The 288,358-nt window shown below is 32.2% G+C and overlaps 4 protein-coding genes and 7 long non-coding RNA genes across 13 annotated transcripts; 4 read left to right on the top strand and 7 right to left on the bottom strand.

The window, feature by feature from the left end:
* The first annotated feature begins 875 nt into the window (after positions 1-875).
* LOC126886889 (uncharacterized) lies at positions 876-3,563 on the top strand. Its single transcript, XR_007698814.1, has 3 exons — positions 876-1,263; positions 1,989-2,146; positions 3,383-3,563. It is a non-coding gene; the product is annotated as an uncharacterized LOC126886889 (long non-coding RNA).
* A 26,376-nt stretch (positions 3,564-29,939) lies between these two features.
* On the bottom strand, positions 29,940-94,570 carry LOC114344062 (zinc finger protein 160-like). The gene is made up of 6 exons (XM_050654025.1): positions 94,046-94,570; positions 52,880-53,118; positions 52,626-52,812; positions 52,236-52,565; positions 51,915-52,175; positions 29,940-32,062 (listed from the first exon to the last, which is right to left on the bottom strand). The coding sequence occupies exons 1-6, from the start codon at positions 94,275-94,277 to the stop codon at positions 31,038-31,040; spliced, it is 2,274 nt and encodes a 757-aa protein (XP_050509982.1). The 5' UTR covers positions 94,278-94,570; the 3' UTR covers positions 29,940-31,037.
* A 1,809-nt stretch (positions 94,571-96,379) lies between these two features.
* Positions 96,380-100,296, top strand: LOC126886892 (uncharacterized). Its single transcript, XR_007698817.1, has 2 exons — positions 96,380-96,735; positions 99,254-100,296. It is a non-coding gene; the product is annotated as an uncharacterized LOC126886892 (long non-coding RNA).
* On the bottom strand, positions 100,283-102,203 carry LOC126886890 (uncharacterized). Its single transcript, XR_007698815.1, has 2 exons — positions 101,565-102,203; positions 100,283-100,562 (listed from the first exon to the last, which is right to left on the bottom strand). It is a non-coding gene; the product is annotated as an uncharacterized LOC126886890 (long non-coding RNA).
* A 14,993-nt stretch (positions 102,204-117,196) lies between these two features.
* LOC126886888 (uncharacterized) lies at positions 117,197-142,469 on the top strand. 2 transcript variants are annotated; one of them, XR_007698813.1, is made up of 3 exons: positions 117,197-118,391; positions 141,189-141,346; positions 142,289-142,469. It is a non-coding gene; the product is annotated as an uncharacterized LOC126886888 (long non-coding RNA). The 2 variants fall into 2 exon arrangements; XR_007698812.1 differs by lacking the exon at positions 117,197-118,391 and adding an exon at positions 138,964-140,177.
* Positions 128,961-130,881, bottom strand: LOC126886891 (uncharacterized). Its single transcript, XR_007698816.1, has 2 exons — positions 130,243-130,881; positions 128,961-129,240 (listed from the first exon to the last, which is right to left on the bottom strand). It is a non-coding gene; the product is annotated as an uncharacterized LOC126886891 (long non-coding RNA).
* Positions 142,470-152,159: 9,690 nt separating the features above from the next.
* On the bottom strand, positions 152,160-156,738 carry LOC126886893 (uncharacterized). The gene is made up of 2 exons (XM_050654029.1): positions 156,179-156,738; positions 152,160-154,203 (listed from the first exon to the last, which is right to left on the bottom strand). The coding sequence occupies exons 1-2, from the start codon at positions 156,371-156,373 to the stop codon at positions 152,425-152,427; spliced, it is 1,974 nt and encodes a 657-aa protein (XP_050509986.1). The 5' UTR covers positions 156,374-156,738; the 3' UTR covers positions 152,160-152,424.
* An 8,632-nt stretch (positions 156,739-165,370) lies between these two features.
* On the bottom strand, positions 165,371-170,472 carry LOC126886894 (uncharacterized). The gene is made up of 2 exons (XR_007698818.1): positions 169,913-170,472; positions 165,371-165,696 (listed from the first exon to the last, which is right to left on the bottom strand). It is a non-coding gene; the product is annotated as an uncharacterized LOC126886894 (long non-coding RNA).
* Positions 170,473-173,066: 2,594 nt separating this feature from the next.
* Positions 173,067-175,298, bottom strand: LOC126886895 (uncharacterized). 2 transcript variants are annotated; one of them, XR_007698819.1, is made up of 3 exons: positions 174,798-175,298; positions 174,269-174,584; positions 173,067-173,522 (listed from the first exon to the last, which is right to left on the bottom strand). It is a non-coding gene; the product is annotated as an uncharacterized LOC126886895 (long non-coding RNA). The 2 variants fall into 2 exon arrangements; XR_007698820.1 differs by having other exon boundaries at positions 174,794-175,298.
* Positions 175,299-185,118: 9,820 nt separating this feature from the next.
* LOC126886896 (CCR4-NOT transcription complex subunit 11) lies at positions 185,119-210,941 on the bottom strand. Its single transcript, XM_050654030.1, has 2 exons — positions 210,370-210,941; positions 185,119-186,081 (listed from the first exon to the last, which is right to left on the bottom strand). The coding sequence occupies exons 1-2, from the start codon at positions 210,820-210,822 to the stop codon at positions 185,173-185,175; spliced, it is 1,362 nt and encodes a 453-aa protein (XP_050509987.1). The 5' UTR covers positions 210,823-210,941; the 3' UTR covers positions 185,119-185,172.
* Positions 210,942-232,311: 21,370 nt separating this feature from the next.
* Positions 232,312-261,912, top strand: LOC126886897 (uncharacterized). Its single transcript, XM_050654031.1, has 4 exons — positions 232,312-232,791; positions 233,829-234,898; positions 248,507-248,743; positions 261,685-261,912. The coding sequence occupies exons 1-4, from the start codon at positions 232,723-232,725 to the stop codon at positions 261,893-261,895; spliced, it is 1,587 nt and encodes a 528-aa protein (XP_050509988.1). The 5' UTR covers positions 232,312-232,722; the 3' UTR covers positions 261,896-261,912.
* The last annotated feature ends 26,446 nt before the right edge of the window (positions 261,913-288,358 follow it).

Consider the following 288,358-nt stretch of genomic DNA (forward strand, 5'->3'; position numbering starts at 1 on the left):
TATACCTATGTAATTTATTTAATTCAAAATACATTTTACTATTGTCAGAAAACAGAAAATAAATGTTTATAGTTGACAAATAAGCATTGTTAAACGCTTTTATTTAGTTCAATAGTTTGCGTCAAATCTTTAGACGTTAATTTGAGTGCCTTTTCTCCAATGCAAATGAATGAAAATTTGCAGACATATGCATTCGCGGGAACAATACACGAATAATCAATAAAAAAATTTATTTTTCATATTTATTAATTGTTTAAATAAAAAAAAACGATTTTAATGGAAAATGCTTAAATTCTTTTGTTTTTTACAATGTAAAAATTTGAAACTTTTACGGATTGTAGCTAATGATATGAACTATACATAATTTCACTTTTTACGTTAATTGTGTACGTTATGCTTCATAAATAAACAATAAAGTTTCAAATTTTTTGCCGATTCCGACTACTTTTCATGTTAGTACATCATATCCCTAACAACACACAACATTCCAGGAATGTACTACCAAAGTTCTATCAATATTTGAATGTCCTGGACATTTAGGGAACATTCGGTGAACATCTGTTTAAATTATTCCTGGAATGTTACCATAAGACATTCTGTGAACATACTACCAATGTTCCTATATTTTAAGTTGCGAAATAATACATACGTGTAACAGATACAACATTACTTATAACATACCAGACAAACTAAGTGACACTTTAGGCCTACAGTGCAATAATATGTCAAATTTAAAGAGTTTCCCAAGTTCAATTAATACAATATTATAAACATACAAATGTAATAAAAATTATTGTTCGCGAATATTCAATTTGGAATGCGATTTTGTTAATAAAAAAAATACTTATAACTTATGCAAAACCCAAGAGAGGCATTTATATTTATTTCTTTTGCGTTCATTTTCAAATTCGCCGTGCATATATTTTTGTGCATGGCGCTTGAGAGGGCATCACGTGACTAAAAACGACCAACCAACGACCTCGCTTCGGCCATCTTGGCATCTTCATCTTGGCCACCTTGACCTTGCTTTGCCGTGGGTGGATCGTTGTTTCTATTATTTGTGCTTTTTAAGAATATTTTTTTAATTCGGATACTTTTATAATAGCTTTAATAGTATTATTAACATAGTGAATAAAATGGTGTCCTGTTTTTAACGCAGTTGGAGTAGCAGAAACAAATGTAGATAAAGAAATCTGCAGGAATAACGTTTCAATTATGACAGAAGCTCCAAACAAATGACTGAATGAAAAGCCCTATTAAAAGGTTAGTATGCAAATATGTAAACGAAGGCATGCCCTGTATTTCAGAAAATAAATTAATACTATTAATACCCTAATAATACTATTCATAAAAAATCTTTTAAGTAACCTAGATATAACAAAGTGAATAAAAGGCATAAATCAGAAGAATTATTATTTTATTTTATAAGTTAATAATTGGTCATATCCATTTATTATTTTAATAATAATTGTGAATAAGCCACAAACTTCGCTTATTCCTAACTAAAATAGTAAATAGAGATAATAACAATAGGATTTGTAAAACTAAAGTAATTCTTTTTGCGTTTTTGCTAATGTATGCCTTTATAAATAGGATGGTAGACCACACACTATAATATGCAGTACCAACTAATGAATACACAGAATATTATAGTCGATTTGCTAAACTCAGTCTCAGTACTACCGAGTCTCAGACACAACTGGCTAGTGATTTTAGTAAATAATTTTGCCAATTTGGTAAAATTGGCAAAAAAAAAATAATAACTAAATAGTTAATAATTACTGTAATTTTGGCAAAATTGGTCAAAAACAAAAAAAATTACCTACTAAAATCACTAGCCAGTTGTGCCAGAGTTTGGGGAACCGACTATACTAATAAACAATTTCTAAGCTGTTTTATAATATTTTGTGAGTCCATTAATCATATTTTTTATTTAAAACTAAAATTTGTTAATAATGCTTAGTAATGCATATATTTTGTATTTTTAGCTTTCCAGAAGATCCTGCGAAGAAGACATGAAGTATAGATCAGATTTGTTAATAGAGGAGTATGTTCAAAACACTTTTTAGAAAAAGATATTGACAGAACTTCACTTTCATCTGTTCGTTTAAGAGACTGTGCTGTTCCAATAGATTATGTCACACAGGTATATGCATTTTTTTTCTTGGTTTTAACATCTTTAAACGCGAAATACGCAATAGCTTATCGAATTGATGCCATGTTATTTTTCTTTATTAAGGTCTTTGTTTATTATTGTGTATGTGTATTAACAACAGAAACATTTTTGGTTATTCTTTTATTTTATTTTATATTTTGTCATCAAGTGTTCAGTCAATGTATGTAGTTTTCTTATGTACACCTTTATGGGTTTATACCTGGTGGATGTATATTTCAATAAATAAATAACCTAATTAATAATACAGTCTGTACAATATAGATACTGTTGTAATTCATTATCTACATCGGAGATCTAAGTTGACATTGTTGCCCAACTGCAAAAAATTTTTGAATTCATTTTAAGTCAAATATATCACATAATTATTGCGAAGTAGATTATACAACAAAACAGATTAATATTCAATGTAAATAAATAAAAACATCAGAAATAGAAAACAAGAATTAAGGTATAATCTTATGTTACAGTTATTAAGGTACCAAGGGTATTATAAGGATAATAACGCTTGAGGTCAATGGTGTTTTTAACAAGGGCCTGAGAGATATACGTTGACCGAAAGCGTTATTATTATAATACCTGTGGTGCCTTCAACGTTTAATGTCTGACTAAATTATTCTTTATATGCGAAAAATTTGAATGGATTTTGAATTGATTAGTTTTTAAATAAGTACATTTACCAGTAACAGTAGTAACATAATTGTGGTAACCATAGTTTTACTTAGGTTGATATTTGTCAACTTGACAGTATTTAAGTCGTTATTTAAATTTAATGCCCAAGGGCGTTATATCATACTTAACAGACTTCGAAATGTCATTATTTGTCAAATAATGTACCAGTAGGACATTAAAGTAAATAATAAAAACAATAAATATAATGAATACTAAATACTTATTTGTTTGTGAAAAATCTATTTCTTTGTGGCTTTTTTGTAATTAACTATTCTAATGAGGAAATAAGCCACAATTTACTTGAAAAAATAATTTTATTAAGGTTTCTACTTCCACGTCGGATGTCGTTGTCAAAATACAAAATGTTCATTATTATTATTTTATTTATTAAATATTATTTATTATTTATTTAAATATTATTTAATATTTATTTTTTTATTATTATTATTTATGCGTATTATTACCTGTAAATAATATTTCTTCTGATTGTTAATTGTAAAGGATAGAAAAATTACCTTTTATTTTATTTTCTTTTAGAATCAGCTGAGAGAAGTGGTCTACAAAAAACCAGAAAGGAAACGGAATATGTGGCTACGAAAAGCAAAAGAAAGGTTTACAAAGCAAATGTGACACATTTTTTTATAATATTTAGGAATGTCAGTAAATTACATTAAAAAATGTATGTAAAGATTTTTTGCAATAAAAATGTTTATATTTATCAAGCATGTATTATTTGGTATGGCCACATATCGTCAGTGATGTGACAATACCTCCTATCTGTTTTTTTCAAGAGATTTGTAAGATAGACTAAAAACCTGTTTCGGCCACCTCCTGTTTTCATATATTTTTTGACTTGTTTTGCAGTAAATTCAACTATCTATTTACTACAAAAAAGTCAGAATACGTACGAAAACAGAAAGTGACCTTAAAAAATGTTTTTCGTCTCCTGCAAACCTCATGAAAAAACATATAGGAGGTATTGTCACATTACTGACGATATATTTCAGTGAATGTCTAAAAAATATTCTGTGAATGTTCAAAGAACGTTCGTAGACATTCATGGAATGTTCTAACAAGACATTCAGTCTAAAAATATACTGTGAATGTCCAAAGAACATTCATGGAATGTTCCAACAAGACATTCAGTCTAAAAAATAGACTGTGAATGTCCAAAGAACATTCGTAGACATTCATGGAATGTTCCAACAGAACATTCTAAGAATATTTAAAATGCTGACACAGCACTTTCCTGGGACTTTCCAGGGACATTCGCGTGCATTTGGGGACATTCCAGGAATGTTTTCAATGTCCTGTGTGTACATTCTAGGAACATTCATGGAATGTTTTGTGTTATTAGGGATGTTTTATACATATTTTAAGAAACATGACGATATATTTTATTGTTTTAAAAAGTGTAAGACTAAAAAGTAAAAAATAAAAAAATTTGAAAAAAAATTTTTAAGAAACGCTTTTCTGTAGTTACGAGTTACTAAAATTAAAAATATTATAAAAAAAATCAAATCAAAATCAAAAAAATAAAAAAAATAGAAAAAATCTAACACATTCGATAAAGAAAAGCGTGGGGCGGAAACAGTTTATTCGATGAAGACGCGCCACGCTTTTCTTTAACGAATGTGTTACATTTTTTCAATTTTTTGAAGTGAAAACTTCTTTAGGGACATGCGATTTTTGGATAGGGGATAAAGCATTGAATTCGCGACCGTCATTGCGTCCGTCATCGCGACCGTCATTGCAAGCGTCATCGCTTATGCCATATATTATTTGTATGTATATATAAATTGTATAGAAGTATTTAAATTTAAAATAAATGTAAAACCTATTTTAGGATGGGGAAAAAGATTTATTTCGCGACCGTCATCTCTTCGACGAAATAAATTTTGTACGTATCTATATTATGTGTATCTATACATAAATTGTATAGAAGTATTTAAATTTAAAATAAATGTAAAACCTATTTTTCGATACGGAAAAAGGATTTATTTCGCGACCGTCATTCTTTAGAGACGTTATTCATGTGATGTATGTAAATAGGTAGTATTCGGAACGCACTCAAGTTGGTAATATTGTAAGAGTGACGTGACAGTGACAAGTACAGTGAAGCGGAAATAAAACCATTCTGAATCTAGACACGATAGATACAAGTTGTTTCATTATAACCTCTCCTCCAAAGTTAACCTAGGAACCCTACCACGTGTAAGCGCTTGTTCACAATGGACGTAACCATAAGATGAACGTAAACCGTTATAATTTCGTAAATCGTAATTTGTACATAATTTTATGCAGCGTTCACAATAGACTTAAATTTTACGTAAAGACAGGCTGTCTTTACGTAAAATTTAAGTCTATTGTGAACGCTGCATAAAATTATGTACAAATTACGGTTTACGAAATTATAACGGTTTACGTTCATCTTATGGTTACGTCCATTGTGAACAAGTAATTACATTATAACATTACATGGTGCCGAACTAAATTGAATACGTTAAAAAAAAAGAAGATATAAGTGCAATGGAATTCAAGGCAGCTATAAACTCGATGCAAATGTCAGGTAACGTGTATGAAAATTGGAAATTCTTCATACAAAGATTCAAAAACTACTTACAAGCTACAGAATTAACAAAGAAACCTGAAATAACCCAGTGTGCACAGCTATTACAGTTAATAGGGGACGAAGGGTTCAAAATATATAACACGTTTAAGTTCTCAACAGAAGAAAAAGACAAGTTAGAACTGTTAATAAAAAAATTTGAAGCACATTTCAAGCCAAAAAGCAACGTGTCAAATGCAAGGTATTGCCTGTTCACCAGAAAACAAGAAGAAGGTGAGTCAGTAGACAAATTTATAACAGATATTATAAACAAGGCAAAAAATTGTGAGCTAGAGAATTTGGAGGACAGTCTGATTAAGACTTGCATAACTTGTGGGGTAGCAGATGAAACGATGAGACAGAGACTATTAGAAGAAGATGAGATGAGCTTGGAAAAAGCAATTAATCTGTGTAAAAGTATGGAAAGTTCGAAAATCCAGTCTGAAAAAATGAAGTCAGAGGAGGTGCACTACATAAAGAAAAGAAACTTCAATAAGAAATATGAAAATAGAGAACAGTGGGAAGACAGAAGAGTGAATCCAACTCATTCGAAGTCCCAAGACGGCCAGTTCAATGGTAAATCTGGAAGCAGTTCAGGGTGCAGTAGGTGCGGAATGAAGCACAGAGGCCAACCATGCAAAGCATATAAAGCTAAGTGTAATTTATGTAATAAAATAGGGCATTATGCAAAAAAATGTTTTCAAAAACAAATTAAGTATGTAGATGTAGATGATTCAGAATCAGATGATTTGTTTATAGGCTTGGTAAATACTAAAAATAGCAGTTTTGATGATGATTTCATGATAAATTTTGAAGTTAACAAGCGTAAATTAAGCTGTAGATTAGATACAGGGGCAATGGCAAACGTAATATCAATAAATAAGTTAAATTCTCTAGAAGTTAATGTTGAACTACAGAAAACAAACTGCAGGTTAACGACATTTTCGGATGAAACACTTAGGGTCATTGGAAAATGTAGTTTAGAATGCAAGTATAAAGATAACATGTACAACATAATGTTTTATGTGGTAGAAATTAATTCACCAACGGTATTAGGTCTTCCTACATGTAAAGCTTTAAATATATTAAAAAGAATCAATACTATAGAAAAAAGTGAAAATAATTTGAATTCTAGAGAAGTTACATTTAAAAATGATTACTCTGATGTGAAAAAAATATTTAAAGAAGTTTTTTCAGGTATAGGCTGCTTGGATGAGCCATACAAAATCATGCTAAATGAAACTGCACAACCAGTTATACATCCTCCAAGAAAGATTCCACTACAATTAAAGGAGAAACTAAAACTTGAATTAGCTGAAATGGAGAAAAATGGAATAATTGAGAAGGTTGATGAACCTACAGATTGGGTCAACTCGATAGTCTTGGTAAGAAAACCAAAAAGTAATTCCATAAGAGTTTGTATAGATCCTAGAGACTTGAATAAAGCTATCAAAAGAGAGCACTTTCAACTCCCTACGATTGATGAAATAGCTGCAAATTTAAAACGTAACGTTTATTTCAGCAAGCTTGATGCCTCAAAAGCATTTTGGAGCATAAAGCTTGATGATGAAAGTAGTAAATTATGTACTTTTAACACTTGCTATGGTAGATATAAATTTTTAAGACTGCCTTATGGCATTAGTTCAGCAAGTGAGGTGTTTCACAAAAGATTCAGTAAAATATTTAATATGGAGGGTGTAGAAACATATATTGATGATTTAATTGTTTATGGCTCATCAAAACAACAACATGATAAATGTTTATATCAAGTTTTAGAAAGAGCTAGGATAAATAATGTCAAATTTAATTATGAAAAATGTAGTTTTGGTGTAAAAAATGTAAAATTTTTAGGATTTAATTACAATAAAGATGGTCAAAGTGTTGATAGTGATAAAATTAAAGCCATTCAAGATATGAAAAAGCCAGAAAATAAAAAAGACATACAGAGATTATTAGGAATGATAACGTATTTGTCTAAACACATAAAAAATTTGTCAGACTTAACCGCACCTCTTAGGGAATTAATTAAAGAAAATGTAGAATGGCATTGGTCACATAAACATGATGAATGTTTTAGTAAAATTAAGGAAATAATTTCAAAAAGCCCAGTATTAAGACATTTTGATATAAATGAAAAGTGTTTAATATCGGTTGACTGTTCAAAAGACTCAATAGGAGCTGTACTCTTACAAAAAGGTCAACCAGTAGCTTACATATCAAAGGCTTTAACTTTAACATAACAAAATTATGCACAAATTGAAAAAGAACTTCTTGGAGTTCTGGTGGCATGTGAGAAATTTCATAATTATATATATATGCTTCCAAGTTTGATATAGAAACTGATCACAAACCATTGATATCCATAGTGAAGAAACCCTTAATGAATGCGCCACCACGACTTCAAAGAATGTTATTTAAATTGCAGAGGTATGATTATAATCTGATGTATAAAAAAGGTAAAGAATTATATATAGCTGATACGCTATCGAGATGTTGTTCGGAATTGCCTGTAATAAAGAATGATTTAGATATTGAACTAGAATCACAAATTTGTTTAGTAAGATTAAACATTAATGTTTCAAACAATCAACTGCAAAAAATCAAAGAAGAGACTAGCAAAGACAAAACTTTAATTGATCTAAAGACTTTCATAAAAAAAGGTTGGCCAAAAGAATTAAATAATGTACATAAAGATTTAAAAGCATTTTTTAAGATTAAAGATGAAATAACCTTCTTTGATAGTTTGTTGATGAGGAATAGTCAAATTATAATTCCTCATGTAATGAGAAAAGAAATGTTAAAAAGAATTCACTATGGCCATCAAGGAATAAATAAATGTAAAATGTTAGGTAGACAATCATTATATTGGCCTTCCATGACAGTTGACATTGAGAATGAAGTTAAAGGTTGTCCAATTTGCCCACAATTTGAAAATGCAAAGAGAGAACCTTTGACTCCACACAATATCCCAGAACTCCCCTGGGAGGAAGTTGGCTCTGATATATTTTACATAGGTCAAAAAAGTTATTTAATGGTGATAGATTATTACAGTAAATATCCAGAAATTTGTCTGTTGAACGATACAACCAGTTCAACTATAATTACACATTTAAAATCGATATTTGCTCGTCATGGAATACCAAAAATATTTTACTCTGATGGTGGACCACAATACACAGCCAATGAATTTGTTAAATTTTGTCAAGAATGGGAATTTAAAAGCATAAAGTCAAGCCCAGAAAATCATAGATCTAATGGTCTAAGTGAAAGATATATTCAAATCTACAAAAAAGCGCTAAGAAAATCTCTTAGAGATGGTAAAGATACATATTTAACATTGCTACAACTTAGAAATACACCAATTGATTCAAATTTACCATCACCATCTCAACTTTTAATGTCACGAGTACTTAGAACTCAGATTCCCACCACTGACAAAATTCTAAAACCAAAATTATGTAATGCTAAAATAGTAATCAGCGATTTTCAGAAAAGACAAAACAGTCAAAAAGCTTATTATGATAGAGGGACAATAAATTTAAAACCGCTTAAAAATAATGAAAAAGTTTATATTAAAGAAAAAAACAAATTGAGAGAAGGTCTTATCACACATAAATTAAGAGATAAAACCTACTCGATTAAATTAAGAGATTCTGGGTCAGAAATTGCAAGAAATAGACAATTTTTAGTTCGCATTCCTGCAACTTCTGACGATGAACATTCAGATAACGAATCTGAAACTAGTGAGTCACAAAATTTTGAAAGTGTCTCTGATAACCATTCTGATCATCACTCTCCAATAAACTTACCTCCACAAACCTCTTCAGGTCGAATTGTTAAAAAACCTGATAGACTAGATTTATAAGTAATTTTATTATAAAATAAAAGGGGGTAAAGGATGAATGAAACAATTGTGGAAATTTATGTGTTTATTTAAAGATTTGTTAAAGAAAGTTATGTTTATTTTGTCATTATAAAAAGAGGGGGATGTGATGTATGTAAATAAGTAGTATTCGGAACGCACTCAAGTTAGTAATATTGTAAGAGTGACGTGACAGTGACAAGTACAGTGAAGCGGAAATAAAACCATTCTGAATCTAGACACGATAGATACAAGTTGTTTCATTATAACCTCTCCTCCAAAGTTAACCTAGGAACCCTACCACGTGTTACATTATAACATTACAGTGCACTTTTTGGATGGGAAAAAGTATTAAATTGGCGACCGTCCTCGCTTCGAAGAAATACATTTTTGAAGTGGAAACTTCTTGAGGGTCGTTGTGCACTTTTTGGATGGGGAAAATTATTAAATTAGTGACCGTCATCGTTTCGACGAAATAGATTTTTGAAGTGAAAATTTCTTTAGGTACGTTGTGCACTTTTTAGATAGGGAAAAAGTATTGAATTAGCGAACGTCATCGCGACCGTCATCGCTTCGGCAAAATAAATTTTTAAAGTGAAAACTTCTTTTGGGGACGTTGTGCACTTCTCAGATGGGGAAGAAGTATTGAATTAGCGACCGTCATCGCTTCGGCGAAATACATTTTTGAAGTGAAAACTTCTTTATGGACGTTGTGCACTTTTTGGATGGGAAAAAGTAATAAATTAGCGACCGTCATCGCTTCGGCGAAATAAACATTTGAAATAAAAACTTCTTTAGGGACGTTGTGCTCTTTTTGGATGGGAAAAAGTATTAAATTATCGACCGTCATCGCTTCGATGAAATAAATTCGTGAAGTGAAAACTTGTTGAGGGACGTTGTGCACTTTTTGGATGGGGGAAAAGTATTGAATTATGGACCGTCATCGCTGCGACGAAATAAATATTTGAAGTGAAACTTCTTTAGAGACGTTGTGCACTTTTTCGATGGAAAAAAGCATTAAACTAGCGACCGTCATCGCTTTGATGAAATCAATTTTTGAAGTGGAAACTTCTTGAGGGACGTTGTGCACTTTTTAGATGGGGAAAAATATAAATTAGCGACCTTTATCGCTTCGACGAAATAGATTTTTGAAGTGAAAACTTCTTTAGGGACGTTGTGCACTTTTTGGATTGGGAAAAATTATTAAATTAGCGGACGTCATTGCTTCGACGAAATACATTTTTCAAGTGAAAACTTCTTTAGGAACGTTGTGCACCTTTTGGATAGGGGAAAAGTATTAAATTAGGGACCGTCATCGCTTCGACGAAATAAATATTTGAAGTAAAACTTATTTAGGGACGTTGTGTACTTTTTCGATGTAAAAAAGTATTAAATTAGCAACCGTCATCGCTTCGAGATGAAATCAATTTTTGAAGTGGAAACTTCTTGAGGGACGTTGTGCACTTTTTGGATGGGAAAATATTATATTAGCGAACCTTCATCGCTTTGACGAAATAAATTTTTGAAGTGAAAACTTCTTGAGGGACGTTGTGCACTTTTTGGATAAGAAAACATTATTAAATTAGCGACCGTCATCGCTTCGACGAAATAAATTTTTTAAGTGAAAACTTTTATAGGGACCCTGTGCACTTTTTGTATGGGGGAAAAGTATTGAATTAGGGCAGTAGTCGCTTCGACGAAATAAATATTTGAAGTGAAACTTATTTAGGGACGTTGTGCAATTTTTCGATATAAAAAAGTATTAAATTAGCGACCATCATCGCTTCGACGAAATAAATATTTGAAGTGAAAACTTCTTGAGGGACGTTGTGCACTTTTTGGATGGGGAAAAAGTAGTAAATTATCAACCATTATCGCTTCGATGAAATAAATTTTTGAATTGAAAATTTCTTTAGGGACGTTGTGCACTTCTTGGATGGGAAAAAAGTATTGAATTTGCGACCGTCATCACTTCGCTGAAATAAATTTTGTACATAGGTATATAAATTATGTGTATGTATATTATACATAAATAGCATAGGGCATACGCATCGCGTATATCGTATATGACAGCGGTTTTCAATCTTTTTGAGTCATGTACCACCAAATACTTTTTATTAATTTTGCTACCACCTAACGGAAATACCTATCTAGTTATTTATTAAGCGCAACAGGCCTTGTAGGCCTAGGGCTAAAATGTATTTTATTTAAATACACTTCAGTCTTTTTATACACTCCTTCACCACCTCTCTCCATCTCCTTCTGTCCAATGCTAGTTCTTTCCATCTCTCAATGTTACTTTTCTTCAAGTCTTCATATACACTGTCCTTCCATCTTTTCCTTGACCTGCCTTTCTTCCTCTTTTGTATTCGTCTTCGTGAGAGTACCATTTTTGGCATTCGTTTACTTCCCATTCTCTCTATGTGCCCCAAGTATTGTATTCTCTGTGCTTTGATCGTCGTTGTAATCGTTGGCTCTTGATATAGTTCTTCCAATTCTTTATTAGTTCTTCTTCTCCACTGACCTTCTATTTTCACACCTCCATGTATTGCTCTTTGCATTTTTCTCTCCCATCTTTCTAAAAGGTCTGTTTCTGACTTTTTGATCACCCATGTTTCCCTTGCGTATGTTACTGTAGGTCTGATAACAGTCTTATAAATTCTTATTTTTGTTTTTCTTGATACGTATTTGGATTTCAATAATATGCGTAATGCTCCATATTTTTTATTTCCTTTAGCTATTCTTGCCTTTATCTCCCCTTCTTCATGACCATTTTCATCTATTTTGGCTCCCAGGTAAATAATTTCTTTGGCTCTTTTGAACGAGTATGTTTTTTCTCCATCTATTTGTACTATGATGTTATTCTCTTTTTCTTTTTGGATCTCTCCCATTATCATATACTTTGTCTTTTCTTCATTTATTTTAAGTCCGAATTTTTTGGCTTCTGTTATTATGTTTTTCGCCAACGGCCATTGGTGGCCGTTTTTAAATATCGTTTCTTGCATGTTTATTCTGCTTTTCCTGATTATTCCTTCCAATGTTAGATTGAATGCCATTGTTGATAGTGGGTCTCCTTGTCGTAAGCCTTCCTTGGTTTCAAACTTTTTGGATGTATACCCTTTCCAAGCTATTTCGTTTGTTGTGTTTTCCATCGTCATCTTTATCATCCTGACCATTTTACTTGGTATCCCCAATTCTTTCATCAGTTCGTACATCTGCTGTCTATTTACTGTGTCGTAAGCCTGCTTAAAGTCTATGAACAAAGCATATAGTACTGTTTTTTGTTCGTAACAGGTAGTCGGTATTTTTTTTAAGGCAAATATTTGGTCAGTCGTTGATCTGTTGTTTCTCAAACCTGCCTGGTATTCCCCCAGTATTTTTTCCGAATAATGACAGCCTTTTTCTTAAACTTTGTGCCAAGATTTTGTAAACTATTTCTAATAGTGCGATGCCTCTGTAGTTTTCGCATAGCATTCTATCACTTTTTTTATGTATAGGGCATATTCTTGCTATGGTCCACTCATCTGGCATTTTTTCTACTTCCCATATTCTTTTTATCAGGTCATATATCTCTTTCTGTAGTCTTTTCCCTCCTGATTTTATCATTTCGGCCGATATTTCTGTTATTCCTGGGCTTTTGTTATTTTTCAAGCTCTTTATTTCGTTCTTTATTTCTTGTTCTGTGGGTATTTCTATTGCTATCTGATCATCTTCAATTTCATGGTTTGTTTCCTTTTGTACTTCGCTCTTATTTAGCAGTTCTGTGAAATAGTTTTGCCAGTTTTCCATTATTTTTTCCGGCTCATTTAGCAACATCCCTTTATCATCTCTCATATAGGGGTTGTTTTTTTATATCCTCTTTCCATTTTTTTTGCTTCCTGGTAGAATCTTATTTCTTTTTTTTTTGAAATTTTTCTTCTATTTCTTTCAGTTTGTTCTCGTTGTATTTTCTCTTTTTGCTTCTACATTTTCTTTTCATGATTTTTCTCAATTCTCTGTATTCTTCTCTAGTGCTTTCTTCATCATTTGTGAGATTTTTGAGTCTTACTTTTCTTATTGCTTCTGCTACTTCTTGACATTCTTCATCATACCAATCTTTTGTTTTGTGTTTTCTTTTGGTTTTCGCTAGGATTGCTTTACTTGTGTTCAAGATTGCTTCTTTGATATTTTGCCATTGTTTGTCTGGGCTTGACGTTTCTTGTTCCCTGATTAGTCTGTTGGTTATTCCCTGTTCATACTTCTTCTGTGTGTTGTTATCTTTTAGTAGTCCTATGTTGAATTGTTTTCCAATTTTTTCTGTTGTTTTATTGTTTCGCTTTATGTTATGCTCGATTTTTTATTCTGCTCTCACCAAGTAGTTGTCAGAGTTACAGTCCGCTCCTCTCATGCTCTTTATATTTATTACATTGTTTGCATGCTTCTTTTCTATTAAAATATGGTCTACCTGATTTACTGTCTTCTTATCGGGGGAAATCCACGTTCCTTTATATATATATATATATATATATATATATATATATATATATATATATATATATATATAAATAAATAAGCAAAATCATTGGCTAATACTCGTAAAGTGAATGTGAATTTAGTTGGAAATATATAAAATGATGAAGGGTCATCATTCCATACATTTCTGTGCAACTATATACACCGGTGTTTCGGCCTATTTGGGCTTCGTCAGTATAGTGTAGCAAGTTAAAAAAGTTGTTTGTTAACTTGTAAAAGGATTACTACAGGAGCAAGGTTACCAATTTTGGTCAGGTTGTTAGAAGACCCGCAGTCGCAAGGCTACAACTAACATTGCCAAGGAGGTAAAAATTGTAATAAATATAAATAATAAATAAAATCTTCTAACAACCTGACCAAAATTGGTAACCTTGCTCCTGTAGTAATCCTTTTATAAGTTAACAAACAACTTTTTTAACTTGCTACACTATACTGACGAAGCCCAAATAGGCCTAAACACCGGTGTATATAGTTGCACAGAAATGTATGGAATGATGACCCTTCATCATTTTATATATTTCCAACTAAATTCACATTCACTTTACGAGTATTAGCCAATGATTTTGCTTATTTATTTTTATATTTGTACTCGATTATCCAACATCATTTTATATATATATATATATATATATATATATATATATATATATAGATTATGCACAATAAGATATGGCCAAAGAATAATAGGCTTTGCAACAGAAAGGCAAATGGTGATAAGAAGCACACAATTACGCCGAAAAGATATATATATATATATATATATATATATATATATATATATATATATATATATATATATATATATATATATATATATATATATATATATAAAGCAGTTAGGTAATATTGACTGACAGTATGTAAAATCTTGTTAATTTTTTGAGTAAAAATCATTCATTCAATTTTAATGAAACAACGATCCTAAAACATGAAAATAACTTAATTAAAAGGGAATTTCTCGAAATGGTATGCATCAACAAATATCAATGTGTCAATAAAAAAACTGACATAGATAAACTAAGCACCATCTATAATTACATTCTATCTTACGAAAACTAATATTTTAATTTAAAAATACTAAATTACCTGACTAAATTCAAAATTAAATTTTCAAATTTGGCGCCACTTTATTGCTAAAACTAATATTTTACAAATTACTTATATCCATAAATTCTACAATAAGTACGCAGATAAGAAATAATAAAAAACTAGTTATTAGCAACTTAAAATAAAATATAATAAACAGATACAAATGTCTTTCTGACATACTAAATTTCAAATTAAATTGTCAAATTATTTTTCTCTTTTTAAATTAACTAAAATTAAGGCATTGTAGAAGATTAGGAATTAGATTAAGAATTTTATATATTTTTTGTTATGTATGCCAAAAATTTAATGGATTAACCTCACGTTGTAAGTTTTTTATGCTTTTTATGTACAATATTTTTTATCATCTTAATTTCATTGTATTTACTAAAACTTTTTTAGCATATCTTGAAGAAGCAAATAAATTTTGCGAAAGCTTGATAATAACTAAGAGTTTTACTTATCCTGCCCCCTGAAATTTATGACTGCAACCTCAAAATTAACAAGATTTTATATATATATATATATATATATATATATATATATATATATATAAGAAATACTGGATATTAGTGACTGTCGATATAAACAAACAACTAGTTTATTAGGGTTGCAGTCAGAAGGTTGGCCAGGATGTTAAAGAAACACTCTTTTGACTTTTTGTCTAGCTTTCGGAATGGTTTTATTCCTTTTTCAAGACTCTGTAATATAGATAAAAAGAAATATGTAAATTTTTATAAAATATCACAATTCGTCAGTTCAACTTACTAGTCGTTGAGATTATTTAAAAGCTTTATGACCCCCAACAATACTAACACAAACATAGAATACAGAAAATAATGGACAAAATACATTCTAAAATTTGGTAAGGATGGTAAATTTTTCTATTTATTCTATGACATCTTTTGATGGTGTGTTTTAACTCTGATACATAGAGAACAGAAAGAAAAAACAGTCAGATTAAAATGTAATTAGGTGTTTTTAATATTGTACATATTTATTTTCAAAAAACCAATAGGCCCATACTGGGTAATTTTTATTTTTAAATCTGTCTTAATGGTATGCAACCTGTTATGCACACAGATATGTTATACACACATGAATGTTAAATAAACTCATTTTCGGTTCTCCTTTTCCTTCTCAATTTTCTGGTAAACAAAATTTTCATAATAATGAGGTCCGACAATTGACATTGACAGACAGCGACAACACATCAGTAATACCACCTAAAATAACTTTTGGTTCCTTGCCCTACATTCCAGTTCTGACACCTAAGCTAATTAACATTTTCAGAAATGTTAATGGCTTAAAAATTTCAACTAGGAACGTGAAAACGGTATCTAAGTTATACTCAAAAACAAAGGATCCCTTCACAAGACAAGAGTCTTCGAATGTTGTTTATTCCATACCGTGTTCCAATTGTAACAACGTATACATCGGGGAAACATCTCGCAATTTCCACAGTAGGGTGATCTCACATCGTAGTGATATAAAAACCAATAAAATAAATGCATGTGCACTTACAGAACATGCATTAACTTTGAAACATGAGTTTAATTTCGAAGATTCATGTATTTTGGCCAAAGAATCAAACCATTCAAAACGTGTTTTCTTGGAAATGTGTTTGATAAAATCCAGTAAGTCTTGCATAAATAAAAAGTCTGACATAGATAAACTGAGCAATATTTATTGTTACTTACTGGAAAAACATCAAAAATAAAATAAATATTTCTTATACATATGCACTACACAATACATCTGTGTGCATAACAGGTTGCATACCATTAAGACAGATTTAAAAATAAAAATTACCCAGTATGGGCCTATTGGTTTTTTGAAAATAAATATGTACAATATTAAAAACACCTAATTACATTTTAATCTGACTGTTTTTTCTTTCTGTTCTCTATGTATCAGAGTTAAAACACACCATCAAAAGATGTCATAGAATAAATAGAAAAATTTACCATCCTTACCAAATTTTAGAATGTATTTTGTCCATTATTTTCTGTATTCTATGTTTGTGTTAGTATTGTTGGGGGTCATAAAGCTTTTAAATAATCTCAACGACTAGTAAGTTGAACTGACGAATTGTGATATTTTATAAAAATTTACATATTTCTTTTTATCTATATTACAGAGTCTTGAAAAAGGAATAAAACCATTCCGAAAGCTAGACAAAAAGTCAAAAGAGTGTTTCTTTAACATCCTGGCCAACCTTCTGACTGCAACCCTAATAAACTAGTTGTTTGTATATATATATATATATATATATATATATATATATATATATATATATATATATATATATTATTCTTTGGCCATATCTTATTGCGCATAATCTATCTGATATTGGTTGGAATGCCATTACTCTTTCCTTCCATTTTCGCTGTATTATAAAACCTGTTCCTAACCTTCTGGTTTCTCCCCCGCTTTTAAAAAATACCACGTCTTCTATTTCTACTATTTCTGTCTCCAATTGTTTTGTCTCTTGTAGAGCTATTATTTCTACATTATATCTTTTAATTTCTCTAATTAATTCTTTGAGTTTTCCTGTTTCGTATGTGCCTCTTACATTCCATGTACCCAAGTTGACTTTAGTTTTCTTTTTGTTATCTTTACTTATTGCCTTGTCCATTGCCTGCGTCGTTTCCGTCTTATTTATCTCTGTTGCAAACTGTATCTTGTCATTTTTCGGCTTTTCTTTTTTATTTCTGTCTTGATTTGTTTTATTTCCATAGTTCGTAATCCTCTTCTTTGCATTTTTCGTAGTCATTTGTTTCCTTTCATTGCTATTGCTTAGTTTTTGCTTTGGTCTCTACCACCAACGTTTGGTTCATTCCATCCCAGCGCCATATTTCATGATCGGCATATATTTTCTTATACCCTACTTTCACTTTTCTCCCTTCCTTCACCTATCTAGTTAGGTGATCTAATTCACTATCATAGTGGTGCTGATTTTGGCTGTTTTTGCGTTTTGTGTAGCAGCTCAAATAATGAGATGTACCACCAGTGGTACATGTACCACAGATTGAGAACCGCTGGTATATGATATATGTATAGCACTTCTTTTAGGATGGGGTAAAAGCATTGAGCTCGTAATTTATATACTATAAGAAGTTTTCACTTCTGTCGGCACTCCCACGAGTGCCTTTAATTGTTTTTTTTTTATTTTTTTTTTTATTTTTAGTTGATTTTTTTTATAATATTTTTAATTTTAGTCACTCGTAACTAAATAAAAGCGTTTCTTAAATTTTTTTTTCATATTTTTTTATTTTTTGATTACATTTAAGGTACTAGTACACCAAAACACTAGTAAGACCAAAAATAATCATTTTTTTTCAAGAATTTTTTTCTCAGAACCTTTAATAAAAATGAAGATAAAACTTTTTACATATTAATGTCTAACTCTTAGAGAGTACAAAAAATATATCTTTTTTCATTTATGCACGTACACTAATATTGTAGAGAGCGCAAAAGTCGAGGCCTCGAAAAATGATGGCGGACAGTTAATCTCAGGATTGGGATATCTGAAACAAAAAAATCGTACTGCATTTGAAAGAGGAAGGTGGCTTACGTGACAATTTACCACAATTTGACCAAAAAATAAAAAATAAATATTTTTTAACCATGAAAAGCTAAAGAAAAACGGGCGATTTTTTCACAAAAATTTTTCAAATTTCCGTAAAATCTTTTTTTTTTTGCAGAATTTTTCACTAATGGTGGTAAATTGTCACGAAAGATACCTTCCTTTTTCAAATGCCATACAATTTTTTTGTTTCAGATATCCCAATCCTGATATTAACTGTCCGCCATCGGAACTATCTTTTTCGAGGCCTCGACTTTGGTGCCCTCTACAATATTAGTGTACATGCATAAATGAAAAAGATATATTTTTTGTATTTTCTAAGAGTTAGATATTAATATGTAAAAAGTTTTATATTCATTTTTAATAAAGGTTCCGAGAAAAAAATCTTGAAAAAATGCTTATTTTTGGTCTTCTAAAGTGTACTAGTACCTTAATGTTCAAACCAGCTCCAGCCAACCACCTGCCTCTCGGAAGTTTGAACATATAATTTAAGCAAAAAGCAATGCTTATCTTACTTAGTCCTAAGCCTTTCTACCTTTAGGTGTAAGGCTGGTGGAGTTGAGTTTGGCGTTGTAGTCTCTATGCTTTCCGATCTTGCGTTAGGTTTCTTGCACTTTCCAATGTCAATCCCTCCTTCTCGACTTCTTTTTTGATTTCTGTTATGTGATTCTATTCACATAAATCTTGGTCTTCCTCTTTTGTTTTTCCCCTGCACTCTCGTTTCGAACACTCGTTTTATTAGCCTCTCGTTCGACATTCTACACACGTGCCCAAACCATCTAAGTTATCGCTCCATTATTTTTTCATTGATTGGTTCTAGTTTTAGGTTTTGTCTAATTGTTTCGTTTCGTATGTTGTCTGTCCTCTTTCTGTTTGCTATTTTCCTCAGAACCTCATTTCCATAGCATTGACTCGGGATTTTTGTCTCCCCGCCAATGTCCATGTCTCGCTGCTATACATGATTGTTGGTCTAACTACTGATTTAACGATTGCCGTTTTTACTTTCTCCGGTATCTCTTTTTTCCCCAAAAATGTTATTTTCATAGTATTAAATAAGCTTCCTTTTCGTCCGATTCTCTCGTTTATTTCCATGTCTTGTTTACCATTTGATTCGATTATTACTCCTAGGTATTTAAAACATTCCACTTGCTCTAGTTGTTTCCCGTCTAATTCTATTGCGTGTGTCTTCCTCGTATTTGAAATTATCATTGTTTTTGTTTTCTCTGTATTAATTTTCATATTTATGTTTGATAGTTCTTCTTCTAGGATTTCAAGATTGTTCTGTAAGTCTTCTCTGGTGTCTGCTATCAATACCATATGTCGTTTGCAAATAGTAGCTCCGATAGTTGATCCGTTTCATTTGCCAGTATCCTAACGTTAGTTTTCTAATTCTTCTCTTGGCTTTCTTTATCGCTTCATTCAGTGCCACTGAGAATAGCAGTGGACTCAGCACGCATCCCTGTTTAACGCCTTGACTTTTAGTAAATTCTCTGGATTCCTCGTTATTGGTTCTTACTGTATTTGTATTATTTTTGTATATATCCTTTATTACTTCTATTATGTGTCTGTCGAGTCCCCTTTCTTTTAGTTTCTTCCATACGTCCTTTCTTCGGATTCTGTCATACGCCTTTTCCAGGTCAATGAAGCACATATGTATCTCTCTATTCTTCTTGATTACCTTCTCACTTACTTGTCTTAATGTGAATATTAGGTCTTGCGTGCTTCTGTCCTTCCTGAATCCACACTGTGTGTCTTCCATAGTTGTTTCTATTTGGGTTTTTTTTCTTGTCTCTATTATTCTTGTGAATACCTTCCCAGGGATACTTGATATGGTGATACCTCGGTAATTATTCCAGTTTCTCTTGTCTCTCTTTTTGTGTATTGGTAATATAATGTCTTTCTTCCAGTCCTTTGGTAATTCTGCTCTATTTATGGTATCATTCATTAGTTCTTTTATCCTATCCATTCCCTCTGTCCCCATAAATTTTATCATTTCCGGGGTGATATGATCCTTGCCTGGTGCTTTGCCCAATTTTACTCTTTCTATATTGCTTTCTCTAATTCCTCTCTTGTTATGGATTCCACTTGTCGTTCTTCATTCCTTTCTTTTATCTCCCCTATGTTGTCCGTGTCTGCTCGAGTTAGCTCTTTGAAATGTTCTCTCCATCTTCCATTATTTGTTTTTCTTCTGTTAATACGTTTCCATTCTTGTCTTTTATATTCGGCGTCGTGTGCTCTTTCTTTTGTCTGAATTGTTTTAATGCGCCGTAGAAGAGTTTTTGGTTTTCCCTATAATTTTTTGTCCAAAAGCTCCCATGGCCTTTCCTTTCATGCTTTCACAGCTATTTTAACCTATGTCCTTTTTTCTTTATAGGCCTCGTAATCTTCCGGGTGTTTTCTGCTTAAGTATCTCTTCCATTTGTCTTTTTTGTTCTTTATTTTCTCTCGTATTTCTTCCGTCCACCATTCCGTTCTCCTCATGTTAGTATTTGCTATTTTTTGCTTTCCCGTAAGTTTCCTCAGCTGCTTTGATTATGCTGGTTTTTAGATATTCCCATTTTTCTTCTATATTTGTATTTTTTGCCCTACCTTTCAGATTTAGATACCTAATTTTTCTTGGAATTTCTTCTTATATCTTTCCTCTTTTAATTTGTAACTTTTTATTTTTTCGTTTATTACCTTTCTTCTCTTTTCTTCTTTTCCTCTGTTGTTCTCATTCTCATTATTACTAGATGGTGGTCACTGCCAATCTCTGAGCCTCTTTTCACTTTCGTATCCTGTACTCTTTTCCAATCTTGTATCTTGTTGCTGCTTACCAAAAAGTAATATATGATTGATTTTTCGTTTCTGCTGTCTTGTACTCTCGTGTATTTGTGTACTTTAAATTTTGTAGGTATTTGTTATAACTAGTTTGTTCTCCATACATATTTCTATTATTCTTTCACCATTTCTGTTTAGTATCTCTTCTCCTTCTTTTCCCATGCATTCTTTTATTCCGCTGTTATTGTTTCCGACTCTACCGTTTAGATCTCCCATTACAATTATGTTTTCTTCCTCATTATCAATTTGCATTTGGAGCTCCTCGAAAAATTTATCTTTCTCTTCCTTTCTTGTATCTTCGCATTTACTCCGTAGGCTGTTATTATTGTCCATATTTCTTCGTCCATCAGTTTCATTTTCACCGATAATATTCTCTGGTTAACATATGTTTCTTCTATAACGTGTTGTAGTCTATTCGGTGCAAATATTTTATCCCGACTCCTTCTTTTGCTCTCTCTTATATATCCGCTCCTACCCAAAGTAACCAATATCCTTTGTGTATTTTCTTAAGACCTTTTCCTTTTATCTTCGTTTCCGTTATTCCTAGTATTTCTATTTTTTGTTTTATCATTTATTCTAGCAGTTCTTCCTCTTTTCCATTGATGCTTCTCACATTCCATGTTCCCATTTTTATCTCTCCTTTTTTCTGAAATCTAGCTTTCCCCTTCTTCTTATTTTCATCCTTGTTTACCTTTGCATAATCTTTTCCCTATCGCTTTTCCCATTCATTGCCTTGGTCGTCATTGTTGGGGGTCCGGTCTCATTATTTTCTATTACTTTTTTGGAGTCCTTTCCCCGATATTTCTGTGAATTTGTATAATTTTCTCAATATTATGGTCCCATTTTCACTCCTTCCCATTAATCTCCAGTTTCATATATCCTATCTTCATATTATTACCTTTGTCTTTTTCTTCATTTGCCATTTTCATAATTCTTGCTTGTATTTCCCTTTCCTTTCTTGTTAAATCTGATTCTATATACACCTTTTGTCATTGTGGATTCTTCAGTTTTCCTTTGTTTTTTAATACACTTAGCTTATCCGTTAGGTTTTCCATTTCTGCTACAAAAATTTGATCTCCGATCTTCACCGCTCCTCTCAGTTTGATCTGTAATTTCAGATTTATTCCTACAACGCTTCCTATAAAGTGTTCTACTGACTCCTTTACTGGTTTCCCGTCGTTAGTACCCAGTGTTAAGCCTTTTAATACTATATTATTTCTCCGTCTATCTTTTTCCAATTGTTATATTCTTTTGTTTGCCATTTTTAAACCTTCTTCCAATTTTTCGTTTTTTTCTTTTAGCTCCTTAATATATTCCATCGTTTCCTTTTGGTCTTTCCGTATGGTTCTTATTTCTGCCATCATTTCATCATTTTTCCACATAACTTCCCGCATCATTTTTATCATCTCTTCATTTGTGTCGTTGCTTTTATTCGGTGTTCGTCATGTTACTCTTTTCAAAATACAATTCATCTTCTTTATATTTTTTATTCTTAGATTCTTCGTCGCTACTATCTTCGTTCCTTCTATTGGTTTCCTTTCGGATTGTTCCGCCACTATGGCCATTTTAAATTAAATGTTAGATGTTATCCTCAGCACTAATATAAATATTATTATATACACTTTAAAGTTTATTTTTATTTCGCACAAATACAGTTTTTAACTTTAACGATTTCGATTCCGAAATTACCTTATCGCCAACACACCGGCCGTACAACCTCTCGCCTCGCCTGCCAATCTCGAGCTACCAGCAATGCTTATTTGTCAAATAAACATTTTTCTTGTTTTCTGACAGCAATAAAATGTATTTTGAATTAAATAAATTACATACATTCTTCTTTTTTGTCAATTAGTTTAAATTAAAAAACAATTTTTTGGACACTGTGTATAAACAATTATGTTAATATTTATATTACTGAATACAGAATTGAATATCCTTTCAAATGAGCTATCACAAGACCCCTAGTCATATTTAAAAAAAATCATCGATTACGTCATCACGTTCATATGGATGACGTCACTCATATGAAGTACATGCCAAAATATCGTAATTTAAAAATAAAAATCGACCTATTTCGGAATTTTTCCTTAAAGTCGTCGGTTTACGAACTATCGAATTTATTCCAGGCATTTACACAAAGAATATCTTAAACTCGTTGCGGAATTCAAATAATCTTAATAAAAGTTTTCCTCTTGAAAGCCATCTTACTTCCGTGTCTAGCAAAAGTGATTGATGCTGACTTCCTACCTCTTCAGACTTTTTTAAAAAAGCCTCGACTGTTGTGGACGTGATTTAACGTAATTACGACGGCAGTTGTACGGATTTTCACACCTGTACAGTGTGAACTTTCACATGTTTTCTTAAAGTACCTTTATGGCTAAACAGCTTAAAACAAACTTCACACTTGTGAGGTTTTTCTCCAGTATGAACACGTATGTGCTCATTTAAATGTTCTTTTCGAGCGAACTGTTTAAAACAAATTTCACACTTGTAAGGTTTTTTCCCAGTGTGCAATCTAAAGTGTGTTTTCAAATCACATGTTGTAATAAAATGTTTAAAACAAATTTCACACTTGTCAGGTTTTCCCCCAGTAGGTATGCACTCTCAAAGCCTACGGCTCCACTAGCGACAAATTGACGCTAGCAGTAGCAGTAAAATTACGGCGGCAGCATAGCTGTAAAATCATGGCTCCATGAGAGCGACAATTGGACGGTGTTATGCAGAAAGATACCAACCCTCAATAGTGGCAAACTGAGATAATCAAGTTTAAAGTTTTTATTGATTTAAAAAATCTGCAGGATATGTTGCTACTACTTTGTAACTTTTTTTTGACTGTGGATAAATATTTTGGTATTTTCTACATGTTTAAATATTTTAATTGTAAATTAAAAAGAGAAATGACAAATTTTTGTGGATTGGTAGGTTTCTGCATTTTGCAAAGTGGAAAATTAATACCAACAATATTAAATAAAAACAACAGTAAAGTTAGAAAAATTGTTTTTATTTACAGGAAAGTTATAAGGATATGAATATTTAACGTATTAATTTAATAAATTTTAATATTAATCTACTTCATCCACTTCAAAATCTAGATCTTCAACATTGACATTTTAACCCTCAACATCTTCAGTTACATTGGCACCCTGCAAATTTTGATAAAAAGTCGATGCATCAACAGGAATAAGGTGCATCATTTCCTTTAAATTTTGTAATTTCGAAATGGGTCAGACTTTTCTATTTTGATTGACCTAATCTTCAAAAAATTATTTTTTTCTTTATCTTCGGTCACTTTGCGATTAGTAATTTTTTCTCAATGTTTATTACGCCTAAAAAATCTTCGACGTGCATTTGGGTTACTACCAATGGTCTCTGCTTTCTACAAGAACGCATTACCTCGATATAGTCATTTGGGGTCCTATATAATCTTCGCTGTCGTTTAAGAGCCGACTCAATATCACTGAAATCAGTGTCGTTGGGCAAAAAACTATGACCAGAACAGAGATATTTTACGGTAATGCTTTCTAGGTTTGTGCGTGTCCCTTGCAAAATTGATTTAAGCATAAGTATTAACTTAATATTTCGATTTTGCCCACCGCAAGAATCACACCAAAGCGTAAGATGTTTGACTTCTGGAGTTAATTTAGTTGTAACATGTTTTATAAGGCAAGAGCCTATTTCTTGGGCGCCCCTTCCAGCTGAACCTTCTACCCAAACGTAGCAGTATCCTCTATTTTCTTTAGCACTGTGCATTCCTGCATTATACACCCACAACTGACGCTTATAAAATACGATGCCTGTAGGTATTCTTGGAAGCGGTAAGGTTTTTTCCAAGTCAAAACTTAAACACTCTTGATCTGTTTGTTCAGTCGCTATCTTGAAATCATCTCTTCTCATTTTCTGTGCCTCCTCTGCAACTTGCAAATGCTTCGTATGTTCCTGTTTGAACTCTCCTTTTTTTCTTCGTCCTTTTCATTATCTATTTTCATTTTAAAAAATATCACAAACATTGCAGGTGTCTTTTTTTAATGGCTTTATTTTCAAATTAAATTTCGTGTAGAATATGTTCTTGTATGACATTAAGCTTACGGGATTGGTTTCTTCCTGCTTGTATATTTTAAGTAAACAATTTGATTACCTAATTTATTTAGTCTAGTTTGTTTAGTTACAATCCGTCAGTAAGCTTTTGTACCAAAATTTGGAGGATAAAAATTAAATATTATAATAATACAAGATACTTGCCTGAATTTTCCTGTATTGCAAGAGCAGCCTTTAAAATCCTAACACTTCGATTACTGTACATTATGCTAAATAAAAAGTGTACTTTCAACCACTTTTTCACTGTATTCAAAGTTCTTTTTAACTATCTAGACTCTAGACAATCTAGACCACTACTAAAACCCATTAAACACGCCGGTAATCCGGGAAACCACACGCAAAACAATACATAAAATTATTAGGTTGGGTTATTATAACTGTAGAGTTGTAGAGCCCAATATTTGCAGAAAGCTACCAACCCACTTGGATGCAAGTGGCGCTTTATTAAAATTCTACTAAGTGGGTTGGAAGGTTTCTGTAAATTAAAAGTATACTACCAAGTTGGTTTCTGCAAATTAGAATATCAGATAAATTTAATATGTGGCTTAGCATTTTTATAGTTTTATAGGTTATAATATTAATGTAGAGGTGGTAGGTTTTTACAGAATGCAGAACTCGTATTTTGTTGTCCAAATATGCATCCAACCCAATATCTGATATATTGAGGGTTGGTAGCTTTCTGCATAACGCCGTCCAATTTACAGTGTGCATAGCGGCGCGGCGTCTTGTTCTTGTAGTGGCTCCATGATCTTCAGTTTCAGTATGACGTGGCTACGATCTACGATCAGTGGCATCTTCTTGTGCATTTTCATACCGATAATATAGTACTTATGGATAATCTATCATTTCAACAAAAAGTTGCTTTAATATTGGTATTGCGTCGTTGACGTAGGCTTAAAAAGCAACGAAACAAGTGGATTCATCCTGTTCTATTACATAGAAAGACAGAGAGAAAATTTGTTCTTTTACAAACTAAAAGGATATCCTGATAAGTTTTTTTAGTATTACAGGATGTCATTTTCTTCTTTCAATTTTTTACTACGTGAAATAGAAGATGTCATAAGAAGACATGACAGATCAATGCGTGATAGCAATCACCTTAAGGTAAGGTATTAAATTACATATTTTATACGCTGTGAGCTCGCAAGTAGAGGGAACATTTAAAAGTTCGTGAGCGCCAGTAGTGACAAGTCCTTTCCTGGAAAAAAATTTGACATAAATGTCAAAGTGATTAATTTAAAATTGAAATTAAAAACATTAATTAGAAAAAATATAAGTTGGTCAAAGCTGTCGTACCTATATATCTTTACCTTAAATATACTTAGATACGTTTTAAATACTGAATTTAAGTTTTTTTAATATTCCGTAATATGTAATTATAAATTAATATATTAATCTTAACGCCATCTATACGATAATTGTGAAAGTATCCGAAGTAAGAAATTAATATTTCATCAATAGAACGTCAAAATGATTAGCAAAATCTTAAATAAATCGATTACAATTTGATTACTTTTTTGCGTTGTAAATATTACGCGATAAAAATTAAATAATAAATTAAAAAAATTCCGGTGGAAGTTTCATTATTAGTCCGCTAGTTAGCGACACCCGCGAAGCTCACAGCGTATAGCCCTATTCATGTATCTACCTAAAAATAAAAGGATCTTAACAAAATTTTTTATTAAAAAACATAAAACTTAATTATTATATTTAATAAACTGAATTATTTTATTCGCGAAAACAATTATATGAAGCTAAAATGTGTAGAATTAAATTATGGTATAAAAGGCATCGTCATCAGAGGCTTGACTACTTGAGCCGGGTAAAACCATAGACCAGGGGTTCCCAATTCTTTTTGGTCTCGGAACCCTAATTGACGATATTTTTTTGGCGGAACCCTTTGATAAATAAAGAAATTACCTTGTATAGTCTGTTCGCTAAACTCAGACGCAACTGGCTACATACTTTAGTCGATAATTTTTTTGTTTTTTGCTAATTTTGCAAAAATTTGCGAAATTACTAACTATTTAGTGATTATTAACGATTTAGTAATTATTTTTTGCCAATTTTACTAAAATTGGCAAAATTACCGACTAAAATATCTAGAAAGTTGCGTCTGAGTTTAGCGAACAGACTATAGTTTCAACATGTTTCGTGTGAGAGTTTAAAAGAGGAACAAATTATGAATGAAAAATAATATTGTAAGGTATACAAAATATTTATTATACAAAGATAAATACAATTACATATTTTCTTATTTATAATAGTATTAAAATTAGGCTTAATGTCTGACAATTGAACACGAAGATTCGGAGATGCATCCAGCCTATTTCTGAACTTGTATCGGTAAGTCGTCACAACAGGAAGTAGAACCATGAGAACTTTGTCAACGATTGCGGGGTATAAATCTTTAAGTGCAATTCAGATTAGAATCTTCTAATTCGAATTTTTGTTTTAGAAGGGATGAATACTTAATCTCGATCAAATTCTCATACTCTGGCCTAGTTAGCATCGGTGGCTTGGTATGTTTTGCGAATGTATTCTGAACCCAGTCGATGTCCTGTTCCGGGAAATAACCTTTCAAGGATTTTTCGAGGTTAATTAAATGTTAAATTATCTTTTTTTCCACATCTGAGGTTACTCCCAACTCATTCTCGTCCAGGAAGTTATTTAAAAGAGTAAACATTGGTAATTTTTATGTTCCACACATTCTATCCGTATACTCTGAGCTACTTAGCAGCAAAATACAAGAAAAAGTTATTTACCAGCAATTTTATTGCTAGAATGGAATCTTATGATTGTATATATTAATAATATAGGTATGCAAAGTCCGCAGATAGTGTGCTACTTTTTTTATAAACAAAATGGCGCCCGAAAATCGTGTTTTTTTCAATATTTGCTCTATAACTCCAAAGGTTTTAACTTTACACCAAAAACACCCAAATAAAAATTCACCTTAATTAAATTCTACATAAAGATGTGTTATTCCCGATTTACTTCGACGAAAATTTTTCCCGGAAAATGCGGGTTTTTCCAACAAAATCTTTAATTTTCAACTAAAATTTTTGATAAGTAATTGTATAACAATAATTAAATAACTTGGTAATATAAAAGGTTTTTTCGTATATATCATAATTCCAGAAGCCGATGGAAATTGTATGAACAGTTTAGTAACAATCGAATTGTTAATTAAAGTTACGGTCGCTATAATAACCACAATAATTATGACACATAAGAATAAGTATGATTTTTGTATAAAAAGAAACTGTACATATCCAATGTACTTTACAGAATTGAAATTTTACTATTTAAGCGGCCTCAGGAATATTTTAAAATTATAAACAATTTTTTGGCTTATAAACAAATATAATATCTCGGGAAATATTAAATTAAATGAAATTATGAAAACGGTATTGGAATAAAAGCGGCAGGACGCTTCTTTTAAAAGAAAAAACGTTTAATTGTGATGAGTGGTTCCTGAGATACAACCAGTCAAAGTTGACCGGCATTTACGGCAAAGATATAAACAATAGAATCATCATTTTCAAACCATCACCTTTTTATTTTTGTCCTCTTTCTCAACACCAATTTCCATATCTTTAAATAAATGCTCATAACATATATTATTATTATAATAAAAACTATCGATATTACGAGTGAAAATTGCCAAAAATAGCAAAATTCCAATTAAAACTTAGGTTGGAGAACATGTAATCTCAAAGTTCAAAATCGGTATACGTTAAAAAAATGCATTTTCTCGGCTTCCCATGGAGCAATTTTCTTCATTCTTTTTTGTTCCCAAGTAACTCGAGTAGAGCCATCTAACTAACATATTATTAAATGTCAAAGTTGCTTTTGTTTTGTTATAATAGATTAATTTATTTATAAGAAAAGAAAACCACATATTTTTTCCAGTTGTAAACTTTTTTTAGATAAACTTACTACAAGTGTACCTTTTAAGGTTAAAAACACAAATATTCTCATTTGAAACCTGTATAATTATTTAAACAATCTTTATTTAAACAAATTAAAAATTTTTGTTATAATAAATAAATTAATTTATTATAACAAAACAAAAGCAACTTTGACAGTTAATAATACGTTAGTTAGATGGCTCTACTCGAGTTACTTGGGAACAAAAAAAAGGAATGAAGAAAATTGCTCCATGGGAAGCCGAGAAAATGTTTTTTTTAACGTATACCGATTTTGAACTTTGAGATTTCATTTTCTCCAACCTAATTTTTGATTGGAATTTTGCTATTTTTGGCAATTTTCACTCGAAATATCGATAGTTTTTATTATAATAATATATGTTATGAGTATTTTACAGATATGAAAACTGGTGTGGAGAAAGAAGACCGAAATAAAAAGGTGATGGTTCAAAAATTATGATCCTATTGTTTATATCTTTGCTGTAAATGCCGGTCAACTTTGACCAGTTGTATCTCAGGAACCACTCATCACAATTAAACGTTTTTTCTTTTAAAAGAAGCATCCTACCGCTTCTTTTCCAATACCGTTTTCATGATTTAATTTAAATTAATATTTCCCGAGATATTCTATTTGTTTATAAGCCAAAAAATAGTTTATTATTTTAAAATATTCCTGAGGCCGCTTAAATAGTTCAATTTCAATTCTGTAAAGTACATTAGATAGGTACAGTGACTTTTTATACAAAAATCATAGTTATTCTTATGTATCATAATTATTGTGGTTACTATAGCGACCGTAAATTTTTAATTAACAATTCAATTGTTGCTAAACTGTTCATTCAATTTCCATCGGCTTCCGGAATTATTATCTATACGAAAAGAGCTTTTATATTACCAAGTTATTTAATTATTGATAAAGAATTACTTATCTAAAATTTTAGTTGAAAAATAAAGATTTTGTTGGAAAAACCTGCAATTTCCGGGGATAATTTTCGTCGAAGTAAATCGGGAAAAACACGTCTTTATGCAGAATTTAATTACGGTGAATTTTTATTTGGGTGTTTTTGGTGTAAAGTTAAAATCTGTGGAGTTATAGAGCAAAAATTGAAAAAAAACACGATTTTCGGGCGCCATTTTGTTTATAAAAAAAGTAGCACACTATCTGCGGACTTTGCATACCTATAATATTGATATACTTTGCATACCGGATAATAAAATTGCTGGTAAATAACTTCTCCCAAAAATGACCTATTCTCCGATAATCTGCCCAGACTAGTAAGCAAATTTTGTTTTTAAGAGGCGATATTTTGTCTTTACCGATTCGATTTAGACCATTTTTTGTATTGATTACAGTAAATGTGGTTACCGTTCTTCTTTGTAGAGACTAGCAGATTACGTTAAGTTTATCGAATATATCAGCCAAGTAAGACAATATCATCCAACCTTGCTCATCATACAATAAACAAGCGTACTAACAGATACATAAATGCATTGTTCAGCAAAGAATATCTTAAGCTCGTTGAGGAATTCAAATAATCTTAATAAAAGTTTTCCTCTTGAAAGCCATCTTACTTCCGTGTCTAGCAAAAGTGATTGATGCTGACTTCCTACCTCTTCAGACTTTTTTAAAAAGCCTCGACTGTTGTGGACGTGATTTAACGTAATTACGTCTGCAGTTGTCCGGATTTTCACACCTGTACAGTGTGGATTTTCATATGTCTTCTGAAAGTACCTTTATGCCTAAACAGCTTAAAACAAATTTCACACTTGTGAGGTTTTTCTCCAGTATGAACACGTATGTGCTCATTTAAATATTCTTTTCGAGCGAACTGTTTAAAACAAATTTCACACTTGTAAGGCATTTCACCAGTGTGCATTCTCAAATGAATTTTCAAAGAATATGATTGAGTAAACTTCTTAAAACAAATTTCACACTTATAAGGCTTTTCCCCAGTGTGTACTCTCAAATGTGTTTTCAAATCAGTTTTTGTAGTAAACTGCTTAAGACAAATTTCACAGTCATAAGGCTTTTCCCCAGTGTGCACTCTTAAATGTGTATTCAATTCACTTTTTGTAGTAAAATGCTTAAAACAGTTTTCACACTTGTGAGGTTTTTCCCCAGTGTGTATTCTCGAATGATGTTTCAAAACGTCTGCTCGAGTAAACTGCTTAAAACAGATTTCACACTTGAAAGGCTTTTCTCCAGTGTGTATTCTTGAATGTATTTTCAAAGTAACCGCTTGACTAAACCGCTTAAAACAAATTTCACACTTGTAAGGTTTTTCCCCAGTGTGCACAGTCAAATGTGTTGTCAACTGACCTGTTGTAGTAAAATGCTTAAAACAAATTTCACACTTGTGAGGTTTTTCCCCAGTGTGCACCCTCAAATGTGATTTCAAATAACTTGCTCGACTAAATTGCTTAAAGCAAATTTCACACTTGTGAGGTTTATCTCCAGGGTGCAATCTCATATGTTCTTTCAAAGTCATTACTCTAGTATACTGCTTAAAACAAATTTCACAATTGAAAGGTTTTTCCCCAGTATGAATTTTCATGTGTACATTTAAATGATTTTTTCCAACATACTGCTTAGCACAAATTTCACATTTTAATGTTTCTTCTTTAGCAACCTGATACGTAGGTTGTTCTTTTTTACATGAATGCGTGTCTATTATTTTCATAATTTCCAAAGGGTTTTTCTCTTGGGGGAATTCTAAAAAAAAAAAACAATATATATAAAAAAGTTATTTTATACTTTGTTTCACTTTAAGAATAGAACGTTACGCTTATGGAGATCAGTGTTGCCAAACCTCTTGGGTACGGGTGGCTAAACGACTGCTGATATACGATTCATTCTAATGAGTACGGCGTGGCATCGGCGCGCTTCTATCGTTCATAATAAATACATGAGGCTATCATCTCCGCAATGTTCGATTCTTAACGTGAAACGCTCTATACAAGAAAAAATTTAAAAAATAAAAGAAGCTCTCGTAGTCCCTTCACTCACGGTAAAATATTGCAAAATCTCTGGATTTACCTTTGCCCGGAGGTGAGAATGGTATGCTTCTCCGGGGTGAAAAAATATACGTTCAAAATAAATCCGGAAATGGATAGGTTAGTAGGTTTTCCGCAAATATCTCAAAAAGTATAAAAAAGTGAAAAAAAATGATGTATGTATGAGGTCTCTAGAGCCAGTAGAAGCAGAATAATTGTAGCTAATGAAAATAGATGCATATTCGTCAAATTCCAAATTAAATATTTCAACGTGAAATAACAAAAAAATTTAGCACTTTTTAGGGAAAATTCATTATAACTTTTTTAAAGTGTTCTGTAAGTTTCATCGGTTCAGAGTGCTTATTTTGATAGGGCTGTAGTTGAAAGGGCTTAAACGAATAAAAAATATCCAGAAAGCAAAATTTACATTTTTATACCATTTTAGATTTTTGGTATACCATACTAATAATTTTTAAGTTATTTTGAAAAAAGCTTTTTTTTCAAAATTAAAGATATTTAAATTTTAATCCTTTATGTATTAGAATCTATAAAGTTTTGAACCAAAAGTATTACACTTTCATTAGCATGCCATCAGCTTGTTTAACCACCATAAAGCTAATTCCTTTAAAATCCTGTATAAAAGGTATATTTAAAATCCCTCAAAAGGACCACATCAAAATCACATAACTAGTTTTCGACTGGTTTACCAGTCATCATCAGTGCTTACGTGCAATGTACATGCTAACCACCAAGATATTATTTAACAAAAATATGTGGGTCAAAGCCCAGTAAAAGTAGTCCGTCAAGGAAACATTGGTTTAAAATGCTACATTAAGTGTGGATGTTTAAAATATTTAGCTAATCTGCCCCAGGTAACATCTGACTTCAGCAAATAATTTTGCAACAAATTTTCCGGCAGCATCTCTTCCTAGTATTCCTTTACCGATTTTCAGTGGAACTATAGACACGTGGATAGGCTTTTTTGATTTATTTAATTCATTAGTTCATGAAGATAATAACATTCCTCCCGTGAGAAAACTAGTTTATTTGAAAAGTTGTTTAACAGGAGAAGCTGCGGACATAATATCTTCTTATGATGTCGAGTGGAATTTGTTAAAAGAGCGCTAGGACGATCGAAAATTCATTCGTGATAGTTATATCAAATCGCTAATTGACACGCCGTGCACGTCAAAAGAATTTTCGACTCGTGCATTCTTGTATCATATTCAAAAATATTTAAGAGCGTTAAAAATCTTGGTCTAAAGAGGAAGACCCCGCCTTAGTTGGAGAGAAGGCATAAATCGAGAAATGAGAGAAAGAGAATTGGATGAAGACCTTTGGATGGACCGAAGTGAATGGCGACTAGGTATCGGAAGACGTAGGAGAACGTTTTAAAACCGATATATATATATATATATATATATATATATATATATATATATATATATATATATATATATATATATATATGTCTTCATATCAAGGCGAGATCCGTTTGTATCATAAGCTATACAAGATGAGATCCGTTTTGCAAGGCGAGATCCGATTTTGGATCTCACCTTGTATTCACGTGTATATAGTGACATCTCGATGTAACAATGGTTAGGCTACAAGGAAATCGATTTTTATCTGGACCTCATTTTGCACCCCTTTTGGTGAATTTTATATTGCAGTGGTTCCACTAAATCCGCTGTAGAGGGCAGCGCGCGCGATCCGTTGTGTATATGGTAAATATATATTTTGCAGACAACCCGAGATCCGGTAAATTTGGAAACATCGCAAATGAATTTCACGGTCAGCTCTCTCACTCGGCTTATGTCTAGCTTGAATAAGAATGTTTACATTATTTAAGGGCTCTGTCCAGAAAGGCGATTGTCAAATATCTCGAGAACTAGACGGCATATCGAAAAAACTTTGGAATGCTTTTTGAATGGTTTTTCAAAATCTATATACTTATGCAATAGCAGGGTTCTTATTCTGCCTGCGAAAGCGGTGGGTGTAGTAACTTTGAATTTTCAACTGAAACACTTTATTTTTAATTAAATAGTTGAAATTTAGAATTAAAAATACACAACTTTTGTTTGAATCGATAATAGCTTCTTTAATCCAGTCGGAAGAGCTTCAAAATCGTCGTTTTTATGACATTTTTAGGGTTTAGGGATACCTCAGGTAGTTAGCTTAAAACGTAAGAAATAAATTTGAATAGTTAATGTTTATTGATAAACAAAGCTCCAATTCTATTTTACTTCAACTCATTTTAAGGCTATTTCAATAAACTAATCGGTTCTTTTTTCAGTTTTTTGGTAAAACATTGTAACATAGACGAAAATTCTTAAAATCGGCTATTTTTCATTTAAATTGTCAATAAATAATTAAATTGAGAAAAAATTGGTCAGATTTACATAAATTTTGTTATTCCGTCCATATAGAAACTAAAACAATTGTTACGTAGTTACACTGAGTGTCATAAAAACCGTGTATTTTTACTCATTTCTTTGAGCTATTTCACGTAATATCGAGATATAAGTTGTATTTTTTACATAAGTTATATTAACGTTAAACTGACTTAATTTATAGTTAGTCCTGTCGCCAGGGGGGGTACAACGGCCTCGTTAATTCAGATGGACTTACCCAAATTTTTTTTATGTATTTTGACCCGTAGAACACGAATTTTTTGGGTAACAGTTGATCCGGATGTCGATAAGATTGTTATAGACCAAGAACTTGAGGAATCAAATAACAGCGATTTTTGGCAAAACAAAACAATATTTTGTATTTTTTGGGTCATTTTAAGCAAAAAATATTTCTACAAGTTTTTTAGTAGGATGCACAGTTTTCGAGATAAACGCGGTTGAACTTTCAAAAAATCGAAAAACTGCAATTTTTAAACCCGAATAACTTTTGATTAAAAAATAAAATAGCAATTCTGCTTAGCGCCTTTGAAAGTTCAAGTCAAATTATGTCGGTTTTGATTATTTGCATTGCTAAAAATTTATTGTGTTATTGCTAAACAAAGCTACAAACAACTAGTGCGTGAGTGATGTTTCTATGATTTCTCATTTAAAATCGAACGAGTAGGTAGAATAGGTACTAGTGCAATCAAGACTATTTCTACGTTACATGCGTTAAAACGCATGTAAAAGCACGGGAAACCCTACGTGTTTATAGCTTTGTTAAACAATAAAAAAATAAATTTTTACCAATGCAAATAATCAAAACCGATATAATTTGACTTAAACTTTCAAATGCGGTAAGCAGACTTGCTATTTTATTTTTTAATCAAAAGTTATTCGGGTTCAAAAATTGCAATTTTTCGATTTTTTTAAAGTTCAACCGCGTTTATCTCGAAAACTGTGCATCCTACGAAAAAACTTGTAGAAATATTTTTTACTTAAAATGGCCCAAAAAATACAAAATATTGTTTTGTTTTGCCAAAAATCGCTGTTATTTGATTCCTCAAGTTCTTGGTCTATAACAATCTTATCGACATCCGGATCAACTGTTACCCAAAAAATTCGTGTTCTACGCGTCAAAATACATAAAAAAAACTTGAGTAAGTCCATCTGAATTAACGAGGCCGTTGTACCCCCCCTGGCGACAGGACTAAGTTTTATAAGCAACAATTAAGTATAGCGAAATTTATAAAACCTTGTTTAAATTGTTTTACATGCTCTATAATGCGGTTATCTTAAATTTTGTTTTGAATGTTTTTCTTCTTACTGGTAGACAAAAAATGGCAAAATGTGCATTTTTGACATCAAATTGTTGATAACCAACATAGTTACTACTCAAAATATTAAAAAAACTAACCGTCGGTATAACAGGTTGCCTGGAAACCAGATGCAGAACAGTACCATAAATGTTTTAGACTTTTTAGCACTTTCTTTAAGTGAAATTTAAAATCATTTACCACCCATGTACACTCATTACGGAATCTGTTACAAGAATTTCAGCGATTTCAGCCATTTTTTCAAAATTTATTTGGATTTTCTCTAGTAATCCTTCCAAAAGACAATACATAAATGGTGAATACCTTTTACACCAACTTCAAGGAGGGTAATTTATACAGGTACATACCTGGAATTATTATATGGACAGTTCACTCTTGTTAGAGTATAGTTCGCTCAAATATGAGCTCTTTTAATCCATTTCACGCGGTAAATTAGTCCGCTTTTCCTTTAGGTCTTAGTTCATAGGTTGTGATGTTTTTTTGCCCTCTCTACTATCTTCTTCCACTCTCTCCGGTCCTGAATCTTTTCTCTCCAGTTTGCAATTTCCATCTTTGATATATCGTCTAGCAGTTGATCTTCCCATCTAATTTTTGGTCTTCCTCTTGGTCTATTTTTTACTGGTTTCCAGTTCATTATCTTCCTGATCAGTTCTTCTACCCCTCTTCTTTGTGTGTGCCCAAACCATCTGAGGCTTTGTGCTTTAATGAATTTTACTATATCTTCTCCTTTATTTATATTTATTATTTCATGGTTCATCAGCTTTCAATATTCCCCTGTTTCTGTCTTTACTGGGCCATGTATCCTTATAATTTTTCTCTTAATTATTTTTAACTTTTCTTCGCCTGCTGCCTGCCGACCTGTCTACAGGACTCAGATAAGTTTTAGCTTTTAAGGACATATACACACCAATAAGTACTCTCATTGTCAAAAAAAAACTAAATTTAAATTTAGCTAGTTCTTTAAAGGAGATCACTCACTGGAGTGATACTCTACATGTCAATCTCACATTTGTCAAAGCAAACGCTTATTGCCTTCCGGCAGATTGCAGAATCCATTAGGGGTTATATAAAAAAAACTTTTCTTCGTCTTTTTTCGTAAGGCACATTACTTCTGCTCCATAGGCTATCACTGATCTGATTGCTGCTGTGTATATTTTTGATTTTGCTTTTTTTGCTCAGGTTTTTGTCCTTGAGTAGTTGGTGATATTTCCAATATACTCTATTACCTGCTTTAATTCTGTCGTTTATCTCTATACTCCTTCCGTTTTTGCCGTCCACCATCACCCCCAGGTATTTGAAGCAATCTACTCTCTGGAATGTATTTTCACCTATCTTTATTTCTGCTATTCTGTTTACATTGTCTCGTGTGCTTATAAGATATTTTGTTTTATTCTGATTGATTATTAGTCCTCTCGTCTTTGCTTCTCTTACCAGGGTTAAAAGTGCCTCTTCTAGTCTTTTTTTATCTCGTGCTACCAGTCCCAGTTCATCTGCATATCCTATGATCTGTGTTGAGCTTTGAATAATTATCTTTTTCAGCCCTGTGTCCCTAATTACTCCTTCTAGAGCGATATTAAATAGTGTCGTTTGTCGTTGACAGACTGTCTCCTTGTCTTACTTCAAGTTCTATTTTGATGTCATTTGTATCGCCCTCATTTGTTTTAACTTTTGCTGTTGAGTCTTTTATTGTCATTCTAGTTGGTCTTATTAATTTTGCCGGTATCTCCATTTTTTTCATTTCTTTTAATAATTGTTGTCTGTATATGCTGTTGAATGCCTGTTGGAAGTCGATGAATAGTATGTGTAATTCTATGTCATGTTCATAGCTTTTTTCAATTGTTTGTGTCAGTACGTGTATTGCATTTATTGTTGATCTTCCTTTGATCTATTGTTCTAAAACCCTGTTGATATGGTCCTATAATTTTTTCTGTGTATTGATTTAGTCGGTTTCTTATAATTGTGGTCAATATCTTATACGTTGTATTTAGTAGCATAATTGGTCTGTAGTTGCAGCACTTAGTTGGATCTCCTTTCTTAAAGATTGGTGCGATGTGTCCGTTTTTCCATTCTATGGGCATGCTTTCGTCCTTCCAAATTGTAACCATTAACTTGTGCATTCGCTTCGTGAGCCCCTCTCCGCCGTTGATGATCAGTTCGTTGTTGATTTCATCTGTCCCTGGCGTTTTGTTTACTTTTAGTTGTTTTAATACCTCCATGAATTGCTAATAAGTAGGTGCGACTTCCTCTTCATCTCTGTTATCTCTTATATCCTCATCCTCTGAATATGCCTTATTGTCGTTTTTGTATAGTTCCGTGAAATGTTTTTCCCAATCTTTTTTGTTTATTTTTGTGACAGATTTTTTGGTACTGTGTTGTTGTTTTATCTATTCGAACAATTTCTTGTTGTCTTTATTATTCGTTTCTAATTCTTGCATTTGTTCAGAGATCCATGTGTTCTTCTTTCTTCTATAGAGTTTCAATGCTTCTTGTTTTTCTTTTCTATATTGGTCCAGTTGTTCCTGTTCGGCACTTTGTAGCCATTTGTTTCTTGCGAGGTGCTTCAGTTGACTTTTTTGGTGACATTCCTCATCAAACCATTCTTTCGATTCTTTGTTTTTTTGGAATCCTATTATTTGTTCTGCTGTCTCTATTATGCTGTTCTTTATGTTTTTCCATTCTCCTTCTATTTCTATGTGCTCGTACTGACCCAATTTCTGTTCCAGTTGTTCTGTATATTGTTGCTTTGTTTCTTGCGTTTTCAGATTGGCTATATTCCATTTCCTACTTTTTCCTTCCTTATGATTATTTGCTTTGATTATTTTCATCTTAAGTTTTGCTATCAACAATATGTGGTCAGTGCCTCCATTTGCCCCTCTATATGACTTTCCGTCTTGTACTATTTGTGTCCACTTTTTCGAAATTAGAGTATGATTTATTTGGTTTCCATCCATTCTTCCTGGTATCATCCATATTATTTTGTTTTCTTTTTTATGTTTATGCCCAGTACTAACTATATATGTATTTGTTGCTGCTGCTAGGTTGCAGATTTCTCCTCCATTATCATTCGTAGTTTCATGAATGGTTTCTTTGCCAGCTACATTACGATTATAGTCCTCCTTTCCGATCTTTGCATTGAAATCACCCAATATTATTAATATGTCATTCCTCGGAATATTTTCACAGGTTTCTTCCAGGATGTCTTAGAATTCTGTTTTATCTTCTTGGTTTGCTTCTTCGGTGGGTGCATAGCAATTGACTATCGAGATGTGGGCTTGTTTATTTTCTTATGTAAGATATCCTTTCATTAACTGCTTTGAATTGTATCAGTTTTTCCCTCATTTTTTTGTTCACCATAAATGCCGTACCATTCGTTCCCTGTTTGTTTTCTCCCGAATAATACATGCTAAAGTTTTTCTTCTCAATTTTTCCTTCTTTCTTCCATCGTATTTCCTGTACGGCTAGGATTTCTAGTTGGTATTTTTTCATTTCAAGAGCTATTTCTTGCATCTTACCTGCTGCCAGCATGGTTCTAATATTCCAAGAGCCCATTCTAATGGGTTTTGTTCTTTTCTTCTTATTGAGATTCTTTCTTTATTTTGTGTGCGTTATTTTGTTTTCGTTAACCGTTTGCATTTCCGAGTCTTTTTTTGCCATGTCAATATCATATTTCAGCCGCTTTTCTTCGTTTATTAGTTTTTTGAATTTTCTATCAGCTGTTCTCTCTCTTCGTCCCATATCTAGATTTTGCCATTCACTATTAATTTCTTGTAGCCGATTTTCGTTTGCTTACCTTTGCTTCTTTCGTCCTTTGCGATTTTAGTTATTTCCTTTTGTATTTCTTTTTCTTTCGATGTCCAATCGTTGTTTATATAGATACGATGTTTATGCTGTTTTAGTTTACGTTTCTTGTTTAGGATTTCCATTTTATCCGTGAGGGCTTCTGTTTCTATTGCGCATACTGTTTCTTCTATTTTTTTTGCACTTCTTAGTTTTATTTGTATTGCAACTCTTGGGCTCTGAAATTTTCCATTTCTTCTTTTAATTTCTTATAATCATTTGTTTCTATTTTCAACCCAGTCACGATCAAGCTTTTCTTTTTGCTAAATTTCTCCAGTTGCTCCATTCATTCATGTAGCTGTTTTACTTCTTTTTTTAGTTTTTGTTTCTCTGCTTTTACACCCATTAACTCTTTATTGGTTTGTTGTTATTCTTTCCTTATTTGTTTTATTTCCTGAAGCATTTTATCGTTTTTATTCATTAGCTCTTTCATTATTGTAATCATAACATTTTCCATGTCTTCCTTGTTTTCGTTGCCTGCTTTGCTTGGTGACCGTTTTTTAATTTTACTTCTATTAAAACAATCATCCAAGTTTTCTCTTTTGCGTTTCGTTTCATCATCGGTTTCACTTCCTCTGGCATTTTTTCCATTTTCTAGGAGTGCAGCGCTAAATACCTGGAATACCGATATTAGATTATCAACAATACTTAAAAAATGAAAGTTACCAATTCACCGGTAGTTAATGCGTTATTTAAAAATTACCTGCGCACCAGAGTTGCCAGTTGGTCTGTAATTAGGATGGGGATTAAAATAGATACGAATTCACCGGGACCCGGAAATATGCACACCCTGATATTCTAGTTACGTAAGCTCGTCCGATTGGCGCATGACGTTAACAACAGAGTAAAGCATAGTCCCGTCTATGCGTTCGTAATACGAACGCGAATGAAATTTGAGAATAGTGCAAATGAATGAATTATGACTAAAAGAAACTAAGTGATTTTTATAGTTTAGAGGAAAATTATTAAACTATTTACTTTTATTTAAATTGATTTTCAGTTATTTGTAAAGTTCCCAGTTTCTTGATTATATTGGTATCCGGAAAATAAAAATATTCATATAATCGATATCTACTAAAATTATTATATTTCGTTAGTTGGCAAAAATTGATTACTGGCCTACACATTAGTAAATATAATTTTTACCAAGGGGAAGAAAAGCCCCAAAATAAAACCATAAATTTAATGGATTGATAAAAAAACAAAATTTTTTACTTTTTAAATAATGTATTTCATCAGATTTAAGTAAGAGGCTTGGAAAAGACAAAAATAAGTTTTACAGTTTTCATGCCATGCACTTTATTTAAATTTTGTGCATGTGAAATAGACGTACATACAGCAACTATGTAGCAGTTTTCATAATTTTTCTTTTACGCAATGTCAGGTTGTTAAGAGACTTGTTTAATTCTTTAATTCGGAAGTATATCCGAGACCTAAAAAATAACTTGTTCGCTTTGTTAGAACAGTCTACAGTTACACTTTTGGACATAAGGTTTTCTAAATAATTTTTAGTTACCAAAATGGAATCACCATTCATGTGGAAGGAAAAATTGTCTCCAGTTACTTAATATATGACAAGAGAGTGTCTGATGGTTTACATAAACCACACTTACTCAAATGATCAACCCACGTGTACGTTGAAACATCTTCGGATTGAATACTGGAGTCCTTCAATTTATGGCAGATATAACCAGCCAAATTCTCCAAACCATCATACTCGAGGTCACTAATGTTTTTTCATTATAACTCTCATTAAAAACTTGAAAATCCACAACTGTTTCGTTGTTAGAATCCAGCCTTTGGATCAATTGTCCAGAAATTGGTAAATCTGGGATGTCGTCTGTTTAAACGTTCGAAAATTCGTTCCGTTGTCTCTCCTACCCGTATATAACTTTTATAAAATAAAATAAAGCTTTTTGTTAACACTTTAAAAAAATTTTAATGGGTTTTCCCCGAAAAGAGCTTCATTTTTTGGTGCTATGTATCACGTTAAAATATTTGATTTGGAATTTGAAGGATAAGATCGTCTTTTTTATGAGCTACAAATTTACTTTTACTGGTTCTATAGACTAAGAATATACCATTTTTTCGTTTTTTTTATATGCTACATTTTTTCCAAGAATATTTTTTCGATATAATACTTACTTTTTGAGTATTTGCGAAAAACCGCCGAAAAACGTGTTTTTTTTTTGTTGAAAAGTAAATATTTTTAGTCGCAAGTGACTCTAGTACCTACTACTAAATTAACCTAGTACTTAGTTAAAAAAACTCTATAGAACAAAAGTTGCTTAAACTTAGTCAGATCTGTTTCCGGACTTATTTTAAACGTACATTTTTTCACCCTCCAAGTAAAAGCAATCAACGGCACAAATTCAACTTTGAAGTGGGGGATGGGTAGAATCTAAATCCAAATTTTCATGCAATTAGGAGTTGACCCTGAAAATTATGTGTGTTTCTTTTTATCTTTTAAATCATTTTATTTAAATCATTTTTTAACTATCAAATAATTATTACATATTGCGTTATTTTATTTTTTAAACTTTAATAATATTTATAAAAAATTTTACTTTCTTGTAATGTATTTTTAAAACAAGCAATCATTTAAATAATTATTTTGTAACAATTTGTATTATTTAAGAATATAATAATTACATTTTGGTTTCGTAGTAAGTGTTTTTTAAGAATATTAATGTATAGTTTTAAAATATTGTATTGCAAATAATTATCATTATTAAATGGTTATTATTTGCCAAGTATTCTTTTTCTTTTTTCACACCCTTATGTATGTAATAAAACTAAGGGACTTTCTGAAAGGTCAATCGTAGACTTTAAAGACACAAAAGAAGCGATACTTAAAAGTTACGCCCATTATATATCTTTATATCGTGGGAAATATACAATACAACACGAGCTCCAACCGCTCGACGAATACTCTTTAGAGCTGGCATCAGTGTGTGATCTCGCGTTGAACGGTAAATATCTAAAATTTCGTATATAAGTCCTCCCCTTTACTTTTCAGCGACGGATCTCGTTTCGCTGTAAATTTATCAGAAAAATTTAAGTACAAAAATCTTTTCCCCTCTAAGTGTGCCATGATTAATATGTTAATTATAAAGATACTTATGAACAATATACTCCAATAATTAATTTCCTATTGGTGGATCTCGGGTTGTCCTCGATTTAGTCGGATCTCGCCTTGATATGAAGACGTATATATATATATATATATATATATATATATATATATATATATATATATATATATATATATATAGTGGTTTGAAGTTTCAGCAATTCGGTCATGTGAAATAAAATTCTATTTGTTATTTCTCAATATTTCGTCACACTTTTGTGACTTCTTCAGGAGAAAACTGTAAATTTATTAAGATTAGAAATTAACAAAAGCTAAATATTTAGTTACTTACAACTATAAGAGTATTAATTTAGATTTTTTTGAACATATCGTAAGGGACATTGACTTAATTTTGATTTTGACATTTATTATTTCGGAGTTATGGTAACTGTAATAAATTTTATTTTCATAGAATATTGTCTGATATTTAAAATTCTTTTTTTAATAATGAATAGGTCAAAGTAAACCAAAGAAAATATTAACGGAATTTTAAGGTGGAAAAGTATGATTAATAGTAGAAAAATTTTAGAAAGGGACTAGAGTATATTAAATTGATCTATAAAATGTAAGTGATGGTACATAGTGAGTTAGTATAAGGCTGATATTTTTAGAAATTAAATAAAAATTAAGATGGATTAATTATTAGATGAATAATTGAGTAATTTGTTTGAATTTTTACACTTTTTGAAAATATTTTAAAGGTTATTTATTATTTAGAATGTTACAAAAAAATTATTAATTTTAAATAATTAAAAAATGTTATTATAAAAAACGACTCTTCCTTGAGATGGTACATATTATCAAAACTCCAGAATCTATTAATTATAAGACTGATACTAACCATTTGAGTAATATCTACTGTAACATTCTAAATAATAAATAACCTTTAAAATATTTTCAAAAAGTGTAAAAATTCAAACAAATTACTCAATTATTCATCTAATAATTAATCCATCTTAATTTTTATTTAATTTCTAAAAATATCAGCCTTATACTAACTCACTATGTACCATCACTTACATTTTATAGATCAATTTAATATACTCTAGTCCCTTTCTAAAATTTTTCTACTATTAATCATACTTTTCCACCTTAAAATTCCGTTAATATTTTCTTTGGTTTACTTTGACCTATTCATTATTAAAAAAAGAATTTTAAATATCAGACAATATTCTATGAAAATAAAATTTATTACAGTTACCATAACTCCGAAATAATAAATGTCAAAATCAAAATTAAGTCAATGTCCCTTACGATATGTTCAAAAAAATCTAAATTAATACTCTTATAGTTGTAAGTAACTAAATATTTAGCTTTTGTTAATTTCTAATCTTAATAAATTTACAGTTTTCTCCTGAAGAAGTCACAAAAGTGTGACGAAATATTGAGAAATAACAAATAGAATTTTATTTCACATGACCGAATTGCTGAAACTTCAAACCACTATAACACAGTACGGTCGAAAATATTTGTACAAATATATATATATATATATATATATATATATATATATATATATATATATATATATATATATATATATATATATATATATATATATATATATATATATTATTATTATTATTTAAAGAATTTCTTGGGCTTAGGTTCATATAAAAAATAGGGATATCTATGATGTTATGACATTTTTATTTCGACGTTTCGGCAGGAATCCATGCCTTTTTCAAGAAATACATGACTAAAAAAACATTTTATCAAGGATATAATACAAACAATGTAAAAAAGTTGACTTACCATGCATGCAAAGTTGGTTGTGAAACAACTAGGTACACAAATAGACGTCACAAATTTAAAACAATGTTAAAACAGGAATATACCCACTATGTCATTACTTAAGATATAGTGTCAAAATCAGTGTGATATTGGTTGATGTTTGATTTATCACTTAATCAGTAGGTTGCTATCATGTCATGGGCGTGCTAAAATTTTCTTTTATTTATTTTAGATTAGATTAAAATAAATCTTGTTTAACTGATTAACGTCTTTTTTATCATTTATGGCGTTGTTGTTTTTTTTTAATCTCTATAGACTCCAGGAGCTCCCTCTTTTTCCTGTTTTGTTCAGTTTTTAGGATTTTAGTTTTTTAAAAATCAGATTTGTCTTTTCTCGTTTTCATGTTTTGTGAGGGCTGTTGAGTTTTTTTTATCATATTTGTGAGAACGTATTCTTGAGTTCAGTAGCTGACTGGTTTGTCCAATATATACCCCATCGCAATTTGAGCAGGGGATCTCATATACAACATGCGATTTTTTTAATTGAGGAGTTTTCGCTTTTAGTTGTGTATAATTCCTTTTTAAGAGATTGTACCCTTTATGTGCAACTGTAATATTATGTTTGGATAGGAGATTTGCAAGTTGTTCCGATAACCCTTTTATATAAGGAAGAGACATGTAATTCTTCTTCACTTTGATATTTTTGTTGTTGTTCCTGTTGTTATAGAATGTATGTAATCGCGATTTAAAGGTGGTTTCGATGAGTTGATGTGGGTATGAATTGAGTGCCAGTGCTGTTTTTGCTTTTTCTATGGCCTGAGGTCTATTGATAGGATCGGACAATTTCATAGCTCTGTCGGCGAGACCGATAACTACTGATTTTTTTTGAGATAAAGGATGGTGGGAGTTAAAATTTAGATATCTCGACGACCATGTTTTTTTGGTATACCATGAAATAGTTATGGTGCTATTGTTTCTATGTAGAGTCAGATCAAGAAAATTGATTTGACAATTTTTTTCGATTTCTAATGTGAAATTTAGTTTCTGGTGAAAGTTATTTAATTTCCTTTAGCAAAATATCCAGTTTATCCTCTGGAGCTGCAGTCAAACAGTCGTCTATATATCGATAGAAAAACGGTATATCGAAATCTATTTTATTTAGAACAATTTCTTCCAGGTGTTCTAAAACTAGTTGAGCGATAGCACTTGATATGCTAGCACCCATAGCGCATCCATCTGTTTGTTGGAATATTTTGTTTTTATATATAAAATATGTTGACTTTAGTGTTGTTTCAACTGCTAATATAAATTCTTCTAGAACTTGTTGCAATCTGTCAGTGAACCTTTTTTATATATGGGAATAAACGTGAGTATATCTACCTCAGTCATCCCAGATTTCATTGCAGATTCTAAGCATTACATCAGTTCTACCTCTCCCATTTCTTTGAGTGTTTCAGCTGTTATTACATCTTCCTCTTCTGATTTACTGGCTTCTATATTTGCTTCTTTATTGCCGCCTCAATTTCAAATTTCAGTATTTGTGGTTCTTTTTCATAACTTCTTTTCTCTGTACAATTATCTGGATCTTTGGTAGAGAATAGTATTTTACATTATTGTTACCATACCGCTGATACCTTCTCGATTTGTTATGCTATTTCCACTATTATCTTTAAGAGGATGGGTACGTATTTTCGGCTGCAATGCTATTCAAATGGGGATTCATTTTTTTCGAATCCTGAGAAAACTATTAAGTATTTTTAAAAAATTTAAACGCAGAATGAAAGATTACGTTATTAGTGAGGGCCGAAAGTCCCTGAGAACTTCTATAATGTTTATTTTAATAAGTTACAGAAGTGAAAAACTAAGAGAAAATTTAGTGTGATTTTTAATTTCAAATATCTCATTCAAAATAAACTTTTTATTTATTCTAAGGAACTTTCGGCCCTCGGTAATAATTTAGTCTTTCATTCTGCGTTTAAATTTTTTAAAAGTATTTATTAGTTTTTTCAGTATTCGAAAAAAAAAACGGACATCATGTCCGTGGTAATAGTTTCCAAATCTATCTTTGTCTTACAACGCACTCAGTCGAATAGAATATTGTCAGTCAGGCCGTGACAATCAGTGACAGTTTTAAATATATGACGTGGCATCGGGAATATTTTGAGTTGTTGATTAAATATTATTGATATATAGTGTATTTGATATATAATTGATTTAAGACGTGAACTTAATAAAAAGTTTATTTATTGTGTATTATTTGTGGAAGATCAAAGCAAAGAATACATCAGGATAATATATTCTGTGATCCAAGTATTTTGTTGTTAAAGATGTTCAAAATTGTAAGCGTTCCATAGTAACAATATATTATTAAAAAATCACTTTAACACTTTTCCTCTTTTCTCGATTGAGTATTACTTTTTGTTGTACATATAAATTATTATTATCACTGAACAGATAGTTAGTGAAAAAATTATCAGTAGTAATTGCACAAGAGGTCTAAAATTCTATATTAATTTTAGAGATCGAGTGCAATTTGTTGCGATTATTTCATGAATAAAACTGTTCAAAACCAAAATTTTATTGTAATTTATTTATGTATAAATATTATTTATTAAAAGGAATACAATAACACCCTACCTTTCCTCGATGTTTTGGTCTCAAAGAAGGATACTGGATATGAGACTCAAGTCTATAGAAAACCAACACACACCAACAGATATCTCAATTACAAATCAAATCATAACATCAACGTTAAAAAGGGAATCATTAAATCCTTATATGATAGAGCTAAAATTACTTGTTCTAACGAAAATTCATTTTTAGAAGAAAAACAATTGTTAACATCTGTTTTATTAAAAAATGATTATCCCATATCGTTTATAAATAAGGAATTCTCAAGATTGGATCGAATGGAACAGAACAACATCGGGATCCTACAACATTCACAAGAAATAATACGAGGAAAATATCAATACCATATGTAAAAGAACTATCCGAGAAACTTAAAACAATAGGAAATAAATTCAACATATCAACAACATTCAAAACAACAAACACATTGAGATCTATTCTATCTAAAACTAAACCTAACAGTGAACAAGAAAGAACAAAGAATTGTATTTATAAAATACCTTGTGAATGCGAACAGTTTTATATAGGTGAACCGTCAAGACCATTAGACGTTAGAGTAAATGAACATCAGTCTTATATAAAAAATAGAGAATTTGATAGATCTCAAATATGTCAACACGCATGGGATAATGAACATAGAGTTCAGTTGAGAGATTCAAGTATAGTCCTAAAAGAAGCAGATAGTAAAAAGAGAAAAATCAAAGAAGCGGCTCTAATTATGCTAAATGAAACCAATTGTGTCGCAAATTCCTCGGTAGAATGCAGTAGGATGTGGTTACCCATATTAAAGGAGTAAGTCAATAGAAAGAAAATACCACAATTAGTAAATCAGTAACGTTAGTACATATTTAGTATTTTAGTATTATTTAAAATTTAAAATATCAAGTCAGAATTTGGTATTGGTTTTAAGAGTAAACTAAACGTAAACCCAAATACTTACGATGTCGGGATAGTATCACGAGGTTTTTTCCTGGTTTTCCCTCGTGATTTACTATGGAATCTCTAACGCGAGAATTTCATTGCAACCGTTGCATTTGGTTGTCTTTTTAAAGACAGATCACATGCTATGATTTTTTGTGGCGGATATTGTTGAGTTGGGATTGATTTCATGTAATCGAATGAACTATCTTTTAGTAAAGTCGTCCCAGGAACGCAACTCATCAATATTGGCAATATCATTTTAAAGTCGTCTACTTTAAAATGTATAATACGTGTCTGAATTGCCGATATAAATGAGTCAGACTAAATAAATTATTAGAAGAATTTTTTACTAAGCAACAACATTTTTGTTTATTTAGTATTATTTTGTATTTTGACAACGACACCCGACTTGGGCGTCGAAACGTTAATAAAATCATTTTTAGGTAAAATTGTGGCTTATTTCCCATTTGAATATACTTATTTATTTATGTAAGTACAAATTAGTACAATTAAACACACAGTTGTTATAAATCTTTTACGGTTGAAAGTCATCACTTTTATAATTTTTAAAACATTAATTGTCATTAATGTCACTGAATGTATTTTTTCATAGCAACGAAGGGCATCTGACGTAATATACTTGACGACGGGAAATTATCAAAAATTATCAATTTAATTTAGATTTCTGTAGCTTTCTATTGGTCAGAATCTCCTATGAATGAAATAATCACATTTATTAACTGAATTAATAATTTGCAATTATACAATAAATAACGGTTATCCCAAGAACATTCAAAAGCCATCTCTTTAAGTTAATGATGACATTTTCAAGTAGAATGACATTGTATAGTATTTTTACTACAAAAGCAAGATTACGTAGGTCAAAACTTTTGAGGTATGAGCACTGTCAAAACATTAGAATGTGAATTTTTGCCAAGGCCACGTTTACATCATTACTTGTCAGAGATATTTTTCTTCGTTTTTGTGTACTATAAAAATAATATCTATAATTATTTATTCTAATTAATGATGTCAATTGGTTTTCATTACTTGCCGAAATATATTAATTAACAACAATATTATCATAGTGTAGGTATCATCATTAAAATAGATTATTTCACAGCTCACAGCATAATTGACCCCAACCAGCAACACTGAACGTGACTAAACTGTCATTTGCGTTTGAATGTATGAGTAGCGTACGAATGTCTAAAATATTTAACTAAAATTATTATTTTTTGGAATATTGAACTTAAATAATTCTTTTAGAAAATTTATATTATGGATAATAATAAATGTTTTTGGTTATTTAATTAATATATGTAATTCTAAAATTCTCAATGTAATCGCGATTACGTTTTTCTTATTAAAATACCATGTGGACGCTTATACAAGATCGGGCAGTTCCGTGTTGGTGTCGTATTTTAGCTGTGCTACACAAATTTCAATTCTAGAGTTGATGTTGTGGAATATAATTATTTTCGTTAACATTAACAAATATTTTGGCATATGATTAATATATTTCGGCAATAGATGAAATCCGATTGACATCATTAATTAGAATAAAGAATTATAGATATTATTTTTATAGTAAACAAAAACAAAGAAACATATCTGACAAGTAATGACATTAACGTGGCCATGATGAAAAGTCACATTCTAATGTTTTGACAGTGCTTTTACGTCAGAAATTTTGACCTACGTAATCTTGCTTTTGTAGTAAAAATACTATAGTAATGTTTACATATCCATACCAGTGTGAATTTTACTACACGTAATTTGCCGTGTAAAGACAGAAAAAGTAGGGATAGCCGTAAAATATTTGCGAATTATGTACCAATGGCCTTAATGACCTGTGTTTGCTGTTTGAATTCTCTCGCTAAATATTTGACTTTTGAGAAAAGTTCTCTAGATTCTTGGTGGTCAGCATGTTCCACCGTGTCTAACGGTCGAGGAATTGTTTCATATAGCTGCCGACCGAGAAACATTTCATCAGCTTGTTACTACGACGATAGTCAACGCTTGAAAACAAGCACGGCACACAAAGATGTTCCACCAGTTGTGCACACAATATGTTTTTAATATAATTATTTTTATCCATTCTGCATAAGTGTTTTATAGTTGTATTTTTGGTGCCTATCTCTATTACTTTGTGTGCTGAATTTGATGTGGCTTTTCTAAGTTTTCTGTGAGAGTCTCTTCAGTCATCAAATATTTCTTTCTACCTATTTTTTCTTTGGGGTATGTGCTGTTGATAGCTTCAGTGATCCACTTCTTTGTGTATTCTAACGTTTTGCCAGGGTCTCCTGTAGTCACTGGTAGGTCAATTTTTGTCTTTTATTTGTAATTGTTTTACTGTGTAACTTAATGCGAAATTCTCCTTGTAACATTTTGTGGTCGGAACCAAAAATTTGCTGCTGGATTTGTTTTCACATTGATTACTGAGCTTCTCCGTCTTTTAATGACAAGAATATAATCTATTTGGTTTGTGTATCGTCATCTAGGCGAAGAACATGTTGATAATATTCGCGGATGATATTTAAACATTGTGTTTAAATCTAAAACTGTTTAAAAAACTAAAATCGTTATCGATGTCACACTGAAGGAGATGTTCACTTCTGTCATTTTGCTAGCCTAAACCATGCTCACCTGCCGTTCCTTTCAAATGGTCCTTTATGTTAGTTTTGCCTATTTTTGCATTTCTCCTATTATCATTTTTGGTTTTTTTCTTACGAATGTTACATAATATGATTTCATGTATCAGGTGGTATGCATCTTCTACAATATCTTCTGCCGCTTCGGATGTTGGCATATACAGTGATGAGCGCGCTAATAACCTGCAAAATAACGAAAAGATGGAAAACATTAAGTTGTGAGATAAAAAGAGATGAAACTAGTAAAGGTTGGAAATTTAGCGATAGAAACCTATAAATTTACATTATATTGATCGTTTCCTACCTTTAGACGTATCAGAGGAGTATGTCAACTAAAACTGTCACTGTCATAGTGGTAGTTGCCAAACTCGTCCGATACGTCTAAAGGTGGGAAACAATTAATATTATATAAATTCATAGGTTTCTATCACTAAATTTCCCACCTCTACTAGTTTCATCTCTTTTTATCTCACAACTTCATATGGTTTCCGTCTTTTACGCTATTTTGGCGGTTATTAGCGCACTCATCACAGTATACCTGTATAATGTGCATTTTGACTGGTTTAGCGTTTGAGGTTATTTTGATTATTCGATCATTTATTTCACATACAATTTTTAATATTGCTGCATTTTGTCACATATCACAAAAAATGTTAAGCTCCATGTCATATTTATCATAAAACATCACATTACATGACATATTTTGACGTAAGATGTCACGTTCTACGCAAAATGCCAAGTTCAGTCACATTTCATACAAAATGTTTCACTCTATATACCACGTTTTAACATAAAATGTTATTTTTCCTGTAAAATTTATCATGTTTCATATAAAATGTCACATTACCCGACAGAGTTCGACGTAAAATATCACTTTGACAGCGTATTTCGGACTTGGAGACGAAAAAATAATGTAAATAAAGAATACTTACCCGAAGTAGTCTTCTGTTGTTGCCCCAGTTGTGCCTGTTGCTGCTGCTGTTGTAGCATCGCCTGGTGTTTTTGTTGTTGCGCCACAGCGACTGCTGCAATATCCCGTTTTTGTCCTACGGGGTTCGCAGCGATCCCATCGTTTCCAGTGGTCCTAGGGTCAGGTATGGCTTTCACTGTATCTGGTAGCTTCCTGAAACATCTCTGACACTTGTTGAAATCCTCCGACAAGAACCCACAACACGCACATACCGCCAGCATACCTGAAATACGATAGAAATTATCCCAGACGTTTTGATAACTGTTCAAAAATATTTACTTACCTTTAACACGCTTAGGGGTTTCCTTCACTGGCGGTGGTACTGGAGACTTTGGTGGTTCTGGTGGATTTTTCTGTGTGGCTGAGGATGCATCATGCGTTTGACGCCAATGTTGTGCCTGTTGCTGCTGTTGTAGCATCGCCTGGTGTTTTTGTTGTTGCGCCACAGCGACTGCTGCAATACCCCGTTTTCGTCCTGCGGGGTTCGCAGCGATCCCAGTGGTCTTAGGGTCGGGTATGGCTTTCACTGTATCTGGTAGCTTCCTGAAACATCTCTGACACTTGTTGAAATCCTCCGACAAGAACCCACAACACTCACATACCGCCAGCATACCTGAAATACGATAGCAATTATCCCAGACGTTTTGATAACTGTTCAAAAATATTTACTTACCTTTAACATGCTTAGGGGTTTCCTTCATTGGCGGTGGTACTGGAGACTTTGGTGGTTCTGGTAGATTTTTCTGTGTGGTTGAGGATGCATCATGCGTTTGAGGCTGTTGTACTTGATATTGATCTTCCTGTGTGTGTACGGGTGTAGCCTCCTGTGGCGACGATGATGTACCGATGATACAGTCCAGCTGTAATTAACAAGTCAATACATAAATATATCGAAGTAGAAAACGAATCGTATTGTTAAAATATTACCCCAAATCGAGTCTTAGCCATATTTCCAACAGTCACAATATAATCAAGGCCTTCAGAGTTCGTTTTCATGACTTGTATGTTGGTGTCTAGGCTGAAAGGAACGTTAACGTTTTCCAAAATTTCTTGAATGGTGCACGCTTCTTTTAGTGGCGTAAACGTTATGAGTCTTTGTTTTCCGTTTTCTAGTAGCACAAGCATTCTAATAGAATCTCCGAATTCTTCGCTAAGTGGTGTTTCTTCTGGAAACGAAATAAAAAATATATCAAGACATATACAAAAGATGGTATTCGAATATACAAAGTAAAAAATCATCAGTAAAAAATATCTCGCAGTGTCTTCCTCTTTGACATTAATATTCTAAGATTTGACTAGGCCATTTTATCAGGTTTATCTAATAGACATCGATTTAGTGGGCTTAGATATTAGAGACTTAAGAATCATCTAATAGCCTAATAGAAGTCGAATATATTCTGACCATACCTTCACACATGCGACGGAAGAACGGGACAGGCATTTAAAGGGTTTACAAACAATAATGGACAAAGGATAATGGACCTGGACAAAGAAGTGAGAAAGCAAGTACAAAAAGCAAATAGACTGGCAGCATGCCTTAATAACACTAAGTGGCGAAACCGACATATTAACACTGAGATGAAGTCAAGAATTTATAAAGCCAGTGTAAGACCATTAATGACATAATATGCATCAGAAACAAGACCCGATACAGCCACAACACAAAGACTACTGCAAACGGCAGAGTAAGAGTACTGAGAAGAATTACAGGAAATAGAAAACTGAGAGATCAAAAGGGGAGTGAAGACAGAAGACAATGTAATGTACAGTGTATAAACAAATGGACACTAAATAGAAAAAAAGAATGGAACAACCACATAACCAGAATGGGGAAGACACGTGTTGTCAAAATGGCAAGAGATAATCACCAATTGGTAGAAGTGTCGGCCGACCGCGCAAAAGATGGAGTGACAACCTTTCATAGAGGTATGAATCCGCCAATGAACAAGCATAATTGCGTATAAAGAGGAAGAAGAAGAAGAAGAAGAAGAAGAAGACAAACAATAATGTCACGCATATTACATATAAGTAGAGTTTTTTTTATTGCAAGGTTTTCATCACTCTGTTTACCGAAAACCCACCCATACCAACCGCTATTTGCATATCAACACTCATCACCCCCCTTCACAAATTCATTGTCATTAATACCCTTGTTTTTAGATCAATGCTCCTTTGTCATGATGCAAGTAGATCCGCACTCTTCCTTAGGACAAGGCTTTATCCAAACGCTCATCATATGAAAGCTTTTCTTCCCTACATCAAAGATGTCACTGACAATATCGATAACATCCTTAAATCAAGAGGAATAAAGACAATATTTACTCCCCAATAAAAACTTGCACCTCTTGTCCAATCATTCAAAGACAACATTCCAAATGAACAACACGAAATTACTTAAAACATGAAATTCCTTCTGCAGACTGCGCCCGATCTTACTCAGGCCAAACCAATCTTAGAATTCAAAATCAGATTTATGAACATAGTTTTTTTCTGAACATTTGTAAAATCTAATTGTGTATATCTAATACAGTAGACTCCCTCTATAACGAGAACTGAAATGGCGAACTAATTACCTCGTTGTAAGCGGATCTCGTTATATCAAACAACAATAATATTGAAATGAGTTGATGCCTCTTACGTAGTTTATTAAGTGTCCATGGTCGACCTGAACAATGAGATGTAAATCTTAAATTTCCTACAATATTCAATATCGGTTGATATAAAGGAATAAGTTTATTACAGGCGGTGAAGTTTATTACAGCACTGGCCTCGATAATAACACAGATGTTGGGTATTTCTATATACAGGCAGTTGGGGTAGTTATTTATAGCCATTACTGTGCTAAAAAACAGGTAAAGAAACATATTCTTCGCTTTCATTTTTCCTCGTCATAACCAAATATGCCTCGTTATAGAGGTGTTATAGTTCAATAGGAATTTCATGGGGCATCTAGTGTACCTCGTTATAAGCGAAACCTCGTAATATCTGTGTTTGTTATAGAGAGACTCCACTGTATTCTATAGCATAGTCAACTAAGCACAATAATATGTTTCTATAAGTTATCATAGGCTTGTCGAAAATCTACAAAGATTTGGTAGATATTTATGCCGTGCTCCCAGGCTTTAGCTAATATTTGTTTAACGTTGAACAGCTGGTCAATAGTAGACTGTCCTGGTCTGCATCCGGCCTGGTGTTCTCCTATGATTTGTTCTGTGAAGTGGCTTAATCTTCGGTTTATGATCCACGTAAACACCTTATAACTCACAGAGTAAGGATATGTCTCTACAATTATAGCTCAGTTTGTCTCCCTGTGTTCCATACGTCTCTTATGAGTTTACGGAATCTACAGTCGGAAAAATGAAAGAATACCCATGAACGATCACATCAATCACTTATTTTGTATTTGCTATATTTTTCTACAACAAACGTTTGTTCTACAGTCTTATGAGTTTATGGAATTGTATCTATCAATGTGTGTCCTCCAATCCTGAGAATTTCAGCTGGTATGTTGTCAATCCCTGTGGATTTATTATTTTTCAGTGCTTTAATGGTATCAAATATCTCTTGTCTTGTGGATGGGTTTGTCAGTTCATTATTTTGGTTCTGATCTGCTTTCTCGATATCAGGCACTGCATGGGCTGTGTTTGTTTGTGCTTGCTCTGTAAGCAGACCCTCGAAATAGTTTTTCCAACCTACTTTTATTGCTGCATCGTCACTGATAATTTGTCCTTCGCTATTTCTAAAAAGATTAGTGCGTGGTTTATATACCTCTCTGAGTGGTTTCAGGAATTTATAAGCTCCTCTAGTGTCACCCTGATTGAAATCTTCCTCCATTCTTAGTATTTGGTCGTTTTCGTATCTCCTCTTCTTTCTTCTGCATATTTTGTCCGACTTTCTTCGTTGTTCTTCAAATTTTTCACGTCAATCTCGTGTTCTTTGCGTGTACTGCACGTATAGTTCATTTCTTTTGTCTATTGCTTGTTTACATACTTCATCAAACCAAAGCTCTTTTCTTTGATTTTTTTTAGTTCCTATCACTCTTTTAGCCGTTTCCCATGTTATTCTTTTAATCTTATTCCATTCTTCTTGTATTGTTTCCTCTCTCTGTTTTAGGAGTTCTCTATTTAGTTCTCCTCGAAATCGTTTTTTTATTTCTGGAGTTTTCAGGTTTACTAGGTTTAATTTTTCTGTTTTTATGTGTTTGTCCTTCTCCTGTCTATTTATACGGCATCTAAATTTTATTTGTAGAAGAAAGTGATCTGAGCCGCATATCGCTCCCCTCCTGGATCTGGTATCTATTACGTTTGTTGCCGCTCTTCTGTCTATTAAAATGTGGTCTATCTGGTTGGTTGCTTGACCATTCGGTGATAGCCACGTGGCTTTGTGTATGTCTCGTTTAGGAAAAAAGGTTAAGCTTATGATCATTCCCTTTCTAGCAACGAAGTCTATTAGTAGGCTTCCATTGTCATTAGTTCTCTCGTGGAGGCTATACCTACCTATTGTTCCCATGTATTCGGTTTCTTTTCCAATCTTAACATTCATGTCCCTGATTATTATATTTGCCATTTTTTGATGACTGATTGTATGCGGTGTCTAGTTGTTGGTAAAACATTTCTTTTTCTTGTAGTTCCTTCTCTTCTGTAGGGCAGTGAATGTTGATAATTTATATTGAAGAACTTTGATTTAATTCGTAATTTACAAATGGTAGACAAGACATGGAAATTAACGAGAGAATGGGACGAACAGGAAGCTTATATAACACCATGAAAACAACATTTTTGAAAAAAAAGAGATACCGGAGAAAGTAAAAACGGCAGTCGTTAGATCAGTAGTTAGACCAACAATGTTGTATAACAGCGATAAATGGACATTGACGGGGAGACAAAAATCCAGAGTCAATGCTATGGAAATGAGGTTCCTGAGGAAAATAGCAAACAGAAAGAGAACAGACAAAATAGGAAACGAAACAATCAGACAAAACGTAAAACTAGAACCAATCAATGCAAAAATAGTAGGAGGACAACTTAGATGGTTTGGGCACGTGTGTAGAATGTCGAACGAGAGACTAACACAACAAGTGTTCGAAACGAGAGTGTAGGGGAAAAACAAAAGAGGGAGACCAAGAGTTATGTGGGTAGATGAAATTTAGGAAAGAAGTCGAGAGGAAAGTCTTGACATTGGAAAGTATCGGAAAGCATGGAGACTACAATGCCAAACTCAACTCCACCAGCCTTACACCTAAAGGTAGAAAGGTTTGGGACTAAGTAAAGTAATTTTGATTTCATCTTAATTTATGACGTGTCTACATTCATAATATGGCAACGTATTCACGCCAAATCGAGAAATACATATTATTTTCGATAAACTACAATGTAAATACATAAAATGGTTTAGTAACGCACTCTTTAGAAGCGCCCTCAAAAATATTCAGACTTTGAATAAAAAGAAACACCCCAATGACTGAGTATTTGTGGTTAAAGTATCCTAGTTAATAACAACTGTGTTTATTTTGATAATCGAAATATAGGTCTTTCTTCATCTTAAATGCGACACACTGTATATCGCACACCGACTTCATTAGTTCCATAACCCTGAAATCGCTAACTTTTCAGGAGAGCAAAAACAAAATGTTATGTGAACTCTTTGGTTTTTTCTCGGAAACTTCCAAGTTAACCAAATTAGGCAAATGTGTTGACCATGGTGTAGCTATCTAATGCCAGTATTTATTTTTAGTTATTGACATTGCTTTACCCTGAAATTCACCCTTAAAATGTCATAAGGCGCCATTGCTGAGACACCCATGTTCAAAATTCGAGGCTTAGGGCATATCAACCTGCAATATCACAAGTTTTACTTTTTGAAGTTACACTTCTCTAGGCGCGATTGGGAAAAATGTTGAGAGTGAATTTTTATAAAACCACACGAGCATGCGCACACAGACAGTATGAGTTAGTTGCTAAATCTTTCAAGTTATGTATGTATGAGGGCAAATAAGTTGTGAGAAGAATATGTTAGTGTTCTTCCTCGGGGATAAGGCTCCGTTCTCATGACAAACGCTTAACGCGCGTTTTGATAAAGCGCGATTACAACTACATACATTTTACTTGAGACCGTTCACATTCTAACGCGCGCTTTAAGTCATTAATTATAACTACATACATTTTACTTGAGATCAATTGCGCAAATGAAATAGAACTGGGTAGAACACGTGGCATGGCAAAACAACGACAGGTGGACGAGAACCATTGTACATTGGAGACCACGCGAACACAGTTCTAGTAGATGAAGACCACAAAAACGATGGCTAGACGATATGAAAGCCAAAGTGGGAAGAAACTGGCACCAAACAGCACAAAACAGAGAAAGAGTGGAGAGCTCATGGGGAGGCCTTTGTCCAGGAGTGGATGCAAACAGGCTGAAGAAGTTCACATGCTAACGCGAGTTAGCATGTGAATGGTCTCAAGCAAAATGTATGTAGTTGTAATCGAGTATTATCAAAACGCACATTAAGTGCTTGTTATGTGAACAGGCTCTAAGAAAATAAGTATTATTAAAATATTTTTATACGTCACTTGGTCTATTTGTCACTATGTCCGGGAAATCTTGTAATCCGTATAAACAAAGCGATTATAGGTCAGTGGTAGAGCATTCGACTGCAGATCGAGAGATCCCCGGTTCAAACCTGAGTGTTTCATATTCTTTTTTTTTTATTTTTCGTATTGTTGTAGTAAACATTTTTGGAAAGTAGTAGGTACATAATATTAAAATTAGTTTACCTTTAAATAAAATACAAATAAACTGTTTAAAGTATATTTATGTCGTTGAAATCATATAATAGAAGTATAACTTCTTAGGGACCGTTCAAGTATTACGTAACGCAGGTGGGGGGTTAAAAATCTTCAAAAATTGCGTTACGCAATAGTTAAACTCCCATTAGAGTGCCTTTAGGGTCCCTTTACGTAGGGGGGAGAGGGATCAAAAATCTGTAATGTGTGCGTGGTCCCTTATGTGCGTAGAAAGTACACGCACATTCTTTTTTTATTTTTCTTGGCTAACAAATGCATTATCACATATCGACTGCGGAAAGGCAGGACCTCGTAACTGAAAAATGAGTATAAAATGAGTTACTTTGATTTTCGCTTTAGAATAAGTGCACCTATTAAACAGCGGTTACAGCTGGGAGAGCCTTCTGGAAGCCTTCCGGAAATTTTCCCAGCTGTAACCGCTGTCTAATAGATACTTATTCTAAAGCGAAAACCGAAGCAACTCATTTTATACAAATTTTTCAGTTACGAGGTCCTGCCTTTCCGCTGTCGATATGTTAGGGCAATATAGTTGTTCCATTTTACCTTTGACCAAATGTCATGATTAATTTTCGAACAAGTTAAATAAAAAACTTTACTGAAATGGATGTTGATGTGTATATCATTGATACATATGGCCTTGTCCCACAAGTCTGCTATTGTTAGTGGCCAAACCGTTCAAACGTATCTGTGCTTTTCTGATGTTTATACAATAAAAAATCTTTTCATTGTAAACGGGAGAGTACCTACAGGGTACAGATTAAAATGACACAACATATTGTTTGATAATTAAACAAATTGATTAGTAAAACAGACTTGTGCAATTTTCACATTGTATGTAGCTGTGTACAAGTGGAGTTACGCAGTTAGTTTTTTGTCTCTCCTGCAAAATCAGGTATTTTGGACATGCACTTTTCACATTAGGCCGATGATATGCCATACTTGTCTGGGGTCATGCAGCTGACACAGAGTATTTGGTCTGCAGAGTAAGGCAGTGAGGGTCCCTGTTGGTTTGCGATTTAGGGAGACCTGCAGTCAGGCTTATAAGAGATTGGGAATTGGTACCAGCGCAGTACAATCTAGAAAACCTTTGGATTCATTAAAAGGAATATTAATCTTTATAGAAGTCACGAAGATCAGCAGTTACAATACTAGACATAAGTAGTACAATCAGTCAAGCAATTCACCTGGCAATTCTAAAGGCCTTCGTGGATTTGTTTGAAATTTTGACAGTAGCTCAAAAATGATGCAAACCTGACTTGATGCCAATGTATGATTCCACTCCGGGGGTGAATGCCACCTTTTCTCGGGGTTGGAAATTTAAAATTTCAAAATGACACCGGGAAATGTAGAATAATTTTTTTTACTAAACTTAATAATTTCCGAGTTATTCGCGATTGAGAATTAAAAAAACACGTTTTTCAATAGTTCTTCGCGAATAACTCGAAAGTTTTTCAGGAAAAAATCACTCCTATTAAAATCGAAGCTTATAAAAAACAAAGAAACTAATCAGTTTTAATTAAATTTGTGGTATTATAATATCACCCTGTACAAAATATGTTTAAAACTCATTCAAAGTCATTAATCCATGTAGTATCTGCTCTTGTATCAATAACCGCAAGTAACATTGAATTGTCATGTTTTGTTATTATTTAAATGTGTATATAAACATTAACTCGGTGGAGAAAGATTATTGTACTCAGTTAGTAATTATTGTTGTAGTAGGTCGTTACTGTTAAATGTAAACATATTGTTATGGTTAGTCGTTGATGGAGGTGATTGTAAATATAATGTATTTGAACCAAACAATAGAGTTTTAATTAATTGGGACCAGAAGGCATAACATCACACTATTTAATACATGGCTGATCCTGCAGACTAGAGGAGGTCTTCTGAAAGGAGCACAGATGGCGGCACCAACGTGGAAATACAGACGGCGAAGATGGACCAGGACGAAGATGCAGAGAACCCAGGGAACAAAGACAAAGTGATAAAATGTAAGTAAGAATGTCTATCTTTATTAAAAATGCTTCCCTCGTTTTTATATTATTATTGAACATTGAATATTTATCTTTGCTGATTTTTGAATAATTTATGAAGTATCGATTTTTTTTTTAAGAATATCTGAGTGTATATCCCTCTTGTGTGGTATTATAGGGTGGTATTATATTGTGGTATTATAATATCACCCTGTGGTATTATAATATCACCCAAATGTAGGTGTGGTATTATAATATCTTCTTCTTCTACGGCACTACAGCCCAAATTGAGCCTTGGCCTCCTTTATTTTTTGCCTCCACCCTTGCCTGTCTGTGGCTGCTCTTCTCCATACACGGACTCCTAAAAGGGCTTGTGCGTCGCTGTTTACTGTGTCTTCCCAGCGCTTTCGTGGCTTCCCAACCGGTCTCTTTCCTTGCATTCTAGCATTCAGTGCTCGTTTTGGTAGCCTATGCTCTCCCATTCTTATCACATGTCCGGCCCATTGCAATCTTTGTAATCTAATGAAGTCTGACAGGGGCGTTTCCTTATAAAGTTGATAAAGCTCGTTGTTGTATCGACTTCTGAAGATTCCGTTTTCCCTCACAGGTCCTAGTATTCTCCTAAGTACTTTCCTTTCGAATGTGTCGAGTTTGTTTTTGGATGTTTCTTTCAGCACCCAGACTTCACTGCCATAGCATGTTATTGGTCGAATTAAGGTTTAATAGATTCTCATCTTTGTATTTCGGTGGACACTTTTTGACCGAAATATATGGGAGAGGGCAAAATAAGCTCTGTTTGCCTGCGTTATTCTCTTCCTTATTTCTCCATCTTCTGATCCGTCGGCATATATTTCTACTCCCAGGTATGTAAACTTTTCAACCGTTTCAATGTCATCTTCATGTATAATGTTTTCTGGGACTATATTTCTTCTCGTCTGAGTCATTATTTTTGTTTTTTCTGTGTTCATTTCCAGACCTAGCATTTTTGTTTGTGTTTTTAACTCTGCATATGTTTCCTGTGCTCCTGTTGATGTTCTACTCATAATATTAATATCATCAGCATAAGCGGCCAGTTGAACCGTTCGGTTGGTCAGTAGATTTCCTCGTCCAGTTTGCATTTGCCTAACCGCATACTCCAGTGCCAGGTTAAACAATGTTGGGGCCAGCCCATCTCCCTGTTTTAGTCCCTGCGAAATGTTAAAAAAGTCTATCCGGTGGTTTTGTATTCGTACACATGCCTGAGTTTCATCCATTGTGGCTTTAATGAGTCTTATTAACTTGTGTGGTATTGCCAATTCAGCCAATATATAGTATAGTTTGTTTCTTTTGACTGAGTCGTATGCCTGTTTGAAGTCTACAAACACGTTGTGAACATCAATATCGTGTTCCCATGCTTTGCTCAAGATCTGTTTTACTGTGAATATTTGATCCAATGTCGATCTTCCCCGTCGGAAGCCCGTCTGATACTCTCCAATAATATTTTCTGCTAGTGGTTGGAGCCGCTGGTTTATAATATACGTGAGGACTTTATATGCTGTACATAGTAGAGAGATTCCACGGTAGTTTTTGCACTGGAGTTTGTCTCCTTTTTTATAGATCGGGCATACTATACTTTTCTTCCAGTCGTCGGGTATTTTCTCTTCTTGCCATACGTCTCTGATGAGCGCGTGGATGTGACTTGCTAGGTGGTCGCCACCTACCTTATATAGTTCTGCTGGTATTTCATCAACTCCCGGAGCTTTATTGTTTTTCTGGGCCTTAATGGCTTCGAAAACTTCCTCTATGGTTGGAGCATCTACTCCATTCTCTTCTACGTAGATCATACCCATTTCATCTTCCATGTCTACTTGAGTTCCAAGTAGTGTCTGAAAATAATGCTTCCAGGTGTCTGTGACTTTCTGTTGGTCACTGATTATTTGCCCACTTTCATCTTTACATAGACTTGTTTGAGGTTTATACCCACTTTTTATCTTTTTTAGGTATTCGTAAGCCCCTCTAATTTCGTTGTTTTTGAAATGTTCTTCCATTTTTTCTATTTGTCCATTTTCATAGGCTCTCTTTTTATTTCTACATGTCTTGTCTGCTTTCCGTCTTGAGACTTCAAATAATGTTCGTCTTTCCCGTGTTCTTCTTGTTATGTACATTTTGTGTGCTTCATTTCTTTCCTCGATTGCTTGTCTGCACTCATCATCAAACCATGCTGCTCTTCTCTCCTTTTTCTTGTTTCCCAGGGTGGACGCTGCTGCTGTCAGTAGTGCTGTTTTGATATTAGTCCATTTGCCCTCTATGGAGTGCAGTTCTAGCGTCCTTAACTCATTTGCGACTTCTTGTTCGAACTTCTCTTTACATTCCTGAATCTTCAGTTTTTCCAGGTCCAGTTTGTTTGTTCTTTCTTGTCTTTCGTTTCTTTTGCTGTTAACTCTGCATCTAAATTTGGTTTGTACTAAAATATGGTCTGATCCACAGCATGCTCCTCGTCGTGTTCTCACATCGGAGATACTACTGGCTGCCCTTTTGTCTATCAGCACATGGTCAATTTGATTGGTTGTGGTTCCATCTGGTGAAATCCATGTCATTTTGTGTATGCCTTTATGTGGGAAGCATGTGGAACTTATAACCAAGTTTTTACTGGTGGCAAAATTTATCAAAAACTCCCCATTCTCGCTTGTTTCATTGTGCAGAGAGTATTTTCCTATTGTGCCATAGAACTGCGGTTCCTTGCCTATTTTAGCATTCATATCACCCATTATAATCTTGATGTCATTTTTTGGCGCATTATCATATACTATCTCCAGCTGTTGGTAAAAGCTTTCCTTTGTATGTTGCTCTTGATCTTCTGTTGGACAGTGAATGTTTATCATTGTTAGGTTGAAGAAGTGGGTGCGAATTCTCAACTTACATATCCTTTCACTGACTGCCTGGAAGTCGATGATTTTTGACTTAAAATCATTATCCACCACAAATGCGACTCCACATTCTTTGCTTCCTTGTTCCTTCCCACTATATAGAATTGTGTGCGTTTTAGTGTCCCTGACACCTTTCCCCAGCCATCTTGTCTCCTGAAGAGCAGTAATCATGATCTTATATCTTTTTAGTTCTTGCAGAAGTGCGGTTTGAGCTCCTGGTCTATTTAGCGTCCTCACATTCCAGTTTCCAAATGCATAGTCCATGTTTCGTAGCTTGAGTCGTTTCCGAAAGTTCCGTCCTGTATTCCGAGGCAAATGTTCAGGTTTCGTAACAGTGTGTTTTTTCCGGGAGTGGGTTGTCAGCCCACTGCCCAACCTTCCTCCTTTATCCGGGCTTAGGACCGGCAGTGGTGACTCCTGAGCTACTCGATTCACCCATTTGTCACCACAGGCGGAGTTGGTATTATAATATCACCCTGTACAAAATATGTTTAAAATATGTTCGATTTTTTTTTAAGAATATCTATGAATTTTGAAACATGAAGTGATTTTTAAATTGAATATTTTTATCGAAGTTTATTATATATGCTATTATTGAATTTTGAATTTTTATTGAATTTATTTGAAAAATCTCTATCCGATTTCGATTTTTAGTACGGTTATTTTTGAATATTTTATGGAATATCGAATTTTTTCCAAAAATTTCTATCGAAGTTTGAGATATAAACTTATTTTGAATATTTTTATCTAACTTTTGCATATGCTATTTTTTTCTTGAATTTTTGTCGAATATGTATACTATTATTGAATTTTTATTAGCCAGTTGTTTTTATTATTGATATTTATTGATTCTATAGATACATTTTCATCGATTTTGTGTTAAATTTTGTATGATATGAACCTGAATTAATAATTTTTTGTGTGATAAATGATATATAAATGATATTTTTTTTAATGAATAATGATTAGTGATGACATACGATAAACATTGCTATAAGCTAGATATATATATTTTTAACGAACCGACCTGATGCGTCGAGATAAAGAATTTGGAGAAGAACTATATAGATAAGAAGAAGAACTAACAATATTATAAGCTAAATATTATGAGGCAACTTGAGACAATAAGAAACCCACTGCTCTTGTCAAATTAGGAAGGTACTAATGATTTATAGAAGCTTGAAAGCTTATTAGAGACCCACTCTGTGTTTTGAGAGTACCTATTTTATCCATGATTATTCGTGAATAAACAACGGCCTCAAAGCAAGGGATCGAGGTTGTGATATTTTTAGAAGAATTTGAACCGCATAAAATACCTATTTCGTGTTTTGAGTTAACTATACCACCTTAATGGTGCGTACAGATCAGGGCGAAAATTCGGGTTAATATTGGCGGAGAACTAAGACATCCGAGTGAAACCTCTTTTATTAAGGTAAAACGAAGGTATCGGAGCTAGTATATGAAGTGATGATTATGATGTTATATGAAATGATATATGAGATAAATGATATATGATTGTTATATGAAATATGTATAGGAAGATGAATTATGTGCACTGTAGAAGTGTTATATGTGGAGAAAAATGAAAAAATATATAGTGTAGTACCAGACAAGAAGAAGAAGAGAAAAAAAGAGAATTTTTAATAAAATATGTGGGAAAAATGAAAAAAGAAACATAAAAAATGCCAAAATAAACAAGCAAAATTAAGAAGATACTAAGCAAATAAGTAGCTAATCATTGAATTTTTGTCTAAGAATTAAAATTGTAATTTTTTTTCTAACGTAAATTATAAATAACTCATTTTTAAATGCATATAATGAATTCAGGTTAAATTTTCGTGGAAAATGGAAGTGTTTGAATTAAGGATAGACAATATCTTACAATAAGTGTTAGTAGATAGTAAGCAAAGGGACACAAAAAGTGAAGTTTTGAGAGAGATTAAATCTTTATTATAGCTACAAGAGAGTTATTAGAAGTTTTTTTAGAGACACATATTAAAAGTTTTAGAGAGATTACATTTTTATTATAGGTACAATATTTTAAAGTTAGTAAGACATATATAAATAAATCAAAATAAGACTGAAATAATAAGACGAAATAGTAAAGTAACGTTAAATTCTTTTTTTATATACCATTTAATAGAAGTTTAGGTAATATTTAGCTTAGCTTAGGAAGTATTAAAGTCGAGATTTTATTACAATTAGATTAGTTACGGCTGATAGGCACTAAAAGACTATTTAAAAGTTAGGATCAATTTCATTCACTGTGGACACTGTTTTGATGAAGTGAATTAGTGAACGAAAAAAAAAGGACGAAAAGACACGACGTGAAAGTACATGAACTAGTAATAGGTTATAAAATACCAGTTTTAGTATAGGGAAAATATGAACTTTTGTGTAAAATAGGAAAAAGAATATACATGTTTAGGGAAAAATCGATTGATCTGAAATGTACCACGTTACAGTTAGTTAGGATAGTTAGGAAATTTAATTTTTGAAAATAGTATTAGGTAATCATAAACACTCTGTGAAAGGGAAAGAGGGATATACACTCAGATATTCTTCTTCTCTTCTTAGGACTTTCTTTTTTTTTTTTAAAAACGGCGATGATAGACAATCAATCTTATTTTAAAAATATGTAATTTTAACAAAACGGGGAGGTGTGGTATTATAATATCACCCTGTACAAAATATGTTTAAAACTCATTCAGAGTCATTAATCCATGTAGTATCTGCTCTTGTATCAATAACCGCAAGTAACATTGAATTGTCATGTTTTGTTATTATTTAAATGTGTATATAAACATTAACTCGGTGGAGAAAGATTATTGTACTCAGTTAGTAATTATTGTTGTAGTAGGTCGTTACTGTTAAATGTAAACATATTGTTATGGTTAGTCGTTGATGGAGGTGATTGTAAATATAATGTATTTGAACCAAACAATAGAGTTTTAATTAGTTTGGACCTAAAAGGCATTATTTTAGATAATATTAAGCAACATATGAGTCATTGAAAACGATTTTTTTGTTTTTCGTAAATTTATGCAAAGATTGAGCTCAAATAACGGAAAAATAATTAATTTTTCATAGAAAATGTTAATAAACATTTTTGAAGTACATCTTCAAAATAAGCTTTGACAAAAGCCTCTAGCATAACAATTAAGCAAGTTATGACGAAAATTAATCAAATACCTCGAATTTATAGAAGAAAAAATGACGGTAAAATGTATGCCATGTGCGGCAAAATTAATATTAATCGTAGCCAACGTAAAATTAACTTTTTCTATGGATGCTATACAATGTGCAACTTATCTCACTACTTACATACATTCAAAACGAATAATTTCTCAGGCAGTGAGAAAAGTCGGCCATTGCAGTGAGAAATATTTTTTCTCACGGGTTCACCGCCGGTTTACATACATATGATCGCCATTTCCATGGTAACATGCACAATATAAACACAATTATTTCTGTCAAACAAAATGTGTTGAAACTTGTCAAAACTTATCAAAAATTACCTTTTAAGACTGTTCAACTGTGAATTATAATTTTAAATAAATAAATATATAGATATTAAGATAATTAAATACCTATGTGTATATATGTATTTTATTTCAATTTAGGCATATAATATACCTAAAAGCACCTAAATTATTTAATTTTGAAGTTTGAACTCTTGACAAAAACGCATCCATAGAAAAAGTACAGTGTACAACACGAGAGAAAATGACATATTTATCTCTCGCTTGATTTGCGGCACTCGCCTCGTGCCTCGGCTCGAACCAACAAACTTCTGCGCTCGTGAGAAATACGTCTTTTTTCTCTCTTGTTGTACAATATACTATTATTTATGTTCCGACAACACGTTCCAAAAGTTTGAATCATTTAGAACAATTACATTTTGAAAAAACTTGTTTTAAGTATTTTTTTTTTCAATGTTTCCAAAAATACTTTATTTTTTCAAAATATCTCAAAAATATTGGATTTATGAAAAAAGTGTTCTGGCCAAAAATTTAGCTTTTTACACGAGCAGGACACCCTCAAAAAAGCGCATAGTTTTCGAGATACTGACCACGGAGGGCCGAAGGGGTAAGTTTATTCATACTTTATATTTTCGAGGGTGCTAAAAACGAAAATGACGTTTATTTTGAATTTTATGTGGGGGAACATTGTCAAAATCGCAATTTTAACCAAAAAATAAAAAAAAATGAAATCACGTTTTTTGAGTTTACCTCGCTACAACTCTGTTCCGTTTTAATATTTTTTTCTGAAATTTTTACAGTATATAGCTCTAATACTTCTGAAGACAACGGTACCTGTTTCAAGCTTTTATTCTTATCATGATAAAGGTTATGAATTTTTCAAAGGAAAAGGTGCGGATTTGTGCATTGCAAAGTTTAATTGCAAAAGTTGTGTGACGAAGTTTAAAATTTAGCTTTTTAATTACGTTTATGTTAAAACAAAGAGTACAAAGAAGTTTTCTGGAAACTTTTAAATAAAAATGTTTTATAAAAAAAAATGGTGCAACTTTTAATGTCGACATTAGAAATGCCCAATATAACGCTTATTTTTCGAGGTTCTGACCATGGGTGGAGAATGGCCAACTTTAGTCTTAGATTATGATTTTGACCGTGATGAAAACGAAAATAAAATTTATTTTAAATTTTAGGTGGGGGAATATTGTCAAAATTGTAATTGTACCCTAAAAATAAAAAAAAATTAAATCACGTTTTTTTGCGTTTAGCTCGCTACAACTCTGGTCCGTTTTAATATTTTTTCCTAAAGTTTCTACACTATAATAATATATCACTCATTTTTTTGAAGACGATGGTTTCTGCTTTAAGCTTTTAGTCTTATTATAGTAAAAGCTATGAATCTTTTAAAGTACAAGGTGCAGTTTCGTGAATTGCAAAGTTTAATCGCAAAATTTGACTGACAAAATTTGAAATATAGATTTTAAATCAAATTCAAAAGTAAAACATAAGTACAAAAATGTTTTCTGGAAAGTTTTGGATCAAAATGTTTTATAGAAAACATATGGTGCAACGTTTAACATCTACGTTATAAATCCCCAAAATAACGCTTATTTTTCGAAATACTGATCATTGGTGGTGAATGGCTAATTTTGGTCTTACTTTATGTTTTTGATGGTGCCGAAAACGAAAATTAAGTTTATTTTAAATTTTAGGTGGGAGAAAATTGTCAAAATCGCTATTTTGCCCTAAAAATAAAAAAAGTTAAACCACGTTTTTCTTAAAATTAAAAGTTGCACCATATTTTTTCTATAACACATCTAGACCTAAAACTCCCCATAAAACTTCTTTGAACTCTATGGTTTAACATAAACGTAATCAAATAGATAAATTTTAAATTTTGTCACTTAATTTTTGAGATTTAACTCTGCAATTCACGAATCTACACCTTTAATTTTTAAAAATTCATAACTTTTACAAAAAAAAAAAGACTGAAAGACTACAGTTACTTTCATAGTCTTCACAAAGGTAAGAAATATATGCCGTAAAAATTTTAGAAAAAAATATTAAAATGGAACAGAGTTGTAGCGAGCTAAACTCAAAAATTCGTGACTTCACTTTTTTTTCATTTTTAGGTTAAAATTGCGATTTTGACAATGTTCCGTCACATAAAATTCAAAATAAACCTCTTTTTCATTGTCAGCACCATCGAAAACATAAAATGAGACCAAATTAGCCATTCACCACCCATGGTCAGTATGTCGAAAAATAAGCGCTATTTTGGGGACGTATAATGTCTATATTAAAAGTGGCGCAATTTTTGTTCTATTAAACATTTGTAACTAAAACTTTCCAGAAAACTTCTTTGTAGTCTATGTTTTAACATAAACGTAATTAATAAGATAAATTTTAAATTTTGCCTTTTAACTTTTGCGATTAAACTTTGAAATTCAAGAATCTGTACCTTGTACTTTAAAAAATTCATAACTTTTACTAGAGTAAGACTAAAATCTTAAACCAGATACCGTTGTCTTCACAAAAGTGAGCAACATATGCGTACAAACCTTAAATAAAAATATTAAAATCGACCAGAGTTGTAGCGAGTTAATTCACTTTTTTTATTTCTATGGTAAAATTGCGATTTTGACAATATTCCCCCACCTAAAATTTAAAATAAATTTCATTTTCGTTTTCAGCACCATCAAAAACATAATCTAAGACCAAAATTAGCCATTCACCACACATGGTCAGTATCTCGAAAAATAACCGTTATATCGGGGATTTCTAATGTCGATAATAAAAGTTGCACTATTTTTTTTTTTCTATAAAACATTTTGATCAAAAATTTTCCAGAAAACTTCTTTGTACTCTTTACTTTAACATAAACGTGATTAAAAGGCTAAATTTTAAACTTCATCACTCAACTTTTGCGATTAAACTTTGCAATGCACAAATCCGTACCTTTCCCTTTGAAAAATTCATAACCTTTATGGTAATAAGAATTAAAGCTTAAAACAAGTACCGTTGTCTTCAGAAATGTTAGAGCTATATACTGTAAAAATTTCAGAAAAAAATATTAAAATTGAACAGAGTTGTTGCGAGGTAAACGCAAAAAAACGTGATTTATTTTTTTTTTATTTTTAGGTTAAAATTGCGATTTTGACAATGTTCCCCCACATAAAATTCGAAATAAACCTCATTTTCGTTTTCAGCACCCTCGAAAATATAAAGTATGAATAAAATTAGCCCTTCGGCCCTCCGTGGTCAGTACCTGGTCATTTTAGAGGTATCTCCCGCTCACCTATTTTCTTTGCTGACAATTTTGCTTCTTTTATAACTCACGTAAATTATAAATTAAGCGAGATATAAGCGTTTAAGTTTAAAGTATTGATTTCAATGCCAAGGGGGAGCGTCTTTTTAGCCCTTTAACATTAAACGTCTCTGAACAAAAGGGTTTAGAAAGATTGCAACTCTCATGATCTTACAGCTTATGAAATTCCCTACAAAATGATGTGCAAATGAATGCAAAGAGCTTAAGGGAAGCCGAGTTATTGATAAAGACCAAATACATTTTTCTAGAGAAAATGTTTGAAAATTACGAATAGTCTAAATTTTGAGGATTTTGGAGTATTTATTCTTTTATACATGCAGTGTCTGCTTTGTAATTACATATCGGGCAACAAAATTCTCAATTTTGCTGATTGGGGATGGACAAAAGTGAATGGCACCTTGGTACCAAAAACAAAATGACGGATATTCCTGCACCAGAAGAACTACTTAAAATGATATTTTGCAATTGCAAAAAAGGATGTGGCTTAACTTGTGGGTGTCGCAAACGTGGACTATACTGCAATCAATCTTGCGGTTCTTGCTCTGGTGATAGCTGCCAAAATTGTCTTCCTGTCGACCAAGAAGAAAAGGAAGTTGACGAAGAAGAAATAGACGAATTTGGAAGTTGAAGTTAAATTATTGATATATACTTTAAAAATCATATTATGTAATTTTATACTTAAGGTGATACAGTAGCGATCAACAGGTAGCCAAAACGCGTTCCAAGATTGCGGCTGTAATTTTGAATATTTTTTCGAGATATTTGGCACACGTATTCGTAATATAATAAAGAATGGCGGTACAGAGCCCAATTTGAAAAATATATTGATATGTGGAAATTACTCTGTAATTAAATACAATATTAAAAAAACGAGCCTGTACCGCCATTAAGAACAACAAAAAAATACACTTTCTTCAAATAAACTTTTTTATCCGATGCCTAGATTTTGTGTCATTTTGGAACTACTAATGAAATAAAAAATTTTAGTAGTTCCAAAATGACACAAAATCTAGGCATCGGATAAAAAAGTTTATTTGAAGAAAGTGATAAAGTTTTTTGTTTTTCTTAATGGCGGTACAGGCTCGTTTTTTTAATATTGTATTTAATTACAGAGTAATTTCCACATATTAATATATTTTTCAAATTGGGCTCTGTACCGCCATTCTTTATTATATTACGAATACGTGTGCCAAATATCTCGAAAAAATATTCAAAATTACAGCCACAATCTTGGAACGCGTTTTGGCTACCTGTTGATCGCTACTGTTTCCTCTTAATTTCATGTTGTAAAATAAATATTTTTCATTATCATCAAAATGTGAAGTTTAAAAAGTTTAATTTTCCTCAAACGTATATTTTTATGGGATACAAATTTTATAAATATATCATTATATGATAAGCAACAATTAAATTTCACTTTCTTAACGAATTCCATTACCTTAAGCTTTCAAAAAGATTTTCCCCTAATTTTTATGATAAGGGGTAGTTTTAGGGGTTGAATCAACTTGTAACTATGTATCAGGTTTTTTATATTTAAATAATATATATTTTTTCCATTTAAGATTGAAAATAAAATGATTTCATAATCTCAGCCATTTTTTAATAACTGTATAAGGGGTAGTTTTTAAGGGTAGTTACATATAAAAATATAGAACTATTAGTTACATCGTAAAAAAACAAAACTTTAACAGGTTTAAACATATTGATGTCTACAACTGCTTCCATTTATTAATTTCTAATTTTTTAACAAGTTTCATTCTTAGGGGTGGTTTTTGGTGGTTGCATTATTTAAAAAATTAAGTGTCAGATTTCTTGTACTTGAAGGAAAGAAATTCTCCTATTACGATCCAAAATAAAAAAAAATCAAAAATTGGAATAAATCCTTTGTAAAAGGTATAAAATTTATTAAAATCCCTAAAGGGCTACATCAGAATAGTCATAGTCAGTTGCCATAAAGTCATCGAAATGTAAACTCAATTTTTTTTTGCATCCCACATGTTGGGAATTTAAATACCTTACCTTAGGGCATTATTCCTGTTGCCTTTTGCATATCACAAGGCATTTTAAGTAAATATGCATCTGTAAAGCATACATTTTATATTTGAAGGGTTATTACCCCTATATTTCTTTGGTGGCTCAGCTAGCATCCAGACTGTCTTACACTGATGATGATTTGGTAATAAAATCGAAAACGTTTTGTTCTGATGTAGCCCTTTAGGGATTTTAATAAATTTTATACCTTTTACAAAGGATTTATTCCAATTTTTGTGATTGATGGTATACAGCCAACTACAGGAAAACTTTTCTTTCCTTGTGGAAAAAAAAATCATGTTTGTTGACCATATTTTTTAAATATTTGTATGAGGGGCTCAAAACAATCAACATTTAACATATGTAAACATAATTATGGCCCATTACCGCTTTAATTCATTAGTTTTCAATTTATTGGAGTAAGGGGTAGTTTTCACCCCTTAAAAATAAAAAGCATACTTTGCGACCAAGTCAGGTTTGAAGAGGAGGGTAAAATGAACTTAATTCCAAATTTTCAAGAAGATCGATGAAGGCAAATAGAATTGCGAGGTTTGGATCCATTTTAAGCTTGAATGATTGTACTAAAGAGGAATATGATACCAGCATATTGGCGTTTTGAAAAGGTGTCAAAATGGACCAGGTTATTGGACAATAAAATTGAAAAATGTTAATAGAAAATCCTATTTACATTATTCAGGAATATCTAGATTAGTACATTTTCTCACGGTTTTTGCTGTAAATTTTAAAGAACAGCTTGGATTGACATGAAGGTTGGCATACACATAGCTAACATACCAAAGAAAAAAAAATTATATTTTGCCGATATGTGCATTTGCCCTAAGGGTGAGTTTCACTACTTCTCTGGGGAGAATAAATATACGTCCAAAATAAGTCTGGAAATGGATACAGCAACTTTTGTTCTATAGAGTTTTTTCACCAAGTCATTACTTGAGTTGTTTGCAAGTGAATATTATTTTTCAACAAAATGACCACGTCCTTAGAGAGTTTTTCGCAAATAATTCAAAAAGCAAGTATTTTTTCGAAAAAACATTCTTAGCAAACATATAGCCTATAAAAAAGTGAAAAAAATGGTGTATATATTAAGTCTTTAGACCTAGTAAAAGCTGAGTTATAACTAATGAAAAATAGGTTCGTATTCGTCAAATTCCAAATTGACTATTTTAATGTGAAATAACAAAAAAATGGAGCACTTTTTGGGGAAAACTCATTAAAACTTTGCTTATGAAAGTGCTTAAAAAAGCTTTATTTTGTTTTATAAAAAAATTTATAGCATCAAAAGTAAACAAGTTACGCTCAAAATAAAGTTGGTCACTTACTAAAGTTGGTTTTTTTTTGTCAAAAAATCAGGAAAATCACCCCCTATTCGTCACCACTTCTCAAGTTGCTTTATTGGTATGTGTTGTTTATATGATCTGTAAGTTTTCATTGGTTCAGTCCTTATTTTTGAAAGGGCTGTAGTTGAAAGGTCTTAAGGGGTGGAGTATGGTTTGAAATCAACATATCAAGCACATATTTGTGAATTTTTTTCAAAGCTATGGTAGGATTATTTTATTTTTAAATTAAATAAACATATTAAGTACAATTCAAAGAATATTTAAGAAAAAATTCAATCCAAAATATTGAAAAATAAGCCATTGGTGACAAATTTTGGCAGGCAGCTAAAAAATGGATTTTGCGGTGGACATAAGAACTCATCCCTGGATCATACGAAACAAAAAATTCAAAAATATTTAATTAGCTTATGAGTTTCACGAGGTAACAACGTCGAGTTTTTTTTATTTTTAATGATTTTTGAATTTTTGGTATCATTCAGAAGTCAAAAATACGAAATTTTTGATAAAAATTTTGTGAAAACCAACAGATTTAATATTATTGAACAAAAAATAAGCACAAAACGAAAAATGTCTCGACGTTGTTACCTCACGAAATGTCTAAAGAAAATCTGTGCAAAATTTTAGGTAGATCGGTCAAATAGTTTTTCAGTTACAACGTCCACCGCATTTGAAAAAGCAGTTTTGAGAAAAATGCCTTTAAAAATTTTGACAACTGCATCTTCATCTTCTTATTTGTCTGCCAAATCGTACAGTGATAAACATTGGAATATGTTTTTTGAATTGCGGAGTAATCTACAAAAGAGAAGGCGAACAGTTGTTTAACGTTTCTCACTACGCTCAAGCGTGCTGGCGCGAAGCCGCGGGAAAGCGGGTCGAAGGTAGGGATATTCAACACTCTGTATCTCTGGTAATTTTACTCCGATTATTTTGAAAGTTTCAGAGAGTATGTATTCTTGAAAGTATGCACTTTTATTTGAAATAATAAAAAAAAGTTAAATATTTCAAACCATACCCCTTCCCCTTAAACGAGTCAATAATCACGAGTGTATGCAAATTAAAAACACCAAATCTTAACCAATTTTTGTTTGAAAGAAAAACAAAAAAAATATAAAATATTCAGAAAAGCAAAGCCGACTTTTTTACCATTTTAGATTTTTGGTATCTCTAATATTTTTTGTCTTGAAAAAAAAAAGAATGGATGAAACTTACAGATCATAAAACACAAAAAAACAAAAGGAACCAACTTTATTTGTAGTGTGTGACTTTTGATGCTAGAAATTTTTTTATAAAACAAAAATAAAGTTGTAAATGTTTAAAAAAGTTGTAATGAGTTTTCTGCAAAAAGTGTTTCATTTTTTGGTCATTTCAGGTTAAAATATTCGATTGGGAATTTGATGAATATGAACCTATTATTCATTAGCTATATAACTCTGCTTCTACTAGGTCTAGAGACCTAATATAAACAGTCTTTCAACTACCTAATATAAACAAAAATTCAAACAATAATTAGGAATGCATGTTATACAGGATGTCCAGGAACTCTACCGACAAACGAAGACAGGAGATTCCTCAAATAATTTTAAGACAATTTAACCAAATTCACCTAGTCCGAAAATGCTTCCTAAGGAAGCTAGAGCTCTTTGAAGATGGCGTCTTGCCATGCATTAGTTTTTCTTAAATACCTTCAGAACTCCTCCAGTTAGAAAAACGAAAATTGGTAAACATATTTATCTTCCGTAGTTAAATCGATTCGATCCATTGTGAATTTCTAGTACCAGTCATAGGCGTCCGTTTTGGGTCTGGCAACGGTTATTTTATCGCATAACTTTTTTGTCTTTAACTTTGAAGCATTTTTGATACTAGATTATTAAATTGTGAGGTATTCTAGTGCTAAAAGGTACTCTAGCTTTAAGTCGATAGGACACACACTAGAATACATCAAAATTTAATAATTTAGTGTCAACATTTCTTAAAAATTGAAGACAAAAAGTTATGCGATAAAATAACCGTTGACCTACCCAAAACGGACGCATATGACCGGTACTAGCAATTCGCAATTAATGAAATCGATTCATCTGTAGAAATTAAATAAAATTACCAGTTTTATTTTTTCCAAATAGTTTTTTTTTGAAATTTTTTTATTGATATTAAAAAAACGAAAAATTTAAATGGTGTATCCTATCGACTTAAACTAAGAGTACCTTTTAGTACTATAATACCTTACATTTTAATAATCGAGACTCAAAAATGCTTAAAAATTAAAAACAAAAAAGTTATGCGATAATATAACTGTTCCCCTACCCAAAACGGACGCATGTGACCGGTACTAGAAATTTGCAATGGATGGAATCGATTTATCTCTTGAAGATAACTATGTGTACCAATTTTCGTTTTTCTAAATATAAGCGTTCTGGTGATATTTAAGAAAAACTAATTACCAGACGCCATCTTCACATAGCTCTAGCTTCTTTAGGAAGCATTTTCGGACTAGATGAATTGGGTTAAATTGTCTTAAAATTACCTGAGGAATCTCCTGTATTCGTTTGTCGGTAGAGTTTCTGGACACCCTGTACATTTAATGACATCATAACCCACCAGTACAAACTTGACGGCAAACAAATTCAACAAATTCAGGCAACTGGGTTGCCTAGGACCCTTTCAAAACTTTCAAAATGTGAAGAACGAATAAAGTGAGGGCCAGACAGTACCCAGGCCCTTTATCATGTTATATTTTATACATCCATGTTTATTATAATATTTAAAGTTTAAAGTCAATGTTTCCATGACTATTTAAGTTTAAAGGAATTTTAAATTAGAAGTCAAATAAAAGGAATGCAGGTAATTTTCCCATTGTTGCCATATTCTAAATTTGAAAAAATATATAGTGAATAATCAAATTTTTTTGACATGCAATTCCTATTACAGGGAGCATTTAATTGGCTAGAAGTAGTGACGATTATATGACAACATTATTATATTTAGTCAGGTGGTAAATGGTAACTGACGTCTGTCATAATATTGTAGGTTGAATATAATGTCAAATTATTGTTTTCAAATTATACAGTTGAGTCCCTGAATCTTTACCCGTGCGTCATCATTTAAAGCAAATGAAATAAATCGATGATAAGTCGGAAATTAAAATTTACTAAACACAACAAGTCACTGACTTTCACTTGCTGTTGCGTTTAGTAAATTTCAATTTCTGACTTATCATTGACTTATTTCGTATGCTTTAAATTATGACGCACGGGTAAAGATTCAGGGACTCAACTGTATTTTATTTATTTAGTTTATATTTTAACAACAGTTTATTTTTTCACCAACTTCACTTTCCCTGCCCTATCCTTGATTGGTCTTGTTGTATGGTAGGTAGTTTTAATTAGGCGTTAATTTTAAGAAATGTTGCTGACTAAATGGGCTATAAAAGCCTCACAGAGGCTATAAAAGAAGAAGAAAAAAATAAACAGGCAAACATCTTACATAACCTTATCTGACAATATCAGTTTGACACTTATAGTAAAGATAGTATCTTTGTTTCACACTCTTAAACACAAAGAGAAACAGTGTAGGCTGTAGCAGCTTTGGTAAATAAATATGTGTTTTTTATAGGGCTTTTCATTCACAGTCATTTGTTTCGAGCTTCTGTCATATGTCGTATAATCCGTGTATGTTAATATTATACACAGATCATACAACATATGACAGAAGCTCGAAACAAATGACAATCGATGAAAAGCCCTATATGGCAAGAGCGCTGTCCTGCCAAACTTGACGGTAGCGAAAAACTAATATATGAGGAAAAATTTGTTGAATTTGTTTGTCGTAAGTTTGTGCGGGTGGGTTATGATGTCATTAAATCTATGACTTGCATTCCTGATTGTTTGACTTCTAGTTTACCCAATATTTTCAATTTAGGTGGCTTAGCATGTCAGCATCTTGTCAGCACTGATGATGCTAGTTGAAACTAGATGAAACTAGTTCTGCTTTTGTGATGAAGCCCTTTTTAGGGAATTTTAATAAATATTGTTCGTCCACTCTAACTTTTCCCATCCGTCACGATTCATTTTCAAACAAATTAAGTCAAAACATAAAGTGAAACGAACGTTGATGTGTATATACATTTTGTATACTGTATATTATATACTACACATATTGGCATACGTTTCACTTTATGATGTCTATTAAGCCAGATCATCCATTTCATAAGTCCATATTTGGAATAGTTTCATATTTTTTTGCTAATTTTTTGCTAATTTATTACCACAAAAACAAATTTTTTGCTCCACCCCTAACCGAGAAACAATGGTTGATGTAGCTTAATATTATGTCACATCATCGATAGCCATATCTCGCGAACCTAAAGAGCTAGAAAATCGTACGACGCGGCATATTTTTTTGCTAATTTATTGCTGTCGATCTGCATATGCAACATACCCCAAAACCACCCCAGCTTCCCTTACAGTTAAACAACACCCCCAAAAAACAACGAAAAATCTTGAAAAATGATTTTTGTGATATAGTTGACGGTTGATATTTAATTGCTAATTTTTTGCTGTCATTAGCCGTAAAAAACAAATTTTTTGCTCCACCCCTAACCGAGAAACAATGGTTGATGTAGCTTAATATTATGTCACATCATCGATAGCCATATCTCGCGAACCTAAAGAGCTAGAAAATCGTACGACGCGGCATATTTTTTTGCTAATTTATTGCTGTCGATCTGCATATGCAACATACCCCAAAACCACCCCTGCTTCCCTTACAGCTAAACAACACACCCAAAAAACAACGAAAAATCTTGAAAAATGATTTTTGTGATATAGTTGACGGTTGATATTTAATTGCTAATTTTTTGCTGTCATTAGCCGTAAAAAACAAATTTTTTGCTCCACCCCTAACCGAGAAACAATGGTTGATGTAGCTTAATATTATGTCACATCATCGATAGCCATATCTCGCGAACCTAAAGAGCTAGAAAATCGTACGACACGGCATATTTTTTTGCTAATTTATTGCTGTCGATCTGCATATGCAACATACCCCAAAACCACCCCTGCTTCCCTTACAGCTAAACAACACCCCCAAAAAACAACGAAAAATCCTAAAAAATTATTCTCATGATATGGTTGACAGTTGATGTTCAATAACAATTTTTTTTCTATGATAAGTTCTATCGATCCAAAGCTTATTTTAAATGTTTTTTAATGATACTTATGCACGTATTATAAAAATTGAGTTATCCATCGCATTTTTTCGGTATGTCAAAAAAAAAAGTGTTTCATTTTTTGTTTATTACATTTTCTGTTATATCTCGAAAACTGCTCGATGGATTTTAATGATCCTCATCTCTTTTTATTTTGTTAAACGTGCAAAAATATGAATTTTTCATTTTACCATAGCAATGTATATCGAACCATATCTCCGAGATTTATCAATCGATTTTTGACTATTATTAAATATAAGTCACTTCGATACCACTCCGGCTACACTCATAAAAAAAGTAGTTACCGATCTTAGAAAAAGCGTTCTTGAACGAAGAAAGGCTGTTTTCTAGAGCCAAGAGTAAAATAAATTACAACCAAGAATTTTTTTTCAATACATTCTTATGAAGAATAAGTTCTTGGCTATAGTTTATTTTACTCTTTGCTGTAGAAAACAGCCTTTCTTCGTTCAAGAACGCTTTTTTTAAGATCGGATAGCTATACTTTTTTTATAAGTGTATGAAAACTCTTTCATTGTCCCCCGGACTAAAATGAATCAGCTATCAAATAATTATTTATTTTTCTTGAAAGTGATTCTTAGAAGTTTCTTTAATAACTGCATCAAATGCCGCGCCGCTATTTTATGTTTACAATGCTTAACGATGTATATAGTCCAGAAAGCCACTGCGCATCCGCTAGGAAAAATATTCTAATTCGGATTTTTTGCACAGTCTTACTCAAAAAGGACGCCTTTTAACAAATTTGCATGTTGCAAGGATCAAAAGGTGGTCAAAAATTTTTTAAACGTTTTTTTTTTTGTTTTTTTCCCAAAATTATTTCTTTTGCATGGAAAAAAGTTTTTTTAGGTTTTTTGAATCATTCCAAACAGAAAAGGTCTTTAGTGACTTTTCTCGAAAAATGATAGTTTTTGACATATAAGCGATTAAAAATTGAAAAATTGCGAAATCGGCCATTTTTAACCCTCAAAAACTATGTGAAAAACTGAAAATTTGAATGTTGCCAAGGTAGGCAGATATTCTTTAAACATCGATTGATGAAATCCCGAAGAGTTTTTTGCAATACAATATTCAAAACTCCTTTGTTTTTTAATTGCTAATCAAGCGTGCGCGACACTATTTTCCACCGACAGTATGGTACAAATGAAAGGAATAAATTCGTTATTTCGTAAACCGGCGACTTTAGGAAAAAATCCCGAAACAGGTCGATTTTTATTTTTAAGTTATGATATTGTGGCATATACGGTATACTAGTGACGTCATCCGTCTGGGCGTGATGACGTAATCGATGATTTTTTTAAACGAGAATAGGGGTCGTGTGCTAGCTCATTTGAAAGGTTCTTCAATTCTCTATTCAGTAATATAAACATTTACATAATTATTTATACAGGGTGTCCAAAAATTTTTTATTAAAGTAAATTATTTGACAAAAAAAGAAGTAGAAGGACACCCTGTATAAATAATTATGTAAATGTTTACATTACTGAATAGAGAATTGAAGAACCTTTTAAATGAGCTACCACACGACCCCTATTCTCATTTAAAAAAATCATTGATTACGTCATCACGCCCAGACGGATGACGTCACTAGTATACCATATATGCCACAATATCATAACTTAAAAATAAAAATCGACCTGTTTCGGGATTTTTCCTTAAAGTCGCCGGTTTACGAAATAACGAATTTATTCCTTTTATTTGCACCATACTGTCGGTGGAAAATAGTGTCGCGCACGCTTGATTAGCAATTAAAAAAAAAAGGAGTTTTGAATATTGTATTGAAAAAAACTCTTCGGGATTTCATCAATCGATGTTTAAAGAATATCTACCTAACTTGGCAACATTAAAATTTTCAGTTTTTCAAATAGTTTTTGAGGGTTAAAAATGGCCGATTTCGCAATTTTTCAATTTTTAATCGCTTATATGTCAAAAACTATCATTTTTAGAGAAAAGTCACTAAAGAACTTTTCTGTCTGGAATGATCCAAAAAACCTAAAAAACTTTTTTCCGTGCAAAAAAAAATAATTTTAGGAAAAAAACAAAAAAAAACGTTTAAAAAATTTTTGACCACCTTTTGGCCCTGGCAACATGCAAATTTGTTAAAAGGAGTCCTTTTTGAGTAAGATTGTGCAAAAAATCCGAGTTAGAATATATTTCCTAGCGGATGCGCAGTGGCTTTCTGGACTAATAAGTATATCCATGTACTAATGTACCTACATAATGTTTATTTATGTGTAATTCAATCCCATAATTAGTCTAAAAGTGTTTTAAAGTTTTTATAATGTCAGTTAAAATATTTCACTCCGACGCGATTTATAAGGGCAGTTCAATATCTCATTTACCGGTAATCAATTCAAATTATAAATAACACGCCTCAATGTTTCAAACCTATTTGAACAACCCCCGTACTTCGTAGAAGAGATATGGAAGAAACAGACAATTAACGTACATCCCATCAAATATTTATTGGACATTGATGTTATTTAAAATCATCAATAATTTACATGCTGCTTGGAAATTTGTTATCGCTCGGACTGTCGATGGGTGTGTATTACATGTCATGTAGAGATAAGAAACGCTGTTTAAGAAGTCTTGAGTCATACCAGTGCTGTTACAGCTAAATATTTGCGCTGATTGACTTCGGATATTCAATCAACGATATTTGTTTAGTATTTTACAATATAAATATGGCCTGCCATATGGCCTCTTGGCGACCATTTGAAAATGAGGAAAATATTAACCCAGAATCGAGTTGTGTTGAAAGCAGTTTAGAGTTTAAAAACAAAGACCTACATGTGCAGTGTCAACGTTGTTTTCAACATATACGAGTGCTTAAAAAAAGAAAATGATCAAAACTCCGATAGAACTATTCTAAATAAAATAAGTGAACTTACCAAACTATCAGCATCGACAATTTATCGTATAAGGGAAGGAAACGTTATAAATCACAGTTTAAAACGAATACGAACGAATCAAAAATTCAGAAAAATAGACGATGTCGATAAAAATATTCGAAAGACTGTGTATAATTTCTACAAGGAAAACAAGGTGCCTACATTACATATGATCCAATATGCACTAATAGAATATCCTAGTTATGCTTACAAATGTTTAGCAACATTGCGAAACATTTTGATAGACTGTGGGTTTAGATATAAGAAAATAAATGACAGAATGGTAATAATGGAGTGGCAGCGAATATTTACGCAAAATCAAAGAATATCGACAGTCTAACAGATTAATAATATATCTAGACGAGACCTGGTTTGACACACATGACGTCGTTAATAGGGGAGTGCAATTAGAACGAAAAGATACAATGTTTCGGAAAAAATCAAACAAGGTTATATTTTTCTAAAACTTTTTTTGTTAGTTTATAAATATGTTAAAGTAAAAAGTTCTACTTACAAATTTCGCCGCTAATTGTTTATTAATTGTTTAAACAATAACAATTGTTTTGTATAAATAATGTTAAGAATATGGGTGAATTCAACATTTTATTTTAATAAAAAATGTTTTTATTGTAGTTTTGATTATGCTGAACCCGAATCGGACATTACAATTTACAAATTCAAAATGACGGATTCAAAATGGCGGATTTTTTCCTAAAAATCCTTAAAAAGTAGTTGTAAAATCCGAATTTTTTTATAAAACGTGTTTGTTTGCATATATGTGGATATTTTTGAGAGGTTGCTGAACCTGAATCAAATTTTGATAATTTAAATTATAAAATGGCAGATCCAAAATGGCGAATAACTTAAAAAATAGTTGTAAAATCATAATTTCTTTACAAAATGTATTTATTTCTACATATATTTATTTTTGAGTGCTTTGATAAACCTAACTTAAATGTTACCATTATAAAATATAAAATGGCGGATCTAAAATGCGGATTTTCTAAAAAGAACATAAAAAGAACATTTTTCTAAAACATTTATTGTCTTTATTTTTAACAAGTTGTTGAATCTGAATTAAAGATTAAAAATTTAAATTTCAAAATGCCGGATCCAAAATGGAGGATATTTAAATGAAAAACAAGTAGAATCCAATCAAACAAATATGGAATTTCATTTTTAAAAAAAAGATAAATAAAAATTTTCACAATAATATTAAAAATTAAAATGTATTAGAAAGAATATTAAAAAAAAAACAAATTTTCGATTAGAAGGATATAATTACATATTGGAACATAGTTTTTAATTCCAAACAACTTTTCTTTATAAAAATTTTCGATATTGTGAAATATAAAGGTACTTTACTCTTGAGTGAAATTCATATTTTTTGACATACCTAGTACAAAATTAACATCTTATGTTATATACGATGCAGAATATTTTATAAAGAATAACTTTTTTTCGTAAAACTGATATTTAAAAAGTTATCAATAGGTTCCAAGTTACGCAGGCATACTGTATGAGCTAAAAAAAATTTTTTTGTTGAACATTTATTATTGTTGAAGCTTATTGTTAAATGTATTTTAGGTAAGTTTTACAGAAAAAAGTTTTGATCACTCTGTATATACATTTTTTCAGCTGGTAATTTTCGGTTTTTGTATTACATTTTTGTTATCTTTCTTAGTTTTCTTAAAAATAAATTGTTTATTTTATTTTTAAACTAAAATAATTCAGTGTTTTTTAAAGATTACATCCCAAGCTATAAAAAATAGCAAAAAAATTGTATTAGATTTATTCAAACTTGAGTAATAACGTCTTAAAATGGTGGGAATTCTGTAAAACTACGAAGTTTTCAAAAATTACATTTTTTGAGACATCGTATTATTTGAATTAAATTTTTGAGATTTTTTTTTGAAAAAAACATCGTTTAGTAAGATGATTGAGAGTTAAATTGTGCAAATTTGAGAGTTTTTTGAGTAAAATTGTATTAGTTACACATTTTTAAATCATTTTTAAACAAAATTCATGTAAGGCTTACTTTCCGCCCACACCGTACTTATGTCCATACATTTTATTTCTTTTTATTACAACCATAAGATAGCTTATTTCATCTTCTTTCATGTCCAATTTGTAAAATTTCTTTTTATCCATTAGTTAAAGAATTACATTTAAAAAACTCAACCGTGCACTTCTTCCAACGCTAGTTTACAGTGCGCCAATGTGTGTGAGAAGGGTGACTTTAGCGTTATAAATAAAAAATTACAGAAGCTAGAGATTTAATTTTAGAAAAATCTTTATAAAAGGTTTTTTTGTAAAATTTTCTGAATTTTTCAATGGTCAAGTCAGTTTTTTTCTAAATATTATATTTTCGGAGTTATTTAAAAAAACATCTAACTTCGCTGTTCATTTGTTTAATAAAAAATGAAGCACCCACTTCTCGAGTAGAACTTTTTGATATGTTGTTTATTAAACATTTCTTATTGAAATTACAAAAAGTTCTATCTTGTTTGATTTTTTCCGAAGTGAAAATCTAAATGCACTCCCCTATAAGTATGGTTGGGTAGATAACTCTCAGAGCTGCAGTTTAAATACACCATGTTCAAGGGGGAAACGTATAATAATCTTGCATGCAGGTAGTGAACAGGGATTTGTACGAAATGCATTGTTACTGTCTGCCAAAAACATCAACGAATCATCTGCCGATTATCATGAAGACATGACCGCTCATTTGTTTGAAAAATTTTTGATTCGTTCGTATTCGTTTTAAACCGTGATTTATAACGTTTCCTTCCCTTATACGATAAATTGTCGATGCTGATAGTTTGGTAAGTTCACTTATTTTATTTAGAATAGTTCTATCGGAGTTTTGATCATTTTCTTTTTTTAAGCACTCGTATATGTTGAAATCAACGTTGACACTGCACATGTAGGTCTTTGTTTTTAAACTCTAAACTGCTTTCAACACAACTCGATTCTGGGTTAATATTTTCCTCATTTTCAAATGGTCGCCAAGAGGCCATATTGCAGGCCATATTTATATTGTAAAATACTAAACAAATATCGTTGATTGAATATACGAAGTCAATCAGCGCAAATATTTAGCTGTAACAGCACTGGTATTAGGGTGGTTCGAAAAAAACTTTTTTTCTTATTTCAGATCGCTATAGTGCGCAAAAGTTGCCATTGGTATAGACTTGAAAAAAGCACTAATTATTATTTTTTTATTAATTTGTCTTCCGGTCGCGCAATGCCATCGAAGTTAGTAAAAATTGTGAAAAACATTAATTTTTCAATTTAACAGGCCAGATGGTTTTAATTGCGTTCCTATACCATGAATTAACTACTAAAAGTATAAAAAATCAATATAAATGCACTTATTATACATTTATTTTATATCTTCCGGTCGCGCAACATCATACAAAATGAGTAAAATTAGTAGTTTTTGCAAAATTTCGAAGTTTGACTGTTTGGTACAATTTAATCATACGACTTTTAGAGATAGTATAGTTTAATTATTCAATTACAATAATATATTTAAAATCCAAGCATATCAGATAAATTTTGATATTCAATTGATATTCGGTCGCGCAGCTTCGTCAAAAACAGCAGACTACCGAGAGGCGAGGCGAAAGTGACGAATGCCAGCGAAGCGCGCGCAGCCACAAGTAAAGATACATGTGGGAATACCTCTACAATGGAGTATTTGTCTTCTCCATTACAATGAACTGCCATTCCACTACCTTTTCCAACACTTAGATGAAAATACAACAGGCCCAATAAGACATTCCGGACCAATTGGAAAAGACTACCTGATTGTGAAAGACTACCACTTATTGGTTTTAATCCTATTGATTGTGAAATTCCAAAAGTTGACAAGCATATTCTTAGCAAGCAAGAGAGATCAGAAGTCATCAAGTCAGCACATTGTTCAGAAGACTTTGTAGTGGGTAGGTAACGTGATCCTAGCCCAACGTCACATTCAAGGTGGCTTACTACTGCAAACCGAGTTTTGCGTTTCTACATCAGTGTGTCCAACCCTTCTGAAAATCTGAGAGAGATTGTCACATTCATTCTCAAATGTTATAATATGCCTATGTGGTTTGCCACAAAAATAAACCACAAATTCACAGATGGGCTTAGACATGATTACAAAATCATTGAATCTTCAAGGTACTTACCAGAAGAGCTGCTTCAAGTTGTTGATCCCGTTTTACAACGGAATGCTTACTTTGCCCATCCCGAAAATTTTCTTTTTTCTATGGTAACTGATGACAGAAACCGTGTCCGAGAGCTGGGCTTTAGGCGTATCATGAAGGAAAATCAAGCAATATCTGAAAGTGACTTTATCAGAATCTTTAAACCACCAAACTTAAACTTTGAATCTAAATAGTATTACGAAATTATCAAATGGAACACCAGTACACTGACTCCCCTCTACTGCTAAGAACATTGACTAATGAAGAGATAAAACAGTATGTGAGCAATGACTTCAAGCTTGTTATGAGTATAGATATATATTTATTTTGCCATGCCATACACAGGCAGTTGAAAGATGCGTTAAGCTAGTGATCGAAGCTTCAAGTAAAGTGTGTGGACACAGTTCCAGAGACGGCTATATTAGAACCACATTATTGCATCGCTCAGCGATGCCAACGATTAAAATCAACAACAACTGGTAGTCTTTCACAATCAGGTAGGGCCTTTGAAATCGGTCCGGATATCCTATAGTGCCTGTTGAATTTCCATCTAAGTGTTGGAAAAGGTGGCGGAATAGCAGTTCGTTGTAATGGAGAAGACAAATACTCCATTGTAGAGGTCTTCCCACATGTATCTCTATTTGTGGCTGCGCGAGCTTCGCTGGCATTCGTCACTTTCGCCTCGCCTCTCAGTAGTCTGCTGTTTTTGACGAAGCTGTGCGACCGAATTCCACTTGAATATCAAAATGTATCTTATATGCTTGGATTTTAAATATATTATTGTAATTGAATTAAACTATAGCATCTCTAAAAGTCGTATGATTAAATTGTACCAAACAATCAAACTTTGAAATTTTGCAAAAACTACTAATTTTACTCATTTTGTATTATGTTGCGCGACCGGAAGATATGAAACAAATGTATAATAAGTGCATTAGGGTGGCCCTTAACATATGTGAGAAAATTTAATTTTTGAAATTTCACCCTCTCACCCCCCAAAAGTGTTCCATTATATATCAAACTTAAACGTGCGAAATTTCATGAAAATCGGTGAATATTTAGAGGTGGCCCCGGGTCTTGAAGTTTCGTATATTCGTTATTCATGCTAGTATATTGCTATTATAAAATATTGTGATATATAAAATAATTTTAATAATTTATTAATAAAAATAAATAATTTCTATGATCTTTAACACCTATAAGAAAGATTCACTACAGTTTACTTTTTGTGTTGTTTTGTTTTCAAGATTTCGCTTTTTATAGAGCCCGGAAAATTTTTGTCGATTATCCGCGACTACTTGCAAGAGGTATTGTAACTGTTCTTCCTTATTAGTGAGTTTTTGTTAAGATCTTCAATTAGTGCAACTCTTCTTTATGTCCTATCATTTTTCGTCACGAAATTCTTCACCATCTTTTAAGCTGCCTTGAAACTTTCATCATCTTTCCATTGAACCGGATCTCTTTTTAAAAAGTCATCAAGAAGTCCAAGCATGTTGAAGAATTGTTTGGAGTTTACAGTAAAAATTTCTCCAGACCTTTGCTCTCCAAAAATGCACAAGATTTCATATCAGTAGGACGTTTTAGAGGGTGTTTAGCAGCTTGATTCTCCATAGCTGCAACCGTTAATCTTTTGGATTCTGGAAGTATCCTGGAATTAAAAAGACTCATCGGAAAGAGATGTTCAGATAGATACCATAAGTGTTTTTGAAGTTTTTGGCTCGTTACGATGGCACTTCTTTGGTGCGGGTAATTAAGGAGCTGTTTGAATGGCGCTTCAATAGTTAATGTTGCTTGTATCTAGTCCCTCAAGTATGCGCTGACTGCGAAGAGCACATATTTATAGCATAGATAGCTTTAGACATCCATATCCATCTCGCCTCTGCATGGCTCCAGGATAATAGAAACGAACCCTTTTCTTTGGAAGCCAGTTCAAAAGTACTTTTGTCTATAATTGCCCAGCTGTCTTGAATCTTTCGAAAATACTTATTTGGAGGCTAGATGATTTACTACTCATTACCTCATCAAACACAGATCCAACTATAAGTTCCGAAATGTGGTGGCGGCAGGCTAAAAAAAGTAAGTCCTTTCTGGAGTTATGGTGAAGAATGGTACATATTCCAGACTTCGGCCCTGAGTCGCATGCAGTAGTATCAAAACATAGAGCTGTGACTTCATGAACAATACCCCATTTCTACAAACATTCCAAAATGGCATTTGCTTGGCAATTCCCGTTCCATAGTGTAATTTTGGAACACCTAGCAGCTGTTCATATCCACGATTGACATTTGACACAACAACAGAAAGGCGATCTACATGTTTCTTGGAAGTTAAGTCCTCCATTAGCTTACCGTCCAAATGAACAATATCAGGTCCAGAAATTAAAAAGTCTTTTTTTTTAATTTTGTTGCAATCTTGAATCGAGTTATCTCTCTCTCGCGCTGAATATAGTTGCGATTGATGACTAACGAGCTTGCATCATGACCAAGACTGGATACTACATCACTAATAATAAATGTGGCTGTCTTGTACGATACCTGGGTTCTATTGAGGGAAGACAAAAGTTCAGAAGTCATTATTTTGGTCATTAAGGTTTCACCTTCAGAAGTCACAACCGCACCAACTTTAGCATCATCATTGTTCACCAATTTTAATATTCTTTATTCCTGTGCATAATTGTAACTGATAAGCGATTAATTATTAATATCTTTTACATTATTAGCAGAGATTCGTAGTGCACGACTAATTTCAATTGCATGGGGTCTCAGAGGCCCGGGGCCACCTTTAAATATTTTCAGATTTCAATAAAAATTTATATTTTTACGTTTCTCCATAATTGGAACAATTTTAGGGGGTGAGAGGTAAAAATCGTTAAATTTCATTTTTAAGGGCCACCCTAAAGTGCATGTATATTGATTTTACATACTTTTAGTAGTTAATTCATGGTATAGGAAAGCAATAAAAACCATCTAGGCTGTTTAAAAAAATATGAAAAATTAAGGTTTTTCACAATTTTTGCTAATTTCGATGGCATTGCGCGACCGGAAGACAAATTAATAAAAAAATAATAATTAGTGCTTTTTTCAAGTCTATACCAATTGCAACTTTTGCGCACTATAGCGATCTGAAATAAGAAAAACAGTTTTTTCGAACCACCCTAACTGGTATGACTCAAGATTTCTTAAACAGCGTTTCTTATCTCTACATGACATGTAATACACACCCATCGACAGTCCGAGCGATAACAAATTTCCAAGCAGCATGTAAATTATTGATGATTTTAAATAACATCACTGTCCAATAAATATTTGATGGGATGTACGTTAATTGTCTGTTTCTTCCATATCTCTTCTACGAAGTACGAGGGTTGTTTAAATAGGTTTGAAACATTGAGGCGTGTTATTTATAATTTAAATTGATTACCGGTAAATGAGATATTGAACTGCCCTTATAAATCGCGTCGGAGTGAAATATTTTAACTGACATTATAAAAACTTTAGGTAAAACACTTTTAGACTAATTATGGGATTGAATTACACATAAATAAACATTATGTACATTAGTATAATACATGGATATACTTATACATCGTTAAGCATTGTAAACATAAAATAGCGGCGCGGCATTTGATGCAGTTATTAAAGAAACTTCTAAGAATCACTTTCAAGAAAAATAAATAATTATTTGATAGCTGATTCATTTTAGTCCGGGGGACAATGAAAGAGTTTTCATACACTTATAAAAAAAAGTATAGCTATCCGATCTTAGAAAAAGCGTTCTTGAACGAAGAAAGACTGTTTTCTACAGCAAAGAGTAAAATAAACTATAGCCAAGAACTTATTCTTCATAAGAATGTATTGAAAAAAAATTCTGGGTTGTAATTTATTTTACTCTTGGCTCTAGAAAACAGCCTTTCTTCGTTCAAGAACGCTTTTTCTAAGATCGGTAACTACTTTTTTTATGAGTGTAGCCGGAGTGGTATCGAAGTGACTTATATTTAATAATAGTCAAAAATCGATTGATAAATCTCGGAGATATGGTTCGATATACATTGATATGGTAAAATGAAAAATTCATATTTTTGCACGTTTAACAAAATAAAAAGAGATGAGGATCATTAAAATCCATCAAGCAGTTTTCAATATAACAGAAAATGTAATAAACAAAAAATGAAACACTTTTTTTTTGACATACCGAAAAAATGCGATGGATAACTCAATTTTTATAATACGTGCATAAGTATCATTAAAAAACATTTAAAATAAGCTTTGGATCGATAGAACTTATCATAGAAAAAAATTTGTTATTGAACATCAACTGTCAACCATATCATGAGAATCATTTTTTAGGATTTTTCGTTGTTTTTTGGGGGTGTTGTTTAGCTGTAAGGGAAGCAGGGGTGGTTTTGGGGTATGTTGCATATGCAGATCGACAACAATAAATTAGCAAAAAAATATGCCGCGTCATACGACTTTCTAGCTCTTTAGGTTCGCGAGATATGGCTATCGATGATGTGACATAATATTAAGCTACATCAACCATTGTTTCTCGGTTAGGGGTGGAGCAAAAAATTTGTTTTTTAGGGCTAATGACAGCAAAAAATTAGCAATTAAATATCAACCGTCAACTATATCACAAAAATCATTTTTCAAGATTTTTCGTTGTTTTTTGGGGGTGTTGTTTAGCTGTAAGGGTAGCAGGGGTGGTTTTGGGGTATGTTGCATATGCAGATCGACAGCAATAAATTAGCAAAAAAATATGCCGCGTCGTACGATTTTCTAGCTCTTTAGGTTCGCGAGATATGGCTATCGATGATGTGACATAATATTAAGCTACATCAACCATTGTTTCTCGATTAGGGGTGGAGCAAAAAATTTGTTTTTGTGGTAATAAATTAGCAAAAAATTAGCAAAAAAATATGAAACTATTCCAAATATGGACTTATGAAATGGATGATCTGGCTTAATAGACATCACTTTATGTTTTGATTTAATTTGTTTGAAAATGAATTGTGCCACATGGGAAAAGATAAAATGGAACTACTATATACAGGGTGTCCCAGACTAATTTAGCCACACTACTTATATCTCTTAAACAAATAGAGATTTTCGAATGAGACAAAAAGTGGTCTATTCTACTTGTAGTACACTTTAATATGACGTAGAAAAAAATCATCCCCTAAATATTTATCCCTTAGTTACAACCCCTAACTTTAATCTTTTTAATAGCACCCTGTATATTTTTTTATAGTTTTGGATGTGGTCTTCTATCTTCTATTCAACACATTTTTTTTAAATAAAATCGGTTCGTAAATAACCAAGAAAATTTCAGTTTAGTTTTGTTAATTATTATGTGTCCCAGACTAATTTATCCAGGCTATATTTCTTAAACGTATAGAGATTTTCGAATGGAACAAAAACTGATCTATTACATTTGTAATACACTTTAATATGGCGTAGAAAAACATTATTCCCTAAATATTCATCCCTTAGTTACAACTCCTAACTTTATTTTTTTTTAATAGCACCCTGTAAGTTAGGGATGAATTTTTTCTACGCCATATGAAAGTGTATTACTAATGGAATAGATCAATTTTTGTCCCATTCAAAAATCTCTATTCGTCTAAGAAATATAGGCTGGATAAATTAGTCTGGGACACACAAATAACAAAAATAAACTGATAGTTTCTTGGTTACTTACGAACCGATTTTATTTTCAAAAAATGTGTTGAATATACGATATAAGGCTACATCCAAGACTATAAAAAAATATACAGGGTGCTATTAAAAAAATTAAAGTTAGGGGTTGTAACTAAGGGATGAATATTTAGGGGATGATTTATTTGTACGCCATATTAAAGTGTATTACAAGTAGAATATATCACTTTTTGTCCCATTCGAAAATCTCTATTCGTTTAAGAAATATAGCGTGGCTAAATTAGTCTGGGACACCCTGTATAGGGTTACCATAATTTATTAAGGCCAAATCCGGACAAGGGTAGTCCAAGGGGTTGTAGAAAATGTAAAATGTGAATTTGACTGTGTTGCTACCTCTACATTTTACATATATGCGAAATGCATATGGCGCAATTAAAAGTACAGCTGTTTCGCTACAATGTGCAACTCACATCAAAAATCTCTGCCAGTTTAAAATACATATACACCTATGTTTTAACATGACAAGCAGTGCGACTAACTTAACTAGGTGCTGCGCAGAACGAAATTTCCCACCGTTGAGCCAAGTGTTTTCCATTTTTTTTTTAGTAAAGATAAAATTCGGACATTTCTTGTATCCGGACGCCAATCCGGACATGTCTTTCAAATCCGGACTGTCCGGACGTATGGTAACCCTAACTATATACCTTTTATAAGGGAAATATTAAGTTCACTAATGTAGCAAAATCAAATTAATATGTGGTCCATAATGAGTAAAGGTTCTGCTTGTTTACATTAAATCTATATACAAGCTAAACTCATTAACTGGCCTATCTTCAAATTACTGTATCAGAACTGGTTTTTGTAGGTTTAAATTTTTATTATTTTATGTTTAGCGATATATTGCAAGTTGCACATGTTCCCCAACAATAGGATAAAAATGGATCCAACCACTGTATAACTCACAACTTTGTCCACAAAATGATATTATTTTCAAAATAAAAGACTCACTTTAGACTATGAAATTCAAGGAAATTTTTGGAGCTGATGTTTTGTGTCTGTTGTTGATATCACATTTTTTTTTCAAATCAGTGGCAGATCCAGCATCGTCAAGAAGGGGGCCAATTGGCTAAATTTCTATGAAAAATAAATGAATGTTTTTATAATTTTTATATATAACTTGGTATGAGAGGAGGAGTCCGATCGCCCCTCCCCCTGGATCTGCCACTGTTTCAAATTGAGAATATGGCAACAAGGGGAAAATTACTTGCATTCCTTGTTTGACTTTTCTTATATCCACCATTTTTTTCACTTTTTTATAAGCTACATTTTTGCTAAGAATGTTTTTTTTAAATAACTCAAAAAGTATTGACTTGGTGAAAAAACTTTTTAGAACAAAAGTTGCTTAACCTTTAACTACCCGCGCATCAAGTTATAACATAACTACACGCGTGGCGTACTTTATACGCCACAAAAAAATACACTTAATAACAGCGGATTTGTTTATTTTATTTTGACAAAATACACTTAGTTGTTTGTTGTAAACCTTATTCGGCATCAGTGAATACTTGGGAGTTTATTCTCAGTAAGCCAATTGGGATTTATAACTGGAATCATGGAATAACTGGATTCCATGATAAATAAAATTACTAATAAAAAATTTTTTGCAATGTGATTTTTTACAGGAGAAAAAGTATTGTTCATAAAGAAAAATATATTTTGTGCCATAATGACTAAAAAACAATTGAAATACGTACTTATATTACTACTTATATTAATATAATCGTGGCGTATATTATCCACCACCAGAAACAACAAATAATAAACTGTAAATTACGATCTTCCCAGAACGCCGATTATAACGAAACTAAAACCAAATTTAAAGCACATTTCAGTGATAGGTTAGAGAGAAAACAAGGTCAAAAATTAAATTTTTAAATATAATGGCAGTAGAATTCTTATATCTGGCGTACTAAGTACGCCAGCGCGTGTAGTTAAAGGTTAAAATTAGCCAGTTTATCTATTTCCGGACTTATTTTTAATGTATATTTTTTCAGCCCCGAGAAAGCGTGAAATTCACCCTCAGGGTAAAAGACATCGGCACAATACCACTTTTTTTCTTTGACATGTTGGCTATGTGTACACCAAATTTCATGTCAATCCAATTAAGTAGGTAGTTCTTTAAAATTAGGATTTTGCAATAGTTTACCATTAGGTTAACGAATGTATAAAGATCTATAATTGATATTTTCTTACCCTCTTTATTATTTTGTTTTTCTTCAAATTGTGTAAGTTGATTTTCATCTTCTAATTCAGTCTTTATGGGAAATTCTTTTAAGTCTAAATAATCAATTATATCATGTATACTTGCTACATCAGGTTCCTCTTTAATTTCCTTTTTGAAGACATCTATGAGTGCATCATCTACCTTATTAGAACATAGTTCTACTTTAAAGGGGTCCTCACTAAATTTTTGTTTTACTTCCATTTCGAATGCAGGTTTTATATTTCAAGAATTTTACACTCAAAAAGCAATTAATATATTTTAAATATAAACCCAATCCATATTGATACTGAGTTAGCACGTTTGCAGAAAATAACAGGAATCAGGAATACAAAATAAAATTGTAAATTGGTAAATTATTAGAAAATAAGCTACTTTTACTCCATGATACAATAAATTTAGGTTTCATTATATCATGCTCTTACTCTTTTATGCGACTCTTTCTCTTTAGTTGTGTTTTGTTTTTGTTTTCCTACGTGCGTGATCAGCTGATCATCTGTCAAAGCGTCCCCTATTATAGGGCTTTTCATCGATTGTCATTTGTTTCGAGCTTCTGTCATGTGTCACATAATATTAATATATCTACGCCATACGTCTTTGGTTTGTATCATTGTATATACCAATAACGTATGACGTAGATATATTTATATTTTGTGACATATGACAGAAGCTCGAAACAAATGACTGTGAATGAAAAGCCCTATAGGGCTTTTCATCGATTGTCATTTGTTTCGAGCTTCTGTCATGTGTCACATAATATTATTATATCTACGTCATACGTCTTTGGTTTGTATCATTAGGGAGTTTTTGTGCACACAAATACGTAAACGTAACGCATCTTTTTGACATGTACGCTTGCGCATTAATGGTTGAACTCCCCTATCTCGATGCGTATTACCTAAAGTAACGTTCTGATACGTACGTGAGAACGCATCCCTATCGAGACGAAAGTCACCGAATGCACACGAGGATCTTGCCCGATTACCTACCAAATGAACATTTCATCAGCGATTATCAACATTTTAAGGTTATATTGGTTTAGTCTATTTGAGTAAAATTATTCTGTTTGTAATTGGAAATTGGAACTTCATAATATATTTAAAATTTTATTGTTTTTAAGTTGTCTATTAATAAAGCAAAACAAACAGATCTTGTATTAATTTAAGAAATACAGTGATCACCACAATTAATAACTAGATAAACAAATGACCTAGTTTCAGTAAAATTTTCAAATAAATATTACCAAACTATTTACATTATACTGGAATTCTGATGTAGGTACAATAATTTACAACTAAAAAGTAGGTATAAACAAAAATAAAAAAAATTTAACCTAAGGAAAAATAATATATTTATATTTAAATAGAACCAATTAAAACCATACAATTTCATCATTCATTTATCTTTTTTTACATTTGTATATTAATTGTATATTGTGTGAACATTGTTTTATTTTTTTAATGTCAACGGAATTTAAAAATGACTTTACGATTTGCTTTACGTTACGTTAAGGGAGTTACAAAAACTACCTATTTTAACATTCATCCTCTACGACACGTTAGTTGCTTTACGTATACGGAGATGCGTACGTTACGTAGCAACAAAAACTCCCTATTAGGCAATCCAAACCACGTGATTTTTAATGACAGGACGTATGGCAGGCAATTCAGCGTTGCCAGAGTTGTTAAAATTGTACCAATTTGATACAATTAACAACCAAACTTTTGATACTAAAGTCTCCTAAAGTAAAAACCTAAAATTTTGTGACATAAGAAATTTGCTTCAAATAATATTAAACGACGTTTTTTTAAGTTTTTGTACAAAATGTGTTGGTTTAGTACTTTGTGTCACTATTCCAGTCATTCCGGTGCATTTACAAAAATTTCTCTGGCAACACTGCACACAAGCGATTTTATTGGATACTTTATTTAAATTAAAATTTCAAATTTAAGATACAATGTGGTATTACTAAGTACCTAAAATAATAAAATATATATTACCCCGATGATTTTACCTAAAATCTATTTTAGGGATGCTCAATATTATTTTTTATTAAACTTATAAAACATAAAATTTGTTAACCTAGCTTTCTTCAATCTTCCAAATTACTTAGTTAAAACTTTTTAACTACTTATTAAAGTTTATTGACGTAAGCAATATTTGTTACTATGTCACAGAAGTATTTAGCAATACTTACATGGACATAAAATACGAAAATTACTTTAAAATACTAAAATAACACTATACTATCATATGCCTTCAATGTATTGCATGCCAATCGCCAGACCATAGAGGTATATATTAACATAGAGTGAGCCCTCACTCCGCCACCACTGACGACAAGATCTCTTCGACTGGTTTGCGGTATCTCTTTCTAGCACAATGTATCGAGAAACATAACATGAAACTAAGTGGGGGTACGGGACGGCAAGTGAAATAAGGTGAATTACTTTATTCTTCTTTTTTCTTTAATTATTATGACAAGTGACAAGACAACATAACCCAAATAATTTAATCCGGCCCTATTTCTATTTTTGAACAAAATGTTGGAAATATCTTAGTTTATTTTTAGTTCTAGCTTATTTATGGCTAGATTGAAAATCTGAATTTTCTAATATTGGTTCATGATTATCATCAGGGACTTGATTCGGTTCTTAAACAGGTAAATTTTCTGTCTCATCTGATATTGATTTGGTAGTGGAATTCTTTAGTGTATTATTTGGACTTTCATTTTCATCTTAATCACTATTGTGATTCAATAATTTTAGGCCACTTTTAGGAGCTGAGTACTTCGTTGCAACTGTACTTTTCTTTCTGTTTGGATACTGCATTAAGGCATAATCTACATTGGCTTCTAAAAGATAATCCTTTTCAACTAAAGGATCAAACTTACTCATTCATACAAATTTTCTTAGTAATACTTTGTCTGAATCTTTCATGAAGAAATAGAATTTCTGCTAGTTGATCTTCATTGATAAGTAAACACATGTTCATGATGTGTACAATTGGTTGCTGTAGACAGTAAACTTCATATAGAGTGCAGAGCATCTGGTATATAGAACATTTTTCCATTTAGTGATGTCTAAATTTCTGGTTTTCAATGCTAGATTCACTGCTTTCCATATAACTCCATTGTATCTTTTAACTTAACCATTTCCTTCAATATGGTGTCGTTCTACTTGAAGATATTCCTTTAGAGTGTAGGTAATTAATAAATTCTTGGTAAGTCAAGCTAGTCCCCCTGTCTGACTGGACGTATCTTAGCATGGAAATCTTGAAAATTCATCAATTTTTTTTTGTTCAGAATCTGTGAGGATACGTGAGAAAAAAGTAACGGGTCTTCCAGATTGACTCAGCATGATAGCAATAGCAAATTCATTCATGTATCTGTTTCAACAATGAGAATTTATTTTTCATTAATTACTGTCCATAGAAGTGCAATATTGTATATCCCAAAATATTTATAGCTTTTGATTGTAGTGACATTTATTTTGATTTAAAGTTAACCCATATTTTTTAACGGCATTTAAAAACTTCAAATCATAGCTATCTTGATCCTCACCACTAACTGTTACGTCATCTAAATAAGCGTAAACCCCTTGTAGATTTTCTTTTTTATTGATAGAATCAATGGCTCTCTAAAAATATGATACTCCATTGGTCACCCCAAGAGGAATACGACAAAATTGGTAAAGGCATCCACTTTCCTCAAAAGCTGTACATGGTTTGTCAGATTCATGAATTGGCTATTCTCATTTAAACAAATATTTGATTACGTCATCACGCCCAGATGGATGACGTCACTAGTATGTTGTATACAGTAGATCCCCGAAAATCCGAACTAATTGGGGGGACAGCCTGTTCGGATTCTGAAAAGTTCGGATTATTCGAAAGTCAGCCTAACCAGTAATTCAAAGCTCTCCTGCAAAACGTGTAACCTGGCTATGAGAAAACCGAAGTAAATTTATGTTTAACCTTTATAAGCACTACATATAAAGTACCTACGTATTTATTTTTAAGAAATTTTAAATGTCAAAGTCCTACGAATCCAATATTGTTCAATTTTCTGGTTATACTTTGTATAATAAACATGTATTTAAGTTTTTGTCTTGAATTTTTAAAAAAATTTTCACTTTCCGTTAGTTCGGATTTGCAGGGTTCTACTGTATGTCAAAAATATATATGGGGGGGGGGGGGGCAAAATATATTGAATAACCCTGTACATCAAGAAATTTACTACCAACGTCTCTGTTACTGAATATATCACTAAGTACAGGGCAACCGATTTAAAACTTAAAAAATCAGCTAAAAAATTAAACTATCAAAATCATCTGAGAAGCTTTAAAAGTGTTGCAAAAGAAATTTGGTCCATAATAAACAATCTTCTTCGAAATCAAACTCACAAAGCTCAAACATTTTCCCTTCCAGACCATGAATACTTTATTAATGTGAGTAAAATTATAACATCAACTATTTTGTCACAAGAGATCAATTTTGTTAAGATCCGATTTCCTATCTCCCTAATTCAAGAAAGGTCTCAAATTCATTATTTATAAGACTAGTTGATTAATCTGAACTGATCCAAACAATCAATAGTATCAAAAGCAAATCTTCCTGTAGTACTGATGGACTATCCATAAAAATTGTCTCAAATCTCCCAGAAAATGTGTTGGGAGTCCTCATCCCACTAATGACTCTTTTAAGGGGCTATCCTAGTGTAAAAGAACGAAATTCACATACTTTTTTTGGGAATTACTAAAATAAAAAGTACTGTACCAATTGTTTTGAAAATTTGCATGACTATTTATTATAAAAAGAAGTACAAGTAAAACAATTTTCATAAAAAAAAATAATGAAAATTTAACGATTTATGCCCTATCTACTGGCACAGTGAAAATAAAAAACATGGCTCCACTGCTGCAGCGATTGGGACTAATAGAGATCCTGAATTATAAAATTGCAAATACATATTGATTATTGAAATATAAGTTATTTCCTATACCATCAATTAGGATTTTTGGAAAAATGACAAAGTGTTGAAATTTTTTTAAATTAGCTAGAACATTTTCAGTTTCTAAAACTGCCAAATTGACATTTTTTATCCGATTAAAAAAATCCCTATTTGATGGTATAGAAAATAACCTATATTTCAATAATAACTTTGATATTTTATGTTTCAGGATCTCTTTTAGTCCCAATCACTGCAGCAGTGGAGCTATGTTTTTATTTTCACTGTGCTAGTAGATGGCGAATAAATCGTTTAATTTTCAATATTTTTTTATGAAAATTGTTTCACATGTACTTTTTATAACAAATGTTCAGTAGTAATAACCCGAGGACATTGATAATTGTTCGAAAAAATTTTATAACAGATTTCGAAAGCTTGTTGCTTGGAAACAGACCGACGCCGTAGGCGGAGGTCTGTTGCCTGTAAGCAACAAGCTTGAGAAAGTTGTTAAAAGATTTTTGAGCATTTATCAATGTTCGAGGGTTATTCGGATAGAAAATTTTTTGCTGATATAAAATTAATAATAATTTCATTAATATTCTCATCAGTATTACAACCAAATCGTGACATTTTGAAATATTGAATATTTGAAATGTCAAAATCGAAATGAAACGAAATGTAGGTATCCATAGCTACATGATTGAGTGAAAACAGCCCATGGGATCTGTTTTCAGTATAATGTTGGTTTTATTGGTTGTATTCAATCAGATGACCACAAATTAATTGATTTCATTGGATTTCTAATTGAGCAAAAAATTTTCAAAATAATTGTTACAGTACTTTTTATTTTAGAAATTCCCAAAAAAGTATATGAATTTCATACTTTTACACTAGGATAGCCCCTTAAGAAAGGTAAATTTCTAGAGCTGCCTAAAGACAGCCATCATTATTCCTCTTCATAAGGGTGGTGAAAAATCTAATGCCTGCAATTATAGACCTATTGCATTACTACTGGTACTCTCAAATAGGACTCATATTACACAAGTATAAAAACTTGTTGCTGGTATGAGCACATTGTGTAAATGTTAGGATTTAAAGAGGATATAAAAACCAATACAATTATGAGCGTTAGTCTCTTTATATCCTAACATTTTTTTTGTTATTGTTTTAGTTTATTATTGTTTTATTGTGTTTATTATTGTTTTTTATGACTCTGTAAGTTTTGTGTATAAATTGTACAATTTTCCATGACAATAAAGCATTTTTCTATTCTAAGTTGTCTATTTGTTAAACCAAAGCATTGATTATTATTACAAAATATTAATATAATCAATTAAATAATATTAATCTCACAAACAATATAGGAAGTATAGTTAAAAAGAATAAACATAGTAATCCACAAGGAAATAAATCTGCACATAGCTATAGCCCAAAGTAACTTCTGTTGTTTATCCAAATCTTCAATAGTCAAAAACATTTGTGTAAAATTAGATTCTAGCAGTTTCTCCTTTTCCTACATTTAAAATAGCTGGTGTTTATTCCTAAAAACAACAAATACATAAATAAAAACTCTAAATTGTATACCATAAAAAAATCATACAAATATGACAAAATATCACAAGAGTATTTTAACATTATTTAAGGACAATTGCCATAATAAGCCACAACAAAAATGTATTAAGCGAAAAAGCTATAGAGCTGAAACAGGAAGTTGCTATGTTTGGTCTATATATTAATGAAAGTAAAAAAAAAATACCTAAATGGAATATAACAACGGATTCTTATCGGTAATAAGAAGTGTTTTTATGCATACAAAGACGTAATGAAAAGTAAGTTACTGTTACTGAATCGTGAGTATAAGCTTAGAATCTACAAAACAGTAATTACACCAGTGGTCACATATGGATGTGAAATGTGGACCATCTCAACCACTAATGAAAATCAACTGAGAATATTTGAGCGTAAAATACTAAGGAACATATTTGGACCAACACATTGTAGAGATGGTTCATGGATAATTAAAATGAACCACAAGCTGAATGAACTAATGCAGAGCGCAGATATTGTTAGATTTGTAAAGTCTCAAAGACTAAACTTTCTTGGTCGCTTAGAAAAAATGTCAGATAATCGAGCTGTGATGTCAGAGATGGAAGCCCCAAGGAAATATAACAAGAGGAAGGCCCTGTAACAGATGGATAGACGATGTAGAGAAGGATCTTAAAACCATAAATATCAGGCAGTGGTGCAGGAAAGTAGCGACAGGGCAGAATAGAAGAATGCTGTTAAGCAGGCAAAGATTTACAAATGGTTGTAGTGTCATTAGAAGAAGAAGATTAAAGGACAGTTTAGGCAGGCTATATGCATTAAGGCATTATTAAGCTTTGCATTTAACCATATTGTAATACACTATATCTTACATGGTCAAGCATGATTTTCTTTACATAACCCTTGTTCTAAACTAGAACCGAATTGGTAAGTACATATATATTTTTATTGTAGACATTTTAAAAACTTATTACTTAGTTGAATTACTTTAAACTTACCACTTATAAAATGTTTACTACATACTCTCATATTTTAATTTGTGGTCTGTTCTCTTTATTGCTTTTATCCAATGTTCCTGCCTTTGTTTGGATAAAATTCATTTAAATGTATTGCATGGGGGAAATGTATAGCCTTGGGAACAGTAAAAAGTGAGGATTTTATCCCTGTCTGTCCTATTCCCGCAATTTACAGGCTTCTCAAGAAAGCCCTTGCTACAAGTCCCTCAAACACAAGGAAAGGTGTTTTTTCTTTTTTACACACAAACAAATTGACACAAACTGATAATTACTATGGGATAATTCAGTTCTGTAGGCTATAAACAACTTTATATTTAATTTACTATCACAATTTCGCTGCACAATTAAAAATAAAAAACAAAACCAAACAGAATATTCCTCTAAAAACATCTACAAATTACAAATAAATGTCAATGTCCAATGTAAACAGTGACTAAATAAAAATAACAGGAAAGACATCAGCTAACTTCGTACTTCTCCTAACTTAAAAATGACGTTTATCATACTGTCGCAGCTTTACTATGTGTAAGAGTGAAGTAGCACTAATCCAAAGAAAAAAGATGGTGTCGTCACTTCGCTCCGAATGATACTCTCTCTATGTCAATATATACCTCTATGCGCCAGACATATTGGAATAGTTTGACAGATCGTTGGATTCCCTAATTGGTTATAGGGAGTTTTTGTTGCTACGTAACGTACGCATCTCCGTATTCGCTCCGAGCGTTAACAAAGTGTCAAAGCAAAATCGACCGACCTGCTCATGGTGGCGGTTTTTTGAAATTTTATAAGAACGCTTTGTGTATGTTTAAATGAGACATTTAAAAAAATGTCGTGTCACGCTAGTGATATTATGTATTAATATAAACAGAAAATAAAAACGCACTATAAATTCTTCACTTTCCAATATTGATTATCAGTTTGATTTTGTATGCATAACCTCACTATCGCAGTTTATGTCAATAAATATTTATTAACGAAAAAGAAAATATTTTGTTGCACTATAAATTACAGTATAAATTAATAACTAATGAATTCTAACAATTGTATTCGGTTATTATCACTACAAAATAAAATATTCAAGTTTAACAAAATAATCCCATAAGACTCGTTAAAACGTCCTTACAAAATCTGACAGCGTATCACGTGACTGTACGTAGAGGGGAGACGCACGGAGCCAATACGTAAAGCAACTAACGTGTCGTAGAGGATGAATGTTAAAATAGGTAGTTTTTGTAACTGCCTTAACGTAACGTAAAGCAAATCGTAAAGTCATTTTTAAATTCCGTTGACATTTAAAAAAATAAAACAATGTTCACACAATATACAATTAATATACAAATGTAAAAAAATGATAAATGAATGATGAAATTGTATGGTTTTAATTGCTTCTATTTAAATATAAAAATACTATTTTTCCTTAGGTTAGAATTTTTTTATTTTTGTTTATACCTACTTTTTAGTTGTAAATTATTGTATACCTACATCAGAATTCCAGTAGGTATAATGTAAATAGTGTGGTAATATTTATTTGAAAATTTTACTGAAACTAGGTCATTTGTTTATCTAGTTATTAATTGTGGTGATCACTGTATTTCTTAAATTAATACAAGATTTGTTTATTTTGCTTTATTAATAGACAACTTAAAAACAATAAAATTTTAAATCTATTTATGAAGTTCCAATTTCCAATTACAAACACAGAATAATTTTACTCAAATAGAGTAAACCAATAACCAATATAACCTTAAAATGTTTATAAACGGGTAGTACGCTGATGAAATGTTCATTTGGTAGGTAATCGGTCAAGATCCTCGTGTGCATTCGGTGACTTTCGGCTCGATAGGGATGCGTATGAACCTAACGTACCAGCCCGTAACCTTAGGTAATAGTATCGTTCGCGGTACCTGTTCCGTACTTGTCCAGGATTACTTCGCATGCGCACTTTAAAAATCGCATGCGCACTTTAATAAAAAGAACGCTCTTTTTTAAAGTGCGCATGCGAAGTAATCCTGGACAAGTACGGAACAGGTACCGCGAACGATACTAATACGTATCGCGATACGGGAGTTCAACCATTAATGCGCAAGCGTATATGTCAAAAAGATGCGTTACGTTTACGTATTTGTGTGCACAAAAACTCCCTATATCAATAACGTATGACGTAGATATATTAATAGGACTTCAATTAAGTTGGAGGGTCCGAGAAATTAGCCACATTAGATTTTCATAGAACGTTGAATTGAAGTTTGACAGTGTTGCCATGTGATTATAATGTATATAATGTATAATATATTGCAGGCTTCAAATATACAGAAACTACCTTTTTACATTATTCTATAGATTTTGATATTTTTTAATTAATGTAAAACACGAACGAATAAATATATTTGTGGTTTGTTTTGATATTAATTGCAATTAAATAATAGAAATTTTTTTGTGGCAATTGCCCTGATAGATTCCTGGAGAGATTTGGCAATAGAGTCAGAACGTTTAAATTTGCGTTTGCCAGATTGCACAGATGTTCCGCAGATATACATTTTATGACTTCCTTTTTATTATATTATAAATATTTCTTTTTATTATTTTATTATTTGGAATGGATGTACCTGAATACTGAAATGCCCTTAGTTACTGAAAAGTTTCACTTTAGAGAAATTATTTTTCCTAATAGTACTGTGGACTTGTATATCTGTATTTTCAGTTGCATATATTCTGGAGCCTGTTATTATCACAGCTGTTTAATATTTCTGTGGACTTGTTTGTATATCTGTGTTTTCAGTTGCATATATTCTGGAGTCTGTTATTATTTACATTTTAATATTTCTGTCTTTAATCAATGTTAAGTAAAATCTTAAAGCAGCAGAATTTTACTTATTTTACACTTTTTAACTTTATTATTGATACTAAAATCTTGTTATGTCGACATAATTAGAGAAATTAAAAATTTTTTCTCGTTATTTTATCTACATAGTTAATGTTTTCCATGTTAATAAATAAATTAATAAAAATATATCACATGCTTTTTTCCGATTTATTTTAAGAACACATGGCAACACTGTCACGCCTTCATTTCCTTATATCTGTAGCTAACTTCTCGGACCCTCAAATTTAATGTTGCCCATATTCACGGTTATTAGACTTTATTACGGTTGTCTTGTCCGACGGTGGTGGGGAGACTTATATTTTTGACTTTACGTCACAAGAGTTTACATTCCCCATAGCCACCTTTACTTTACAAGCCATGAAGTTGAAACTTGGCAACATCTAAGCGTAGACCGGTTAATTCTGACAGTTCTCATTTATTTTTAAATGTTTTTAAATAATATTCACTGTATTTACAGAAAAACTCAAACATTTTACAATATTTCGTACTCCAAATTATAAAAAATATTAAAAGGTATGTATTAAGATGATTTTAGTTCAATATAATATATTTTTATATAATATATTTTATAGTATAATATATTTTTATATAAACTTACGTGCATATAGAAATGCGTCCACTTAAAATTTTTGTCATTTTTGATGTCTTATATTTACTAAACCTGTTGGCCGATTCAAGTGATTTTTTTAATATGTTATAGCCTGAAATTTGGACTATAACTAGTCCCAATCTTGAAAAATTATTTTTGCAGCACAATTGTCACCTGAAGCTGTTCATGTTTGGTAATGAAAAGTTTACAACATGAAGGCTTTCATTTAAATTTTGAATTTGAGTGTGAATGTGGGGAAAATGCCTTCAAAGTTTATTCTGCTATTATAAAAATTATGTGTAATATTGTTTTAAATAATTATACAAAAAACAAAAATAGCATCCATCAAAGTGATGAATTTTCAAAAAAGTATAAAAAGAAAAGTAATGCTAAGGGGAATAACAAAAAAAGAAAGTTATCGACTCTAAACCCCAACACTTCACATCAAACCATGTGAGAAATTGTTGTTATAGTTTTTTCTAGCGATATTTGTATATAATTTAAAATAAGATATTATTTATTTAAAATAAAGTATTTTACACATATTCTTGTTATTGGTTTTTTTTGTATAATAATAATAATATATTAAAACCCAACTATAGACTCTGGTTTTCTTAATAACATTCTGTTTTGTTTTGATTAATTCGCTTATGTTGGATAATAAAAAAAGTTAGCTACTTTAACAACTAGATTTTTGTTCTTTATCAATTCAGGGTGTTTCTAAATAAGTGCGAAAAACTTTAAAGGGAAAGGAACAAAATGCAAAATTTTGACGCCTGTCAAAATTTTCAGTGTATTTTAAATGCAATATCATTTTGTTCGAATCCTGAGAAAACTAATAAGTCTTTTTGAAAAATTTAAACGCTGAATGAAAGATTACTTTATTACCGAGGGCCGAAAGTCCCTTAGAATGAATAAAAAGTTGTTTTTGAATGACATATTTGAAACTAAAAATCACACTAAATTTTCTTAATTTTTCGCCCCTGTAACTTATTAAAATAAACATAGAAGTTTTCAGGGACTTTCGGCCCTCGGTCCTAACGTAATCTTTCATTCTGCGTTTAAATTTTTGAAAAATACTCATTAGTTTTCTTAGGATTCGAAAAAAATTAATCCCATGTATATTCTTGTTATTGGTTTTTTTTTTGTATAATAAACGTTACTTACAAGGAAGTACTTTTAATTTTATTTTGTACAAACTTCTAATTAATAATATTTTCTTGTTCGACTCAAAAAATACTATAAATTTTACCAGAATTTCTACTTTAAAATTGTGTTTTCAAAAGCGGTAGTCCGAAAGTCGGACTACGCACGTCATCAATTGCGATGTTGCCTTTTTCTCTTCATGGCTTGTTAAGTAAAGGTGGCTATGCATTCCCATATTTTTAAATTATTTTCGATCATTGAATGTGTGTTATTGTGTATATGTGTGTATTATTTGTGTTATTATGAAATAATAAGACAAATAGTACACATTTTATCTTATACCGGCTGGTGAATCGTAAAAAGGGCCATAGGAAACTCAATGTAAAATTCTGAATTGTTGAATTCCTGCTTCCCTAATTATTCTACATCAAAAGTCATGAGAGAATACTTGTAGAGAATTAAAATCTGTATCAAAATCAAAAGTTAAAATTGTTCTACGATTTAAATGCATTCCAAAATTTTGAAAAATATGATACATTTGCCACAATAGGTATGCGTGTAAAAGTAAGGCCACACGTTACTATTTAACTGACAGTGACAGTGCTCACACCATTGACTGAATAAAAAATCTTTATTATTAATCCTTTCTCCGCAACTGAGGGTATTTTATCAACTGTATTGTTTTTAAACAATAGATGATAAAATAAAAATATTGACAGTTCAAAAATGTGAACATTATTGCATTGTGTGTGGCCTACGTTTGGGCTGAAAACTAAAATGTATTACATTTTTACAAAATTTTGGAATGGGTTTAATTCGTAGAACAATTTTAACAGTTGTGTTCAATGCAGATTTCAATCCTCTTCAAATAGTTTCTAATGCCTTTTGATGTAAAATAATTATTAGGGAAGCTGGAATTCAACAGTTCACAATTTTACATCGAGTTAATGCAAAACTTTGACGCATGTCAAAATTCTCAATGTGTTTTAATTATATTCATTTTTTTCGAATCCTGAGAAAACTAATAAATATTTTTGAAAAATTTAAACTCAGAATGAAAGACTACATTATTACCGAGGGCTGAAAGTCCCTGAAAACTTCTATGTTTATTTTAATAAGTTACAGGGCTGAAAATAAAAGAGAAGTGTGATATTTAGTTTCAAATATTTCATTCAATAGAATCTGCTTGTTTATTCTAAGGGGCTTTCCGCCCTCGGTAATAATGTAATCTTGCATCCTGCGTTTAAAATTTTCTAAAATACTTGGTTTTCTCAGGATTCGAAAAAAATCATATTACGATTCAAATGACAGTAAACTCTCGTGACGTAATCTCACCCTTAATGTTCATTGGTTAGTCGATTTAGGCAACCGTAGTAATGTCTAAGAACCGTGGCCCATATTAATATTATGTGACACATGACAGAAGCTCGAAACAAATGACTGTGAATGAAAAGCCCTATAGGGCTTTTCATTCACAGTCATTTGTTTCGAGCTTCTGTCATATGTCGTATAATCCGTGTTTGTCCGTGTTGTATTAATACACAGATTATACAATATGACAGAAGCTCGAAACAAATGACAATCGATGAAATGCCCAACGTTGATGATTACCTATTCTAGGTAGGGATAGATCTTAAGTCCACTTTACATCAACAATAAATTGGACAAGAAATTGACCAAGTTATTCAAGGCCAAATTTGACGTGTAAAAGCACACTTTGACATCTAAGTTTGTTCGTTATAAACTTCACGTGAAGAAATTGACGAAAAAGAAAATTGTTCTATTTTTTCATTTATTTGGCGTGAATTCAGTGTCACCAACCTGTGTCCATTTGGCGGGAAGTGGAAGTAGAGCTGTAGAGCTTTTTGTTTATTATTATTTGTTGAGGTTGAGTCTTTCATGTTCATGACAACCTAAAAATTTTGATTGGAAAATGCATATAAGATAAGGGGGTGGGAAAATGGAAATTAGTGGCTTTTTTGCAGTTCTGTCTGTTAGTTTTGCTCTGGCTGGGTCTCTTTTGTTTAAACAATTATGTAAGTATTATAAAAACGTTTTCAATTTTCTGTATTCTTTAGGAAACGAATTATTTATGCATATTATTACCTGTAAATAGTAGTACCTATTTCCTATTTCTTTTGATTTTTAATTGTAAAGAATAGAAAAATTACCATTCATTTTAATTTTTTAGAATCAGCTGAAAGTGGTCTACAAAAAAACCAGGAAGGAAACGTATTATAGCCTTGTTGTGGCTATGAAAGGCAAAAGAAAGATACCTATAAAAAGTGTATTGACTAGTTGGAAGAAACTCCACATTGTCGATGCATAATAAGATATTACTTTATAAACAAATATCAAGACCTAGGAATGGAACCTGGATAATATAGTCATCAAGAAGATAGCAGGAGGTCATGAGCAACAACAACTTCATAAGTATGAGAATATTGAGGAAATCCAGCTCCTCGATATCTACTACTGGACAAACTAGAAGATTGAAGAGGACAAAGCCTTTTGAACTAGTTTGAGTGATAGGTGATAGTGAAAAGCAGAGCGTAGTGCTTGTGTGCCTGTGTATGTTAGAATAGTGCACGATCTTGTTAGATTAGATAAGAGACGCTATAGGGTAAGCTCTTCATTTTAAGGAACAGTAGTAATTTAGGTTAAATTAAAATTGCTCATTGGTCAGTTATGACCAGATTGTAATTCTCTGATGTTTGGCAAAAAGGGCTGAAGTCAGAATTGCACATCAATAATGTTTTGATGATTTCTGGACCATAAAAAAAGTGTTGCAGACTTAAACTGTATGTACCAATAAAAAGAGCCGATTTTTCTGGTCCAGAAATCATCAAAACATTATCGATGTGCAATTCTGACTTAAGCCCTTTTTCCCAAACATCAGAGAATTGCAATGTACAATTCAATACAAATGAATCATCATCGTAGTGATGATTATGGAAAAAAATGTATATATATAGAAATATATATATTTTGTGCAATAAAAATGTTTATATTTATCAAGGATGTATTATTTGGTATGGCCACATATACTTCTGGTATATCGTCGGTGATGTGACAATACCTCCTATCTGCTTTTTCATGAATTTTGTAGGAGACGAAAAACCATTTTTAGGGTCATCTGTTTTCACATGTAAATTTTGACATGTTTTGTAGTAAATAGATAATTGAATTTACTACAAAACATGTCAAAAAATATCATATGAAAACAGGAGGTGACTGTAAAAAAAGTTTTTAGTCTCTCTTACAAAATGGTTAACAGTTAATAGAGAGACAGATAATCGAGGTTCCACTGTATAGTGAAATTTGGACACCCGACACCCCATACAAATTTTATGGGGGTTTTGTTCGTTTAAACCCCCCCCCCAAACTTTTGTGTAAGTTACAATTGAATTATTATTGTGGTACTATTAAACACAATGTTTTTAAAACTTTTTTGCCTCTTAGTACCTTTTTGAAGTCAGTTTTTATCGTGATATTTTGAATATTTGTCAAATCCACCACATATTTGTATATGGTTAAGTACGATTGTAGAGACTAATAACATGAAAATTTATTTATGATTTACATTTTTAGGTATATTTTGAACCATTTTAAAAAGAAGCCATATCTTGATAAAAAGAGCTTTATCGAAAAAATAGAAAGAGGTAAAAAAGTTTTAAAAACACAGTGTTTAACTAATGGTACCGCAGAAATAATTTAATTGGAACGTACCCAAAAGTTTGGGGGGGTTAAAGGGAACAAAACCCCCATAAAATTTTTATGGGGTGCACAAATTTCACTATAATTTTTCTTTAAGATGTTACTGCAATAATATTGCTTCATGTCCATTTTCAATAAAAAATCTTTAATAGTTTTCGATATATTCGAAAAAATCGAATTTTCATTTTGTATCTTCAAAGGGCTGTAACTTTTTTTGTGTGCATATTTGTACTAAGGTAAGTTAGGTTCATTCAAATTATTTTTGGTCCCAGAATATGTGATTTAATTTACGACCAATCTTTTCGGGACACCCTGTATAATAAATGGGATTAGCTGGCTTAAAAATTCATAATCTACGTTCTGTAGAAAATATACAGTTTTTGGTTTCTTTTTAACTAGATCTTAATATCTAACCAAGCATTTTAAGACCTTTTTATTATTTTTTCGATGATATATTCATGTTTTTAGTTTGTTCAAAATATTCTAGATGATTGTACACTATAATAGATAGCCAACTAAATAAACACAAAAATTTTATTTTTGTTACAGCCTGTATATAAGTTTACCTATATATACAGTGCATTACGCACCACCTTAAAAATTGGGCATTTTTGATGTCTCGAATTTCCTAAACCTGTTGTCCCATCTAAGTGATTTTTTTATAATAATATAGCCTGAGGCTATAGGTTACTGCCTTATGCTTGTCATAATTTTGTAATATTTTTGTATTCCGAAGAGCAATCAAGAAGTTTTTATTATCTAAGTGTTACTATAGTAGCGAGGAATTTTTTGAGGACAGTTGCGCTAATTGATGGCTTTTTTTTATTTTTTTTTTATTATGGAAGTTTTATAGTTAGTATTTAATGTATCTTGTACTGTGTTTGTACTATACCACGTGTTTTATAAATGTTAACTCATTTTTAGAAACAATAAATTTTCTCTCTCTCTCTCTTGTCATGCACGGGGAGCTATACTGTAATATACATTATATCACGTCGCTCTCTATAGTAATGAGTGAGCCTGCACATACGGAACCATTAGTTCCCTGTCTGCAGGCTCACTCATTACTATAGAGAGCGATATGATATAATATACATATATTACAGTATAGCTACCAGTGCATGACAAGCTTAAGGATGTAACCTATAGCCTAGGCTATATTATAAAAAAATCACTCGGATGAGACAACAGGTTTAGAAAATTCGAGACATCAAAAATGCCCTATTTTTAAGGTGGTGCGTTAATTTCTTGGAGAAGTGTATTGTAATTTAATGTAAATAATGTAATATCCAATAATTGTAATTTAATATAAGATGTAATATAAGTTCCTTAAAAATATATTTTTTATTTCCCACCATACATTCTCCACAGGTCTAAATATCGATGCTAGACGTCCACCGGAGGTCCTCTCAGGACGTTAGATGGACGTTCGGCAGCAAGACATTGGACCAAACTGGGACATCCTATGAAGGTCCAATTGACATTCACTGAACGTCCCCTCGGACGTTAGGTGGACGTCCATTGGACGTTTGGCAACGTGGCATTTGGACCAAAATAGGACGTCCTGTTAAGGTCCAATTTACGTCCCCTAGGACGTCCGATTAAGGTCCAATGTACGTCCCTTCGGACCTTAAGTGGACGTCCAACAGACATTCGGTAGCGCGACATTTGGACCAAAATAGGACGTTCCTTGGACGAAAACGGACCTCCCTAAAGTCTGTGAAGGACATCCTTGTGCTATTAGGGATGTATCTATGTAGGTATATAGTATCTTTATTCTATTATATTCTACTCTATTTCAAACCTATTCTATATAAGTATCTACACATTACACCTATTATCATCATCATCATTCTCTTTGCCTTATCCCTATGCAGTGTCGGCTTCCCTAATTGCATTTCTCCACACAATTCTATCTTGAGTCATATCAATGTTAATCCCCTTTACCAACATGTCCTGCCTTATCGTCTTCTTTGGTCTTCCTCTCCTACTCCTTCCAGGAATCTGCACTTCAGCTATTCTTCGTATTGGGTGATTAACGTCTCGATGTTGAACATGACCAAACCATCTTAACCTATGCTCTCTCATTTTGGCATCAATTGGTGCCACACCTAGACTTCCCCTAATATACTCATATCTAATTTTATCCTTCTTTGTCACTCCACTCATCCATCTAAGCATTCTCATTTCCACCACATGCATTCATTGTTCCGCTTTCTTTTTCACTGCCCAACATTCAGTTCCGCGCATCATAGCCGGTCTTGTGGCTGTTTTATAGAATTTTCCCTTCAGCTTCATTGGAATTTTTCTGTCACAACACACCACTCGCTTCTTTCCACTTCATCCATCCAGCCCTAATTCTACTGCATGCATCTCCATCTATTTCTCCATTACTCTGTAATACCGATCCTAGGTACTTAAAACTATTGCTTTTCACAATCATTTCACCTATTATATTATATTTTACTTTATTCTATACTATATATCTATTCTAATCTATCTATATATTTCATTTAATCTGTTACATTCTACTCTATTCTGTTTTAAATCAAATACTTTATTAGTAAGTATCTACATATATATTACATCTATTCTATTATATTCTACTCTATTCTATTTCAGTTTATTTTATACTATATATCTATTCTAATCTATCTCTCTATCTTATTTATTTTATTAATCTGTTCTATTCTATTCTGTTTCAAATCAAACACTTTACTCAAACAAAGAAACAAACGACATTCAAAAGCTTCTAATAAAAAAATCATTGCATTGGTACTACTGAAAATATTGACATTTTTACAACATTTATTCCAAGTTCCTTCAATTTTTTTGAGGACAAGAAAATTTTGCTTTCAAGAAATTCACGAATTTATTGGCGTCAAGTTAATAACGAACAAACGTGGATGTCAAATTGTGCTTTGAGAACACGTCAAATTTGGCCTTGAATAACTTGGTCAATTTATTGTTCAATTTATTGTTGATGTAAAGTGCACTTTACAACCCATTCCGCGATGTTGCCAAATGTTTAATCAGGATCGGAATCCTAAACGCGGCAGATTTAAAAACATGTCATTACACGTTCTAAAATTATTCAATATTTTGTCTATAATGTCCATATTTTCATATTTATTGAATAATCCATTGAATTACTACATCCTAAAGAGCGCTTTACAGCTTGCAATTCTACATGCAAGACGCAAGAAAGTTGCCTAAAGGCATGCGCAGTATGTCGTCAGTTGACTATTGCATGCAACTTCTTGCAATTGCGCGATAATCGGTTTGGTGCCATTTTTTCTGCAAGTTTTCATGCAAGTCTAGGGGAATTTGATTTTTCCACAATATCAAATGTCATTGACGACACGGATTCACGAATACATGCCGATCAGCTGTTTTCTGTTTGTGAAATATATCAACGATGGAAATGAATGAATAATGAAATGGCACTTTCTGAGATTCTATAATTATTGTAAATTGTATATTAAGCTACGGAAGCTCTCTCTCCTCTAGCTAAGTACCTTAGGATAATAATTAATTTGTGTTTCGCAGAAATAGTATTTCGAAATATAGATTTCTTTGTAATTGTTCAATTTTTCCCAAGGGTTTATTAAAATGTACATTCATTCCTAGAAAATTAGAGTCATTTTCATCATCTACTTGGATAAATTCTGTTGGAGATACATTATTACCCCTCTTCTTGTTCAACTAAGATCTTACTCACCAGCTCCGATCTCGGTGTTCTAAATTAGTGACTAAAAGGCTGGCTGCAGTAATAATAATACTTAAAGTTGCTGCTACCGCCTTTTTCCTTTTATATTTGGTTATTTCTGATAGTCTTGGCATTTCGAAATTTACCAAGTTAAATAAACAGCAATAAAGTAATTAAAAAAAACAAAAGTTTATAAGTTAGGTTAAGGCTAAAATTTCAAATTGCATGCAAGCCGGGTTGCAAGCTGTAAAAGACCATGCAATTGACTTGCATGAAAGTCTTGCATGCAAGAGTATTGCAGCAAGTTTTCTTGCAAGCTGTAAAGCCGTCTTAACACTTGCCTTTTTTAATATCTTCTTCCTAAAAGTGAATAAAATGTATTTTTTCAAACTCGATAATTAATTACATTAGAAATAGAGGTATAAAATATAAGTACACATACAGAAGAGGATCTAAATTATGGAATAAATTCATTTTCTCTAAAATGGATGACTTTAGAGAAAAATCCCGAAATAGGTCGATTTTGATTTTTAAATTATAATTTTTTGCCATATATTTCATACTAGTGACGTCATCCATCTGAGCGTGGTGACGGAATCGATGATTTTTTTAAATGGGAATAGGGGTCATGTGGCACTTCATTTGAAAGGGTGTTCAATTCTCTATACAGTAATATAAACATGAATATCATTATTTATACAGGGTGGCCAAAATAATCATTTTTGTATTAAATTAATTGACGAAAAAAGAAGAATGTATGCAATTTATTTAACTCAAAATACATGTTTATTTGGCAAATAAACATTGCTTTTCGCTTAAATTAAATGTTCAAACTGCCAAGAGGTATGTGGGAGGCTGTTTGTGATTTAATTTAAGCGAAAAGAAATGTTTATTTGTGAAATAAACATTTTTTTCTATTTACTGACAGCCGTACAATGTATTTTGGCTTAAATAAATTACATAAATTCACATTCTTCTTTTTGTGTCAATTAATTTAATTCAAAAATTATTTTTTGCTAAGTATATACCAGGAATAAGCTAAATTATTGAATTTACTGAAGTTAAGATGTTAGATAACCTTATAAATTTTTTTGTGTTAAGCTTGTCATACAAGGAGAGCTATAATATAATATATCTCATATCACTCACTACAGTAATGAGTGAGGCTGCATACACGGAACTATAATGTATATTATGGTTCCGTTTATGCAGGCTCACTCATTACTAGAGTGAGCGATATGAGATATAATATATGTATATCTATTATAGTATATATAGTATACCTCCTGGTCAGTAACAAGCTTTATGGTGAAAAAGAAGGATCATTAATATACATGTATCATTTTTTAATTTTTTATTTAATTGTCCTTTGTATAATTTAATTTGTAAATTTAATAAATCAATGAATTTTGTGTCTCTCTTTTGCCCTTTCATTTTCTCTGGCACGCTTGTGTTGTACCCTTTCCTCCTCTTTTTCTATCTGAAGCAATTGAGCTATGTTGAGTATTAGCGTTGTTCTTTCTTGTAATACATTCTCTAGTTTATTATTGGTAGCTTACTTCTGGAACTAGCTTTTTTTATTTTAAGAACGCAGGATTCCATCTTCTAGCTAGATGTTTGTCATATCTGTAACTAATTTTTTTATTTAGAAAAGTGAAAGGTATCTATTAACAAATCAATGCCTCAGAAGCCAATCGGTGTAAGTCAATAAGTGCTTAAAATGAGATACTAAGATGTTTCTGACAATAGTTGCTGACAAATACAGTCGGAAGAATGAAAGAATAGGGCTTTTCATCGATTGTCATTTGTTTCGAGCTTCTGTCATGTGTCACATAATATTATTATATCTACATCATACGTCTTTGGTTTGTGTTATTGTATATACCAATAACGTATGTTGTAGATATATTAATATTTGATGACACATGATAGAAGCTCGAAATAAATGACTGTGAATGAAAAGCCCTATACGCTGTGAGCTCGTACGTAGAGGGGATATTTACAAATTCACGACCGCCAGTAGTGGCAAGTCTGTAAACGTTTACCGGAAATTTGGCATAAATGTCAAAGTGATTAATTTAAAATTAAAAGTAAAAACATTAATTATAAAAAATATTAGTTGGTCAAAGCTGTGGTAGGTATATATTTTTACCTTAAATATACTTACGTTTTAAATACTGAATTTATGTTTTTTTAATGTTCCGTAATATCGTTGATTGAAATAAACGGTAATCTTAGCGCCATCTACACGATAATTGTGTAAGTATCCGAAGTAAGAAATTCATATTTTATCAATAGAACGTCAAAATGATTAGCAAAATCTTAAAAAAATCGAGTACAATTTATTTAATTTTTTGCATTGTAAATATTAAGCGATAACAATTAAATAATAAATTTAAAAATTACCGGTGAAAGTTGAATTAGTAATCCGCTAGGAGCGCCACCAGCGAAGCTCAGAGCCCATGAACGATCACATCAATCAGTCAATCACATATTTTGTATTTGCTGTTTTTTCCCATAAATAACAAACGAGAGAGATAGATTATTAGTAATCTGAATATGTGATTGATGTGATCGTTCATGGGTATTCTTTAATTTTTCCGACTGTAAACTGTCTTTATTTATCATAACATGGGTAACATATTCATAAATACAACAAGGAAATAATAATATTTCTATATATAATAATAAGTGTTATATCCCATAAGTCATTTTTAGGGAGAATGTGACTTACACCGTTTGACTTCTGAGGCATCCAAATATTAAAATTAGGTTTTATTCCTGTTATTGGGATTCTTCAATTTACCATGTACATTATCCAATCTTTAAAAATATTGTGTTTTGATATACATAGTTGGTTTTTAGCCCTAGTTTACTATTCAATATATCAGTTGGATGGATTATAAATCTGGAGAGTTTTGACAATGATTGATATGTCCATCTAGCCTAATTTTTCAGGAGAGAATTTGGAAACTTTGAATCATTTTTTGCCAACTCAAAAACGAAAAGTAATCAACATAAGAAATCAAGTAATATATCAAGTTCTGCACTACCTAATACAGTAGAACCCCGATTATCCGTCCTCCTCGGGACCGAAGGTGTATTGAAAAGCAGGGATAATCCGAACATGTATTTCTTATGTATAATACATATGTACATACACATACATATGTACCTACCATAAAAAGATAACAGAAAAAAATTAATATTTCATTATGAGTCTCTCTTTCGTCATATAGAGTTTCTGTCAAGTGATTTACGATGACGCTATTTTGATAACACCTCAAAAATGCAACTTGGGTATGTAATAGAAAATCGGATAATCAGGGTTCTACTGTAAGTTAAAAGGGGAGGGGACATATCTTTTATACAAAAGATATGTGGGACAAAGGGGGTTTTACCTTCATCATACACATACCAAACTCTACCAACTTGAAGAAATGTTACTAAATAGCATATCAAGCAAATAATCTCATTCTGGCTAAAATCAGCCACAACATCAAGTTTTGCAATACCACTACAGAAATATAGTATTGAATTTAAATAAAAGTTTTCCCCACATTAACAAATTTTGGTTCTAGTTTACTGAATGGGTAGACGGATTACGGATATGAAATTTATACCAATGAATTCTGTTTCACTTACTGATAATTGTACAATAATTTTTTATTGGGGGCGGGCGTTACTTTTCATGTAATTGCAATTTAAAATATGTCTTATTTTTAAAAATCGCCGCCATTTTCCGCCATTATATACCATGAAACAACAAGAAACGACAGGAATGACAACCGTTTTATAAACGCAAGAAGGAGAATCCTAACAGTGTTGCCATAGTTATATAAAATATGTTTTCTTATGAAAATTACAATTTTTCAATTCTTAAATATGTCATTTTACTTATTCTGACGCATTTTTAACACAAAATGACTGCTTTATTACAAGGGTCAGGTTAGTTCTGGTTAGGTTTCGTTACGTTAGGTTAGATTACATCAAGTTTATTAATATTATAGTGATTTATGATTATATTTTAATAAATAAATTCTGTGGGATTCCCAGAATACACTTTCAAGGTTGGAATGAAATTTTGTGTATTTCATGGTTATGTACTGTCACTGATTTCGGGAAACCATGTTGCCATGTGAATGACAAAAGATAATTTCACATGAAAACATCGATTTTTGTCCATTTAAGCGTACCATTGATTTGGAATATTTATGCAAACCTCTAAATTTGGCAACTGTTTTTGAAAAATTGGTAGATGCATGCATTGACGCATTTTTTAAACAGTTTATTGTTAGTTTTTAGTTTGTTAGGTCGGTTGTTTGTGCTGCGCCCTGGATTTGGGCGTTGTCTGTTGCATCATATACAAATTTGTGAAAGTGAAGTTAGTTTATCGGGTGGGTTGTGATTGCGCTCAGCGGTCAAATACCTCCTGCGGTTCTCTCAATATAATACCCGTAAGTTAGGTTTGGACCGAAGGGTTAGGCCTTCCTCCTTTCAGACCGCCTGCGCCCAATTGCAATCTGCCCAGTTTATCATTAAATAAAGGTGAAGTGAGACTAAATGGTGTGTAGGTGTTACGAAAGTAAATTTAAGTACAATTAAGGTGTGGCTTTAATACCTATATTCACAAAGAAAAGGCCTCTTTCGAAGCTAGTAAACTGCAGGCAGAGGAAATAAATATGTTGGTGGCAACTTTTATTACATTTTAAAGCCACGAATTTGGCTTTGGACTCTCAAATTGCATCGATCTATAGCTGTTTTGTAAGTAATTTTTATTAAATTTTTAAATCTTTAAAAGGTTAAAACTGGCAACACTGTCAAATTTGACCTCTCGGCGCCTGTCCGCCATATTGTTTTGAAATATGACAAAAAAAATATTATTTTAACCAATATTACGTATTTTTTCATAATTTGATTGTAAAAATCAGTTATATGTATTATGTTTCAATTACTTATATTTTATTAAGACATTCTATATACTTTTGTATCCTTTTCACGTAAATTTTTTTTGGCTACTATTACATTTTTTGATTTTTTTTTCAAATATTTCTTGATTTTTGGGCACTTTTACCAGTTTCCCCCAAAGAAAACAGTAAAATGTCTGCTTTTTTTCCACTTTTCAGGCTAAGTCCATAAAAAAAATTGGCATTTTCAAGGTCTACCCTTAGAGTAAATTTTTACCCAAATTTTTACTACACATAATTATTATGTAAACAAAATTACCACTGCATCTGTTTCATTAGCTAGATTGTCTTTATTTAAACGTGTCTTTGTCTTTTATTTTACATACAAATCAACAGTTTTCCACTAACTTAAAATGGATTTTTCCTCTTGTTCAAGCTCTCCAGTAAATTTTTCAGCATAATCAATGTTTTCTTTCTAAGACAATATTGTTCTCTGATTAAAATATGGAAATGTATTTCTAAACCTTATGACTTTGTATACTTATTTTTTAAGTTGTAATTCTTTGATTTACTTACATTTTCTTCATGCCCTCTTCCAAAATGGAAATAAAAACGATAAAATCATCTTTGAATCTAATTATGTTAGGTTAGGAGCATAGATTAATAATATAGTATTACCGGATAGATAGGCAACTCACTGTAAAAATTTGGTTCCTTTCGCCACTTGCGACCGTAGTGTTAACTAATCACCATTTGGCGGAAAATTTAAATGGTCAAGCATTAATTTCATCCGTTCAGCGCCTCTTGCGGGCCCTTTCGTTACTAATTAAAATATCTTCTTATAATCTCACCTATATTATTAAAATAAAATACCAGAACTTACTAAGCTTGTTAAAGTATTTTATTTAAATAATATCTAAGTAATACTCATAAATTATTCGGAATTCCCAAGTTACAAAAATATGTTATTTTTGCTGTAAAATTTAGTAAGGAAAAGGGATATAAAAAAAGTTATGACAATGTTTTTCTAAATATAGGTACGTGTATTTATTTGTTGTTTCAGATAAAACAGTTATAAACTAATTACTATTTACCTATCTATGCATTTTTCTAACTTTTCTATGATTTGTACACAACGGTACACAACAATAATAAACCATGTTCAGTTTTTTTATTAACACAACACAAAAGTTCTTTCGTTTCGTAACGAAAACAAAACTACACTTTATCAACGAAGGATAAGGAACCAACTTAAATTGAAATTACTAAGAACAAATCGTTAAAGGTAATACAATAAAAAATAAAAACTGTAAACTAATGGAAAATTTTTTCCACTAACTGTCATTACTTTTGACAGAATTGACATTGCCGAGTTAAGCCTCGTTTGATTATTTTATTTATGACATTCAGATATGGCGTTAACATAAATGATTGGTTAAAGTCTTCGTGAGCGAGATAGGCTGTCATTTCTCTTTATTAGCTGACGGTAGTGAAAGTGATGGGGGAAATTCCCCAGTTTGTTCATATAAGATTCCGGGGCATGGTTAGGAGCTGAAATTATAAAAATAAACACAAAAATCAGGTGTGTTCGGAATCCAAACTTACTTTTAAAGCTTATCTACTGGATAACTAACTGGAATATATTATATTAAACAAGCAACTATCAAATTAGAAAAAATAGATTTGATTCACTTTAAGAACCTGTAAAGTAAAACAACATATTTTGACATGTTTTTAAATCTGCCGCGTTTCGATACTGCTTAAAAATTTGGCAACACAGCGGAATGGGTTGTAACTATGGAGACCTGTGCGCTTATTCTTGAATCGAGAGAAAATTTTACTCCCCACTACGCTAACTCACTTTTCTACTCCTTCACAATTTCTCTCGATTTTAAAAAGCTGTATTCTTGAATCGAGGGAGTAGAAAGGAATGAGAGAAACTGCGAACAGTGTTGCCGGATTGTTGTTGAAAATTTGAACCAATCACAAAAGTTAAATATTGGCAAATGACATAATACCGTCAACTGTCACTGTCAACCTAATCATTTGTTTTTGTTTACATTACATAATTTTTCCATTTTTCGACTTCGACAAACAAAAAAGAAACAGTTTTTCTGTAGAGTATCTGAGTATTTTCGTAAATAGATTCTTGGCTAGTTGTTTTGATTGTGGCTTTCAATTTCTTTGCATATACATGCTGTGATAGTAGTATTATTGTTTACCAGTTTTATTTCTTTGTTGAGGTTTCTTAAACTCAACATTAAACTGTGTTTTTAATCCAGCCTTTATTTTCTCTTTCTGTATGTACACAACGTTGACAAAGATTTCTCGTGTTCTCACTAAAGTTACATGTTTTGTTTGTTATTCAGTGTCTCTATTGGTTGTTTTTTTTACTACCTAACTTTGTAGAATAAATAAGTAACCAACAAATTAAATTCATATTTTTTTAATCTATTTTATTTAAAATCATTTTGTTATACAGCAGGATAAAATAATACAAAAGATGACTTTAATAGCACAAAAAATATGATTATAACTTGGCTACATGAAATACTATGCACTATGTTAAAACGAAAAAATGAGAGATCGTACACTTTTGTATGTATAAAAAAGAATATTATGAGGGGTGGAGTATCTGTACACCCACTTACATATTGTCGCCTCAAAGCAACAGTAGGATGTCATATCCTACTGTTGCATGATTGTACCTTATATGCGTATATACACACACATCACATCGGTCCAATATCACTTAACTGGTTGATCGGTGCACTCATGCAACAGTAGGATATGACATATCCTACTGTTACTTTGAGGCGATGATATTTATTTATCGATAATAAAATTATACGTTGATTATAACTGATCAGCATGTATGAGAAGTCTGATATCAATATGTGCTCGCTATCCTCTTGTTCTCCAGTCAACATTTATACTTTGGAATTTCTTCTCAAAAAATGATTTTTTTTGTATAAAATTGTGTAGGGGGCTAATTTTTCTACTTTAACAATATGCACATCATTCCATTTCATTGTTTCCCCGCTGTTATTTTTGGTGTAGTTAGCTGTGTTTTTAACTAAAGCTTTAATATCCATGAAATCTCGAAATTCAATAGTAATATAGGGTTTTCCAGTTTTATTTGCCAAATTTAATGTAGGTGTTAGTTGTGAAGGCACATACAGTGGTCCTACTTTCAGAGCATTTTATTTTTCACATTCTATAAGAGCATGCATTGTATCGCCCTAGTTTCGGATGTGTCCTACCACAAAGAACTTACGAGTAATGCTTTAATATGTGTATTTAAGACAATGTATGATTAAAGAGCCCATAAAATTTATTTTTATTTTGCCCAGTGCAATTATCTGAGTAAAATATGACGTTTTTGAGCCCAATGCCGAAAGGTACAAATGAGCTTAACTGAATAAATAAAATAAAATCAAATATGACATTTTACTATAACATGATCGCTCAAATATTTTAACAAACTGTAATTGTAACAGGCAAGTCCTCTTTTATAAAAAAAGTCACTTCTATCTTCGTTTGGAACAACCTGAACTGCTAACAAGTCAAAACAACATACATACTACAGCTTTGAGTATTGAAGTTGAAAAATATTTCCATATAAATGCTCTTTAATAGACTGACAATTATTTTCTGTGCACTGCTTTAGATACAACCGATACATTTCAGATAAGTTCAACCCCCCTGTAAATATATTATCTGTGTGCGAGCTCAACAGTAATGAGATTCCATTACAGGAAAAGAATATAAATATATGCCTTCTTGCGAAAATATTTCTTTCATCATCTGTCCTTGGAGATTCAGTCTTTGAATTTTTTTAACATTCAAAGCTAACTCTGAAGAGTAAAATTTAGAAATCTAACTGTTTGCAACTGAGAAAATAAAACGCTTAGGAAAAAAATCAGTTACAAAATGAAATAACTCGAATTGTTACACTAATGGAACTAAAATAATTACCATTTTATGACAAACTATATGTGTGACATCTTCACTGAACGTTATAGAGTTGTTACCATTTGTAATTCGTAAATATTGGTTATTGAAGCACTTCTCAATATGTATTTACTTCGAAGTCACTATAATTAAGACTTGGAATAGCTTTGTATGGATATCTAATAGACATTATTCTATAGATATGGAGATAGATAGAAATTTATCCATAAATCTGTATATTTATAGAAGTTACATTATAACATCTACATGTGGATTGAAGTGTAAACTTCAATCAGTGGACTTTCAGGTCAAACAACAAAATCTGACATTGGGAAATCTCAATAAAAAAACCTCTCTAAATTGTAATTAAAAACCAGAGTTTGATACAATTGGATCAGCTAAAATATTTCAGACAGAAAAGATTATATTATGTGATAGAGAGATGCATAGAAACTATCACAAAAACAGCTATGAATATGATGAAACGTAACAATTTGGAAAAATTTAACCATAACTATGCAAACAAAGTAAAAGCTGGTAAGAGCTCTAATTTTTCCCATAGCCACATAATATTAGGTATTCGAAACATGGATATTGAAGAAAGCAGACATAGAAATAAAATAAACGGTTTTGAGACTTTTTTAAGACTCTCCGCTTTTTTAAGGTTATGTATTGTTATTTTCACTCCCATTTTCAATTTCTCTTACATACTACCAGTAGAAATTATTACTCCCTTGGGGAGTGACATTTCTCTCAAAGATTAAGAGAATTTTTTTCAAGAATACAGCATTTTCGGTTTTAGGGAGCCACGCCTACTTTTACGTCACTTTCTCTTACCATTTCTACTCCCTGAAATTCAAGAATACGGGCCCAGTAAGAAGGAGTGGAAACGCAATGCATCGTTTGTGGGCTAACTTTTCAACCTCTAATTCAACTTTCAGCAATCGCCGCTAGAGGCGCAAGTGTTCGAATAGGTGCTACAAATACATTGGCTGCATTCAGCAGAAAACTGCGATGACTAATCGATTACTTAGCGATGTGTAATCGCTAACGATTCTTCTGAATGGTATATTTTCATGTACACCTGGTTCCAAAAAAAACTGATACGACTCTTGAAGCGTATTTTGTAGAAAATTGAGCAGTGTATTTTGAAGGATAAATACTAAATATTTACATACTGTCAATGTCACTGCCAAATCTTAAAATTTGTCAGATAGCTTATTCTGTTCCACGGTTATTAGACTTTATTATAAATCTTTATTATTAGGAATACTTTCTCCGCAGCTGAGTGTATCTTATCAACTGTATTGTTTTTAAACAATAGATGATAAAATAAAAATATTGACAGTTCAAAAATGTGAACATTATTGCATTGTGTGTGGCCTAAGTTTGGGCTGAAAACTGAAATGTATTACATTTTTACAAAATTTTGGGATATGTTTAATTATGTAGACCAATTTTAACAGTTGTTTTCAATACTCTACAAATAGTTTCTAATGTCTTTTGATGTCAAATAATTAGGGAAGCTGGAATTCAACAGTTTAGAATTTTACATTGAGTTAATGCAAAATTGTGACGCATGTCAAAATTCTCAATGTATTTTAATTGTAGGTATTCATTTTTTCGAATCCTGAGAAAACTAATAAATATTTATGAAAAATTTAAGCTCCGAATGAAAGACTATATTATTACCGAGGGCTGAAAGTCCCTGAAAACTTCTATAATATTTATTTTAATAAGTTACAGGGCTGAAAATAAAAGAGAAGTGTGATATTTAATTTCAAATATTTCATTCAATAGAAACTGATTGTTTATTCTAAGGGGCTTTCCGCCCTCGGTAATAATGTAATCTTTCATCCTGCGTTTAAATTTTTCTAAAATACTTATTAGTTTTTTCATGATTCGAAAAAAATCATATTACGATTCAAATGACAGTACTCTCGTAACGTAATCCACGTTTGTTGTGTATTTGTTGTATAATTTGTATAATCCACGTTTACAATAAGTATGTGATCTATTTGATGTAAAAACTATCATTTATAATATACTCTTTATAAAATACAGGAATTCAAAATAATATAAACATTTAGACCTTAATAATTAGTACAATTTATGAATTAACATAATATGTAATCAGTTGCTTATTGTTTGTTTATTTTATTATTTGTCTGTCATAATAAATATAATGTCAGATCAATCAAATACACTGCTCAACATGATCAAATCTTACTAAGAGTCGTATCAGTTTTTTTAGGAACCGGCTGTACATACGAAATAGGTTATGACAACTGTCACATTTTTCAAAATACTTTGCAAATACGTGAAAGACACCCCAAGAACAGAAATAAAAATTATTATGAAATGGTAATTTATAAATAACCCCATTTAATTCATACATAGTTTCAAATTCTTGAATTTCTTGCGACATAGGTAAACCTAATAGGTACATGCGAATAATCCAACAAAGCAGCTCAGATATTTATCAGCGTGATTTATATGCCTTTCAGCCTTCCTTGCCTTCAATTCATGTTTTTTTAAGATATATAACTTAAAATCATAGAGGTATATATTAACATAGAGTGAGCCCTCACTCCGCCACCACTGACGACAAGATCTCTTCGACTGGTTTGCGGTATCTCTTTCTAGCACAATGTATCGAGAAACATAACATGAAACTAAGTGGGGGTACGGGACGGCAAGTGAAATAAGGTGAATTACTTTATTCTTCTTTTTTCTTTAATTATTATGACAAGTGACAAGACAACATAACCCAAATAATTTAATCCGGCCCTATTTCTATTTTTGAACAAAATGTTGGAAATATCTTAGTTTATTTTTAGTTCTAGCTTATTTATGGCTAGATTGAAAATCTGAATTTTCTAATATTGGTTCATGATTATCATCAGGGACTTGATTCGGTTCTTAAACAGGTAAATTTTCTGTCTCATCTGATATTGATTTGGTAGTGGAATTCTTTAGTGTATTATTTGGACTTTCATTTTCATCTTAATCACTATTGTGATTCAATAATTTTAGGCCACTTTTAGGAGCTGAGTACTTCGTTGCAACTGTACTTTTCTTTCTGTTTGGATACTGCATTAAGGCATAATCTACATTGGCTTCTAAAAGATAATCCTTTTCAACTAAAGGATCAAACTTACTCATTCATACAAATTTTCTTAGTAATACTTTGTCTGAATCTTTCATGAAGAAATAGAATTTCTGCTAGTTGATCTTCATTGATAAGTAAACACATGTTCATGATGTGTACAATTGGTTGCTGTAGACAGTAAACTTCATATAGAGTGCAGAGCATCTGGTATATAGAACATTTTTCCATTTAGTGATGTCTAAATTTCTGGTTTTCAATGCTAGATTCACTGCTTTCCATATAACTCCATTGTATCTTTTAACTTAACCATTTCCTTCAATATGGTGTCGTTCTACTTGAAGATATTCCTTTAGAGTGTAGGTAATTAATAAATTCTTGGTAAGTCAAGCTAGTCCCCCTGTCTGACTGGACGTATCTTAGCATGGAAATCTTGAAAATTCATCAATTTTTTTTTGTTCAGAATCTGTGAGGATACGTGAGAAAAAAGTGGGTCTTCCAGATTGACTCAGCATGATAGCAATAGCAAATTCATTCATGTATCTGTTTCAACAATGAGAATTTATTTTTCATTAATTACTGTCCATAGAAGTGCAATATTGTATATCCCAAAATATTTATAGCTTTTGATTGTAGTGACATTTATTTTGATTTAAAGTTAACCCATATTTTTTAACGGCATTTAAAAACTTCAAATCATAGCTATCTTGATCCTCACCACTAACTGTTACGTCATCTAAATAAGCGTAAACCCCTTGTAGATTTTCTTTTTTATTGATAGAATCAATGGCTCTCTAAAAATATGATACTCCATTGGTCACCCCAAGAGGAATACGACAAAATTGGTAAAGGCATCCACTTTCCTCAAAAGCTGTACATGGTTTGTCAGATTCATGAATTGGCTATTCTCATTTAAACAAATATTTGATTACGTCATCACGCCCAGATGGATGACGTCACTAGTATGTTGTATACAGTAGATCCCCGAAAATCCGAACTAATTGGGGGGACAGCCTGTTCGGATTCTGAAAAGTTCGGATTATTCGAAAGTCAGCCTAACCAGTAATTCAAAGCTCTCCTGCAAAACGTGTAACCTGGCTATGAGAAAACCGAAGTAAATTTATGTTTAACCTTTATAAGCACTACATATAAAGTACCTACGTATTTATTTTTAAGAAATTTTAAATGTCAAAGTCCTACGAATCCAATATTGTTCAATTTTCTGGTTATACTTTGTATAATAAACATGTATTTAAGTTTTTGTCTTGAATTTTTAAAAAAATTTTCACTTTCCGTTAGTTCGGATTTGCAGGGTTCTACTGTATGTCAAAAATATATATGGGGGGGGGGGGCAAAATATATTGAATAACCCTGTACATCAAGAAATTTACTACCAACGTCTCTGTTACTGAATATATCACTAAGTACAGGGCAACCGATTTAAAACTTAAAAAATCAGCTAAAAAATTAAACTATCAAAATCATCTGAGAAGCTTTAAAAGTGTTGCAAAAGAAATTTGGTCCATAATAAACAATCTTCTTCGAAATCAAACTCACAAAGCTCAAACATTTTCCCTTCCAGACCATGAATACTTTATTAATGTGAGTAAAATTATAACATCAACTATTTTGTCACAAGAGATCAATTTTGTTAAGATCCGATTTCCTATCTCCCTAATTCAAGAAAGGTCTCAAATTCATTATTTATAAGACTAGTTGATTAATCTGAACTGATCCAAACAATCAATAGTATCAAAAGCAAATCTTCCTGTAGTACTGATGGACTATCCATAAAAATTGTCTCAAATCTCCCAGAAAATGTGTTGGGAGTCCTCATCCCACTAATGACTCTTTTAAGGGGCTATCCTAGTGTAAAAGAACGAAATTCACATACTTTTTTTGGGAATTACTAAAATAAAAAGTACTGTACCAATTGTTTTGAAAATTTGCATGACTATTTATTATAAAAAGAAGTACAAGTAAAACAATTTTCATAAAAAAAAATAATGAAAATTTAACGATTTATGCCCTATCTACTGGCACAGTGAAAATAAAAAACATGGCTCCACTGCTGCAGCGATTGGGACTAATAGAGATCCTGAATTATAAAATTGCAAATACATATTGATTATTGAAATATAAGTTATTTCCTATACCATCAATTAGGATTTTTGGAAAAATGACAAAGTGTTGAAATTTTTTTAAATTAGCTAGAACATTTTCAGTTTCTAAAACTGCCAAATTGACATTTTTTATCCGATTAAAAAAATCCCTATTTGATGGTATAGAAAATAACCTATATTTCAATAATAACTTTGATATTTTATGTTTCAGGATCTCTTTTAGTCCCAATCACTGCAGCAGTGGAGCTATGTTTTTATTTTCACTGTGCTAGTAGATGGCGAATAAATCGTTTAATTTTCAATATTTTTTTATGAAAATTGTTTCACATGTACTTTTTATAACAAATGTTCAGTAGTAATAACCCGAGGACATTGATAATTGTTCGAAAAAATTTTATAACAGATTTCGAAAGCTTGTTGCTTGGAAACAGACCGACGCCGTAGGCGGAGGTCTGTTGCCTGTAAGCAACAAGCTTGAGAAAGTTGTTAAAAGATTTTTGAGCATTTATCAATGTTCGAGGGTTATTCGGATAGAAAATTTTTTGCTGATATAAAATTAATAATAATTTCATTAATATTCTCATCAGTATTACAACCAAATCGTGACATTTTGAAATATTGAATATTTGAAATGTCAAAATCGAAATGAAACGAAATGTAGGTATCCATAGCTACATGATTGAGTGAAAACAGCCCATGGGATCTGTTTTCAGTATAATGTTGGTTTTATTGGTTGTATTCAATCAGATGACCACAAATTAATTGATTTCATTGGATTTCTAATTGAGCAAAAAATTTTCAAAATAATTGTTACAGTACTTTTTATTTTAGAAATTCCCAAAAAAGTATATGAATTTCATACTTTTACACTAGGATAGCCCCTTAAGAAAGGTAAATTTCTAGAGCTGCCTAAAGACAGCCATCATTATTCCTCTTCATAAGGGTGGTGAAAAATCTAATGCCTGCAATTATAGACCTATTGCATTACTACTGGTACTCTCAAATAGGACTCATATTACACAAGTATAAAAACTTGTTGCTGGTATGAGCACATTGTGTAAATGTTAGGATTTAAAGAGGATATAAAAACCAATACAATTATGAGCGTTAGTCTCTTTATATCCTAACATTTTTTTTGTTATTGTTTTAGTTTATTATTGTTTTATTGTGTTTATTATTGTTTTTTATGACTCTGTAAGTTTTGTGTATAAATTGTACAATTTTCCATGACAATAAAGCATTTTTCTATTCTAAGTTGTCTATTTGTTAAACCAAAGCATTGATTATTATTACAAAATATTAATATAATCAATTAAATAATATTAATCTCACAAACAATATAGGAAGTATAGTTAAAAAGAATAAACATAGTAATCCACAAGGAAATAAATCTGCACATAGCTATAGCCCAAAGTAACTTCTGTTGTTTATCCAAATCTTCAATAGTCAAAAACATTTGTGTAAAATTAGATTCTAGCAGTTTCTCCTTTTCCTACATTTAAAATAGCTGGTGTTTATTCCTAAAAACAACAAATACATAAATAAAAACTCTAAATTGTATACCATAAAAAAATCATACAAATATGACAAAATATCACAAGAGTATTTTAACATTATTTAAGGACAATTGCCATAATAAGCCACAACAAAAATGTATTAAGCGAAAAAGCTATAGAGCTGAAACAGGAAGTTGCTATGTTTGGTCTATATATTAATGAAAGTAAAAAAAAAATACCTAAATGGAATATAACAACGGATTCTTATCGGTAATAAGAAGTGTTTTTATGCATACAAAGACGTAATGAAAAGTAAGTTACTGTTACTGAATCGTGAGTATAAGCTTAGAATCTACAAAACAGTAATTACACCAGTGGTCACATATGGATGTGAAATGTGGACCATCTCAACCACTAATGAAAATCAACTGAGAATATTTGAGCGTAAAATACTAAGGAACATATTTGGACCAACACATTGTAGAGATGGTTCATGGATAATTAAAATGAACCACAAGCTGAATGAACTAATGCAGAGCGCAGATATTGTTAGATTTGTAAAGTCTCAAAGACTAAACTTTCTTGGTCGCTTAGAAAAAATGTCAGATAATCGAGCTGTGATGTCAGAGATGGAAGCCCCAAGGAAATATAACAAGAGGAAGGCCCTGTAACAGATGGATAGACGATGTAGAGAAGGATCTTAAAACCATAAATATCAGGCAGTGGTGCAGGAAAGTAGCGACAGGGCAGAATAGAAGAATGCTGTTAAGCAGGCAAAGATTTACAAATGGTTGTAGTGTCATTAGAAGAAGAAGATTAAAGGACAGTTTAGGCAGGCTATATGCATTAAGGCATTATTAAGCTTTGCATTTAACCATATTGTAATACACTATATCTTACATGGTCAAGCATGATTTTCTTTACATAACCCTTGTTCTAAACTAGAACCGAATTGGTAAGTACATATATATTTTTATTGTAGACATTTTAAAAACTTATTACTTAGTTGAATTACTTTAAACTTACCACTTATAAAATGTTTACTACATACTCTCATATTTTAATTTGTGGTCTGTTCTCTTTATTGCTTTTATCCAATGTTCCTGCCTTTGTTTGGATAAAATTCATTTAAATGTATTGCATGGGGGAAATGTATAGCCTTGGGAACAGTAAAAAGTGAGGATTTTATCCCTGTCTGTCCTATTCCCGCAATTTACAGGCTTCTCAAGAAAGCCCTTGCTACAAGTCCCTCAAACACAAGGAAAGGTGTTTTTTCTTTTTTACACACAAACAAATTGACACAAACTGATAATTACTATGGGATAATTCAGTTCTGTAGGCTATAAACAACTTTATATTTAATTTACTATCACAATTTCGCTGCACAATTAAAAATAAAAAACAAAACCAAACAGAATATTCCTCTAAAAACATCTACAAATTACAAATAAATGTCAATGTCCAATGTAAACAGTGACTAAATAAAAATAACAGGAAAGACATCAGCTAACTTCGTACTTCTCCTAACTTAAAAATGACGTTTATCATACTGTCGCAGCTTTACTATGTGTAAGAGTGAAGTAGCACTAATCCAAAGAAAAAAGATGGTGTCGTCACTTCGCTCCGAATGATACTCTCTCTATGTCAATATATACCTCTATGCTTAAAATATACGTATTAGACACACGTCATACGTCAATCATATTTTGATTTGCTAAGAAATCATATTTCAAAACCGATGTTTAAAATGGCGACCGATAAGTCATCGAATGATAACTAATCGACAATTTATGTGGCATTCAGCAGAAAATCACTAAGCGATTAGTCATCGATTGAGTCTGCTGAATGCACCCAGTAGCTCTTATGGACTTATTTAATATTTAACTCATTTTATTTTTGTTTTTAGCGTAATTAGACATTAATTTATTGGTGGATTGTAGCTGAATATGTTTTATGCCAAAAATAAATTATTTTAACCTTATAACATATCGACGTGTGGTAAAAAGTGTATTCTTTTTATACCATTGTAGATGGAGATGTGACATCAAATTTAAATTTGTCATTACTTTAATATGTAGGACAGCTTATTTTGAAGCGGAAATATTTTGTCACATTATCTAACTGCCACATTTATATACCAATGGTATTTCAACGGCAAATTAATTTTTTAATATCTTTGTAACTGATATTAAAAAGTTTGTTAGTTGAAAAAATTGACTTAACTGTACGTAATTGTTTTTAAAAAGTTTAAAAAGTTATTTAAATAATTTGAAGTTTATTGATCAATTTTTTTTAATTAGGTATTCTTTTTATCAAAATTTAAACTGCTTTTTTTTAATACTTCATTTATCTATATTCTGAAAGCTTACCTATCAGATGTTTAAATTTAGTTAATAAAAATATATGTCTATAAACTACGCAGACGATAGTCTGACTTTTATAAAATTAATGTTAATTTTTGTGAAATATTTTGTCTCAAAAAATGCATTGTTTCGACAGAAAAACTTTCAAGATCGTCCTACTATTATCACTATAATTTTCAGGTTAAAATAAAAACCAATAATAGGCACAAATTTTATTTACACCGAAGGAAATAACATACAAACGAATAGGTTTAATCCACGAACGTTATAAATAACATAAAGACAAATCTTTATAAAAAGTCTTTATTAACTTCGTTAAGTTCCCTTTTGAATTTTTTATCGGAACGATAACTCGATATAAATCCCGGTACGAAGCAAGTTCTTTTAGTGTAAGCTTTCTTGGCACTCATATTTAAATAATATTAACCACCAAAACCAATAATCTTATATTAACTACGAATAATTAATTATTTTCGAAATTTTCACATTCACTCCAATGCAAAAGTAGCATCTATTTCTACGCCACCGCCGCCCTAGCGAGAAACCAAGCAAACAGGCAAAATTGTGTACAAAAATTTCAAGGTCGTCCTATCTCGATTCCTCTCCTCTGTGTAGGTCTCCATAGTTGTAACATCTATCCGTACCTATATATTCTGTGGTTGAGTTGTAGATGATCGCTGGCGCTAACAGATAGGCAACACATATTACTCATAACCATAGGCGTAGCAGAGGAATACGGAATGGATGAAATGAGCGAGATGGTTAAAGAAGTAACAAACGGAGTGAGAGAGATATCAAATGAAATGAAAGAAATGAGAACTGAGCGTAAAGAATTAATAGGGCTTTTCATTCACAGTCATTTGTTTCGAGCTTCTGTCATATGTCGTATAATCCGTGTATATTAATATTATACACAGATTATACAACATTTGACAGAAGCTCGAAACAAATGACAATCGATGAAAAGCCCTATAAAAATTGTCAAAGTTTTGACAAGTGAATGGAAGCGGTTTGGAAGAAGTAAAAGAGATTAGGAGAGAAAATGAAGTAATGAAAACTAAAATCAGGGTGCTAGAATATAAACTTGAAACTATGGAAAAGAAAGAACGTCGAAATAACATTATTGTTACGCTTCTTGTAAATATCTTTATTGAACTCGAACAGAAATTACAATACTTTAACAAACTGATAACTGCAAACTTCAAAATCTGAATTACAACTGCACTGTAAAATGTCAAACACATATTTTATGTTTATACATAGAGTTAAATATTAGCATAGAGAGAGTGTCATTCAGAGCGAAGTGACGACACCATCTTTTTTATTTGGATTAGTGCTGTTTCACTCTTACGCATAGTAAAGCTGCGAAAGTTGTCCTCCTCTTCCGTGCCTATTATCACACTGAATGTCATTATAGATTCTCGATACAATGTGTTAGAAGGAGATGCAGCAAACCAGTCCCCGAGATCTTGTCGTCAGGAAGCGCGGAAGGTAGGCTCCCTCTATGTTAATATATACCTCTATGTGTTTATATAGATTTCTGGCATTCTGGACGTCACCAGACTTTTCTGGGTTATTGGCGAGGAACAGCAAAGTGGGCGACGCCTGGTGGCGATTTCAAAAGCGTCAACTCAAGGAAAACATTGACTTTGTCATTAATTTGTGTACATTGTACATATTTGCGGTCAGTTTATATTGTAATTAACAATGATTTCGACTTAAAAAACTATTGCAATGTTCCTCAGTATTTATTCCTATTATTCTCTACGTAATGAAGTAAACTAACCAATGCCAAATTACACATTTTGTTAATTTAACATTTGTATGAAACGTTTTAATGTTTAAACGACTGTAAAATTAAATAAATAAAATGTAGCATATTATTATATTCTGTGCACAGCATGTTCTGTTATGCAAAATATTCCGACCACCTCATAATTTCCAAAACACAATTATTATTATAAAATAAATTCACCTAGTTAGTTTTCATTTTTTATTTAATTAGAAATTGTTATCTGTCAGTGTAAAATAAAATGTAGTGTACCTATTAACTAGATTAAAAAACAAAATTAGAAATCATAAGATAAATTAATAATATTAAAATGCTGTGTAATTATCGGGGACCAGATTTTTTGCTGGACTGTGTAGGTATATCGAGCAGGATAAAAAGTAATGGAGACTTTAAATTTTTCTTTATAAAGAAATTGAACAAATATATTGATAGCTTAATATAAAAACATTGTAAGAGTTCAGGTAGGCACGGAGAACACACAATTAATAAAAACGGGAAAAGATTGCCAGAGTTTTGTATAGATAATGATTTAGTTTATAGCCAACACTTTCTTTGAGGACAAAGAAATACACAATATAACAAGAGCAATGCCCCAGCGAAATGAAAAGTCAATAATAGACTTCATAATTGTTCCTCGAGAGAAAAAAGGAGTAAAGTTAAAGATGTCAGAGTGAAAAGAACGTATGAGATAGGTAGTGACCATTATCTACTAGAAGGAATATTCAAGAATAACAACAAAGTCGAGGACCGTAAGCAGATACAACAATGCTATAGCGGAAGAATAAGAACCTATAAGCTGAGAAACTTGCAAACAAGAAATGAGTATATAGAGAAAACGGAAAAACAGTTTGCAAGGATTGAAAAGAGAAGACAAAGTAGAAATGTGGAAGAAAAGTGGATCAGATTTAAGGCAATTTATGTATACCAGAAGAAATAATCATAAAAAGCAGACAAGCTGGTGGAACAACAATATTAAGAAAGAAGTCAGAGAAAAGAAAAGGCTATGGAAAATGTACGTACAAAAAAGAAATTAAGAGGCATACGATAAATACAAGGAACGGCGAAACAAAGTTAAAGTAAGGATAAAACAAGAAAATCAGAATTCCTGGGAAGAATTTGGAAGAACTATGGAAGAAAATAGTACCCAAAATAAAAAAATATTTTATAGAGTATTAAAGAATATGAGAAGTAAAACGGAAATTAAACTACAGCAGATAAAAGATAGAAACGGAAATATAACAACTGAGGATGAGCCCATCACAGAAAGGTGGAGAGAATATTTCAAGGAACTTTTAAACAATGAAAATACAACAGCAGAGAATCGCACACAGATAGCAGATGAAACAATTAAAGATTAAAGATTAAATTAAATAATGAAAAAATTGAAATGGTTCAGGAAATAAAGTATTTGGGATTCATATTGGATAGGGAACTAACTTTTAGTAAACATATTGATTACATTTGCAGAAAGATAGGGAAGAAAATAGGTTTTTTTCGAAGAGTATCACCATTTTTGACATTTCAAACTAAATTAACAATTTATAATTCGTTAATATTACCTCACTTTTTATATTGTTGTTCATTGATTTATACAGGATGTTCTAATTATGACAGGCTTCAAATTCTCCAAAATAAGGCTATGCGAGTAATATTGAGATGCAATCGATATACTGCTCGAATTCAAGATATGCTGAAAACTTTAAATTGGTTAAAAGTTGAACATTTTATGTATGTCCAATCTATGACATTCTTATTTAAGATGGTAAACCATTTATTGCCTGAGTATTTGAACAGTCAGTTAGTCCCGATAGCAAATGTTCATGAGCATAGCACTAGAGCTGCAAATTCAATAAATTTTTATGTTAGAACAACCAACAAGTCCAGTTCAATGAAAAGCTTGTTTCATAAAGGAATTGTACAGTTCAATAATATACCTACCTTATCACATTAAAAATAGCCATAATGCAACTATCTTTAAGAGATTATTAATCCATTAAAACTAAGACCTAGAAACCAATTGGCAATGTTTGTTGTTCTTCCAGTGTTTTTATTTTTATTTTATTTTTTCTTTTTTTATTTATATATTGAATGTTTCTGATTAATTTAATTTGACAATGCTTATTTCTTTATTTGTTTAGTCTCATGTTTTTAATTTTTGTAATACTTTATGATAATTATACAGCGCTCCTTGTCTTGACAATTCTTATGTAATTTGTACAGGTGTGGAGTGCAATGTTTTTGTTTTGTGTATTATCTATTATGATAAATAAATAAATATCTAACACCTGAAAGAGGGCAAGAAGAAGTTCATGAAACTAAAATAAAGAAGAAGTTGAATATGTACTAGAAAAACTAAAAGTTGGTAAAGCAGCAGGGATCGACGGAATATATGCTGAATTATTGAAATATCTTGGAAAACAGGGTAAACAAGAATTACATGACCTATTAAATTTAGCGTAGAAAAACAAAAAAATCCCAGAGGGATGGAACATTTCAATAATACTGCCTATACACAAAAAGGGGGACACTAAAGAGTGCAGTTATTCTAGGGGTATATCACTTCTCTGCTCAGCGTTGAAAATCTACGAAATCATTCTAGAAAAGAAACTACGAGAAATAAAAATCCACAAGGAAGAATTTCCTGTAGCTGGCTGTATACCATTAATTACAAGTAAAATTTAATAAAAAATTTTGGTCTTGGTAAAAGGTATATTATTTTAAAAAGCCCTATAGGGCTACAAACATCGAACAAAACGTTTTAGCTCTAAAAAGAGCATCATCAGTGTTGCAAGAACGTGGTGAGCCAACCAAAAAATACGAAGGTCAAAGCCTTTCAAAAATGGACTAAAAGTCACATCAAAATGCTAACATAGCAGATTCCAAAGGATGGAAATAATTCCTAAGGATACGGCACTAGGATAACATATGACTCCCACACGTGGTAAGTGGGTCCATAATTCTATGTTGTAATATAATGACCTAATTTGTTACCTTTGACCCACTTACCACGTGTGGGAGTCATATGTTATCCTAGGGCCGTATCCTTAGGAATTATTTCCATCCTTTGGAATTTGCTATGTTAGCATTTTGATGTGACTTTTAGTCCATTTTTGAAAGGCTTTGACCTTCGTATTTTTTGGTTGGCTCACCATGTTCTTGCAACACTGATGATGCTCTTTTTTGAGCGAAAACGTTTTGTTCGATGTTTGTAGCCCTATAGGGCTTTTTAAAATAATATACCTTTACAAAGACCAAAATTTTTTATTAAATTTTACGAGAAATAGTTGAGCCTCGACTGGCAGATATACAAAGTGGATTTAGACCATCACACAGCGTACAAGATCATATATTCACACTACAGCAAATTACTGAAAAAACACTGTTAAAAAACGATACACTGTACCTGGCGTTTTTAGATATGAAGAAGGCGTTTGGCATGGTCAGGTCAATAGAGAAGGAATATGGCAAAGCCTGATAAACAAGGAAGTAGATGAAGAACTTGTAAGTGTAATAAAGAGTTTGTATGTCAACACAAAAAACCAGGTCAGGACAAGTAACTTAATCTCAGGCGAATTTTCTAACAACGACGGGGTTAGACAAGGTGGGGTACTGAGCGCACTGTTATTATTATTTCTGTTATGGATGAAGTTATTAAAAAGTGTTGGAAAAAAACTAAAAAATGCGCTATAGGGTATAGAAATCTGCAGCAAATAAAAATTGAAGCCTGTGCATTTGCTGATGACATTGTATTAGTTGCAAGAACTGAAAAGACCCTCGCAGAAACATAAGAATCTGGTCTGAAGAACTAAAAAACTACAACTTAATAATAAATATGGAGAAAACTAAAGTAATGACAATAGCCAACAAAGAAGGGCAAAGAATAGAGCAAGTAGACCTCTTTAAGTATTTGGGAATAATGTTAAACAACAAAGGTACACAAGAAGATGAAATTGGAAACAGAATAAAATTGGCAGCGAGAACTTATTATCACTGTATAAAAATTTCCTAAACAAAAAAGAAATATCGAGAAAAACCAAAATGACAGTATATATAAAATAGTATATATTATGCCAATTACAATATATGGGGTAGAAAACTGGGTACTTAATGACAGACAAAGAAAAAGATTACAAGCTACAGAAATGAGATACTTAAGAAAAGTGGTGGGAGCAAGGATTAGACAAAAGAAGAAACGAAGATATAAGACATGAATTACAAGTAAAATCGCTCAACGAAAAAGTTGAAGAAAAGAAGTTAAAATGGGCTGGACACATGATCAGAATGAGTGGTGACAGACAAGTGAAAATGACATGGGAGGCCAAAGCAGTGGGTAAAAGCCGCAAGGAAAAGCTGTAAACTGTAACACTAGTATAAACGAAATACTTAAGAAAAGAGGAACATCGTGGCAAGAAGCAAAAGTTTTAGCAGCAGCTATAGGTCTGGATCCCGCGTATGAAAAAAAAATTGATCAATAGCAAGCTGAAAATTTGTTAATAGCTTAAGGGTGTCTAGTCGGACAAACTTTGATATATGGGAACACTGGAACAGGGGAAGTTTTAATTGTGGAACAGGTTAAAAATTTGGAACGGTCAGACCACGAAAACGGCACATGTATTTTGTAACGGCACTAGAACAGACTTAAACTCTCCGAAAAGAGATTAAACTCTCATGCAAAAATCAGACTGCTATTTATCACCAAATGGGCGTTTTAATGAGTGGAACATGTAGAATATGTCAAATGACAGGAATTATGACAGGTGATAAATAGCAGTTTGATTTTTGCATGGGAGTTTCCCTAACAACACACAACATTCCAGGAATGTACTACCAAAGTTCTATCAATATTTGAATGTCCTGGACATTTAGGGAACATTCGGTGAACATCTGTTTAAATTATTCCTGGAATGTTACCATAAGACATTCTGTGAACATACTACCAATGTTCCTATATTTTAAGTTGCGAAATAATACATACGTGTAAGAGATACAACATTACTTATAACATACCAGACAAACTAAGTGACATTTTAGGCCTACAGTGCAATAATATGTCAAATTTAAAGAGTTTCCCAAGATTATAAACATACAAATGTAATAAAAATTATTGTTCGCGAATATTCAATTTGGAATGCGATTTTGTTAATAAAAAAAATACTTATAACTTATGCAAAACCCAAGAGAGGCATTTATATTTATTTCTTTTGCGTTCATTTTCAAATTCGCCGTGCATATATTTTTGTGCATGGCGCTTGAGAGGGCATCACGTGACTAAAAACGACCAACCAACGACCTCGCTTCGGCCATCTTGGCATCTTCATCTTGGCGACCTTGCCTTGCCGTGGATTGTTTTTAGTTGTTATTTGTGCTTTTTAAGAATATTTTTTTAATTCGGATACTTTTATAATAGCTTTAATAGTATTATTAACATAGTGCATAAAATGGTGTCCTGTTTTTAACGCAGTTGGAGTAGCAGAAACAAATGTAGATAAAAAAATCTGCAGGAATAACGTTTCAATTATGACAGAAGCTCAAAACAAATGACTGTGAATGAAAAGCCCTATTAAAAGGTTAGTATGCAAATATGTAAACGAAAGCATGCCCTGTATTTCAGAAAATGGTTCTAGTTTACTGAATGGGTAGACGGATTACGGATATGAAATTTATACCAATGAATTCTGTTTCACTTACTGATAATTGTACAATAATTTTTTATTGGGGGCGGGCGTTACTTTTCATGTAATTGCAATTTAAAATATGTCTTATTTTTAAAAATCGCCGCCATTTTCCGCCATTATATACCATGAAACAACAAGAAACGACAGGAATGACAACCGTTTTATAAACGCAAGAAGGAGAATCCTAACAGTGTTGCCATAGTTATATAAAATATGTTTTCTTATGAAAATTACAATTTTTCAATTCTTAAATATGTCATTTTACTTATTCTGACGCATTTTTAACACAAAATGACTGCTTTATTACAAGGGTCAGGTTAGTTCTGGTTAGGTTTCGTTACGTTAGGTTAGATTACATCAAGTTTATTAATATTATAGTGATTTATGATTATATTTTAATAAATTAATTCTGTGGGATTCCCAGAATACACTTTCAAGGTTGGAATGAAATTTTATGTATTTCATGGTTATGTACTGTCACTGATTTCGGGAAACCATGTTGCCATGTGAATGACAAAAGATAATTTCACATGAAAACATCGATTTTTGTCCATTTAAGCGTACCATTGATTTGGAATATTTATGCAAACCTCTAAATTTGGCAACTGTTTTTGAAAAATTGGTAGATGCATGCATTGACGCATTTTTTAAACAGTTTATTGTTAGTTTTTAGTTTGTTAGGTCGGTTGTTTGTGCTGCGCCCTGGATTTGGGCGTTGTCTGTTGCATCATATACAAATTTGTGAAAGTGAAGTTAGTTTATCGGGTGGGTTGTGATTGCGCTCAGCGGTCAAATACCTCCTGCGGTTCTCTCAATATAATACCCGTAAGTTAGGTTTGGACCGAAGGGTTAGGCCTTCCTCCTTTCAGACCGCCTGCGCCCAATTGCAATCTGCCCAGTTTATCGTTAAATAAAGGTGAAGTGAGACTAAATGGTGTGTAGGTGTTACGAAAGTAAATTTAAGTACAATTAAGGTGTGGCTTTAATACCTATATTCACAAAGAAAAGGCCTCTTTCGAAGCTAGTAAACTGCAGGCAGAGGAAATAAATATGTTGGTGGCAACTTTTATTACATTTAAAGCCACGAATTTGGCTTTGGACTCTCAAATTGCATCGATCTATAGCTGTTTTGTAAGTAATTTTTATTAAATTTTTAAATCTTTAAAAGGTTAAAACTGGCAACACTGTCAAATTTGACCTCTCGGCGCCTGTCCGCCATATTGTTTTGAAATATGACAAAAAAAATATTATTTTAACCAATATTACGTATTTTTTCATAATTTGATTGTAAAAATCAGTTATATGTATTATGTTTCAATTACTTATATTTTATTAAGACATTCTATATACTTTTGTATCCTTTTCACGTAAATTTTTTTTGGCTACTATTACATTTTTTGATTTTTTTCAAATATTTCTTGATTTTTGGGCACTTTTACCAGTTTCCCCCAAAGAAAACAGTAAAATGTCTGCTTTTTTCCACTTTTCAGGCTAAGTCCATAAAAAAATTGGCATTTTCAAGGTCTACCCTTAGAGTAAATTTTTACCCAGAAAATAAATTAATACTATTAATACCCTAATAATACTATTCATAAAAAATCTTTTAAGTAACGTAGATATAACAAAGTGAATAAAAGGCATAAATCAGAAGAATTATTATTTTATTTTATAAGTTAATAATTGGTCATATCCATTTATTATTTTAATAATAATTGTGAATAAGCCACAAACTTCGCTTATTCCTAACTAAAATAGTAAATAGAGATAGGTAATAACAAAAGGATTTGTAAAACTAAAATAGTTCTTTTTGCGTTTTTGCTAGTGTATGCGTTTATAAATAGGATGGTAGACCACACACTATAATATGCAGTACCAACTAATGAATACACAGAATATTATAGTCGATTTGCTAAACTCAGTCTCAGTACTAATTACTGTAATTTTGGCAAAATTGGCCAAAAACAAAAAAAATTACCTACTAAAATCACTAGCCAGTTGTGTCTGAGTTTGGGGAACCGACTATACTAATAAACAATTTCTAAGCTGTTTTATAATAATTTTGTGAGTTCATTAATCATATTTTTTATTTAAAACTAAAATTTGTTAATAATGCTTAGTAATGCATATATTTTGTATTTTTAGCTTTCCAGAAGATCCTGCGAAGAAGACATGAAGTATAGATCAGATTTGTTAATAGAGGAGTATGTTCAAAACACTTTTTAGAAAAAGATATTGACAGAACTTCACTTTCATCTGTTCGTTTGAGAGACTGTGCTGTTCCAATAGCTTATGTCACACAGGTATATGCATAACCTAATTAATAATACAGTCCGTACAATATAGATACTGTTGTAATTCATTATCTACATCGGAGATCTAAGTTGACATTGTTGCCCAACTACAAAAAATTTTTGAATTCATTTTAAGTCAAATATATCACATAATTATTGCGAAGTAGATTATACAACAAAACAGATTAATATTCAATGTAAATAAATAAAAACATCAGAAATCGAAAACAAGAATTAAGGTATAATCTTATGTTACAGTTATTAAGGTACCAAGGGTATTATAGGGATATACGTTGACCGAAAGCGTTATTATTATAATACCTGTGGTGCCTTCAACGTTTAATGCCCGACTAAATTATTCTTTATATGCGAAAAATTTGAATGAATTTTGAATTGATTAGTTTATAAATAAGTACATTTACCAGTAACAGTAGTAACGTAATTGTGGTAACCATAGTTTTACTTAGGTTGATATTTGTCAACTTGACAGTATCTAAGTCTTTATTTAAATTTAATGCCCAAGGGCGTTATATCGTACTTAACAGACTTCGAAATGTCATTATTTGTCAAATAATGTACCAATAGGACATTAAAGTAAATAATAAAAACAATAAATATAATGAATACTAAATACTTATTTGTTTGTGAAAAATCTATTTCTTTGTGGCTTTTTTGTAATTAATTATTCTAATGGGGAAATAAGCCACAATTTACTTGAAAAAATAATTTTATTAAGGTTTCTACTTCCACATCGGATGTCGTTGTCAAAATACAAAATGTTCATTATTATTATTTTATTTATTAAATATTATTTATTATTTATTTAAATATTATTTAATATTTATTTTTTTATTATTATTATTTATGCATATTATTACCTGTAAATAATATTTCTTCTGATTGTTAATTGTAAAGGATAGAAAAATTACCTTTTATTTTATTTTCTTTTAGAATCAGCTGAGAGAAGTGGTCTACAAAAAACCAGAAAGGAAACGGAATATGTGGCTACGAAAAGCAAAAGAAAGGTTTACAAAGCAAATGTGACACATTTTTTTATAATATTTAGGAATGTCAGCAAATTACATTAAAAAATGTATGTAAAGATTTTTTGCAATAAAAATGTTTATATTTATCAAGGATGTATTATTTGGTATGGCCATATATCGTCAGTGATGTGACAGTACCTCCTATCTGTTTTTTTCAAGAGATTTGTAAGATAGACTAAAAACTTGTTTCGGCCACCTCCTGTTTTCATATATTTTTTGACTTGTTTTGCAGTAAATTCAACTATCTATTTACTACAAAAAAAGTCAGAATACGTACGAAACCAGAAAGTGACCTTAAAAAATGTTTTTCGTCTCCTGCAAACCTCATGAAAAAACATATAGGAGGTATTGTCACATTACTGACGATATATTTCAGTGAATGTCTAAAAAATATACTGTGAATGTTCAAAGAACGTTCGTAGACATTCATGGAATGTTCTAACAAGACATTCAGTCTAAAAATATACTGTGAATGTCCAAAGAACATTCATGGAATGTTCCAACAAGACATTCAGTCTAAAAAATAGACTGTGAATGTCCAAAGAACATTCGTAGACATTCATGGAATGTTCCAACAGAACATTCTAAGAATATTTAAAATGCTGACACAGCACTTTCCTGGTACTTTCCAGGGACATTCGTGTGCATTTGGGGACATTCCAGGAGTGTTTTCAATGTCCTGTGTGTACATTCTAGGAACATTCATGGAATGTTTTGTGTTATTAGGGTTAATCTCTGTTCGGAGAGTTTAAGTCTGTTCTGTCGGACAAAATAAATGTGCCGTTTTCGTGGTCTGACCGTTCCAAATTTTTAACCTGTTCCACAATTAAAACTGTCCCTGTTCCAGTGTTCCCATATATCAAAGTTTATCCGACTAGAAACTCTTTAGCTATAAACAAATTTTCAGCTTGCTATTAATCAACTTTTTTTTCATACGCGGGATCCAGACCTAATAGGAAGAAGTGGCGTAAATTTGCAGAGAGTATCATATAAAGGAGGAATCATCGACACCTATAATGGTAAAAGAGTAAATCGATTATGTATGTATGTATGTAGTATCAGACAAGGAATATTATGTAGCAGCTATTTAATTGCAGGACATACTGGAATCAAATCTTAAGATTTCATATATTAGTAATATAGCTATGCAAAGTCCGCAGGAAGTGGGATATTTGGTTTATAAACAAATATTAGCGCTCCGAAATCTTTTTTCAATTATTGCTCTGTAACTCAGAAGATTTTAACGTTAAACCAAAAACACTCGCATAAAAATTCACTGTAATTTAATTCTGCACATAGATATTTTTTCCGATTTCAGTCGGCGGAAATTTTCCTCGGAAAATTCGGGGTTTTCAAACAAAATCTTTAATTTTCAACTAAAATTTTAGGACAGTAATTATTTATCAATAATTAAATAACTTATTGACATAAATCTTTTTTGTTATAAGTGTCTTGAAGATATGAAAATTTGTATGTACAAAGAGGATCAGAATAAAAAGTTAATGGTTCAAAGATTGAAATCCTGTTGTTTATAACTCTGTCGCAAATGCCGGTCAAATTTGACCGGTTGTACCTAAAACCAAAACCACTCATCGCAATTCAATTTTTTTTTCTTCAAAAAGGGCACAGAAGCCGTGCCCTTTTCAACAGCGTTAACTTAATTTAATTTAATCTAATATTTTCTGAGGGGTTCTATTTGTTTATAAGCCAAAAAATTGTTTCTTTATAACATTCCTGTGGACCGATTCTATAAGATCAACGCGAAACAATTACGTTCGTTATCCGACGGTTTGCTATTCTGTAAGCTAATTCGGGAAGAACCGGAGAAGCAGATCACGAAGCCGATTACAAAGCGAAAGCGATAACTGTTTCGTTTCGTTTTCGATAGTGATTGGTCGATCATTTTCACGTGGTACACAAGCGCAAGCGCTAAGCGGGTTGTTCGTTGTTGATTCCACAAGAATTCTGTGTTTTTTGTTGATAATGAATTCGTGATGCTCTTACACCATATCTTCCGTAAGTTCCTGTAGCTCATCAAAAAGGAATCGAACTAGTTCTTTGCTTAAGCGAAAAATATCAATAAACCTTATATCTGTTACACCAAATGGGTCACTTCTATCTCGAAGGAACCCGCTTTCCTCTCGCGTTAACCGTAGATGGTTTCTTCGCGAGTTTTCCATAATATAGAACAAATTGCACTGGCAACATTTTTATTAAAATATAATAAAAATATAGTTATTCAAGGAAATAATGCAATCAAACTTGTGATTATAAGGCAATAAGGTTATATAAATACGTCATGTAACTGCTAGTTACTCTTCTTCTTTCTCTATTTCTTCTTTTTTTACTCCCTGCACGTATATTTGCAATGTTACCGTAATTATTTATTCATACGTCGTTTAAACTCGTATATTATCGTATGCCGCTATGATAACGAAGCGAAAGCGAAAACTAACCTTATAGAATATGAACATAAATCAACTTCGCTATCGTTTAGCTTAGCTTTCGCGATAATAACGAAAATTATAGAATTCGCCTACTCTGAGACCGCTCAAATAGTCCAATTTCAATTCTGTAAAGTATGTTGAATAGGTATAGTGCTTTTTTATACGAAAATCATAGTTATTCTGGTGTATCATAATCTTTCTGGTTATTATTTCGACCGAAATTTTTTAATTAACTTTTTAATTATTTCTAAACTATTGGTTAGATTGTCGCCGGTCTCCTGATATACAGAGAGGGGCTAAATTGTGGAATAAATTAATTTTCTCTAAAATGGACGATTTTCGAGAAAAATCCCGAAACAGGTCGATTTTTATTTTTAAATTAAATTTTTTTGGCATATATTTCAAACTAGTGACGTCATGCATCCGAGCGTGATGACATAATTGATTATTTTTTAAATAGGAATAGGGGTAGTGTGGTAGCTCATTTAAAAAGGCGTTCAATTCTCTATTCAGTATTAAAAACATTAATATCACTATTTATACAGGCTGGCCAAAAAAAATTATTAAATTAATTGAGGCAAAAAGAAGAATGTATGTAATTTATTTAACTCAAAATATATTCTATTGCTGTCATAAAATAAGAAAAAAATGTTTATTTGGCAAATAAACATTGCTTTTAGCTTAAATTAAATGTTTAAACTGCTAATAGGTAGGAGGGAGGCTGTTTGTGATTTAATTTTAGCGAAAAGAAATGTTTATTTGTGAAATAAACCTTTTTTCTATTTTCTGATAGCAGTACAATGTATTTTGAGTTAAATAAATCACATACATTCTTCTTTTTGCGCCAATTAATTTAATTCAAAAATTATTTTTTGGCAACCCTGTATAATTAATGATATTAATGTTTATATTACTGAAGCGAGAATTGAACGCCCTTTCAAATGACCTACCACACGACTCCTATTCCAATTAAAAAAAATTATCGATTACGTCATCACGCCCAGATGGATGACGTCACTAGTATGTAATATATGCCAAACAATTTTAATATAAAAATGGACCTGTTTCGGGATTTTGCTCCAAAATCGTCAATTTTAGAGAAAATGAATTTATTCCATAATTTAGCCCCTCTCTGTTTCATCTTTCTATATACTATATAAAAATACTATATATATATATATATATATATATATATATATATATATATATATATATTATTGTGTATCAATCAAAGATAGAATAAAAATTTTATTTTTTTAATATAACGCGGGCACATAAATTTGATACACCCTGTATATTGATTTGTAAATATTTATTAGAAGTTAGCTGTCACGCAAGGTGGTTTCTCCTTAATGAAATTTTCCATGAAGAATTAAAAACATTTTTGTAAATAAAAAGTGAAGTGAAAGTTATTTTAGGATTATAATTTTAAACCGATTGTTTATTACGGAAAAGGTAAAACCACAGATAGATGTAATTATTAGTTTTTAGAAAAAGAGAGGTAAAAAGAATTGGAATTTTAAATATGTTTGTTTAATGACAGGAATATTTAGATAATTTCCGAAAAGTCATTAGTTTTGAGTAGAAGTATTGTTTGAAAGAATGACTGGGTTTTTCGATTGAAACAGGGAGGTGGAGAGAGAAATGTCTTTGGCAACAGTCTTTTGGCTGTATTTGACACTTAACTAAAATGAAGGCTCAATATTGTAACAATATAGTCATAGACGCTCTAAATGGAAGTAATAGAAAACAATTTTATTATTTTATAAATATTTATAAAAATAAACCGAGCACTACTTACCTATATAAGTTTTACTATAAACGTATATATCAAATAACTTAATCATGCTGTTAAAAATATAGTTTAGTCATAACAAATGAACGACAGATTGAAGCAAGTTCGAAAATATTGTCGCCAATGAATATACAGGGTGTTTCATTAAGAATTGTCCATATCGTAACTGTAGAAACCTTAGCACAAAATAGGAAGATTTAACCTATACACTTAAATAAAATTTTCTTCCTTACCGATATCCAGAGTGTTTTATTACACATATTCTAAAATGATTTTAACTCATTGTTTTAACACGTTCCAATATTTTTTGTTGAAACTTGACAAACAGTTTATACATGTTAGGATACTTTAACTAGGGTTCGCTGTTGCCAGAGGCGTGCTATAGGGATATATATACCTACTTCCTTTTCCCCCTCACAATCTACGCCACTGTCGTAATAATCATTTCAGCATATTTTTTTGGTTATTTGTTACTTTTTACGTAAATATCATCCTTTTGTCTCCTTGTCATAGAGTAAGTATTTTTCAAGTTATTTGCGTTTAAAGGTAATGGATTCAATAAGATTATGTACATTTTAAACGCATAATCTGATTTATGTTTAAAATACATAATCTTATTAAATCCATTTCCTTTAAACGCAAATAACTTGAAAACTACTCACTCTATCGCATTGAGACAAAAGATGATATTCATGTAAAAAGGAACATAAATAATCAATAAAACATGCTACAGTGATTATTACGACAGTGGCGTAGATTGTGGGGGGAAAGGGGGCAAAAAGGAAGTATATATCCCTATAGCACGCATCTGACAACAGCGGAAAACTATCTTTTAACGCTAGTTACAGTATCCTAACATATGTAAACTGTTTGTCAAGTTTAAACAAAAATTATTGGAAGGTGTTAAAACACTCTGTATCTCGGTAAGGAAGAATATTTTTATTTAAGTGTTTAATACCCGCTTTACGCCAACAATAAATTGATGAAGAAATTGACCAACTTCTTCAAGGTCAAATTTGACGTGTACAAAACACAATTTTATATCCAATTTTGCCGTGAATAAAAAGACAATGAAGAAATTTGACGAAATAATTCGTTAAATTCCTTCATTTTCTTTTGATTCACGGTAAAATCACAGAACACTTTAGGTGATCTGTGGGTCACAATGAATATCAAATTGTGTTTTGTGCCACAAACTATACATTTTGTACACGTCAAATTTGGTCTTGAATAAATTCATCAATTTCTTGATCAATTTATTGTTGGTGTAAAGCGGGTATTAGGTTTTCTAAAACATTTTCAAAACTTCCCATTTTGTGCTAAGGTTTCTCCAGTTACGATATGGACAATTCTTAATGACACCCTGTATACATACCTGAAAAGATTGTTATTTGTACTGTAGTCAGGATTTCTGTACCTAAATTTATTACGAATTTCATTTTGTTGGGATTGAGAGTAAATGTGCGCGAATTCATCAAAAATTGTTAGCCGTACGCGCAAATGTGTTATAGGTACGTTCGCTCTGATTGGACATTCCAATGATATGTCAAAAATTATTTAATATGGCGGTTGTGGTTAAAGCATGTGTTGTCATTTTTATTTATGGTTATGGTTGTTAAGTTGTGAGAACAGAGACGAAAGTGAGTTTATCTATAGTTGTACTGACTTTTTAAATAGGTAGTTTTTTTCTTTTTGTTAAATTAATTAAGAAAGCCTTAAAGTTTAAAGGAACAATAAAAATAAATGCAATATAAATTACATAAAAAAAAAGAATATGTGTGTACCTACTTTGTACGCACGTAAGAAGTTATGGTAAGGGAGCCCAAGCGGGGATTTTTGCAATTATTAAACAAATTGCAAACACGACTCTACTTAATCGGCAGAGTCTACGAGAAGTGTACGGTAAATTGAAGCTGTAATTACAAAGAAATAAATATGTATGTCTTTGTACTCACTTTATCACGCTTAACGAATTGCGGGATCTGGATTTCAATGCATATTTTTTTATAATTCTCGTATCAAAATTACACGTGGAGTTAGTCGTATTGATGACAGTTGGGGAAACGTCTTCGGGTGGAATACCCAGATAGCACAAGTACGTTTTATGGACATCCAATGGACGTACATCTGTGTACATTGGAACGTCCAATGGACGTCCCGCTAAGGTACAATGGACATCCGATGGACGTCCAACGAATGTCCAGAGTTCACAAAATTGGACGTCCATAGAACGTCCGCTACAAACGTACATTGTACGTTGTATTGGAGCTTTCAGTGTACACCTTATGTACATTCAATGTACGTCTTATGGACATTTTTAGGGCACTTTTCAGGAAACAATCTAGTATCCATAATTTTGTGAATACATAGAAAAAAGCCTTTATAGGAAATAGTTCCTTATAATACTTAACTTATACTTAAAAATATTACACAAAAGACCTTTTTTATTTCTCTTTACTATAACTTCATTATAATATATACTTTATTATAGGAACTAGGAACTTCATTAATGCACGACTGCACTTGCACGATAAACAGAAAACACAAATATATCTCGCAGGATGTATTTTCATAAAGACGAGATTCAGATAATGACGCCTTAGGAAGCATGCACATTAAGAGGTTTAATCTCTGTTGCTGTTCTGTTTCTGTTCCAAACTATTTTTAGAGTCAGTACCGTTGTTGTATATTACAAGCAGGTTTGCCATTCTGTGAATTATCATAAATAAACCCTCCTTCAGTATTCCACAACAATTAACAGCGATAATCCCCTAAAAGTACCTGCCTAATACTACCTTTCACGACCGATAGCGCGAAGAGCGACAACGTTGTCAAGAAGATTCTCATTTAGTTTGTATTGGGACTTAATATAATAGTCGCGTTTTGTGTAAAATATCCATGGACCACAAATGGATATCCAATGTACGTTGAAATCAAACGTCCAATGGACGTCCCGTAATGTACGTACATAGTACGTCCAGTTTTGGTCCATGGACGTTTGGACTTTAAATGTACGTTATATGGACGTACATCGGATGTTGTGTGCTATATGGGTAAATATGAAGACGTTTTCTGCACGTCCATATTGGACATATTATACGAATTACGGAATCAAATAGCAAAATAATTCAATAAAATATTAACTTAATTATGTTAATAAAATAGTTTTATCAAAAACATTATAAATCATATTTAATTCAAAATTGTATAGTTTAACATCCAAAACATGTTTTTGTTTTTGTTATGTAAAATGTGAAAATCTTGTTTGTAAATTATTCGTTACAAACAATGTTTTATTATTCTAGTTACCAAGATGCTATAAGTTCTGTAGTTAATTCTAATCAGCAAAAATATAATTTTCCACCTTCCTCTACCGAAAGTATACTTTTCCGGACCTGATTGTAGGGAGCAAAGTTGTACTTTTCCAGTTGTACTTGTACCAAAAATATTTTCCTCCCTAGGGAGGAAAAGTAAAAGTGACGTCATGGTATTTCATTCATGAAATATAACTTTTTGACGACCTGTACAATATCTATATTTTATTACGTAAGTATCTATACATTTTAACGTTTATTTATAAAACACCCTGTATTTTGCAGAATGGAAAAAACAGTAAATTGTTATTTTGATTTAACAATGTTTACATTAATAATTTGACTTATATTTGACAGCTGACAGTTATATTGTACCTACTTGTTAGTTTTAGTTTTAATAAATTTTGTTGGTTAGTTACATAACTAAATTAAGTAAAAATGAAAAAATTACTTGTTATTTGAGGAAGGTGGAAAAACCATATGTATAACATGGGAGTAAAGTGCCTTTTCCTCCCTTGAATGATTACTGCCCTCCGCTACGCGTCGGGCAGTAAGCTTCATTCTCGGGAGGAAAAGTAGCACTTTCCTCCCTTGTTATACAAATAGCTATTTTATCGATGTATCCGTACTACAGATGAATCTTGAGAACATATTTTTGAAGTTGAACATACGTGCCCAAAATAGGTCCAGTTTTAATCCTAATGCGAATGGACTATAGATGGATGTTCTTCGGACGTCCGACGTTGGACGTACTTCGGGTGGGGTGGCATAAATATGGACGTCCATACTGGACGAAATACGGTTCATGGTTCACAGTGAAACAACGAAATTTATTCTTAAATTTGACGCCCTCGTAAAGCGCATTTGTGAAATCTACAGTTGCCCAGTAGAGACGAATGTTGTTGTGAGCGTTCGCGTGCTTGGAATAAGTTTTGCGAATAGCAATTGGAATTTATGTTTTGTAAAGTTATATAGTAACTTAATAACAGTAGTTGACATAATATATTATATTTTTTATTTATGAACAGCCGATTTTAAGCATACTTACTATTAATTAAAATGGCATTTTTTAACCTAAAACACAATTTGTCAGATAACGACTCGCATAGCAAAGTTTTAATAGTATATTATTCAACGAGCATGTAATGATGGCTATTACTCACGATGTTGAAGTTTGCGACACGAGCCGTAGGCGAGTGTCGTAATTCATCAGAGTGAGTAATAGCCATTACATGTGAGTAGAATACTATACTTTTTCTACGACCTTTTTTTATTTTAATTAGTAAAAAATTTAGTTATCAACTACTCGAGATTTAAATTATAATAATTTACAAAAATACCTAAATGCTATTTACCCCCAGTACGTGGCTGAAAAATTGGTTGCCTACTATTACTAAATTCTTATTTATTCTAAAAATACAATTAGAAATATTCAATATGAGTTCTACCCGTTTCGGAAAAATTAAAAGCTTAAATTTGTACCTACCTACTGTCAGTGAATCTATAATAAAGGAAATGGCTATTGTCGGTGACGTATTTAATATATAGTTATTGGCTCCGTGCGTCTCCCCTCTACGTACAGTCACGTGATACGCTGTCAGATTTTGTAAGGACGTTTTAACATTAAGTCTTATGGGATTATTTTGTTAAACTTGAATATTTTATTTTGTAGTGATAATAACCGAATACAATTGTTAGAATTCATTAGTTATTAATTTATACTGTAATTTATAGTGCAACAAAATATTTTCTTTTTCGTTAATAAATATTTATTGACATAAACTGCGATAGTGAGGTTATGCATACAAAATCAAACTGATAATCAATATTGGAAAGTGAAGAATTTATAGTGCGTTTTTATTTTCTGTTTATATTATTACATAATATCACTAGCGTGACACGGCATTTTTTTAAATGTCTCATTTAAACATACACAAAGCGTCCTTATAAAATTTCAAAAAACCGCCACCATAAGCAGGTCGGTCGATTTTGCTTTGACACTTTGTTAACGCTCGGAGCGAATAATCAAATACTAGGTCTGTTCCTTTGTTTTAAGTGTAACACTAGTTCTTGAAAAGTGTAAGAAAAGTGTAAAAGTGTTACACTTTCTTGTTTCTTTGTTTTTCTAGTGTTTACACTTTTTTTCACGATACACTCAACTTCTGTCGTAGAACGCGTACAACTCGTTTCTTTGAAATGCTGTAGGAAAAAAAGTGCAGTGTTGCCAACTGTAAAACTAGCTATCCACTAGATCCAACCTTTAAAACCACCAGAAAACCACTAACAAAAAATGGTCCTACACTCATAATCGCTAAATTTTCCACTAATTTTATTTTGTTTTGTTTTGGGAAAGAAAATAAGTACTTATATTAAGTTATTAGTTTCCTTTATTATGTAGGTAATAAAATTGAAATAAATTTGTAGTAAATTAACATTAATAAGTAGATAGAAAAGAAACAAAAAATATTTAGTAACGAGGATTATTCTAAACCATTTCTTCTTCTTCAGAGGAATCATTTATGTCTGCACCATCATCTTCAGTTTCGGATTGATACGATTCTTTGGTACCGATTTGTTTTATAACGCTTACTGGAATCTCATAGTCATTGCAGCATTTTCCTTCCAACCTCAAACCACAGCGTACTCTTAATATAGCAGTTAAAAGATTTAACTTAATTCTATTCCTCTGTTTGTTTTTTATTACATTCATACTGCTAAATAGTCTCTCAACATCGGCATTAGAATGAGGCAGTATTAGTAGAGTAAACGCAAAAGTCGCTAATTCTTCAAACCGCGATTCTCCTTGAGCGTCTTTGAAATGCAATACTTCATTCCAAAATTTTTTTGTGTTTTTAGTCTCATTCCATTTCAATAAATGAATTTGATGCCACTGATCATCGACTCTTGCTATATGTTCTGCACTTTTATTGAACTGAGTCATTATGTCAGTTAGTGGTTCTTTATTGTGATTAAGTGCTTGTTCAACACTTATTCGGGATATTTTTTTCATCAGTGTCAAATTTTCTGGTAACCTATTTTTGATTTCTTCAATTAGATTTACTATAAATGTCATGCACCGATGCCGCATCATTTCTTCGTCTTCCCGTGGTAATCCTTTTTCTCTCATTTCAAGAATTTGATTGTGAAATCGGAATCCAAGATAACATTTTTTATCCAAAAAATCACGAATATTTTGAGTAAAAATATTAAATTTATTCGTAGGTAACGTAACCTTGTTGACCAACATATTTATCAGGTTGATCAACTCTTCACACAATTTGGTGTGGTCCGTATCTGTTGACTCGAACATTTTATTTACTCGGTTTATTTCAATAAGAATTGGATATAAAAATGAAATATATGCGTAATTCATCTCGTTCGCATACATAGAGTGCAATAACTCAGCCGTGTGACATCTTTCATGTACTTTAGCTATGGAAAAATGTGTTTTTAGCTCTAGCCATTGCGTGTATATTCTCGATACAGCAGATTCGATTGACAACCACCTTGTCTGGCATGCTTGAACTATTTTTAGCGGTTTCTGTCCATCGTTGATGGTTTCGTATAATTTTTTATAAAGCGATTGTCTGGAAGACGAGCGACTAAACCAATCATATGTTTCCCTAATTAAAAACTCCAAATTTCTCGGTAAAAATTCTTTTGCAGCAGCTGAAACAGCCAATTGCAAGGAATGGCACAAGCAACGCACCAAAATCAGGTGTGGTACTTCTTCCTTCAATTTGGCATAGACTCCGTTATTCACTCCAACCATCACAGAAGCGTTATCTGTACCAATTCCCATTAAATTTTCAAGTCGGAGATCGAATCGTTTGATCGTTTTCTTTATCGTAGAAACAATGCCTTCAGCATTACATTCATGAATTTTAACAAGGTCTAGAAACGTGGATACTATTTTTTGGTGTAATTTACTGTAATAAATAATTATCAAACCCAAGTATTTATGCACAGTAATATCTGTAGATTCGTCAATTATTAGGCTAAATGGTTGATCTTTAAAATCTTTTTTTAGAACCTCGGTGAAGTGCAGTGCTAACACATTTTTTATAATCGAGGTGCATTTAGTTCGGTGCAGTTGAACTTTTTCGATATCTTTTTCGTGATTATTATTGTATACCTCTCCTAAATGGTCAACGACACGTATACTAGTATGCATGGCTGTAAATAATGCAAGTCTGGCTTCTTGCTTTTTTTTACTTCCAATGGGCTCTGGCTTGAACGGAATCTTAGGCTGCGTAGTTATAACCTGAAACAATTTAGTTATTTAGTGTACGGATAGACGATAATTACCTATATATTTAAAATACAGTGCGTCCATAAAGTAACGCATATATTCATTATTTCGTAAACCGGCGACTTTAAGGAAAAACACTGACACAGGTCGATTTTTATTTTTAATTTCCGATTTTTGGGCATATATATCATACTAGTGACGTCATCCATCTGGGCGTGATGACGTAATCGAGATTTTTTTAAATGAGAATAGGAGTCATGTGATAGCTCATTTGAAAGGGTATTCAATTCTCTATTCCATAATATAAACAGTAACATAATTATTTATACAAGGTGTTCAAAAAAACATTTTTTTAATTAAAATAATTGAGACAAAAAGAAGAATGTATGTAATTTATCTAATTCAAAAAACGTTTTTATGTTGTCAGAAAACAGGAAGAAAATGTTTATTTGAAAAATAAGTATTGTTTTTTGCTTAAATTCAATGTTAAAGCTGCCACCCAGCTGCCTCTTGTCAGTTTGAACATTTCGTTTAAGCGAAAATCAAAGTTTATTTGTCAAATAATTTTTTTAAATTTTTTCTGACATTAGTAAAACGCATTTTGAATTAAATTAATTACATACATTCTTCTTTTTGTCTCAATTATTTTAATTAAAAATATATTTCTTTGAACACCCTGTATAAATAATTATGTTAATGTTTACATTATTGAATAGAAAATTGAATACCCTTTCAAATGAGCTATCACATGACCCCTATTCTTATTTAAAAAAACATAGATTACGTCATCACGCCCAGACGGATGACGTCACTAGTATCATATATACTGCAAAAACTCGTAATTTAAAAATAAAAATCGACCTGTTTCGGGATTTTTCCTCAAAATTGTCGGTTTATGAAATAACGAATTTATGCGTTACTTTATGGACGCACTGTATAAAATGTTCCCTTTTAAATTTGTATTACCGCTGTATCATAAATGGTTTAAAATATGTAAAAATATTAATACTTAAATTATTGTTTTGTTTTAAATTTTGGAAAATAATAAAGCCGTTCCTGTGTTTCGCGCTGGAGCTAACACGGATCTGAGAGTTGATCACTCGCAAAATGGTGGCATCGGAGAGTGTCCTTGCAGTTAGATTTATTATGGTGTGTTCTTAATAAATAAATAAATCCTGATATTATCCATATTATGTATTTCAAGAAAATAATTATTTTTATTTATTAGTGAAAACAGTGCTCAGTCCTGACCAATAGGGCTTTTCATTTCAGTGTATATTAATATTATACACAGATTATACAACATATGACCGAAGCTCTAAACAAATGACAATCGATGAAAAGATTTGATCAAACAGTTTAAGCAAACTTGACGTACTTGAGGAAGTACGTCAAAGTGACGTCACAATTGCAGTTTTTTGAAATTCTAAAAATCTGTGCTCTCAAGGCCCCGTCTCACCATCAAATAATTGACAGTTAATTTGATCAAACTTGACAGTTAAGGCCCCGTCTCACCATCAAATAATTGACAGTTATTTGATCAAACTTGACAGTCAAACTTGACTAGTGACACAAACTATACATACTAACTGTCACTTTGTGTCACTAACTGTCAAGTTTGATCAAATAACTGTCAATTATTTGATGGTGGGACGGGGCCTTCAGTGACACAAAGTGACAGTTAGTATGTATAGTTTGTGTCACTAGTCAAGTTTGACTGTCAAGTTTGATCAAATAACTGTCAATTATTTGATGGTGAGACGGGGCCTTCACTCTCACTATCAGTCTAGTTTGATCAAATTGTTTGTATTGAGTTGTCTAACTTGTTTGTACTTTATTTAAAATTAAAATTTTTCATTATTATCCACAATGAACACTCAGGATGTGACGTCACTAACTGTCACTTTCAGTTTGCTCAAACCAGTTTGATCAAATTATTTGATGGTGGGACGCGGCCTTAAGTAACCAATAAAAAGCAGTTATTTACCTTTTTATTTTGTTGATGCTTCTTTGACATCCCATGAGATTTCAAATCTCCGTAGTGACTCCTTAAAGTTGTACCACAAAATTTACATTTCGCTTCTTGACCGGTAGTACTTTCAATAACTTGTAGCCAATCTTTTAAATGTGGGTCTTGAAGCCAAGAATCCCGAAAATGTTGTCTATATTGTGGTTTCGGCATAGTTACTACGTTTACGTATCAATATCAATAAACTCACAAGTCGCAATGATAAGATAACCACTGTGGCGTTTCACTGTTGTTCATTTCATGACGTTCATGTCATATTTTACGGCCACACCCATATTTTATATCCTAACAGATTTCTTTCCTAATAAATAGTACCTAATAGAATTACAGAAAGCTGTAATAGATGACAATTTGAAAAATTTACAGTTTCCTGCAATTTTATATACATATACTATCCGTACAAGAGATAGCGCTACCTTGGAAGCATAATGTGTAATGTGTGAATAATTGAAACTGAAATTTACTAAACCACTAGAAAATTCCACCAGCCACTAAACGCAATATTTTGCCACTAAATCGGGGCTCAAAACCACCAGTTTTAGTGGAGAATCCACTAAGTTGGCAACACTGAAAAAGTGTAACACTTTTCTACACCTACCTCCGAGACGGTGGTGGATATTACACTCGTCCTGCGCAGTATCATCCAACCGGCGCCAGCTGTTTAGCCGTTAAATGTGTTTGTTTGTTTACAAAAAAGATATATTTCTTTTTAGTTTAATTTAAACTAGATTTATAAATTGAAAAAACTAAAGTAGCTACAAGTTTTAATTTAATTTTGCTTAACCTCCGAGTGGCACTTTCCTGTAATTTTAAAATTATCACTTTTCAGTGATTTTTTTAATATGCTTTCATGTCCTTATGTTCAACAAAGCATTTCCTTTAATTACATTAAGCCAAAACATCGCAAATCCTGGGCCCTGGACTACTAAAGGTATCCGGTATCCGCATATCAGCCATGAATATGCGTTCACTACTCTACATCAAGAAATTTACTTTCCAATGGCTCTGTCACTGAATATATCAGCAAGTATAGGAAAACCTATTTAAAACTTATAAAATCAGCTAAAAAATCGTACTATCAAAATTGTCTGAGAAGCTCTAAAAGTGTTGCAAAAGAAACTTAGTCCATAATAAACGATCTTCGAAATAAAATTCACCCAGCTTAAACATTTTTCCTTTCAGACCCTGGAAATCTAAATGAATACTTTGTTAATGTGAGTAAAAATATAACATCAACAGCTTCGTGCAATCGTACTTGAGACACTGTGTCAGGTGAGGTGTTTGAAAATTTGAGTAACTTGATTCTGGGATGTGAATTTCTAAAACTTTTAAGTGTGTTTTTTAACCGTTGAGAAAAATTATTTATTTAGTGTTGTGTTTATAATTTAATATATGTTTTAAAATGAGTTTTGTTTTATTTTTTGAGAAAAAATTAAAAATACAGCATACTTACAGTACTTTTTTTGAAATGCTATTTTCCAAAGTTTATAAAATTTCTTACGCTCGATTTTATATTAATAAAGTTAAAGTGGACTTTAAATTTAAAGTTTTCTTTAACTGTAACAATTGCTTTTTTTAAGGTAACACACACTTTAACTTTATTATGAAATCGAGCGTTAGTCAAAATTCTAAATGCTCATTAAATAATAACAACAATTAGGTACTTGTATTGAAAACAACATATTTTGTAATTTGAAAAAAAAAACAACATATTTGCAACATAGATAACAAAACAACATGCTTTGTTACGTATTTTAAAAAACTCTCCATCATGCATGCTCCATGAGAAAAGAAAATATAAAACTAATTTCATCCTTATTGTCTCTCAGATGGCGTAGCTACTTTTGCTATAACTACTCAATGCTTTGCTACTCTACCTACCTACATACAATTTGTATTGTTTTATCAAAAAACAAGCATTTACATACTCTGCAAATTGTATATTTTTTCTTTGCATTTTCATATGAAAAAACCGCGGTATTTATCTTGAACTTTTTTTGAACAAGGTGCAATACTTAGGTAATATTATTATTAATAAAACAAAGTATATTAAAATACAATGTTAAAAACTTTAATAATATTAGCAATATTTAAAAACTTCAATATATTATATTATAGTATACATATTATGAATCAGTAGAAACGACTATATTTAAATTTGGTAAATTATAACTCCAATCGACCAGAGCACGACCACACAACCCAAAACACAAGTACGCAAATATGGTTGCGTGAAGCGTGGCTCGAAGCTGTGCAATTTACGAGACTCGCTCGATCTGTAGATCCTTGTGTCCTCATCTCGCCAATTAATGATTCTTTTGAGAAAGGTAAATTTCCAGAGTACCTAAAGACAGCTATCATTATTCCTCTTCATAAGGGTGGTGAAAAATCTAATTCCTGCAAGTATATACCTATTGCATTACTACCGGTACTCCAAAATTATTGAGAGACTCATAAAAGCATGACTTATGTCCTTTCTTGTTGAAAACAACATTTTATTACAAAAGTTCGGCTTTTTAAATAATAAATGTACTGCTGATGCCATGTTTTCTGTACTACATGAGGTTTATCAAGCACTGAGCAATAATCTTCACACTGCCACTGTTTTTTGTGACTATGCCAAAGCTTTTGATTGTGTAAATCATGAAATTTTGATAAAAATAACTAAATTTCTATGGAATTCGAAGAATTTCTTTGAATTGGTTTCAATCTTACTTGGATAGTTGGAAACAACTGGTTAGAGCAAATAATACAGACTCCAAAATATTGTATGTGGGGTCCTCTACAAACCACAAGGTTCAGTATCAGGTCGTCTACTTTTCCTTACGTTTATTAATGACATCCCTAGTTTAAAAATTGATGGAAAAAATTTTCTTTTTGCTGATGATACCAGTATTACTTGGAGCAACTCAAATATTGCTACTATACCTTCTGATCTACTCACGATAAAAACCTGGTCCGATTCTAATTTACCTTTTTTTAACATAAAACAGTAGCATTATTGTCTCATATGTCCTTAGAACTTATTTATGTTCTAAGACTATGACAACCACCATGGCCAACTTCAGGTAACGGCAACATAACCCTCTCTTGAGGAACATGTAACTGTAACATGTGACATAAAGTAAAATACTAAAATATTAAAAAGTATATTATTTCAAGAACATTAAATATAAGACATGGTGTCAGGTTATTAAAAATTCAGATAGATAAAAATCTTAATATGGAGGGAAACTTCAAGCCGCCGAAAAACCTGGTGTTCGACCGGAACGTCCACGTGAATTTGGATAATTTTTTAAGAAGCTTGGACATTTATTTGAAGGCGACCGGTTTGAGCGAAAAAGATGATGAAATCAAAGTAGCAATATTACTCAACCTTGCTGGTGAAGAAGCCCAGAAAAAGTTCGAGACATTTAAGTTGTCAAATGAAGACCAAAAAATATTTACTAAAGTTGTTGGGGCCTTTCAAAATCATTGTAAGCTAATGAGGAACGAGACTTATGATAGATACAAGTTTTTCACGAGAGTGCAGCAAGAAGGTGAGAGTTTTGACCATTACATCACCGATATAAAGACCCTTGCATCTCCTTGCAACTTTGGGGACCTGGAGGATTCCTTAATAAGAGATAAGATTGTAAGTGGCATAAGAGACTTGTCCTTACAAGAAAGATTCCTTCGTGAAACTAATCTAACTTTAAAAAAGGCAGAAGAATATTGCAGAGCCGCTGAAATAAGTTCAATTCAAGTAAAAGAAATAAGAAATGACATGGAAGTGGATTTTGTAAGATATAGTAACAAGAAATCAATGGGACGCAGTAGTAACAGACAGGGTGATGATGTGTACAAATGTTTCAAGTGTGGAACAACCCATGGTAAAATGAACTGTCCAGCATATGGTAAAAACTGTCAAAATTGTGGAAAACTTAATCATTATGCAGTAGGTTGTAAATTTAATAAAAGACAGGTAGGATCAGATCAGGCAGGTCAATCTAATAGTAGGTATCATAGTAAAAGTTTTGGTTATAAAAATAATAATCCTTTAAGAAAAAATGTACATGAGGTTGATAACGAGAGTTCAGATGAAGATGTTTCACTTTGCATTGATTATTTAACAATAGATTCAGTTGATAATAATAATAATAAGGCTTGGTATGTACAAGCGCAGATTAACAATCAGGTAGTATCGCTAAAATTAGATACTGGGGCTAGTTGTAACTGCATGCCTCTCAGTTTATTTAATAAATTAAATCTAAACAAAAATAAAATTGACAAGTCTAGTGTAACGATTGTGTCATATGGCAATAATAAGGTTAAAACAGTTGGGAGCATCATAATAAAATGTTTAATAAAAAGTGCTTTCTATAATATAAAATTCTTGTTGGTTGAGGAGGCGTCGGTGCCTATTTTGGGTCTGAACGCCTGTGTAAAACTAAATTTAGTACAAAAAATTGATTCTCTAAAATCGCAGTGTGATGACAAGGAAAATTTTGTCAAAAATAATATTGAAGTTTTTGAAGGGACAGGCAAAGTTCCTTTTCAATATAAAATAATGCTTAAAAATGATTATAAACCATATATAAGTTCTTGTCGTAGAGTTCCAGATACAGTAAAACCATTGTTAAAAAATACATTAGAAGACTTAGAACGTAGAGACATAATTTGTAGGTTGGATGAACCAACGGAGTGGGTTAACAACATTGTAATTGTTGAGAAGCCTAATAAAAGTCTTAGAATTTGCTTAGATCCAATGCATTTAAATAACAACATATGTACCGAGCAATTTCCTATACCCACTGTGGATGAGTTGTCATTGAAGTTACAAGGTAAGTCAATATTTACAGTATTAGACTTGAAAGAGGGTTTTTATCATGTCCCTCTTGACAAGGAAAGTATGAATTACACTGCTTTTATCACACCTTTTGGAAAATTTTGTTTTAAGAGGTTAGCATTTGGTTTAAATATTAGTCCACAAGTATTTCAACGTATAAATGAAAAGATTTTTGGAGATTTAAATATTGGGATATATTTTGATGATCTTATTATTCCAGCATCTGATGAGGAAACACATGATTTAATTTTGTCAAAAGTGTTGCAAAGAGCAAAGAAATTTGGAGTAAAATTTAACAAAAATAAAATTCAATATAAAGTAAGGGAAGTAAAATATGTAGGTCAAATATTTTCAAGAGAAGGGGTAAAACCAGATCCTTCCTATGTTGAAGCCGTCTTAAAAATACAAGATCCGACTAATAAAAAAGAGTTATTAAGAATAATTGGTATGATTAATTACCTAACTAAATACATTCCAAATTTGTCTCAGTTGTTAACTCCTTTAAGAGAGCTAACTAAAATTAATATACCTTGGTCTTGGACTACAGAACATAAAACAGCCTTGAATGATGTAAAATGCTTAATTACTAAAATTCCTAATTTAAAAATTTTTGATGCAAATTTGCCTATTGAAATACAGTCTGATGCGAGTCAATTTGGAATTGGTGGGTGCCTTTTACAACAGGGACAGCCAGTTGCCTTTTGCTCACGCAGTTTAACTGAAACAGAAAGTCGATATCCACAAATAGATAAAGAGCTTCTGTCAATTTGTTTTTCACTGTCTAAGTTTCATAACTATGTATATGGTAGAAAAATTGTAATAAAAACTGATCATTTACCATTGATCTCAATTTGTAAAAAAGATTTTTATAAAGTTAGTGGTAGACTGCAACGTTTAAAATTAAAACTGCTTAACTATGATTTGGAGGTACAGTATTTACCTGGGAGATATATGTATATAGCAGACTTACTCTCTAGGTCATTCATACAAACCAAGAGTAAAGTTGATACAGAAATGTTGGTAACAGTGCATTCTCTTGAGATAGATTTGCCCATATCTGAAGAGAGATTAAAAGAATTACAGATTGCGACTAAAAATGACCCAAATTTGTCTTCAGTTAAAAACTTTCTAAGCAATGGCTGGCCACAAAATTCTCAAAATTTTAATTCTGAATTAAAAACATTTTTTAAAATTCAAAATGATTTATATGAAAAAAATAACTTAATATTTTATGATGACAGACTAGTGGTTCCCAAAAGTTTACAAAGCCTTATGCTCTCTAAATTACATATTGCACACTTGGGAATGGAAAAAACTAAGTCAAGAGCCAGGAAAATTTTCTACTGGTTAGGTATGACCTCAGATATTGAAAATTATATTTCAAAATGTAATACTTGTCTAAAATTTTCACGTAAACCAACAAAAGAACCTTTAATTCCACATGATAGGCCTAACATACCTTTTTATAAAGTTGGATGTGATATTTTAACTTTTGGTGGTATAGATTATTTGGTACTAGTGGATTACTACACGAATTGGATTGAGCTAAAAAAGTTAGAGTCAAAAACCTCTGGTGATGTGATTAATAAATTAAAACAGATATTTTCAACTTTTGGTATACCTATGATGTTGATTGCTGACAATATGCCATTTAACAGTGCCGAATGTCACAGTTTTGCTAAAGACTGGGAATTTAAAATTCAAACATCAAGTCCGCTATATCCAAAATCTAATGGTCTTGCAGAAAGGGCAGTAGGTATATGTAAAAATATTTTGAGAAAAAGTCTAGAAGCAAATACAGACGTTTTTAAGGCGTTACTAGAATATAGGAATACTCCTTTAGCAGGGTGCAATATTTCACCTGCAGAATTGATTTTTAAGAAACAGTTGCGTAGTGTCCTTCCCCTTTCAGGTAAACATTTGGAACCATCCTTGAATAATGAATCACAGAAACTAACCGAAAAAAGGAACAGGGATAAGATTCATTACGATCAAAATTCGAAAGGTAGGCCAGAGTTTAAGGTAGGTGATAGTGTAATAATCAGGTTAGAAAAAGAAAAACGTTGGATACCAGGGGAAATAGTAGGGAAATGTGATACTCCTAGGTCATATATGGTTCGGGATAACTTTGGCAGAGTAAAGAGACGAAATACTTCATTTTTAAGACAATCACCAAATGAATGTCCTCCCATTCAGAAAGAAGATAATATGTTTCCATTCATTAGGTCTGAACCTAGCTCCTCACAAACAAAGTTAAATATTAATAACTTTAAACCTGAGATTTGTTCAAACGAACCAACTGTTTCAACCAATATTGTAGCTAGTAACTCAAATTGTAATAGTAACTTGAATTTAGGTAATAGTGAGACAGTTACAACAAGGTCTGGTAGAGCTGTTGTTAAACCAGCTAGGTATAAAGATTAGTTATAAGTTAGACATAATATTTTGTAGATGTATTCCTAGAGTATAGTCAGAATAGTTGTTTTTGTTAGTTTTTTTTTTTAAGAAATGTAAAGGGGGAGATGTCTCATATGTCCTTAGAACTTATTTATGTTCTAAGACTATGACAACCACCATGGCCAACTTCAGGTAACGGCAACATAACCCTCTCTTGAGGAACATGTAACTGTAACATGTGACATAAAGTAAAATACTAAAATATTAAAAAGTATATTATTTCAAGAACATTAAATATAAGACAATTATCCTATACAGGAGCTCGTCAATCTTTACCTCTTAACACATTCACAGACACAACTGCATATGAAGCCACTTACTCCATAAGATGTGTCTACATCTAAAGTGTGTCTGTGAATGTGTTAATTACAGTCAGATCAGTATCGTTGATTCTGTAAAGTTTCTTGGTATTTTTTTTAGATAGCAATCTTAAGGGTTAAAAGGGTCTAAAGGGATAAACATTCACTGAAAGCGATATTATCTTTAATACCTGTGGTGCCTTCAACATTTAATGTCTGACTAAATTATTCTTTATAGGCAAAAAAATTTAAGGAATTTTGAATTAATTAGTTTTTAAATAAGTACATTTACCAGCAACACTTGTAACGTAATTGTGTCAACTCGACAGTATTTAACTAGTTATTTGAATTTAATACCCTAGCTAGGGCATTATAATATAACTGACTTCGAAATCATGTACAGTGGAACCTCGATTATCCGTCTCTCCATTAACCGTCACCTCTGTTAACCGTCAGGGTACATACAGAAGTTGTATTGAGTTATACATTAGCAATCATTTAAATGCAAAAAAATAAAAAAAAGGTAATTTGATTTGTGATGAGGACACAAACGGCTATCCATTGCTGACAGATAAAGAACTCATTGAAATGGCAACAAAGGCGGACCAAACCTATTCGGAAGCTGACACAGTAGCTATATTGATGCTTGGACACAAGGAAGCTTGACTGTAGCTATATTGATGAACCTATTGTAACTGACAAAGATTTGCGTAAATAATCTAGAGAAGCTGCATCGCATATGCAATAATTCATCGAGTGGTATTCTCAACAAGAAGAAGCCAATAAAGTAGATTGCATGATCTTATGCCTTATGCCGATTAAGAAATTCAGCCGTCGCAAAATATGAAGCAGCAGTAAAACACAAATTTCAGAATATTTTAAATTGATTCGATTGTATGAACATAAATCCCTCTTATATTGTCAAACAAACCATACAAATGAAATTTGAGAGTTGTACTATGAATTTTTATTTTTTTTAATGTTCTGTTAACCGTCTTTTCGATTATCCGTCATACCCTTGGTCCGGTGCCCTGACAGATAATCGAGGTTCTACTGTAATAATATTAATGTCCGACTGGTATATTATTTGACAAATAATGACATGATTTTGAAGTCAGTTTGATAAATAATGACATGATTTCGAAGTCAGTTAAGTATGACATAATGCCCTAGGCTCTAGGGCATTATTTTGAAAAATTACGCCCTAGGGTATTAAATTTAAATAACTAGTTAAATACTGTCAAGTTGACAAATAACAACCCAAGTAAAACTATGGTTACCACAATTACGTTACAACTATTGCTGGTAAATGTACTTATTTGAAAACTAATTAATTCAAAATTCCTTCAATTTTTTGCCTATAAAGAATAATTTAGTCGGACATTAAATGTTGAAGGCACCACAGGTATTAACGATAATATCGCTTTCAGTCAACTTATATCCCTCAGGCCAAAGGCCCTCGGTATATACACCATTGACCTCAAGTGTTATTATCCTTATAATACCTTTGGTACCTTAACTATAATCTCACAATCAGCCCATAGAAGGTGTCAAACAAATAAAATATTTGGGAATCATACTTGATAATTTATTAACAATTAAACGATTACTTTATTGATTACAGTAAATTTATTTAATGGAAATTAAGGTAATAATAATAATAATGTTTATTCAAAAATAATCAAATATAAAATCTTCCTGAGACTAAAAACATATTTAAGTGTATAATTAATAAGAATTAACATAGGAAGCCACAAGGAAATAAATCTGCACGTAGCTATAGCCCAAAGTAACTCCTGTTATTTATCCAAATCTTTACTAGTCAAACACATTTGTTTTGAAATTCCAGCAGTTTCTTCTTTTTATACCTTTTAAATATCTGGTGGTTGTTCCTAAAACAAAGACATAAATAAAAATTCTACATTGTGTACCATAAAAAAATCATAAAAATGTGGAAAGTATCACAAGAATAAAGAAAAGTCCCAGATATAAAATTCACTATTAAAATAAAAATAGTAAATAATTATTTATATCTGATACTTTTCTTATTGGAACTTCTTTCTGGTAACATCCTTAATCTCTGACTTTTACAATTTATAAGACAAGAGATGATGAATAAAGAAAGGGAAAAGGACTCTGCAGTATACAGTTACATTCTGCTTTCATTAATCTAGAAAAAAGATCAGAAAGATAATTCAAAGTCCGAAATTGTAAAAGTCAAAAAGAGATTAAGGATGTACCAGAAAGGGGTTCCAATAAGAAAAGTTTCAGATTTAAATAATTATTTACTATTTTAATAGTGAATTTTGTATCTGGGACTTTTCTCTTTTCTTTAAGAGATATCGCTGAAGCATCCTAATAGTAGATAACTATTTTTGAAATTCCACTTAAATAGACATTTTGATTTCGTTTTGATTCAGAGGTGTGCAGGCAGCTCCACTGGGGACGCCGTAAGGCAGAAACAACTGTCTGGAGATTGTGTATCGCCTAGGTCCGTGAACTTAGCCCGAAAAAGTCGGGAAAAAAAATGCGATTGATGCCATTCGTTTGTCCATTGATTGTCCACCATTTTATTTCGTTAGTCCACCCATCAATTCTTTTTTATAAACAAAAATTTTTTTTCGGGCTAACTTCACAAATCCACAAATTTTCGAAAATTTAAAAAAACTCTTGCTATATTGTTTGTCCATCGTTTGTCCATGTTTGTCCACCACATAATTTTTTTTGTCCACCCTCTGAAACAACCCCCTGTTAATTGTAATTATTTTTTTATTTCTTAATTCGGGCTAACTTCACGTTCTCTTAAATGGCCATTTAAACGTTAATTCGGGTGCAGAATCACAACTACCCGTTTGTCCACCCCTTTGCAGCGTTTGTCCTGCCCGTTAAAGTGCGAAACAACCCCCTCGTTAATTGTAATTATTTTTTTTAATTCTTAATTCGGGCTAACTTCAAGTTCTCTTAAATATGTATTTAAACGTTAATTCGGGTGCAGAATCACAACTACCCGTTTGTCCACTCCTTCGCAGCGTTTGTCCAACCCCTTAAAGTGCGAAAAAACCCCCTCGTCAATTGTAATTATTTTTTTATTTCTTATTCCGGGCTAGCTTCGCGTTCTCTTAAATGGGCATTTAAACGTTAATTCTGGTGCAGAATCACAACTACCCGTTTGTCCACCCCTTCGCAGCGTTTGTCCAACTCCTTAAAGTGCGAAACAACCCCCCTGTTAATTGTAATTATTTTTTTATTTCTTAATTCGGGCTAACTTCACGTTCCCTTTAATGGGCACTTAAAAGCTGGCCCGAATTAAGAAATAAAAAAATAATTACAACTAACAGGGGGGTTGTTTCGCACTTTAAGGGGTTGGACAAACGCTGCGAAGGGGTGGACAAACGGGTAGTTGTGGTTCTGCACCCGAATTAACGTTTAAATGCCCATTTAAGGGAACGTGAAGCTAGCCCGAATTAAGAAATAAAAAAATAATTACAATTAACAGGGGGGTTGTTTCGCACTTTAAGGGGCTGGACAAACGCTGCGAAGGGGTGGACAAACGGGTAGTTGTGATTCTTCACCCGAATTAACTTTAAAATACACGTTTAAACGGACGTGAAGTTAGCCTGAATTAAGAAATAAAAAAATAATTACAATTAACAGGGGGGTTGTTTCGCACTTTAAGGGGTTGGACAAACGCTGTAAAGGGGTCGACAAACGCTTAGTTGTGATTCTGCACCCGAATTAACGTTTAAATGCCCATTTAAGAGAACGTGAAGTTAGCCCGAATAAAGAAATAAAAAAATAATTACAATTGACGAGGGGGTTGTTTCGCACTTTAAGGGGTTGGACAAACGCTGCGAAGGAGTGGACAAACGGGTAGTTGTATTCTGCACCCGAATTAACGTTTAAATACCTATTTAAGAGAACTTGAAGTTAGCCCGAATTAAGAATTAAAAAAATAATTACAATTAACGAGTGGGTTGTTTCGCACTTTAAGGGGCTGGACAAACGGGTAGTTGTGATTCTTCACCCGATTTAACTTTAAAATACACGTTTATACGGACGTGAAGTTAGCCCGAATTAAGAAATAAAAAAATAAGTACAATTAACAGGGGGGTTGTTTCGCACTTTAAGGGGTTGGACAAATGCTGCAAAGGGGTGGACAAACGCTTAGTTGTGATTCTGCACCTGAATTAACGTTTAAATGCCCATTTAAGAGAACGTGAAGTTAGCCCGAATTAAGAAATAAAAAAATAATTACAATTAACAGGGGGTTGTTTCAGAGGGTGGACAAAAAAATTATGTGGTGGACAAACATGGACAAACAATATAGCAAGAGTTTTTTTAAATTTTCGAAAATTTGTGGATTTGTGAAGTTAGCCCGAAAAAAAATTTTTGTTTATAAAAAAGAATTGATGGGTGGACTAACGAAATAAAATGGTGGACAAACGTGGACAATCAATGGACAAACGAATGGCATCAATCGCATTTTTTTTCCCGACTTTTTCGGGCTAACTTCACGGAGCTGTATCGCCTCTGGATTGAAAGGAAACATAAACTGTCTCTTCACTATCACAAGAGTATTTTAATATTTTTATTGAATAAAAGTAGTCAAAAAAAAAGGACTAGTTGGTGGAGCGAAGAGATAAAAATAGCTGTGAAAGAAAAGAAAGTACCATGGAGAGCTTATCTAGAAAATAACAGTTAATAAGCAAGGAAGCTTGTGAAAGAAAAAGTTAAAAAAGCTAAATTGGAACAGTGGGAGAGATTTGGAGAAAAGATGGAGCAAGACAGTAGTAGGACAAACCAAAAATTGTTCTATTAAGGTCTGAAAAAATGAGAAGTAAATCAGGTAGTACTGTCGTGCAAATAAAAAAAAAATAAAATGGAGAAACACTTACCCAACCACAAGATATAGTTAATAGATGGAGTAAATATTCCAAAGAGTTGAGTAATGAAATAACAATGGAAGAATTAACGGAAGCCATTGCAAAAATGAAAAATGGTAAAGTGGCAGGAATAGATAATATCAAAACACGATTGTTGAAATATATGGGGGAATCTGCATTACACTACTTACACAAATTACTGATAACAATTTGGAAACAGAAACGCATCCCAGAAGATTGGGCAACAGCAGTAATGGCTCTTCTGGTAAAGAAGGGAGCTAAAAAAGTAATGTTCAAATTATCGAGGTATTTTCATGCTAAGTGTACTGGCTAAGATTTATGAATGAACACTGGAGATGAGACTGAGAAAGAAAGTGGAACATCAACTAGACGATGCACAAAAAGGTTTCTGACCGGGCACAGTGTCCAAGATCATATCTTTACTATAAGACAATGGAAAAAGCCTTTGACAAGGTACCCGGACATCACATTTGGAAAGGGCTTGAACTGTTCGATGTTGGAGGAGAACTAATTGATGCAAGTAAAATTTATGTACTGGAACATTGTGCGAGCATTAAACTGTGAATCAAACAAATTTGCTAATACACAAGGAGTAAGGCAAGGTGGAGTTTTAAGCTCACTGCTATTCATTATATTATATATATGAATGAACCAATAAAAAAAATGCAGTAGAGTCCCGAAAATTAGATTTAGGTTACCATTGATTAAAAAGTATAACTCTGAGTAAATGTGTATCTGCAGATGACATTGCATTGATACCAAGTTCAGAGAAATCTTTACAAAGCAACCTAAATTTATAGACGAGAGAACTTGCAGAAAAAGGAATGAAAATAAAATTAGCAAAGACTAAAACCTTACTTATTTCCAAGACACCGAGAGAAATCCATATAAACCTAGACGGAAATTTAGTAGAACATATGAATGATTTTGAATATTTATAAACTATAATAGACAAAAAATGCAAAAAAAATGAACAACAGAATTGCTAAAACATCACGATTATATCACTCCCTCACTACAGGTTTCATTAGCAAAAGAGAAATTAATGAGAAGACAAAAGGGACAGTATATTATATACCTCCCTTCTCTGCTTCATGGAAGTGAAACATGGCTGGCTTTCCTAATAATTAAGCTTGAATTATCACATTTTTATTATTATTGTAGACATTTAAAATCCTTATTAATTGAATTACATTAAACTTACCACTTATAAAATGTTTACTTTTCATATTTTAATTTTAGTTCCCTTATATCTGTTCTTCTTGTGGCTTTTATCCATTGTCCCCGGCTTTGTTTGGATAATTCATTTAAATGTATTGCATGGGGAGCCTTGGGAACAGTACAAAATAAGACTTTTCCCTGTCTGCCCTACTCCCACAATTTACAACAATAAAAGTTACATGTATAAGCTTCCCAAGAAAGAAAAACTGATAACTGCTATGCTATGGACTAATTCAGTTCTGTAGGCGATAAACTACTTTATATTTGATTTGCTATCACAATTTCGCTGCACAATCGACAATAAAAACAAACAGGATATTCTTTACAAATGTAAATATTAGGATTAGGTTATGTTATGTGCCCCCAGTTAGGCCATATTCGGAAGTTCCTTGTTCCTTTGCTTGATTGGCACACCGATAATTTTCGTTTAATACTGTCCGCTGTCATGAGCCGCTGTCACATCCGCTGTCATTTTACACTCAAATGTCCATAGAATTTCTTACACTTACACTCAAAAGTGTAACACTAAAAAACAAAGGAACAGACCTACTATTCGCGAACTCAAGCGAGGGTGCTGCCGCTTATTTGGAACTAGAGAAATTGGGATGAAAATTTAAACAAAGCATCCGTTAACCTATGTATCAAGGTCGATTGAATGTTTGTCCGGTGTGTTCATTTCATGAATGATTTATTTATATTAATTAATTACAATAATAAAAATATTAATTACATCAAAATACGTTATCCCAATTACATCGGCCATTTTCATGCAACTGCACTGCCACCTATTGGCCATGAGCCGATGGGTAGAGGGGATTTGACAGCTTTCGCCAGCGCTGTTAGTGGCAGTTTTGTGCATTTATCTGATAAATTTAAATGACGCGCCATGGGTAGAGCAGAGGGGATTTGACGGTTTTGGCCAGCGCTGTTAGGGAGAGATTTAGGGCCGGTACTTTATGTCCCGGTTAAACCTCGGTTAGCTAACCGGGGTTTAATCGGGACAGAAAAGTACCTCATAGGGCCTCTTGCGTTGTAATAAAAGCAATTGTAATTATTATTATAATTATTTATGAACATAATAATAAGTATAATTGCGTGTATGTCTATTTTATGCATATATTTCTGTCCCGATTAAACCCCGGTTAACTAACCGGCTGTTAACGGAGACATAAAGTACCGGCCCTAAATGTCCAGCAAACGACGGCACTGTTGCCAGATTTACCTTTTTCCTTTTAGCGGGAATTTTAAAATTAGTCTAATGCCACTTTGGTTTTAAGAGAGAGTTCTGTATTCTTAAATTTATAACCTTACTTTTACAAGTAATTAGGATTATTTTATTTACATGTAAATATTGAAACAAGTATTGTACTGTGTCATAATTTAAAAGTCATGTTGCAGTATTTTGAAAAAAAAAATGAAGCTCAAAAGAAATATACTTATACAGTACAAATTATTTTTTAATGGGAATGGAAATTTACGATTTCAAAGGTGAAAATGTGTTGGGATAGTATAGATGGACACTTTTTTATTTTAGTATTAAGTGGTTACATAATTATTCAGAATATTAATAAAATAGCTAAATAGCTAAGTGCTAAAGCCGCAAAATAAAAAAAATTGAAAAAACATTCTTAGTGGCCTAGCACCTTTACTTTGCCTGGGGGCGAGGCGAGTTAATAAATTCTATTTTCTTATTGCAGTCATTTTGTGACGGCTTAAGAAGTTACATAAATGATGTCCTTAGACTGTGAAATTTTAACCGTAGAAAGACATCTCTATGACTTGTATTTACATGATATAGGGCTTTTCACTCAGTCATTTGTTTCGAGCTTCTGTCATGTGTTGTCTAATATTAATATATCTATGTCATATGTTATTGATATTGCCAATGATACAAACTAAAGACGTATGACGTAGATATATTAATATTATGTGACGCTTGACCAAAGCTCGAAACAAATGACAATCGATGAAAAAGCCCTATTCAATAGGGCATTTCATTCACAGTCATTTGTTTCGAGCTTCTGTCATGTGTCACATAATATTAATATATCTACGTCATACGTTATTGGTATATACCAATGATACAAACCAAAGACGTATGACGTAGATACATTAATATTATGTGACTCATGACAGAAGCTCGAAACAAATGACAATCGATGAAAAGCCCTATTGGCGTCTGCATATCAGGATCCAGTAATACTATATTATTTATCTATGATCAGGATATTGCTGGGTGTACACAAGTAAACAACACTTTTTTGATTAAAAGGTTTATTTCATTAAATCAAAACTTACATGGATACAATTTAAATAAGATATTTTTTCTATTTAAGGCAATATAATATAAGATATATATTTTAGTATAACTCTCCTACATTAACAAGCTTTAACACATTCAGTGGCCATGAAGTATGGGTAGCATCACGAAGGTTTTACGGAAGGTACTGACGACACATAAGTTATATGAGTAGTACTGTGTAACTAAATAAATGATTTAAGTATGTGGTACCAGCCAAGTAGAGCTTGTTCGAGATGGGTACCAAACATGTTAATCTGGTCATGCACAGAGACTTATACTATATTATGTTATATCTCATATTGCTCACTCATTACTTCTGGAGTGAACAATATGAGATGTAATATTATGAGATATACCTATTATATATTATGGTATAGAGTGTAGCTCTCCATGAGTGCCAAGTTTTAAACTTAACTGATAACAACTAATGGATACCCTTTTATCCAAAATTTTATGAAAATTTTGAATGGTCATATTGGTATTAATTCCACAACCCCTTCCTATAACAATAGGCCCATTGTTGGATGTTATTGCAGTAGTTCTACTGGAAATACTTACTAAAATTGTATGTATCTGCATCACTTAGAAGTCTACCCAAAAAGCTATTAATACTCTCTAAACCATCATTAATACATCTTGTATATATAATAGGATTTTTTTCAGAATCAGATATTTTATTAAGATTTACTTACCATGCTCTATCTATGTGCCAGGCACTTAACAGTCTATTAGGAGCAATACCCATTACATTTGACGAGGCATTGTAAAAGGTGTCATATGAAAACATTTGACTATACATATAATACCAACACAGACATGTATTTAAAAAAATTGGTAAATTAAAGTAGGTATCTTTTCTATTTGAAAATAAGAAAGCAGTACAAAATCCATTCCCAAATTCATCTTTTACTAATACTGTCATAAGTTCAAAGTCATAGGAATTGAGCCCATGAGTTCCATCGATTGCGATAAAGGATTTGCCAAACTTAATTAACATTTCCTTTTGGCACAGTATTAAGGAAAATAAGACAAAAATCATAAATGTTAAATTCAGAATGAATATCCATTAGTATGCCCTGTTGTTTGTAAAATAATATTGGAAAAAATAAATAATCTGTAAGCATTCAACCCAAAAATAAACACTGGTTGCATCATCATTGTACATATACCCATCTTTCAAATCAATGCCATAAGAGAGTTTAATGTTTGTGATATCTCTTCTTGTAAGTAAATTAATTCTTCTTAATTTGCCTCCTATGCTATTATGCTATCCTGGACAGTCTGAAGTTTACTAAAAAAGTAAAATATAGGTATAGGAGAATCAAACACACTAGTTTGAAATTGTAAACTGTAGTAAATATTCATGAGTATAGGCGGGTTGACATTACTAGTGAATAACGAACGTGGCTCACGCTTACGTATTTTGCCCGTGCTATTGTTAGATATTTTATTATCTATTTTCAAACCCAAGCAGTACATTTGTATTTATGCAATGGCTCACGCTTACATATTTTGCCCGTGCTATTGTTAGATATTTTATTATCTATTTTCAAACCCAAGCAGTACATTTGTATTTATGCAATGCATAGATACAAATGTACTGCTCGAGTTTGAAAATAGATAATAAAATATCTAACAATAGCAGGGGCAAAATACGTAAGCGTGAGCCACATTCGTTATTCACTAGTAATGTCAACCTGCCTTAATATTTAAAAGTGGTTTAGTGGTAACATTCTTGTTTTAAATTATATTGTGTATATCGACGGCGGAAAGGCAGGACCTCATAACTGAAAAAATTGTATAAAATGAGTTACTTCGGTTTTCGCTTTAGAATAAGTGTATCAGCACCTATTAAACAGCTTTTAGAGCTGGGAAAGCCTTTTGGAAGCCTTCCGGAAACTTTCCCAGCTGTAATCGCTGTTTAATAGCTGCCAATAAACTTATTCTAAAGCGAAAACTGAAGTAACTCATGTTATAAAAAATTTTCAGTTACGAAGTTTTGCCTTTCCGCTGTCAATATGCAAATATTTTACTTACATTTTTGAAGAAAGTCTCAAAATAAACTTTGAAGAGATATTTATCTGATTTTGGTATTTATGTAAGTGCTCTATATCATCCTCATGCCCATAATGTGTTTTAAAACAGTTTCATTATTTTTAGATAGGTACTATTATTCGACTAGTACACCAAATAGACATTTTGCAGGATCCTTGGGATTTTAAAGCTCATTCTCTATCTTGTTTTGAAAAATAATTTTTTGAGGATCACATACATATACATTCATAATAAGATGTTTCATGTTCTTGTACTCTTGTTCTCTGTTCTCTTCCTGTGCCATCCATACAGTACAAATCTAAAAAAAAAACAACATAACAGGTGATTACATGGGCAGTTATACTACTTACAGCTTACTTTGTATCTAATCTATTATCTAGTTTATTAGTATTTAGATTACTCTATTAGTATCTACCTACATAAAACTATCTTTGAAATCTAAATTTTTGATATCAACATCAACCTTAATACTTAAAAAATAAATAATAATGTGGAAGTTACACGTACCTACCTAAAAGTTTTTGAATTGCAATTTTATCAACTGGAAAAGACTTCAACATAATGAGTTTTAAATTATGACAAAGCACAATATTTATTGTTTCAATTTACATGTAAATAAAATAATCTTAATCACTTGTAAAAGTAAGGTTAAGATTTTTGACTTGAGAAAACAGAACTGTCAAATTTAAAACCAAACTGCTATAAAATTTTAAAATTCCCGCTAAAAGGAATCTGGCAACATTGCCGTCGTTTGCTGGACATTTAGGGCCGGTACTTTATGTCCCGGTTAAACCTCGGTTAGCTAACCGGGGTTTAATCGGGACAGAAAAGTACCCCATAGGGCCTCTTGCGTTGTAATAAAAGCAATTATAATTATTATTATAATTATTTATGAATATAATAATAAGTATAATTGCGTTTATGTCTATGTTTTGCATATATTTCTGTCCCGATTAAACCTCGGTTAACTAACCGGCTGTTAACGGAGACATAAAGTACCGGCCCTTAATCTCTCCCGCGCTGTTAGTGCAGCGTTGCCACATTTAGTAGATTTCTACTTTTTTGATAGATTTTTGATATTTTTTAAAAAATTCTAGTAGGCAATATTTTTTAGTAGATTTTTGGTATATTTCAACATTTTCTTATGACAAAAATAAAATTTGCTTTTTAATAGTATTTACCCCATTTCTAAATTAATTTTTAGACATTTTGTTACAATTTCCCAGTGTCATTACCGAAAATAAGATTCAGGGGTGGGATTCTGTGTACAATCGCTAACACCGCCGACCGCTTTCTACCAATGTCAATATATTTGAATTTTTAGTTTTAATTCAAATATTTTCTTGTTTTACTAAGTGTCACTTCAGCATCAACTAGCAAAACTAGAAAATAATTCAATTAAAGGTAAAAATTCAAATATTTTCACGACAATTGACATCGATAGAAAGCGAAGTGTAGATATCTACAGTGCACGGAATCTAGCCCCAGGACGTAGATGATGAATATTAAACAGAAATGAAACTGGATTCTGGTGTAACAAACTTGCAGATGTCAAGTAGCAGTGCAATCAGTACCTATTTCAGGTGTTATTGAAGAGTTCTGGCATTCGGTGAGCCTGTTAGAAACTAACGATGGAAAACTAAAATATCTGAGGCCCGGTCTTTTCACCTCCGAATAAAAGTTATTCGGAGGTTTATTTGACAGATTTACATGTAATCTTCCGGATAAACTTCCTAATAAATATTTATTCGGAGGTGAAAACACCGGGCCTAATTATAATATATGTAACTTTGCAAAACAACAAATGTTGTGTTTGCGTGTTTCTAATGTAAAATGCGAAATAATTGTTTGAAGAATATGATCCAGACATGCAGATGTTAAAATCAGTGGATGACAAAATATTATATACAAATATTAAATATAAAACTGATAAAAATTAATAATAGTTGGTCATTTTTGTTCCCCAGTTAAAATATAAAAAAGTTTGGTTTTTGTTTACAAACAGTCATATTAATTTCTAGTTAAACTCCCTCTGTGGCTCAGTGGTAAGAGCGCCTACCTTTGGATCGAAAGGACCGAATGGTCGTGAGTTCGAATCTCACCAGGGTAGAGAATTTTTCGTTTATTATAAATTAATAAATGAAAATAGTTTCTATCCTTGTGGGATCGGTACCCACCGGAGGGACCGCAGACGTTCGGATACAATTAGCGTCTCTGCAAAGACAATGACATCGACTTTGCAAAGTAACAAGACACTTACTCAACACACACACTACACATAACACTAGCTACCTAATTGGTAAAATCCACTGTACCATCACCATGCCAATGCCCATTAGTTGTCGAGGCATTAGCTAAATAAAAAAAATCTCTGCCGATTAAGTAGAGTCGTGTTTGCAATTTGTTTAATAATTGCAAAAATCCCCGCTTGGGCTCCCTTACCATAACTTCTTACGTGCGTACAAAGTAGGTACACACATATTCTTTTTTTTTTATGTAATTTATATTGCATTTATTTTTATTGTTCCTTTAAACTTTAAGGCTTTCTTAATTAATTTAACAAAAAGAAAAAAACTACCTATTTAAAAAGTCAGTACAACTATAAATAAACTCACTTTCGTCTCTGTTCTCACAACTTAACAACCATAACCATAAATAAAAATGACAACACATGCTTTAACCACAACCGCCATATTAAATAATTTTTGACATATCATTGGAATGTCCAATCAGAGCGAACGTACCTATTGGCTGTGAGTTTCGACGGTAGCGCTATCTCGCGGTTTGAAACTTATACTTTTCTGATAAAATTTATGTATGTGAAATATACAAAACGAGAAAAATAGATACTTATCTAGAAAGACACAAATTATGAACTGAAATATTATTGTTACCTGATTACTAAACGAATACACAGAATTAATAGTAAAATTAATTATGTTTTTTTATTTTATTCATTATAATTTTAATATTTAATATATAAGTTCGTGAGACTGGATGACTGCTTACGCAAGAGACCATTGAGAAAAAGAATAAGTTTATTTATATGAATTATTTAACATTTTAAAGGTTACCTCTGTTTATTTTTGTGTGCTTACTGCTTTGATTATTAAAATTTGCAATTTGTATGAATTGTAATTTGTTTGAATTCTATCAAAATGGATATTAAACATTATACTGGATTCAGTCTTATTTCCCAGATATCCAATTTCAATCAGCAACACCAAAAAAGGAAAGGATTTAGTTGATACAGGACATGTACGCAATGTTTCCGAATATAATAACTGCATGCAGTACTGTTATATTCAATATTTTTACATGAATCAATACAACAGCTGCAATATCTTGTTTTCTTTTTTGAAAAATCCATATTACCCGCCATTTCAGTTTGTGAAGTTTATCAAATGCACAAAACAAAACTGCCAACTGTCACTAACACAGCGTTGCCACATTTATAACTTATCAAAAACTAAAATATACTATAAAACTTTATTAATATATTTGTATATAATTTATGACTTTTTATAATAAAAATAACAGCTGACTAACTAGAAATTTTTTTTATTTAGCTAATGCCTCGACAACTAATGGGCATTGGCATGGTGATGGTACAGTGGATTTTACCAATTAAGGCCGCGTCCCACCATCAAATAATTTGATCAAACTGATTTGAGCAAACTGAAAGTGACAGTTAGTGACGTCACATCCTGAGTGTTCATTGTGGATAATAATGAAAAATTTTAATTTTAAATAAAGTACAAACAAGTTAGACAACTCAATACAAAAAATTTGATCAAACTAGACTGATAGTGAGAGCACAGATTTTTAGAATTTCAAAAAAACTGCAATTGTGACGTCACTTTGACGTACTTCCTCAAGTACGTCAAGTTTGCTCAAACTGTTTGATCAAATTATTTGATGGTGAGACGCGGCCTTTAGGTAGCTAGTGTTAAGTCGACTTTACATTACATGATTTATCATGTGATTTGTCATATGATTTGGTCATGGAGTAAAATTTACATGTTTACACTGTGTGATTTGTCATATGATTTTGCCATAAACATTGTGTTTTATCATAAGCATTGTCATGCGGCTCGTCATGGGCAAAATCATATGATAAATCACGTGATAAATCATGTAGTGTAAAGTAGACTTTATGTGTAGTGTGTTTGTTGAGTAAGTGTCTTGTTACTTTGGAAAGTCGATGTCATTGTCTTTGCAGAGACGCTAATTGTATCCGAACGTCTGCGGTCCCTCCGGTGGGTACCGATCCCCCAAGGATAGAAACTATTTTCATTTATTAATTTATAATAAACGAAAAATTCTCTACCCTGGTGAAATTCAAACTCACGACCATTCGGACCTTTCGATCCAAAAGTAGGCGCTCTTACTACTGAGCCACAGAGGGAGTTTAACTAGAAATTAATATGACTTTTTGTAAACAAAAACCAAACTTTTTTATATTTTAACTGGGGAACAAAATGACCAACCATAATTAATTTTTATCAGTTTCATATTTAATATTTATACAGTATGTCCCTGTAAGTTGTATCCATATGGAAAACTTTTTTATTATTAATTTTACGAAAAAAAGTTATTCTTCATAAAAAGCTCTGCATGGTCCAAAACCTAAAATTCAACCATCAGATATAACATTTTATGAATGTTATACGAGGTATGTCAAAAAATTTGAATTTCACTCAAGAGTAAAGTAGCTTTATTTTTCACAATATTGAAAATTGCTATTATGAAAAGTTGTTTGGAATTAAAAACTATATTCTAATATGAATTTACATCCTTCTAATTGAAAAAAACAATTTTTTTGAAAAATTACGTTATTTTCAGTTACTCAATTCTGATAACTCTTTTATTATTAATTTTACGAAAAAAAGTGATTCTTAATAAAAAGTTCTGAATAGTGTAAAACCTAAAATACAACCATCTTATATCAAATTTTATCAATTTTATACGAGGTATGTCAAAAAAGATAAATTTAGATCAAAAGTGAAGTACCTTTATAGTTCAGAATATTTCAATTAGAAGGATGTAATTACATACTGAAACATAGTTTTTAATTCTAAATAACTTTTCATAATAACAATTTTCGGTATTGTGAAAAATAAACGTATTTTACTCTTGAGCGAAATTCATATTTTTTGACATACCTCGTATAAAATTGATAAAATTTGACATATAATGGTTGTATTTTAGGGTTTAGACCATGCAGAACTTTTCATTAAGAATAACTTTTTTTCGTAAAATTAATAATAAAAGAGTTATCTGAATTGAAATAACTGAAAATAATGTTAGTTATCCATAATTTTTCAAAAAAATAATTTTTCAATTAGAAGGATGTAATTGCATACTAGAACATATTTTTTAATTACAAACAACTTTTCATAATAGCAAATTTCAATATTGTGAGAAATAAAGCTACTTTACTCTTGAGTGAAATTCAAACTTTTTGACATACCTCGTATAATATTCAAAAAAATTTGATATTTGATAGTTAAATCTTAGGTTTTGGACCATGCAGAGCTTTTTATGAAGAATAACTTTTTTTCGTAAAACTAATAATAAAAAAGTTTTCCATATGGATACAACTTACAGGGACATACTGTATATAATATTTTGTCATCCACTGATTTTAACATCTGCATATCTGGATCACATTCTTCAAACAATTATTTCGCATTTTACATTAGAAACACGCAAACACAACATTTGTTAGTTACATATATTATAATTAGGCCCGGTCTTTTCACCTCCGAATAAATATTTATTAGGAAGTTTATCCGGCAGATTACATGTAAATCTGTCAAATAACCTCCGAATAACTTTTATTCGGAGGTGAAAAGACCGGGCCTTAGATATTTTAGTTTTCCATCGTTAGCTTCTAACAGGCTCACCGACCACCGAATACCAGAACTCTTCAATAACACCTGAAATAGGTACTGATTGCACTGCTACTTGAAATCTGCAAGTTTGTTACACCAGAATCCAGTTTCATTTCTGTTTAATATTCATCATCTACGTCCTGGGGCTAGATTCCGTGCACTGTAGATATCTACACTTCGCTTTCTATCGATGTCAATTGTCGTGAAAATATTTGAATTTTTAGTTTTAATTGAATTATTTTCTAGTTTTGCTAGTTGATGCTGAAGTGACAATTTTAAAACAAGAAAATATTTGAATTAAAACTAAAAATTCAAATATATTGACATTGATAGAAAGCGCGGGTTTGTTCCAACATGAACTTTTGGACGGCCCAAAAACCGTCACGAAACTGCTTGTACCGTTTGTTGTGCGCATGTTCGTAATTGTATCGCCCAGTTATCGTCCCATGACGGTAATCATATATTTGTCATTTTTGTTGGTGACAGCTTGTGTGCTTTTAGTCGATCAAAGGCTCAAAAAATTTAAAGAATTAAATCCTAGTGCTCAAGTCAGTCCAACCAGCACATTATGCATTTGCCCGATTACTGAAATGATCATCACGAAACCGTCACCGAAAGATCACAATTCTTGTTGGAACAGTGGGAAGGACGATCCGATGACGATCATATTTTTGTTGGAACGGATTTTCTTTACTGCGCAGGATCGTTACCGTTTCCTGACGGTTCTCGGTCGTGTTGGAACAAACCTGGGTGTTAGCGATTGTACACAGAATCCCACCCCTGAATCTTATTTTCGGTAATGACATTGGGAAATTGTAACAAAATGTCTAAAAATTAATTTAGAAATGGGGTAAATACTATTAAAAAGCAAATTTTATTTTAGTCATAAGAAAATGTTGAAATATACCAAAAATCTACTAAAAAATATTGCCTACTAGAATTTTTTAAAAAATATCAAAAATCTACCAAAAAAGTAGAAATCTACTAAATGTGGCAACGTTGCACTAACAGCTGTGGCGAAAACCGTCAAATCCCCAATCCTCTACCCATGGCGCGCCATTTAAATTTATCAGATAAATGCACAAAACTGCCACTAACAGCGCTGGAGAAAGCTGTCAAATCCCCTCTACCCATCGGCTCATGGCCAATAACGCATTTGCGCGTACGGCTAACAATTTTTGATGAATTCGCGCACATTTACTCTCAATCCCAACAAAATGAAATTCGTAATAAATTTAGGTACAGAAATCCTGACTACAGTACAAATAACAATCTTTTCAGGTATGTATACAGGGTGTCATTAAGAATTGTCCAACTGGAGAAACCTTAGCACAAAATAGGAAGTTTTGAAAATGTTTTAGAAAACCTAATACCCGCTTTACACCAACAATAAATTGATCAAGAAATTGATGAATTTATTCAAGACCAAATTTGACGTGTACAAAATGTATAGTTTGTGGCACAAAACACAATTTGACATTCATTGTGACCCACAGATCACCTAAAGTGTTCTGTGATTTTACCGTGAATCAAAAGAAAATGAAGGAATTTAACGAATTATTTCGTCAAATTTCTTCATTGTCTTTTTATTCACGGCAAAGTTGGATATAAAATTGTGTTTTGTACACGTCAAATTTGACCTTGAAGAAGTTGGTCAATTTCTTCATCAATTTATTGTTGGCGTAAAGCGGGTATTAAACACTTAAATAAAAATATTCTTCCTTACCGAGATACAGAGTGTTTTAACACCTTCCAATAATTTTTGTTTAAACTTGACAAACAGTTTACATATGTTAGGATACTGTAACTAGCGTTAAAAGATAGTTTTCCGCTGTTGTCAGATGCGTGCTATAGGGATATATACTTCCTTTTTGCCCCCTTTTCCCCCCACAATCTACGCCACTGTCGTAATAATCACTGTAGCATGTTTTATTGATTATTTATGTTCCTTTTTACATGAATATCATCCTTTTGTCTCAATGCGATAGAGTGAGTAGTTTTCAAGTTATTTGCGTTTAAAGGTAATGGATTTAATAAGATTATGTATTTTAAACATAAATCAGATTATGCGTTTAAAATGTACATAATCTTATTGAATCCATTACCTTTAAACGCAAATAACTTGAAAAATACTTACTCTATGACAAGGAGACAAAAGGATGATATTTACGTAAAAAGTAACAAATAACCAAAAAAATATGCTGAAATGATTATTACGACAGTGGCGTAGATTGTGAGGGGGAAAAGGAAGTAGGCATATATATCCCTATAGCACGCCTCTGGCAACAGCGAATCCTAGTTAAAGTATCCTAACATGTATAAACTGTTTGTCAAGTTTCAACAAAAAATATTGGAACGTGTTAAAACAATGAGTTAAAATCATTTTAGAATATGTGTAATAAAACACTCTGGATATCGGTAAGGAAGAAAATTTTATTTAAGTGTATAGGTTAAATCTTCCTATTTTGTGCTAAGGTTTCTACAGTTACGATATGGACAATTCTTAATGAAACACCCTGTATATTCATTGGCGACAATATTTTCGAACTTGCTTCAATCTGTCGTTCATTTGTTATGACTAAACTATTTTTTTAACAGCATGGTTAAGTTATTTGATATATACGTTTATAGTAAAACTTATATAGGTAAGTAGTGCTCGGTTTATTTTTATAAATATTTATAAAATAATAAAATTGTTTTCTATTACAGTGGAACCTCGATAACTCGGATTAATCGGGACCGCGGCCGATCCGGGTTATCGAAAATCCGAGATAGCCGGAGAATATGGTAAAAATTAATAAAATACGGTATACTTACAGATAAACTCCGTTAGAATTGAAATAACATGAAATATATTTATAAATATGCACAGTACCTACACATCAAAATTACTGAAAAAAAAAACACCAAACACAAACGTAAGCAAACGGAAGCGAACAATCCAAGACACACAATACAGTCACAACGATGTAATGCTATTTAAGAACAGTGAAAACTAAAGACCATTGTTTATAAAAGAATTTTTTAAATAGTCTTTCCTAAACAATGCTAAGACAGTTTGAAATAAAAACGAATAGGTACTACAGACAGGTGCCTGTTGTTTCTGCGGCGTGTGCTATGAGTCATTTTTAGTATCGACTATCGTATAGTTCAAATTACACACATACACATCTCTCAAATATTATATTACATACATTTTTATTGTTGAAAGGTTTGTCTGATAATTAACTATTTTGATGGGAAATAAGCCACAATTAAATTGAAAAATAATTTTATTAACGTTTCGAGGCCCAAATCGGGTCGTTGTCAAAATACAAAATATTGAAAATCAAAATGTGTATCTGATGAAAATCGGTCCGGGTTAGCCGGACTTCCGGGTTATCGAGGGCCGACTTATCGGGGTTCCACTGTACTTCCATTTAGAGCGTCTATGACTATATTGTTACAATATTGAGCCTTCATTTTAGTTAAGTGTCAAATACAGCCAAAAGACTGTTGCCAAAGTCGCAGAACTTTCGAAAAAGGGTGTGATACTATCTTCCGAACTAATATTGATGACGCGTTGATGTGGCTTCTGAAATAAAGATTTTTTTAATAAAGTAACAAACGTTAATTGGGAAACATCATAATTCATGATACAAATAACGCCTGTGTGCTTAAAAAACAATGAAAACGATTTAACCCGCGAGTAGTCGCGCCGTTAGATAGAATATCACATTTTATCCTTTTTCTCGATAACTTTATGAAAAATTTTGCAATTTTGAAAAAATTTCGTAAGTGCCTTGAGGAAGGGTATAGTAAGGCGTAGGATTTTTTTCTTCCTCTTTTTTTGTGGAGAGCCAATTAGCTTTAATAATTGTTAGAAATAATGTTTCTAACTTTCTAACATAACAAGTAAATAAAAATACTATAAAATAAAAATTTGTTGTAAATTCGTATTTAAATTTGTATTCTGAGATAGAATCTAACACGCAACTATTTACGTTACAGAAGTGAGCGCGACTACTCCCGGGTTAAAGACTTTATAACCAAAAAGCTATAGTAGATCCCAAACCTCTTTTTTCGTGCGTCATTTATTTTGACGTCATATAGGATTTTAAGAATTTGTCGCAAATCATTACATGATATTTTAGTTAAATCTGAGAGTTGTCAGAATATTTTTTATATATGGTTCTTTTCATGAGCATTTTTCAGTGCGTCAAAATTTTTCGATTCCTCTCTAACGCATTAAATTGTATGTGACAGAAAAAAACGCACGTCTCTGATTACATTTCGTCGGTGACATTTATAACATTTAATCTAGTTGCCAATAGATGGCGCTAATAATATAATATTAAATAATATTATATTATTCTATATAAAAAAAATTAATCTGTACAATTTATAAGACTATACAAATAAAAGAAAATACCATCTTATAAATGCAATAAACGCAATTGATTTGTTTTTATACCAAATTGCAAATAAAATGTGACAACTACTGTCAGATTTAACTAAAATGTCATGTTAGAATAAATGTCATAAATGTGTATTAATCACGGACTAACCTTTTTTCTATCATTTGTGACGCACTAAAAAATGCTCATGAAAAGAACCATACACATCAATATTTATACAAATATTTGCCAAAATATTAATATTTGAAATAGTTTAATATAAAATTAAATAAATATAATATCAAATTTCACTAGATAGACAATGCCCGAATATACCAATGACATAAAATATTCATATTTATTATAATGCTTAGAGTGAATTCGATAATCTGTGACGCACTGAAAAAAAGGGTTTAGGATGGTCAAACAATAATTTTACATCACAAAAAACTAGGATTGATGTGTAGTAGAAAATGCTTTAAAGTAATCTTTTTTATTTTAAAATATAGGTACCTCTCCATTTATTGAACCACAAAAACATACTAAAAAAACTGCAACATATTTTTAAAAAACCATTTATTATCGAAATATACAAATTTTATACAATCAAACTCTAACTTTTGGAATTAATAGTTGGAGATGAGACCAATCCCAATTCACCAGACTCCAACTGTTTCAACAACCTGAATAAAGCTGCAGCCTCCCGAATACGGCTAAATTCGATGCAGAAGGCCTGTACTTCAATGAATAATTCTTGAACATTGATTATCTTATTTCTTATAAGCGATTGTAAAAATACACAAACTAATCGCACCAATCTATTCTGCATATATCGATCTTTAATAGTTTCGCAAGTAGATATACAATTAGATATATATAAGTGAACAAATTCTGTGGGAAGATCTACAGTTGTTGTAAGTCGATTAACAACTTCCATGGAATGTAACGACATTTCCATGTTTACAAGAACAGAGAAATACTCTGTTATTTGCTTGGATTGCATTAGCTTCAGAAGAACTTCTATGGCTATTAAAGGGTTATTTTCTACAAGATCAGGCAACTTTCTGGGTGTTAAACCAATATGGTAAACTAGTTTTGGATCATCTTCTAGCTCACCAAGCAACTGTTGCTGTTGTTGAATTGATAGAGCTGACTTATAAGCTTTGTTCATGAGTTGTCGGGCTTCATAGCCAACTGTATCAGGGACACACATGGTTATATCGTAGGCAACAGTATGTTCTTTTGGTGTCGTTGGATTTAACCAGACAGGTTCGTCTTTACAATTTAGTAAAGGTGGAGCTAATGTTACAAACTCTGGTTTGTATACTTTGTTGACGGGTGCGTTATCAGATGTTACTATTTTTTTAATTATAATATCATCTTTCGTGGTGTCAACAGTGTAGCTATTATAATTTTTCTCTGGTAATGATAAAACAACTGGGATTCCTGTCTTACAAGTTTGAGGTAATTCTGATTGTTTTTCTGCTAGAGTCAACTGAATAGCTGAAAAATCTGCATTCACCTAAAATCGAAATAAAATTATGTAATACTTAAAAAAGAAAAGATAAACGCTCACAGACAAAAATATTGTCTATTTTAAAATTATGTTAATTGAAATTTTTTGTGCTGCAATCCTTAGCCCTCCCTGTGTCACAGGTTTAGGATTTCTTTTCTGAATGCGATGTTTTAAAGAGTCACACGAATGCTTGATCTGATTTAAATCTAATATGCACTACATGGTGGCCAATATAATTTTTAAATAGAATATAATCAAGGTAAGTATTCACTATCCTAGCAGCATGAAGACATGCGTTAATGTGCATTAGCACGAATCTGTCATATCCAATATGGCTGGCAAGTGGCAAAACATGATCTTCTAAAATGTTCTTAAGGTGATACAGTAGCGATCAACAGGTAGCCAAAACGCGTTCCAAGATTGCGGCTATAATTTTGAATATTTTTTCGAGATATTTGGCACAAGTATTCGTAATATAATAAAGAATGGCGGTACAGAGCCCAATTTGAAAAATATAATAATATGTGGAAATTACTCTGTAATTAAATACAATATTAAAAAAACGAGCCTGTACCGCCATTAAGAAGAACAAAAAAATACACTTTCTTCAAATAAACTTTTTTATCCGATGCTTAGATTTTGTGTCATTTTGGAACTACTAATGAAATAAAAAATTTTAGTAGTTCCAAAATGACACAAAATCTAGGCATCGGATAAAAAAGTTTATTTGAAGAAAGTGTATTTTTTTGTTCTTCTTAATGGCGGTACAGGCTCGTTTTTTTAATATTGTATTTAATTACAGAGTAATTTCCACATATTAATATATTTTTCAAATTGGGCTCTGTACCGCCATTCTTTATTATATTACGAATACGTGTGCCAAATATCTCGAAAACATATTCAAAATTACAGCCGCAATCTTGGAACGCGTTTTCGGTACCTGTTGATCGCTACTGTTTCCTCTTAATGAACAGGTCAGCTGTAATTTACCCAATCATCTCCACAAGTTCGGTACGTCCTTTCCAAGAAATACCACTCAATAGCATTATGCTACCACCAACAAAATTAAAGCTCTGTATGAGGTGACAACTAGCATACCATTCGCCAACTCTTCTGTAGACGAAGTTTTGTCAATCGTACTTCTATATGGTGAACGGTATGCCAATTGTAAACTCATATAGAGCATTAATTTTGGTGGTGGCGATATAATGCACGATAATGCACCATTAGAATAGTGAATACTTACTTACATTAGATAGTTCATATCAGATTTAAATCCGATCTAGCATTTTTGTGACACTTTACATCATTGCATTCGGAAACGAAAACCTACTCATATGACATTGGGGGCTAGGATTTTAGCACAAAAATTTCACTTCACATGATAATTCAAAATATGCAATATTTTTGTCAGTGAGTATATATTATTTAGAAGAATGATAAAATATTTTCTTAACCAAATAGAAGTTAGCATTGGCAATATTTATAGTTTATGGCCGATAGCCGATTTTTGTCAGATAAGTAAATTAGATACCTATTAAAACTGATCAACTAGTTGGCCACTAATAAGTGCATTGTGATGAGCTGGAACTCCATTGAATACATAATATGTATCACATCAGCTCATCACAAGTTCATCAGCTCATCACAATGCACTTATTAGTATATTATACTCCAGGAAAATAAGGCAAAAATATACCATGTTCGGGACACTTGACCAGCCAGGTTGCAAATTAATTTTTTGGATACTATATACCTAATACATTATATAAATTATACAGGGTGTCCAGAAACTCTACCGACAAACGAAGACAGGAGATTCTTCAGATCATTTTAAGATAATTTAACCCAATTCACCTAGTCCGAAAATGCTTCCTAAGGGAGCTAGAGCTCTTTGAAGATGGCGTCTTGTAATTAGTTTTTCTTAAATACCTACAGAACGCTTCTATTTAGAAAAACAAAAATTGGTACGCGTATTTATCTTGAAGATATAAATCTAATCCATCCATTTCAAATTTCTAGTACCGATCATAGGCGTCCGTTTTGGGTGGGGCAACGGTTATTTTATCGCATAACTTTATCTTTAACTTTTATGCATTTCTGACACTAAATTATTAAATTGTGAAGTATTCTAGTACTAAAAGGTACTCTTGTTTTAAATCGGTAGGACACGCCGTTTTCTGGAAAAATCGATTTGAAAATTTTTCGCTTTATGAATTAAAAAAAAATTCAAAAAAAACCTGTTTAGAAAGATGAAAACTGGTACATTCATTTATATTCCACAGATAAATCGATTTCATTAATTGCGAATTTCTAGTACTGGTCATAGACGTCCGTTTTGGGTAGGTCAACAGTTATTTTATAGCATAACTTTTTTGTCTTGAATTTTTGAGCATTTTTGACACTAGATTATTAAATTATGAGGTATTCGAGTACTAAAAGTTACTCTTACTTGATGTTGGTGAAATAATTCGTTTTTTGTTGAAAAATTTTTTCAATTTTTTTTCAAATTCCAAAAACGAAAAACTTTAAAATCGGTTTTTCTAGAAAACGGTGTGTCCTACCGACTTAAAGCAAGAGTACCTTTTAGTACTAGAATACCTCACAATTTAATAATCCGGTGTCAAAAAGGCATAAAAGTTATGCGATAAAATACCCGTTGCTCTACCCAAAACAGACGCCTATGACCGGTACTAGAAATTTGCAATGGATGGAATCGATTCACCTATGAAAAGTAAATATTCATACCAATTTTCGTTTTTCTAAATAAAAGCGTTCTGGAGGTATTTAAGAAAAACTAATTTCATGACGCCATCTTCAAAGGGCTCTAGCTCCCCTAAGAAGCATTTTCGGACTAGGTGAATTGAGTTAAATTGTCTTAAAATTATCTGAGGAATCTCCTGTCTTCGTTTGTCGGTAGAGTTTCTGGACACCCTGTATATTATACGCTTATAGGTTATGTATATCAAAACAACAAACATTTTGGTCTCATTTTTGAAGTAACTTTTTGCAAGTTTTAAAAGGTTCAATAAATCCAAAAACCGCTGTAGTAGTACCCAAAAGTAACATTATTACACCTACAAGTATTATCAAGGTGCCAGCTGTGATATTTTTCAAAGAACTTTGACCTTCAAACAACGCCGACGCCCAAATTACGTTTTAACGCAAAATTTTGATTTTTATAACAATATTACGATGGTTATGTGTAGTAAATGTAGTGCTGAGGAGGCTGTAACGTATGCTCACGCTAAATGTAATGAATGCAATGCCACCGTGTGTTAATTGCTCCAACTTATCGGCATCTGAACACAAAGGAGTCTGTTTGAAAAAAAAGGTCACCGTGTATCAGATACAGTTGTTGCAGGCACGTAGCCAGGAAATGCGCTTGAGGGGGGTCCAAACACAACTCAAATTTTGGCGCTCTCTGAACTAACTAAAATAAGACTGCTCTTGTTTCGATTCACAACGAAATGATTATTTATTATTTTTATTAGTTCTAGTCCTATTCTGAGTATTGGGAACTAATCTTTGTTTGAATTTTGCCGTGCTGGACAGACGGGTAGTGAGATGCAACTTGATAGATTTCCCCCTTTACTCCGGCGATTCGTTGACTTGGTGTAACCATTAACCAGAAGATTAGTTCTTATAAAGTTTTATTTTTAATACTGTTAATATTAGAAGTAAAATTTTCGTTCGTCTTTAGCAGATGCCACCACGGCATCCATATCATCATAATCTTTCGTGTGTGGGTAGAGGCTGACAGCCAGAATTTTAGTGGTTCAGAGAGAATCAAATATATGTTCTCTGAAGAGACTCTAACAAGAGTCGAAACTAGTTAGAGCACTTTTGGCGCTCTCTGAACTAACTAAAATAAAACTGCTCTTGTTTCCATTCACAACGAAATGATTATTTATTACAATTCAAATTTTTTGTTAGATAAGACGGAAAAACTTTTCCACCTAATTTCACCATTGTATCTTTAATATCATTTTAGCGTCTCGGATGATGTTAGTCATCACATATAACAGGGTTAAAGTGGGGATTTGCGGGTCACAATGGGAGACAGGAAGATAAAAGATCGAATGCTACAATACAAGACTGGAGGCCGTGATAGGAAGAAGAGGAAGAGGAAGGCCTCAAATGCGATGAAAGGACGATATTGTATAAGATACAGGAACTCACTGGAAAAGCGCAGCCAAGGATAGATTATATGGAAAGATTTGGGGAAGACCTATGTTCAAAGCTGGATAGAAATATGCTAAAGAAGAAGAAGAAGATGATGATGTTAGAGACTACTATGTATAACGAAATATAGAATTCCATAGAAAAGAGTACATCTGGTCTTCTATTCAGTTGTCGACCCAGTAATTTTTGGATATTTTATAAAAAATGTACTTGGATTTAACTCAACATTCCAATGAACGGACCAAAGAGCCAATAAAATGAGTCTTTCGCTTTCGTTTCCCATCTTGTTTCCGGGTGAAGTTTTTACTCGATTCATTGTTGAGAACGAACGTTTTACACTGGCCGTTGTGACAGGGATAGTTGCCAAAATTGTAAGGAATTTGTAAATTTTTGCAAAAAAATCTTTAATACAATGTTCATTAAGGAGACTTTTGGTATTTGGTTCCAAAGATGATATTGTGTTACAGTTATACCATAACATAATATTCAGCTTTTTTGCTGTAAGAGAGATGTCGTGGGAGTAATAGGCACACAAATTTTCTAGCAATTTTGCTTTTTCTGTAGAGGCAAATCCAGGTAAAAGAATTTAAAATGTTGATAGAATACCTTTCCCCGTGGTAAATCTGATTTTTAAACTGGATGTATGTTGAAACGTACACGAATAAAAACAAATAATCCTAGTAAAAAATAATAATAATTTCGTTTACTTTTTCAAAAATAATAATAATAACTTAGGGATAAACTTGCTGCTTTGGTACCAAAGCCGAGAGAGTTTTGGGAGGGGTCCGGACCCCATGGACCCCCCCCCCTTTGGCTACGTGCCTGAGTTGTTGTGAGTGTCTAAAATCCATAAAAGGTGAAAATAAAGGGAAAACTAAGACATCATTAGGAGATCTAGAATCATCCCTTCTCAAAGCTATGCAAAAGGAATTTGATGATATAAGGGCCGAATTTACCAGAAATGACAAAAATGATAAAATATTAAAACACATAGATGCACTAAATAAAACAGTTGGCACAATGAAATCAGAAAATGTGAAAATAAAAGCAGTGTGTTGTCCACCACTATTATGTGCTTGTGTGGTAATTGTTGGTGTGCTTTTATACATGTGAAAATTAATAGCATAAGTTGGTCTATCGGTTGTCTATATTCAGAGTGAGTCTTTAATTTGGAATAAATTAAATATCTCAAATACTAATTGTTTCTTTGAAAATTGCTCAGACCCGACGATTATTATTTCAAATTGTCCTTTTTGACATACAATAATAATGTATACAGGGTATCCAATTTAGAGATATGACGTCATCGTTTATTTTCTTAAATGGCATCACTGTCATTTTGATATCTATTTTGATAGGGTGTGTAAAGTTATACATACGCAAAATATCAAATTTTTATTCTGTGTCATTTACAAATAATAAAAAATAACTAAGTTATGTCTGTAATTTGGAATAAATTCAATAATTCAAAAACTAATTATTTTTTAAAAAATGCTCAGACCCGTCGATTATAGTTTGTTTTTAAACCAAGAGGAGTGATTCAAATTTACCGCTCCGTAATGTTTGTTTGTAATTGGTCCAACCGCAGGCAAGTTTACTCCACAGTTAAAAATTTTTGACACTACCTAATGACATTTATCAAGTTTTGACACTTTTGGCATATCATAGGATAATTCAGTTATATGGGCGATTTTGGATAGATGGCTGATTTGATATAAAAAGCAGTTGTTTTTAGAACTCTTCAGCAACGAATTAATATAATATAACATTTATGAATTACCGTTGAGGGCCGACATGATCAACCAAAAAAGAGGATGTATTTGGTTATTTTTCTAGTGACTTTCTTGGGCGTGAATCTGTCTTTTAGTTTACTCCTCCTGGTTAAAAAATAAACCATAGTATTTCAAATTGTCATTTTTGACATACAAAAATAATATATACAGGGTGTCCCAATTTAGAGATATGACGTCATCGTTGATTTTCTTAAATGGCAACACTGTCATTTTGATAGCTATTTTGATAGGGTGTGTAAAGTTATACATAACTGCAAAATTTCAAATTTTTATTCCCTACCAGTTACAAGATAATAAAAAATAACAAAGTTATGAAAAACAAGTAATCAAATTAATAATAATTGAATTTAATTATTTCAATTAAGCAAATGCTCATAATACTGCCCTCAATTATTGTCAAATACTCAATGGGCAACATTATGAGCATTTGCTTAATTGAAATAAATAAATTCAATTATTATTAATTTGATTACTTGTTTTTCATACCTTTGTTATTTTTTATTATCTTGTAAATGCTATGGAGTAAAAATTTGATATTTTGCAGTTATGTATAACTTTACACATCCTATCAAAATAGCTATCAAAATGACAGTGTTGCCATTTAAAAAAATTAACTATGACGTCATATCTCTAAATTGGAACACCCTGTATGCATTATTATTGTATGCCAAAAAGGACAATTTGAAATAATAATCGACGGATATAAGCATTTTTCAAAAAAACGATTAGTATTTGAGATATTGAATTTATTCCAAATTACACTCACTCTGTATAGCTCACCTAATGGTGGTTTAGCAGCTTTCTTAAGTAAGTTGGAGGATATTATTTAAGAAAATATGACCATAAATAAAAAATGTATATTGGTAGGAGATTTTAACATAAATTATTTTAATAAAAATGAATTTTACTGTAAAAAACTAATAACTCTTATACAATCAGCGGGGGTAGAGCAGGTGATCAAGGAAAGTACAAGAATTTGTGAGAATTCGGGTACTCTTATTGATGTTGTCCTTACAAACACTAATAAGTTAGAATAGGAAGTATTTTATACACCAAAGATCACTGATCACTTGATTATAGGGATTAGGCTAAAGAATATTGATAGTGTAAATAGTAATAAGAAAAATAAATTAACTAAGTGTGTAAGTGATCAGGCATTCTATGAATTAAATATTGAGCTTATAAACTGTGATTGGAATTACGACTCTATTGATATTAATGTGATATACCACAGATTGTCCCGAAAAGATTGGTCATAAATTATACCACAGATTCTGGGTTCAAAAATAGGTTGATTGAACATTACTAGTAGAATTGTGCACATAAAAAAAGTTACAGCCCTTTGAAATTACAAAACGAAAATAAAGTTTTTCCAATACATATATCGAAAACTATTAGAGAATTTTTACTAAAAATGGACATGTGGCATTCTTATGGTAGGGGCATTTTGAAAAAAAAAAATGATAGTGAAATTTGTGCACCCCATAAAAATTTTATTGGGGTTTTATTCCCTTAAACCACCCTAACTTTTGCGTATGTTCCTATTAAATTATTATTGTAGTACTATTAGTTAAACATGATGTTTTTAAAACTTTTTTGCCTCTTAGTACTTTCTCGAAAAGCTAGATTTTATCGAGATATTTTAAATATTTGTCAAATCCACCACACATTTGTATATGGTTAAGTACGATTATAGAGACCTGGTAATAATATGAAAAATTTATAATTTACATTTTTATAATATGAAAAAAATACTAAGAGGCAAAAAAGTTTTAAAAATACTGTGTTTAAATAATGGTACCGCAATAAAAGTTTCAATTATAACGTACACAAACATTTGGGGGGTTTAAAGGAACGAAACCCCCATAAAATTTTTATGTAAACATATTAAAAAAGAAGCCACATCTCGATAAAAACTGGCTTATCGAAAAAATACTGAGGCAAAAAAGTTTTAAAAATATTGTGTTTAACTAATGGTACCACAATAATAATTCAATTTGAACGTACACAAAAGCGTGTGGGGGGGGGGGGGGTTAAGTGAACAAGGTGTGTACAAATTTCACTGTTGTTTTTTTTAAGATGATTCTGCTATAAGACTGCCACATGTCCATTTTCTAAAAAATCTCTAAGAGTTCTCGATATATGAAAAAAATCGATTTTCATTTTGTAACTTCAAAAGGCTGTAACTTTTTTTGTGTGTACTATTGTACATAAAGTAAGGTCAATCAACCTATTTTTGACTCCAGAATCTGTAGTATAATTTATGACCAATCTTTTCGGGACACCCTGTATAATGATTTATATGATAAATGTAAAGCTGTGATAGAAAATAAGTATCCTATAAGACAAAAAATAACCTGTAAGAATGAAAATGTTCCTTGGTATGATAATGATGTTAGGGCAAAGGCTTTTGAGCTTGACAGGGCATATAAAAATTATGTAAACTATAGTAATGGTGGTAATAGTATAAAAAAGGACCCCGCACAAACCTTATGGAAAATGGGTCCCAGTGGATTTCGTTCATACTTTGCGAAAATACCCTTTGAAGCATCCTGATAAAAAGTTCTCATGGGCACAACTCAATCGTATGAAGTATTTTCAAGATATAGAGGCCCAAACTCGGAAAATTATAAGATTTAGGGGGTATTCCAATTCCGTGAGTTACTGCTTATTTGGCAACATGTAGAAGTTTGGATCAAGGAAAAGTACTAGTAGTCTAGGATTTTTTCGTGGCTATCCAATGGCGACCTTTACTTTGACCTTGACCTTCAACGGACGTCATCTTCTAGAGTTTCGAGGGTTTTCGGGATTCAATTGATATAAACAGATTACTCATGGGTTTTTGGGATCTCTAAACACGAATATGCCATCCGAATTGCCCTCCGGATGACGTGGTGGCCAGGGTCCCTGCAAGGGACGTCATCTTCTAGAGTTTTGATGGTTTTCGGCATTTAATTGATGCAAATGAATTACTGGAGGGTTTTTTGAGGTTGCTATACACGAATATGCCAGCAGAACCGACTCCCGGAGCACCTGGTTTCCAAGGTATAATTTGGATAACAGTTAAATACTTGTAAAATCGCTATATTAAATAATAATACAGTAACTGAAAAATAAAAATATACTGAATGCAAGAAATATTTAAAAAATCACTCCCGCGGCGAAATAATTTTGGTAGGAACATACGCTTAATAAATATTTCTAGCCAGCATCTGATTGATTTAAATCTAAAAATCCAATTCAAATAAACCATAGATAGGAAACAATACGTTATCTAAAATAAAAAGAACATTAAGGTTTGATGTTGGGTAAATCAACGTTCGAGGGCCATCGAACGATCTATATTGGGAGTATCGCTGAGAGAACATATACAAAACGAGGACATGCGAAGCAGGACGAAGGTGGAAGATGTAGTTGGACGAATTGCTCAAATAAAGTGGAACTAAGTAGGACACGTGGCACGGCAAAACAACGACAGGTGGACGAGAAACATTGTACATTGGAGACCACGCAAGCACAGTCGTAGTAGAGGAAGACTGTTACAAAAACGATGGTTAGATGACATCAAAGCAAAAATAAGGAGAAACTGGAACTAAATAGCACAAAACAGAGAAGAATGGTGAACTCATGGGGAGGCCTTTGTCCAAATAAGACACTTATTAAAACACTTGGGTCGAATCTGATGGCGCATTGGCGTAAGCGACCCCAAAAGCTATGAGTAATCCGTTTTTATCAATTTAATGCTGAAAACCCTCGAAACTTCAGAAGATGACGTGCCATAGTGCATGTTCGGTAGTATGCATGTATGCATGTTCGGCAACCACAAAAACCTAGAGTAATCCATTTGATTCCTCCGAAACTCCAGAAGATAACATGTCTGAGGTATTAGGTGCTCCTGTGTCTGTGCTGATCACGTATTCGTGTTCAGCAACCCCAAAAACCTATAACTAATTCGTTTGAATTAATGTAGTACCAAAGACTCTCGAAACTCCAGAAGCCCCTTTCATTGACCTTGGAAATCAGTTGCTCCGGGAGTCGGTTCTGGTGGCATATTCGTGTATAGCAACCTCAAAAAATCCTCCAGTAATTCATTTGCATCAATTAAATGCCGAAAACCATCAAAACTCTAGAAGATGACGTTCCTTGCAGAGACCCTGGCCACCACGTAATCCGGAGGGCAATTCGGATGGCATATTCGTGTTTAGAGATCCCAAAAACCCATGAGTTATCTGTTTACATCAATTGAATCCCGAAAACCCTCGAAACTCTAGAAGATGACGTCCGTTGAAGGTCAAGGTCAAAGTAAAGGTCGCCATTGAATAGCCAGGAAAAAATCCTAGACTACTAGTAATTTTCCTTTATCCAAACTTCTACATGTTGCCAAACAACCAGTAACTCACGGAATTGGAATACCCCCTAAATCTTATAATTTTCCGAGTTTGGGCCTCTATATCTTGAAAATCCTTCATACGATTGAGTTGTGACCATGAGAACTTTTTATCAGGATGCTTCAAAGAGTATTTTCCCAAAGTATGAACGAAATCCACTGGGACCTATTTAATTTTCCGAGTTTGGGCCTCTATATCTTGAAAATCTTTCATACGATTGAGTTGTGACCATGAGAACTTTTTATCAAGATGCTTCAAAGAGTATTTTCCCAAAGTATGAACGAAATCCACTGGGACCTATTTTCCATAAGGTTTGTGCGGGGTCCTTTATGGAATGAATATAAGATGAAGAGAAATGTAGTTGTAAATTTGCTAAAGCAAAAAAAACTTAAATATTATGAAAGTATGATTGCTAACAATAGAAATGATTCAAAGGAAATGTGAAAATGCTTAAAGAAATTAACAAAAAAATAAAGAACAATATATAAATTATAAACAAATTAACTTTGGAATGGATGAAATGAGGGTGAATGCAAAGAATGAAAAGGAGGCTGAATGCTTTAATACTTGTTTAATACTTATTTTACAAATAGTATTGAGGAGATAGTATCTAGCTTTACCTCTCATGAATGGTCTGATAATAGTTTACCTGGAGTGGAATGCTATATGAGTGAATTTCAGCCCTTAACAAAATGTGAACTAAAACAATCAATATTTTCTTTAAAAAACTGTAAAAATTTAGATAATATACTAAATTCACAATTTTGAAAGAAAATTTTTGAGACCATTGCCTATGTTGTTCTTAATTTTGTTAATTCTTCATTAAAGAGTGGAAGCTTTCCTAAAAACTTAAAAATTAGCTCCATTATACCTGTTCCAAAAACTCAAATTAAATCAGAAGTATCTACATAATATCGACCAATCAATACACTGCCTTGTATAGAGAAAGTACTTGAAAAAGCCGTTTACAACCAAATAATTGAATACTTTAATAAATATAATCTTTTTCTCTGCAATCAGTCAGGGTTTCGAAAGGGTCACTCATGCGAAACAGCAATACAACTTACCATCTCAAAGTGGAAACTAATTATTGATAACAATAAATATGTAGTAGCTGTATTCTTAGACTTTAGAAGAGCTTTTGAAACTAAAGACATAGATTTGTTAATTAAAAAATTTAGGTACTATGGTTTTAAACAAAATGTTATAAAATGGTTTAATGAATATCTCAAAAAAAGAACTCATTATGTGCAGTTACAATCCGACAAGCGAGAGCTGGCGGGTGACCTACTCGTATTGTGTATTTCTCGTTGTGTATTTTCGCGCAAGGTCACCCGCCAGCTCTCGCTTGTCGGATTGTAGGCCAAAGTAAATCAACAGAACTACCTAATTGTTTTGGTGTACCACAAGGCAGTGTACTTGGAGCATTATTATTTATGATTTTCATTATAGTCCGTTCTTTAACGGTAAAATATTGCAAAATCTCTAAATTTTAAAAAACCGCTTGGATTGACATGAAATTTGGCATACACATAGCTAACAAGTCAAAGAAAAAAAGTGATATTGTGCCGATATGTGCTTTTGCCCTGGGGGTGGTTTTCACCCCCTCTTGGGGGTGAAAAAATATTCGTCCAAAGAAAGTCAGGAAATGGATAAACTGGCTAATTTTAAGTAACTTTTGTTCTATAGAGTTTTTTCACTAAGTCAATACTTTTTGAGTTATTTGGCAGTGAATATGTTCATTTTTTCAACAAAATAACCACGCTTTTAGACGGTTTTTCGCAAATAACTCAAATAGTAAGTATTTTGTCGAAAAAACATTCTAAGCAAAAATATAGCCTGCAAAATTTTTTAAAAAATTGTGTATATATCATGTCTCTACACCTAGTAGAAGCAGAGTTATAGCTAATAAAAATAGGTTCATATTCGTCAAATTCCAAATGGAATACTTTAACGTGAAATAACCAAAAATGAAGCACATTTCGGGGAAAACTCATTACAATTTATTTAAAGTGTTTAAAAAAAGCTTTATTTTTGTTTTATAAAAAAAAATTTCTAGCATCAAAATTAAACAAGTTACGCTCAAAATAAAGTTAGTCCCTTTTGGTTTTGGTAAAAAATCGAGAAAATCACCCCCTAATTAGTATCTTAAATGAACTTAATCGTTACGACTTCACAAGTTTCTTGACTCGTGTATATATTGTTTATATGATCTGTAAGTTTCATCGGTTCAAAGTCCTTATTATTGAAAGGGCTGTAGTTAAAAGGGGTTGAACGAGTCACTGATCACGAATGTATGCAAATTTAGAAACACCAAATCTTAATCAATTTTTGTCTAACAGAAAAACAAAAAAATACATGATATTCAGAAAAGCAAATCTGACATTTTTTTGTTTTTCGAGATTTTTGATATCTCTAACAATTTTTAAGTTATTTTGAAAAAAAGCATATTTTTCAAAATTAAAATTTTTAAAAATTTTATTTTGAAACCAAATTTTTTCAAAAATAAGCACTTTGAATCGATGAAACTTACAGATCATATAAACACAACATAAGTAAAATAAGTTGTGGAGCGGTAACGATTAATTTCATTTAAGTTGCTAATTAGAGGGTGGTCTTCCCGATTTTTTTTTTTGAAAAAACAAAAGGGATCAACTTTATTTTGAGCGTAACTTGCTTAACTTTAATGCTAGAAACTTTTTGTAAAAACAAAAATAAATCTTTTTTTAAACACTATAAAAAAGTTATAATGGATTTTCCCCAAAAAGTGCTTAATTTTTTGGATATTTCACGTCGAAATATTCTATTTGAAATTTGGTGAATATGAATATATTTTTCATTGGCTATAACTCCGGTTCTACGAGATCCAGAGACCTAACGCGTGCACCTTTTTTTTACTTTTTTATGAGCTATATTTTTGCTAAGAACGTTTTTTTCGACAAAATACTTTTTGAGTTATTTGCGAAAAAGCGTCTAAAAATGTGGTTATTTTGTTGAAAAATGAACATATTCACTCGCAAATATCTCGAAAAGTGTTGACTTGGCGAAAAAGCTCTATAGAACAAAAGTTACTTAAAATTAGTCAGTTTACCCATTTCCGGACTTATTTTGGACATATATTTTTTCACCCCCAACAGGGGTTGAAAGTCACCCCCAGGGCAAAAGCACACATAGGCACAATATCACTTTTTTTCTTTGACATGTAAGCTATACGTATGCCAAATTTCATGTCAATCCAAGCGGTTCTTTAAAATTTAGAGCAAAAACCGTGAAAGAATGGACTATCAATGATATAAATTATGTTGAGAGTCTGGAATTTATTAGTCTTTTTGCAGATCACACAATTGTATGCAGTGGTGATGATATTTTTTAGGTTGTTATAGCTCCTTCCCACGGTCTGCGATTCTACGGATCAGACCAGACAGAGGTAAAAGAAAATTAAAATATAGGAGGATACTTCAAAAAATCAAATCAAGTAAAGAGTGGAGTCACTGAAGGTTTTCACCTCCAATTTTGTTGAACCTTATTTGATTTTCATGAAAATTGGTGAGTAGTTAGAGAATACCTTAAGAAACAAAAGTGGCATGGCTGGGCTTTTACCCTACAAGAAAATAGCTTCAGAACAACATTAACCCCTTCGCTACCATGTATCCACAGGTGGATACATGAGAGTAGCTCTCCCACATACCAGTGTATCCATATGTGGATACAAAATTTATTTTATGTTGAGAATCTGGCATTTTTTATTTATAATTTTTGTTTTTATATGGGTTGTCCCTTAGTGTGGCGGCTGTGGTGAATTACTATTTTTTTTTAATAAAAAATGATCTCGAAGGCACCAAAAATTCAATTGGACCACGCAAAACAGTGTTTTAAAAAAGTTGTATTTTTCGCTAAATCTGGTATAATACTGTGCAACTCATCTTTAAGCCTGGTAGCGAAGGGGTTAAGAAAACAGTCTCAGAGCCTCTTTAACCTGATCGCTACCAAGGAGGCAGAGCTGGGCAATACCCAGGTACAAGTACCCGAATTTTGTACTCTGAGTACATTTTGGGTACTCAGTACCCGGTACCCGAGTACATTTTCAATAAAGTACTCGGTACTCGTACCCGTAGCGTAGGGTAAAATACTCGGTACTTGTGTTTATTATACGAGTACATTTTCCGAGTACTTTTTGCAAGTATAAACTTGTCGCTGCATGTGGGAGAGCAAATTAATAGCAACACGCAAACACGCCGTTTTCAGTATCAGTCCATTCGCAAAGTCAAGCAAACGCCTATTCTCTTATGCCATAATTTTTATGAAGTGGCTACTACTCCGTGATTAGGATTAATATCTTTATTTATTTGTATATTTTACACATAAGATTTAGCTGTTAATAGTCATTTCTGCATTAAATTAAAATTCAAAAGTAAGGATAAAATGCCTTCAGAACTGTGTACTAAATGCAAATATTCCATTGAAGGTGAAGATAAACCCATATACTGTGACTGCTGCCGTGTACTGTTTCACTTGTCAGAGGGTTGCTCAGGCCTCTCTAGCTCAGAAACAAGGGCTGTGGTTCTACAAAAAAGAAACCTTCTCTATCTTTGTGTTGAGTGTCTTAATGCATTTAAATCAGCGCCCATGGTGGTCAGGATTGTCCAGGAACTTCAACAAGAGGTGGTTAGTCTTAAAAAGGAGATTCAGGAGTTAAAATCTTCCCCAACACTAAATAATGATGCAGTTTTTGAGGAGATATAAGACAGGAGCCGGAGAGCCAAAAATATTATTATATACAATGTACCTGAAAACCATTCAAGTGATTCTAACATCCGTGCCGAACATGACAGAAATGAGGTACGTGGAGTTCTCAATAAAATTGGTGTAACCAACAGCACCTATAAAGCCTTTCGTCTTGGTAGACTAGATGATAAAACAAGACCTCTTAAAATCGCATTCAATGATTCAGCCTTTGTTATCTCTTGTTTGAAACAGCGCAGACCCTTATTGGGTTCAAATCTGCGAATTGGAGCTGATCTTACCCTATTGCAACGTGAGAAAGTGAAGGCAGTTTATCAGGAATTGGAACACAGGAAAACACAGGGTGAAGAGGACTTGAGAATCAAGTACTTTAATGGGGTGCCCAGAATCGTCAAGAAATTCAATAATTCAAAAAACGATCATTGAGATTATATTTTCAGAATGCTGGGGGTATGTGCACCAAACTTCAAAATTTCAGACATGCTGTGGTTCTTTCTAGTTATAATATTATTATTATCATTGAAACATGGCTTACTTCTAAAATCTTAGATGCTGAATTGGGATTGAGTGACTTTAATGTGTATAGGCACGACAGAGACACTCAAACTAGTTCGAAGACTCGTGGTGGTGGTGTCCTTATTGCTATCCATAAGCGCCTTCATTCAATGATGGTTAAGCCTATCGATTCCTCTGTGGAACATGTATTTGCACAGGTCATGTGTGCTACTAGAAAGTTAATCATTGGTGCTGTGTACTTTCCTCCACGGTCACCTGGGTCATTATATGAGGAACATTGCACCTGTATATTGGACTTAGCAGATAGATTCAGTGACTGTGAGTTCTGTATTTGTGGTGACTACAACCTACCTGAGGCATCCTGGTATAATCTTAGTGATGGTGTAACAGTTGAGTGTCCGCAACACTATCCAGCAAATACTGTTTGTACTTGCTACAATTTTCTTAATACGTCACAAGTAAATACTTTGCCTAACCTTAATAATAAATTTTTAGATCTAGTTTTTTGTACGCAGAGGGATGCAGTTGTGTCGATTTCTACTGATATTCTATTGAATACTTCTCAACATCATTCAGCTTATACCATATTGTTACCTGCAGCTAATTTAAATTTATTTCTTAAATATGATGTCTTTTATCATGATTTTAAAAAATGTAATTATCAGGTTTTAAATAAACATTTAGCAATTCCTTGGAACGAGATATTAGATGTATCAGATATTAATTGCTGCATAGAAAATTTTTACCATATTTTATATGATGCCATCAGTATGTTTGTTCCTGTTAATCGGTTTAAATCGTTGAACTTTCCAGTTTGGTTTTCACGAGAATTGATTGAACTTGTCATACAGAAAAAAATAGCTCACCGGAATTTTAAAGCATCAGGCAACTCATGTGCGGAATTTTCAGTGTTAAGGGAAAGATGTAAATCATTACAAGCAGTATGTTATAAAAACTATTTAGAGAATATTCAAGCAAATCTTTCAAGCAATCCCCGCTCTTTTTGGAGACATGTTAATGCTACACGTGGGTCTAACGCTTATCCTAATGTAATGTCTAATGAAGGTGGGGATGTAATTGCTCAGTGTGGTGAGGAAATAGTCAATCTATTTGCCAATTATTTTTCGGGTACATATAATGATAGTGAGTATAATTTACGTAACTTTGAATTAGAGTACAGTGTAGATATCCAAACTCTGGAATTTAGTCTGACAGATGTTTTTGAGGGAATTATGAGTTTAAAAACTACATATTCTTCAGGCCCTGATGGTATACCTGCAGCACTTATTAAGAACTGTATGTTTTCCCTTTGTAAACCTTTACAACAAATTTTCAATTTATCATTGTCATCATCTATATTTCCACATTATTGGAGAAATAGTTTTCTTACACCTATCTATAAATCTGGCAATCGCGAGTGTGTAAACAATTATAGAGGTATAACTATTCAATCAGCAATCCCAAAACTTCAAGATAAATTGGTATCGATAAATCTTACCTGGGCTTGCCGAAACATAATTATTGATGAGCAACATGGTTTTCCTAACGGAAAGTCAACTGTAACAAACCTTGTCAACTACCAACAATACTTGTTGGGTGGATTTGAGAATAAGATTCAGGTCGGCAGCATTTATACTGATTTCTCAAAGGCATTTGACGGGGTTAATCATAACCTATTGGTTCATAAACTTCATGCGTCTGGCTTTGGTGAACCCATTGTCAATTGGATTAAAAGCTTTTTGATGGGACGTACACAACAAGTTCGTATCAACAATTATGTTTCTAAAGAATTCCATTGTTGTTCTGGTGTCCCACAAGGGTCTCATTGTGGTCCCTTGCTCTTTAATTAACGATATTGGTAAGGCTATCAAAAACTCACACTTTCTACTATTTGCTGATGATCTTAAGTTATTTCGTTACATACATGATATATCAGATAGAGATCTTCTGCAAGATGATGTTAATAATATATGTTTATGGTCGAAACAAAATGGTTTAAGCCTAAATCCGACTAAATGTTCTTGTATTTCATTTGGTCATATAAATAATCTAACAGCTAATAGATATGTTCTTAATGATGTACTCTTGGATTCAGTTACTGAGATTAAAGATTTGGGTGTATTATTGGATTGTGCATTGACATTTAGAAGCCATTATCTTAAAATTAAGGAAACAGGATTTCGCAATCTTGGTTTTATTTATCGCAACAGTCATGATCTCTCACCTACTGTATTCAAATTACTGTACTGCTCTCTTGTGCGCTCTGGACTTGAATACTGCTCTGTTGTTTGGTCTCAATTTCATCAAGTTTACATTGATGGATTGGAGAGCGTTCAGCGGAAGTTTCTAAGATCCTTAGCTTATAAAGCACATTGTAATATAAGAAATACTGAAAATTTCGTCATAGATTATTCTGGAATAATGTCTCAATTTAATGTTACTACGCTGAAGAACCGCAGGTTGAGAGCTGATATGTTGTTTCTATTTAAAATTCTAAACAATGCTATCAATTGTCCCTCGTTATTGGATAATGTGTACTTAAACACAATACATAGTACTCGACACACTGCACTCTTTTATATTCCTTTTCATAGGACTGAGTATGCTCGTCATTTTCCCTTGTCTAGAATGCTCAGCTTATGCAATGAAATGCTACTTGATCCATTCTGTCCAAACATTAATGTCTTTAAAAGGCAGCTTCAGAGTTTATTGATTTAAATATGTGATATTTTTCATCTTCTGCGATTGAATTTACTGTGTTATTTTACAAATTTTGTTGTTTAATTGTCTTTTACTCGTTGATTTTTGATGTTTTTTGTACATGATTTTTATTTTAACTATTTTTTTTTGTACTCGTTTTTAAATGGTCCTACCGTTGAAATAAATAAATAAATAAAAATAAATAAGAAATGCTCTGAAGAACTGATGAAACTTTGAAAAATTAGTTATCCTAAAAGCCAATAAAATTAATCAGTTAGTGTGAGTGGTGTTATACTGATTACAGTAAAACCTGTGTTACCGGCCACCTGCCAAAATCGGCCACCTGTATTTATGGCCTGTTTCAAAATTCCGCAAACCAATTATATGTATATTCGCTTATTTATGACCTGCTATTTACGGCCACCTTTATAATACAGCCAAATATCACATATTTTTAAAGCGCATTTTATAGAAATTGAATGTGAATGTTAGCCAAAATAATTTTGTTAAAATAATTTTGTCTATTTGTTGATGGAAATTTCCAGTACTATTTATTAAGACCTATTGTATCTACCTAAACAGGAGATTAACCTTCATCTGGTCGTTGGTCACAATAGGTTCTTAAAATCCTATAATAAAGTGTCGTAAAAGTGTTGTAAAAGAGAAACGTTTGTCACTATTTATAAGTATGATTACAATTCACAAAAGTTGGCCGAAAAATATGGTGTAAAAACTCAAATTATCAAAGGATATAAAAAATAAAAGTGGGTTGAAAAATTCTTTAAAAAAGCTTAACATCAATATGTTCTTTCCGTAGTATAGTTTTATTTTATATTAGGATATTAAAGTAGTTTTAGTAGTTTCCAATGTTTCCGTTTATGTGTATAGAATTATATTTGCTTTTATTAACAAAATAAACAAAGGTCCAATTATCTTTTATGTATTTGTGGACTGCAAAAACTGGAAATACCGGCCACCTTTCTATATGGGCCAATAGTTCCTTCATTTTTAGTGGCTGTTACTGACATAGTCCATGTGGTGAGACCTCTCCCGTCTGAAAAAAATTTCTGATTCGGTTTCTTTGTGGATTCCTATTCAAAAATGTCCCCTTTAAACAAATCTGAAGGGTGCCGTGCGGAATTTGTGGGCAGAAATTGTTTAAACAATTTTTTTAAACAAATACAAAAGATCATGTTTTTTTCTCTGGAACATATATTTTTAGATTTTTTGGGTCAATCTAAACAAGAAAGGTATCTTGTAATTTTTCTCAGAAATTGATAGTTTTGGAGTTATAGGCGATTTAAAATCTGAAAAATGCGAAAATACGCATTTTTAAGGCTTAAAAACTCATATTTAAATGAGTATTTTTGAGGTTGCCAGATACTTAGATTGAAGACTGAACATTCAGCTTCAAGATTCTGAAGAGTGATCAGGTCTAACTTTAATTTATACCGTTGTTTTTTAATTGTTAAATATGCGTGTTTATCCGATTTTTTGCCGGTGCGGTGCGCTCCATTTCAAAAATCTCCTATTTTCCTCCGAAAAATATTTTTTCTAGATTCTTTGGGAAAATCTAAATAAAATAAGTTTCTTGACATTTTTCTCAAAAGGGAATAGTTTTTAAGTTATAAGCGATTTAAAATCCGAAAAATGACAAAAAAACGCATTTTCGGATTTTAAATCGCTTATAACTTTAAAACTATTAACTTTTGAGAAAAATGTCAAGAAATTTATTTTATTTAGAATGTCCCAAAGAATCTAGAAAAAATATTTTTCGGAGGAAAGTAGGAGATTTTTGAAACGGAGCGCGCCGCACCGGCAAAAAAATCGGATAAACACGCATATTTAACAATTAAAAAACAACGGTATAAATTAAAGTTAGACGCGATCACTCTTCAGAATCTGGAAGCTGAATATTTAGTCTTCTATTTAACTATCTGGCAACCTCAAAAATACTAATTTGAATATGAGTTTTTAAGTCTCAAAAATGCGTATTTTCGCATTTTTCAGATTTTAAATCGCCTATAACTCGAAAACTATCACTTTTTGAGAAAATTTACAAGATACCTTTCTTGTTCAGAATGACCGACAAAACTTAAAAACACACTAAGCGCCAAAATTAACGCACCACCTTCAAAATGGGACATTTTTAATGTCTCACATTTCCTAAACCTGTTGTCCGATTTTAGTGATTTTTTTAATATGTTATAGCTTTGTTCTTCAAGAATATCGATGTAATAACATTGCTGCTAACAGATAAGTGTCATTGTATACCGGGTGTAACAATGATAGTGTGTTTTTTCCTCAAAGTTTGGAACACCCTGTGGAATATTCTAGCGTATATAAAATATTGAAATTACAACTCAACTGTAACCTTAGGCTATCGTAACATTTTGTTCTGAGTCATTCGCTTATGTTGGATAATAAAAAAGTTAGGTACTTTAATAACTAGCAACGTTCTTCATCAATACAGGGTGTTTCAAAATAAGTACGACAAACTTTAACGGGTAATTCTGCATGAAAAAATAATGACCGTTTGCTTTATAAACATATGTGTCCGCAAATGCTTCGTTTCCGAGATACGGGATGTTGAATTTTTTCTTACAAACTGATGATTTATTTATTGCTCTAAAACTGGTTAAGATATGCAAATGAAATTTGGTACGTTTTAAGAGGTAGTTATTGCGCATTTTTTGGCATACAATTAAGAATTTTATATTCATCATTGGCGTGCATACGGGTAATATGACAGTGTAATACCTTTTTTCTCTGTACTCACAACAATAAAAACTACATAACATTTGTTTACCCATAACCGACATATTGAACACTTGTTGACAGTTCATTGTAATTACCCAATCAGAGCCTGTATAACGTTTGAGCTGCGCTCAGGACCAAGACTTTTGATGAATTCGCGCACATAAATTTACTCCCAACGCGCCTAAAGAAGTATAACTTAAAAAAATGTTTTTGGACGGTTTTTCGCAAATAACTTAAAAAGTTAATACACTAAGCGTCAAAATTATCGCATCACCTTAAAAATGGGACATTTTTAGTGTCTCATATTTCCTAAACCTGCTGTTCGAATTTAGTGATTTTTTTAATATGTTATAGCTTTATTCTTCAAGAATATCGATGTAATAATATTGTTGCTAAACAGATAAGTGTCATTGTAGGTATACCGGGTGTAACAATGATAGTGTGTTAGGCCATCCTAACATTTTGCTTTTTGATTCATTCGCTTATGTTGGATAATAAAAAAGTTAGGTACTTTAACAACTAGCAACGTTCTTCATCAATACAGGGTGTTTCTAAGTGCGACAAACTTTAACGGGTAATTCTGCATGAAAAATAATGACCGTTTACTTTATAAACATGTGTCCGCAAATGCTTCGTTTCCGAGATACGAGATGTTGAATTTTTTCTTGCAAACTGACGATTTATTTATTGCTCTAAAACCGGTTGATATATGCAAATGAAATTTGGTAGCTTTTAAAAGGTAGTTATTGCGCATTTTTTGAGGTACAATTAAGAGTTTTATATTCACCATTAGCGTGCATACGGGTCATATTACCCGGTCATATTACCCGTATGCACGCCAATGGTGAATATAAAATTCTTAATTGTACGTCAAAAAATGCGTAATAACTACCTCTCAAAACCTACCAAATTTCATTTGCATATCTCAACCGGTTTTAGAGCAATAAATAAATCGTCAGTTTGTAAGAAAAAGTTCAACATCCCGTATCTCGGAAACGAAGCATTTGCGGACATATGTTTATAAATTGGAAAAGACTGCAAGACTTGTACACACTTCTAAATAGGTCAAAACGGCAAACAGGTGTATGTTTTCAAAAAACTTTTGATAGTGTGATGTAAAAAATATTTTATTATCAGCTAAGTACTTTCGACACATAACGTGTCATCATCAGAGCTTCCTAAAAGGACATATTTAAGATAAGATTTTTTTATATAAAAAATAAGTGAAAAAATTTATGTCCTCTTATAAAACCTTCATAGAAGAGCAATTGCTAAACGGCACAATAAAAAACATGTATACTGGGCAAAAGCCACAGATATAGGGTATAATAACCCTTTAAAGTGAATAAAATCACATCTAAATTCTTTAATTAATTAATAAGACAACATGGCTGAGTCAAACCATTTTGAGCCCACGTGAACAGCAGATCAGCTGAGGAAGACTGTCATTTATTAAAATGATCAAGAAGGAACTACAATCTTATGCGACCTCTATGTTCATAAATAATATTAATTAAAAATTGAAAATGACTAAAAAGCCATGTATAGGTTAAATGAAATTAAAGTTAAGATACTAAATTTTAAAGTTAAATTTTCAAAAAATTTCTATTATTACTATTGAAGTGAAATGTTCGGCTCACGGGTGAGATATTGGTCTATGAGAAAAATTGATGTGGCTCATATGCGCCATAACAGTCGGGCGACTGTGACCAGTCATTCTGTGGATCTACTAAAGTAGTTACCGTGGGTTCTAATGCGGCCGGCCACAGTCGCTCGTCTGTGACACAATGTCCACTCCACATAAAGCAAACGGTCATTATTTTTTAATGCAGAATTACCCCTTAAAGTTTGTCGCACTTATTTAGAAACACCCTGTATTGATGAAGAAAGTTGCTAGTTGTTAAAGTACCTAACTTTTTTATTATCCAACATAAGCGAATGAATCAAAAAGCAAAATGTTAAGATAGCCTAAGGTTACAGTCGAGTTGTATTTTCAATATTTTATATACACTAGAATATTCCACAGGGTGTTCCAAACTTTGAGGAAAAAACACACTATTATTGTTACACCCGGTATACAATGACACTTATCTGTTTAGCAACAATATTATTACATCGATATTCTTGAAGAATAAATCTATAATATATTAAAAAATCACTAAAATCGGACAACACGTTTAGGAAATATGAGACAATAAAAATGTCCCATTTTTAAGGGGTGCATTAATTTTGGCGCTTAGTGTATATGTTCTGGAGCAAAAAACGTGATCTTTTGTATTTGTTTAAAAAAATTGTTTAAACAATTTCTGCCCAAAAATTCCGCCCGGCACCCTTCAGATTTGTTTCAAGGGGACATTTTTGAATAGGAATCCACAAAGAAACCGAATCAGAAATTTTTCCAGACGGGAGTGGTCTCACCACATGGACTAACAGGATTTGTATTAACATGTATTAATCAATGATCAATTTTTAAAATTCTTATTTTTTTATTTAAGTTTGAGTTGTACGTTATTTTATGTTTTCATGCCTCATAAATAAATATGTTTAGAAAGGCAGAGATAATTATTACCTTCGGGTAATTAAATTCGGGTAATTTTACTTCGAGTATTGTACTCCGAGTACTTTTATGAGCAATATACTTGGTACTCTGTACTCGTTCCTCAAATATGAAAAGTACCCGGTACTCTGTACCGGAGTACAATTTATCAGTACCCGGCCCAGCTCTGCAAGGGGGTATTTAAGTTTCAGCCTCACAGGCCACAGCTATTTAAATTTCTATTATGTGCAATGTGATCCCCGGCTCACGGGTGAGATACTGGTCTATGAGAAAAATTGATGTGGCTCATATGCGCCATAACAGTTGGGCGACTGTGACCAGTCATTCTGTGGATCTACTAAAGTAGTTACCGTCGGTTCTAATGCGGCCGGCCACAGTCGCTCGTCTGTGAAACAATGTCCACTCCACATAAGAACCCACAGTTAATATCCAGAAAATACTTTTGTAGATCCAAAGAATGGCCGGCCACAGTCGCCAGTCTGTTATCAGCGTATATGAGCCACTTGGTAGTGGCCATGTTAAGTAGTCTACTTCATTGTCTTTACAAATAATTATTACATCTAAACAATGGACATCTAAACTGAAACTCTGTGCTTATTACCTGTTTTGGCCAAATTATTTGTACTTTCATCCAATGTAAAAAATTACTTACTTGTGATGGCACATCTGAGTTAACAATTTGTGCAGCAGTCTTTTTTAGTAGAGCATCTTTAGGTTTATCAGCCAAAAGTTGAACTATAAAATGTTTTTCTGGGGCAGTTATTCTAGGCAACTGTCCAGGATATTCTAACTTTGGAGCTCCTACACTGCTTTGTTGTTCTGGAGGATTCAGTAGATGAATAAATACATTAGCAAAAGGAGTATTCCCAATGGGTTCTCCACGATATAGTTCATATAACAGAGTAATTGCTGCTAAACGTTGTTCTGGATCTGTTAATAAATTATTCTGTAATAATGTAACAATACAAGATCCCACTTTAAAGAAATGTGAAGATTCAAACTTCTTATGTACTTCATTTGAAAGAGCTTCTAGCGTAAAATTACGAACATTGTGATTTTCTAATATTCCCAATAAGACATCGCACTGTTCAATTGTCAAAGCCATTAGATAATATTCCGTAAAGCATATTTGGCGATTATATTAAATTAACTACCAATTAAAATTAAAAGGATTTTTTTGTTATGGTGACTTGACATATCGATAATACTGACACACTGACATATCGACAGGTGATTTCTGACAGTTAAGAATTTAAGAAGCGAAGAACTATCATAGAAATAATAAAGGGTAGACTATGCAAGATACGGGCCGCTCTGGCTATGGAGGTGTAACGCCAATCAGTCGTGTGATGGACGACCGAAGTTAACTTTAACGTTTGAGTTAAAGTTAAAGACCGCTTTACAGCTTGCAACAAAACTTGCTGCAATTTCTTGCATGCAAGACTTTTATGCAAGTCTATTGCATGGTCTTTTACAGCTTGCAACCCGGCTTGCATGCAATTTGAAAGTTTTAACCTTTAACCCTTAAGTTGGATTTATAGTTTGACGTAGCGTAGACGTAGACGCAACGTAGACGTAAGAAACGGACTGGAGACGGAAGAAAATATTATGTCAATTTATAGATCGACGTAGCGGAATTTTTGCGCATGAGTAGAAAGAGTAAACAATGACTTAATTCTAATTCAACAACATAGCCTATAAATTATACGAACAGTAAACAAACTTTGTGTTTATTTATTTATACTTATACTATTATTTATTATAATATTTATCTGTTTTGTGTGTTACATAGATTAGGAAATAAACGAAAGTATGCTCTTTGGTGCCGCATCCGTGGGATTTCCAACTATTTTGTTTCATTTCCTGGTCTTTAAATGTTTATTGGATTTACCTATCGTATAATATGTGTGGATAACCACGAATTAGGCTAATAAACAACTCATATTTATCTGAAATATTGAAATGACTCTATGATATATTTTTATTAAATTAATAACTTAACATCCATTGTATTAACAAATAATTAACAAAATTCGAATATGTTGACAATCAACTTTTTACACAACACAAGGAATGAGGGGCGGGGCGGGTCCACTTTGAGTGACAGAACAAAATTCTGCCTTATGATTGGCCAGACGGAAGAAACGCACTGTAAAAGATGAAAGTTGGTCATCTCTTATGTTATGTTACGTTTCTCTTACGTTCCGTCAGGCGCTTGCGTTCATCTATAAACACGAGTACACAAAATTCGGTGTTGATCTTTTCCAGTGCGTCTCCGTTGCGTCTACGTCTACGCTACGTCAAACTATAAATCCAACTTTAACCTAACTTGTAAACTTTTGTTTTTTTTTTAATTACTTTATTGCTGTTTATTTAACTTGGTAAATTTCGAAATGCCAAGACTATCAGAAATAACCAAATATAAAAGGAAAAAGGCGGTAGCAGCAACTTTAAGTATTATTATTGCTGCAGCCAGCCTTTTAGTCACTAATTTAGAACGCCGAGATCGGAGATGGTAAGATCTTAGTTGAACAAGAAGAGGGGTAATAATGTATCTCCAACAGAAGAATTTATCCAAGTAGATGATGAAAATGACTTTAATTTTCTAGGAATGAATGTACATTTTAATAAACCCTTGAGAAAAATTGAACAATTACAAAGAAATCTATATTTCGAAATACTATTTCTGCGAAACACAAATTAATTATTATCCTAAGGTACTTAGCTAGAGGAGAGAGAGATTCCGTAACTTAATATACAATTTACAATAATTATAGAATCTCAGAAAGTGCCATTTCATTATTCATTCATTTCCATCGTTAATCCTTGATATATTTCACAAATAAACAGAAAACAGCTGATTGGCATGTATTCGTGAATCCGTGTCGTCAATGACATTTGATATTGTGGAAAAATCAAAGACTTGCATGAAAACTTGCAGAAAAAATGGCACCAAACCGATTATCGCGCAATTGTTGCATGCAATAATCAACTGACGACATACTGCGCATGCCTTTAGGCAACTTTCTTGCGTCTTGCAGGTAGAATTGCAAGCTGTAAAGCGCCCTTTAGATAACTCTTTGAGTTAAAGTTAAGATAACTCTCAGGAATAACGATGCCCATAACTATTTAGTTAAGCGAGTAGAATAAAATTCGGTGTGATGGATCGGTCAGAGTTAAGGCCCCGTCTCACCATCAAATAATTGACAGTTATTTGATCAAACTTGACAGTTAGTGACACAAAGTGACAGTTAGTATGTATAGTTTGTGTCACTATAGTTTATTTTTTAACCAGGAGGAGTAAACTAAAAAGACAGATTCACACCCAAGAAAGTCACTAGAATAATAACCAAATACATCTTCTTTTTTGGTTGATCTAGTCGGCCCTCAACAGTAATCCATAAATATTATATTAAATTAATACTTCCCTAAAAAGTCCAAAAAACAACTGCTTTTTATATAAAAGCAGACTAATAATCTAAAAATTAAAGGAATAACACAGAAAACATAAAAACCGCCGATATAACTTAATTAACCTATGAAATGTCACTAGTGTTAAAATTTGATAAATGTCATTAGTGTCAAAATTTTATAACAGTGGAGTAAACTTGCCTGCGGTTGGACCAATTACAAACAAGCAATACAGCGCGGTAAATTTGAATCACTCCTCTTGGTTAAAAAACAAACCATAGTCAAGTTTGACTGTCAAGTTTGATCAAATAACTGTCAATTATTTGATGGTGAGACGGGGCCTTTATGAGATATGTAGTTATATCATCAAAGTTCTTCACCATAATCAACCTTTTCTTTCTAAAACAATATTGTTTTCTGATTATTAAAGGCCGTGTCTCACCATCAAATAATTTGATCAAACAGTTTGAGCAAACTCCGGAAGTACGTCAAAGTGACGTCACAATTGCAGTTTTTTGAAATAGGGCTTTTCATTCGCAGTCATTTGTTTCGAGCTTCTGTCATGTGTCACATAATATTAATATATCTACGTCATACGTTATTGGTAATACCACAGGTAATACCAATGATACAAACCAAAGACGTATGGCGTAGATATATTAATATTATGTGACACATGACAGAAGCTCGAAACAAATGACAATCGATGAAAAGCCCTATTCTAAAAATCTGTGCCCTCACTATCAGTCTAGTTTGATCAAATTTTTTGTATTGAGTTGTCTAACTTGTTTGTACTTTATTTAAAATTACAATTTTTCATTATTAGAGAGTTATTGCCAACGTCTTTTAAGTCGACCTGTAATAAAAGATCCTTTATTTTGACATATAAGCATGCGCAGTATTGCGTCTTTTATTTTTGTCTTTTAATAAAATACAGGCCGCCTGTATTTAAAGAAAATTAGAGGACACCTTTATTTTAATAAAAGTTCCTTTATTTTGACATAACGTGTCAAAAATGTGAAGAAAGGTCTAACTTCACTTGTATTTTGAATTTATCTTGTCGCTTCTTTGGATTGATAATTTATGTATTGTGGGATTGATATTTGATTAAACTTTCATCATTAAAGTTGTATGTTGGGTTTTATTTATTAAAAACAACTCTAAGTAATATTCTGAGATATAGATTATTTATGTTTTGACCCAAACGAATATAGAAAAGAACATTTTATTGAAGCTTGAGTTATTACAAGAAGTTGTAAAAAGGAATATTATGTAAATAATTTTAAATTGTTACTAATTACAATGATCAGACTTAAAATATCAGTAACTCATTTATTAAACTCAATATATTTTACATTTTTCTATAGAAATAAATATTTATTGCAGATATAAGAGATTGAAGATATAAGATCAATAAATTTTAATGAAAGTTAGGATTTGTTAAAATTCTAGATTCAAAATAGAGTTCTATTCAACAGATATATAACAACAGGTTAACAAAATAAAACAAAGGTTCAAGTATTTATTTTTGAAAATTTAATCTTTTATAGATTAGAATCTATAAAGTTTTTAATCAAAAGTATTAATACACTTTCATTTTCATGCCATCTTCTTCTTTTGGTTCTTATCCGTTTCGAATGTTGGAAATCATATAGCAATCGTAACCTTGCTAGCTGCGATTTGAAACAGTTCCATTGATATTCTCCCTCTACCAGGTCTTCGCTTACCTCTGACTGTACCTTGCAATATGTACTGCAGCAGGGAGTAACGGTGCTGATTTATCATATGTGTCCCAGATACTGCAGTTTTATGCGTTTAATGGTAAACACAATCTCCAATTCCTTCTTCATTCCTCCTTGTTCGTGATCCATTTCATGCCATCAGTATTTGTTTATTTAAACATTGCCAAAAAAATTAATAAAAACCAGCATAAAGCTTAATTCTTCTATTATCTTTTTGTATATCGGGAAGTTTATCTGACAGATTAGAGGTCTTTTCATTTTCAGATAACTAATTATTGGGAAGTTTATATAACAGTATCCTTAGTATCTGTCTTTTCAGCTCCGGATAACTAGTTAACGGGAAGTTTTTCTCTGTCAGATATCTATTAGTATCTAATCTGTCAGATAAACTTCCTGATAACTAGTTATCCAGAGGTGAAAAGAAAGAAAGAAAGGGCCATAATGGATAAAAGATCAAACGCCAATAGCATGTATGTATATATTTATAAATTTATTATTTAAAACCTGCTAATGATCATAAAATACTTAAAATCAGTCACCAATATAATATTTATATTTATTTATAAATTTATTAACAAACTGCAGTCCAATAAAAATAAAATTAGTTTAAGCGCTAGCTTTAAATGTCGAACAATAATTTTAAACAAACACACACACAATTTAGTCGCATTAGATTAGCTCCTGGTTGAAAATGTACTGCCACAGCTTCTATATCAATATCAACAGCACACTCATTTGCCAGTATTTCAACGTTTTCTCTATTATGTACTACTGCAATATGTAAAACTGAACAAGCTGATATTATTCTTTGAATAAAAGGTAACTTGCATCTCATTACATATGGTAAAATGGGAAATCTCTTCACAATACCAAATGTTCTTTCAATAATAATTCTTGAAGGGATTTGTGATGGATTATAAAAACACAACTTCTGTCTGAAAATTCTGGAATGGTGTCATTCTGTAGTTGTAGTTGAGGAATGGATATCCACTATTCCCTAATAATATATTCTCCAGAAATTCCCCATTACATATACCCATAATGCAAAAGTATTTAAAAACTCCTAAAATAGTATTTCCAATTTATTGCACTTCCATATTATTGAACGATGAGTATTATGGGATATATTATGTTGTTCTCTAAACATCTTTAAATGACAAAATAATTAAATTTAACGTTTTACTCTTCAATTATTTTAATTTATATCGACAACAATGAACTGTCAATACGGATGGAATGGCCCTGTCCCATTCAAATAGTGAAGCGAGATTGCCACCAACATACAAGAAAGAGGTTCTAGAAAGAGACAGATAAGGTGCTGGAGAATTTGACAGGCCGTGTAATTTGAGTTGCCTATATAAATGGACCCGATTGAATCAGTATTGACAGTTCGTTGAATGGACCTCATATTTTAACTTTCAGGGCTGATTGGCAGTACATATTTCAAAATTTAAATCCTTTTTTGTATTTACAGAGTAAATAGAGTACAGAGTACCATACTTGGTGTTTACATCAGCTTAAATACTTTTCAGAATTGTTATTTGTATTTATCAAAACAAATACCTACTTTCCTAAAGTATTTGGGAGTTAAATAGTTTTAAAACTATTTAAATACTAAATTAGTGACTGTTTTATATAAAGTGAAAGAAGTCCTTGATTATGTTTTTATGTTACTTTTATATTTAGAATTTTACTTTTATATTTCCCCGATTTAAGTTGATATAGGCAATTCAAATTACACGGCCTGTCAAAGTTTCCAGCACCTTGTCTGTCTCTCTCTAGGACCTCTCTCTTGTATCGTGGCTGCATTGATTGTCTTCGTGCCTATTCCATCCGTATTGACAGTTCATTGATCGACAATGGAATTTTATAGGTTATTTTTATATTTACAAAAATATTTCATGTCATTTGTCAAAATAAAAGATTCTTTAACTGCGTTTGCAATACCACTCTTTTAAACCCGTCCTGTATTTGTCCTTTATTAAAGTATCCTGTAATAAAGGATCCTTTATTTGCCGGTGGCAATAACTCTCTATTATCCACAATGAACACTCAGGATGTGACGTCACTAACTGTCACTTTCAGTTTGCTCAAACCAGTTTGATCAAATTATTTGATGGTGGGACGCGGCCTTAATATAGAATTGTATTTTTGAATCTCATGACTTTATACAGAGTGTCCCAAAAGTAGTGGAACGGTCGAATATCTCGCGAACTAAACATCGGATCAAAAAACTGAAAAATACGTGTTCAATCATTTTCAAAAATCTATCCAATGACACCAAACACCAACCCCCACTACACCCCTGGAGGTGAGGTGGAGGGTAACTTTAAAATCTCAAATGGAAACCCCTAGGTTTTCTTGCAGATTTGGATTCGTTACGTAAAAGTAAGCAACTTTTATTCAAGACATTTTTTCGAACTGTGGATAGATGGCGCTATAATTGAAAAAAACGATTTATCCTGATACCATAGGTAAATTATAGAAACGGTCTAATATCTCGAGAAATACACTTCCAAATGAGAAACCAAAAAAAAGGTTTTTAATACTTTTCGAAAACCTATTCGCTGCGAGCGTTAACAAAGTGTCAAAGCAAAATCGACCGACCTGCTCATGGTGGCGGTTTTTTGAAATTTTATAAGGACGCTTTGTGTATGTTTAAATGAAACATTAAAAAAATACCGTGTCACGCTAGTGATATTATGTATTAATATAAATAGAAACTAGAAACGCACTTAATCTGATATAAATTCTTCACTTTCCAATATTGATTATCAGTTTGATTTTGTATACATAACCTCACTATCGCAGTTTATGTCAATAAATATTTATTAACGAAAAATAAAATATTTTGTTGCACTATAAATTACAGTATAAATTAATAACTAATGAATTCTAACAATTTGTATTCGGTTATTATCACTACAAAATAAAATATTCAAGTTTAACAAAATAATCCCATAAGACAAGGGCCGGTTGTTCGAACGCTAATCAACAATGATCATTATCAAATATTTAATTACTGTTACCAAAACTGTCAATGTCAACTTTGTTTGGGTTGCTGAAAACATAATTAATTACAATTATGAGATTTATTATTAATTATGTTAATAATTATTGTTATATTAATTGATTATAGTCTCAGAATTGTAATTAATTATGTTTTTAAAGTTGACATTTACAGTAATTAATTATTTGATAATGATCATTGTTGATTAGCGTTCGAACAACCGGCCCTTAATGTTAAAACGTCCTTACAAAATCTGACAGCGTGTCACGGGACTGTAAAGGCTGTATGACACTGTACATTTTCTTGTATCATTTCTAATATTCGCGATTGAAACGGAATATAGAGGGCAGGTCGAATGCAAGAAAATGGCCGATATAAATGGTATAAACAAACATTCAATTGAGGAATAGAACAATACCGATTTGATTTAAAATATTTTAATGTACTCATAATGCTGGAATTTACTAAAAATTTCTTAATAGTGACCAAATTTCATTCAAATCAACAATTGTCTGATTTGTTTATACCACTTATAGTAGTTTAAATTTATTCCACCAGAGGTCAGCTACTTTGTTTTTCATCGCGAATCGTTTCTGATATGTCAAAAAAATGCATAGTGTCATACACAGATACAAGAAACGATACAAGAATTTGAGTCAGACACAGATTCTTGTACAAGAACTGCGCCAATTTCTGCGCAAAGAGCAAAAACGTAAAACCTGCTGGTAAAACATCTAAAATGTCATAATTACTTACTCATAATGGCGGCTGAAATGAAAATGGGACCATGTATTGATGAATTTATTTGTGTTTTTGTAGGTATTATTTATAAATCTTATATTGATACTTAATATACCGTTTGGTATGGACTACTGTTCTACTAATAACCATATATTTAGTTCCTAGTAAAGTTCAAACTATAATTTAGGTTTCATGGTGCATAATTTTTTACAAAATACAATAGCTCCTAATTTGGATCAAACTGAAGATAATTCTAATGCAAATATTTTAGCACAAATATATCAAAACAAAATAAAAACACAAATAATCAACCTCAAACAGTCAACGTAAAATTCTGGTTAACATTAAAATGTTAATTAAAAGTTTATAAATTTTATAAAATCCTTAAAATCAGCTGTAGATGTAGATGAAGTACTACCATAACTTGACACGGGGTGACAAACAAAATATCGACCAATCACGTGCCGAATTTCATACAATTTTCGATACAAGAACTTGCATAGTGTCATACAGGGCACAAATGTACGTACAAGAAATGATACAAGAAAATGTATACAAGAAACGATATCAGAAACGATATTAGAAATGATACAAGAAAATGCATAGTGTCATACAGCCATAAGTAGAGGGGAGACGCACGGAGCCAATCGAATAACGCTAAACATGACCCTCCAACCCACCCCCTGGAGGTGGGGTGGGGGTAACATTAAAATCTTAAATAGCAACCCCCACTTTTTATTACAGATTCGGATTCGTCATGAAAAACTAAGCAACATTTATTCGAAACATTTTTTAGAATTGTTGATAGATGGCGCTTTAATTGGAAAATACGATTTATTAGCGCCATCTATCAGCAATTTTAAAAAATGTTTCGAATAAATGTAGCTTAATTTTTCATGACGAATTCGAATCTGCAATAAAAAGTGAGGGTTGCTATTTAAGATTTTAAATTTGCCCCCACCCCGTCTCCAGGGGGTGGGTTGGAGGGTAATTTTTGGTGTTTATCGATAGGTTTTCGAAAAATATTAAAAACCTGTTTTTTTGGTTTCTCATTTGGAAGTGTATTTCTCGAGATATTAGACCGTTTCTATAATTTACCGTTGTATGGTAACTTTGACATTGACAAATGAAATATTGTCATCGTGACGTCACCCAGACGATCAATTTTACGAATTGTTTGTAAACATAATAGGATACGTGGTTTGGAGGCTATATTTTGTTATTAAATATCGTTAGTGTTTTAATTTGTGTTTATATCTTAAGATATAATGTATCTACAGATATTATTAAGTGTTTTTAGTATAATAACTTTAACCGAAAACTCTTTTACAAGTGTTATACAAGTGTTAAGATACATTTTAATGTGGTTGTATTAAGTACCTACTTACTTTACTGGATTTTCTTTCTGCTGTATTGTATAGTAAAGGACATTCGTGTATAGAGACATTACAGTTCTGTAATGTCTCTTGCGGTTCTTCACATCAAGTTTACATCATCTGTGTAGGTTACAATCTGCTTAGACTTATTGAACAATATATCTAATTAAGTCTATAGATAATAGATCTATTATATGTAATTATTTCATATAAAATTATAACCAATATTGCAGCCATCTGAAGATCGTTTGAATAAACAATTATAAACTAAATGAATATATAAAATGGGCAAAATTCCCTTTATTGCGCTGAAATTGTATTTTTTTTATAATTTACTGTTAATGTAAAATTTCACAGGTACCTATTGAATGGAATCATAATGTTTTAATAGTTTTAGATATTATAATCCAGTACCTAACGTAATCAGATGCTCTTATGTTAAACTTAAGGGAAAAACTACTGATTTTGATACATAAATCTTTAGTTGAATCTCTTTTTCACCATGGTTTACATGTTAGGAGGAATTTACAATAATGTACTACATGCAGTATCCCCAATTCAAAATTATTATATACCTACTCAAAATCATTTAAAAAAGTAAATTGTATTCAACCCATTATTAATATACCTAGGATATTTGAATGATTTAGTCCCATATATACACAAGAAAGAATCTCCTTCTGCTTTAATTAAGTAGTAATGCTATTCTACTGCATATATTTAATTGCAATTATATTCTATGATTTTTGTAACTCTACAGGTATCTACCACATTTTTTAACGAATATATGAAATAAATAGTTATTAAAAATCCAAACGTATTTTTTTTAAATATACACATTTTCAATACATTCCTACTTTCCGAGTTCATTTCAATGAGTGAAGTGAATGAATTTGAATGCAGCATTCTGGGTGACGTCACTCCCGCCATTAGATTCTCGACGCTGATTGGTGGAAAGTTACCATGCAACCTGTCTATTTATGAACCTTGGTTAGCATGTACTTAATTTTAGTATCGAGTTGGCAAGTGTACACGCGAGTACACTGAGAAAAGTCTCGCACATTTCTGGCGTGTATCAATAAAATTTTAGTTGCACTGAGAGAAAGGTTGCATGCACGGCCGGCTTTTGTTGACATTCTTAATATGGTGGAATTATTTTTGATTTACAAAAGGTTGCAAATACAACACAAAGTAATGGTGAGAATTATATTGATTAAAACCATGGATAAAATACCTTTTTTATCCTGATTTTAGCATTGACCAATAATAAAATATATTATAGTGGCGTGACATTCACTAATTATTCTTTTTGGCTTATATTGATACAACGATACAAAATATAATTTGTTGTTTTCACCAATTTTGAAAAAGTGTGAACAAGTTGGTGAGAATTTGAACGACTTGGTGTGACCTAATAGGCTGTCTGTCCGTCCGACCGCGAATATAACTCCTTCAGTCACTATACCAGGTAGAATGACAAATGAGGTGTCAAATGAAAGCTTATAATCCATGGATGGTACTCAAGGTGAGACATTTGATCTAGACTGTCTGTCCGTCCGACCGGAAATGTAACTCCTCCGTCACTATACCAGGTAGAATTACAAATGAGGTGTCGAATGAAAGCTCATAATACATGGATGGTACTAAAGGTGGGAAATTTGACCTAGGACTTCCGGTTTTAGAAATACGACCGGAAGTACTCTTTTAAAGTCACCGCAATAGCACAAGTGATATATTATTCGACGCGCATTCGCAAGACGAGAACAAATACATACTTCTGGTTTCATGACTGTCTGTCCGTCCGACCGCGAATACAACTCCTCAGTTACTAATACAGATAGAATGACAAATGAGGTGTCGAATGAAAGCTTATAACCCATGGATGGTATTAAAGATGAGAAATTTGACATCGGACTTCGGTTTTAGAGTTACAACCGTAGGTACTGCTTTAAAGTTACTAAAAATATGATATGAATGTAAAACAAAATGACAAAATTAGTAAAATCGTAGATCAATCGACGCAAAGTTACACGAAGAACTCCAATATCGACTTCCAGTTCTACTTTCGATTACTTTGGGTGAAAACCTAGGACCAATTACTTGTTTGTCGAGGTATTTCCTAATTCATTATATTCGTTATTTCGTAAAATAATCGAAAAATAACAGCCGTTGTAACCGTCACGGAATCCAATTCTTTTTGGATGACAAATGTTCGTGATCAACAACAAGAAACTGTATGTTAAAATCGAATGTCAATATTTTCAATTTTTATTGTCTTGGAAACCAGCCAAAACATTCCGTACATTCTAGCCAAAACCAGCCAGTACATTCTTTAAAGTCGAATATCGGGGTAAATAAATAAAAAACCAATAAGTATTGTACTATTTTATTTCTATAAATATAAAGATGTAATAACTGAAAAAATATATATAGTATACAATAAAACCTAATAAGCAATCGAGAAAAGAGAAAAAGTAATTTTTTTAAATAATATGTATATGGAAACGTTTTGATCATTATGGTCAGAAGCTTATACAGTCGAACCCGCTTATTAGAATAGCCTTCGTGCCAAGCAAAAATATTCCTATAACCGGGATATTCTAATAACCGATCAGTGGTGGTTAGCAGAAATATATGTACCGAATATACGTCGTAATAGTACAACACACTTTGTAGAGGTACATACTGTATGTACATGTACATAGTATGTATTTACATGTACATACATACGTTATGTACATATATTATGTATATGGTTCTATTTCTTTTTATGTCAATAATACAGTACCTAATAGTGTAACTATTACTTATTTTATTAAAACACCAAACTACATTATCTGTGCATGCATACCTACACAAATAAATATGAAATGTATGCAATATGTAGATATACGTATACATATATATTTTCTTATTAACATATATCCAACAGACTTACTTTTTTTCTGGAAAAATAATCGGTAATCTGAGACTATTTGTTTTGTTACATAAGATATTAGCGTTGATTGAAATATTAATATGGGTCCAATACCTCAATCAACGATATTAGTCACTTGTTGCTCTAAAATTATAATAAATAAAAAATTGACATTGGTTTTACCCTCCAGAAAATTTCAGCGGTTATTATATTACAAGGGGTTATTTATGACTTCCAACTGTTAAAAATCTAGACAGACAACGACGTGGCGGTGAGTGAGCAATAAGAATGTTTACACAATTGAAAAATTAGGTACCTACTTTACGATGGGTAAATGTTTGGCGGAAGGTAGAATTGGTACCCATAATAAAGTAAGTAATAAAATATTATCGACAGGTCCTATAAAACCAGAAAACATAAAAATTCGTGGGAAATTGTACCTAAAAAGTTGTTGGTAACTTAGGATTATTAGATAAAGCGGGATTCTTTTACTAAAACGTATCACTATAAACGGTTAAATTTATTAAGGAGTAAATGGAAATGTTCCGGGATCTCAAAATTCTATTCCTTAAACCGGGATATTCCTATAAGCGGTACTCTAATAAGCGGGTTCGACTGTATTCCATATGAAAGCAGCCTTTAGCTTTTTTGTTGGAACGCAAGTATAATCAAGAGAATGTAAACCTATTATGAAGAGTGTATTGTCAATTATCAAGCATTAACTTGAATGTTGAAACAATTTCAAGTGATATTGGATCAAACTTTTTGAATTAGCTAAATTATATAATGTTACTCCTGAAAATCCTGAATTTCAAGTAGTCAGTCATAAATTGTTTTATATATTTGACCTATTATTGTTTTATACAAACTACAGAAACAATTTAATGAAACATAGTTTATTAAATTTAATTTAGGTTTGCTGATAAAAGTACTTTATGGAAGTTTTTGTGAGTATTGGATTCTCAACTTTTTAAACACAGCACGTGGCTTGTGGAATGAACACATATAAAATATGACTTTGTGCTCTTCCTGCAGATGCATTTGGTACAGTAGAGGTCAAAGAAAGGTTAGAGAATTTGTATGATATTTTAGATTCAAATTCTTTGTGAAATCCCAATAAATACAAAATTATTTTTTTATGCGATAGTTTATAGTTCCTGAAAAAGCTTAAAATAATTCATTCACATAATCAAGATATCTCAAAAAGAATTAAATTGTATAAATGTTGGAAAATAACAAATTAATAGTTGTAGGCTATATAAGAAAATATATATAGAAATGAGCTACAAACTGATACAAAAACAAAATACTAACGCCAAGTCAAGCCAAACAAACAATTGTGACAACAAACGCCGATCCGGTACAAGACAAATGTCACCAAAATTCGCGATTGAAACGGAATATAGAGGGCAGGTCGAATGCAAGAAAATGGCCGATATAAATGGTATAAACAAACATTCAATTGAGGAATAGAACAATACCGATTTGATTTAAAATATTTTAATGTACTCATAATGCTTAAATTTACTAAAAATTTCTTAATAGTGACCAAATTCCATTCAAATCAACAATTTTCTGTTTTGTTTATACCACTTATAGTAGTTTAAATTTATTCCACCAGAGGTCAGCTACTTTGTTTTTCATCGCGAATTATTTGCTATTCATACAAATTGAGAAATGGCCGATCTGGCACATGCGCATAAAAATTTAGTTCATAGATAATCCGTTTGTGTCGGTTCTTGGGAAATATGTATTCTTTGCCTATGGTATCAGCATAAATCGTTTTTCCCAATTATAGCGCCATCTATCCACAGTTCGAAAAAATGTCTTGTATAAAAGTTGCTTACTTTTACGTAACGAATCCAAATCTGCAATAAAATCTAGGGGTTTCCATTTGAGATTTTACAGCTACCCCCCACCCCACCTCCAGGGGGTGTAGTGGGGGTTGGTGTTTGGTGTCATTGGATAGATTTTTGAGAATTATTGGACACGTATTTTTCAGTTTTTCGATCCGATGTTTAGTTCGCGAAATATTCGACCGTTCCACTACTTTTGGGACACCCTATATAAGGTGCGTTCGCGGGTACAGTTGACAAATAGGGCTTTTCATTCACAGTCATTTGTTTGGAGCTTCTGTCATGTGTCACATAATATTAATATATCTACGTCATACGTTATTGGTATATATGATACAAACCAAAGACGTATGACGTAGATATATTAATATTATGTGACACATGACAGAAGCTTGAAACAAATGACAATCGATGAAAAGCCCTATTGTCGCCCACAATTTCTAACCTCACCTAATATAAATAATACCGTTAATACATAAATATAGCTATGCCCCGTATTCATATAGTCGAGACTGCTTAAGGTCGACCTTGAAAAAATTTGTATACAAATTTGTATAGAATTTGTTCAAGGTCGGACTTGAGCATCGACGCTGACTTGAGTACCGACTATGAATACGGGCATAGCCACCTTTACTTTACAAGCCATGAAGTTGAAACTTGGCAACATCTAAGCGTAGACCGGTTAATTCTGACAGTTCTCATTTATTTTTAAATGTTTTTAAATAATATTCACTGTATTTACAGAAAAACTCAAACATTTTACAATATTTCGTACTCCAAATTATAAAGAATATTAAAAGGTATGTATTAAGATGATTTTAGTTCAATATAATATATTTTTATATAATATATTTTATAGTATAATATATTTTTATATAAACTTACGTGCATATAGAAATGCGTCATCCACTTAAAATTTTTGTCATTTTTGATGTCTTATATTTACTAAACCTGTTGGCCGATTCAAGTGATTTTTTTAATATGTTATAGCCTGAAATTGGGACTATAACTAGTCCCAATCTTGAAAAATTATTTTTGCAGCACAATTGTCACCTGAAGCTGTTCATGTTTGGTAATGAAAAGTTTACAACATGAAGGCTTTCATTTAAATTTTGAATTTGAGTGTGAATGTGGGGAAAATGCCTTCAAAGTTTATTCTGCTATTATAAAAATTATGTGTAATATTGTTTTAAATAATTATACAAAAAACAAAAATAGCATCCATCAAAGTGATGAATTTTCAAAAAAGTATAAAAAGAAAAGTAATGCTAAGGGGAATAACAAAAAAAGAAAGTTATCGACTCTAAACCCCAACACTTCACATCAAACCATGTGAGAAATTGTTGTTATAGTTTTTTCTAGCGATATTTGTATATAATTTAAAATAAGATATTATTTATTTAAAATAAAGTATTTTACACATATTCTTGTTATTGGTTTTTTTTGTATAATAATAATATATTAAAACCCAACTATAGACTCTGGTTTTCTTAATAACATTCTGTTTTGTTTTGATTAATTCGCTTATGTTGGATAATAAAAAAAGTTAGCTACTTTAACAACTAGATTTTTGTTCTTTATCAATTCAGGGTGTTTCTAAATAAGTGCGAAAAACTTTAAAGGGAAAGGAACAAAATGCAAAATTTTGACGCCTGTCAAAATTTTCAGTGTATTTTAAATGCAATATCATTTTGTTCGAATCCTGAGAAAACTAATAAGTCTTTTTGAAAAATTTAAACGCTGAATGAAAGATTACTTTATTACCGAGGGCCGAAAGTCCCTTAGAATGAATAAAAAGTTGTTTTTGAATGACATATTTGAAACTAAAAATCACACTAAATTTTCTTAATTTTTCGCCCCTGTAACTTATTAAAATAAACATAGAAGTTTTCAGGGACTTTCGGCCCTCGGTCCTAACGTAATCTTTCATTCTGCGTTTAAATTTTTGAAAAATACTCATTAGTTTTCTTAGGATTCGAAAAAAATTAATCCCATGTATATTCTTGTTATTGGTTTTTTTTTTGTATAATAAACGTTACTTACAAGGAAGTACTTTTAATTTTATTTTGTACAAACTTCTAATTAATAATATTTTCTTGTTCGACTCAAAAAATACTATAAATTTTACCAGAATTTCTACTTTAAAATTGTGTTTTCAAAAGCGGTAGTCCGAAAGTCGGACTACGCACGTCATCAATTGCGATGTTGCCTTTTTCTCTTCATGGCTTGTTAAGTAAAGGTGGCTATGATACGGGCCTTAAGTCCGGTAATACTATATTATTAATCTATGCCTTAAGTCCACTTTACATCAACAATAAATTGGACAAGAAATTGACCAAGTTATTCAAGGCCAAATTTGACGTGTAAAAGCACACTTTGACATCTAAGTTTGTTCGTTATAAACTTCACGTGAAGAAATTGACGAAAAAGAAAATTGTTCTATTTTTTCATTTATTTGGCGTGAATTCAGTGTCACCAACCTGTGTCCATTTGGCGGGAAGTGGAAGTAGAGCTGTAGAGCTTTTTGTTTATTATTATTTGTTGAGGTTGAGTCTTTCATGTTCATGACAACCTAAAAATTTTGATTGGAAAATGCATATAAGATAAGGGGGTGGGAAAATGGAAATTAGTGGCTTTTTTGCAGTTCTGTCTGTTAGTTTTGCTCTGGCTGGGTCTCTTTTGTTTAAACAATTATGTAAGTATTATAAAAACGTTTTCAATTTTCTGTATTCTTTAGGAAACGAATTATTTATGCATATTATTACCTGTAAATAGTAGTACCTATTTCCTATTTCTTTTGATTTTTAATTGTAAAGAATAGAAAAATTACCATTCATTTTAATTTTTTAGAATCAGCTGAAAGTGGTCTACAAAAAAACCAGGAAGGAAACGTATTATAGCCTTGTTGTGGCTATGAAAGGCAAAAGAAAGATACCTATAAAAAGTGTATTGACTAGTTGGAAGAAACTCCACATTGTCGATGCATAATAAGATATTGCTTTATAAACAAATATCAAGACCTAGGAATGGAACCTGGATAATATAGTCATCAAGAAGATAGCAGGAGGTCATGAGCAACAACAACTTCATAAGTATGAGAATATTGAGGAAATCCAGCTCCTCGATATCTACTACTGGACAAACTAGAAGATTGAAGAGGACAAAGCCTTTTGAACTAGTTTGAGTGATAGGTGATAGTGAAAAGCAGAGCGTAGTGCTTGTGTGCCTGTGTATGTTAGAATAGTGCACGATCTTGTTAGATTAGATAAGAGACGCTATAGGGTAAGCTCTTCATTTTAAGGAACAGTAGTAATTTAGGTTAAATTAAAATTGCTCATTGGTCAGTTATGACCAGATTGTAATTCTCTGATGTTTGGCAAAAAGGGCTGAAGTCAGAATTGCACATCAATAATGTTTTGATGATTTCTGGACCATAAAAAAAGTGTTGCAGACTTAAACTGTATGTACCAATAAAAAGAGCCGATTTTTCTGGTCCAGAAATCATCAAAACATTATCGATGTGCAATTCTGACTTAAGCCCTTTTTCCCAAACATCAGAGAATTGCAATGTACAATTCAATACAAATGAATCATCATCGTAGTGATGATTATGGAAAAAAATGTATATATATAGAAATATATATATTTTGTGCAATAAAAATGTTTATATTTATCAAGGATGTATTATTTGGTATGGCCACATATACTTCTGGTATATCGTCGGTGATGTGACAATACCTCCTATCTGCTTTTTCATGAATTTTGTAGGAGACGAAAAACCATTTTTAGGGTCATCTGTTTTCACATGTAAATTTTGACATGTTTTGTAGTAAATAGATAATTGAATTTACTACAAAACATGTCAAAAAATATCATATGAAAACAGGAGGTGACTGTAAAAAAAGTTTTTAGTCTCTCTTACAAAATGGTTAACAGTTAATAGAGAGACAGATAATCGAGGTTCCACTGTATAGTGAAATTTGGACACCCGACACCCCATACAAATTTTATGGGGGTTTTGTTCGTTTAAACCCCCCCCCCCCCAAACTTTTGTGTAAGTTACAATTGAATTATTATTGTGGTACTATTAAACACAATGTTTTTAAAACTTTTTTGCCTCTTAGTACTTTTTTGAAGTCAGTTTTTATCGTGATATTTTGAATATTTGTCAAATCCACCACATATTTGTATATGGTTAAGTACGATTGTAGAGACTAATAATATGAAAATTTATTTATGATTTACATTTTTAGGTATATTTTGAACCATTTTAAAAAGAAGCCATATCTTGATAAAAAGAGCTTTATCGAAAAAATAGAAAGAGGTAAAAAAGTTTTAAAAACACAGTGTTTAACTAATGGTACCGCAGAAATAATTTAATTGGAACGTACCCAAAAGTTTGGGGGGGTTAAAGGGAACAAAACCCCCATAAAATTTTTATGGGGTGCACAAATTTCACTATAATTTTTCTTTAAGATGTTACTGCAATAATATTGCTTCATGTCCATTTTCAATAAAAAATCTTTAATAGTTTTCGATATATTCGAAAAAATCGAATTTTCATTTAGTATCTTCAAAGGGCTGTAACTTTTTTTGTGTGCATATTTGTACTAAGGTAAGTTAGGTTCATTCAAATTATTTTTGGTCCCAGAATATGTGATTTAATTTACGACCAATCTTTTCGGGACACCCTGTATAATAAATGGGATTAGCTGGCTTAAAAATTCATAATCTACGTTCTGTAGAAAATATACAGTTTTTGGTTTCTTTTTAACTAGATCTTAATATCTAACCAAGCATTTTAAGACCTTTTTATTATTTTTTCGATGATATATTCATGTTTTTAGTTTGTTCAAAATATTCTAGATGATTGTACACTATAATAGATAGCCAACTAAATAAACACAAAAATTTTATTTTTGTTACAGCCTGTATATAAGTTTACCTATATATACAGTGCATTACGCACCACCTTAAAAATTGGGCATTTTTGATGTCTCGAATTTCCTAAACCTGTTGTCCCATCTAAGTGATTTTTTTATAATAATATAGCCTGAGGCTATAGGTTACTGCCTTATGCTTGTCATGCACGGGGAGCTATACTGTAATATATATTATATCACGTCGCTCTCTATAGTAATGAGTGAGCCTGCACATACGGAACCATTAGTTCCCTGTCTGCAGGCTCACTCATTACTATAGAGAGCGATATGATATATTATACATATATTACAGTATAGCTACCAGTGCATGACAAGCTTAAGGATGTAACCTATAGCCTAGGCTATATTATAAAAAAATCACTCAGATGAGACAACAGGTTTAGAAAATTCGAGACATCAAAAATGCCCTATTTTTAAGGTGGTGCGTTAATTTCTTGGAGAAGTGTATTGTAATTTAATGTAAATAATGTAATATCCAATAATTGTAATTTAATATAAGATGTAATATAAGTTCCTTAAAAATATATTTTTTATTTCCCACCATACATTCTCCACAGGTCTAAATATCGATGCTAGACGTCCACCGGAGGTCCTCTCAGGACGTTAGATGGACGTTCGGCAGCAAGACATTGGACCAAACTGGGACATCCTATGAAGGTCCAATTGACATTCACTGAACGTCCCCTCGGACGTTAGGTAGACGTCCATTGGACGTTTGGCAACGTGGCATTTGGACCAAAATAGGACGTCCTGTTAAGGTCCAATTTACGTCCCCTAGGACGTCCGATTAAGGTCCAATGTACGTCCCTTCGGACCTTAAGTGGACGTCCAACAGACATTCGGTAGCGCGACATTTGGACCAAAATAGGACGTTCCTTGGACGAAAACGGACCTCCCTAAAGTCTGTGAAGGACATCCTTGTGCTATTAGGGATGTAGGTATATAGTATCTTTATTCTATTATATTCTACTCTATTTCAAACCTATTCTATATAAGTATCTACACATTACACCTATTATCATCATCATCATTCTCTTTGCCTTATCCCTATGCAGTGTCGGCTTCCCTAATTGCATTTCTCCACACAATTCTATCTTGAGTCATATCAATGTTAACCCCCTTTACCAACATGTCCTGCCTTATCGTCTTCTTTGGTCTTCCTCTCCTACTCCTTCCAGGAATCTGCACTTCAGCTATTCTTCGTATTGGGTGATTAACGTCTCGATGTTGAACATGACCAAACCATCTTAACCTATGCTCTCTCATTTTGGCATCAATTGGTGCCACACCTAGACTTCCCCTAATATACTCATATCTAATTTTATCCTTCTTTGTCACTCCACTCATCCATCTAAGCATTCTCATTTCCACCACATGCATTCGTTGTTCCGCTTTCTTTTTCACTGCCCAACATTCAGTTCCGCGCATCATAGCCGGTCTTGTGGCTGTTTTATAGAATTTTCCCTTCAGCTTCATTGGAATTTTTCTGTCACAACACACCACTCGCTTCTTTCCACTTCATCCATCCAGCCCTAATTCTACTGCATGCATCTCCATCTATTTCTCCATTACTCTGTAATACCGATCCTAGGTACTTAAAACTATTGCTTTTCACAATCATTTCACCTATTATATTATATTTTACTTTATTCTATACTATATATCTATTCTAATCTATCTATATATTTCATTTAATCTGTTACATTCTACTCTATTCTGTTTTAAATCAAATACTTTATTAGTAAGTATCTACATATATATTACATCTATTCTATTATATTCTACTCTATTCTATTTCAGTTTATTTTATACTATATATCTATTCTAATCTATCTCTCTATTTTATTTATTTTATTAATCTGTTCTATTCTATTCTGTTTCAAATCAAACACTTTACTCAAACAAAGAAACAAACGACATTCAAAAGCTTCTAATAAAAAAATCATTGCAATGGTACTACTGAAAATATTGACATTTTTACAACATTTATTCCAAGTTCCTTCAATTTTTTTGAGGACAAGAAAATTTTGCTTTCAAGAAATTCACGAATTTATTGGCGTCAAGTTAATAACGAACAAACTTGGATGCAGGGTTGTTAACAACGCAACTGAATATTTCCGTAGAGGGCGCTTCAAAAATCCGTAGAAATCCGTAGTGCAGAAATCTGACAGAAAATGACACTTGGCAGACCAAAAAAAGAAGAAGAATGACAACCGACAGACAAAAAGAAGAAGAATAGTGCTTGATAGACCAAAAAAAGAAGAAGAATGATACTTGACAGACCAAAAAAAAGAATAATGACACTTTATAGGCCAAAGAAGAAGAAGAATTGCACTTGACAGACCAAAAAAGAAGAAGAATGGTACTTGTTAGACCAAAAAAGAAGAAGAATGACACCTTAAGAGTAAAAAAATCCTCATTTTAGCTTCTTGATGGCTGCAGCTGAAAAATCCGTAGAAATGTGGTCGATATCTGAAAATCCGAAATAATTTCGAAAATCCGTAGATCTACGGAAAAATCCGTAGAGTTAACAACCCTGCTTGGATGTCAAATTGTGCTTTGAGAACACGTCAAATTTGGCCTTGAATAACTTGGTCAATTTATTGTTCAATTTATTGTTGATGTAAAGTGCACATTAAGTCTTTCGTGTCGATATTCCCCTTCGTTTAGAAAGAGACTACCGACCTCATTTATCTCTGTCGCGGGCAATCGTCACTCGTCACCCATTTTAAGTTGGCAGGGCGCAATCTAGCGTATTATATATCTATGATATGCCCTTACCTAACCTAACCACACATTATTAACCAAAAATTTTGGTCACAAAAGTTGAAAACACAGTATGTAGTTCTGTATATTGTGATTATAAATTTACATATAAGAATTGATTTACAAATATACCTCTAATAATATTGTGTCCAGTATCTTTTATCATATTAAATACCTGCGTATTTACAAAGCTACTAAGTACTCCTGTATACTTTGTATGAATGTTAGAAATTGTAAATCAGGATGAAGGTATTTGAAAGTGCAAAATGGGACCCGGACGCAGAAAACAATATCTCTCAAGAACTATTTAAAGTAAATATAATCAAATACATATTATTATATTGACCCCTTCACAGAATAACCTAACTAACATTTTTGTACATTTTGAGTTACATTGTTTATCTTGTACAACCTTTTATGCTCTATCTGCCAATATGAGTGGTGTGGCTATAACTGTATTGATAAGAAAGATTCCGTATTGAGTAATATCGTAAATATATATTTATTTATTTATTATAGGTTTGTTCCAACACAACCAGAAACCGTACATATAACAATCACTGTCCTGCGCAGTAAACAAAATAACCCATGGAATGCACAAAATACAGACACAGAACGCATGGAATGTATTATTTTATAGTACATAACACATAACGTGATCGTTACATGACGGTTCTCGTTGTGTTGGAACAAACCTTATATATTTCATAGGCAAGTATGAAATGCAGGCATTCTGGCAAAAGCCTAGTCATTTTTGTAATGACTAGGCAGTTTGTATAACGTTTTCATTTTTACAAAATGACTTCACACTCTTAGGCATTTGCAAAACCACCGGAAACGTGAACATTTTTACAATACAATTCTGTCAAAGCTTAATTTTATTTTGAAACAACATTGCCATTTAGATTATGTTTATAAAATTTATTAAATTTAAATAATTAATGCTATTAAATTACTACACCCAGTGATTCTTAAACCTTTATTTTATAGTAAGGCACAAATATTATTATAAAAATGTAAACTTAATTAATTAAAAAACTTTTTTAATTTCATTAAATATTTTGCAACTTTATAAACTTTATATCAAAAACTGTAACTGCCACAGTTCAAAAACCTATCCACTAATACTCTAATCAAAAAAAGTAGACTTATTATAAAAGAGGAGTTCAACATTTTTAATATAATTTACTTACTTCTTGCACTAAAAAAATGTCACATGCATAATATAAAAAAGAAATCAAAGAAATCTTTTTTGTCATTTCTGAAGAATTTCATAAATGCTGGTGACGTTATTCGTTGCAGTGGTCAATATGTATGTACCTTAATGTAAAATATTTATTTTCTTTTAGACCAAAAATAAAACTAAACTTAAAGCTGTTAATAATATGAAATCTTTAAAGAAAAAAATTCAGTCTAAAATCAAAAACAAAGTTTTAAAAAATGTGGGTAAACATAAAGTTATGAACTTTGATCATGTAAGTTTAGTTAATGCTTCTTTACCTAGGAAAGTCTCTGCTAAAAGCAAAAAGAAAAAACATGAAAAAAGTAAAGATCTTACAGATACTATGAAACAAGAGAAAAAGAGCAAGACAATCTTAGGTAATAATCTACAGAAGAAAGTAACTGAAGATATAACTAGGAATAAAGCAGGCAAAATTACAAACACTATTAAAAACAATAAACAAAAATTGAAAAAGCTTCAAAAAAATGTGAAAACCTTAAACAAAATTAATTTGAAATCAGATGATTTAGTTAATTTAGTGGACACACCAACCAAAAAGAAAAAACTTAAGACATTACAGGAATCAAATAGTAGTCTTGACATATCAAATAATACACAAAGTAATACAATTAAACAGAGGCCTAAGAAGAATAAAAAAAATCAGAAAGAGAAAATGTTACATGTAAATAACAGCATGCGTAATAACACTAAAACAAAAAATTTACAAAATAAATCAAAAACCACTAACAAGAGTAATAATCATCAAGACAATTCTGCCGAAGTGCAAGAAAAATTTGGAATTACAAATCCTAAGGTCTTACAAAAAGACCAGCTAAAAAAGAAAATGAAATATAAGCAGTCAACCACATTTGAAAATAGTGTATCAAAAACACATGGATCTATAGAAAACAAAAACATACAAAAACTTGCAAAATTGAAGGAGGCTGTTTTAGCATCAGACAACAAAAAGTTAAAAAGACCAGTACCTACTCTCAGACAAAAAATGATGGAGAGATTGAAAGCAGCTAGATTTCGATTTATAAATGAACAGATATATACAGCAGACAGTAAAGAAGCCCAGGAATTATTTCAAAATGATCCTCAAGCATTTAATGCATACCATGACGGATACAGAAAACAAGTTAAGAGATGGCCTCTAAATCCCTTAGACACTATTATTAACACAATAAAGAAATTGTAAGTATAATAATATAATATGTATAATGCCTGGTTTCACCATTCACAAATAATAGTTTATTCAATGAATAAAGTTATTTAACCCTTTGAATGCTGCGGACGTCATTTGACGTCTTTGATTTGCCGTGCCTACAGTGCTATGGACGTCATTTAGTTATTTTGATTTGCCGTGAAGTGCTGTGGCCGACAATTGCAGTTTCCTGCGCACGTGTTCATTTGTGGGTAATTCAAGGCGGGGCTAGCGCTTGCTGAGTAGTGGGCGGTCTCTTTACGTCTGCGTTTAGATGTTGTTATTCACTCATTGCCGATGCTTGTCCCAACACGAAAACATTGCGATTTCTATCAGTTTTACTTTAGTATTGCATCATTTTTACATCAGTATCGTCCTATTAGTTTTTATAAATAATGGACGAGCAGCAACCGGGGCCTTCAAAAGCGTTACCAAGACCTAAGAAGGGGCAGTTTTATACTGAAAAAGAGTTACTTGAAATTCTTACTCGAAGCGACAGTGAAGACGAATACATAGAAAATACGCAAAATGCTTTAGATTCCGATGAAGAAATGGACGTTGCTCAAGAGCCCGAAGACCAAACATCGAATAATACCTACGATTTTCTCTGGAAAAAAAAAGACCTTCTACCAAAAACATTTGCATTTGACTCGTCAGAGGTTGGTTGCACAATTGATGGGCTGACTGCTGAAAATAAACCTTTGGATTTTTGTAAAGTATTTTTTACGGACAATATAGTAAATCATATAGTTACGGAAACAAACAAATTTTATATTTACGTTTGTGAACATGTGGAAGTATCCGCTAAGTCACGTTTGAAGAAATGGAAAGATACAGATTTCAATGAGATGTGGTTATTTTTTGGGATTACATATCTGATGCCTCGTGTAAAAAAATTGCGCCTCAGTGAATACTGGTCAACAAACACACTATTATCTACTCCAGCATTTTCTGAGCTTATGTCGCGTGACAGGTTTTTTCTGATTTTGCGAATGTTGCATTTCTCGGACAACAATCTGCCAAAAAACGGCGACAGTTTGGTCAAGATTAGAGCAGTAATAGACCACGTACGTGATGCTTTCCGAAACGCTGTCAAGCCGCATAAAGAATTGTGCATAGATGAAAGCCTTTTGCTTTTCAAAGGCCGACTCTTTTTCAAACAGTACATACCCTCGAAGAGACATCGATTTGGTGTAAAGTTTTTTGTTTTATGCGACGCAGTGACTGGGTACATTCTCGATTTTGTTGTCTATACTGGAGCAACAACTGACTTACAAACGAATAATTGTAATTTGGGTAAATCTGGCGATGTGGTGCTAACGCTTTTGGCACGTTATTTGGATAAAGGTCATACTTTGTATTGTGACAATTGGTATACAAGCCCCAGTCTGTTTGTATGGCTGTATAATAGAGCTACAAATGCGTGTGGAACTGTGCGGAAAAATAGAAAATATATGCCGCAAATGGCAGAAAAGCTTCAGAGAGGAGAATGGAGTTTCCGAAGTGATGACAAATTGTTGTCGCTAAAATATTGTGATAAACGAGAAGTATACATGCTTACGAGCTTACATAACAACACCGGTATGGAAACTGGTAAAAAAGATCGCCTCACTGGGAGGACAATTGTAAAACCCCAGTGTATTGTTGCATACAATAAGTTTATGGGTGCAGTAGACAAGACGGACATGCTACTGAGTTCAGTAGAGTGCGTCCGAAAAACTGCGAAATGGTACAAAAAAGTTTTCCTTCACCTTATGGATATGGTTCTGCTCAATGCAAACGTTTTGAATAATATAGTAGCAAAAACTAAAACTTCGTTGGCAGAATTTCAACTGACACTCATCCAACAGATAGTGGAAGAAAATCACAAGGGGAAAATGCGCACGTCAGCAGGTCGAAGATCAGTCGACGACAATCCATTGCGGCTTACTTGTAGGCATTTTCCGTCGCATGTACCTCCCACAACAAGTAGGAAAGTTGGACTAAGAAAATGTGTTGTGTGTGCCAAAAACAAAAAAAGAAAAGAAACAAGTTTTATGTGCCGTGAGTGCAATGTGCCTTTATGTGTTGTGAATTGTTTTGAAAGATTTCACACCATCAAACATTTTTAGAAAGTAAGTTCTACATAACAAATGACTATTTGGTTTTATTTTTTGTTTTGGATAATTTTGTTTTTCTTTTGTTATGGATAATTTTGTTGTTTTTTTGTTATGGATAATTTTTTTGTTTTTATTTGTTTTGTTAACATTTGTTTACATTGAATTTGAATGCAAAAATATGTGCAATAATTTTTTAATTTGTTTTATCTATCTTTCTATCCTAAGTTTTTCTAAACAATAGCGTTTTTGTATTTTTTTGTAAAATTTATTTTGTTTCAAAAAAAAATAAAAAAAATTATAAATAATTACCCAATTATTTTGTTTATATAAAACAACGTTATAAAGAATCATTTAGTCGCATTATTTAGCGCGAAAGCGGCCGACCGTTTTGACGTCAGAAATAGCCGCACTGGGGCATGAGTATCGCCGGAGAGAGAGCCGCATCGAAAGGGTTAACCAATAAACTGGCACATCCACATTTCACTGACGTCAAATAACAGTTTATTTATTTATCAAATAAAGATTTACTTTTCAAATAAATTGCCAAGTTAATCTCGCTTTCAATATCTATAACAAAGAAAATTTGTTAGTTTAACTTTAAATTCTCAAAATTGTATTGAAACACAATAAAAATATAATTGACTAATAAATTTTATTTAACGACTAATATTCATTGTTTATTTTTTGTTTGTGAAACCGGCCCTATGTGTTACTAAAATTATGACAGTGGTATTTTAAAAGTATGTAATTTAAGGTAATTTAAAGTTGTATTTCCCATTGTAGACATTGAAGTTCTTGCCAATGCATGGGGCCGAATATTGTATGTTTTAGAAGCTGAAGAATTTCGCAATTGGCTTCTGAATGCATTGGTTTACCCCTAGACATAAACTCTATGTGAATTAAACCCTTACAGTTCCAAAAAACAGGGGTCATCAGTTTTCCTATATTCAGATTTACTTACTTACAACCCTTCGTGGGTTTTAGTCGCCTAGACAACATGCCTCCATTCTTCTCTGTCTTGAGCAATTTCCATCTAGTTCTCCACACCCATAGCTCTCATAGTCCAGGGCGCATCTGTTTTGAGATGGATGTTGAGAGGTGACTCCAATTTTTTTGCACAAATTGCTTGAAAATAACTCAAATAATAATATTTGAGTTATCCTCCCACTCAAAAAGGTCCGGAACATTGTTAAATATCCGGAAATAATCAAAATGTCAAAATATGAAGGAAAATTCGATTTTTTCTTAGTTTTTTGATTATAACTTTGAAAGTATTCATTTCCGAAAAAAGTTGTACTGACATAAAAGTTGCGTAATTAAATTTCCTACAATACAGAATAGGTTAATAATTTTAAAAATAGTCACCCTTGTTGCAAAATAGCAATAATTGCGAAAAAACCATAAAAAAACAAGTATTTGCATTTTACGTTTTTCAACAATTTATGCTACACTTAGGACCTTCATATTTTACGCAGAAAAACTTTGATATAGTAAAACAATACTGTAAATTTCATTAAGATCGGTTCAACAGATTTTGCAATCCAGCTTTCGCAAAAAAAATCATTTTTTCAAAATGTTGCAGGACTGAAAATAAAGCAGACAGCAAGTTGAATTTTTTTTTTGATTATAGAAGTGTACTGTACCTTTCATTTGCAATTTGCAAAATTAAAATCGATTAAGTACCACGGCGTCAGGAATTTTTTTAAATAAACAATAATTTTTGGTGCTACTCGCAGGACAGCGGTGTTCGATTTACACAAGTTGATTTCCACCAAAATTTCTTCCAATCTTTATCTAATATATTATTTTCTTACTCTATATTTTGTTGTATTTTAATATTTTAATTCCACAAAAATCAAACTAATGTTATTATTGTTTATGAAATATTGTTTAAACAATTGCATATGTTTAAAAATAATAAACTTTTATTCTCTAAGTTAAAATATATGAACAAAGAAAGTTTTTGCAAAAAAAAGTGTTATTTAAAAGGACAGAGTATGTGTTTGTAGTTTGCAATAAACAAATTTATTTATTTATATCGAAATGTAATAAAAATTAAAATGTATCAATCATTATCACAGGTCATTGGAATGCCCAATCAGAGCAAACTATCCGCTGTCCTGGGCGTAGCACCAATACATAATGTTTATTTAAAAAAATTCCTGACGCCGTGGTAGTTATTCGATTTTAATTTTGCAAATTGCAAATGAAAGGTACAGTACATTTCTATATGCAAAAAAATTTCAACTTGCTATCTACTTTATTTTCAGTCCTGCAACATTTTGAAAAAATGATTTTTTTTGCGAAAGCTGGATTGCAAAATTTATTTTGCAAAATCTATTAAACCGATCTTAATGAAATTTACAGTATTGTTTTACTATATCATACAGTTTTTCTGGGTAAAATATGAAGCTCCTAGGTGTAGCATAAATGGTTGAAAAACGTAAAATGCGAATAATTGTTTTTTAATAGTTTTATCGCAACTATTGCTATTTTGCAATAGTTCAAGGGTGACTATTTTTAAAATTTTTAACCTATTCTGTATTGTAGGAAATTTAATTACGCAACTTTTATGTTAGTACAACTTTTCTCGGAAATAGATACTTTCAAAGTTATAATCAAAAAACGAAGAAAACAATCGAATTTTTCCTTCATTTTTTGACATTTTGATTATTTAAACAATGTTCCGGACCTTTTTGAGTGGGCGGATAACTCAAATATTATTATTTAAGTTATTTTCAAGCAATTTCTGCAAAAAAATTTGAGTCACCTCTCAACGTCCAAATGTACTAATATTTTTACAGATGCGCCCTGGTCTATCAGGTCTTATGCTTTATTATCTTGCCAGCAGGCACATAGTCTTCTTCCAGATGGGACTTCTTACCATACCAGCCTTACTGTTCTTTCGTCAGAATGTCTTCTGAGGTGTCCTGCCTATTGGAGTCTTCTAGACTTTATTTTTTTTATTATATTGGCGTCTGGGTATAATTCTTTGAGCTCTTTGTTAATTCTTATCCCATATTGTCCTGATGCTTCATCAAGAACAGGCCCAAAAATCTTCCTTGGTATTTTTCTTTCCCAAACACAGTCTCTTCTTTTGCTCTTGTTATTGTCCACGTTTCGCAGCCATACATCACTCAGATTGTATGATTGATTTATATAGAGTTGTATCTTTGTATGTGTTAAGCGCATTATTATATTTACATTCATATTTTTTAATATCACATTTTCTGTTCATTTGCACGCCTATGGTAGGTTAGGGCACAAACGCATAGTCCACCTCACATGGTCATTATGACTATGAGAAGATATGTGGGAACTTACGCAGCAAGTTGTGTTCGTACACCCAATTTGTCAATAAATATTAGTAGAAATAAATAGTTCACGATCAAGAAGTGTTTATTATAGTAATAAAACAGCTAAAGTGTTAACAGTCCACTTGATACATTATACATTACACACACATAACATTGATTGCTTCGAGCCGAATATCATAGAAGCCAAGCCATTTTTGAGGTTCAATTTTGCACAGCAAGCGTCGATGGAAACCTGTAGTACAAGGTACTAGGTAGCTAATTCGTTGGGAGTATTGACATGGAGGGGATATTATGACATGTCGACAGTGCTTCTCACGGTGGCATAATTTGTAAGTCGTCCCCAATGGGCGATAAATTCAGTTCTTTTTCTTCACTATATTTTCTTACCTTAGTAATGAAATCCACCTCTTGTTTTCAACCAGATACTTTAAGAACACAAAGAATCGACATATCCCTCTTTCACCATAGTGTTTACAATCCGGTGCAAAGCAGATTACCATTTTTATTACACAAAATACAATGGTTTACAAAACTTCCTAACCTTTGCTTCGTGAATAATACTAAAAACCATATTTCATAGAAATTTAAGACCGTATTATGGTGACATTATCTTAAAAACACTATAAGCAGAAAAAGCAGCAGCGGAAGCAAAATTTCAACTTTATAGTAATTAAAAAGGCTTGAGGTTGGGAAAATTCTGGCGTTTCAACCTTTGTTTACAAATTGATAATAACATTATTACAGTCGTGACGTCACACTTCGGCTGTCAGCCTTAAAATCTTTTCGTATTTTATTTTAAACTACAGTTGAGTCCGCGAGTCTTTACCCGTGCGTCATCATTTAAAGCATACGAAATAAGTCGGAAATTTACTAAACGCAACGGCAAGTGGATATTATTCCGATCACGGGTTATAGTATAAAATTTGACGTTATCAAATAAATATAATGTCAAATTTAAGTGGTGCTTTAAAATTTTGGTGCATAATTACAGCTACATTTAAAGTAGCTTAATAAATTATTTTATTATCATTGATTAAAAAATAAATAAACAATTTATAAAAAATTTAATAACATATTTTCTTTTTGTTATTTTATTCACTTTGGCGGAACCTTAAACACAAGCATTCAACTGTGTCAACAATGAGGTTAGCTTTGTACGTTGTCAAAATTTATCGTAAAATAACATAAACCTATCAAACAATTTCTAACTCCAATATAAAATTTTTTGTGAAAACAACTGTTTGTATACTATAAAAAACTTCAAAATTCAAAAATTCGACAGAATAACAGCAAGAAATTCAACAAACTGACAGCCACAAAAGTAAACAAACCAAAACGTCAGAAATTGTACTTAAAATAGGTGACATCCCCAATCGACTTTGTACCTATCTCTTTTCAATGCACTGAGTCTAAATCGTTCATAAAAATAACATGTGTTTTTACTTAATAGCATGCGGCAGCTGGTTTGTCATTAGATTCATGCGTGGAAGAGAATTATGCTAGATAAAAAGTATGTGTTTTATCTCGCCAGGTATTAATGACGCACGGGTAAAGACTCGCGGACTCAACTGTATATCTATCTATTATATCAGACATTTACTGCCAAATAGAGTATTTATAGCAAATTTATAATAATGTATTAATACTGTAGCGTGATTACTGTTAAAAATAATAGTCTCGGTTCGTTTATATACGAATTTATTTATAAAAGTTACAGACGAATTTATATTATACACTAAACTCTATTTACAAAATTCGTATCGTTATATACTCTAGCCATTATTCTCGATCATTCCAGGCTAAGCCAGCTCTCTGGCTATCGTGTGACCTTCCAACCACCGCGCGTCGATTCCACGTATACCAGAATTTTCTCGGCTTACGTCTCGAGGTGCTACTGGCGGCCGGTGAGTCATTGTTTTGCTACATTGCTCCCCTCTTAAGATCTGAGCGTCCCGATCAGCAAGTCTAGATGGCCCAGGATGGCGGAATCTACAGGATTCTCCAGCTCTGCATACACCCCTAGAAAAGAAGTAACAGTCTACTGTCTTTGAAGGGTATGACATCTTCGGGTTCATGCAACACACAGTAATTCATACGCCAGTTTCTCTGAAGATCGCTTCAAGCATGCTTCTCACAATCTTCCAATCCAGATTTTCTAGTGCATGGCCTATTGTTGGTAAAGCCAAATCTTTGATGTCATAATTACACACGATTTTCTTCAAATTAGTTAGAGCACGCCATATGTTCTCGTAGCTTGGCGTGTCCGTATAAGACGTCCTGGTCACCATATACAGCAAAGATCGAGGACCATCTTTCAATCGCAGTACTCTTCCAATTTTAGGCTGCTGATTTCTTAACTCGTCCAGGCGGCCGAACTTTCTATTGAATACGGACTAGATTCCTTTAGTCATCTCGAGGTTTTGGGCCACACAGTGGACTAGAGAGACGCTTTCTGGAACACTAAACAGATCTTGCTGAACTTCTGTGGTCACGCCGAATCTAGCACTCTTTCTCTGCGTAATTTGACATAAATTCCTTAAAACTTGGTTGTGTGGCATCTTTCTTCTCCTGTTGGAGGACTCGTGCTTCTTCCTGTTTCATTTGAGGCAGCATATGGTGCAAGACGATTTATGTGAATAACTTTTGGTTTACCGTTTGGCAACTTCTTAATTCTATATATCACGTCATTTATTTTCTTCTTAACTTCATACGGACCTTCCCATTGTCTTTGCAGTTTAGGACACAAGCCTCGACGACGTCGTGGATTATAAAGCCAGACAAGATCACTTACTTCGAAGCTTTCATTCTTGCATCGAGAATCATATTGATCTTTCATTCTGTCACTGGCTATCTGGATGTGTTGTCGGGCAAGTTCATGAATGTTGTTCATTCGTAATTTCAGGCTGTCAACGTATTCTTTGCCTGCAACATGTTCCTCGGAAGGTCTGCAGCCAAACTTTAGGTCGCAGGGCAAACGAACTTCACGATCCAACATCAGGCAGGTTGGTGTTTGACCTGTAGTTTCATTCACGGCCGAGCGGTAGGCCATCAGGAATAAATTTATGTGTTGGTACCAATCTCGCTGATGTTCAGATACAACTTTGGACAAGTGTTTACCCATCGTTCGGTTCATCCTCTCGACCATCCCATCTGATTGAGGATGCAGGGGTGTTGTTCTGGTCTTATTGGCACCAATCAATTTACAAACGTTTTGGAAAAGAGCTGACTCAAAGTTTCGCCCTTGGTCGGAGTGGATCTCCAAGGGAACACCAAATCGGCTGAAGAATTCTTTAACAAGTACCTCTGCAACGGTAGCAGCTTCCTGATTCGGTAATGCATAGGCCTCGGTCCATTTGGTAAAATAATCCATGGCTACCAGGATGTATTTATTTCCAGCATCGGTTTCTGGAAATGGACCTGCAATGTCGATTGCTACTCTTTCCATAGGACTGCCAACATTGTACTGTCTCATGGGTGCTCTCTTTTTACCAACTGGACCATTACCGGATGCACAGTTCACATTTCCGGCACCATCTTCTTACGTCATCTTTACAGTTCACCCAATAGAACCGTTCTCGAACCTTTTGTAGAGTCTTCGTAATACCAAAGTGTCCACCTGATGTACCGTCATGCAACTGACGCAATACTTCTGACACTTTACTTTTAGGTACAATCAACTGAAGCTTAGATTCTGTACCATCATCGTTCTCAAAGGTTCTGTACAGAAGATCATCTTTTAGTACCAGGCAATTCCATTGGCTCCAGTAGGCCTTGACTTCTGGACTGCATGCACTAATGTTCTGCCAACTAGGTCTCTCACCTTGCCGCATCCAATCCAATACTCTTTTTATACATGGATCATATTCTTAAGCATCTTGTAACTGTTGGGGCTGCCATTGCTCATTAATTACGGTGGTTCGTCTCACGGGGCAAAATCGTTCCTCTAATTTGGCACAGTGATTACAATTTGCACTGCATGGTCGTCTCGAAAGGGCATCAGCATTTGAATGAACTCTTCCGGCCCTGTGTTCTATCTCGTAATCATATTCTTGTAATCGTTCTAACCATCTTGCCATCTGGCCCTCTGGATTACGGAACTTTCTGCCATACAAGTATTTATGGAAATGTTCGCAAGCCCAGCAGTTCTCTTCTGGTAACGCAATAGTTTCTTTCTGGTTTCGACAGGACTTTGCTGAAATAAGCGATGACTTTTTCCTGCCCATCCTGGATTTGGGAGAGAACAGCTCCTATGGCACTGTTGCTAGCATCGGTATCCAAAACAAATTTTCCTGCCTGTTTCGGGTAGCTTAATATCAGTGCACTGATCAGAGCCATTTGTAGTTGTTCGAAAGCTTTTTGGCATTCTTCACTCCATGTATATTCTTTGCCCTCCTCCGTCAACTTTGTTAGGGGCTTGGAGATATTGGCAAATCCTTTGACAAATCGTCGGTAATATGTACATAGGCCAAGGAAACTTCTAATTTCATGTTTATCTTTTGGTACTGGCCAATCTTTAATTGCTTCAATCTTTTCAGGATCAGCTGTTACACCATTACTCGATACAATATGTCCCAAGTACTTAACTTCTCGTCGAAACATGTGACATTTCTTCGGACTTAACTTCAAGTTCGCTGCCCTCAATCGTTGAAAGACTTCTATTAGATTCTTGGCATGTTCATCAAAGGATCTTCCAACCACAATTACATCATCCAAGTAAACCAGGCATGTTTTCCATGTTAGACCTCTTAAAACTGCCTCCATTAATCTTTCAAATGTGGCAGGAGCATTACATAACGGCATAGCCGTGAACTGCCAAAGCCCTGATCCTATCGAAAATGCGGTTTTCTCCCGATCGGCTGGCTCCATGTCTACTTGCCAATATCCACTTTTTAAATCGAGTGTGGAGAACCAACGAGAACCGTAGAGAGTATCCAATTTATCGTCTATTCTGGGCAAAGGATAACTATCTTTTTTTGTTACCGCATTGAGCTGGCGGTAGTCGATACAAAAACGCGTTGAACCATCTTTCTTCTTTACCAGAACTACTGGTAATGTCCATGGACTGTTCGATAGTTCAATTACCCCTTGTTTGTCCATATCCTTGATAATCTCTTCGGCCTCATCTCTTTTCGCAAATGGAAGTCGTCTAGGCCGTTGTCTGATTGGCTGAGCGTCTCCGGTATTTATTTTATGCGTTACTATGCTTGTTTTGCCCTTATCCTTCTTATCAATAGCAAAAACATCTTGATACTCTATCAGCATAGACCTCACTTTTTCCGTTCGTTCATGATCATGATCTTGGCATCTTTCAATGATCATCTCGACAAGGTCTTTTGGATACTTTGACTTCGATGATTTCTCATTGGTATTCATAGAGCAAATTGAAGCCACGGGAACACACTGCCCGATCAAAGCTCCTCTACTTAACTTAATAGCAGTTTCCCTTAAATTCATAACTCTTACAGGGATGACATCTCGAACTCTTACCAAAGTTTTCGCCGTTAGGAACTCGACATTGTCCACATCTTCGACCATCCTTAAACTTCCCTCTCGGCAGTGTCCATCAAGCGTGGTCATCAGAATTTTCTCACTATTACCGGGTATGGTTACGTCGCATGTAGTTAGTAGGCGGATGACATCTTCTTTGTCGTCGTGAAAGGGAAACTCTTCACCATTGATCTTGAGGACTCCATTTTAAACATCCAATACAGCCCCAACTTTTCTTAGTATGTCCATTCCCAATATGAACTCGTCGGAGATCTCGGCAATTAATACTTAATGTTCAACTGTGGTCTGGCCAATAGATACTGACATATTAGCCTCGCCATATTATGTATTAATTAGCTCACCAGTCGCTGTTCTAAGCTTTACTGTTGCAGGTGATAACTTATGATGGCCTCGTACTACGTCTGGACGTGCGATAGTTCTTGTTGCACCTGTATCCACCAAAAACGATCTACATCTATTATTGATACGACCTTCGATGTATAAGTTGTGGATTCCACCGGAGGACGTAAGGTTGACAGTTACTATGGGGGCTCTAGTTCTCGAGGTCGACAGTTGCCCCTTGGTGTCGACCCGCTCTAGTTTTCCGACGGCTGTACGATCTTCTTACAATTACGACGAATGTGGCCTACGTCGCCGCAATTCCAACATCTAGGCTCGCGTCTCTTTGGCATCTCGTTACGAAATACTCTCCGTATCATTTCCTCCAGACGTTCATCGTTGTGTTCGTCACTTCCTTCAATGGTTCTTACTCTATGGCTTCGTGAAGTTTGACTAGCCGTTTCGTGTTCCAATGCAATAGCAAGTGCTTCATCTAAAACTTTCGGTCATGCTAGTCGTAAAGCTTTCTGTAGTTCACTATCTTTCAGCCCATTGACGAAGGTATCTACCGCAATTTCTTCTAAAACGCTGTCTTGCACCTCCGGATAAGCCAACCGCACCACACGAGCCACATCTGCTTCAAATTCTTGCAGATTCTCACTTGCTCGTTGACTTCTACTTCGCAGTTGTGCTTTGTATACTTGTTGTATATGAGCATCTCCATAGCGTTTTTCCATACGAGTGAACAAGGTCTGGTAACATTTTTCTTGGCCCTTAGGAATTGACCTTAATATGTCTGCAGCATCACCTCGTAGAGCAGCAGTCAAGGAAACGGCCTTTTCTTGTTCGGTCCAATGATTGGCGGTTGCAATAGCTTCAAATTGTCTAAGAGTCTAAGGTATATGGACCAAGAAGACTTTCCATCAAATGGTGGTAATTTAAATCTCATATGATGCGATGTTTCGTCTCTCGGTGTTTCATCCTTCACTACAGGATCTAAAGCTACTGCGTTAACTGATGGTTGTACTTTTGTATCAGTTATCCTGCTCTCTAGTTGTTTGATCTTTTCTTCTACGGTCTCTAATTGTTTGATCTTCTCTTCTAACATTTCTTTATTGTCGTCTACACTTTTCTGTATCTTATCGGTTGTTCTAAAAACTTCTTCGAATTTCTCGTTGTTCTGTCTACAAACTTCCTCAAGTTTTTCGTTGTTCTGTCTACAAACCTCTTTAATTACTTGAGAAGTCTCGTCAAATTTTTTAGCAACGTTATCGAATTTCTCGTCGCTTTTTCTACTAACTTCTTTAAGTTTCTCGTTGTTCTTTATAGAAGTTTCATCGATCTTTTGAGAAACATTTCTGGTCGAACCTCTCATTAATCGTTTGAGAAACAGTTTTTAATTTCGATAAGATTGCTTGACTGGAAGTGGAACGTCTCTGGATAATCTCCGTTCTTCGTGAGGACTTCCTCGAGTCGTGCTTGTAGGACTTTCTTGGTCCCACTGCTGTCTTCATCGCGTTCCTCTAGCTGTTCACGAAGCTGTTTTGCGGAAAGTTCTTGTAGCAACATCTTTGGTCGGCACACACGTACTTTTCAAAATGTCTTTTAAAAGTCTTTCCGAATACCGAACAATCAACGCACTTTAATTATTCCCGACGAACAAAGTTCAAAAGTCTCTCCGAATACCGAACAATTAACGCACTCCGATTATTCCCGACGAATAAAGTTCAAAAGTCTTTTAAAGTCTCTCTGTAATTCACTTATTTATATCGCACTAAGTTTACCGAACACCGACACCACTGTAGTGTGATTACTGTTAAAATAATACTCTCGGTTCGTTTATATACGAATTTATTTATACAAGTTACAAACGAATTTATATTATACACTAAACTCTATTTACAAAATTCGTATCGTTATATACTCTAGCCATTATTCTCGATCATTCCGGGCTAAGCCAGCTCTCTGGCTATCGTGTGACCTTCCATTCACCGCGCGTCGATTCCACGTATACCAGAATTTTCTCGGCTTACGTCTCGAGGTGCTACTGGCGGCCGGTGAGTCATTGTGTTGCTACAATACATTAGTCATTAGAACAACATTAATAGTAAAATTTTAAATAATCTCTTGTTTTTTGTAAATCACACATAAAGCGTACACATAAGATCGTCCCAAGCGACGTCAGAGTGTACCATGTGATCTATAATCATAATTAACACTACCAGCGAATATAGGTGTGTATGTAATATCTACTTAGGTGTGAAAAATCACGGTTCATGTGCTATATTTTAACAACTTTATTATCTTATTACTGATAGTTGCTGCAATATAATATATAAATATCATTATCTTACAGGCCAAGAACACATGTTGTAGCAGATTTTGGCTGTGGAGATGCACGACTGTCCAAGTCAATAAATCAAAAAGTTCACTCTTTTGACCTTGTGGCTGTAGATGAGGCAGTAGTAGCCTGTGATATGGCAAATGTACCACTTGAAAATAATTCAGTAGATGTTGCTGTCTACTGTCTCTCGCTTATGGGTACAAATTTACGTGATTACTTGGCAGAAGCAAATAGGGTTTTGAAAGTAGGGTAAGGACATTTTTAAGTTTTAGAAAAATATAATAAACCTAACTCATTGACTGTGTGAGGAATCGTAACTGTCAACAGACACATATAATGTGCGACTGGCTTCAATGGTTTTTACCATTATCAACTTGTATTTTATATTCCAGAAACTGAAAATTAAAGTATACATATTTTAAATATTTCCTTTTGTCTACAACTTGAATGAAATCTGTATACACTGCTATTTGTATTGTATGTGGTTAGTAACATCTTAAAAAGATCAAACAAATGCCTAGATATATATATTATCGGTTTACAACGTTCTCCGTCTTCCGATACCCGTTCGCCATTCCTCTCTGTCCGCACATTGATCTACTTGCAGACCTCTTTCATCCATGGCTTTGTTTATTCCTGCCTGCCAACTTTTCCTCAGTTTACCTCTTCTTCTTCTACCTTGCGGTTTCCAGTTTTGTATTTGTTTTGGGATTCTGTCTTCGTGCATTCTTTGTACGTGACCAAACCATCGCAGTTGTATTTCATTGATTTCGTCATTTATTGTATGTGTGACCTTCATTATTTCTCGTATTCGTTCATTGGTGGCATGTTCTCTTCTTGATCTTCCTGCAGCTCTTCTCCAGAAATCCATTTCGGTGACCTCTAACATTCGTTTTGCTTTTTCCTTCATAGGCCATACTTCGCAGCTGTATGTTATGATGCTTTTCACTACGGCGTTATAGATCTTTTTCTTGTTTTGGTTTTTCATCTGCTTGTCCCAGAGTACTGAGTTTAGGAGAGTAATTGCTTTCCTGTCCTGAGTATTTCGTTCTTTAATGGCTCCATCCAGTGTTCCATCATTCGTGATTTTCACGCAAATGCCTAGATCCTAAACAAAATTTACTACGTTGCTAATTTAATGTCTACCGAATGAAGTGTTCAAACATGTCCTCCGTTTGATAGTATGTGAATCGATGATAGAATGCGTCTATTACATTTCTCCACGTTTTTCTAGAAATTAATATGAATTCATTGATCATTTTTTGCTTTAGCTCTCTCTGCAACACTTGATGATTTACGCCCGGTTTCATAATCAACTTAAAGTGAACATTAACTAAAGTTCACTTTATTGTGTTACAATTCCATTGATAAAGGTACCAACTTAAAATTTAAAGTCCACTTTAACTTATTATGAAATCGAGCGTTAGTTTTATAAATTCCATTTTTTAAGTATCCACAATCAAAATAATATTTTTGGTTCAAATTGGATGAACGAGGAGGCCATTCAATACTACCTAATCAACCAATTAATAAAACTATTTATCTAATTAGCCTTCTTCGGTCCATCTTTGGACATAGTCCTCCCCAATCCTTTTCCATTCTTCTCTGTCTGGCGCTACAGTCATCCACCTAGAGCCCACGTGCTTCTTGGTATTATCTGCTCATCTTATTTGAGGTCTTCCTCTGCTTCGTTTATATTCCCACGGTCTCAGATTTATAAGACTTTTGTTCCATCGGTCTTCTTTTTGTCTCATATTGTGTCAGGCAAATCTCCATTTCAATTTTGCAACTTCATAACATCCCTAACTTTTGTTTTCTCTCTTATCAACTCGTTTCTCGTTTTACCCATTAGTCTTATGTGCAACATTTGTCTTTCCATTGCTCTTTGCGTTTTTATGATTTTGTCCATGTTTTCTTTTGTAGACGACCACGTTTGTTGGGAACCATAACTGAGAACATGAAGTACGCATTGATTGTATAACTTGGTCTTAAGATGTTGTGGATATCTTTTGTTTTTAAAGATGTAGCTTAGTTTGCCAAATGCTGCCCATGTCAGTCTAACTCCTCTTTTGATCTCTGCTGTTTGGTTTTCCTTGTTAAATTTTATAATTTGACCCAGATATATATTATAATCGTGAACTCGTTCTATTTCATCTAGTCCGATCATCATTGTGATATCCTCATCTGAATTTGCTATGATTTTTGTCTTGCTTTAATTCATATTAATTAATTAATTAATATTTATTGACGGAAAACTCTATTTTACAATTAAAAGTAAAAGTCAAAATTAAACATTGAACACAAGTTAACTTACATTACTTGCAATTAAACTAACGGCATCAAAAAATTAAAATCAAATTAAAATAATTCACGTGAAATAGTCTTTTTAAAAGCATTTAGTGTGACTCCCATAAAGTCTATATTTGGAAACTCATTTACACTAGAAACAATTCTATTTAAAGTCATATTTTCTGCATGACGTGTATTGCACGATCTAGCGGATAGCAAGGGACATCTTCTCAAATTCCTAGCTGGAACATAAAAATCTATTCGACCCAGAATACTAGGTGCAACAATAATACCATTTAACACATTAAATACGAAATTAAGGTCAAAGTATCGCCTGCGATCCTCTAAACGGTGCAAATGAAACATCTGCATGACCTGACTGGAATTCAATTGCATTCCTCTAGTACCTAACCTATACCGCAGATATCTAACGAATTTATTTTGAATCGATTCAATTCGATATTTGTGATTCTCATAACTTGGACTCCAAATCACTGAACAATACTCTAGTAATGAACGAACATAACTCAAAAACAATCTCACAATTACAAACAAATTTTTAAAATCATATGACATTCTGATGACTAACCCTAATGTCCGATTAGCACGCGCAATAATGGCATCAGAATGGTCCACGAAACTTGCTTACTATCCAGTAACACACCTAAATCCTTAATTACCTGAACCCTAGATAAATCCACATCTCCTATCTTGTATTTAAAATCACTGGTGGTCTTATTACGTGAAAAAATAATATATGAGCATTTCGAAGCATTCAATCTAAGATTATTTTCCTGGCACCAATGTACTAAAGAATCCAAGTCTCTCTGCAAACCCTCACAATCAGATTCTGACCTAATGCATTTAAATATCTTTAAGTCGTCTGCAAATATCAGATATTCAGATTTAAAGTTCCTACCAATATCATTTACCAACAACAGAAAAAGCTTAGGACCCAAATGGCAACCCTGCGGAACCCCTGACACGGCTTCAAATCCATTAGAAACACATCCTGCTGATCTTACTTGCAATGTTCTTCCTTGCAAATACGAAGTAAACCAAGCTAATAAAGAACCAGTGATACCAAAGTTTCTCAGCTTTGTAATTAAGACATTATGATCTAGTAGGTCAAAGGCCTTACTGAAATCGGTGTATATAGAGTGCACCTCGTAACCCTCATCCATTGCTGTACCTATACTATCGATATACAAAAAGAGGTTAGTGAGAGTAGAACGTCCGCCTACAAATCCATGTTGGTTGTCCGTAATAATGTTCCTAAAACAATTATCCAAACTTGGCAAAACCATTTTTTCAAATACTTTAGATAAGGCTGACTGAATACAAACTGGCCGATAATTTTTGATATCACTATGATCTCCTGCCTTGAAAATAGGACACACAAAGGAATGTTTCCATCTGTTCGGGAAAATTCCCGTCTGGAGAGATTTATTAAGAACATGTACTAATGGTTCACACAAGGACACTGCACTTTCTCTTAGGAACAAATTCGGTATCAAATCAGGGCCAGCCCGTTTATTGACATTTAATGACAACAACACATTCAGTAAATTGTCAAAAGTGACTTCGAGGTTACTAATTTCCACCTCCAGCTGTTGTGAGAAAATTTCATTACTCTCCAGGTTATCCAGAGATTTACCATTAAAAGTGCTGTATACAGTACCAAAATGTTTCGCAAACAACTCTGTTATTTTTTGTTTGTCATTCTCACTTTCCTCACCTAGAAACATAGAGCCAGGGAGAGCATCATGTCCGTTGGTTTTATTTTTGATGAACTTCCAAAATTCACCAGCGTTCTCATTTATTCTCACTTCCATCTTTGAAACGTAAGCATTGTAAGACTGCTCAGTGAGTGATGAGCATTCATCTCTCAAATTTTTAAATTCAATATAGTGGTGATACTTATTTGTAGTTTTATATTTTTTATGCGCAATCTTTTTGGCAATGACTTTACTCTTAAGTTCAGATGAGAACCAAACAGGAAAATTCGATCTTTTTACAGGTATCTTTGGTACAAAAAGTTCAATTGCGTTCCAAATAATGGAATAAAAAGCATCTAAAATGTCATTTACATCCTCTAAACAGTACAACTCAATCCAATTGATCTGAAGCAAATAATTATTCAAGGCACCATAATCCGCCTTGTGAAAGTTATAATAAATATTAGTTTCCAAACTGATATATTGATTATCAAATAATATTAATGCTTCAAGTGAGGGATGATACCTGTCACACGTCATTAAAGCTTCCGCTTTTTTTAGATTTAAATAAGTATCAGAGAAACACAGATCAAGAATTGAGTCATACTGGTTTTTAAAATAATTATATTGACCTAATCCTAAAAAATTGAACTCGTCACAAAACAAAATTTCAGTATTATTACTTATATTTTTAGCAGTCGTCTCACCGTCCCATATCAGATTTGGTAGATTATAATCCCCAAATAATACTAGTTTAGAATCTTTATACTTATTCATAATTAGTTTTACAGTATCAATGTGATTGGAATAAACATCCAATCTAGATCTGGGCGGAATGTAGACACAGCCAAAAACATATTTAATGCAATTAATAGTAATTTCAGCAAAAATCTGTTCTACATTTGAACTGGCAATTTCCACTAGACAAGAACTGATATCACTTCTAACTGCAATTAACACTCCACCTCCTCTTGATTTCTCGCTGGAAATATGATCACGGCCCCGACGGTATACGGTATATAAATCACAGAAAACTTCATTACTTTTAATTTCAGGACCAAGCCAACTCTCTGTTAGGAAAATAACATCATATGTAGCTGAACAGGATGTCAAATATATGTCCTTTAGTTTCGTACGCAGACCACGCACATTTTGGTAGTAAAGTGATAGACTATTCATACTTATGTTCGCATTTGGGAGTTTTTTGGATTCTGGTGGTTTTGTTCTTTTACCTTTGAGATAAACGGGTTACCATTCTTGTATCGTATTGCCAAGTTTGATTCACCATTTCTTCTACGCCTATCAAGTTCTTCATATAATTTCTTGAGATGATTTCGTTGCATTTGAGTAAGATCTGATTTAATCAAAATGCTCGATGGCTTCAACTTATGTTTGTTTTTAAGACATGCAATCACTGTGGTATTATTTTGAAAAATTACCTTAAGTGGTCTTGGCCTGTCACTACTGCTATTACCACGTCCTACCCTCAAAACCTTAAACTCAGTTGCTCCAACCTCCAGTTTCGTTAGTACTTCTCGAATATTTGCCTTGTCATGATCTATTCTCTCATTAGTAACCTTAGATTGGCTCTCATCAACATTATAGATTAGTATATTTTTAGATCGACTACTTCTATCTTCTAATTCCAGGAACATATCTTGCTCATCTTTGATAATAGATACACTTTGATTTCTTATCTCTTCACTGCCATTTCCACACATGGTTTCAATTTTTTCTTGTAACCCTTCAAGTTTCTTTTCTAAAGTTTCAACTTTCGCCTCATTAGATATTACAGACGCTTTAATTGTATCTATTGTTGCCTGCACTTCAGTCCTCTGATTTAACAATAGGTTAATTATGTGAACAATAACTACTAGTACATCTTTATTGGTAGTGGTACTTTTCTTTAATAAATTATTTATTTCATCCTTGATTGCAGTTTCACTCTCTACAGCATCCACAGTATTGCACAGTAGACTTGAAAAATCAGCATTGGGCACCTGTTTTCCATTGTCAGCACTTTCTTTTGATACCGAATTTTTCCGGCTATTTGAAGCAGAATTCAAAGATAATCTCTTCACCACCGTCTCTTTGCATACTTTACATTCCCAGTTATGCGATTTAGTTTTGCGAAAGTCAGCACAGATTTTTTCATATTCACTTTTAGTCAAACCCGTGCATCCCTTATGGACCCATGAGCAACAAGTGATACACTCAATGGAAATTTGCTTTGGTTTAACCTCCCGGTCACAATAAAAACAAATGCACACACTTGCCATCTTCCAAATATAATGTCTTAGTATCTTAATAATCAGTCACCTCAACTCCTGGCCTAATTCTAATTATCTTCAAATAAATTGGTAATGACACAAAAAAGTCAGATCAGTTTTTAGTCAGTTGTTATCAGTCTTCCTTAATTACTATCAATTTAATACTTGCTTAATATTTACAATATTGATGTCAAATCTTATTATATTTTTGAGGTCAACCTTTCATAAGAAAGTCCTGGAATTTTCCTTTTGATAGGTATAAGTTTCTCCTCTAAGTTTAACGTATTTCACAATAAAATCACATATTTTCTGGAGCCCATGTGCACATGTTTACAATCACCTTAATTAAGGCCTATCTTTCCAGCTTCTATGTCCAGTTCTGTCATAATTTCAACATAAAACTGAGGCTGAAACTAGATGAAACTATATATCATTAAAACTGACTTCAAACTGCCCAAGTAGTATTTCATAATTATCCCTTGTCAAAGGACCCCGCAACACTCCTTATGGAAAAGTGGTCCCGGTCAAATTTAGCGAAAGTTTAGTCAATGATACTTCTCGATGTCTAGATTAAAAAAGTTCATGGGACTTGGGTCTGAATAACTACTACTCTCGAGCTACAGCCTTCTGAAGTTATTGGATTCGAGTGCTCGGTTTACATTAAATGCACTAATTCATGGTCAAGTGAACGAAAATATTTATTATTGGAAGAAGAGAGACTCATTTTCTTCATGCATACTTGCGTCTTTATATGAATTAGTGGTCAAAAATAGAGTCAAAAATAGATGTATCGTATTTTAATCTTCAGGAAACCTCCGAAAAGTCCTCAAAAAACTAAAGAAGTGCGATATAAAATGTTGTTGTAGATGTTTTCATGAATGCTTCACAGTTATGCAATACCAGCAAATCTGCAGTTCCGCCTTATCTTTAGAATACTACTGAAGTTCGGACCTTTCGATCCAAAGGTAGGCGCTCTTACCACTGAGCCACAGAGGGGGTAAATATTAATTACAATTGTCTATGGAAAAATCGGGTTTACGTCAGCTTCAACTATCTGTACGTTAAGATTTTGCTGATTTCGGTTAGATGCATCATATGTCTACATATATTAACTAACGACCTATTAGGATACTTAACATTGGGTTGATGTCTTGCAAAGACTAAAAACCATAACACACTAGTTATATGAGCACAAGTATCCACAGATCTCGCACCAGATTAACAGGTACAGCAGTACCCGCTAATCGGTTCTTCTGCAGGCTCATCTTCATCAATCGTGTAGGAAATGAATATGTAGCTTGTAGATACAATAGCTACAATAAAACTTGTAGCTTGCCGAAACCTAGAAAATATTCGAGCTCTTATGAATCCCGGTTCATCCATATTCTCATCAATTTGAAACTCTGCCTCATTGTCTCTAATTATTTTATCTTGTATGTAAGACGGTGTCAGTTTAATTTGATAATCGTTATTACGAAGCCTTCTCCATTGACCATTTCTTCTAATTAGATTATGTCTCAACTCTAGCTTGTACAAGATTGGGAATTAATAACCTCTGTAATAATTGTTGAGCATCTTAAGCTGGAGCACCTTCCATTGAACAATATTTTATATTAAAAAGATCATCATCACTAGCTCTAGAACCCCTGGTGGACCTCGGCCTGTTCAAGAATCAGCTTCCATTCCTTTCTATCCTTCGCCTTTGTTTTCCAATTTCGTACTCTTAACACCCATAACTCGTCTTCCACCATGTCCTTGAATCGTACTCTGGGCCTACGTCTTTTCCTCACACCATACGGTCTTTGGTTATAAAAATGTGTTTTGACGGCTCCATCTCGTTCATTCCCGTTAAATGAAGAACAAATTTTTCTTTAATTTTGGAGCATGTTACGGGTATGGAATTACACCATTCCCCCACACCCCTAGATCCGCCACTGTTCAGTAGTATTCTAAAGATAAGGCGGAGCTGCAGGTTTGCTGGTATTGCATAACTGTGAAGCATTCATGAAAACATGATAATTCTTACATCTTTATTTTTCTGAGGACTTTTCAGAGGTTTTTTGAAGACAAAACACGATGCATCTATTTTTGACCACGAATTCATATACAACACGCAAGTATGCATGAAGAAAATGATTCTTGCTTCTTCCAATAATAAATATTTTTGTTTACTTGACCGTGAATTAGTGCACTTAACGTAAACCGAGCACTCGAATCCAATAAGTTCAGAAGTCTGTAGCTCGGGAATAGTAGTTATTCAGACCCAGGTCCCATGGACTTATTTAATCTACACATCGAGAAGTATCATTGACCAAACTTTTGTTAAATTTGACCGGGACCACTTTCCCATAAGCAGTGTTGCGAGTTTCCTATAAAAAAGCAGGCCAATTAACTGAGTACCCACTATACCTGACAATAGTGTGGTCGGGTATAGTTAGTTTTTGGGGTCTTTGAGTATGGTTTTCACGTATCCAGTGTGGATCTACCTCATTCCAATATCTTAAATTTTTGGAGATTTACATAGTGTAAATATTGCTTCGTCAGAAAAACATATCTTGTTGACGAAGTTCTAGTCAGTTACAATTTTATTCATCATTACCTCACTAAAGACTTTTAACAGACTTGGTAAGATTACGGACAAGATTATGCGCAAGATTACGGGCAATTCGCGCCGACTCGCTTTTATACGTTTTCAAAATGAATGCAAGTTTCTAAATATACACGTACATAGTTAAAGCTAAAGCAGGTTGGCGCGAGCAACTCTCTTTAAAAACAATAATAAATTTTCTATGTTGAAAAAGTAGTATGTAAATTGATATGTCTACTACTGTATAAAATAATATTTGGTTACATATAACAAATTTATAACGTGAATAAACATGATATTTACTTAGGCTTTCCAGGATATCGTGAATTCGCCATGTCGCACTATCTTTAACAGCACTTACTTGGCTATGATTCAAATTAAATTGATAAGTGTAATGGTAGAGGAGCAAAGTATGCTAAATGTGCAGTCACTCGAGCGTTATGGGGACCTATTGGGTTGTGAAGAGTAGGTTCTAAAGCCAAAAAAAGTTAAGTAAAGTTTTCCGTTTTAGTGGGCGCTTGCCATTTTTTAATTTAATTTTCCATTTCCAACAATCGTTTTTTTCGATTATAACGCCATCTATCCATAATTCTAAAAAATGTTTCGAATAAAAGTTACTTATTTTTACGTAAGGAATCCAAATCTGCAATAAAAAATGGAGGTTCCTATTTAAAATTTTAAAGTAACCCCCCACCCCACCTCCGTGGGGGGTCGTGTTTGATGCCATTTGATAGATTTTTCAAAAATATTGAATAAGTGTATTTTACAGTTTTTCGATCTGATGTTCATTTCGCGAAATATCGCGGGATTCGTATTTAAAATATTAAATTTACCCCCACCCCTATCCGTGGGAAGTGATGTTTGGTATCATTCGATAGCTTTTTAAAAAATATTGAGCACATATTTTTTAGTTTTTCGATCTGTCATTCATTTCGCGAAATATTCGCTTTTTTCTTGTGAAATTTTGGGACTCCCCCATTTCCTTACGCCCGGCTCAAATCGTCACATTTTTGAAATATACACTCTTTTGTATGCACTTAACTTACCTTATCTTAATCTGACAATTTCGAGTTTTTTTAAAGATAGATTTTTTTTTTCGGGCCCCCCTTAACGAACTCCCCTGTGTTAAGAGCCAATATATGGTAGAGGTACATCTGCAGGGTACCAGGTTTCTCCCCATATGATAATCTGACGCGCTCGAGTAACTGCAAAAATCCCCGCTTGGGCTCCCCTACCATAACTGAGATATGCAAAATAAAAAATATGTAGTTGTCAGCAATTTACAGGAGTTTAATTTTGTTTTACGACTTACGTAAATGTATGTCCATTGCAGTGGACACCGGATTTGAAAGAGTTAATTAGTAGTAATTTTTGAATCCAAAATTAAATTATGATCAAGAATAATTTCTACTATGATTTGAGACGTCGCCGTCGCATACACTCTTAAGATGACATGGGAAATTAAAATAGTTTTTTGACGTCCTACGTATAATTATGACTGAAGTCAACTAGCCACCTATAAGACGTTATCTTGTACTATCTCACAACTTAATATTTTCCATCTTTTGCGTTATTTTGCCGGTTATTAGCGCACTCATCACTGTATACTGTATAAAATACATATACAACGATAAGAGCGCTAATAACCGGCAAAATAACATGCGGAAAACATAATAGGTTATGAAATAAAAAGAATAAAACGAGTAGAGGTGGGAAATTATCAATAGAAACTTATACATTTACATTATACTGATAGTTTCTCACCTCGTCGCCTTAGTACTATAACTTGATAACTCCAAAATTGACGTTTTTGAGATAAATAGTTCACAAGATGTATTTTATTTGCCTCCATATTGTGTAAAAACTTGATAGCTTTCTCCAAACGGGTTAAGTAAATTAAGTATTTATTTATGATTGACGAAAGTTGATAAAACTCAAATGTCCCTAATATTCAGTGCTAAAAGTTGACAAGATAAGTTATCAAGCTATTATTTAATCGAAATAATCGTGAATACGACATACACTGAATGCTATAACTAGATAACTTGAGTTATCTAGTTGTAGTACGTGTTTTTCTGAAACCATTGAGCTTACCACATAATTGCTATCTGTTTATTCGGTTCATTTTAATGCAAGAATTCGAGAATTGTTAGCAGATCTGGCAACCCCCATGGACGAGGACTAATTTTCAACAAAATAATGTTAAAATATTAGTTGTGTTAAAAAGTTGCCTTATATGCAACTTGGCACAACATGCGACATGACCAAATGTTAACATTATGGTAGTGCTAAAAGTTGATAACTTTAATTTTTCATGGTTTTTTCCATATTGGAAAACAAATTTGCACCGTATTCCTAAATAGATCAGTTGCCAAAAAGTTAAGGAGCAGTATTTTAGATCTACAGAGTGAATTCCGTATTTAACAACATCATGGTAGCAGCACAAATATCTTTAAAATCTTTAAACTCGTTTATCTCAAAACCACTAATTTCGAGTTATCAAGTTATAGTATTAAGGCGACGACCTGTAGACGTATCGGAGTCAAATTTTCACAGGAGAATTTTATAAAATTATAAAATTCTGCTGTCACGGTGGCAGTTGCCAAACTCCTCCGATACGTCTAAAGCTGGGAAACTATCAATATCATGTAAATTTATAGGTTTCTATCTATTTATATATTTATAGTTTCATCTCTTTTTATTTCACGTATTATGTTTCTCGTCTTTTTCATTATTTTGCCGGTTATTATCGTACTCATCACCGTATACAATAATAACCGGCAAAATAACGTAAAGAACGGAAAACAATACATTGTGAAATAAAAAGATATGAAACCTAATAGAGGTGGAAAATTATCAATAGAAACCTATACATTTACATTATACAGGGCGTCCAGAAACCCTACCGACAAACGAAGACAGGAGATTCCTCAGGTAATTTTAAGACGATTTAACCAAATTCTTGTGTGTAATTAAGTCTTGTAATTAGTTTTTCTTAAATATTTCCAGAACACTTCTAGTTAGAAAAACAAAAATTGGTGCGCATATTTATCTTCCAGAGATAAATCGATTCCATCCATTGCAAATTTATAGTACCGGTCAAGGCGTCCGTTTTGGGTAGGGTCACGGTTATTTTATCGCATAACTTTTTTTTTTTAATTTTAAGCATTTTTCACTGTGGATTATTAAATTGTTAGGTATGCTAGTACTAAAAGATACTCTTTATTTAAGTCGGTAGGACACACAGTTTTCTAGAAAAATCGATTTGAAAATTTTTCGTCTCTTGAATTTGAAAAAAAAATGAAAAAATTTTTCAAAAAGAAACGGCGTATTGTACCGACTTTAAGCAAGAGTAACTTTTACTACTAGAATACCTCATAATTTAATAATCTAGTGTCAAGAATGCTTAAAAATTAAAGACAAAAAAGTAATGCGATAAAATAACCATTGACCTACCCAAAACCGACGCATATGACCGATACGAGAAATTCGCAATTAATGAAATCGATTCATCTCTGAAATATAATTAAACGTACAAGTTTTCGTTTTTCTAAATAGTTTGTTTTTGAAATTTAAAAAACGAATAATTTTCAAATCGATTTTTCTAGAAAACGGTGTATCCGATCGACTTAAAACAAGAGTACCTTTTAGTACAAGAATACTTCACAATTTAATAATCCAGCGTCAAAAATGCTTAAAAGTTAAAGACAAAAAAGTTATACGATAAAGTAACCGTTGCCATACCCAAAACGGACGCCTATGACCGGTAGTAGAAATTTGCAATGGATGGAATCAATTTATCTCTGGAAGATAAATACGCATACCAATTTTTGTTTCTCTAAATAGAAGCGTTCCGGAGGTATTTAAGAAAAACTAATTACCAGACGCCATCTTCAAATAGATCTAGCTCTCTTAGGGAGCGTTTTCGGACTAAGTGAATGGGGTTAAATTGTCTTAAAATTATCCGAGGAATCTTCTGTATTCGTTCGTTGGTAAAGTTTCTGGACACCCTGTATAGGTAGTTTCCCACCTTTAGACGTGTCAGAGTCAAATTATCACAGGAGAATTTTCTGTCACAGTGGCAGTTGTCAAATTTCTCAGATACATCTAAAGGTGTGAAAGTATCAATATGATGTAATGTTGTAGGTTTCTATTGATAATTTCCCACCTCTACTAGTTTCATCGCTTTTTATTTCACAGCGTATTATGTTTTCCGTCTTTTGCGTTATTTTGCGGGTTATTAGCGCACTCATCGCTGTATAGCATATGTACATACATAAGCACTGTTTAATTTGTATTTTTTAACCTTTCGTTTTTATTTTTAAGGGGCGTGTTAAAGATAGCCGAAGTTGAAAGCAGATTTGAAAATATCGAAGATTTCATTAAAGGTGTTAGCTATTTCGGATTCAAGAACACTTGGAAAGACCAATCGCACAATCTATTTTACTTTTTAGATTTTAAAAAGGAAAGAGATGTTAAACACAAAAATAAATTGCCTACTTTAAGTTTACTTCCATGTTTATATAAGAAAAGATAAATGTTTTTATTTTATAATCATCGTTTTTTTATTTTTTGTTAATTTTTCATGAAATTACATTATTTCGAAGTAAATTTCCAAGTATGTAAAGTGAACTTCAAAATTTTAAAGATTTACTTGCATTTGACTTGCTTCAGTGGATGCCACCGGCAAAACCCGATTTCCTAGATCAAACTAGTTTATCCCGATATTAATACAGACATTAGGTATGATACAGAGGTAACCAATAGTGCAGAGTGTAAAGTGAAAATTGACTAAGTGGGAGTAGAAAAAAAAAAAGACTACTTAATACTCACGGAACTAATAATTGTAAACGATTTTTTTTTGTTTTTGTTTGATTTTATCGTTAAAAAACGAGCTATATATGTATTTAACACCAAACGGGCGTACGGAAAAATGAAGAGCAAAGTTTTCCATTGCCTTCATTTTTTCCCCGATGGGAGGTGTACAGTAAGGGAAAAAACCCTTACTGTATAATATAATATGTATCCTAAATAATGTATATAATTTAAGCATAATTAGGTCGTTACAGAAGATGTTGTTTCTACAATCACAAACAAAGCGAAGGTTGATTGACGGAGCTTGTTTAGGTAACCTCGTGTACCGCTTGGATACTCACGTACCGTTTACTTTCAAAGTCCAAATTATAGGAAGATATAAAAAGCCCGCAGAAGGGTAAAGTAGAAGCATTAATATTCATATTAAGATCGTTACTATGCTAGTTAGCAGTCGTGCGAGATGGGTGTCTGAAAGACTACCCCGCGAAACAACATCTTCGTAACTTTACGTGTATGGATGTTGTAAACTTTAAATGAAGTTATAAGTTGGAGTCAGTGTTTTCCGAAGTTCCGATAGTAGGCTACCCTTCCGTTCCATTGAGGATCAAACACGACAACTCGACATGACAACCCTGCAACACGACACTGTATTGACTGGCCAGTTGATTGCTTAAACCAGTGCCAATAAAACACAAACACACACACACGCACATATTTTACTGCTGTCATAAAACAAATAAAATTTTTATTTGGCAAATAAACATTGCTTTTCGGTTAAATTAAATGTTCAAACTGTCAAGAGGCAGGTGGGTGGCAGCTTAAACATTGAATTTAATGCCATCGGTACATAATTCGCAAATATTTTACGGCTGTTCCTACTTTTTCTGTCTTTACACGGCAAATTACGTGTAGCGCAAGTTGTACTATTAATATTAATGTTAATAAATGAAATATAAATATTTTGACGTTTCACAATTTGACAATTCACTTTTATATGCAGTGCCTTAAAATTTTTAAAGCACTAGTAAAGTAGCATTTTTAACGCTCCTATGGAGTGCTAAAAATTGCATTTTTAACACGGGTTGTAGAAATAGTTACTTTCCTAACTAGTGCGGAAAGTGATACTTTCACGCACGAGACTGCCGTTGATCCGAACGACGCGATAGCGGAGTTCGGACAAGCAGTCGAGTGCGGGAAAGACACTTTCCGCATGAGTTAGGAACAATATTTTTTCAAGGGCCGTACGTTTGGAAAAAAGCCACAAAAAATAGAGTTATATCAATTTTTATTTAGAAGTGAGAATACACAAATTAATTCTTTGACAACGTTGTCAAAACCAAACTTTCAATTAATGGGTTACCACGACGACGATATTGGTTTCCATGATTACGATTCAAAACCATTGTAATTATCTACTGATCTGACTTTTAAATATTATGTCACAATAATTTTATTTCATCGAATTATCGCGCTAATTTCATTAAAACATGAACACAATAAGATAAATTTTAAATAAATTAGTAAATAATATCTAAATATTAGTTTGTTGCATGTATTATAATATATTATAATGCCATATTACACGGTATTTTACTTTCCCGTACGGCGTGCGGGAAAGTGCAACTTTCGGAAACGAAATGCGTGCGTGAAAGTGGCTCTTTTAGTACGGCCGTAGAAAAATTAACTTTTTATTAAGTTCACGTATTAAATCAATTATTTATCAAATACACTATATATCAATATTATTTAATCAACAACTCAAAACATTCCAGATGCCATGTCAAATATTTAAAATTGTCACTGTCTGAGTGACAATATTCTATTTGACTGAGTGCGTTGAAAGACAAAGATAGATTTGGAAAATATTACCACGGACATTGTGTTCATTTTTTTCGAATTTCTGAAAAAAACAATAAATATTTTTGAAAAATTGAAACGCAGAATGAAACGACTAAATTATTACCGAGGGTCGAAAGTCCCTTAGAATAAATGTTTGGTTTATTTTGAATGAGATATTTGAAATTAATAATCACACTAAATTTTCGCTTAGTTTTTCACCCCTGTAACTTATTAAAATAAACATTATAGAAGTTCTCAGGGACTTTCGGCCCTCGCTAATAACGTTTAACATTCTGCGTTTAAATTTTTCAAAATTATTAGTTTTCTCAGGATTCGAAAAAAAATGAATCCCCATTTGAATAGCATTGCAGCCGAAAATACGTACCGATCCCCTTAAGCAAAAAGTAATGGTTATAAATACATATTTTACCAATAAATATTTTATTTCTGTTTTCTGACAGCAGTAAAATGTATTTTGAATTAAATAAACTACGCAAAGTCTTCTTCTTGTATCAATCAATTTAATTAAAAAATTGTTTTTGGACACCCTGTATAAATAATTATGTTAATAAAAAGACTAAGTTTTCACTCTAATGGCATATAACATATCCCACCAGAATGAAAACAATGGGAACCTTCTCTGGTTACACCTCCGAGGCTTCTACAATTTGCAAGCCATACGGATGCTGAGACTAAGGAAGATGAGGGAATTCTACAATTTACAATTCACGTCACATCTGCTCAGCGCGGTAAAGTTCCAACGAGACTGGTTCCCTTCATACTCCACACAGAGTAAATGTAAATCAAAAATGAATAACCATTTTCAATTTCGTTGCAAAACGAAAATACAGCCGAACCATATTCCAGTCCAATCAGAGAGTGCTGCAAGCACCTCTACCGGTTTCGAAACTTATTAGTCTCTCATCAGGAGGCACATATGCTGCTCTCCCTGATCCCTGATCCCTGAAAATGGTTATTCATTTTTAATTATGTTAATGTTTATATTACTGAATAGAGAATTTAATTGCCTTTCAAATGAGCTATCACAGGATCCCTATTCTTATTGAAAAAATCATCGATTGCGTCATCACGCCCAGACGGATGACGTCACTAGTCTGATATATATGCCAAAAAATCATAAATTAAAATACAAAATCGACGTGTTTCGGTAATTTCTAATAATGTTGTTTATTTAGTTAATAATGAATTTATGCGTTACTTTATATGAGTAATTATATATGTATGTACTTATAAATAAATAAAAAATATTTATTTGTTTTTTATTCATTGGCGATTTTGTTTTATTTGTTCCTCGGGTTAGGGTCAAAAAACATATTCTTAAGTATGCTAGGTTTATTGCAGTTTCGACATTTCTATTTGAATACAATAAATTGAAATATACTTACAATATTAATTGCAATAAAAACTTAGGCACCATAATTTAATAGGTGACTAAATCAATGAGGGTTTGTAGCGTAATAGTGTATTTCAAAGGCTAACCGATTTCAGCACTCTGGCGCCGTATTGCAGACCATTGTATTTTACAAAAAATTTCTCTGTCCGTTTCATATTACAGCTCTAATGGTTCATAAAAACTATATTTTATATAAAAACTATATAAACAGATATTTTCAAAAACTGTTTTTTTTTGAAGAATTTGTATCTGCAGTGAGAAAATTTCAACAGAAGAAACTGGAAATACCGACGGAAGAGATGAAATGTTTATTGATTTTAGAAAACGCTCCTGCTAATTCCTCTGAAAATATTCTACGTTCATAAGAGGTAACTTTAGTTATATGTTTTTGCCAAAAAAATACAATCTCGCTTATTCACTCCATGGATTAGGGAATAGTTTTGGCCAGCAAATTAATATATCTGAGGAAGATGTTTTACAACTAGCGCGCACCGTCCAGAGGTAGATGAAGGTGACCATGGGTATAGCATAATGGCTGAAAATGACATAGCAGAATACTAAAAAATGAGGATGGAAGTGAAGATAGCGAAGACAAAAAACCCAGCCAAAAATGAAGTTATTAGAGGTAAGATCGCATCTCGACGATCATATAACATTTATTGATTATTCTCAGATAGCTAAGTTCAAAACTTCATAATTGCAAACAAAACTTGATTCCTTTTTCAAAGCAGGATTACCGTAAGCAAGTGCGTCGATATGTTTTTGATTTATTTTGAGCCTACCCATATAGCACACAACGTCCGATGTACGTCCATATAACGTACATTTAAAGTCCAAACGTCCATGGACCAAAACTGGACGTACTATGTACGTACATTACGGGACGTCCATTGGACGTTTGATTTCAACGTACATTGGACATCCATTTGTGGTCCATGGATATTTTACACAAAACGCGACTATTATATTAAGTCCCAATACAAACTAAATGAGAATCTTCTTGACAACGTTGTCGCTCTTCGCGCTATCGGTCGTGAAAGGTAGTATTATTAGGCAGGTACTTTTAGGGGATTATCGCTGTTAATTGTTGTGGAATACTGAAGGATGGTTTATTTATGATAATTCACAGAATGGCAAACGCGCTTGTAATATACAACAACGGTACTGACTCTAAAAATAGTTTGGAACAGAAACAGAACAGAGATTAAACCTCTTTTAATGTGCATGCTTCCTAGGGCGTCATTATCTGAATCTCGTCTTTATGAAAATACATCCTGTGATATATTTGTGTTTTCTGTTTATCGTGCAAGTACAGTCGTGCATTAATGAAGTTCCTAGTTCCTATAATAAAGTATATATTATAATGAAGTTATAGTAAAGAGAAATAAAAAGGTCTTTTGTGTAATATTTTTAAGTATAAGTTTAGTATTATAAGGAACTATTTCCTTAAAGGCTTTTTGTTATGTATTCACAAAATTATGGATACTAGATTTCTTTCTGAAAAGTGCCCTACAAATGTCCATAAGACGTACATTGAATGTACATAAGGTGTACACTGAAAGCTTCAATACAACGTACAATGTACGTTTGTAGCGGACGTTCTATGGACGTCCAATTTTGTGAACTCTGGACATTCGTTGGACGTCCATCGGATGTCCATTGTACCTTAGCGGGACGTCCATTGGACGTTCCAATGTACACAGATGTACGTCCATTGGATGTCCATAAAACGTACTTGTGCTATCTGGGTATTGATTATATAACGGACTTTTGGCTTTAACGGACACCCCGTCCCCCCAATTAGTCCGTTATATCGAGGTTTTACTGTACCTACTGGGTAAAAATAGTTATTAAATTAAAAAAAAACACCCTATAACTCGGTAACGAGCCACATTTTATTTAAGTGATTTGGGTTAAATCTAAATATTTTAAGGTCTTTAGTCTACAACTCGGAGATATATGAGTTATAGACAGAGGTGTATATATATATATATATATATATATATATATATATATATATATATATATATATATATATATATATATATATATATATATATATGTCTATTGCTGTTTTCGGGGACCTAGTTATACATCGCTACAAAATGTATACATAGGTTTTAAACGTTTATACATGGATATATATTAGTAATTTAAGTATAAAAATCTAGTTAATACTGCTATGTATACACTTTTAGCTAATGTATAGGACAAATGCGTTTTTGGGGACTTTTATAAGTACACCTTTTTACTACTAACTCGTCACAGTTTTCGTGTCATTGTTTTTTTACATATTCTTAAATAATTTTTATGGGTAGCATTTGAAAATAATTTTATGTCAAAAACCACGAGACCGTAGATTTTTATGACCCTGTATATGGTCAAATTTTGTAAATAAAATAATTTAGCCGTAAGAAGTGTTTCGCGGAAGAGTAAAATTTTAGTGGTAAAGTTTCTACGAACATTTTATAAATTTCAACAGAATGGACTACAACGTGTGTTTAGAAAGTTAATGTATACCGCGGTTGATTGAACAATAGACAGTGCTTTCTAAATGGTTTCTCAGAAAGAAACGATGGTAAACATTTTTGTTTAGTTTAGGATAGGGTGTTTTTAGATTGCAAATAAAAATAATTTTAATATTTCCTAGAAATTGACAAGAAAGAAATTTTGTATACAATACTATCTATTTGGTCTTAAGAAAAGAAAGTAGGGATATGATGTGTGGTGAATGCTTGTGATTGGCTAGGAGACCGATAGAAGGAGAATAGAGTGGTGAGTTTCAGATTGATGAGAGAAAAAGGAATTCATTGGGTAATTACCATCGACAGCAATCAGTCCAGTTTGAAAGTAGTGTATTTGTGCAAAGTGTGTTAAATTGTTGACCATGGAAGCAGAATAGTGTGAGACGAGAACGAGACCTAGTCGAGAAGTCAAAACTCCTTGTGTACTGAAAATATTCCAGTTTCTGTCAGTAACGAGGGCAGTATTATATAAACTTGTACGAGGTACCTAACTGAGGGAAAAAATCGTTGAATTCTAAAGATTGATATTGTTTTTATCGAGTTAGAGATTTTAACTTGTATTTAAAGCTGCTTGTTAATACTGCTATGTATACACTTTTAGCTAATGTATAGGACAAATGCGTTTTTAGGAACTTCTATAAGTACACCTTTTTACTAATAAATCGTCACAGTTTTCGTGTCATTGTTTTTTTACATACTCTTAAATAATTTTTATGGGGAGCATTTGAAAATAATTTTATGTCAAAGACCACGAGACCGTAGATTTTCATGACCCTGTATATGGTCAAATTTTGTATTTAAAATAAATTAGCCGTAAGAAGTGTTTCGCGGAAGAGTAAAATTTTAGTGGTAAAGTTTCTACGAATATTTTATAAATTTCAACAGAATGGACTACAACGTTTATTTAGAAAGTTAATGTATACCGCGGTTGATTGAACAATAGACAGTGCTTTTTAAATGGTTTCCCAGAAAGAAACGATAGTAAAATTTAGTTTAGGATAGTTTTTTTAGATTGCAAATAAAAATAATTTTAATATCTCCTAGAAATTGACAAGAAAGAAATTTTGTATACAATACTATCTATTTGGTCTTAAGAAAAGAAAGTAGGGATATGATGTGTGGTGAATGCTTGTGATTGGCTAGGAGATCGATAGAAGGAGAATAGAGTGGTGAGTTTCAAATTCATGAGAGAAAAAGGAATTCATTGTTTTAAAGTAGTGTATTTGTGCAAAGTGTGTTAAATTGTTGACCATGGAAGCAGAATAGTGTGAGACGAGAACGAGACCAAATCGAGAAGTCAAAACTCCTTGTGTCCTGAAAATATTCCAGTTTCTGTCGGTAACGAGAGCAGTATTATATAAACTTGTACGAGGTACCTAGCTGAGGGAAAAAATCGTTGAATTCTAAAGATTGATATTGTTTTTATCGAGTTAGATATTTTAATTTGTATTTAAAGCTGCTAGTTAATACTGCTATGTATACACTTTTAACTAATGTATAGGACAAATGCGTTTTTAGGAATTTCTATAAGTACACCTTTTTACTAATAAATCGTCACAGTTTTCGTGTCATTGTTTTTTTACATACACTTAAATAATTTTTATGGGGAGCATTTAAAAATAATTTTATGTCAAATACCACAAAACCGTAGATTTTCATGACCCTGCATATGGTCAAATTTTGTAAATAAAATAATTTAGCCGTAAGAAGTGTTTCGCGGAAGAGTAAAATTTTAGTGGTAAAGTTTCTACGAACATTTTATAAATTTCAACAGAACGGACTACAACGTTTGTTTAGAAAGTTAATGTATACCGCGGTTGATTGAACCACAGACAGTGCTTTCTAAATGGTTTCAGAGATAGTAAACATTTTTGTTTAGTTTAGGATAGAGTTTTTTTAGATTGCAAATAAAAATAATTTTAATATCTCCTAGAAATTGACAAGAAAGAAATTTTTCTTATAGAAAGAAACTATATATTTGTTCTTAAGAAAAGAAAGTAGGCATATGATGTGTGGAGAATGCTTGTGATTGGCTAGGATACCGATGGAAGGAGAATAGAGTGGTGAGTTTCAAATTGATGAGAGAAAAAGGAATTCATTGGGTTATTACCATCGAAAGCAATCAGTCCAGTTTGAAAGTAGTGTATTTTTGCAAAGTGTGTTAAATTGTTGACCATGGAAGCAGAATAGTGTGAGACGAGAACGAGATCGAGTCGAGAAGTCAAAACTCCTTGTGTCCTGAAAAGATTCCAGTTTCTGTCAGTAACGAGAGCAGTATTATATAAACTTATGCGAGGTACCTAGCTGAGGGAAAAAATCGTTGAATTCTAAAGATCGATATTGTTTTTATCGAGTCAGAGATTTTAATTTGAGGAGAGAATTCGAACGAGTGCTGTTTTTTGAAACAGTTTGCAGGAGAAGGACAATTTGCAGAATCAGTGGAGCACGTTGTGGGAGAACTAAGGACAACACAATGCAGCAGAAGAAATAAGGACGTCGGCAAAGGTTAGTCAGATTATTTGTGAAAAGAGAGAGTTGTTTTGAATTACATACCATATTTGTTTTTTTAAGCCACGTTAACTTAATAGGATTACAACATAAATTATTCATTCATAAATTCATAGAAGATATAAGTGTATAAGTGTATTCATATATTTAAAAAGTGGAAATTATTTTTTCTCTTTTTTATAATAATAATAACAGTCTACCGACTCAATTAAATCAATTTGGTTCACAAAAGGAGATAATAGAATTAAAGGTTTATTTTATGATTAGGTAAGAAATTTTACAACAGAATAAAGTTTAGCAATTTTTTTATATTTATGGTATAGTATATAAATAAATAGAGGTTATAATATTTATATGAGTTGAGTATATTTATTTTCCCTGTACCTTTTCCTTCATACCTGCACCCGAGAGGGTAGATAGTTTAAAGATTGTATATATATTGTAAACGAGAAGTACGAGAAGCCACAAAATAAAGGTAATACATATAATCAATTAGCCCTGAGAATGTTTTCTATTCACAAATTTTATTAAAGTTTGGTTTTGTTTCATGAGTAGCAATTAAAATAATTCATTAATTAATCTAAGTAATAAGAGGCATCTTAATCTCAAAACAAGGATACAATACAGAGCCTAATAACACATGCCCACTATCTCCAAATATTGAATGTTTGATGTAGAATGTTAGGCGGTAATATTATTCCCAGGAAACACAGTACTGTATTTACATCACGATATATAATAAAGGAAAGTGTCCCAGACTAATTTAACCAGACTATATTTCTTAAACGAACAGACATTGCTTTAAAATTTTGGCTACGAATTTCGTTACTTACTTAAGTACTTACTGTAAGCCGATCTTGCACCTCATAGCGCGCCATTAAAATATCGATATCTTGGCCAAAATAAACTTACAAACATTTTGATAAGCTCAAATGGTTCCTTTTGAGTTTTCTATCATTATTGTTAATTAAAGTATAAATGTTTATAGCTCAAATTTGTTTGAAACCCTTATAAACAAATGAATGTACAATTTTTTAAAAAATTATAACTTCAAACGGATATTAAAAATGAAGATAAAGTAATTTAACAAACTTTATTTGGAAGCCTATTATCTAAGCTAAGCTTTAAGATAAGGCCTTATGCCTTATAATAAGGCTCATTTTTATGCGTAGAAGCCGAGTTACGATCGATAAAACTTCGAAAAATACTTATTTTGCAATTTGCATTGTGCACTAATTTTACAATATCTTGAGTTATGATTGTTGGATTCAAGTTTGGTAAACGATTTTTTCTTCGTTTTGTATTAAGGAATAAATTTTGTCCGAAACATTTGTTTTATCTCTTAGTTTATGAGCCAGAGCCGTAAAAACAATTAAATTGTTTATAACAATTTCTCGACCACTCGGATCGAAATCCACCCTCGAAATTCGTAATCAGCATGCCAAAATGCATAAGAAAACGTTGAGTTTGTCCATCAGAATTGAAAAGGACATCCCTCTGGCTCCTAGACTACCTACTATTTAGAGAAGCTATTTTTATATGAACTGCCTTATAGCTCCGGTTCGGGGTATTACCAATTGCAGTTATGTGCATGTTTAAATTTTGCGTCGTTACACAAATTTTTCGAATAAATTATTCACTGACAAATATTTTTTGCGATCCAACGTCCATCAAAATACGGGCCTGTACCCACATAACAATGATGTTCGCATCATGTTCTAAGCATATCCTACCAACATTCGTCGAAGTATATCCTTTTTAGTATATGCGTAGTACAAGCATAGCATGTACCATAAAAAACATTCTAAATTTCATGTTCTTTGCATGTGCCTCAAAGAATATTCTTGCACCGAATATACTGAGCACATTCGGGTACGTAGTATCTCGGAATGTTCGTAAAAGTTTATTCTTAGAATATACCTTAATCGAATATTCTTAGTATATGCGTAAGTATATGCAAAAGTATATACTTAACACATACCTACTTGTATATACTTTTAAAATATCTAAAAAATAATATACTATATGTACCTACCTATAGGAAGAAGAATAATGTGAGCCTATAGATTATCAACTTCGAATAATTAATAAAATTTATGTATTTTAGTAGGTACTACTGAACTATCTAATTCATTTTTTTTAAACCGTTTTAATTGTATGGTAAAAAGTTTAAAACTTAATTCTATTGTGAAGAAAAATGAGAAATTCTCGTTTCGTTTTCAGTTGAAATGAATATACCATTTTGATTTGAGTAGTTTATACCATAAGTGCCATAAGTAAAATAATTTTCGGGAATCCGGAAACGGCCATTCATTGTCATTCTGACCCTTGCATTGCATTTTATACCTGCACAAGGGAAGGGGGTAGGTAACAAAAGAGCAAAATATGAAAATAGTTTCCAGTCAGTTATGCATTTATGTCTACGCTGTTTAGGTAGGACCAAGTATTTCTAGCTACAAGGACTAAAACATTTTTAAGAACATAAAAAGCAGTTTGAAAATAATAAATTCATATTGGTACTTCAATATTTCCTAAATACCTAGTAAGTAAAAGTATGTATAATGTATATAGATATAGATACCTATAAATTTTAGTAATTTACATACACATTATAATATAATTTGGCTATTATATAATTATATAAGCAGCATTTTTATTTTGATGTGCACATAATAACTAAATATATTACTTATATTTTATATATAGGCTACTTACCCATATAATATTTATTATACATAGGTACCTATATAACTAACTAAAGTTTATATATTTTATACTTACTTTTTACGTAATATTGTAGAATGTAATATCTACATTCTCATATGCAATTAGAATATGTAAATATAATATATTAGTAGAACCAAAGAATACTAACACACCCTGTGGGTGTGTTAGTATTCTTTGGTAGAACCTATAGGATGAGATTGGGTGATGTTGAAAACATACTTCTGAGAAATACAGCACATCCTTGGAATATTCTTCCCATATACTAAAAATATGTGCGATAGTACATTCTAAGTATATACATAGAAGGTATATAGCACTTCCTTGGAATATTCTTCCCATATACTAAAAATATGTACGATAGTACATTCTAAGTATATAACTAGAATGTATATAGCACTTCCTTGGAATATTCTTCCCATATACTAAAATATGTGCGATAGTACATTCTAAGTATATAAATAGAAGGTTTATAGCACCTCCTTAGAATCTTCTAAAAAGTATGTTCTTGGTATATACTGAAAAGAAGTGCGGTAGTACATTCTAAGTATATACATAGAACGTTTAAGTACTGTAATGTAGTATATACTCAGTATATGCTCTGCACATTCGCAATGGTAATTACGCATATTCTAAGTATATACTTTTTCTGAAAAGTATGTTCTATGAATCTACTAAGAACATGAAATTGTTATGTGGGTAGGTACTTTCTGCTCTGTCTTTCTAATCCATACTTGCGCCGTTACGAGCAAATCTCATCAGCTGTTTTCACGAAAAATGTTGACCTATTTTCGTTTTCCTATGCTTCGTGAGAATTCTGCTCGTCCGAAGTTTGATGGTATGTGGTGGTCCTCTTGTTGCCATATGTTGCAGCACGTAGCGGGTTCTCTGATTTGAACTGTAGCATAGAATGGTTGATCATGGACGTATAATATTATGTAAATAAAGATGAACCGGGTAACCGGGCTATTTAGATACATCTTTTAAATGAAATCATGAGATTGTCACCAAAGAATATAGACGTGAGTATATATTTATTCTTTATTGTCACAGTCATAGGCATAGACACAAATCCCTAATTTGACGTCGTCATATTATGTTGTTTTTAAGTCAATATTCGAAATAATGTTCCAGTTTTAGTGTAATTTGTTTTAACTTAAAAATCAAAATATATTACTTAGTTATTATAAGCTATTTCTAAATATACTTATTACGCAACCAAGTACTTAGAAGAAAAACAATTTTTTAAAATTTATTAAATGAAAATATATTCTGATAATCTTCACTCTTTGCGAGACTTGGCACCACTGGTAATATCAATATCAACGAATCAAATCGCAGCGCTTTCGAGGAAAAGGAACATGACGTCGTATCGTTTACATTTGTGTTGATAATTTCCTTATTTGTGATATTTTAGTGAATTTGCTAACGTATGTATTATTTATTTTGAATTTGAATTGAAGAATCGTAATCTTTAAGTAGTGTCCTATGGTGCGTAACTGTCATTTCATTCCTAAAAATACATACAGTTTATCCACTAATAATTTTCCAACATAAACATGCCTCATTTTGGTATCAAAGAGACCCGCTTTCGAATCAAGGTTATCAGATATATTTCCTAAAATTCCTAAGTTTATATGAAAAAAATATTCTCTATTCTCTATTCGTTATTATTCAATTGCTAGTCAACGACACTCTTAAAAAATAATATGAAATTATTTTCAAAAAATATATCTATAAATTAATTAACTAGGTACTTAATATTTCAATGGACTCTTCACTAATGAATTAAAGCAACTGTGAACTTTGTATATATTACGTATGCTCTAAGAAATTTTCGAATATCGGCAACATTGTAGTCTGGAGACAATTTGGTCGTTCAGTCTATATCGATGTTGCTATGTTGATGATTTTAGCAGTAATACTCTTATAGATAATGATCTACTTTTAAGAAAGCAAACAGATAACTTTTAAGAATCCAAGTTCTAAAAAACGGTTTCAAGAATTTTATTATTTTTTTCCAAATTTTACTCATTTTCTACCTTACCTGGAAACATGAAAAATTGAAGATATATTGATATGGTATTAAAGTGGCTACATACTGTAATATCTACATAATAAGGCAGTTCAGATAATTTAATCTTTTTAATTATGAAAATATGATAAGAATTAGCTTTAATCAAGTTTAAAGATTAGGGCCGGTTGTTCGAACGCTAATCAAGAATGATCATTATCAAATAATTAATTACTGTCAATGTCAACTTTGTTTGGGTTGTTAAAAAGTCTGTGGAGTCTATAATCAATTAATATAACAATCATTATTAACATAATTAATAATAAATCTCATAATTGTAATTAATTATGTTTTCAGCAACCCAAACAAAGTTGACATTGACAGTTTTGGTGACAGTAATTAAATATTTGATAATGATCATTGTTGATTAGCGTTCGAACAACCGGCCCTATTAAATTTTAACTAATAAAAAACCAAATAGATCCAAAGATCATCACTAGATGTGATGATCATATGCAGTATATTTCGTTTCAGTTCAAGAATAAAAGAACACCACTATTATTATATTGTTTTAAAATTTATTTTTCACATTATGTGATGTATGTCCGTGCATGTATGTACTTTTTGGATAAAATCGATTTTGAATGTTCAAGCTCTTTTACATAGCACAGCCGCACAGCGTTAAGTCGACTTTACACTACATGATTTATCATGTGATTTGTCATATGATTTTTCCCATGACGAGCCGCATGACAATGCTTATGACAAAACGAGCCGTATAAACAATGCAAAATCATATGACAAATCACACAGTGTAAACATGTAAATTTCACTCCATGACCAAATCATATGACAAATCACATGATAAATCATGTAATGTAAAGTCGACTTTACATTCAATTTTAAACTACATAATTCTTTTTATGATAAGTACGTCTTTGAAATGAGTAATAAAAATTAATACCTTTCCTAACAAAAAAATTAAAGAAATATTTTTAAGTATGGACATACATTATTGTACAACCAACGTGTAAATAGAAAAATATATTACTACCTAAGCATTGATTAATATCTACACAGTTTGGGTAGTTTTTAATCAATGACTTAAGCAAATAATTATATTACAAGCGACCGACATCGTGCATTATGGCAACAGCGAACTGCAAAGCCATAAATCATTATGAACACGGGTTTGTCTAGTTATGAGACAACTTAAATTCTTTAATTTCGGCACCAGATATCAGAGGCGGAGGATTAAGGTAAGTAATATAATATTTATGCTGTAATATAATATGGCATTTTGGAGACCATTTGATACGAATGATCAAGATGTATCATCTTCTGTGTTATCAATAAATAATGACAATTATGTTAATGACAGCCCCTAATTAAAAAATAAAGATTTGCATGTACAATCCCAAAGAATCGTTCTAAAAGGTCGCCGCCTACGGATTGTAGTGAGTAGTCGGTTGTAATCTGAGCTCCCGAAAAAGTAACATTTTAATAAGGAAATTCAGCGAAAAAATTCCTAATTTTTCAGTAGTGTGAATATAAAATAGTTTTGGTGCTGTGAGTTGAAAAAAAATTGGAACACTATGGTTATTACAAGAGAAGTAAAAGAAGCTATTGAAAATGCTGTAAGTCAAGCCATTATAAAAAGTCTCCAAAATAAAGATATTATAAAAAGTCTTACTGATAATGTCGCCGTAGCCATTATAAATACCATTGAAACCCGTCTAGGTAATTTAGAAGAAACAGTGGCTTCACTTAAAGTGGATATTAACTCCACTAAAACAAACTTGGAGCGCAAAATAGAAGAATTGAACGAGAAATTTGATCGACTAGATCAAGGGAACCGGCGCATGTGTCTACGAATTTTTAATCTAAAGGAAAAGGAGAAAGAAGACACCAGAAACGAAATAATTAACCTAATAAATTCTAAAATGGGTTTAAATTTAAAATATGAAGACATTAACTTATGTTATCGAATTGGTAAACAAAACAAGGATAAAGCTAGGGCTGTGTATCTTAAATTAAATACAATCGAGAATAAGCAAACAGTCTACGCTAAGAAGAAGCTACTAAAGGGTACTGGGGTAGTTATTAAGGAAGATCTCACTAACTTAAAATTGGAATTGGTAAATCAGCTAACCAGTCTTGTGGGTTTAAAAAATGTGTGGACTGACAATGGTAAAATCTACGTCTGTCGAAACGGTAACGTAAAAATAATAAAAAATTCTAAAGACTTTGATGAATACAGAACTCATTATAATTTGTAAATAATATGTGTTTTATCAATTGTATTATTGCTAATGCTCTCTAGGTTTTAAGGCTTTAAATTTTTGTTTTCGATACCATTTTTCTATTTCGCTTTAATAAACGATTGATTAAATTTTGGGATATCAGGTACAATTTATGACTAAATGCTTGAATATCTAGAAATTTTAGATAATAGTCAGGAAATCGATACAAAAGAATATAATAATTTTCAAGATTACTTACTTGAACTGGAGAGGGTAAAATGGGAGAATGGAATTGGTGTGATTCACTTTAATATTCGAAGTTTACAAAAGCATTTTGATGAACTGCTCATATATTTAGAATCAGGTAAGGATCTTTTGGACATAATTATTTTATCCGAAACTAGGGAGGTAAATATAAATGATTTTCATATTCCGAATTACGGAATATATTATAATGAATCGTGTATAAATAAATGCGATGGTACGGTGATTTATATAAAAGATAGAATATCATCTACAATTAGTACTATAGAGATAAATGATAGTAAATTTCTCCGCGTGAAATTTTTAACGAAACATTTAAATACTTATTATTCAGTTGGGATAACTGCCTATTATCGACCACCTGCAACAAATACTCAAATATTCTTAAACGATCTGGAACAATATCTGCAGCAGTTGGATATGCAACATCTTGAAGTTTATGTAGGTGATATAAATATCGACTTGTTAAAATCCTATACACCCGATACAACTAGGTATCTAAACATATTAAATACATATGGTTTCATCTCTTATATAAATAAACCTACAAGAGTTACTTCTGATTCTAAGACAACAATAGATCATATATTTATTAGGAAAACTAATAATATAGAAAGTAAAATTGATATAGACTCGATAGTTTTTCAAACCGATATGACAGATCATTTTTCGCCATTTGTTTTGATATCCTTTAAAAGCTGTGACAGTATAAATACAGAACATAAAGAAAAAAATTACAACAAAAAAATTGACTTTAAAAAAATAAATAATTATTTAAAAAATGAATCATGGTCTGAAGTAATTAATAATAATAATGTTCAAATTTCTTACAACAATTTCATTAATAAAATAAACACAATTACAAACTCTTTCACTAAAATTGTTGTCAACAAAAATAACAAATACAAAAAATTACAACCATGGATATCTACGGCAATAATAACATCCATTCATAAACGTCATATCCTCAAAAAACAACTAAATAAAACGCCTACACCCATTCTAGAAGCACAGTATAAGGAATATAGAAATAAACTTAATGTGTTAATAAAAAAAAAACAGAAAAATGATTACTATAAACAAAAATTATACGGTACTCATGGGAATACTAAAAAATTATGGAATATTATTAATGAGGTTGCAGGAAGTAAAAATACACTAGATATTTCTAATATTGATATTGTTAATGAAAATGGGGACTGCGTTAAAAATAATACAGATAAGGCAAATGTGTTTAATAATTTTTTCGTACTTCCGGGCCTAAAGTGACAACTTCACTCCCTTGTGACAGGTACTAAAGTGTCACATTTAATCCCTCCGGGATTAAATATTGACGAAACTCCCGGAACGATTAAATCACAAACAAACGAATTTAAGGGATATTTTATTGAAAAATATAATTAATTAGAATGGTAATTAACGTTAATATTCAAATTAATATTGTGACAGTTCGTCATATTGACCAGTCTTTCCTGGGTTAATGCAGCAGGTAACTGACGAGTAACAGATAGGTCCTTTTCATATTGAACTGGTGTTTGTTTCGAAGATCCTGCGGAAACAGGAAGCGAGAATGAGGACTGTGGCATAACTATAGTGGACGAATCGGCGACTTGACCAAATATTTTATCTGAAATTTTTTGTTTATTTTTAATAGACGATTCAATATATCCCTCGGCCACGTTGGAGGATTTCCATCCTCCATGTCTCTTCAGCACGTCTATTGTTGCTCCCGAATCAGCTAACAAAGACGCAGATGTGCGTCTAAAACAATGTCCCGTATAAGACGTCGCATTTTCTAATTTCAAGAAAGCTGCTATTTGCCGTGGAATTGTACCAAACATGTTTTTTCCTACTACTCGCGTAGTACATTCTTTGTTGATGTATTGAACAAAAAATTTTGAATGAGTTGTCCCTGTCTTTCGCAATGCCACATATTTCCGAAATATCGCCACAAAACTGATGGCACTGTTTTCTGAATTTTTGATCACAAAATTTCGGTCAATTTTATTTTTGGTGTTTCTAATCGCAATTAGGAAGGAATCGCCCAAATCTCTCACATCGTCGATTTCTAAATCAACCAACTCTTTTCCACGACAAGCTCCCGCAACGCCCAAAATAAGTGCAACCTACAAAAAAATTGATTTCTTAAAATTTCTGAATATAAACAAATTTCCAAATTTACCTTAAGCATTAAATATTTATCATCCGGAGCCTCCCGTAAGAACTGATCTACCTGCTCAGACGTGAGAATTCTTGACTTCTTTGGCTTAAATCCCTCATTTCTTCTCTTCAAAAAAGCTAATAATTTTGGAAATTTACTTATATCAATATCTTCTCTAATGTTAATAACCGATTTCAGCATTGAGTAATGTGCCCAGAGAGTTGAGGCACAAACCGCTTTTGATTTATCATCGAAGTAGACTAACAGCGCATTTTCAGTAGGTTGTCTCACATTTTTTAAGCGGCACCACTTTTTAAAAGCATCGTACTGCTGCTCGTATAGTTTTCTAGATTTCGGTGGTAACAATTCTTCACCTACTTCGGCTGCTCTTTTATCAATATCAGATACACCTTCTTCACTCATGATACCAATAATTATCAATAACAATGTTTCTTTACAATGACACTAGTAATGACAATGTTTCTAAATTATAACTGTCACAACGCAATGTTACTATGGTAACTTATTTTAAAGACAGTTTATTAAATGAGTTGAAGAGAGAAAAAACTGATTGAAATTATTGAAATAATTAATAAAATCATACCGGAAGTACGAAAAGTATCGTATATACCTTGCGACTGAAGTACATTTAATCCTTCAGGTAAATTATGGCCCTCCCTGCGGTCGGGCCATAAACTTTACCTTCAGGATTAAATGTACTACTTCAGTCCCGCGGTATATAATGTACTATTTTATAAACTTAGGAATGAAAATGGCAAATAAAATAGAAAATTCAAATTTACCTGATAATTTGTTGAGAGATGTTTATATAGAATCGTCTATTTTCTTAAAACCGGTAACGCAGGCCGAAATAACTATTTTGATATCTAATTTAAAGAATAATTGTTCTCCTGGTCCCGATAAGATTAGTAGCAAATTAATAAAATATATTCATCTTAATATATTGGGCCCATTAACCCATATAATAAATCTCAGTCTCTCAACAGGACAAATACCTACGCAATGGAAGCAATCTATAGTTTCTCCCATTTTCAAAAGCGGTTCTAGAAATAAACTAACTAATTATCGACCGATATCTGTAATAAATAACTTTGCTAAATTATTTGAAAAAGTATTAACAAATAGATTGGTTAGCTTTCTGGATCAGCATAATGTTCTTTCTAAAATTCAATACGGTTTCAGAAAAAAATCCTGTACAGAAGATGCCGCATTGAATCTAGTTGAAACAATAATTAAAGCTCTCGATAATTCTAAAAAATGCCTAGCAGTCTTTCTGGATTTGGCTAAAGCCTTTGACACGGTATCTCATGCCAAACTGTTAGGTAAATTGAATAATTATGGTATTCGGGGTATTGCATTAGATCTTTTTAAAAATTATTTAACAAACAGAACGCAGCAAACTAAAATCGGTGACAAAATAAGCACTAATATTAATGTTCAGATGGGGATACCACAAGGAACGGTGTTAGGACCTATTTTATTTCTCGTATACATAAATAGTATTGCAACAATCCAGAATTTTGAGGGACAGTTGGTATGTTACGCAGATGATACTGCACTCATAATTACAGGAAATACTTGGGAAGAAGTGCATTTTGCGACAGAGGTTTGTCTTAAAAATATTAGAATTTGGCTAAATCATAATCTTTTAACTTTAAATGTCGAGAAAACAAAATATGTAACATTTTCCCCAACAGTTACGGACCAACCATCTTTAAAGATTAGACTGCATAATCCCAGATGTAAAGATAATATATGTGATTGCCCCATACTAGAACAAACCCCTGTAATAAAATATTTGGGTGTTATGATTGATCATCACACACGGTGGTCACATCATATTACCTATGTCTCTAAACGTATAAGAGCTTTAATACATAAATTTTATAAAGTAAGGTTCATCCTATCTAAGTCCAATCTTATTATGATGTATAATTCATTAGTTGAATCAGTTCTAAGATATTGTATAACTATTTGTGGTGGTGCATTCTCTACTAATTTAAAAAATTTGCAAACTACACAAAATATTTTACTTAGAATAATATCTAAAAAACCTAGATTACACTCAACATCTCTACTCTACCAAGAAACAAAATTATTCAAAATACGTCAAATTTATATACACCAATGTCTCCTAAGGACCCAATTTTCAAAAGTAAAAAACAATAAAAAAACTTCAATTACTAGAGCAGCTACTAATCTACATCTAAATACTAATTTATTTAAAAAAACTGTGACGCAGAGATCATTTTCCTATTATGGTCCTAAACTATTTAATATGTTACCAACGCATTTAAAAGAAATTAATATAAGACATAAATTTAGTAAAGAAGTAAAGAGTTTAATTATCAGTAACCCGGAAATGTTTAAAATATTTGAAAATGTTTGAATTTGATTTGCACAACCAATTCGTATTTTCTCCTTTTTTACTCTTTCATCTAATCATCTAATAATCATCTAATAAAAAAAAAACTAAATCACATAAACAGTTAAAATCTAAAAAGAAATGTATCGATTTGCTATTGTTATTGAATGTTTTGATTTATATTTTACTTTAATTTATACATATTATAGACAGTGTATTTAATAAATTATATGTACATTGTATATTATATTGACTGACATCAGTGGGAGGTATCCGACAAACAGATGCCTTGTGTCTAGGTCTGCCTCCGGATGAATCAGTCAGTATAAGTATATTAATTAGGTCTGTTATATGTATATTGTATAATAACTAAGTGGTTGAATAAATTATTTATTTATAAAAAAATATGTATGAGTGTTTAAAAAAAGAAAATATTGGGATGACTGATAATGCAATTGTTTCGAGAATTCATGTATTAACAAAAATCGGGTATAAGACGATATATAAAATTATACAATTATTAAATTAGGCACTGTACAGATCCTTCCTTAAAACGAAAGCGACCAAATAAAAAATTGGGTAGGATTGACTCTGCTGCAAAAGATGTTATTCAACGAACAGTTTACAATTTTTACAAAGAAAATAGATTGCCTACTTTAGAACTGATTCGTAAAAATTGAGAGATTTCCCTGAATATAATTATACATCTTTGGAAAGACTGCGCGAGATTTTGATAAGTTGTGGATTTAAATATAAGAAATTAAATAATCGAATGGTAATAATGGAATCTCGGCGTATCGTTGAACTTGGACGAGAGTATTTGAGTAAAATAAAACAGTATCGTAATTCAAACAGAAACATAATCTATTTAGATGAAACCTGGTTCGATACCTACGCATGATGTTGTCAAGTACGGCTGGGTTGACAACACAAACAATTGTGCATTAAATACACCGTGTTCAAGAAGAAAACGTGTTATTACTCTTCATGCCGGAAGCAAAGATGGTTTTGTAGGTATCTAATGCATTGCTATTATCGGCCAAAAATATAACAAAGTCTTCTGCCGATTATCACGAAGATATGACAGCCGATTTATTTGAAAAGTAGTCTGGCGGACAGCTCTTGCCCAATATTCCGCCGAATTCAGTGATTGTTACGGATAATGCGTCGTATCATTCCCGCATACTAAAAAAAAAACCTAATAATAACACGAAAAAGGATGAAATTTTAAAATTTATGTTCCTTTGAGGATTACTATTCGAAAATGCCCCGTTTAAACAAATAGAAGGGTGCCGGGTGACATTTTTGGGCAGATATTGTTGAAACAATTAAAATTCAAAAGATCACCTTTTTCTGCTACGGAAAATATTGCCCCAATTTCTCACCAAATTCTTAAGATTCTTAAGACTCAATGTTTAGACTTCAGTTTAGATACGCTTAAATCTCAAAAATAATCATTTACATATTTTTCAAGCCTGGAAAATTCATATTTAGGTATCGCATTTTTCGGATTTTAAGTCGCCTATTATATCTCGAAAACTATTAACTTTTGAGAAAAATGACAGTACCTTTCTTATATAGAGTCACCCAAAAACCTAAAAAAATATTTTCTGGAGCACAAAAGGTGATATTTTGAATTAGTTTAAAAAATTGTTTAAACCATTTCTGCCCAAAAATTGAAAGATTTTCCTGAATATAATTATGCAAAAGTTAATAAAAATTATATGATTTTTCTTGAAATATGCGTTTGATGAACTGATCCTTTTTCTTAATTTCCACGCCAATGGTCGGCATTGGCATCAAAGAATATCAAAAGCCGACACTTGGCAAACTGACTTTGGAAAAAGTATATTATCAAGTAGGTACCTACCTATTATAACCATCGGCGTAGCACAGGGATATGATGTTACTTAATCCTTAAAATGAATTGAAATAAAATAAATAAATAAAACTTAATTTTGTGAAATAAAGTAAATTTTGTAGTACATATTATGTATAAATACAGTAAAACCTCCGTTAACCGAAACCTGTTTGACTGAAACATCGTTTAACCGAAAGGCTAACAGTTTCAATAATTTCATCAATAAAGAGTAAATTCTTATCGAAAAACGGAAACAATTCGATGTTAATTTGTCAACATCGTCAACATTGCTTTCATACAACTAAAGAACGCAAATAAATAAACAACACAAGAAGCATACAAAAAATAATGCCATTTTTATCCGTAACGGCGTCCCCCAAATTATTTCGGTTAACGGAGGTTTTACTGCACATTTATTTATTTATTGATTGATTTATTTTTCTAATATACAATACAATTTGTATAAAATACATTCCTTGTCAAATCACTCAGACAAACACTTTTGGATCTCCGATCTTTCTGAAACTTAGTATATAGCTTCTGCGGGACGTAACAATAAGATATTTAAGATCAAAAGTCTTCTTCTTTTTTTCTCAAAATGTTATGCGATTTTACAGTGATTTGGTGTTTATTTAAACAAATTTGCATTTTCTATCGTATATTATATGTCATTATAACAAGTTATTTTGATTAAAACCAGTTTTTGATCAAATTTTATAGTGTAGGAAACGTTAAACGTGTTTTACATTTTCCTCCATTTCCAAAATACATCATAATCGATTTGCCGAAAATTTGCCCACAGATAGCCAAAACATAGGACTTCTAAGTGGTTAGAAGGATTTTAACGTTTTCTACACTACACTTTCTTGATCAAAAACTTGTTTTGAAATAACTTATTATAATGCCATATAATGACATTTTGGAGTCCCTTCTATTAAAATATTATGTCTCCATTGATACTTGGCGATAGAAAATGCAAATTTGTTTAAATAAATACCAAATCACTGTAAAATCGCTTAAAATAACATTTTGAAAAAAAAAGGAAGAATAAGAAGAAGGCAATTCGACCTTAAATGTTTTATTTCTATATCCCGCAGATGCTATATACAAATCGGAGATCCAAAAGTTTGTTTGATCCAAAATTGAGTGATTTGAAACGGAATAACCTATAAAATATATTGATTTAACGAATCCTGGAAAAACATAAATATTTTTGAAAAATTTAAACGCAGAATAAAAGATTACCTCATTACCGATGGTAGAAAGTCCTTAGAATAAGCTGAAAGTTTCTTTTGAATGAGATGTTTGAAATTTAAAAGTACACTCAATTGTCTCTTCTTTTTCAGCCCTGTATAACTTATTAGAATAAACATTAAAGACGTTTTCAAAGACTTTCTACCCTCAGTAGTGATGTAATCTTTCATTATGTGTTTAAATTTTTCAAAAATACTTAAATAGGCGCAAAATGTCGCCTGTCAAAATTTTCAATGTGTTTTATGTCTTAATTTTTTTCGAATTTTGAGAAAATTAATAAATGTTTTTGAAAGATTTAAATGCAGAGTGAAAGATTACGTTAGATATTGCTAAGGGCCTAAAGTCACTGAAAACTTCTATAATAAGTTACAGGGGTGAAAATATAAGAGAATATTTAGAGCGATTTTTAATTGCAAATATTTCCTTTAAAATAATATTTTACTTGTTCTAAGGGACTGTCGGCCCTCGGTAATAACATAATCTTTCATTCTCCGTTTATAATATAAATACATTTAAAACACATTGAAAATTTTGACCGGCGACATTTTGCGCCTTTCCCCTTAAAGCCGAAAATTTGCGTCTATCCCCTTAACTTCTATCTTTCTTCTGTCTACTGTTATGTCTAACCTGACATACCAATGTTGCCAACTAACAACTAAGCAGAAGTTTCACAACATAATGCACTAATTTTTTATATTTTTTCAACGCATCTCTGACTGGATAAGAGAAGAGCATACTCAATGCCCTGAACAGATTAATATTTGGGGAGGAATTGTTTAAGTTTTTCTATTGCTTGTCTATTATTTTAATTTAAATATAATAATATATATTTATAGTAATTTGTGATTTTTAATACTCCTTCATCTTTATTATTTTGTGTAAATCAATGTTTGTAAATATATTCTGTACATTGAACATTAAAATTATTTATCTTTCGTTGTTTCTTACTTCTTTCAAATATTTGTATATTTTACGATACTAAACATGCCATTAATCATCATTTGTTCAAATAAAAAAATTGTTTCAAATAGATACCTTTCAATTATTGGAAGGTACGCTGATGACTACGGGAAGTTTCACAGTTTATCACCTCGACTCTTTCCCCGCGCTAAACTTTTCGACTACGACTTCAAATTTAGGCGAACAGAAACTAGAACATGCCCAGTCCAGATTGTTTAAATAAGTCTGGTGTCTGGGCGACTATTCCTTGCTCACATTCGGTGTGTGAATGTAAGATAAAAGAAAGTTATTTTTCCCTATTACCTCACTTAAACTTATTTAAGACAACTTATTGAAGTTGTCTGGACATTCATCGCAACTATTTTACAGAGGCATTTAGACGGGCTAGTTTTTGCTATATGCAAAGCAATATGTTGCCGGAAATATGTTGCTGGCAACATTGCGGCATCTAATTAAAATATCTCCGTATGAATTTACCAAACGGAAAAAAATTATCCTTCGACTTACAGTGAACTGGTCGCTGATAGGATAGTGGTAATTTGGAATTTAGTAAGGAAGTTTTAATTCTAAATAAAGAATGACAGATGGAAATAAACATTATTTATTAGATAACCAAACTATCCCTATGAATAATTAAACAAATAAATATTCTCCAAAATAACTACGTGCTGCAACGGAAATGTTTACCTAAGGCCTTGTTCAGATAGGGCAACGTAAACGTCGCGATTAACCTGTTTTCCCCCTATTTTCCTTGGTATAGGGTTTTTCATTCACAGTTATTTGTTTCGAGCTTCTGTCATGTTGTCACATTATTATTAATATATCTAAGTCATACATACGTTATTGGTATATACAAATGATACAAACCAAAGACGTATGACTGAGATATATTAGTACCATGTGACACATGACAGAAGCTCGAAACAAATAACAATCGATGAAAAGCCCTATTAGGGTAAAACTTCAAAGGCGGCATTAGGGTGAGATCAAGTAAAACAGGTAAACCGCCCAGTAGACGTTGGCAAACCGCCTGCATGTAAACAAGCCCTTATGCTCAACTTTTTTCTTCAACTCAATACAAAGAAAAACATGCCCGAAATGTAGGGTTTTACCATAATTTATTAGGGCCAAATCCGGACAGGGTTGTAAAAAATGTAAAATGTGAATTTGACTGTGCTGCTACCTCTACATTGTACATATATATGCAAAATGCATATGGCACAATTAAAAGTACAGCTGTTTCCCTACAATATGCAACTAACATCGAAAATCTCTTCCAGTTTAAAATACATATTCACCTATGTTTTAACATACTTTAGACCTAAGGTGCTGCGCAGACTAAAATTTCCCACCGTTGGGCCTAGCATTTTCCATTTTTTTAGTAAAGAAAAAAATCTCTCATATCCGGACGCCAATCCGGACATGTCTTTCAAATCCGGACTGTCCGCTGTCCGCACGAAATCCGAACGTATTGTAACCCTACCGAAATAGCAAACACGTGGTATTTTTCCATTGGGTCACATTTGAAAACCGGCCTATGATTTCAGCGCCGACAGTGTTGCCTGATGAAAATTTCACACAACAGTAAAATAGGACATAAAAAACAATAGAAACAGGAGATTTTTAATAATTTCAAATAAAACAATAAAATGTAATTAAATCGAACAAAATAACTATCTTAAGGCTACTTTTCAAGGCCATTCATTGTCTAGTATCTATAATTCCGATTCCTTATTCCTTAATAAGATTTGGAAAGTTCGCTTAGGGAACAATAGGTACTTACGTGTTGTATCTGCAAGCAGGGCCACGCCGTCCATAAGGGCGTAGAGGGGCGGTGCTCCCAGGCGCCGAAGTAAAAAGGCGCCGGTAGGTGCCAAAGAAAAAATTTGACAATACCGAAATTACCAGAAATATTAATATTACATATTTTATTATATTGTGAAATTGAAAATTTACCAATCGTCGGTAGATATAAAAATAGCAGGTATTACCTATTACTTTGATCCCCTAAGTGTACGAACAGTTATTTCTT

This window comes from Diabrotica virgifera, chromosome 6 (assembly GCF_917563875.1).
Source record: "Diabrotica virgifera virgifera chromosome 6, PGI_DIABVI_V3a".
NCBI classification, from domain to species: Eukaryota; Metazoa; Arthropoda; class Insecta; order Coleoptera; family Chrysomelidae; genus Diabrotica; species Diabrotica virgifera.

Coding starts and splice junctions, on each gene's coding strand:
- LOC126886897 (XM_050654031.1), top strand. CDS start 232,723: ATGAAGGTATTTGAAAGTGCAAAATGGGACCCGGACGCAGAAAACAAT. Junction 232,792..233,828: donor TCTCTCAAGAACTATTTAAA/GTAAATATAATC, acceptor ATTTTCTTTTAG/ACCAAAAATAAAACTAAACT. Junction 248,744..261,684: donor AATAGGGTTTTGAAAGTAGG/GTAAGGACATTT, acceptor TTTATTTTTAAG/GGGCGTGTTAAAGATAGCCG.
- LOC114344062 (XM_050654025.1), bottom strand. CDS start 94,277: ATGGAAGTAAAACAAAAATTTAGTGAGGACCCCTTTAAAGTAGAACTA. Junction 53,119..94,045: donor AAAACAAAATAATAAAGAGG/GTAAGAAAATAT, acceptor TTTCGTTTCCAG/AAGAAACACCACTTAGCGAA. Junction 32,063..51,914: donor ACAACAGAAGACTACTTCGG/GTAAGTATTCTT, acceptor TTTTTTTTTTAG/AATTCCCCCAAGAGAAAAAC.
- LOC126886896 (XM_050654030.1), bottom strand. CDS start 210,822: ATGGCTTTGACAATTGAACAGTGCGATGTCTTATTGGGAATATTAGAA. Junction 186,082..210,369: donor ACTCAGATGTGCCATCACAA/GTAAGTAATTTT, acceptor TTTCGATTTTAG/GTGAATGCAGATTTTTCAGC.
- LOC126886893 (XM_050654029.1), bottom strand. CDS start 156,373: ATGCCGAAACCACAATATAGACAACATTTTCGGGATTCTTGGCTTCAA. Junction 154,204..156,178: donor AGCATCAACAAAATAAAAAG/GTAAATAACTGC, acceptor AAATTGTTTCAG/GTTATAACTACGCAGCCTAA.